The sequence below is a fragment of the Embiotoca jacksoni genome, unplaced genomic scaffold, assembly GCF_022577435.1.
Source record: "Embiotoca jacksoni isolate LCO1_2020_lvr unplaced genomic scaffold, fEmbJac1.0.p SCAF_38, whole genome shotgun sequence".
NCBI lineage: Eukaryota > Metazoa > Chordata > Actinopteri > Embiotocidae > Embiotoca > Embiotoca jacksoni.
In genome coordinates, this window is record NW_027185390.1 from 3,001,093 (window position 1) to 3,269,848 (window position 268,756).

Below are 268,756 nucleotides of genomic sequence, written 5' to 3' on the forward strand. Positions count from 1 at the left end.
TCTCAAAGGCTGTGAACATCATGCAGCACAAAAACGGGAAAACCAAAAGCTGCAGGGTGTGCCTTGCGCGTGTTGTGGTGGTGGTGGTGGCGGGAGGGTGGGGTGGGAGGGGGGGCTCCGCTGTCTTCGCTCGGGGGCCCAAAGGGGAGCGATGGAGCGTGATTACGCATTGTTGCTCTCAGATGTCCACATCTGCCTGCGCGGGACAGGAAATTAAAGGCCAGCCCCATCACTTGCGGAACCGCCGCCGTCCGACCCGTCCGACTGAACATTTTGTCTTTTTTGCTGGTAAAAAAAAAAATTAAAAAAGGCCCGACCTCCGACACGGCAGGAAAATGCGGAAAATGGTTCGTTTCGGTGCGTACGAGAGGAAAAAAAAGGGGCAAAAAATATATATATCCCCGTATTTGGCGCTGGAATTCTCAACTTTTTCCACATTCCTACGTGAACAAACGGGAAGTGACGCGTTTTTCAATGTTCAATGAAGCCGGAGAGGTGAAACGGGGCGTGAAGGGGGAGAGACCGAAGACGCGGCGCGAGGTGAGGAGGGACCGGTGCACGCCGGCGCTCTGGAAAACAAAACAAAACGGCTTCGGTACGCAGAAGCTGCCTGAGAATCAACGTGATTTGAAGTTTCCTGCGGTGTCCAAGTAGTCCGGTGACGGTCGTGTGTACGCTCGGGGTCAGCTGTGACCGCTGCACAAGTATTTTCGGCACACTTTGGCCGATTTACCCAAGTGTGTCCAAAATATTAGATCAAAACACGAGTCAAAGACTTTAAAAAAAAAAAAAAAAAAACCCTGCTTTAAACGTACAGCAGAATGTACGCGAGCGGGAATATGACCGATGGCGGTCCCTGTATCTTATTTTGTAAAGTCCACACCTTTTAAAATATGAACGTGTGTTTGCGTTTGCTGCATTGTCTTTATTACGTCCACCGCGCACATTTCAGCAGGTGGAACTATCCGCAGACGTGCTGCAGTTACATTCTTCTTCTCACATGTTTTGGGGCTGCTCGTTTTTATGTTGTATATATATATATATATATTTTTTTTTTTAAATTTCAAGTCCACGTTCCCGAGCTGTCCGACGGGATTCCGCGCGCTAACCCTGACCCTAACCCGAAGCGACACGTGACGTATAGTCACACTCCTGGACTCCCCGGCCAGCGGCCCGGTTCAGACGGGGTCCCACTTATGCGGAGCGACATCTGCAGCCGCACCTTGGCCAGCGCTCCCCGCTTGATTCAAAGTGGCACTTTGCTGAGCGCATGTGGATGGGGTTATCACGGAGTGGATCTCGTAAGCATTAAATGAACGCTGCTTTTTTTTCTTTTTTTTTTTCTTCGGGAGGGAAACCAGCCAGTCGCCTCGGGCGCTGACCGAAGAAACAAAACAAGACAGGCAGAGACTTGTTACTGCAGAGAATATGTGCGCCGCAATGCACAGTGGAGGACCCTTTCCTACAAAGGTGGTGTTCTCGTTGGAGAAATTTGCATCTTCGCACCCTTTGGGTGTTTACGCGAGCGACGCGGCCCGTCGTAGCTCCGTCCCGGTAATCGGATCAAATATTGTGCAATTTCGAAGCGACCTGGTGAGCCAGAACCCCCAAAAAAACAACAACACAACAACAAAAAAAACAGGCGGTGGGAAAAGAGAAGTATCTGAAACAACCCGACTTCCTGGTAATGAGCTCCGGAGAAGCTTTAAAACCGCCTCGTGTGGAAATTTAATGAGGTGGGAGACGAAGGGGGGGGGGGGGGGGAGGGGGTTAGGAAATCACAGACGAGGAGAACTAAAAGTGAAAAGACAAAAAAAAACACCCAGAGTTGGTGAAACAAACGTCAGGTAGACACGTCTGTGTTTTTAAATCGGTAAAACGCTGCTTTCCGTTTATTCTGCTTTCCTCTAAATAGCCGCCGGCTCACACCTACTTCAAACGCCGCTCCGGCGAGCTTACCGTCTCCTCGACAGTAACCGATATTTCCGCTCTCGGTTGCGTGATTTCAGGTTGAAACATTCAGCGCGGGAGGGCAGAACGGTGTTGATGAAGGTGATGTCGGACAGATGGATCCCGCGGGGGAGATTCGCCGAGTTGAAATGTGCTGACCGGTCCGGTAGCGGTGGCCTCGTTAGAGCGATCAAATCCCATACGGAGACGGACTTGTGCATACTGAGCTGCCAGATCGCTGTCGAAGGGTTCATTTGCCTGCCTTCCTGCCCAAATCGTCTGCACATCCCTCCGTTTATCTACTCGCGTTACGAGCTGAGAGAAAGTCCTCGCGGACACCTCGGGTCGACCTCTTCATATTTCACCCTTCGACGACCTTTTCAACCGTCGCCGGTCGCTCGATTCAAGGGCTCCGCGACACGCGGGGACTCTGGGAAATCTGGAGACGGGTTTCTCTGTTATTGCTGCTGTCAAACAAAAATGCACGGGAGGGCCTGTTCACGGTCACGTTCGCGTCCCTGACACGTTTACTTGTGCTGCGCGCCAACATCGCGGTGCTCATTCGCAGTTCCTCACCAGAGCACGTCACGAGCGTCCCCGGCGCGAAGCACAAATAAATCACCCTCGGAGCCCGAATCTTTGAGTCGGGCGTTTTGGGCCGTCGCCGTCTCTTTCAGGGGCCAGAAACGACCGACGTCGTTTACCGAATTCACTTCGGTAAACGACGTCGTAGTAACTTTGAATCGGGAGTCTATTGGAGACAGACGTTTTTTTTTTGGGTTTTTTTGGCGAGCCGGCCCCCGGTGGCCGTCGGCGGTATTGCGCTTAAAGACACTTTCGCCCCGCCGGCTCCGCTTTAACGGTCGAGTCGGCAGCATCGCATTAAATTCACGCTGGAAAAACACGCGCGTGCCTGGACGAAGGGGGAAGGAGAGATCGCGCGCGGAACGTACGGGAGCTCAAATTAAGACGGAAAGATGAGTCCCGTAATTGATCGGCAGCAAGTCAATTAACTAATTGATCGCTCGATAAATACGGGAAGCCGTTGATCGGGCAAAACGTTTCCTGCGAGCTCGTTCGTGACCTTGTAATAAATCATGTTTGACCTTAATTGGTTGCGTTTACTGTTTAATAGAATTATCCCAGAAGATTGAACATTAGTCCTCATTTCCTGAACTAATAAATAATCCCATATTCCACCTGTAAATCGATGGGGGAAAAAAAAAAAACGGACCGAGTTGCAGTTTCAATGTCACAATCTGAAGATATCCAGCACGTCGGCGGCTCGCTCTTCGCGGTAATTACTCGCCGACTCTCTCTCTCTCTCTCAGGACAGCTTTCCTGACCCGCGCCTCAATTTGGAGCATTTCATCATCCCGCAGGGGCTCGTGTGAAATCCAGCCTCGCGGCGAGGGTCTGATTTTAAAAAAGGACGGCTCGGACCGGCTGCTCTTTTTTGGGCAATCGTAAGGTTAATCATGACCTTTACCGCGATCTATACCCGCCGAGATTCCCGGCCCAAACTACGCTGATCCTCTCCGAAAAGATAAGAGGACCCGAAGCGGTGCGAGGAAACGTGAATGACCCCGGCGGGATAAAACATTATCGGTGCGGTAAATGGGGGTTAAACAGACGGACGCGGGCCTAACGTTGATCTGCCGGCCCCGGGTCCGGCCGCCAATGTTCCACGTCGATAATAAGAGGTGAGCGCCGTCCTCTTTGTCTGCGATGTATTTATAGACGCCTGTGAATTTGAACGCAGCTGTCAACGCTCGAGGGAGCCCGAGGAACCGAAGTGAATTGTCCCGCGGTCGTCGGGCTCGAGGGAGCCAACGTGCCGCCGGCGCTCGGTGAAGAGATGATTCCATTTTCCGAATCGCTCAGAATCTCAGATGGGAACGGCTTCCTCTCCGGCGGCAGGGGCGACGAGCGGTCGCGCCGCGGGCGTCGCGGGTTCAAATCCAGACCTCGCCCGCTTTTTACCTCTGCGAGATTTGGACCCGATAGCGGCGACGGCCTCATCGGACCCCCCGGACATTTTTTTTTACATCTACGTCGCGCAGACTGCTGTTGTCTCTTTCTCGGGAGTTAACGTTTGTCTCGTTGTTAAGGTCGACGACCTCGTCACCGTAGCTGAGCTTCCAATGTCTTTTGGAAAGCTGCCACCACGAGTGTCTTTGATAACCCAGAAGCAGTCACACGACTTTTTTTTTCACCCTCGCTTGGAGCGAGCCAAAACAAACAGAAGAAGGTAATGGAGAGAACGAGCACTTCGCCTGCCAAAAGTAGCGGCGCCGCGCAATGGGAGCCTTGGGCCGGGTTTGATCCTGTAGTGCATGTGTGATCACAGATCTCTTCCCCGGGGGTGGGGCCGTACGCGTCACCCATTAAAAAAAACACAGGCGAGAGGTCGAGTCTCCAGGTGACGCGCCGCAGACGCCGAAGCCGCGGACTTCCTCCCGTGTCCCGGGCCTCGAATCGGGAGGACTCGGTCGGCGCGGCACGTGGCCGGCCTCGACCTCGCCCTGTCAGATGCGCTCATCCTCAAACCGACTCGCCGCGGCGGGCCGGTTATGAGCGAAGGGAGCGTCCCAAAAACCCTCCGGCGGGGGCCGCCTCGCTCGCGCCGGTGCTCGGCTGCGGGAAACGGGAAGACCGCGGAGGGCGGTTTCATTGAGCATTCTGTTCGTCAGGTGATGTCCCCCGTCCTGTGGCCCCGAGCGGTCCCTTTTTGCGTCTTATTGTGCTCGTTTTGCGTCTCTTATCCCCAATTGTTTCTCCACGCAGTCATTTTGCATCTCCCGTTATTGTTTTCGGTCTGTAGTAATTGCGGTTCTCTGCAATAGTCATTGTGCATCTCTTTGTAGCCATTTTGAATATCTTTGTCGTTATTTTGTTCCTCTTTGTAATTGTTTTGCTTCTCTGTTCAGTCGTTTTGCGTCTCTTCGTCGTTGTTTTGCGTCTTTTTGTCGTGGTTTTGCTTTTCTTTCTTGTCATTTTGCTACTCTTTGTCGTCCTTTTTATATCATTTTAAATTGGAGTCCCATCTCTTTGTAGTTATTCTCTGTCTCTCTGTAGTTGTCTCGCCTTTTCTCCAGACCTGCCCAGCCCGTGTCACCCATCCATTGCAGTAATAAGCCGACTATCTACATGTTCAACTGCCTTGTGACTCCGGGGGGGAGGAGGGTTAATCCCAAGCGAGCCACCTGACACGGTCTCTGCTCGTGTTGTTTGTCTTCACATTTCGACTGCAGACTATCGCAATTATCTCGTTTGCACGAAGCAGGAAAGCAGGAAAATATCGACACCGGCGCAAATTAAGATGACGATTATGCCGAGTTATTCTGTCTCGTAATAGACCTTGAGCGTTGTTTATGGGCCGAGAGTCTTATTTCCCAGGTGATCCAGTTGATTCGGTCTGTTCTCCGCACGTACTATTATTTTCTTTTCACTTTATTCCTACTTAGTACTTAAATCTCCATAAGCGATAATTAATCTAAATGTTTTCGGATCCATTTTTAGTGATTAAAATCTGGCGGAAGCATTTTGTCAACCGGCCAATTCAATTAATGCGCCGATCTCCCTCTCGGGGGATCTATTCTCTTCCCGTAATTCTCGTCTTATTGCCGCCGCCGACAACATTTCTGTCTTTCCTACGCCCGCTCCCTGACAGATTTTTATTCAAACGAGTTGATATGTTCTATTTTAGAAGACGCGCAGCGTTCAGTCTTCGTGCACTCGGTAATTCGCTTACGCCGACACGCCTCCTTCCCGTACCGGATCGGCGGAACGACGCACCGGGAACAAATCTTGTAAATAATGCCCTCTGTCTGTCTTGGTCTCTGTCAGAGATGGACTCGGTGCGCATCCTGCTCTACTCGCTCATCTTCCTGGTCAGCGTCTTCGGCAACCTGCTGATCATCGTGGTCCTGACGCTGAACAAGCGCATGCGGACCGTCACCAACTCCTTCCTGCTGTCGCTGGCGGTCAGCGACCTGCTGTTGGCCATCTTCTGCATGCCCTTCACCCTCATCCCCAACATCCTGGAGGACTTCGTCTTCGGAGCCGCCATGTGCAAGATCGTCACCTACTTGATGGGTGAGAGCGCCGAACCGTCGCGCTTCGGCCGCGCCGTCCGAGTTTGCGGCCGCGTTTTGACCGAAGGATCCGCCGGTTGCGGAGCGGCAAGTTCGGGAGGCCGCTCATCTCCCCGGCCGGCTGGCGGAGCGATAATTGAGGGCCTGCCGCTGATCGATAAAAAACACTTGGTATTCGGGGGCAGTAAAAAAAATAAATAAATAAAAAACGTCCTTAATTCACCGTCATTGAGTCACTATGCTTTTAGCGCCGAGAATAAATCATTTCAATTGTTATTATTTTCAAAATCTGCTGCAGTCGTGCTGCGAAAAGCTGACAACTACTAGAATTGTTTTGACATAAGACCCAGCTGGTCATTCAGTGATCACAATAATATGCATTTTCTTCATTTAACGCACAAATCTAGCCTCTTTTTTCTAATTTTTTTTTTTTTTATTTATAGCTGGCAGCTGATCATTCGCAGCTTTAGAAATCCAGCCTGACAAAAAAAATAAATCGCTGGATTTCTAAGGAGGGCTCGGCTCGAGAGCTTTTCTGCGGCCTTCGTTCTGCCTGTCGGAAGGTAACCGTCACGCTGAAAGTGCTGGAACAGTCACACGTCTTCGGGAGTGTGACTTAGCGATGAGCTGGCTCCCGTCGGGACCGGAGTCGAGGTGCCACGTGAGGCCTGAGTCAGACCGGAGCGCGAGAGGCGGCCAAAGGAAAAGAAAACAAACCCGATCCGCTGCTGCTGCGCTTTGTCTCTCTCCGCTTCACTCGGAGCTTTGAACGGCTGAGAAGAGCCATTGAAAACGGCGAGGTTCACGATCCCGTTATTGTGACGCGCCATCTGTGAGAACGGGCTCGCCGAATCTCCTTTTCAATTACTGGACTCTGTGAGCTGCGATAAGGTGGAGGAGGAGGGCAGTGGGGAGGAGGGGGGGGGGGGTGGAGGGCAGTGGGGAGGAGTGGGGGGGGGGGGTGGGGGGGGTGGAGGGCAGCTGCCTCGTACTCGAAATAATCACTTTTTTTTGTTTTATTTGTCTCATTGAGCTCGGGGGCCGCGCGGCAGTTTAATTGACAATGAAGGATTGTGGAGTGACGAATCACTTAACCGCAGGAATACCGGCCTTCAGTCAAGCTGTGAATAACGAGTCGTTCCACTGCAGACGACGACGAGTGCTTCCTCAAAAAATAAAAAACTGCCACGTTTCATTTTGCCTGCACAATACCGGACGGGAGATGATTACAAATGGAACAATAAGGGCGGATCGAAGCACCGTCGGCGCGGTTGGACGTGTCACGATCCCAATAGATTAACTGTCGTGAAGATTAACGGTTTCGTTCGTGTGCTGGCAGCGCGACCTGAATTCACTGGTGGAGCTGTGGGAAAAAACAACAACAACAACAACAACAACAACAACAACAACAACAAAAACGAACCAGCAAAGGAGCTTTATTCATGAACTCCCGGCTAAACCGGTCTCACTAATGGCGCGGCTACGGTCCCGGTTTGTGTCGCTCGTTTGTCACAGCGTGAGCCGGAGTTTCTTTTATTCTGCTCGGACTTTTCCCGAAGGGCTTTCTCGATCCGTCTTCCCTCCGACCACAATAAGGCTCTACCTACCGGCTGCTACGAGAATATCGTCCCGAATTAGGATCGTTAATGAGCAGCGTCAAGTTTGCCCGCGCGCATACGGGAGGATCTAAAAAAAAAAAAAAAAAATAAACAGCGAGGGAACCCGTTTGCTGCTCAACGTGTTTGAGCTCCCGGACCGATTCCTTTTGGAGCTGAACGTCGTCGACGGACGTCCCGCGACTGTCCCCGCCCGTTGATTTTGTGGAAAACCCGCTCGGCGAACAGGCCCGCCCTCCGTAAAGTCATCTGTCAGAGCGCGCCCGCCAGACGTACGATACGCCATCCGTCTCTCTGCCCCCCGCCCGTCTGGCGCGGCTCCATAATGCCGTGAGTTACGGCCCCGTGTCCCGTTCCGGAGGCAGTTACCGGATCGATGTTGTAATATCCCGGGGCGAACGCGTAGGCGCGCGCGCGCGCGGTCTTCCATCACGTTTATGTTTCCGCGTCGGGTCTTACGACGCAATTACCGGCTGATTTACCAGCTCGGCCTGTCGTGCGATAGTATTGCATTCCGGTTTGGGTTTTTAACGAGGCTTCTGGTCAACTTTTTTTTTTTAACGAGAAAAAGTCCACGTTTTTACTTCCCGAGGCCTCCGTCGGGCAGAGTTAGGGGGTGAAGGAGGAACCGGCAGGTGTCGGCCGCCGGATGTAAATCTCCTCTCCCGGGTCGAGGTGCGCCGAGAAATCCACGACTTCACCGCTTCGCTCCAAAGCCAGTTTATCAGGCGGACGACTCGGGCTTAATGAACCAGAAAAAGGATTACGGCGTCTCTTTTTTTTTTTTTGGTTGTTTTTTTTTGGGGAGAGGAAGAGGAGGGGGGGGGGGGGGGGTCGTCGACTGGTAATTTACCGTGGCAGCACTTTGTCCAGAATCGCAGCACAATCTGCCCGTCCTCGACCATTAGCCTCACAATGCCGCCCGTCTCCCCGCTCGACCGGAGTGCATTAACCGAGACTCACGAGGCACGCGCTCTAATGGGAACGTGTCCGCTCGGCTTAATATATACCGCACGTGTGGCGGAAGGGGAAAAAAAAAACAACAAAGAAAATGTGGCAATGTGATGTCGAGGAGGTGCAATTTCAAATGGCACGCGTGAAAGGATAAAAGGAGGTTTACGGGGTTTCGGGAGCCTTGAAGGCTTTTTAGCTGCCGTTAGTTAGAATCTGGAGTCAGAATTCACACGAGGGAGAAAAATGCCACCGCGTCCTCCTCCGTGCACCGGCAGTAGGAAATGAATGACAGAGTGGGATGTATTTACAGTTATTGCTGTACATGTTATTAAAATACATGTGCGCCCAAATGATGAATTTGGGCCCCGGGCAAGAATTTCTCTGGACGCGCGTCGTCAATATAGATCAATGGCGTGTCAGCACTGTAGATCACCTGAACGCGCACTTCCCGTTAGTATGGATCTTCGGGACATCCCAGCTGTCAGTCTTTATCGGTCTTTGAACCCGTGGCTCCGTTTCACTCTCTAATGGGACGGGGTGTAAACGAGTGAGCTGCCGAACATAAAAGGGCCGATTCAACGGGGTTTAAAAAAAAAAGACCCCGGCGGTGCGGCCGGGCGCGAGCGCCTTCGAGCGTCTACAATAGAAACCCCCTCTCCTCCCCCCCCCTCCACATCCCCCCGCGAGCGTGTGATCTGGTCTTTCTCGCCGTGTCTGTGTCTTCGCACTTGAAAGGGACGCGTGGGCGTGAGACAATCGTTGCGCGAGACTCCTGCGTGTGTTGACCGAGCCGCCCGCCTCCTTCTGCCGAGACGGAGCCGGACCGGAGGTGCTTATGCTTGTTGACCAGCAGCGTAGCAGTCGTGGAGCGAGGGCGGACGTCCCGTCGCGCTTTCCACCCCCGAGTCCGCAGCCGGTGAAGGCCAAATTTACTCACAGTGCAAAAGGACGTCGGCTTGTATTTACAGGTTCGGCCACTTCCGCTGCTATTTCTCGTCAGACTTCGAGGTCCTACAATTTGGTAAAAAGGAAATATAATGTTGCTTAGGAATCAGTTTTATGGAGTCGGCAACGACTTAAGCCGTCATTTTATAGCCTGTCTACGTTCCTGGTAATTATGCGCTGTTAAAATGATGCTGAAATGATCCATTAATAGCTCTCCTCTGCCACGTGCCCATCAATTTGTTTGACAACTACCGCTGACTTACTTCCTCATTCCGGGGAAAGATGAAATGATTTTCTTGCAGTGATAAGCCGTCTTGTTTGTCCAAGTTTTCTAAGCCAAATTATGGATGTGGGTTGAGATTTTTGGACCGCTTGGACGGTTTGCCGGTCTGAGACGGCGACATCGGCGCCAGGACGCCGGCGTCAGTCGGAGAGCTGCGTTACGTGGGCGGGAGTGACCGTCGTGACAGACAAATCCGGGACTTCGGTCCTTTTGCCGTACAACAAACTAGCCGTGACCGACACCCGCCCGGTGGTTTATGAACTGCCGTTTTGAAGCCTTCGGTCCGATCGGTCGGCCGTCGTCGCGAAGACCGCCCACAAACAAACGCAGCTCTGTTTCAGGCCTAATCTAATCTAAATCTAATTAATGAGCAGAGGGTCGAAGAGGGACCGACAACCCCCCGGCTCGGTCGCCCGGGGCGAGGGTGTCCGACCGCCCGGTCTTTCGAGGGACCGATCGCAAATTCCAGCAGGTGTCAGGCGAAGTCAACTGCGCAAACTAACGTGTCGTCTTCGTGGCAACACGACCAGCTTCCTTTGAGGCTTTTCGCCGTCGTATCTTTTGCCTTGCGTTTCTCTTCCAAACAACTGTAACAAATACTTCTCAATCTCGGTGCGGCGGTGTCCCGTGGGTGTTAGTTTGATGCAGTATCCTCTCAGACTTCATTTCAGTGCAGCGGCGATAAAAAAACAAAAAACAAAAACTAAATAAATGCTTTTCATAATGCGGATGGGAGTTTCTGCGACTACTCGCGCAGCAGAAAAAGCCTTTTCATGATGCTGATGTTCTCTTTGTACTGGGAAATCTCTACAAGTCAGTTCCATTGTGCTGTTCGTGCAGGAATAAGATGAAGCCGCTCTCCCGTCTCTATCAGACTCCGCATCTAATCCCGCACCAAACATCCGAGCTGTTCTTTCATCTCCGGGTTGCCAGTCTTGCTTTTTTTTTTCTTTTTTGGAAAGTTGTGCCGAAGACAATATATTCTAAATCCTCCATCTTTTAGCTGCTCGTAACAAAGCTTATCGCAATATAGAGAAAGTACTTTTTTTTTTTTTATCTCCGGTCTGCAGGAGAGGCCGGCACCCGGCGCACATCGACTGCACTCGCTCGCTCTCTCTCTCTCCCCCTCCGCGGGTTTTGCATATTTATACGTAACCCCGGGGGGGAAACCCTACGGGGGCCGCCTCCCTGAACAGTAACCGAGGTTCAAGCGCGCAATCGACAGGCGATGGGTTACACGTGTTTCGCAAATGAATCGTTATGTGTTGCTGGTCTTCCTCGGTGCGGCGCTGAGCGTGCGGTTTTAGCATGCGTTTGCCTTTTAACCGGGCGGTTCCCGGGCGTGTTCGTTCATCATCTCTTTTGTAAATAGTCACGGCTGCCGGAACAATTAACCTCCCGACTGCTTTTCTCTTTCGCTCTCCTGCTGTTTCGCTGGTTCGCCGTCGCTGCCCGTACTCTAGTAACCGAAGAAAACGCGTCCGATGATCTGTCGGCTACCCGGTGAGCAAAGTGGAGCGTTCAGCGGCTGCAGAGGCAGAAATGTCTCTCCGGAGGTACTGGCAACCGGAAACGGCTAAAAGGAAAGGAAATATTTGACTTTAATTTTGGGAGGTAGCTAACGTTGCTCCACCCCCGCCGAAGGCGTAAATACGTACAAGTGTTCGCGATGCAAAAATGCCTTACGCTGCAGTACCGCCGAGTGCCGCCAGAGGTCGGCATTTTATTCAATTGCCGAGCTTTTTTTTTTTTTTTGTTAACCTCTATATTTGCCGTTATCCGCTCGGGGCCGAGACTAACGGTAGTGTCGTTCCTTTTCTGTCCCGCAGGGGTCTCCGTCAGCATCTCCACCTTCAGCCTGGTAGCCATCGCCATCGAGCGATACAGCGCCATCTGCAACCCTCTGAAGTCCCGCGCCTGGCAGACCCGATCCCACGCCTACCGCGTCATCGCCGCCATTTGGGCGGCGTCGCTGCTGGTCATGGTGCCCTATCCGGTGTTTAGCATCCTCAAGTCTTTCCCGAAGATCGACGGCACCGTGGGCCACCAGTGTCGCCTGGACTGGCCCGGTCATCGAGCGGAGCAGACCTGGTGAGCGAAGGCCAGACGGCTCGCCGGCGAGGAAACGTGTGAAAAAAAATGTCTAATTGGGCGATTCAATCCGGGGGTTTCCTCCCTTTTCCGGCGGATTGCTCTCGGGGCGCTGCAGCTGATGGCTGACGGTGTGAGCTAGTTCGTCGCAATGCAACTGGAAGGCACGTAATATACCTCCCGTCCACCAGAGGGCGGCGTGTCGGCGTCGCTCGTATGCAACTTCAAAGAAAAGATCGAACCCCCGTCTGACGGCCGGCCCGCTCGCGAGTTTCTTAGCTCGCTTGCTAATTGGAAAATAACTTTACCGTTCGTTCAAAAACACAATTTGTGCGATCGACTCCCGTCCCGTGACCGCTCGCAAGTCATTTCTATCTACGAACAAAGCTCAGGAGCTACGTTTCCGCGCGTTAAAGTTGATGAAACTCGGACAAATTCGCGCCGATATCCTTTGAACCGATCCGTCGCTCGCGTCCAATCCGCTCAAATCAAATGATCTCGATGCAACATTTCGCGGTCGTAATGGCCGGTGTTACCGGAGCTCTGATGTATTTTTCTGCTCTGGTCGGGGAGAAATTCGAGAGGCGTGAAAAGTTAAGGTAATGATGGAGAGAAGGCCCTTAAAAGTCTCGCAATTTCAGATTGAACCCGTGGGCAGGAGCTGTAAAGGCGGTCACGCGGGAGGTGTCTGAAAAAAACGAACGAAATCATTCGGGGAGAGTTTCGCGAGATGAAAAAGGTGAGCAGACGGCTCCTGTTCGAGCTCAATTAGAGACGGTACCAAGTGGATCTGTTTTCCAGCTCAGCGCGGGTCGACAAAGAAAGTCGGGACTTCGTCATTAGACGGAGAGGTCCCGCAGACAATGCCATCATTTTTTAAATTGACGCGTTTGTCTCCCGGCTGTTCGCTGAGAAGGAGGCGAGCTTGTGGAAAAGGTCAGGAGGGAAACTTTCAAAAGGTCGCTCGGCCCGGCAAAAGTTCACAGAGTACGAGTACCTTTCCGGTTTTAATTCGGCGTCGCCCGCCGTGATGCTCTTTCAAAGGGGTTAAAGCGTGGACCGGCGGGAGGTGACGTCGTCTCCGTCCACCGCTCGCTCCCCGAAAAGAGTTACTGAAGCAACTTCGGGCTAAAATTACCGTCTGAAACGACGAGCGAGTCAAATTTAACGATGTTTTTGGTTTTTTTTAAAACGTGTAATTATCCTTACGCGCAACGCCTCGAGACGATATTACACGGACTGGAGTTTCCCATAATGCAAAGCAGCGGAGTTAATCTACCGCGGTAAATAAGTGGATTCGCTGAGGCAAATCGACACGACGTGACCGACACGTAAATCCACGTCGACTGTTGCTTTCTCGCGACTGGAACGTTGGAGGAGGAGGGGGAGGAAGAGGAGGAGGAGGAGGAGGAAGAGGACGAGGAGGAGGAGGAGGAGGAGGAAGAGGAGGAAGAGGAGGAGGAAGAGGACGAGGAGGAGGAGGAGGAGGAAGAGGAGGGGCGCGACAAGATGACGTCGTGAAAGAGCGCCAGTCAAACCGCAAATGGAGGAAAATGACATGGAAATATGATTAATTTTTTTTTTAAAAAGATCACAGTCGGCTTTTAAAAAAACCTGTCCGACTCAGATCAGGTTTAAGATTCTGGACCCGTGAGGACCTCTAGTTTGAAGGAGTTTCATCACTGGAGGTACCACCCAAATACTTAAAACAACAACAACAACAAAATCCAACTGAAAGAAAAGGCCTTTTGTTTTGCGTGAGGAAGACCTTCCTTCTCTTCGGCCCTCCGGCTTTGAGAAGGTGTCAACAGGTGTGGAAAGAAAACACGCCTCTGCTTGTTAGTAATCACTTTATCTTTCAGGTGACGTGTGAGCGTTCAAAAGAGGGAACTATGAATATGAAATGTTCCCTTTCACGCGTCCGTCCTCCTCTGCCTCCCCCCCCACCTCCCCCGTCCCTTTCGGGGCAAAACACGAACAGACGCCCACTACTACGTTTTCAAAATGCCGCTTCCTCGCTCTCACACCTTCGTTTCCTCGCGGCTTTTGTCTCGCAGATTTCCCAACGGCATCAAACAGCCAGCTGATGAGAGGCTTCGACTGAAGCTTTTTTTTTTTTTTTTCTTTCCATTAAATGAGAAGTGAGAGAGCGTTAGAGGTTCAGAGAGTTGCCCGGGAAGACATTAGAATATCAGAGGGTTGAATGAAGCGCCGCCTCTTCCTCTCCGCCGGGTAAAAAGGGAGCTGATTGCGACCGATCAAAAGCGAGATGTGGCTGCAGATGGTAAACATTTAGAGCCGTCGACGTGACGACGGCGCGCTTTCTTTTATCTCGTGCGCGCGTGTCTTTCCAGTTTTTTTTTGTCGTACGTTAATAACACCTGCCCTTCCCTTCCCGGCATCGTTTGATTCGCCGATAGGGAGTCTATAGTTTTGGGATTGATGTCGGAACAAAGCTGCGGCGCTGACGCTGTCGCGCCGAACGGTAGTATCTGCAGCGTGATACGGACCGTGACGGCCTTCGCGCGGGCTTTCTTTTTCTTTTTTGGGATTTCACTCGCGCTTCAGAAATTTGGTTTGGAGGGGAAGGTTCGGTTCAGATCTCGCTTCGGTCTCTGTGATTGTTGTTTTTTTTTTGTTTTTGTTTTTTTTTACGCCTCTCTCTTTCCATTCTGGCTGTTTTTCAGGTATGTGCTGCTGCTGTTAACTCTGTTCTTCGTCCCGGGAGTGGTGATGATTATAGCGTACGGGCTGATCTCCAGGGAGCTCTACCGAGGCATGAGTTTCGAGCTGAGCCAGAACAAAGAGAAGACCGGTGAGAACCGTCGTAGATCCAAACCGCGAAAAGCTTCTCGCGTTGATTTAACGCGCAGTGGAAACAAAGATATCTTTTTCACTTTCTGTAGAGCCGCGTGAAGCTGCAGTAAATCACATTTACAAGGTTTACTAGAAAGCGTGGTAAACCCCCCCCCCCCCAAAAAAAATAAAAATAATAAAACGAACATTGCTGGTGACATAACACCTGCAAATTTCTAAATAAACGCCTGTTTGAGTAATGTTGTTTCAGTATTTTCTAACATTTTCAATCATTCTCGGGCATTACAGGCAAACAAATATCGCAACATAAACGGAGGTTTGTTTGTTTTGCCTCTAGCAGAGAACGACGTATTTTCTTACACTCAAATATATTCCACTTCTCGCTCGTCCTACTCTGCTTATTTTTTTTTTTTTCATTTCTGTGTGGCCTCGCAGCTGAGACTTCTCACAGAAAAGGGAAAAAAATATATCCGGTGCGAACTGAAAGACGGCCACTTCAGGTGAGCCGCCCTCATAACTGTGCATCAGAGGCGGCGGTTTCCATGGCGTCCGGTCTCTGTGTGTGTGTGTGTGTGTGTGTGTGTGTGTGTGTGATTCATCGAGGTCGAGACCGTTTAAAATAGCCTTCGGCAAAGTCGTCCGTCCGTTCTCTCGCCGAACATCACGTTTTACGCCGTCGTGACGCAGAATAATGAAGTTATATTCTGAGCGCCTCCGAGTCTCCCCAGATTCGGATCCTCTCGATTCTTGGCCCTTCGCTCGTTGAAGCTTGTAACAGCTCCCGCTTATTATCAAAACCGACGACGCTATCTTTCCAAACTGAAGATCCGACGTCGGACGGCTCGCGGTTGTCTTGCATTGTACGTGATGAACGTGAACATTTTCGCGTCGACCCTCCGCAGGCCAGAAGAACGGCGCGGGACGGCCGGCGGCCGGCTCCAACGACGATGACGACGGCTGCTACATCCAGGTGTCCAAAAAGCCCGCCTCCGCCGTGGAGCTCCCCACCCTCTCCGCCCCCCAGGCCAAGACCGAGCGCGCCCGCAGCAACACGTCGGAGGCGAAGCTGCAGGCCAAGAGGCGCGTCATCCGCATGCTGATGGTGATCGTGGCCCTCTTCTTCATCTGCTGGATGCCGCTGTACACCGTCAACACCTGGAAGGCCTTCGCCCTGAGGTCCGCCACCAAAGCCCTGTCGGGAGCGCCCATCTCCTTCATCCACCTGCTGTCCTACACCTCCGCCTGCGTCAACCCCGTCATCTACTGCTTCATGAACACGCGCTTCCGCAAGGCGCTGCTGGCCACCTTCGCCTGCTGCTGCCGCGGCCGCCTCTGCCGCCGGTGGTGCCGGAGCCGGGCGGGGGGAGACGACGGCATCGCCGCCGCCTCGATGGCGACCTCCATGTCCAAGTTCAGCTACACCACCGTCAGCACCACCGGCACCTGCTGAGCCGCCCTCCCCCCCCCGCCCCCTACCACCCCTTCGCATCAGTGGCTGTCGGCTAGCGGTTACCGTGGGCACTATCTGTTTTTATTTGAAATTATGCCCCCCCCCCCCTCCCTCCCTCCCAGTCTTGTTTGGCACTCTTCATCTTTATATGCTGAGTCACACGCTGAGTAATGTCCCTGCCCTCGTTTACGAGGCCTTCTTTGAAAGGTCTCTTTCAAATTCTGTGTGCACGGTTGCAGAATGCGAGGCGGAGTTTAAAAAAAACAACAAAAAAAAACAAAAAAACTTTGGCAGCGTTTTGCTTTGTCGCATTCCTGACGAAAAACATCAAGTGCCTGTGCTCTTCGTGTGGCTTTGTTTGTTATTAAAGTTTGCTCACTGGCTGGGGTGGACGTTTTAGTGAAAAACTAGGTTGGGATTATGAATCCCGTGTACGTATAAATAACTGTCCTTTTCTTCTCGGTGTGCCGAAGGTAAATGTTTTGAGAAATACACGGCTTATAAATAAGGGCTCATTGACTGGATGGGTATTACCTCGAGTTTGAGTTGAATTTGGCGCCCCGAACTTTACTGGAGCTGCACTGGACTTAAAAGCCTCACTGGGAAAATGTGAAACCCGGTAATACCAAGCGAGAAAGCTACAAGACAACGGTTTAATGCTAATTGTGTGGTTTGTCCGGGATATGTATTTAAATGGAGAAGGAGGGAGGTGACTCTGAGGATATGAAACACTCGGGAAATGTGTGTACGTGTCAGAATTGCTCTAGACGACTGTTTGTTCAGTGTTGTATTGTACGTGTGCTCGCGCTGTTGTGTCCACAGCTGGAAATTCAATAAAAATTGAATTAAAAAACAAACAAAAAAAACAAAAAAAAAGAAAACAAATGCCCACAACCTCAAGAGTCCGGCATTTTTCTTTCTTACCGTTCGAACCCTTTTTCACTGCTGCAACGAGACTAGAAAAAACGGTGACGTCCGATTAGCGATGTCGCGATTCTAGAAATTTGCCGGTCGGTACGAAAATCAAGGAAATTGCACATTTTGATGACTCCATCGGATCCACGGCGGGTACGTGCCGCGACCGGATTCATTTGGGGGAGGGATGGGGGAGGGGGGGCACCTCTCCCAACTCGGTCCAATCAGGGTATTTCTCTCCGCTCTTGTCTGGATGAAAACAGAAGTAACCTTTAAATAAAACAAACGCTGGTACGTCACGTGACGTCGTGCCACCCTGGGAGCTTTAGCCTCCGATTGGCCGAACGCGACGGCCGCCCGGAGCCGGGTGCCGGACGGCGTCCCCGCGGAGACGATCCTCGAATTCGTCCGTTCGTTCCGTCGATTGCGCCAAAAGAGCGGACACGAGTGTTAAAAGTGGAGAATTCGTCGCCGCGCCGGGATGATGAGTCGTTTCCGAACGGTATCGGTCGGCCTCGACGGCACAGAAAACACTGGATTTGTGTCGAGCGGTGATGTAATACTTTTGTCCTACGTGCGGCGCGCGTTGACAGCTTAGCGCTGTCACATCCTGTCACTTTCAAGTTTGCTCTTTTTCCTCCTCCTCCTCCTCCGTGTCCTCCCATTGCTCAGCACTCCTTGTCCCCTCCACCCAGCTTCTTCTTTTTTTTTTTTTATCCCTCTCGGTGCAGAGGCGTATGAATACATGAATGACAATAGCTCGTGGGCGACAGCTGAGATTTGCATGGGGCGAGCGCTTGTCCATAAGCAGTTTACAGGCGGGTTCGGCTGGCAGACCGACAACTGGCAACCCCCCCCCCCCGACGGGGTGTAGTGGTAAACACTCTGTCTGGCGGGTCTCTCCTCTCTGTGTGCCTTTGTAATTAAGGCAGGAGCCGATGAGTGATTTCCATATCTTTGGTACACTCGAAAAACCTGGCGGATTTACTTCACCGTCTGCACACTCTTTCACCTGCCAGTGAATTTATATTCATCTGGCTGTTTTACGGGGCGACGGTTTGAGCCCGCGGTATAAATCCAAAGAGTGATGTATTTTAAATGGCCGTAGATAATATGGAGAGCGGGGAACAAAAAAAAAAAAGGCCTCTGCATTGAGGCGTGACTTTTTTTTTTGTACTCTACGGCCTTTACTATTTACGACACGGTGAAATGAATCTCAGTCTCTGGTCATCTCAATAATGAACGAACACTGAAAAAGCTCCTGGTTTCCCTTTATCCCTAGACCGTTACGGTAAAAGCCTCCCGGAGGCAGTTTCTCTCACAGGATCGGCTCTTGAAAATGGACCACTTTTTTAAAATAAATTACATTTTTAACAATTTGCTATTTACCGCGGCAGGCCAGCAGGTTTAGACATACAGTCTGGTGGAAAAAAAACAAGCACAAGTCGAACACCAGCGCAAGAAAAAGTTGCTTTTTTTTCTCCGATCGTATATTCAACAAAAATATCGACAGATGCAATATTGGTCTGTGAAAAAAGAAACTACACCGTTGGCCTCAGAAGCTCTCATTGCCAACTGTGTTTCGCCTCACAGTCCGGCAGCCATGTGCATTGGCTTGTCCAAATCTTTAAGCACCCTCCCGTGCAAAATTCCTTCTCTCGCGAGACATTCGAGGGGTTTCTTGCCCGTTCCAGTAATCTAGATAACCCGTCATGACTTAATTCCTAGAATATCCAACCGACCGTTCCTTGAAAGCCTCCGCTCCGCAAGTGTGAATGTCTGGCGACACGTGCAGTGGGACCCCACGACACGGACCCCTTTGGTGAAACAAGGTAAAAAAACGCCCCTGCGGGGGTGAGAAATCCAATTCTGACTTTGTCCCCGGAACGATGCCCGATGCAAATTGAAACCGAAATGAGACCGAGGCGCGGGACGGCGCGGCACGGTCGGTTTCTCTCTCATCCCCACGTCCCTCGGCAAGAATCCCATTAGGTGCTCCGGGATGGAAAGGAACGACAACAACAACAACAACAAAAAAGCAGGAAAAAGCTCATCCGCGTCTTTTAATTCCGCCCGCAACACGCGGAGGATATACTGAAACGGTGTCGGGACACGAAAGGAGCGACGGCGAAAAACGCCGGTGTCATCTTCCGTCGATGTCCCTCGGCCCGGCGGTTTTACAGGAACCTCCTCTCATAATTAGTGACGAATCATTTGTGCTTTCTTTCAAAACAAAACAAAAAACGCAGACGTGTCACTTGTGTCACAAACCATTTAGTACTTTCTAAAAGCACCGCAAACAAATGAAGTCGACCGATAATTAGTTTTTTTTTTAAGCCGCTCTAAATGATTTTGCCTTCGGTTAACTTTGAATTTCAAGTTTAATTTTCCAGTTGTTGTTTTTTTTTTTTTTTTACTGTAAATTGCGGGATTACTTCCTCGGAGGAAACTCGGCACACCTTGACGCTCGCTTCGACGCGCCGCAAAGAGAGCGGAAAGATTACAGGATTCTCAGCCAGCAGCAAACACTGGCAAAGCAGCCTTAAGTCAATTAGAAGAAGTGGTTTCTCAATTATTTATAATGGTTTCCTGGAGTAAAATGTGCCTGTGCCAGATTTTTTTTTTCTTTTTTTTCCTTTTCCAGAATAATTCACAATTCCAAAGACGGATTTGTGCGTTTTTCCGCCTCCGGCAAAGGATGAGATATTTTGTTTTGGCCTACATGTCCTGCAGCCGAGTGTTAATGCGAGTTGTCAAAGAATCTGCTCTCGTCTGTTTCGTTTCACGTTTCGCAATCTGTTTCTGCTCAGCCTCCTACTTTTTATGAGACTGCAGTTCCTTCTCAAAGGCCGAGTTGTTCACTCTTGGCGTGAACGTCCTTCCCCTGGTTTTTTCGGCTCACGAGTGGTCAGCTCCGAGTACAGCTGGACGCACCCGGGACACTTTGAGAGGACACACTGGGATCCAATCTGCTCAGAACACATTCAGGGGTGGTCCCGGACACGTTTGACCCCATTTCATTTTCTTTTTCTTTTTTTTTTTAGCAGCGTGAACCCAAATGCATCCTGGACCACATTTAAGGACTTTCAACCCAACTGAAGTCCTCTGAATAAAAATTACAAATACTAAATGCAACTCTCAGTGCCACGTCACTTTTCAGCAAGTCGGTTCGTTCTGGCTGTTTTCTTTTCCTTAAGATGTCTGCCCGCTCTTCATTTATTTATTTTTGCAACCGCAAAGCATCTCCTGTATGATTCTGCTGTACTGAACAGGAAGCAGGAGAGATTTACCTGCACGCTTCGCGGCTGTTTCGCGATTCTAAAACGAGCTGCTGCGTGACGCTCGTTTCTCCGAAGCCTCCTCCGGGTTTACATTTTTTTTCCTCCCTTTTTTAGTTCATCTCGTCTCGTTTTTGACACGCGTCGGACGCGCCGGCCCCTCGAGCGGGCTCGTCCATGTACCGCGGCGCGGAGCCGGACCCTCTCGAACCCGCTGGAATAACGAAACGATCTGAACCCGAAGACGGGGTCCAGTCCCGAAATTGACGGCGCAGGTTAACAATAACAAACTTTAGAGGCCGGACGTTGAAAAAAACAGTCATAAATATATAATCGACACCGGGGAGCGGGGATGTCACTGCGTTCAATGCCTGTTGCTTCAATCCTGATTTCATTTTAATTGTCCCGTGGTCACTGGAGGCGCATGAAATGCCAGGTGGGAGCCGTCGTACTCGTTAGAGCTGTCCGTTTGTGATCGGCTCCCCCGGGACGAGTCGCGCCGGGTGGGAACGACGAGATGCTTCTTGACACCTTCTTTAGAAATCACTTCTTAAATAAGCTTCAGCGGAAGGTACAAAAAAACAACAACAACCCCGCAAGTAAACAGACAGAAATGGAATAGGACCACGCTCCCGTTTGTGAGATGTGCTTTAACTTTAACTGCTGGTGATCGCCGTGTCTCCAGTATGATTTATTTATAATGCTGCCGTCTTCGTTTTCAAGCCCGATTTTCACAACGTGTGTAAATATGACGGATGATTGGTACGTCTTCCTGGTTTTAAATCCACTCAGTAAATGCTTTCGAATCAGTCACTCCACGCCCAAGTTCGACACACTTTGTCATCTCGGGCACGGGAGAGCCGGGCTGTGAAGAAATATTCAGCGCTCCAAACATGAAAACAAGTACGATCAATGATAAAACGCCAACGAACAGCGGTCCCCCGGCGAACACACTCGGGGATGAGTCAAAGTCTGCAGGGGATGAGAAGCCCTCAGGAAGATCAAACTCGCATTTCACGGAGCGGGATGAAGGAAGAGGCTGAATGCTCTGGAGTCATCGCCGTGGCAACGCGCCCGGCCACTACTTTAATCTGTCGTCGGAGCAGAAAACCGAGAAAAATACACTTTGCTTTTTTCCCCGAGTTATTCTTCAGAGAGGTGGCTCTTGCCCTGCGCAAAAACAGAAACGCATTTGTGTTTTTCTCAGGCAGAGCAGAGGTCCATGTAGGCTTTTTAAATATTTTACACAGTCGGAGCGCGCGGCAAAATATTCACATTTTTCTGAATATTAACGAGAGCCGTGGTGTTGACTAGTGTAATCTGTTAAAGGCTGTAATATGTATGAGGAATTATAAACCTTACAGAGACTATTCATTTGTGTCTTCTTTCCTTCACATGTTAGTTTCTGCTATTTTTAAGAATGTCGTTTTATTAAAGACGGAAATATTCAAACGTGAAACCGGGAGACCTGCGAATATTGCCGAGACGCATTTGCTAAACTATGTCACGCTCAGGTTAAGGTTTTACAAGAAGCGGAATTACTGACCGATTCTGGTGCTCCACGGTGGACCGTAGTGTCTTTCAGCTCGTTGTTTTGGATTTGTGGCCTCAAACTTTACTGGTTCACTCTCGTCACTCTGGTTTTACAAAAGGCCCAGGACCGTTAAGTGTCGTTTTCTGGGAAAATAATGCGAATAAACCAACCGTAATGCACCTGCCCAGCGTCGACCAACCTGAAGAGCGTGTTAGCGGCTAGTCGGTGAACATACTGCCGTATTTAACAGTTAGAGAGGCAGATTTTTACCTCGGGAGTTGGTGGACGCCGTAGACTGCGTAAGAGAATGGATGGAGTCTCCGGGTCTGAAAAGAGAAGCGGATTCAAACGTGATTTAAAGTGCAATCCCACCGAGGGCCACTAGGGGCTGGCTACTAAAAAAAAAATAAAAAAAACACCTGGCTCCAATAGACTTGTTCCCGCAGTCCTCATTCCTTTGTCCCCCTTCAGCAAAGCTACAAGCTAGACGGTTTGGACTCCTCATAGTGACTTTTTTTGTCCGTCTAAAACAGCGTCCTGACTACAAAGTGGGGTTCGCGCCCTTATTGATCGCGGGCCAGCGACGGTGCACGGACGATGCATCCTAATAGGCTTCGTGCTTCCCGGAGTTGCTCGGCCGTGCGACACCTGTCAGGCTGCGCGGCTCCGCGCCGCCGGGAACTCGTCTGTAATTCCGGCCCGGCGACGTGTTGGAGGACCCGCGAGCCGCAGGCGCCCACGCCTTGTTCCATTAGCCAGTCCATTTCACACTATTTGTCATAGCTGTCTTCCGCCACGGGGTTCGGTAATGGAGGTCACCGGCGGAGCGTCGAGCGAACGGACGCGGCTTCTCTTATGCACCCCCCCTCCACCGCCAACCGAGCGAGCAGACGGCTCATTTATCTTGTTTCCACCCCTCTACCAGGTATTCCTAATGACCTATACGCACCTCTGGCGTTTTCTCCATCTCCCATAATCCTCCTCTTCCTTCTTCTTAGCGTGTTGACTCACGACGCGGGCTACGGAAATGACGGCGCGACGGCTTTTGTCATAAAGTCGGCCTGACCGGCAGGTTAAAGCCACGATGTGCCTTTTATCTATCATTCATTCGGCGCCTAAAGGAACTACCGCGTAGCGCTATCGGAGCGGCAGGATCACTGCAAAGCCTGCAGATATATATAAAAAACATTTCCCTATGCATTGTACAATACAACAAGGTGTTGCTATGGGCATTTATTCATTGCTGCCTCAATACAGTCTTGTTCGAGTCCATACAGGTATTCTAAGTCCAACACTTCGCGCTCTTTCGTAACAAAAGCCAGCGTGAGCGATAAAAGCTTTCAAGCTACGACTTATTATTGTTTTTTTCTTTTGTTTCTTTTCAATTCACACATCCTCCGCTGTGGGCAAGGAAGTGCACTCCAAAAGGGCGCCGTACAACTCACCGTGTCACGGGAAGCTAATTTAGAAGTAACGAGAGCCCTTCGGTTCAGCTGCAGAGAAAGAGCCGAAAGGTGTGGAGGCATTGTGAAAGGTCAAATTCAGAGAGGGAACGTGTCGAACCTCCAAACCGAGCTGGTAACTATCTACCGCAAGAACACACCTTTTCCCTTTTTCCGGGCTATTGCGTCATTATCACAGGCCGTATATAAAAGTGTTCGTAGCTTCCGGCTCTGAAAAATGAGGCCGATGCGGAAGCGCCTCAAGCTGCGATGCCACCGAGTGCCGCTAGAGGTCGGATGCAAAAAGCCCCCCCGTAGACTCCCGTTCAACTAACCTCCTGAAATTCTCAGTCGGAAAAAAACATTCTCCGTGTTGTCAGCTAAAGTCGTTAGCGTTCCGGCTGTAAGAGATCTTAAAACTTAGTCCGCGAGGGGAAAGGAAAGACCTCGTCAAACTACTTTCCTTCACTTTGGCTGACTGAAGGAACTTCCCCATAAAGACGGTGGTGAGGCGACACGCGTCCTGATGAACGGATGTTCGAAGATGCCTAAATTAAGTTCCGACGACCCAGCTGTCATTCCCGTCCCGCGACTCGAAGCTCGGGTGGCTTTAATGACCGATCGGCGAGGAAGGACGCGCCGACGGCGCTTACTGGGCCCGTCGTGGGAGGAAAACCTTGAGGTCGCCACTCCCACCCTGACTGCGTGTCGGCCCGACGGAGACAGATTGATCGCGACAATCGCTGTGATGTCCCTCTGTCTTTCGAGATTTTTCTCAGTGCTGAGGGCTCAGGCTTTCTCATTTGGTTGCTAAGTAACCGAAGTGAAAAGAGAACAGTGGCGACGGTAGAAGATCTGACATATTACTTATAAAAACACATGCTGGCTCGGTTTGAGATGTGCGAGGGACGGAGAGGGGGCGGCTGCTTTTCAAGTTTGAAGCGCATGGCTCGGAGCGCACGGGAACGAATGCGACGTTGCATGTCATTTTTTAATACGCATACACACACACACATATATATATATACATATATACGTATATGTATATATATATATATAGCGACGAGCTATTTCATTTCCCATGTCGCCGCTTCAGGACAAGACACAATCTCCAAATACGACAAGCTGTGGGAATCTCCTCGTCCAGATCATTTTCAGTTTGCCGATGGCGTTGGCACGTCGTTGTCAGACGGTGATCGTTTGGCCTGGTTTACGGGAGCCGACGGTGACAGGATTGGACTTCACCGTTTTTCATTCGGCGTTTGTGTTGTGCGTCCAGGCCGTCCCCGAAGCCAGGACCAACAGCTTGCCGCCGCTTGGCAAGTGCTGCGCATTCATTTCCTACACCGGAGGGAAGCGAGAAGAAGTGTCAGTATGACGGGTTTGCGCTCTCGGCGTCGGCGCGGCGCCGCTCGTCTCCTCTCCGTCGGTTCAAGATGTCGCGCGTCAAAGAGTCGATTCGAGCCAACCGCGAAAAGACAGTTCGACCTTCGACTGTTTCTCGGGGAAATCGCCCTCTCCGCCGCGTTCGTCGTTAAGACCGTGGCGAGCAGATGGGGAGTGTCCTCCGGAGAAGATCCAAGCGTTTGTTTTTCCTCGCGTGGATATTTTTGCCGTTTCGTAAAAGAAGGACTCGCATGTGTCGCGTCAGCGGCCTCGAAAAGGACTTTGAAGTTTTCCTCAGAAGGAAAACGGATTCAAGTGCTGCACTGTGGGACAGAAGAAAAGAGCGAGATAAAAAAGAAAATAGTTAACGCGACGAGCTCGTAGGGCGTCTGATGTCCCCCCACTGCCATTAGAAATATCATCACTTTGCTGTCTAATTAAAATTGCACTTTATAACTAAGCTAAGTGTCTCTCGGCTGATTTTTGGCACATTTATAATCTTTATGAGCAATTAAGAAAAAGCATAGCTTGTTATGGTAATCGGGCGACAATGGAGCCAAAGACGAGGCTGTTTGGTTGATTATGAATGCCTCCAAAATGTTCTGATTATGTTAAGCAGCTGTGCGGCATTAAAACGAGGGCACTAGAAAATGAACAGCAAACACGGAGACGAGCGCGGAAACAATCCGAGGTCGGGTCCTGACGGCGTTTGCATTTGTTTGAATGTCAAAATGTGCCAAAGTCCAAGAAAAATTCCTACCGTTTGACCTCGGGGGGGAATCGAAGAAACTATTTGTGCTTCCTGACTTTGCTGCACCTTCTACTTTTATTTAACCCCCATTTGTTGGGAGCGTGAACTGCTTCACGTGGGTTTTTAGATAATATAATAGTAAATGCTCGATTGACAGTTACCGAGGTAGCCGAGACCTTTTTTCACTTTAGTTTTTTAAAGAAAGAAACGAAGCCCACTTGTTAGAATAAAATGACAGGATGTCGTAAACGGTTCAAAGAGGCATTTTAGGCTTAAGCTCGAATTTGTTATTGAATTATTAGAAAAGGACAGCGCAGAGATCCATATATATTTGGGAGGGAAAGAGTGAGAGGAAAGAAGCTCGGTGGGTCACTTGAGGTCCTCCGGCGGCCTCGGCCTACAACGGCGTAACCGCGGGATGGTTCGGAGCCACCGGAGCAGCTCTGACTGTAGGCGTTATGAAAAAGGAACGTTTTGAGTCTAACCTTGCAGCTAGAGAGGGTTTTCTGCTGGTTCCGCGGCAGAGGAGCCCTGATATGAAATCAGAATACACTACAAAGTCATGTGGCGTATCTCAAACCCTGCTGAAACTGGCTGATGAGAAATCTATCTTGGAGCTCAGATCCAATTTATTTTTCATGTGCACCACGCTCACCGGGGACAAAGTAAAGCTCAGGCCGTACAGATGAAGTAACGGTGAGAAACCTCTCGCCGTAAACAAGCCATTAGCAAAAATTCACGAGCGGCAATTAGACGAATCGATGCGTGCGACGGACTGTTGGAAGTATCTAAAAGTAGCACGCGACGCGTTAAGGGATTATTTTCTCCATCGCTGGTAATGAGTGTGATAATCGGGACCTTCGTTAACTTCATCATTACAGCGGCAGTCATTATTGCAGTGACAACAAGGAGCCCGTCAGGGGCCTCGTTTATATCGCAATCTCCTTTTTGATTTGCTCACACGGGTGCACGAGTTTCATGTACGCGGCTCGCGACGTAAAACGTAAGCTTGTCGGCGCCAATCGTGAAATCGGGATTATCCTCCGACGAGGAAAACGCCACTCGATATAACAATTACCGAACAGAGCGAGTTGATTCAATCTTGCCTTATTTTGACGATCGTAAAAGAAGTAAAGTCATTATTTGGTATCGGGGGCGCAGCTGGATTCTTATCTGCATTTGTCTTGATGCAGTTTTAAAGAACTACATTTCGCATTTTTTATACGGCGTGTAAAAATGGACGTAGCTTCTGGGTCTGAAAAGTGAAGCCAACGCAGAGTGCAATACCGCAGAGGGCCACTAGGAGCTGGCTCCAACAAACCTCCGGCTTGAATACGATCCCATTCAAACAGCTTCGACTTCTCTCGTTAGAATACAAAATCATTCTGGTGTCATTAAGATTGTGATGATGTCATTCAAAAAAAAAAAAAAAAAAAATCACTTTTGTAGTGGGCGGTGCTCTCTAAATACATCTGTGATTCAAAAAATATGCGGTCCTTTGTTAAAAAAAAACCAAGTTGAAGGTCCAAGCTTGTGTTCCTACCATTAGGTGCAGTTCCTCTTACTGGTCTTCTAATCCAGAGCAACGACACCCGAGGCTCCTGGGTAACGTAGTATTTGGACGTGCCTAAATGGAAACAAAATTGAAATAAATTTCACGTATAACAGTCCAACTAACTACAACAGATGACTTTTTGCACCTTCGCAAATGATCACAACTACTATCAGTATTCTCACACGCGCCTGCTGCCTCCGCGGAAACCGAACGGCGACTCCCCGGCGCCGCATTCATCAACCTAATTCTGTACGTGCAGCACGCGCCTGTGGCTGAAACCCTACGCGGTGACGTTGAGAGACCTCGAAGTGATGAAGAGCGGGCGGGCGGGCGGGCGCACCGGCGCAAACACTTAAAGCGGCAACGAGTACAGATTTTTACTGGCCCGCAGCACAAATTAAACCGTGGTAGAATTTCAGGATGTTGATCAGCGCCGATGAGTCAGTGGGAATCCAATTATTAAGATGTGAGAAATCAGCAGCTCGGGCGGATCCTGGCAGTAATATCCGGGACCGTGGCACTTCCCGCGTCACCGCCGATGCCTCTATTAAAGGCGCGACCTCGGAGTCCGGGACCGAGGAGGAGAGCGCTGACGTCATCCGTCCTCCTCGTTGGCACCTCGTTTTGAAAGACGGCGATCCGCGAGGCCGCGCCACATGGCCTCGGCGACGTGACACAGCGCGTGTGTGTGTGTGTGTGTGTGTGTGTGTGTGTGTGTGCGCGGTGAATAGCCAAACGTAGGAGAGCGCGGGGAAAAGAAGATCTTACTTTTGTGCTGCAAATCGGGCTGAAATCACATTTATTTTGGCTTCTACCTCGCGGCACAAACACATACACACAGAGGCTGAAAATACCAACTACAGTGTGACTCGCGCTGCGCCCCCCTCTCCCCCCCCCCCCCCCCAAAAAAAAAGATGAACGTGCCCTTCAGTGTGACATCAAAGCAGCAGGATTAGGTGTTGATTAAGCTCGACATGCGCAGAGAAAGAAGCTCGACGCAGCTCAGACTTCAAAGATGAAAACACGGACAACAACGTGTTCATTCATTTTGCACTGCTTGTTATTTTTATTTTTGGGGGGGGGAGGGGGGGGGGTGACGGGTGGGGATCAATAATGTTGAGAAGGGTAGTGAGACCGCGTCTTCGTTTTTTTTTTTTTTTTATCAAAGCAGGCCTACTTTTAAATGAAAAGAAATACACAAAATTAAATCAATACAAAAAAAAAAAAAAAAAAACACTCTTAAATATTAGGGGCAGCTCAAGCAGCATCCAACCATGACATCACTCGTTTGGTTCAGCATCACACCCATCTACTAATGTCTTAAAAGTGAAAGGAGTGAGGATGAAGTCGGAGGACACCTTGAAAACTTCTTCATTGAAATGTTCCAAAACTGCATTTTATTTTGTTTTAATGATAAATGAATTTCAGACGTACGTACGGGCACGTTGCGGCGCGTTTTTCCACAAAGAACTTCCACTCTAGTGACCGTTCCCTTTCGCTGTGTCTGCATGAGGAAAATGAAACCGCATCTTGTTCTGTATTTTTACTCATTGCTCGCTGCTATCAGTAAAATGCACCGTTTCCAACCGAGCAAGTTTGACACTTCTATCGGAGTGGCACATGAAATACGAAACGTAATTCAACTCCTCTGGGAGAAGCGTTATTCCATTATTCGGTGACAGATCCAGCGGAGAGCTTTTGACTTGAGTTGCCAGGCGGTTGGCGGGGGTGGGGGGGGGGGGCTGGGGGGGGTCCTGTCAATCATCTCGACAGTCATGAGCGGGGGGGGGGAGGGGGAGGACTCAACATCTTCTCCTTTAGTCTTTTCGGCCCGCCGGTCTCATCCGGTTTCTCTACCGAGCAGCTGGAAAGCGTCGAACGCCCGACCGGTCACATGCCGGAGCTCCTGTTTCACTGTGCAAATGTTTTTAAGCCGTTTACCTCCGAGGACTCTCACGCCGAAAGGCGAGCCGGGATCGAACAAACATTTGACTTCCGTCACCGCTCAGCGAGCCGCACGCTATCCGTCTTGAGTCAACAGGGCCGGTTTGCTTTGAAGCTTTGCTCTGCACGCCGACGCTCCTGTGCGATCCTTCTTATTGGCTTTGGCGGAACGTACATCGAGTTCCTTCCTCGCGGACGAAAGCACTTTTAGTGATTGTCGGGTGGGGGGGGGCAAAGCGAGACTTTGGAATTGCTTAATTTTCATTCTGTTACCCACTCGGGTCTCGTGCAAACACCGACCTCTCGAACTGCACTTTTTTTCCTCCCCCGCCCGAAGTTGCAGAGTCCAAAACAAGCGCCGAGACCAAAACTCCCGGCGGGGGGCCGCCGCGGCGCGCCTCTCCAGTCGAAACTCGAGAGCGCGAGACGACGTCCCAATTTCGCTTCCCGAAACACGAGTCGTTCCTTTCAAGTTTCAAAGGCGATAATTGCCTGAAATTTCAAAGGGAAGATAATGGTTCCGAATGTTCGCGGAGAAAAAAAAAAAAAAGACATAAACGGGCCGCGCGGGGCTTTTTCGGCGCCTCATCAATGAGCATCCTCAGACGGTCTCGGGATGAGCAGCCTCGGCGTGATTCAAAGCTTTCTGATGCTTTCCGTCTCCATTTGTCTTCCGCCGCTTTATTGTTGGTTCTCCCTCCTTCCCCTCGCGTCTCTGTCGAGCCGAACGGCGTTACGATCGTCAACGAGCTGAACGAAGCGGGAAGTGAGCAGCTTTGATTTCCTGTCGTTTCACGACCGGGCGCGGCTACGCTCCCTGAAAGGAGCCCGCCCTCCGAAGGGAATTCGTTTTGGGTCGAATTTTAAGGCCGTTTCCTGCGATTCTTTTTGTCTCTTTCAGGGGAACAACATCCCGACAGCTCGTAAAAAAAACAACAACAAAAACAACCACAGCTTTTTGAGGCTTCTGTTATGTCACGATGACAACGCCGTCCCCCCCCCCCCCCGCGCGCGCGCCGACGAGTGTCCTGCACGATTACTTGAAGTGACACCGTATCCATGGCAACGTTACACTTCCCGTCTCTCGCAAGGACGGGCTTTTTCGCACGTCTGTTAAAGACTCTATACTTCACACACCTGTTCCCAAAGAGCTGCCAGTTCATGTAACGGCTGTTTTGTGAGGCACCATTTCACCTGATAGTCGTGTTTTTTCCGGGTTTTTTGGCGAGGCGGGACTTTTCGCCGAAGTAATGAGTCGCGCCGATGTTCTCGGCCGTCCCGTGTCTCGCCCGCGCTGCTCTGACCCCGCTGATAGCCCGTTTGTGTTTTCGCGCGTGCCGTCGCAGGCAAGGCATCTTTTGGAAATCGCTGCCGCCGCGACACGCTCCCGACAAAAGTCCCCGAGGCCTCGGGGAAGGAAGTGGCCCTTCAAAAGAGCCGCTCCAACAAGAAAATGAGCTCTTTCCCTCCGTCGCTCCACCCAACCGTGAAATACTGCGGTCGGAGAGCTGAATGAATTATACTCCCGCTCGGAGAAAATACCTTCAACTGAAAGTTTCTTAAGCCTTTGCGACTCTATAAGCTCCGTCTGCCTGTTTAACCGTCCGCCTGCCGGCCTGCGTACGTTCCTGTCGACGGCGGGCGAATAATATTCCATTATTTTCGCGAAACGCGTCCGTTTCGCTGACGCGGGGCGTCGTCCCGTCGTCATCTGGCTCACGCGAGGAGACTAATTACAATTTATTCATCCTGTAAATTGCCTTTCCGCATTCTCGTTAATCTGTTTTTATGGCCTCGTGTCTCACGTGGCTCTCTGTTTACCAGGAAATGAGGGTCCCTTCCCCTCCGAGGGTTGTTTTTTTTTCATTCCGTTATTCACAGACGGCTTCAGAAAAAGAGTCGACTCCCAGATGTGCGACTGTTGACTGATGGTTTAATCTCCTTCCTTTTCGTGTCTTTACCCGCTGACTTATTTATGAGAGCTTCTCCGGAGGGACTTCAGATGACACCAGAGTTTTACTGAGCCCGCAGCACCGCCGATGCACCGCCGATCGCCTCCGACCGACCGCCTCCGACCGATCGCCTCCGACCGACCGCCGCGCGGGCAGCGAAGTCGGTCTGGCGTGCTCGTGAGATACAATTAATCCCGAGGTCAACGAGTGCGGCGGGACGGACGGACGGACGGACGCCACAGAGGCCTTTCGCCCTCAGTCGCATCAAGAGCTTTTGGACCCGAGAGGGCCGGCGGGTTCGTTAAAGAGATGTTTTGAACAACGGGCGCTTGAGCTTTAATTATTCACGGAGGTGATTACCTCGGTTTATCAGGGAGATTAGGAGGGCCGGGAACATCCCGCGCGGTAAAACCACAACCTTTTTTTTTTTTTTTTTTACATTCTTTTTGATATCGATCAAACAGGATCAGTTAATTACGAAGGGCAATTAAAATCAGAAACTCACTCTGCTGGAGTGGGGAAGTCACACAAAACCACGTTCAACTCAGGTGCTGATGTGCGGTTTTTTTGTTGTTGTTGTTGTTTTTGCTCGACCGGTCCGAACACCAAAGTTCAGACTGAACCACTTCAGCTACGACGGTTAAATACTCTTAATGCGCACTCGACAGTATCGCCGTTATCAAAGCCAATATACAAGCCATTTAACAGGGCCACAAAAAAGGGTGCAGCGGTTATTAAGTAGTTTAAATCCAATCTCCTCCGTCTGCCTCGGGGCCGAAAGGGTTCGTGACCGATTCAGATCTGAATCCATTTTCGCCGCGGGAATGAAAGTTCAAATTACTTCACGATTTATTGGTTCTTCGCCACGAGCAGTTATCTGGAGAAGATGTCAGGGTCGCGGAGAGAGAGCGGCTGAAGGATTAAAGTAAATGCGTACGCACACTCTTAGTTAAACTCCCACTACACACTACACACACACACACACACACACACACACACACACACACCGAGGCTGTGATTCACAAGAGCTACTTGACTCACAGATCCGCAGAGATGCTTTGTTTCTACATGCAGTCTGGGGCTTTTGTTCTCGTCTCTCCACAACAAACACTTCCCTCCGCGCTCCGGCGCCTCCCTGATTATAATCAATGTGTGGGCGTCCGTCCGTCCGTCCGTCCCCCGTCCACCACCCCAGGTAATCAAGTAGCTGCCCGGCGCGTCTCGCCGCCCTCGATGCCGTCACGCTCGCCGTGTGGGAGGAACGTATTGATTTTTTTTGGAAAGTGCGTGTTTGCGTTGATGCCGTTCTGTGCCGCAATCACAGAAAAGCCCTCAATCACGTACCGCGAGCAAATTGCGGGAGACAATTAATACACCGCCCTTAAGCTCCCGCTGAGGACCTGCGCGAAGATAATTGATCCCGAATGCGAACACTTCAACCTGAAGCCGTCACCCTCGATTTCCCCGCCCGTCTGAAATCGATGCGGGTCACGGAGGCCGAGGACGTGCGGTTTCGAACCATTTAACGCCGGTCGCCGCGCGCTACGGATCAAAGCAAACGTCATGCTTGTAAGTCTTCACCAGAACAAGTGAAGAGCAGCTTGTCATTTCCGACTCCTCGCCACTGACCTTTGTGACGCTTTCCCTCGCTGAGCGTCTCGATCGCGGTTGTAGCTCCGCGTCTTGAGGCTGCCGTTCGCTTTCCCTGAGCGGGACGGAGACGATGATAACATCTGATTTAATTCAACTAAATGGCGAAGGGCTTCGTTACTCACCCGGGGGACGGCGGTGTTTTTCAGGCGCGCAGATTCAGAGTTTGTGTTTACTACGGCGTGCCAGATTTCATCCTCGGTTGCTTTCGTCTCGTGCAACACACCTGGTTCTGCTTCTCTAACCTCCGGTCCAATTCTAAACAGCCACACCGACAATCAACCCGTTCCCTCTTGGAAATGGTCCAGGCCGACACTTCATTCTTCACCGGAGCATAAATTCACCCGTCCCTTCCAGACAAAAATGACTTCAAGCACGAGCCTGAAACACGACGGGCGATCTGGTTTTCGATCTGAAATCGATCCAGGCCGCAAGACTCAAACCTAAAATGAAGGAAGCCAAAAGGTGCCATATTTAAAAACCCCATAATGTTTTGTTGCATTTAAAAATCTCCTCTTCGATTAGAAATCGATTAGAAATGTACGTCTAACGTGGCTGTTGTTTTTTTTTTTCGACATTCATTTACCCCGTTCAAAATGAACATTTGACCTGCTCCTATACTACGACTACCACTTTTAGCATCTTTCAGCTCGTTGTTTCTGTTTTCTCTTAGTTTGGTGGACGAACTTGACGGGAAACTCGGCTGCTGAAGAGCGAGATATTGTTCTTAGGAAACCTGTTGCGGAACAATTCAAACGTCCGTCTTGTTTGCGTTTCATAATGAACTTCCTCACAAGATTATTTGGCTTTTATTTGCTTCCGTACTGTTTCTCCCTTTCGGATACACGAGCACGTGGTCTCTCCGTACGAGTGGAAAGGAAGAATCGCGTATTTGGATTTACTCGTTGGTGTTTTTGTTTTTGTTTTTGAACCTCATATCCGTGCGAGCGTTCAACTTTAGTGCATCCGGGGAGTCGAGATGACATTTCAAAGTGCGCCAGCTCCAAGTGGTTGTTAATAGAAATTCGAAATTGAAATGTCACTTCAATTGTACAAAAAAAAATAAAAATATTGTTGTAACAACTCTTCTGTCCGCGTACATCACCGCTGAATAATATCCTGTTTTAAAAGCGGCCGAGCTGCTCGGCTGGCCATCAATAATACAGGAAGGAAAGATGAAGACAAAATAAATAAATGCATCGACACAACTTCATCCATCACCTATTTCAAAACGGGGAAAAACACTAAAGGGAACCACGAGCACAGATACTGCTGCTAATACTTCTGTATGATAGAGAGAGAGTCCAGACGACCGTGGTATACAGTATAGCTGCAGTAATTATATGACTTCAGGCTCACAGCCCATTGAATCGCATACAAAAATAAATAAAGAAGAAGTGCACAATCTGGACTTTCCTGGTTTTCTAACAAGACTTCAGAGTTCAAGTCTCTCCTCCTTCTATCACTTCCTGCACAAACGTCTAACAGCAGGGGCAGTAAAAAAAATAAATAAATAAATAAATAAAATAAATAGAAAGGACCCCTGAGAAGGCGAAATGTCAGTTCTGTTGATATGCGGTTCAGAGAGAGAGAGAGAGGAAAGGAAGTGGGAGTTGTTTGAGCTGTGCTGTGGGAGACTGCGTGAAATGGCAAAGGAACAGAGAGGAAAGCTGCCAGAGCCAGACCCTCCAATGATACTAAATTTATCCCATTTACAGTCATTTATTTTGTTTTTAGAGCACATGCACCATGTAAACACCGTCTGTGGGCCTTTCGATGCTTCTAATTTGACAGTCTCACACTCCTCTTTGCAAAATTGAGATACTGCATGAACAGATATATATATATATTTTTAAACCTATTATATATTTTGCGTCAGTAAAGTCGCCAGTAAATTTAAATTCTCCTATCCGGCTTAATTGCCTCCAGAGTGGGCGAAAATCCACGTGGCGGGCGTAGCTGCACGTTGTTGGGCTCCAATCTGGTCCTACTGCGCCCCCTGGTGTCCAAAACGAGACCACGCATGCGTCGTGTAAAGAGCCACAGCAGTTTTCCTTGCAGAACCAAATTGTAGTCGTGCATGAAATGCGCAATAAAAAAAAAACAGACTTTACCTTTTTTCCACCGGTGGCGACGGGAGACGACCGTCTTCATCCTGCCGGTGCCGGTAGCCGCCGTTAGCCATTTTCGACTCTGTTCCGCGCTTGTTTTGTGTGGAAGTCACCTGTGACCTTTGACCTGGCTTGAACTTTTTTTTAATTTTATTATTTTTATTTTTATTTATAGTTGTGGACATGCAGGTCATTTGTCACCCGCCTACTGCCCTTTTACAAGTGGAGATGAAGCGTAACGTGACGCTCACGTGACACGGCGTGCAGCGTGTTTTTCATTGTGGGGGGGTGAGCTCTCACAAATGACGCAATACTGCACCCTGCTGGTCAACACGAGGAACTACACTGGATATTTGCTCGACGAAGCCTCCCGAGTGTTGCGTCTTCATGATCACATGAATTCGTTGTGCACACATAAATGCAAACAAAAAGTTGAAAAAGAATTGAAGAAATTCATGCCAATGGTAATAAATGTTATTTCATCAATGCTAATGACACAATTCATTGTTTCTGTTTCAAAATTGCCCATTAAAGTCAGCTTTGGGATTTCCTTTTGCAATAACCTATAGTAAATGGTTTCATATATAATATAATAATAAGTCATGTTACTTTAAATATTTGTATTACATAATGCCACCTTTTTTTTTGCAACAGCTTTGTTATCACTGCCTCCCCGCCCCCTCATTCATATACACTCCTTGCTGCTTAAACAAACAGACGTGTATTTGAAATTATAAATATTTATACTGCGATAAATATCCAATAAAACTCTGTTATTATTATAAAATTGAACTATTCTTCGTAATAATTTCTGTCACATATATTGGCATTGTGTGACAGCAGTAAATTCATATGATTCCTTATTGATTCGAATATTGAACACTTCGGGGCTTCACAATTCTCAATGTTAAAGACACTGAATAAATCACAAACACCAGTAATGTTTAACATAATTTATATTTATTTTCTTTTGAACAAAATGTTAATAAATGTATTTGTTTTACGTCCAAAAAAGATCATGACTCGTGGGACGTATTTTATAAATAATTTCATCCAAGTCCTTTGTAGAAAAAAAAGAAAGTAAATTAGCAAACTAAAGCATCTCTAGTATGACAATATGACAACTTTATCATAATTTTTTTTCTCTATATTTGAACCCTTTCTTCAATTCAAGCTTCATATTATGGTTGTTTTTTTTGTCGATTTTTCTTAAGACCTCTTTATCTCGTCTTTTTAACATCCAACTTAGTCCTACTCATCAACTCACACCACTGCTTTTAGACAACAGAAAAATGCGGCAAAAATCTCAAAAAACAGACGAAAACCAAGGAGGCGAACAGAAAACACAGTGACATTCCAACAGTGGGGCGGTAAAGGTGGAGGGGGGGCGGGGGTGGTGGTGGTGGTGGTGGTGGTGGTGGTGGTGGGGCGGGGGAGCAGCACTTTTGGGATCCCACATCCTCAGGACATATTTACAACAGAAAGGACAAAAGGGGGCGCACGGGAGGGGGTGTCTGTGTTGATGGGTGGGGTGGGTGGGGTGGGGGTTTGTTTGGGGTTCATCTGCATAGATCCACAGGACTCATATCGCGAAAGAGCTGGAGGGGAGCGCGAGGTTGTGGGCCTGTTACATCCGCTGCTGTCTTCGGGGGAATGTCGTTCTCGTCAACAGTCGAGGAAATAAAGGGGGGGGGGGGGGGGGGGGGGCTAAAGTCTACGCACTGCATCTTGAAAATCCGGAGTCAAATGTGGACCTTTAATGTGACACCCCCACTCATGATGTTGTTGTGTGAGTGATGGTCGTTGCGTGAGGTGAGGAGAGGTAAGGTCAGGCTGTTAACGGGGAAGAAGGGAGGGGGGGAAGAGGTGTGGGGGGGGGGGGGGGGGGGGGGCTGGTACCATGTTTTCACCGCCAAGCCAATTTGGAGGCAAAGTTGAAACTTCAATCCGTCTTTCAGCTGATCGTTAGAGGCGACCGGGACGGGCGGACAAATAAGCTGCTTCGTTAGTGAGATTCATCGTCCTACATTTATTTTTTTATTTTTTTTTGGTATGCTCAAGTTTTGGCTTTGGACAAATCTCTTCTTCTGTCCAACCTCTGGCTAAAAGTTAAGTGAAGTTAAAACTCTCCTTCATCCCTGCGTGACCCGTCCTCGTCGCGTCAATGTGCGCTTCCCCGGGCGGCGCCCGTGCGAAAAGAAACAAAGGGTGAACAAAACTAAACACAGAGCAAAGAACAAAAATCCGATGAGATCAGCCCTTAAAAACTCCTCACACTCCTCGCACGCTGACACCAACACAGCCCTTTGCTAGTCTGCGAAAGATAGCGGTTGATCAGCTCGTCTAAGGGTGATTTAAGAGTCAACGTTTTGATTGATTGATTGATTGATTGATTGATTGGCGACTGAAGATGCCACTTTTGTGTGTGTGTGTGTGTGTGTGTGTGTGTGTGTGCGTCTGCCTCAGCGGGTTTACGCAGCAGAGAGGCACTCAAAGATCCGGGGCCTCATTTATCCAGCGAGAAGGTGCGTTCGAGAACGTCCGCAGGAAGTCGCTGCGCGGCGAGACGGGTCCTCCGAGGTCGTAGCGGTCGGGTGGACGCCTCGGGTCGGTGTCGCCGTCACCCGATCGGCGGCGACCGGTGGAAACCTTTAACGAGGGGCGGGGTTTTCCGGAACGTCACCGCGGCAAAGCCGGGCCGCCGACTCGTGAGGACGCCGCCGATTGGTCGGGTTCGCTCCATTTAATTTTAAAAGCTGCAACTGCAAACGTTTTTGTTTTTTGTTTTTCTCGGCCGACAGTAATCAGGATCGAGCGGTTTAGGAGATCTTACGAGCGGCGGACTCACGATGACGGCTTCAATGTCCTTTTTCTTTTTTCTTTCGCAGACGACATCGAGCAGGAATCTGAGACCGTTGAAGGGTTCGCCGACTCGCGCTTCAATTTTCCTGAATTACGCACAAATTTGAACACGTCGGCATTATTACACTTCGCTCAAATGAAACTGCGCACTCGCAGTAGCCGTGGCGACGCGAGGGAAATGAAGCTCGGCGACCTCCGACAAAATTGCGTCGAGAGGTCGGTTTGAGCCGCGGACGCGCGTTTTACAAGACCGAACGCGGTGAATCCGATTGGGTCTGCGAGAACTCGGCGGATAAACGAGGCCCCTGGTGTTTTGGCTTCACGCGACGGTCCTCTCGTGTCCCTGGGTTGACCCCCGCACTCCCACGTACGAACAAGTCTGAATACTGGCCGCGGCGCTAAGGCGAGCCGCCGAGCTCCGCCGCCGCCGTCGTGAGGTAAACTGAACGCTCCGGAAAACCGGAGAACGCCGCTTCCTGTCCGGGGGTGGGGGGCGAGCCGCGAGCCGAACCGTCACCACCCTTCGCCGCCTCGCGCCCCTCCTTAACTCGCTTTCAATTGGCCTCGACGAGTCGGAAGAGCCAAGCGAGCCGGTCTCAGAGCACTTGAGGTCCTAAAAATGTGTAGGCATGTACCGTCGTTAGGGGGGGGGGGGGGTCGAGAGGGAAAAAAATAAAAAATAAAAAAAAAGGTCCGGTGGGATAAAATTACGAGCTTGAAACATCAGAAGACAGAAGAGTCGCGTACGTTTTTTTGTTTTGCAGAGAAACAAAAGAGCGACGTGAGTGACGGATGAGCCGGTCCTGGCAGGGCCCTCGGGCAACATCTCGGACAAGGGAGGCAGGAGACGAGGCCTCCGAGGTGGCGGAGAGTAGGAAGTGGAACACAGTTGATATGTCAAAAAAAAAACAACAACAAAAACAAAAAAAAAAACGAAAACATTCTGGCACCTGAACAAAAAGTGCAGCAAAAAAAAACAACAACCAAAAAAAACAATCTAAAGGTAATGATGAGCGAGAGCGCACACTTCATCGATGTCCGTTTTTGTTCCTCCGACGTGCCATACACACACACACACACACACACCACACACACTGAGAGGGAAGGAAGGAAGGAAGGAAGGGAAGGAGAGAAGGAGGAGGGACAATATGCTTAGAAAAACATTTGGATGGAATAGAAACAATGAGCAGGTTTCAAGTGGCAAGAGGTCAGTTCATTCCAGGGGAGGCGGTTCGGTCCGATGTCCAATCCCAGCAGCCTCGGCTCCAGTTAACCCCCCCCCCCCCCTTCCTCTCCCCCTCCCCCCCCCTCCCTGTGGTTGACGGTTCATCGGCGGGCGGATTTCGTAGAGGCATTTCCCAGCACGTCTCGCCAGTCGTGTCCCTGGCAGCCATGACACTGTAAAAAGCCGTAACCCCCCCCCCCCCCCCCCCCCCCCCAAATATCCCACCCCACCCCACCCCTCCCATCGCCCCATTGCAGGCTCCAGCCTTGATTCAACCCCCCCCCCCCCCCCCTCCCCGAGGTTCACTCCTCATTCGACGCGCTCTCCTCCGGTGAGAAAATGGCAGCCGCGCCCACCGACGTGGAGTTGTGGGAGGCTGAAATGATGATGACAGTGTGTAGGAGGACGAGGGCCAGCAGGCAGATCTTCAGTCGCCCGCTGCACAGTCTCGGGGGTGGCGGCGGAGGTGACCGAGGCCCCCTCGGGCTGGCACGAAGAAGCCGTCCTTTTTAGCGTGCCGCCCGAAGGGCTGTCCATTTTGGTGTCCCATCGGACGTCGCAGCACACCGCCTCCCCGTCTGACGGATGATCTCCCAGGAGCCCTGCGGAGAGACGCCACACACCGCGTGAGGAAGGCGGACTCCGGCCTGCCCCGATACCCATTCGGCGATTTGGCGTTTCGGACGGCGGACGCTCGTAAAAATGAATTTGCTCCGCGTTTATAATAATTGGGTAATAAATGGCACTCGTATTCTGCAGCTTTCGTTCTCTTCAAATACAGATTCGATTTTACTTTCTGTTGAGCCCAAAAGCCTTTGAGCCAGCAGAATTTCAATCTTTAAGATCTCCAACGACAGGATGAACAGTATATTTATTTTTTGTCACTTTTTGAGAAGTTTTTCCGAATAAAACTAACTCTGACCCACTTTTAACAGGTTCAGGGGTTTTGCCGCTCCAGCCTTTTTTTTTAATCTGACAGCACCAGCGGTTTACGTCACCTAACATCAGCAAACTTTAGCTTACAGTTCGGATACAGTTTGCTCACCTTTGCTTGTGTTACTTTTTACACGTCTTGTTTTTTTGTTTTTTTTTCTCCAAAACATTGTTGAAATTGTTTGTTACAAGTCTTTAGCTGGAAAAAAACGGGGAAAGTCACATTTGATTTTGTCATTCCGTTCAGATGGTGCTAATATCTGATTGGTCCTCAGAAGTACGTGGCATCACCTTTTGTCCAATAAGAAACCAGCAAAATCTCTGGCGTGAAATCACTGAATATTTTCGGTGCATGTGGGACCCTGAGAAAAAAAAAATGTTTTCATTGAAGTACCAAGAAGCAAAACATATTTTTGAGTGGGAAGGAGTTCATAATAAAAGATTAGCTCAACAGATTCTTTTCTAATTTCAGAGAGAGACCTTGGCGTGTTTGGCAAGAAATGTCCTCCAGACGTGTCCTAAATTCTTCTTCGGAATTTACCTGAACAGGACAGCAGTGATTTAAAGCAGCTCGTCTGCGGCGATTGAAAGGAAGCCTCGGTTCAGTTTTAAAAAAAAAAAAAAAAAAACAACAACAAAAAACATCTGTTAATGACAACAACCTCATTTGCGTCGAGGAGTTTTAACTGGAGCGCGGGCGACGGTTATCTCGTTAACACCGGCCCTCCTCTCGGACATCCCCCAGCCCCGTAGCCGGATCGAAACCCACCCCAACCCCGGCGGGCGGGCCCTAATCGCGGCGCGGGGAGGACCGGACGCGGTGACCTCGCAGCTCGCCTCAAATTAAGAGTCCCACAACCACGCGGAGGGTGTGACGCACCGCTGCATCAGTTGATGGCTCGGGGAAGCTCAGGGCTGCCGAGGGAGAAGCTCACTTAGTTCTCGCTGAGCTGAAAGCCGGGTGATGGATGAGGAGGGCGGGGAGCCTTCGTGACGTCGTGTATTTGGTCGCCGTGTTTTTTAGTCTCGCCGTCGCGTGTTGAACTGAACTGCAGCTCCCGCGGTGCTTTGAGAGATGTAAACAGGAAGTCTGCCGCTGCAGTGGATTCAGCTGCTTAGATGCAACCTGAGCCCAGCCTACGTTTGTTTGCATTTTTGGCAATTGGTGCAATCAAAGTGTGGCCGAATTAGCCATTAGATGCACAGGATTGTGGATAATTCTCATTATCATCATAATTATCGTTTCATTCTGGGAAAAAAAAAAACAACAACAACAACAAAAAAAAACAACGTACAAATCCATTTATTTTCAGGCGACTTCTGCTCCGTACTGTTTGCACGTACTTCAGAGATAATGGCATGCTCGGAAAGTGCAAGTCACGGCGAATGTAAAAAAATATGCGTATCGTGTCCGTGCGCTCAGATTTGATTGAGCTGTGACTCAGAGAAGGAGGGCTAATTCTGACGCCCAATGGGGCTTTCAGGCAGTGAGGACTTAAAGTGGCTTAACTGCAGATAGTGCTGCTGCTGCTGCTGGAACTGCTGACCGTGTTCGGGGGGAGTGGGCCAAAAAAAAACAGCAGCCAAACTTTTCCTGTTGATCTGAGAACAGCTGCGTGCACCTGCCCCCCCGCCCCCGCCGCCCCCACATACCCCTCCCCTTCCACCTCACGCCTGCAGCCTGGTCTCACGTCTCCGGTGTCGTCCGTTTCAAACATCATTAACGTCCCCCTTCAACATCAAATTACACTGCGAAAAATACTCCAGTGCAGCCAAATAATCCCGGTTGTTCTAAATTTTAACTGCTTCAGGTGCTATTTTAGGTTTAATCTACGGCCACCGTATGTTTACAGCGTCCCGTGGGGAAACCTGGTGTCACTAAAGTGTCAACGAGCTCAGAAAAAACAATCCCGTGTTCCGCTTTGAGACATCCTAGAGGTTTTTTTGTTTTTGTTTGTTTGTTTGTTTTAAAACGTTGTTTACCGGACGAAGAAGGAGAACTTTCTGAACACGTGATGGGACGTTCAATTCTTCAGTTTATCAGAAGAATTCGAACTTAAAGTCACTGTGTCTGCAAAGTGCAACATTTCCCTCTGAGACGCGGTGAACTCGAAGCGTAAAGTCAAGTCAGATGGACATTTTGGACTCAAGTTAAACGTTCTTAGTTTCGTTCCACCGCCTTGATATATTAGCGGGACGGTTTTCACTTCCGCCGCAAACATTTGGAGAGAAATGTCCAAATGTCCAACATTAAATATTCCAAAAGATACTAAATACGACAATATCCACTTAACCGATCTTTTGCGGCTGTTAAATCCTACTTTTTTTCCTTTATCTTATTATTTATCTTGCAAGGAAGGGCTGACATTTAAATTAGAGGGTGAGTAAAAATCGTCCCAGTATATCAACCTGCGCCGAGGTCACGTCAGCCGCGACAACAAACGGCACAAACGGGTCTTTAGGTCGCTTGCCGTTACGCGTCTCATCCCCCCCCCCCCCCCCCCGGATCACTTGTGCTTTGGCGTCCCGCCAGCGTCTGGTCCTCTGAGGCTGAGTCCTTGGTGATTACCACTGAGTAAACTGCAGTAAATATTGAGAGACAGGCCAAATTCGATTTATCAATGCATTGTTAAAACGTCCTTGTGTGAAGCGCCGCGGCGCCCGCGCCCGCCACTAGATGTCATCAGAAAGCCTTCAGAAAGAAAGCTCTCTTTGTTTTCCTGGAGGGGCAACCATCCAGTCCATACGGAGACGCACGTTCGGGACGAAAAGACGCTATTGGCGAGAATAGACCTGGAGTTGTTGCCCCCCCCCCTCCCCCGCCCTCCGAGGAGCGTGCGAGGCCGCTCGAACGTCCGGGGGAGGGATGCGGGAAGAGTCGGCGAGAAGGTGCTCACCTGTGCAGATGAAGCTGGGGCTGCCGCCGTGGATCAGGTCGTCGTTGTCGGGCAGGATGAACGGGCAGCTCTGCTGGACCTCCAGGCAGTACTGGTGGCACGGGACCTTCTTCTGACAGGACTGCTGGGTGGTGGGGAAATACTGCGCACACAGCCAGGGCTTGTAGGCCGTCTGAGGAGGAAGGAGAAAAGACGACGAAGAGAAAACGACGTTAACTAGATGCGCATTTGTGATCTACTCGAGGACTGGTGGAAGTTATTTGGCTCTGCAATTACCTGGATAGTTAAACCGCTGAGCACCAGATACAGATGTTTTTACGACCAGGGTTCGAGGCATGAATGAAAAGCGAAGCCGCTGGATCAATCTTGATGCAGAGCAGCCAACCAGAAGTAAACTGTTCCAAATGCACTGCACTGATTTGCTTATTTATGGCATATAAATTATGAGGCTGCAGCAGCAGCAGCAGTTAGATCCCCCCCCCCTAAAGAAATCACGTTAAAAGGCACTTTTAACATCACACTAGGGCAGCACCTAATAATTCTTTTTTTAACTATCAATCAATCTGCCAATTATATTCTTGAGTAATCCATTTTTGTCTGTTCTATAAGCTGTCAACAAAATAGCGATAACCGTTTTAAATTGCTTTATTTTGTCCCACCGGCAGCCCGAAGCCAAATATATTTAATTTACCATCATAAAAAACAAAGAAATGCAAATGTGCTTGAAAAACTACTAAACAATTCAGCTCTACTCCACACAGCGAGGGAGTGTTGTGTTGTTGTTGTTGTTGTTGTTGTTGTTGTTGTTTTAATCTGGTGTGGTGTGTTTGGTCGAGTAATAATGCCAACGCAATTGAAAACCAAATGGCACCGAATAAGCTCACCGAATTAAAGCCCGCGTCTTCTTCCAAGTTCGGTTCGCCGCAGTTCGCTGTGAGGCGGCGTGTAATACAAAATGCACAGACTTATGTGTATAAGGAGACAGATGGTGACATGTAATAGCCAAAGCCTGAGGCTTGGAAAGCTTTGCAAAACAAAATGAACCAAGGGCAAACCACAGTCTGGATTCTTTCTCTCTCTCTCTGTCTCTCTTATTTATTAATTTTTTTTCTTTGCTATTTATTCATGCGCTTTTTTTTACTTCGATTAAGACAGGAGGAGATAAATTACAGCAAAGAGCACAGAGCACTGTCACGTAGCGACTGCGACCGGGTTCGGACCGGCCCGAACAAGACAGCGGCGGTTCAGTTGCTGCGTTTTAACAGCCCGAACAACTTTCACGCGCCGCTAAACTACAACGCAGGACAGTTTAGTTCAATGCAGCTACTGTGGCACTGACACGCGTTTTGTTTTCGTCGATATTTCAATATCAGTATTTTAGAGGTAAAGAAACCGAGCGACGTTTCGTTAATTAGCGACAAACCAAAAGTACAATTGAGGTAAAAAAAAAAAAAAAAAAAAAAAAAAAAAAGAAAATATGGATTTCTGGAGCTAGGGAGTACTTTGACTGCCCGACGCGTTCCGGCAACGGCGGTACGACGGCCGTCTCCGCGGCGGGAATCCAAGACAAATGGACAAAAGACAAACGGGGGAGACAAATGTGTGCCGAGTAAAAAAGAGACCGCCTCTGAATCCGCGGCGTCGATTTTTGATCCCCTTTTTCCCATCCGAGAAGACATCTCGTGCTCGTTTCCAGGTTTCCGTTTCTATTTTGACGCTCCACGTGGGATATTGTTGCTCGATTTACAGTTACAAAAAAGGCTCTTATTTATCTAAAACCGGCCACTTGCGCGGCCTCACGCGCGTCCACGCGTTTTTCAGGTCTGAATCTGACGCCAAAGACGCAAGTGGACAAATGTAAACAACCCACCGGCGCCATTAGCGACACGAAAAGGGCTTAGATAAGTATTTCTTTGTGAATGAATTGTAAATCAGTTAAGATTGTGGGAAGAAGAAAAAAAAAAAGAAGTTTATTTGCGCTCAAAACCAAACCGGCAACCTCGGCTAACAAAAATGTCGATTTCGGACACGCGTGACATCACCTGTTTTCAACTGAGCTCCGCCCATTTAAAAAAAAATAAAATAAATAAAAGCAAGAACAACAGCACAAGCGCTGATATCTTGCGAGCGAAGTGTTCAAACGTCGTCTAAAAACGTTGTAATCACGCAGAGCCTCGATGTTAATATTTGAAAGAACATTTAACACAAAAAAAAAAAAAAAAACGACATTTTAGGGCCCTTTAAAAGTGATTATACGAGAATTTATCACGCGAGTGGTTTTTTTTTTTTGGTCTTTGAAAAATATTAGTTGGGATATTTCCCGTTTGCTGCTCGAATACTGCAGAGACGTCGTCGCAAACATAAAACCCAAGGAGAAACGCTGCCGCACGCCGTTAATTATCCCCCGTGTGATTTAACCACAGAGGAGCGCGGGGAGCTCGTAGGTGGGACCGTCGTTGCGGGGTTTTAAGTAGACTCCTCGTGGCTTGGATGTCTGGTTAAATTACACCCAGGTAAATCATCAGCCCTTCCACACACCCCGCCCACGTGGGAGTCTGATTTGTTTCCTGTTTATGCCAACATACTAAGATAACAAACGCTGCACAGGCAATTATAATAATTATAATAATCTGATTATGGTGATGGGAATGATAATGACGAGAACAGTGTGCTTTGCGAAATCGAATATATTCCAGACGCGTACGACTTCATCCTTAATGCATCTGGAATGCGCCGGACCGTCGAGGTTAAAAATCCCCCCCCCCCTCCTCCTCCCGACCACATTTTGCAGGAAACGACGCTCGTCCTTCAAAATAAAAGAGGGAGAGAGAAGAAAAAAAAAAAAAGGTCAACAGTGCAGTTTTAGCACCTTGACGTCAAGATCTGTCTTCACGCAGCGGTGACAAATGCTCTGCTGCGGATGTTCGGCCACGATAAACATGTTCATTCAAACCGAAGCCGCTGCGCCTCTTTGTATGTGCGAGGGTAATTTGGATAGATCACACCGACAGTTTAATTCCCGTGATCCTCTGCTTTTGGCAGCGGCCCTCTCAGCCGTGGAGGGGTTCGACAGCTGAATGCACAGAGGAGAAACGGGCTCGGGGCCAAGATGAAATCACTCAGATCAATGATTGCGTTTGCTTTTTGAGAGTTTGGGGTGTTTTCTTTTTTTTGGTCCGTGACAGAATTTTTTTTTATTGTTTTTTTTGTTTTTGTTTTTTTTGTCTAAGCGCGGCGGCTTCCCGTCTGCGCAAATGGCTGCCGTTTGATTTGCGATGATTTTGCATAAATTCTTGCAGCGGTGAGATAATCTGTCTAGGGATGCCGCGTCTGTCGAGAGAACCAAAACAATGCGATCGCAGCGAGACAGGAAATCTGGGTCCTCCTGAAGAGATGTATGCCGGCAGTTGCCAAGGTAACGGCTTGTTCTGCTTTTCATCAAGAGCTCGACGGGTGCTGCCCCCGCTCTCCGTCGGGTTTCTGTTTCGTGGGCGCATGTTTGAGCGCGCGTCCCGGTCCTCCCGGCGTGAAAAGGGAAGCGTACAAGAGCAAATCGAGTTAGTCGGGAAGCAGGCCCGGGGTCTGATTCGATCAGTCTAATGTGTGATCAGTGTGAATGGGAACCTGGCGCTCCAAAAGCCTCCGTCGCCGCGCGGCTTTAGTCTGCTTCCGACAACGCACCGAAGCCCGGAGACGCGGACGGCGGAAGACGCCGGGCGTCTCGGCGTCTCACCTCCGTGTCGGCCCGCCGCGCGTCAAATCTTCACCTCCGAGACGACATCGAGGAAAACGTCGCCTTCGCCTTTTCGCGCATTTAAAACGTCAACAAAGATGTGAAATGTGCCGGTGAGATGTTTTCTCCCGGTGCTTACAAGCAAATCTTTCTCAAGCCTAAAAATAACATCTCAGAATTAAGATTCAAACGCTGACGCTCTGGCAGATAAGTGTCAGCGGCGCTGGCATTTGAATTTCACCATAGTGATTACGATTATATAAGAAGCAGACTGCAGCAACAAGTCATGCTTCTTATTTTCTCTAGTACATATTCCTCTTCGGGGGGCGAATTGGGACACAGCTTCGGTCTGCTGTCCAGGACTTCGCTAACTACCAGGTAGTCAGCTGCACTACGCGCGTCACAGTCATGAAATTTTGAGTTGATAAACTGTCATAAATATCGTTGCCATCGACGTCGGGGTGACGTTTGGCCACGCCCACTCGCGAAACCACTTCCAAATACGGCACTTTTTTTTTTTAGGCGTTGGCCTGTAAAATACTGTTAAATGTCAAACGAGCTCGTCATTTCAAACCAAAAATGTGCCTTTTGCGTTGCACTCTTCAAGGGGACGCAACAGTGTGCGGGTCTGGATTTGAGTACAGGTTTATGCGCCTGCATAATCATGTATACGAATACATATTTTAGTACGCGATCAATTAGGGGTTAGAAAACCCCAAAAATACATTGAGCGCAGTTCCCAAAATGTCAATCAAATTCAGTCTGAAGACCAAGTGTGCGGATTTTGTGTTTTTTTTTTTTCCCCCCCGAGAGCGTCTGTATTATTAATTTATCGTATCATAAACAGGAGCCATAAAACTGTCATTTGAGCCAATAGGAGTGCATCCCTGAGCTCTACCTCACAAATCAAGCGCCAAGTCAACCGTACTGATGTTGGCTTAAGCTCCCGGGTGTAGAAAAACTTTTAAGTCTGTGAAGCATCAACACTGTTTCTTCCCCGGCAGGACGGTGTTGTCGCGCGCACACGCACACGCACACGCACACACACACACACACACACACACACACAGACACACGCGGCGGCTATAAAGTGGAATGACAGAGACGGCTATAAAAAGCATATGAGTCAGCTGCAGAGTGAGATCCCAGTTAGAAGCTGAATGACACAGATCATTACCACTCACACAAATCACGGCGGCGGCGGAGCAGCTACCTGCGCTATTTCCAGTTTCTTTCGTTTGATGGGAGGCTTTTTTTTTTTTTTTTTTTTTTTTTTTTTTTCCCTGAGTGTGCAAAAAATATCAATCCTGAGACACGAGGAGATGTTTTTGAAGTGGAAATCAAGAGGGGTGGTGGGGGAGAGGGGGGGGGGGGTCACGGGAATTTGTACGAGACTAGGTGGTCCCAAAGAAAGAAAAGCAACTGGAGTAATATTTTCACATCACATCCCACCGCAACATCAAAGACACGCAGTCGATCCGGACAAAATGTTGTTGACGGGACTTTGATGCACTCGCAACTCAAATCTCAGCGGCCGCCTCGGGTCGCTGACGCAACCCTCGGATAATCCGGCAGGACAGGGGGAACGTACGGGTGTCTGTCTCCCCCGCATTGATGTCCGCGCTTATTACGTCCCGCTCCCCGGTGATGTAACGCGTCCGTGTGCGCTCCTGCAAAATGACACGTCGGAGGCAGGGCGTTCTCCTCAAATGAGATGGTTCGCAATTTCGGTGCAACCTTTGTTGCTTATAAAAAAAAATTAAAAAAAAAAAGGTGAGGAGGGGGGGGGCAAAAAAGAAGAGGGTCCACTTTTGAGCTTAAAAACAGAGTATCGGTCATTTAAGCCAAATAGAATAGCAATTAAGTGCGGGGGGGAGGGGAGGGGGAGGAGTGTGGGGTGGGGTGGGGGGGGGGGGTCAAAAGATTAAAACACCCAAAAAAAAGCCCGACACATACAAACCCCATAAAGCCTCAGGATCAATATGCATTTTTACAAACCCGTCAATTAAGCGACACTTTAGTTTATAAACCGCCGGTTTATCTGAACTGCTTTGTTGTACGAAGCGTAAACGCCGATCAAGTGCAAACGAGGTCATTTTCTGAGAAGCAAACAAGTCTGAAAGAGAAGTGTTTCAAAAAAGGTGAAAGCGGTAAACGGAGGCCTTGATTAACGATCCGTCATCGATCGTATTGACGGGTTTCCCAGAAAGCCCGGAGCCCTTTTCGCCGGAAATGCCCCGCGGAGCGCACGGCGTCGTGGGACGTCGGAGCCCTCGGCGTCTGACTGACACGGTCCGGGGACATTTCTCTGATCTGGGCGGGCCGTGTCAGCTCCTGATTGGTGGATCCGCTCCTGTGCGAATGGGTCCGCCAATCGGGACGCGGAGCCAAATGACGGCGCCCGTCCTCCCCCCTCCCCCCCCCGAAGCGTCTTCTGTGGATTAACGACGGGACTATTTTCAGATGGGCCGCCAAGAAAACCAATAAGAAGGAGCGACTTTAGCGAACGACGCCGACACCGACTTCAGAATTTCACGGGACTGGTTGAATGGGAGTCTGCGGAGCCGACCTCTAGTGGCGCTCGGTGGTATTGCACGCTTCAGACCCGGCAAGCTACGTCCGCTTTTAAATGCAGCCGAGCAACACGCTCCCAACAGACTGCTCCACCGGGCCGACGGAGTCAACTTCCATCGCAGGGGAGGGGGGGGGGGGGGGGGACACCCGGTCCTGCCCGACCAATCACAACCCTCGCCTCGAAGTTTGGACTAAAACGCGCGCTCGCTCCGTAGTCCTCCAGTAGCTCGTGCTCGCCACTGAAGCTGCCTGTGTCTGATTAATCGGGCCTCGAAGAACAAAATGGAAGTTAAACAGCCAAGAGGCCTCCAGTCCGCCCACACCGGGATCCCGACACCCCCTCCTCCCGCCGTCTCCGCAGTCAACACCGCGGCCTTGACAACCAAACCGCCGGCGTCGCCGCGCGAGCAAATTCTTCGCTGATATCTCCGGGACGTATTACAACCGTGGCGGGGTGTGAATCTATTAGAAAATGAGACAGAGCCGAGGAGCGAGAGTTCCCCTTCGGCAGCTGTTGTTCCTCGCGAGCCGAGCGCCCGCCCGCAGGAGCCGGGAGAGGCGGCTCTCCGCTCAGGTGGCCACTTGGCAGATCGGACGAGGTGAGGATTTGGAGGGGAGGTCAACGCGGGAACTGTGGGTGTACCGGGTGGCTCCGATAACGGTTCGACATTCTGTCTATTCGGGGCTAAATGGAGCAGCTCTCTTCGACGGATCACAGCGGACCGTAAACCTCCATCAGCAAATATATTGGAACATTTCTCCAAAAAAACAAAAACAAAAATCTGGAACACCTTAAAAAAAAAAAACACACAAAAAACACAGTTTTTACAGCCTTTTGCCAACGTTTTAAATGTTTTAACTTTCATTAATATCAGCGCGTGGCCACTGTGATAAAGTTAGAAGTGGAAAAATGATCAGATATGATTACTGAAAGATAGTAGATCCAATTAATAAAGATGCTTTCATTTATGACTATTTTCCATCCTATTATTGCTTTTTTTTTTTCTCTACAAAAAAAAGACTCAAACTAAACAACAAGTCACATTTAAGAGCTACAAAATATGATGAAAGGTATTAAATTTAAAAAAAAAAATTGTATATTATCTATAATACGAAGCATCTTCCTTCGCAGAAAAAAAAAAAAACACGAGTTTCCCCGTGTTTTCCACATATACGACATACATGTGTTCACACATTACTGCACGGAAATGTTTCGGTTTCGCGTGAGTTTTGGCACATGTGAAATACGTGTGTTAGATACTTCCTCTGACTTACTGTGCAGCAGCGTTCGTGCAAAAAAAAATAAAATAAAATAAAAAAAAAAAGCACCGACAGTGACATTTATTCTGGTTTGAAACGGTTTCTCTACTTCCAGTCTCACATTGAAGCCTCAGTTCCCTTCGAGCAGAAAGAAAGAACAACAAGCGTTACATAACAATGTTATTGACTGACTAGAATGAATCTGATCTCAACATGTTTCTTTGAGATATACTTCGATGCCCTCGTTTTTTGGTTTTTTTTGTTGCTTTTTCTGTTTTCTACGTTCGGCGATGGAAAATGAACTGAAACGCCGTGTCGCTGTCCGATTGGCTGATGAGTTTATTACTGTATTTAATTAAGAAGAAGAAGAAGAAGAAAGACCCCAGTTATTAGTGGGAAAGTCACACGGTTAATTGCTTTAGTGTCAGCCAGGATACACAGCGGGTCAAAGGTCAGCGTACTTCTGAAACACCAACAAGAGGCTTCTGCTTTCATCACTGACGTGGCACCAGCATGTTCTCGAGCTGACGGTCAAAAAAAACTCTTCAAATGAGCCGCACCGTTGCTTTGGCTGACGTGTATTGTAAGATTAGTCGTCAGAGCATCAAAGTACAAAAGGACAACAAACAACCAAGAACTCACGAGTATCACAAACAGTCAAAACTGTGTTTATTTACCTTTTTGCCAGATCGACTCGTTTTTATGAGTTTGCCTTCAGAAACACTTTCTGGACGGTTCGGACCCATTACGGGAAATTGAGGCAGCGTGTCGTTAAACAAGAGAAAAAGAGAAAGACATGGACATGAAAGGAAAAAATACGTCGCGACAGCAGACAGGTAGAGGAGAATATTACTGTACTGTGGTAAAAAAAAAAAAAAAGGTATTTTCAGAGGTAAGTAAGTGCTGGTCGTAATGCCACAATAAAAATAATGATTAATTCCTTTTTTTCTCCACTCAAATGAAAAAGTGCAGCAGCTGAACACGACAACACGACGACGCCGGACGCACGCCGTCGACAAACCGGCCGTTGTCAAGTGTACGGACGGAAGTGCGTCACGCAAGGCCCGTTTCAAATTACAACGTGAATGCCAAAATCAAACGTGTACCGAAAAAAAAAAAACGTGAAACCTGGGTTCAACTGCTTCCTCTCCTCTCCTCTCCTCTCCTCTCCTCTCCTCTCCTCTCCTCTCCTCTCCTCTCCTCTCCTCTCCTCTCCTCGGCCCTGCCTGCTGCCTTGTTTATCAAGCAGAAGACGTTTCAGAGCAGAGAAGGAAGATGATGTAATATCACCTCTGCGGGGGGAAAAAAAAAAAAAAAAAAAAAAAAAAATTGTGAATGAAGCTGCTGCTTTCCTCCATCATGGTCCGTTTAACAATGCGAGTTAATTTGGCTTCACGGCATCCTTCTGGGATGCGTTTTAATGCACTAAAACCATTACACAATCCCATAAATCACAGACGGGGCGGCGCAGCGCACTCTGTCACACTGCAAATCAACTTATTGCATAAGACGGCTGCATACGTCCCGCACAGAGAAATTGAACGGGAGGAACTGGAAGTGTAGAAAAAAACAAACAAACAAAACAAAAAAAAACAAAAAAAAACACGTCCTAAACAAAACTCACGTCAAGTGGCTGACAATTCATTCACGGGGACAAACATCATCCTCAATCACCATCGAGCTTACCACACAATATCAAACGTCACCTTTTACCCAGTCCACCAGTATGAACGCGGCTGGGAGAAGGCTCTTAAGGAGGGCACGCGCGATGAGACGGAGAGGTACCTTGCTGGGGAACGAAAGGAGGGAAGTCAGATAATCCCATTTGTGCCGAGAGGCGGGGAATTTAGATGTGATCGTGCGAAGGCAGAAACCGAGTCGTTTTTTTTTTTTTTTTTCTTCTTTACGTCGGACGCCGCCGGCGACGGAAAACGGTATTTCCTATAAGGTATTTCCTGGCACTATAATGCAACACGGCACAAACCGACCGGGATACGCATTCGGGCTTATATCTGCCTTATACCTCCCCGTCCCTCCACCCACCTGCAAAAAAAAAAAATGAAAATAATCCACTTCAATACCGATGCAGACAACAGGAGCGTTAGACTAATTGATGATGGAGTTATTAGTCTGACCCTTAGGTGTTGCACAGAAAAAGAACATCCTGCTTGAAACATCTTCATTTTCCTCACAATTACGAAGCCCTCAAAACTGATGAATGTTTTTACTATAATTACATCGGTGCCTTCATTTATTGCTTAAACAGGAGAACAGCTTGGCAGCAAAAATGCAATTCATCTCCAGGGAGGGTTGTATAAGGAAGTATCGTGATGACACATCTGTCTGGGTTTTCCTTTGGTACAACATTTGTTGTTTTTTTTAAATCTTGAAACAGGAAAAAGAAGACAACATTGAAATGTCTTGTTATCAAAAATACAGCCATTTAATTTGTCATTTATAGACACGAAAGGAAACTCGGGTCTTTTTTAACCCGGACCTTATTTTTCCATCGTCGAAGTGACTAAAGGGGACAACGATGTTTTAAATTGGTTCGGTATTGAGTGAGGCCTCTTCATGCGGCTCAGGTTCTTAATATATCTGTCTGACAAACGTTATGAAAAAAGATCCCAAACCCGGAAACAGAAGTTTGTCTCTGAAATCTCACGAAAGGAAGACAACGGTGGCGGATGGAAGTGTTCAAGTAAAAAAAAAAAAAAAAGATGCGGCGAAGTGTCAGCTGAAGGAAAAACTAAATAGTTGTTCGAGTTCGTGCAGTTTCGAATTTGCTCGAAGAAAACTTTATTTGACCCTTTACAGACCAGTTCGGCGACACAAACGTTGCGTGCACTGCAGTAGGAATTTAGGGGAACATCTGTGTAATGACAGGTCGAGAAAAAAAAATCCAGACTTTGTATTTAATGAGAGAAGTTGACTTTTTTTGGAATGGGAGTCTTTAGGAGCCGGAGATGTTTTTTTCCCCCCCCGAGTGGCCCTTAGTGGTATTGCACTTTAGGGCACTTCTGCATTGGCTCTAGTTTTCAAACCAAACAACAAGATGTGGGGCAGCCAGCTTTTCTTACTCTAAATTTGAAATTCATTTGGAGAAGTTTCTAAAAATGAAAAGCATGAATTTTACATTTTAAAATGATTTTGGCTTCCAGCACGACATCCGTCACAGAGAAACGGCTTCGGGAGGAAGCACCCAACAAAGGACAGCTGGACTGCAACTGTGCCTGAGATGTATCCCATTCTAATATTTTGTGCGCTTAATGATTAAAAAAAAAACAACCAAAAAAACAAAAAAGATTTTTCCTCCTCGGCTTCCAGCAGAAACAGGTTCAATTTCCCTTTTTTTAAAATGATATTCCCATCCGAACGGTTTGAGAAGTCTTACTGGTTTCTGGAGATATTTTCCAACGACTGTAAGCGTTACGAAATGACATTCTGTTTTTTTTGTTTTTTTTCAAACGTCGGCGGCCAATTGACTCGTACAGAAATCGATAATGACCTCTGTGACCCGCACGCGTGCTAATCGGGGTGCAAACAGGGGCTAAAAACAAACCCTCGCGGCTCCTCGGAGATCTGGTGTTGGAGTGAACTCGGAGCTTCCTAAAGTCAAAGCGATGATTACTATTCGTCTTCGCCTTTGATTGGCATCGTCGCTGTATGTCGGAGAAACGGCTCCTTAATGTCGTCCGTCATTGAAATGCCGCAGAGGTTAGGAGAGGGCCGTTGATTGGGTAACCCGCGGTAACCCGTTTCGCCCGTTACGGTTTCCCTCCCCTCGCCATCTCTCCTGTGATCCGACCGGCTCCCCGGACAATCCTTCACAGTTAAAAAAAACAATATGGAAGCGCTGCCGTGCACTGCAGCAGCTATAACCCCCCTCCCCCGCTCTCTCTCTCTCTCTCCCCCTCTCCTCCTCCCTCATTAGCATTCAGCTCAGGGATCTGCCCATTCATAAAAGGGGGCTGTCGTGGAGTGGGCCAGGCATCTTGAAGGGACAGAAAAAAAAGAAAGGAAAAAAAAAAAAAAAAAAAAAAACCTCTCCAAGGTCAGCGTTCACCACCGCCGCAGGAAGGCACAATGGCGGAAATCACACGTGAGCTCGGGCGGCTCTCGTGCGAACCCGAGACGGGGCGAACAATGCAACGCACTGCAACAGTCCGTCGTTTCATTAAAGAGCAGGAGGCTCCGTGAGACCGGAGCAGACACACACACACACACACACACACACACACACACACAATGTGTCAGCTGATATGAATAATAAATAAAAGGCTAACAAAGGCAGCAATTACAAAACAAAAACAAAACAAAAAAAAAAAATCGAATAAATAAAAGCCCGGGTGATCAGAAGATGCTCATGCAGATGAGATGAAGCACATTAACACCGGAGCAGAAGTGATAGATTGGTACATGAGAGAGTCTGTATCCATGTCTCGTTGTCAAGTAGGAGGCACTGTGGGATGAGCGAATCAAAGCAGCAGCAGCAGCAGCAGCAGCAGCAGAAGCAGCAGCGCCCGCATGTGAGCCACTTCCACTCCGTGAGTCGTCATAATCGCTGCCGGTTTTTGATGTGCGCGCACACAAAGTCACCGCAACGCAAAGAAACACATCTGGAAGAGAAGAGACAAAGTAAAAAAAAAAAAAAAAAAATAACAAATAAATTAAAATTTTTAAAAAACCGCCGCGCCGATACGGGGCCGGGGGACCCGCACGGCTGACGAAAGCATCTGCGGCCCGTTTGATAGACGACTTGTTGTCTCGAGTTCGGCGAGTCCGCACGCTGAACTCATTCATCGTTTCTGACTCGACGATAGCGCAGAAAGGAAAAAGGGGAAAGGGAGCGTCGCAAATATGCCGCAACTGTCATGTGTTTGTTGAGATATGCCGCGTGAAAATAGTTCAAACAATCATCGACGACCGAACGACGCTCCGCCGCTAAAATGTCGCCCGTCCTTTTTGATCCGCTCCCGTTTGCCCTGTTAAAGTTACGACGTTGCCCTCGACACTTCACGTCTCGGTTTCAAATTAAAAGCCCCGTCATGTTTCGGCGGATGGAGACACGTGTCTTCAAGCTTTTATTGTGAAACATTTGCAGGAACGTCTTGCGACTGAAATCAGACGACGCTTACAGATGTCTAATTAGCTCCCTGATTACGACAATCTGGTCTCGAGAGCGACTCTGAAGATTTTCGATGACATTTTGTAGAAATAACCGATTTTTTTTTTTCCTCGATTAACCGATTTTTTTTTGTTGTTGTTTTGCCTCCAAACTCAGACGCTCAAACCTTTCCCCGAACCCAACGAGGTAAAAAACATGACATCTGGGTTTAGATGTCGTTTCAGGACCCCCCGCCTGACAGCTGATATCTTTGTTGTTACGCATCATTTACCGCACGATTGCATCGCTGTCCGTATTGCAGGAAGAGGAATAACAGATGAAACGCTGGTGTCTTTCTAAACTGTACATCCCCTCCTCTAACACACACACACACACACACACACACACACACACACACACACACACACACACTTGCTCCCAGGTCGTACGGCGCGATCAGACAGGCTCAGATAGTGACATGATGTCTTCACCGAGCTCAGCTCTGCCCTATTTCGGTCGGAGGAGCTGCCCACTATCAAATGAAGGACGAGCGAACACGGAGCGCTCAGAGTAAATCAATAGGGATCAACCTCTCGGTATTGCTGCCGCCCGTCTCTCGGGCTCAAAAAAAAGGAGCCGAGATCAATGCAGATGTGTGCGGTTGACAAGGATCTAAAAGAGGGGAGGATGCTGCGGCCGCTGTCCTCCTTTCCACTGGCGCACAACACCGGCTAAGATTAGACTTTCAATTGGACCTGAAGGGGGTGGGGACGGGATTTGTGCAAAGACGGGGATTGTGTTTTGGAAATGATTTCGCATTAAAGTAGCGATGTGGTAAAAGCAGGAGAAGCCGTATCTGCTCCCCCCCCCCCCCAAAAAAAAAAAAAAAAAAGACGGAGCAATAAGAGAAAGTCGGAGCAGATAAGAAGTTCCTCAGACGCGGTGATTACTCGGCCGTTCGCAGGCAGGTGCCATTCAAAACTCACAAATGAGGAAAATTACCGGGGAGGAAAGAAGTGGGCCGACACCTGCGCCGCCGCTTCATTATTCCTGTCGAGCAATTTTCACTTGTGGAAAAGATTGCAGGTATTTTCGGTCTCGTGCTGCGATCACGTTTGGGGAGGAGCTGAGAGAGGTCCAGAACCAAGACGAGGTTTTGGCCGTCTTCCACCGCCGAAATTGGACCAAAAACAAATTCATACTCACGACTGGACCGTCATAATCATTACAAGTACAACATCTACATAAAAAAGAACAACAACACGTGCTGTTGTTTGAACGGCACTTTTGAGTTGCTGCAGTTGATTTACACGAGTTTCTCTGACGGGATTTTCCAGTTTGAGGCGCGACTGTTGTAAATTCTCAGCAGCCGGACAGATTTGCTCCTCGATTGCATTTCCGCATCGAAGACGTCGCGACACGCCGTCGACCGGAAACTAGATATGTCTCGGATTAGTTTGTGGTAAATTAATCAAACTTATTTGGGGATCTGTAACATTTAAGCACCAGAAAAACTGAAAAGCTTTAAAAAAAAAAAAAAAAAAAAAAAACTGCTTTTAGTTGAACAAACAAATTGCGACAAACAATCAGTGGGAGTTACCCACTTTTGAAAAACGAATCCCGTCGCCACCGAAAGGAGTGACACGGCAGCGTTCTCAAACAAATACCAAAACAAAGTTTAACATTTGAGTCATTTTTAAGCAAAGACTCGCTGCTTATGAGAGGCCACTCGAGGCTTCAAAAGTGAGTGAGGAGCCCGACTTCACCGCAGATACAAAGCCGTGCCGATACAGATTCTGTCGGCCCGCCTCTTTGCCCATATTTGGATCAGAGGGCAGCGGGGCGGAGTCCGGCGCTGCCGCCCACACCGAGCTTTAAAACCGCTCCACGGGTGACGCCGCGGAAGCTTCCGTCCATATTTTATTCCCGTCTACGTTCCACGTGAACGGGCCCTAAAAATAGCCCTCGAGCATCGCGGGCAGGAAACGCGTGAAATAACGTGAACAAGCAATCGGTCATCGTGCTGCCAAGTATTCGAGGAGCTTTGTTGTTTCCCTGAGAACATCTGACATTCTGGATATATAAAAAAAAAAATGTTTTTAAATGCTGCCGCTCATTAGTGCGCCGGTCCCCCCCGTTTCAGTGTTTTTCGACCGCGGCCCCGCTGTCAAGATGAATGGTGGGTTCTCACCGCGTCAGATGATGGAGGATCCCATTGTGAGGAACGGGCACGCCCGGCCGTGTCCGCCGTGTGATGTCTCACCTCGGGATCAAAGCACCACCCGCGGACAAGGAGCGCGGCTGACGTCCTCACTCCGAAAATGTCGGAGGTCGTCCCCGTCGGCGAACGCTGGCCGTCCCCGCCTCCGCGGCGCGCCGAGACAAGCGAGGCAGGGGTCTCGTTTATTTGTTTAACGTTGCCACACTTTACCGACCCAGCGTGCGCCGTAATCTCGCCGTATTTACGGAGGGAACGCACACGCACACGCACACGCACACACGCATGCGTCTGAGCCGGCGGCGCAACTCGTGCACCGCTCCGGCTTCTCCGAGGCAGGTAGCCATTAACTCAACGAGGGCTCCGCATTATCGTTTGAGTCACGCTGCTCTTTGAGCTCGAGCAAACCTATAATCAAGAAGGTGACATAGAGGGGTCATTGTTCTCGAAATTAACAGCTTGACTAAATCACTGTTTTCCCCACAAATGCCAAGAGGTGCGCTCGGAGACCGGGACCGAAAACTAGGCGGCGGATAAAAAAAAAAAAAAAGCGGAATCGCGCGCGGGGCTTCGGTTCGGGAAAGGAAAACCAGAGAGGCCGGAGCGTGGCGCAACATCTGGGGCATCTTCAGCTGCCGTCAACGGGACTGCTCCTCAAATGATATTCGCTGGCAAGGTCGGTGGTGCTGGCTTAGCCGTTTCTTTATTTTCCCGTGCAGCTGGACGGCACACTTTTTGTCCCTCACTAACCGCTCGGCCTACAGTACGTCAAGTCCGCTAAACCCGAGGTGGCAGCAAATAATCCAGCGTTTCCTGGCGTTTTTTGGGGGGGGGGATTCAAAAATCGACTGCAACCACGACTTAAAAACAACCGCAGGTCGGTTCAATCGACTCGTCGTTTCAGCTGTATCCGGATCGGACGAATAATTTCACCGCGTCACCTGGCTTTGAACTGCGATAGCACAATTAAGACCCGGACGTGTAAAAACCTCCTTCCGTGTTTGTGCCGAAGATAAATTGAAGTACAGCAGCCTCCAGCTCTTTTGTGTTCTCACCGAATGTGTGTGAATGATGTTGCCTAAAAAGCCGGTGTTGTCTTTATCCCGATTGAGACATTCGACAGGGAATAAGGGTATAAAAGAAAGCTGTCGGATGAATTCACACAAAAAGGCGGTTCAGTTCAGTTTTTTATTTATTTATTTATTTTTATTTTTTTGCTTGTCTAAACAGAAGCTAGTTTTCCAAACTAGGCCCAGCTCCTGTGCGTGTCGGTCTAATCGAAATGTATTGGGTTTGTATAAACAGCGCAGATGGCCTGATTAGATCCGGTTTGGTGTTTTTTTTTTTTTTTTTTTATGCTTATCCTTGTGTCTCTGCTGCTGTTTGGGTGAATGGAAGCCATCTGGGATTGGCCAGGGCTTCTGTGAATGGAGCTGGGGAGCACCATTCAGCGCCGCGGACAGCCCCGCACGGCCGCGGAGTTGTGGAGCTGTCCCTGGTGCTGAAACGCAGCGCGACGGTCCTGTGGAAGCTGGGCTTCTACGGAGCTGTCCGCGGTGCTGAAACCCGTTTGACCCACCGCGCTCGGTTCAGGAGCTGGTGAACAGTCACAGCTCGGGGCCTGTAGCCGAAACGCGGCCTGCGTGCGGGCCTAGTAACGAGCAAACGAAGCGGACAAAGACTTCCGGCACATTAGGCAGGGAAACCACCTCTTGACTTTAATGAAACGCTCTCGATATGGAGTGGGGCGGCCATGATGAACACCTGGCGGACTGCGACAGCGCACACGGCGCGCGCACACACACACACACACACACACACACACACACACACACACACACACACACACACACACTCCAGGAGTTGTTTGCATAAGCCATCAGCCTCCTTCCGGCTCATTAAAATGTGATAAACGCAAAAGGCTATAAAAAAAACTGAAGGCCCCGTCGATGGCGAATTATGGGCTAAAGAAGTGCCGTCAATGTCAAAGAACAGAGACTGGAAGAGGGAGAGAAATGTCTCTGGGTGCTGGAGGGGTGAGGGGTGTGGGGGGGGGGGGGGGGGGGGGGAAGAAACACACACTATAGCAGGGCCTCCATCTGCACATTAGCATGGGGCCTAAACACAATGAGGAGATGAATGAACATGAGGCCCGGAGCCGGGAGTCTCCTTGAATCTGTCATCCGTCTCCATGGTGACAGGAGGAGGAGGAGGAGGAGGACCAAAACTGGCATCTATCCGGGCCCAAATCAACAGATGGCCACCACGTCAACCCCCCCCACCTCCACCCCCTCCCCCCAAAGCCCCCAACACCACCACCACCACCACTCCACCCCCTTTTTTTTTTTTTTTTTTTTTTTTTTTTTTCTTTTCTTCCCTTGCAGCCTACCTTGCACTGCTCCATGCACGTCCTCACTGAATAAGCCCCCGGCTCGTATTTCTGAGTCAGGAGCTCAAAGTCCTCGTATTTCTCCTGGGCGTGCTGGTCGTAGCGCTGGTACGCCTGGACGCACAGGCTGCATCTGGCCGTGTCGCCACCGCCGAGCACGTCGAAGCTGCAGTTCAAATTGTCCGGACTTGTCGAGCCGTAGAACAAATCCAGCAGGGAGTAGGAGTTACAAAAGGAAAGGTACAAATCGCTCATATTTACAGCCCGCGTCCCCTCTCGGTCGGAAAGGCCCTTGCACAAATCGTCGGCATCTGCGAAAGTAAAGCAGTCTTGAGATAAACTATCCTGGTGGCAAGTTTCAAGGCGCCACAAATGTTTGGTAGAGTTTCCTATAAAAATATCATCTGGGTTTCCTCTGAGGCTGCTGTGTGCTGAGTGGGTCTGGGGTGAGAGGAGGTGGGAGGAGGCAACTTTGTCCCAGGTCCGGGGCAGTTTGGCCTCGGCGCAGAACCACAGGTGATCAGAGAGGAGGATGGTTAAGAACAGGAGGGATGCCAAGGACAGTCGCCATCTCTGCGCCCTCTCTGAGTCGGTGAATGGCTTTTGGTTGTCGCGGGGGGGCTCTAGCCAGATTTGGAAGCCGTCGTCATCTTCTTGCTGCCAACACGTCCCAGCACCCCTGGTCATATTTTGGGAACCGGCCGACTCCACCGTGGGGGCTCCTCTGCCGCAACAGTCATTGACGTCGGGTCCGCTTCGCGTTTTCCTCCCCTCAAGTGTCGGGCGGTGGGTTGTCCCGGCTTGCCTTTGCGATCAGCGGTAATTCCCATTAAAATAAGCGTGGGCCGGATGGGAAATCAGACGCTGGCGACCACGGGCCGCATCCTCCATGGCTGAGCGGTGAAGCCGCCGTCCTCCCGTCCGCCCTGAGCTCCGCTCCGCGCCGCGCCGCTCCGCTCCTCTGCGTAGCCTCGACTCCGTTTTTAGAAACACTCACCGACGCGTTTACGTTTTCCCCGGCCTCGGTCGAGCAGGGACAAGGGCGCTATCCTCTTCCAACATGGCGAAGCTGTGTGCCTTTGTGTCGGCGGATGGCCCCGCAGCCCGGAACAGACCTCTTTTTCTTTTTCAAGCCCTCGCCGTCTTCATCTCGCTGCCGTTGTCAAGTTGCCGCCATGTTCGCCAAGAGACGGTGTGTGTTTGCAGGAAGCGGAGTGAAGTCGGCGACGATAGCACGCAGCGTTTCCGGTCATTACTTTCAAAATAAAGGTCTCAAACTGATTGGTGTTGCTTTGTGCAATACCTCAGCGGTTTGCATATATTTAGACCCCGTAAGTAAACCCAGAACTGAACCACTGAGTCCTCATCACAGATTACAAGTAGCTGAACCAAATAAAAAAAAAATGTTTCTCCTGCGGATTGTTTTAAGTTATTTAGAAAGCTTTTAAAAGTAAAAAAAACACAAAAAAAAAAGGTAAACATACTAACATAAACGAGCTAACAACAACAGTCAACATTAGAGAAGAATGGGTTGCAACCGGGGGGGGGGGGAAGAGAAGAGCGGTGCGTAAAAAAATAAACATTTGTTTAAAACATAATTTATCACTCGACTGTCATTTTAAAGTTCCCTTCCTCTCGTAAACATGGTCTTCTTCTTGTACCTGCAGTTGAATGTTTGCGCTTCACTGTGCAGAGAAATGAATGAGCAGAAAACTAGAAGGCTCTGGACTTGTTTTTTTTAGTGGGAAACCATATCGGACAGAAAATTATCATTCAAAGTATTTCACATACATCTTAAAACATATCTGGGGGAGGACTTTTAGCTACTTAGTCAGAAATTACATTTACGGAAGTGCATTGTTGAGCTCAATAAATCAAAGGAAAAATTACGTTTTAGTTTTGAAGCAGAACCAGATCAGATTTCATATTAATCATACACCGTTGGCAGAAGCTAAAACAATGTTCAGTAGTGCATTTTATTTTGAAAGTGATATCGCCCAACATCCGGTGCTGCGCTACTTAATCTCACAAACTTGGTAAAACGTCTCCATCTCTGACGTTGTGCGCGCGCACCGCAGCCGCCGCATCTCTCGGCAACAAGGGCGCATCAAGTCAGAGAGCTCGTGCTGACATCTCACCAGAAATGTTGCAACTTAGACTTCAAAATTAAAGCTTATGATGTCAGGCTTTTCTTTTTTTTTTTTTTTTTTTTAAATAAACATACTTTCTGCTGTCGAGATGCAAAGGACAAGAAACACAGAGACCAAAAAAAAAACAACAAAAAAAAGAAAATCACCTCTTCAGATAAAACCAAGCGGGTGGAGGGATGATACCGAACAGCAAAACGTGCCGACATGCTGATGAGGACTTTACAACACGTGTTTTATTTTGTAATTTCCCACCAGCAGACTCACTACAGCCTCCCTTGTGGTTGACTTGATGCTGGACCAATCAGACAAGTTGTTGCTCACCTGGTTTCAGCTTCTGGCAAGATGCTTTCATCCAGTGTTTTCTCTTTAAAAGGACAACACCAACACTTTTCTCTGTTGAAGCCCATTCAGTGTACTTCACAATAAAGCCACCGGTTTTCAAAATCGCGAGGGTCGTTAAAATGTCTCGTAAATTGGCTTGAATTTGCAGCAGCCCACAATTTATAGCATTTCTTTTTCGTTCAGATTAAAGTATCAGTTACAAAGACGTAATATTTAAAACCAGTGGGCCTAAACATAGGGTTCGGGGCACCCAAAGGGGTCAGGAGATAAATCTGAGGGGAGCGAAAGAGGTCCCTCTGCAGCTGCGTGTTTCTCACCTCCTGTCTGTAACGCTTGAAAGTCTTCCTGTATGCGTGTAAATAAATACATACATACATAAATAAACAAACAATATCAAACTCTGCAGGGGAAAAAAAATAAATAAAACAAATTCCCCCACAAAAAGTTTTGATCGTCTTTAAAATGGGGAAGAAAAAAAAATCAACCCACTTTGTTACTTTACGTATATTCTTATTCCTTCTAGACTTCAAGAGCTTGGCGTCTACCTGCTCTCAGTTAAATGTCATATATTTAAGAGGCCCTGAAAAGAGCTCGACTTGCTGTTGTTTTTCCACTGAATGTCTTCAGCGGAGGCGGGCCCGGGCCTAATTGCTGCAGACAAACGTCCCCCCGCGGGCCCCGAGGCTCGAGTCCTCCCTCCTCCGGAGCCGCTTTATCTCCGCCTAGCGCTCGTAGCCGCTGGTCGTCCGGGGGCCGCCTGCGAAAGCGTTTGTTTTGTCGCTCGGCCGCCGCCGCCGCCGCGCCGGCTCTCCGGTAGCCGCGGCCCAACTAATGAGAGCATTTATCCCGTTAGGGCGTGGTGTTCCCGCGACGCTAGCCGTACGGCGGGCCGCTCGGGCTTTTTTTTTTTATTTTTTTTTGCCAAGACTTCACACTCACAATGCCACGCAGGAATAATCACCGGTTGAGTACCTCTAATTAAAGCCTGTCACTCAGACGCTCACTCTGCATCACCTGGAAATAGTCCGGAGTGGGCGACGGGTTCCAGAGCGCTTACTGAGGCACATCGCTTTTTTTTTTCTTTTTTTTTTTTAAACTATTAAAAGATAAAGATCGTGTTTCTCTCGTGCTTTTGACCAAAGCGGTACAACATTCAAAAAAAATAATTGGGATTCATTTGTTGACGTGAAAACGGCAGAAAAAGTGAAACGCCCCAACCCAAACGGGGAGCTCTACGACGTGTCGACGAGAGGCGCCCTTCGTCACGGATCGTCAGGAACAGGTACCTCATCGCTTTTACTTTGAAAACGTATCCATGCGGCATTTGCACCGAACAATGCCCGGGGACGCCGCGGGCAGCTTACCTGCACCCTGGAGACGACGGCAATGAAGGTTATAACATATCAGCGACTCCCGAGACACACCGCTGACATTTCTGGAGACAGGAAAACACGGCGGCGTCCTCGCTGGAGGGGCCTGGAGCCGAACCGGTTTTAACGTACCCCCGTGGTGTCCCTGGGAACCCTCTCCGTCGGCCGTCGCCTCACACAGATCGCTCTCGTGTCTAAAACCACTGCAAGACATTTATTAGAGTTTCGTTTGTGATGACATAAAAGCACAAAAAAGGATGGACAAATGCTCAAGACACACTTTGTTTGTTTGTTTTCTCACATTAAAGGGCCATGCTGTCGTGTGTTTTTTTTTTATTATATGATGTCATCTGTGTCTGTGGAGGGAAAAAGCGGGTTTTTAGGGAGCAAGGCAGGTCCAATGAAAGGTGGTGTCCCGTTGCATTATGGGAAACGTAGGCCACAGTCTCTGCTGCTTTGATTTTTACCATTATCTTCTAAATCTGATTCTTACAAGTGCCCCAACTTTACTAAAAGTGTACTACTAGATTACTACAGTGCCCCTTTACAATAGACAAGAGTACTATGCTGGAACTTTGCCTGGTTGGTGCCCACTAATGTAGATTATTCACCGAAATATTATTATAAAAAAAGATTGTTCGAATTAAATCATCCAATTATTTCACAAATATTTTAATATCTGCTCAGCTAAAAGTTTAGACGAGGAAAAACAACACCTTTCAATTCAAATTCAAACTTTCAAAGCTAAAAAAAAAACAACAATCATTGCCTTCGTGACTTACACAGCTCATTTAAAACTAATAACAAGAAGCCAAACGATAAAACCCTGAGAAGTAACGTTTCTACTTTAATTTAATCTCCTTTATATTTGATTAAAATGTTAAAATCAGTTTTTTTCCCCCACTTAAATCACCATCAGACTCTTCAAACCGAGTAGTCGGTGTCATTCGTCACATACCCTGCCTCGATTGAATCAGTCACCCACGAGTCTCTTACAATCTTAAACTTCTTCCTGAAGCGGCGCCTCACAGTCCTCAAATCCCGGAGTCTCGTTTCCTCGGCGACGACGACGTGCGAGACTCCTTCCTCCAACTTCTGCGCCACCGTTCCTCCGTGGTAGAGAAACTCCTGCGCCCTGATTTCCAGGCAGGAAGCGGCGGCGGCGCTCTCGGGGTCTCCGACGTCGGCGTCCATGTACGCCGTGAAGGGTCTGAACATGCTGGTGGGGAGGTCGTCCCAGCCGCAGCGCTCCTCCACCTGCCCGGCGTCCACGCCCGAGGCGGCGCCGATCCGGCCGAACACCTCCCGCAGCTGCCGCTCGTCCGTGTCCACGAAGTAGCTGTCGCCGTAGCCGTCGTACTCCTTGGCGAAGTGCTCCCTGGTGGAGGGTGACATGTGGATCATGTGGCGCGGTTGCCAGGGAACCACCTCCTTCAGGTCCAGGCACTCCAGCAGCCAGGCGGCCCGGACCACGTCGTGCTGGTTGGCGGCGATCAGGTTCTTCACGCGCATGTTCTCCACGCCGGCGATCACGCAGTAGGAGTCCTTGCCCGGGTTCTGGACCACGATACCGCCGCACCTAAACGCGGAAATGACATCACTCATTTGTAAACCTTAAAACACATCGACTGTATGAGACTTCACTCAATTCAGCTTTACTTGGTCTGGTATGACCAGTAGATTATCTAATATTATCTAATATTAGCAAAATCTCTGGATAAATTATATTACTGAATCAGAAGTACTGAAGTTCAGTACTCGGCCCTTTAGTTCCTTTAGTCCCTTTAGTTCCTTTAGTCCCTTTAGTTCCTTTAGTTCCTTTAGCTCCTTTAGTCCCTTTAGTCCCTTTAGTTCAACGACAGCTACTGTTGTTTTTGTTTTTTTGTTACCTGGCAACGCCCTTCTCCAGCTCGGACTTGGGATGATCCTCGGTGCCGTTCAGGATGCAGAACTCCACGTCCTCAAACATATCCGTCTCCTTGGTAACCCCGGACAGGTCCTGGGGCTTGAAGTGGTCGACGACGCCGAATGCCTTCTTGTTCTTGGCCGGCAGCTTGCGCTTCTTCTTCTGCGGTTCGTCGGCGTCGATGCAAAGGTGCCGCGACGCGAGCTTCCCGGACGCCTTGCTGCGGAACTGATCCAGCTCCGCCAGGGTCGTGCACTGGTGCCACTCCTTGTCCTCGCGGATCTTCTCGATCCGGGGAAAGCGCAGGGTGCAGTTGGTTTTGTACATGTCGCTACCGACGATCTCGGTCGCCTTCACCTGGAGGATGACGGAGTTGCGCGGCTCGATGTAGACTTCGGGTTTCTCCGTTCCGCACAGGAGGGACGCCGGCGGGTCGTTTTTGCGGTAGACCTTCCAGTGCTCGGCGAGCTTCAAGCCGAGGTCGTACAGCTCTTTCATGGTGTAGCCGGAGCCGATGCGGCAGAAGGTGTGGAAAACCGACGGTTTCTCGCCGGGCTTCGGAGCTTCGGCGACCGCGCACAGGAAGTGCGACATCATCCCGCCTCGCCTCCCTTTGCCCCAGTAGCCGCCGACGATCAGCAGGTCCAGCTCGTCCATCAAGCCGTCCACGTACTCCGGCTTTATCTTCAGCCATCCTTCGCCCCGCTTGTCGGGCTTGTAGACGGACAGAGGATCCTTCACCATGATCCCTTCCTCTCTGCTGTCGATGGCGTCGTTGAGAGCGTCCACCACCTCCCGCACGGTCCTGGCGTCGGTCTTCGGCACCACCTGTATCCTCCCCTTGACCGGGGCGAAAACCGTCTGAAGGGTCTCGTGGCGTTTCCTCAGCGTCTCCTTGCCGAGCTTCCGGTCGTTGACCATCAGCACGTCGAACACGCAGAAGCACGTCTGTAACTCGGAGTCGTCCGTCAGCCTCTTGATGTCGAACTTGCTCCCTTTCTGCATGAAGGTGTCCGCCGTCGGGTTGTACGCCATCATCTCGCCGTCCAGGATGCAGTTCACCACGTGGCTTTTGAAGACGTTGTGGACGTACGGCGTCAGCGATCCCTCCAGCGGCGACCCTCCGAACTGCTGCGTGTAGTCGAAGGCGTTTCGGCTGAAGTACTTGTACACGTCTCCGTCTTTGTGCAGCTGAATGCGCTCCCCGTCCAGCTTGGTCTCGATGAAGAAAGGACTGTTGCCCATCTGCTTCTCCACGTTGCGGATGTTCGCCACGCCGGCCAACATGGGCTTGAAGGCGGAGAACAGCCCGATGGAGACTTCGCTCAGGGACACGGAGGGGTCGTGGAGCTGCTGGCACACCTTGTTCAAGTCCGTGTTGACGTTGTAGAGGTCGGCAGCGTCGGCGTGGAAGACTTGCAGGACGGTTTCCTTGCTGACGCCGAGCTTCATGTCCTTCAGGATCATCCTGATGAGCCACTTCTGCTCGAGCGCCGAGCTCTGGGTGATGAGGTGCAGCAGGCTCTTCTTCACCAGGTCTTTCTTCTTGCTGGCGTTGTTGATGGCCACCGAGTCCAGAAAGTCGTTGACCTCCTTGATGCTGAGGTTTCCTTGGCCGCTGCATCGTTTCTTCAGCACGAAATACGCCATGCCGGCGAAGTCCCCGGCTTCTCCCTGGGACGTGGTCGGCGCGCGGTAGTTCAACAGCTTGTGGGCTTCCGGGCCGTTCTTCGGGAGGCCCAACACGTCGATGTAGAGTTTCGCCAGCATGTTCTCTTTGATGCCATAAGCCATTCGCTCTCGTTCAAAAGACGGCACCGTGAGGCGCATGGCGGGGTAGAAGGAGTCCGTGGTTTTGGGCTCGTCTTTGTGGAGGGCCGAATGGAACTTCCGCCACGACTCGATGAAATCCCCGAGGATCTTCGACTTATCCGGCCGGAGTTTAGACTTCTGGATTTTCTCTAACGTGTTGCACAAGTCAAGGAAAGGAACCTGAGCGGCGACAGACGGCGGCGCTGCAGCGGCGCTCTTGGACTCCATGGTGAAAATCTGCAACACGCGTCAAAGATAAAACATCAGATGAGTCGTTTGTTTTTCTGGCTAAATCATCAACTGGTTCGCCCACCAGAGATGATGAATCGCTGTCAGAAAAACACTCAACTATTCTGATGATAAATCAACCAATAATCCAGGCGGATGAAAGCAAACACTAAAACGGCTACAACAGTCTGGTAAATTCAGAAACCAACGCTGCTTTTGAAACCAGGAAAAGACTCTGAAGAGCTCGTTTAAGGATGACAGTTACTAGTTCTGACAACGTGATGAGTTGAGTCTTATTTTCAAGCAGCAGGTTTATCGGTCCGCGCAGATCAAACACGTCCGGACACGTCTCTGACTCGGCGGGACCAGTTTAATCAAACCAGCCGCTCACAGACTCACACAACCAAACCATCTCAATATCACGACGAATATTTATCCATTGCTTTAAATTCATTTGAGCTACAAACGTGCGTTTCGATATATTTCCCCCCCTAAGCAGCCAACGCCGGTTAATTTTCAAAATAAAAGTATCTGTTGTCAAATGACGTAGGGGGACAACTACAAGTTACAAACATTTACCGAAACGTCGACTATTCAAGAGTCATTTTGAGAGTTTAATGGCACCATGTGACTTTTAAATGCGTTATTGTGTCCCCCCCCCCCTCCCCCTCCCACCACACACACACACACACACGACAAACAGCGCGGATATGAATTAAGCGTGTTTTCCTTCCGTTTAGTCTGAGACAGTAACGGAGCATATTAGTAAAAAAAAATTATATAAAAAATAAAAGCTGTAACGGTTACCGTGTGTGCTGTTTGTGCTCCCCAAAGAAAAGGAAACGAATTCAGACTTCGCTCCCACTCGGCTGCATCTTGACACTTCCTTGAACTTCGTGTAGGGACCTACGAGGTAAACGTCCCCCCCCGGAAACAACAACCGAACCTTAGTTCCCATGCCGTGGTTTTACAAAACCGGCCACCACAAAGACGTAGCACTTTGTACATTTGATCATAATTATGTTATAAGGGTGTAACTTATATCTCATTTAATTCGCTCAGGTAGAGAAGCGCAAGTTGTGATTTTATGTGAGATTAAAACATAATATTAATAATGTAAACTCCATGTCGATATAATGTTGTTATTTGTATATTGACCAGCAGATGGCGGCAGTGAGGCGCTGCAGGCAGTGAGGTTGTTTACCATCCTCGGCCTGGAGCCTGCAGATTCAGTAGTAAGCTGCTGGTGAAAGATAAGAATGCACTGGCCACAAGAAGGCATTTCTCTACACTATAATGATCATGTAAGACATTTGTGGATCAGAGTCTGCCAGTACGACATGACAGCGAAGCCAGGCTCAATTCCTAGAGTTGATCGAGTTTACTCGGTTTTTTTTCCCCCGTCCAACCTGAGAAAGAAAACCATAAATCAGAATCAAAGAGCTCCAGGAGACACTTTCATGACCATGCAATCATTTTAAGTTTACAAAACAAGTACTGTCATTTGTGATCCATTCGCTCATTTAAGGGCTTACAAACTACTTGTTGCCGGCTCCTGTCTTAAACAACAGCTTTACTACGTTTTAACCTTTCACTTTGTTTCCATTACAAACTTGTTTTGTCTCTCGCTCCCTCGCAGCTGGTGCATTTCCAAGCGCACGCTGTTACATGTAAAGCACTGCAGAATAATTGCCAGTCAGATCTTTCTCTCCGATCAAAAGTATCCGAGGCAGCTTGAGCGTCAGTGAAACTCCTCCGAGGCTCACAGGCGATGTTCGGCCAGTGACGGTTACGACCTCTGACCTGTGTGTGTTATTAGTGCAGAGGAGTTATTTCCCCACAGGGATCGACAAAAAAAAAAATCACACTGGAAATTGGTTTAAATCTTAAAATGGACAAAACACACACAAACAATATGAAAAGCAGCACTTTATGTTTGATTTATATGGGCATTGGGCCACATTTACATATTAGTTGTCACATTTTTCACTTTGGAGAACACGTGCCCTAAATAAAACACACAAAAAATATACAAAATTATAAAAATATAACCATAACATCATAGAAAGAAGTTATATAAAGGTGAGAACTAACTTATTTGATGCTGCTGTGTGACAATTAAGAATAATATTGGATGTGAAATTCATTCATACGTTGATAAACACTTTAAAATGTCCTTCACAGCAGTTATAAATCATTATTTTGAACGCTGATAAATGCTAAATATGGAAGGACTGCAGGTGATAAAAAAAAAAACAGTCATAAATAAGTGTCACAGCCAATAATAATAAAGATAAGAAGAGCACTATGTACAGAAATACTTGATACAATCTGTATTGGAAAAACAACAACATACCGGAAGCAGAAGAAGGAAAAAAAAAAAGGAATTATATTTTTTTTTTAAAAGTTACATGAATTGAGCTTTTTTTGCCTACTGCTTTCATCACAAACATAAATTAAGTAAAACAAGTACGTAAATTAAAGTAAGAACAGTCCACCTGTTATGAGCTGACAAACCACAACAGCCCATATTTGGTCTTGTCCGTTGCTTCCTGCTTCCTGAAGGGGGCGCCGTGAGTCTGCGCAGTGGGCGCCGGGCGGCCGTGATCCCTGACTCACACGCCAGCCAGGCTTGTTTACCTCCCCGCTGCTGCTGCTGCTGCCGCCGCCGCTGCAGTGGAGGACCCTGGGATATGTGCGGGGAAGGAGGGAGGTCCGTTTGGTGCTCACTGTGTGCTCCGACAGTGTTGTTGCTTTGTTTTACTCCACGCACACGATGCGGTGCAGCGGAGGGTGAAGCGCTGCGTGTGCCACACACTCTGCGTGCATGCACCTGCGCTTTATGTGTGTGTGTGTGTGTGTGTGTGTGTGTGTGGATGGGGGGGTCTGGGGGGTGATGTCGTGCCGGCTGCAGCACCACCTCACACACGCACGCACTCTGCAGTAAACGGCCTGTCATGCTGTCATGCAGCAAGGCAGGGGAGTTACATAAGCCCTGCTGGATGTGCTGCTGCACTGCAACGAGGCGACCTACAAGACAGTAAACAAGTGACGTCACTGCTTCCGTGGCATGCATCAGCTCGTATTGAATGGGGCTGAAGGGGAGGAGGAGGAGGAGGAGGAGGAGGAGTGCGCCGGTGTAGGACTGAGTGAGATTTTGGCATGGAGGCACGGAGGGACAGCGAGAGAATTGGGCAGAGTAATGGAGCTAAAATCCCCCCCCCCCTCCCCACCCCCCGTCGATAAGGCCGATGATTAAGCAGTGAGTTTAGTCTGCTCGGTCAGAGGCAGAAAAAACAACTTGTTTACACCGACTGTAGGCTCTCTGCATGATGAAGGTGGTGGGAGGGTTTCCAGGTGAAAGGCAATATCGACTCTCCTCACTCACAAGGCAGAACATGGAGATGGCTAGAAATAGAGAGGGGCAGTCAGCGGGGTTCATCCACGAGGAGGATCCGTTCACCGGGCAAGATGGACTGTGATGTTTCCTGTCACTCTGCTGGGAGCCTTTTTTTTTCTTTTTTTTTTTTAAAGTCTGAGGAGATGACAACAATGATGTCATTGGGGTTCTTTCAGATTGGGCTTTAAACTTCAAATTTATATCTATATATATGAAAAAAACAGTTATTGCTGCTCTGCTGTCACCTTTCAGCATCACCAGTGTTTCTGTTTTTCCATCACATAGAGATTTATTATAGATAGAGCTACGAATAGATCCATATGCATTTTTGAACCGTAGAAAACAGTCTGACTGTCAGTGTTGTGGTTGTTTTTTTTTACATGCCGTGATTATTATCTATATTTTTTTTTTCTCGCAATAATGACATTTCTTTGGCATTATGTTTTTTTCATGGTAAGAGATGACGTCAACCGAGTTTCCCTCCCGGCGCTCAAGAAAGACGACTGACTTATTTATTAAGCTGTTTGGTAAACTCACTGCTGTTTCCTGCTCTGTTAAATGAACAGTGTGTTGTTGTTGTTGTTGTTTTTTTGGAGTGACCCAATTATAACCCACAAGCTGCAGCCGGCAGCCCAGAGGCAAACGCTGATATACATCACAGGGCGCATGAGAGTGTGTTTCGGTACAGTATGTACCCACACGTACAGCTCACCGTGCGCGTTCCCAGCAGTTGTTTAGTAAACAGAGTGAGGAGGAGGAAGAGGAGGAAGAGGAGGAGAGGAAGAAGAGGAAGAAGAGGAAGAAGAAAAGAGAAAGAATGCAGACACTTGCCAAAGCCGCTTTTGAAGCGCTGCCGCCTCGAGGCAACGATTGAACTCCTCACCACATAATCTTACACAAATGTCAGGGAAGATGAGGGCAGGGAGGGAGAGACGGTTCACCTCCGCTGCGGAGCACCAAATATTGCGCCGGGCGTTTGATTTTTCAGGGCGAGACACACAGACGAGCGACTTAAGTACTAAAATTAGATCGGCTTCACACAGCCCCCGAGAATCCAGCCATCCTCTTTTTGCTTTCATTACCTGTTCAATATCTGCGTGTCCCCCTCCCGTCTGTCGGTCACAATAAGCATGCTGTGTCATAACAGCCCCCCCACCCCCACCCCCACTCCCCCCCTCCTCCTCTCTGTTGTTATGAAATGACTTTCAGATAAAATCCCTGACTGGACAGCCGGCTGACCTGTGCGGCGGTCCTCGATCGGTTACATCATGTGGCATAATAGCAGAGGAGTCGAGAGAGAGAGAGAGCGAGGGGTCGCCATGGCAGCCCTTTCGATGACCCCCATTCAGGCCTACGTTTTTCTGGGCTTAAAGCATGAGATAACAGCTTCGGTAGAGATAAAGTGGAGCACAAAGGAGCACAAAGGTGACCAGGGCTGAATTATGAAATTTTTTTTTAAAAAAAAGCATTTTTCCTGCTCTTTCTATCTGTTACTGTGCTCCAACGAGGAATAAATACACTTTTGTTTTTTTTAATTATATATTTATAGATTAGTTCCAATCTAGGAAGACCCAGGTGTCGTTTAGACCATTCATAAAAGGCCGTGGGTAAAGCGAGGTGTCAGCTTAATGCCAAACCCTCTGACCCCCGCTGCTTTGGCCGGACACCGAAGCCCATCCGGACGGGCACTCGGCCATCACGTTGCTGCTTTTTGACACCGCCGATCACGGCATCGTAATTCGTTCCTGAAAGCCCCCCGAGCTCGACGCACCAGGATCTGAATCCGACAAAAACGCGCAGTCCTTTACGAACGAGTTTACGATCGCAGGGGAGAAAAAAAAAAACTTGCAGAAGCCGCCTCGAGGCGACGATTGAACTCCTCACCGCATAATCTTACACAAAACGTCAGGAGAGACGAGCACACGGGGATCCAGTTCGAGCCAGCTGCAGAACATCAAATCATGCAGCTGGCAGGGGAAACTATATTTCTTCTCGTGTTGTGAGATGTGGCGTGCCTCAGGGCTCCAATATTTTATTTTCTGATTGACAACCATGGCTTATTTTCTACGTAGATGATACACCGCTTTTTACCGGGGGGTTTTCCCCAGCCTTATTTTGTAAATACATTTATTGTTATTTGACTCGTAAATCATCCAACAGTTTAAATAAACGGTGATTCATTTATGGCATTTTCTTAGTTTGGACAAAGATATTTGAGTTTAGACTGCAAACATGTAATGAGTACTATATTTACTGTTTTCTTACGTTTAAAAAAAACCTTTTAAACATTTAAAAAAATACAATAATTAATCAATTGTAGTCCTAAAAAACACGCCTCTTTGAGAACCAGTTTGCTGGAACACTTATTATTAAAGTTCATGTTCTCACGCCTCTGCTTCAAGTTCCCATTTTGCAATTACGCAGATGTCACTTCAATGACGGACGAATCGTACGAACCGGACGTACCTGGCAGCTAAAACAAACACGGGCGTGCTAAAGTGTACATAGTACGTATTTGTAGTGAGACTGGCTGAACCGGGAAGGATGTAATGGATGATCCTTTTAGACCTCATTCTTTTTTAATGTTTTGTTCTATCTTTGTCTTTCGATTAAACTTTAAAGAGCCCCATTGGAATCAAAGAAGAATGAAATATAATTCAGAAACACTACGTGACGTGAGATATGAGATGTATTACAGCGAAATACCCTTTTTATCCAAAACAACAGACCATAATTAGTGGTTATTGGAATAGTAAATTATATATTTTTTCAGCGTTAATGCATTTCATATCCACATATTTTTGTGATTCGAACCTTATCATTTTCAACTTTAAAGAATCAGGAATCACATGGGGAGCAGGAAGTGACCATATTTGGACGAGCTGGGGGATCTGACTGATCTGATTGGAAAGCCGCCGATAGTACCGTAACCCACCGATAGCCATAACCTGACTGCACCACAGGCCTGTCAATCAAACAGACACGCCCCCCCAAAAAATGTCTTTTTAAACCTTATTTTCTAATCAATGATGGGATTATTTTCAGATGGACTGCTAGAAAACGAACGAGAAGGAGCGACTTTAGCGAACGACACCAACATTTTTATTGACTTTGTATTTCACGAGAAAAGTTGAACGGTAGTCCACGGAGCCGACCTCTAGTGGCACTCGCTGGTATTGCAGTTCCAGGCACTGTCGCATCGGCCTAATTTTTCAGACCGGGAAGCTACGAACACTTTTACATACTTTCTTTACATTATTCAGACCGTAGATGTAATTTTTGAGTCATCCACAAATGACTTTAGTGTTCCTTGAACACAACAACAATGTTGTTGTTGTCCCCCCCCCTCTCCCCGTGTTCTCATATAAAAGGTCCCTGAAACACACACTTGCAGTGTTGGCATTTACATTAGCGGGCTTCTCTCCTCCACCAAGGTCATGTTATTGATCGCATGAGTATTTTCAACATTGGGCTTGCTGTAATGGTGACCCGCTGCAGCCTCATTATCCCCGTGTTTTCTTCCAACCCGGCGACCGACAGAGCTGGTTCCCCGAGCGAGAACTGCTCCCGTCCCGACCTTCGGCCCAAACGCGGTCGCGTCAGAGGCTGATACCGCGAACCGGTATCAGCCCCCGACGGAGAAACACAGCGAGACTATCTGATGCGTCTTATGCAACCTTATGCTATCACCGGGGCCGCTTTAAGATACAGAGCTCTGGACAAAAACAACTCCTTACGTAACGTTAGACTTAACGGCATCACTGTGTTCTGGGAGAGCGGGACATTTAGTTGGAAACAAGGGTCAAACTTTCAAACCAGGAAACGGTGCCAAGACAGTAAATCTGTGAAGATTGATCTTATATCGTTAAAGTGGGCGTGAGCCTAAAACCGGCTTATTAAGTATGCTGCATTACTGCCGGGTTGTTTCCCTTTTAACATCTTTTTATTGTGTTTATTCTCTCACAGCGCGACATATAACCCCGCTGAGGTTTTTATCACCAACGCATCAGTTCAGATCATTTAAAACTCCTGTGAAATGTTGACGGCAGGGCAGGATTGATTTCTTTAACGGAGCGTTTGACGTGCACGCCGGGACCGTCAATAAATTACGCGTACGCTCTTGTTTACTGCCCGGGATGTTTTTGTTTTCTTCAGGCCGGGGACTCTGGCCCTCCTCCCCCGGTGCGCGATGCCAATCCGAGACACTTGGCAGGGGCCGTAATCCAATGAGCAAATGGAGCAACTACAATCTGGCCATTTGTAAACAAACATTTGCTCGCAGGCTGTCCGCGCAGCCCGGAGCAGCGGCCGCGCTGAGCTCGGGGTTTACGCTCGTCTGCTTTTTGAAAGTGCGGGACGGTGCGCGTCCAGGTCTGCGCAGAGCCGGCACCAGCCCATATAATTACAGCTTCATGAAGCGGTTAATAAAAGCCATTCACAAAACTTGATGTTTTTTGTTTTTTTTCTTCCTTCATATTAATAAAGGTTCAGGTGTTCTTGGCGCGGCAGGTCTGCTGACCTTCGTAAGTTACGGTGCAGCAAAAAAAACAACAACTCATCGTTACGTCATTGTCGCATTCATCGTAATCCTTATTTATCTTGTAAGAGTACAAAAATACGTCAGCCAAACATCAAAAGGTCAGCCCGAGAAAACATTTTCAACCGACTCTCTGAGATGCCGCCGGCTTAGTTATCTGTCCTTTCAGTTTCAAGTGATAAGTGAGTAATCAAATTCACCACTGTCATCATTGTAACCTGCATGTGCTACAGCGCAAATAGTGTAGTAGCAATAGTGACTAAAAGGGGGCGGGGTTTAACAAATAGTTAATTGTGGGGCCAATAATGTCATTAAACTACCATATCTGCAGTTGTAAATGTTAGCGAGTCGGTGATAAGATGTTTTTTTGCGAAATCTAAGTCAAAGTCAACTTTACTGTCAATTCAGACAGATATGTACGAGACCGTACAGAGAGATCAAAACCTTATAAGGTCATATACCTTATCCCGCCATGTGCAAAAATAAAAAGCTAACGCAAGAAAAGTATAAATACATATCAATAAAAACAGGTTGTTAAGAAAGCAGTTAGGATCCGAATGATCTTCACCTCGGCAAACGAGGCTCCAATCAGCTGTTTTGATAGCAATCATCTGACTGAAGTCCTCCTCCCACCTCTGACTCTCTCCGCCGGGACAAAAAAACAAGTGTCAAGTCCATGTTTTGTTGAAAACCACTTTGGAAGCCGACTGCAAAAACAACTCCGCTCACAACACCTGTGGGTCTTATTTAGTCGTGTAAGCGTGTGGCGCAAAATCAGAGGTCGGGCTCTATTTACGGCTCACTTTCCATCCGCGCCAAGATAATCTAATAAATGCTTTATTTGGTTTGTTCCACACGCTGTTTGTCTTCCTTTCAACATTTCTGCACCTGCTGTTGATGTCGGATGACTTCGCGCCGGCGTCAGTTTGCTGGATTCGGACGGGAAAAGGTTTTGGGCGCAGCACCTTTGCGTGCCGCCGCCCTCCGTTAAGCCCCTCCGAATGTGTGTCTCCGTCCGACTCGACCCCGTTCTCTAAGCTTTAGCCTTGCGGCTGGCATGTTCGACGGGTGATTTATTTGGCTTCCGTGCATGCAAACATGCCCCCGGTGTGACCTCGGTTCAGCGGGTGCTGTCGTGCCGCTGACTAAGACTACTATCTAACTACTAACCCGTCCCGACTCACGGGATTGCTTCCAATCCCCATGGGACATATGGGAGGCGGAGCCCCGGTTACCAGGAAGTGGGTGACCCCAAGCTTTACTAGATGAACTTACTTCCAGAGAAGAACATAACAGCTTCAGCAGCTCGTATCCGATTTTGCAACGTCTGACGTGACAGCAAAAAAAAAAAAAAAAGAACGTTTCCCACGTCATTATCTAACTCAAATATACCATTATGTAGTGTGCTGTACTGGGCCGTGCACACAAAGCAAAAAAAAAAAAAAAAAAAACGGTTGCGACACGTCTTTTATTGCGTTGACAATGGATCCGGCCACATATTTGTCGCACGTGTACTTCCTGCCGCGCGGACGTCCGGATTTACATTCGGTAAACTGATTATGTGTTCATGCGGGAGCCGAATAAACCGAAGGGACATTGATACCTGACTTTCTGAGGGTGTTTGTAACCCAGTCCCAACAGCAGCACGGGGGGGCGCGCGCACACGCACACACACACACAAACCTTTGGAAAGAAATATTGACCTCGTCCGCACGTCGATAGCACGCCAATATCTAACGGAAACATGTCAGCGGAGCATTTTCGGCAAACATGAGGGGGAAATTTCCATAGAAGGGGCAGACTATAACGGCAACACACTCGGACTGGTTAATAGCACCCGAGGTGTGTGTGTGCGTGTGTGTGTGTGTGTGTGTATTCAGCATGCGTAAGCTGAGTGGGCCTTTATCTTTGTTGTGTGACCGTAAAAGCCGGGTTATTGGTCATGAAAGTGCACGCGTCAGGACACCGGGCTCAGACAGTGTGTAAGACCCTGTGTGTGTGTGTGGACACGAGGCTACGTTTCTTTATTTGATATCATTAAGCTGTTTGTCCGCGCGGCGGTCAGTGTGTGTCACCCCGTGGCCCAGGTAACAGAGGGACATGTACTTTCTGATAGATTAAAGCCTTACATAACGCCACATTCCACTCAGCAGGTAAACAAGCGGCCGGGACTAAGGTCAGGAACAGCGAGGGACCGGCTCGGCTGCCCGAGCCAGACGCCGGAGCCCGAAGCTGATCCCAGCCTCGCTGACCCACATGCTCGCAAACCCAAGCTGTCATTAAAATCTGTATGGCTCAGAAAGCTCAGCAATCAACGTGAACTGGAAGCATCCATTTGCGAAGTCGGTTTAATTGCCACCGTAGTACAGTGGTGAGTCTCCTCTGGAGGTCGAGGAGCGCTGGAAGAATGTTTTGGGAGATGGAAATATGCCGCGGACATGCCAGGAAGCCCGGTGCGGTCTTTTATTTTAGTAGAAATACTTGGATTCGTACAAGAAAATGCTGAGGGGGTGGGGTGTTAAATGTCGGCAATCGATGTCAGACTTTAAGGCACTGGGTTTAGACGCGTTTCGTCTTTTGGCGACAAAGATTTCAGAGCACAGCTTATAAAACTACGGGCTTCAAGAGGAATTTGAACAATGCACGTGAAGCTTGCGTAACATTATTCCCGTCGTCAGCGAGATAAGAACGACTTCCTCGTACCCGGAGGGGGGCGACGATGGCTCAAAATTGGCCTCGACAAGACGCAGGCGGGTTTACGTTACAGGACAGCAAAGTTAATTACATTCATATTAAATATTAAATACACAGTGTTAAGGCTTCAATGCATACTGACACGTTGTGGCGGTTTAACCAAAGAAAAGGCTCAGAGGCACCTGCAGTGTTGGTTTCACACCTTCCTGTACAGATGCATTAAGAGTATCATACACTTCTAATGGGAATAAACCATTTTAAATACATAAATTGTTTGAAAATGGTTTGATTTGGGACGGGAAAATTGATTGATCAAATGGTGTCGGAGCTCTGCAGATCATTATTAAGAATAAATTGAATATTAGCACTAGTTTCACTGAAAGAAATCTTGGTAAAAGTTGTCATCACCAAAAAGAAACTCTTTAAAATGTACAAAATGTACTTACTTGGTACTGTAACTTATCTGTGTCAGGAGTCCAGTTTTTTCCTCCGTTTTTGCCCCCGATCACCTCTCCTCCCGTGTCCCCTGTCTTTGTCTGTGGCCACACCACTCACCTCCCGTGTCTACGCCCCTCACCGGTCCCAGCAGATGCAGCCACTCACCCCTGATCACCACCTGCAGGTGTGCTGCATCTCCCTGATCACCTCCCCGGACTATATGTAACCTGCCCCTGCACAACTCTGGTTGTCGGTGCATTTTTGTTTAGTCACCTGTCCGTCCTCCGTCTGCTCTCCGTCAGTCCTGTTCCTGTTCCTCCGGCCTCTGTGTCTCCTGCGGATATCCCCCGTCAAAATCACCAGTCGGTGGAGTTGCCCTCCCGGCTTTGAACATTGTTGACGCCGTCCCTTCCGCTGGTCTGCCGGCTGCCCTGTTACCCGCGTCCCCCTGGAGCTGTCGGTCGAGTTGCCCTCCCGACTGGACGTAAATGGACACGCTCGGTGCCACCTTTTGGTTTGTAGTTTTTTGTTTGTTTTTTGGACAATAAAGACTGTATTTTTGGAACTTGAAACCTCGAGTCTGTGAGCTTGCATTTGGGTCCTGGAAAAACACCCCACCACATAACAATCTGGTGCTTATATATGTGTGTGAAATATAGTTTACTAAACAGGGATCTGAGAGTCTTGTATAGAGCACGCAACAAGTTGAAATAGCTGCACTGGTAATTATGGTATTATGTTTAGTTATTGTTAGTTAAGTTACTGGTCATCCATATTTCACCATTTGAACTCAAATTGGAAAAAATATAAAAAGAGTTTTCGAATTCACAAAAGCTGCTGTGTCCTGAGGCTGATACACGAAGCTAAAACTAAAACACACTCGTGCACGTGGAATCAAAATTTGATTCTGCAGCGAACAGTCCAGAGGATGCATCAGGTAAACAACGGAGCTGAATGCGTGTTTTGGAGCTTTTAGGTCACCGGCAGTATCATCCCAAATCCGGCGAGTCAGATTGGTGTGCGCCGAGGGGCTGCCCTCAATGTTAAACTGCCATGCTCGGCATTATAGGCTTAAGCTAATGCCTCATTAGCATCAGTGTCTCACTGGCGCCGCTCTGAAACAGCATCCTCCTCCTCCTCTTCCTCCTCCGCCGCTGCCGCCGCCGCCGCCAAACCGCGCAGAGCCGGAGGGGAAACAGAAAGCATGTGACGCGCGACAAAGAAAAGGAAAGCCAGGTGACCCGGTTGTTCACAACAAGAATTTATCTGTTTACCGTGAAGAACTGCACACACTTGTGCGTTAGTCACGTGTGCAATTTTCGAGATCACCGGAGCATCTCAAGAGGGTGTGTTCACGTCAAAAGTTGTTTGATGTGGTTTGCTCTGATTACCCCCCCCCCCCCCCCCTCCATCCCTCCCTCCCCCTCCCCGAGCCGTTCCCTTCAACGCGCCCGAAAAGCAGCAGGCGACGAATTACCGCACACCTGCAGCACCAAACCACCAAAATGCACGCTTTCATGAGCCGGTGTGGTTTTCTTTTTTTGTTGTTGTTGTTTTTTTTGTTTACGAGGCCCTTAAGAGCACGAACTGTCATCTCCCACAGTCAGGAGTCTTCTGTAAAGTATGTGAGAAAACGCTCTTGAAGAAGCTCTTTGCGGCTCCGTGCGTCTTTAATTTTAGTTTGCTCTCAGGCAGGAAAGGGCAGAGACACAGATGGAAAACACGGATAAGCCCTCAGGATTTATCCGCATGATTGTATGCGCGCATCAAAGTCACCATAACTCCTAATCTCGCCTCGCGTGTTGCGTTTTTTTGTTTGTTTTGATTGTGATGGAGAATGCCGTGCTTAAAACTGGGATGTCATGCAGGGCCCCGGGTTTTCCTGACACGTTGGGATTAAATGTCAGAGTGTGTGGCGGATTTTCCGCGTTTTTCACTGTACGCCGTTTGTTTCTGGGAATTTAAAGAGATTTGTGTAATTACAGCGAATGCAGCAACGCTGCTTTTCATGATAAATAACGGATTAAGTGACATAAAACCAACGCTCGGCCCTTTTCAGCCACCCGTGTGATGTGACACTAAAGACGGCAATGTGTCAGTTGGTCTGCAAACTACTCGACAACCGCTCCACGGATTGCCAGGGTGCTTAGCGCTGATATTCGCGAGCCCTTCAATTTTCAGCTGGTTAACAGAGTTTTGACTTTAGTTAAATGTCACAACAAATACTGGATCGTTTGGTGGGAAATTTTGGTGGTCTCGTGGTCTTAACTTCACTATAATGGGGGACTACAGGAACAGGAACAAGAAGACTTTATGGTACTATACGTAGTTCACAAGTGGACAATCTGAATAGATAGATAGATAGATAGATAATAGATAGATAGATTTTTTTTTTTAATGCACTGCAGAAGTATTTATGCACCCTGATTAAAAGAAAAAAGGCCTCAGGGACTCTTTTGAAACGGCCCGACGCTGTAAAGTAAACTGCTCGAACACGTCATCCGCTCAACATTTAAAGGTCGCACAAACTCTACACATGCAAAGCAGCGTAAAGGTGACACTGTTATTGTCAGAGTGCAGATTTGCATATTAGTTATAAGCGAGCATCTCATTGGTGTGTGTGTGTTTGAGGGTGTGTGTGTTTGAGGGTGTGTGTGTGTGTGTGCGCGTGCGACCGGTGCGTGTTCACCTGTTCAGCCCGAGGCCTCGCAGTGACTCATGTCACGCTTCAAGTCAGAGGATCCAAAAACCTTCTCCGGGTTGTTTTGTTCATCTAAAGAACATCTGGAGGAAAAACATGACATGGACCGGAGGTCAGATTTTTTTTTTAAAGTGACACTCATGAGGAATGTTAAACAATCACGAAGTGTAAAAATGTTTACGCAGGTGGGCAAAGTATGCAGACAAACACATCTTGGATTGCCGCTGTGACCCAAGTGCTTTATGTTGGAGTCTATCGGACACATACCGGCCGTCGCCTCCGGGGCCGAGAAGCGGTCGACAGGCGGTTGGTTTCGTCTCGCGGCGCTGCAGCACCGAAGAGTTCAGGAGAACATTAGCTCCTGTAACACCTCAGCAACCTGAGCTGCTGTTTTGTGATGCCTTTGTACCATCTACCGACTGGTTCATCCTTTCTGTCTTTTGCCCCGACTCTTATTGCTACTTTATGGGACAAAACCCCGTTTAAACTCCAGAGTCTGAAAAGACAGGACAGGATTTTGAGGTCTTGGTCAGAGTCATGAATCCATTTTCAGGGTGGACATTTGACTCATTACAACGCCATATCTTTTGTTTATATAAGAATAAAAATCTCAAATCAAGGAAACGACCATTTAACTGAACCCCGCGTGAATAAATTTGGCGGCAAAATAACAGCCAGTGAAGGCTGCATTAGTGATGCTTTTTAGTTTCCTGGACCGAATTTGTCACTTCCTTTGTTGCATAGTTTCCTACCTTTTTGGCTCATCCCTATGAGTGTCAGGAGTTAAGTTTTTTCCTCCGTTTTTGCCCCCGATCACCTCTCCTCCTGTGTCCCCTGTCTTTGTCTGTGGCCACGCCACTCACCTCCCGTGGCCACGCCCCTCACCGGTCCCAGCAGATGCAGCCACTCACCCCTGATCACCACCTGCAGGTGTGCTGCATCTCCCTGATCACCTCCCCAGGCTATATGTAACCTGCCCCTGCACAACTCTGGTTGTCGGTGCATTTTTGTTAGCCACCCGTCCGTCCTCTGCCTGCTCTCCGTCCGTCTTCCGTCTGCTCTCCGTCAGCTCTCCGTCAGTCCTGTTCCTGTTCCCGTTCCCCCGGCCTCTGTGCCTCCTGCGGATATCCCCCGTCAAAATCACCAGTCGGTGGCGCTGCCCTCCCGGCTCGGAAGATTGTTGACGCCGTCCCTTCCGCTGGTCTGCCGGCTGCCCTGTTACCCGCGTCCCCCTGGAGCTGTCGGTCGAGTTGCCCTCCCGACTGGACGTAAGTGGACACGCTCGGTGCCACCTTTTGGTTTGTAGTTTTTTGTTTGTTTTTTGGACAATAAAGACTGTACTTTTGGAACTTGAAACCTCGAGTCTGTGAGCTTGCATTTGGGTCCTGGAAAAACACCCACCACATAACAATGAGTTGTGGGATTAACTCTTCCTCCAGACCTGTGTTGCCTCTGGGGAGGACAAAGTTTCCAGCCCTGGAAGAAGTTTCCACAATGACGTCAGTAGGTACAGGTCATGTAGTTTTGCACATGGGAGAAAAAAAAAACAACCTGCACGCCAAGTAAGGTCGCGCAGACCGTGATCTGTTTTCGCCGAATCCAAACTTAGTCAACAGACACATAATGCTGCCTGTATTGCTTTCTTTCGGCCCACCGGCTATTAGATGAGCTCATCAGAGGCACCCAAATATGAGGCGACTTATCCTCAGCTCTTTTACAACAGTGTTTTCTCGGAGAATTTATTTCCTCTGCAAAACATGTTTACGAGCTGTGAGCGAGTGTCGGTTGATAAGGCGACATGTGGAGTCTTCCACTCCGCTGCCAGCGTGGTAAACAGCAGGAGTGTGTGTGTGTGTGTGTGTGTGTGTGTGTGCGTGGACTCCGCATGCTGTCCGAACACGTGGAGTCTGAATGAACCCAGGAGACGCAGAGACCGCAGCTTTCCATTCTCTCTCGCGCGCACTCTCACGCACGGACTCTTTTCAGCAATTTGACTCCCACAAATCCAAAGACATTATTCGAGTTTTGAGAAATGCAAGTTGAAAAAAAACGAGCCACCGGGGGAAAAAGGGAAAGTTTACGAGCTTCGAGTGGGAAAATACAGTCGAACTGGGAATACAGCCCTCTTGGGAAGTGGGAGGATTTGGAAAGCTGTAGGTTTGCGAGCTGTGTTTAGAGCTTGAAGTGTCTTTGTTTGCGTGACGTGATCGATACATCTCGATCCGTTTTGGATTCGGTGTGGTGTTTCTGAACATCTATGTCAGTGTGTTATGTTTTCATGTGGGCTCAGCACTAATGGTTGTGCGCGTCTGCCGTCTCCTCTGCGAGAGGACCGGGAGCTGGCTACTGGAAGTGGGTCACGGCTCCGCGCTGCTGCTGCCGCCGCCGAGGAGTTCGGCTGAAACCCTCCTTTAGGCTGATTCAGGGAGAAATAATGGGGCCAGCGACTTTTCCAATCCCCCGTCAAGAGCCAGCGAGCAGGCGGGGAGGCCCCGGTGGAGCGCCGGGGGTTGGAGGAGGCTGCCGAAGGAGCGGCTCCAAGAACCGCTCACATGCTCGTAATCCACAGCGCATACCACACATACTGATCTAACTCGCAGGGCAGCGGGTGCATCGAGTCCGTCCTGTACCTGTGAGGAGGGATATCCGTTTCATGTACAAGTTGATCGCGATTATTTCCAGTTCGGGTGCATTCTGCAGACAGGTTGCGGGTTTAATTCCTACATGACCCGTTTGCAAGCAATTCACCGTGAAGGACACGCGTCTAACGTAGCCGTTGTCCAAACACGTCTCCTATAATTCACGCAATGAAAGTCCTCTTCTCTAAAACGGTTCAAATGGCCCGTCGAACAAAATATGCAGGAAAATATCAGCCGTCACATGCGCATGCTTTTTGAGGGGGCGATGCTTTGCAAGAATGTTTGCACGTGTGTAATCAAATTAACAAATCCACTTCCTGCTGCTTTATTTAGTGAACATGTGTGGAGCTGTCTTCACGTGATCTTCGAGGACACCGGATGTCAACATTTCACATCACATGGTGATGACGAAGGGTGAAAAACACAGATTTCACGAGTCCAGTCTCAACAGATAACGATGATTTCTGTCCTGTTTTTTGCGTGTTTGTGCCAGCACGTGAATGTGATTCTAACTTTGGGGAATAAATTGAGGGCATCCGGGAAGAGACGAGATAGACACACAATTACTTCAAAGCAGCATCCTGTGAATTGTATTTTAGGAAGCCGAGCTGTACAGGCCCGAGGATTTCACTTCCCCCGGGACTTTATTTAGCGGTCCTGTTTAGCAGTTTTTGTTTGTTTGTCGAGGAGCGTCCAGCTACAGTAAAACACTTCTGCTTTCGTGTCCTTCTCCTGCGGTTTGCAGTCAAAAGCAGAAATGCATGGGCCCAGAATTTTTTTTATTTTTTTTTCCTTCTTCTTCTTTCTTCCTTCTCTTTGCAGACAGATAGTCGGTCGGTTGCAGAGAGAGAGAGAGAGAGAGCTGGGGAACATTGTGTTCCTGCTGGTGGCTTGGTGGTGGGGTCTTATGTAAGGCTGGTTTCTGCCTGGCAGCAGAGCAGAGCCCTCGATGACAGTGTCATACTGCTAATTAATACACAGCAGCCAGAGGTTTGCCCTCAGTGGCTGCTCGTGTGTGTGTGTGTTCGTTTTGAGTCCATACTGGAGAAACTTGTGATGGCCATAAAGAATATTAAAGCGTCACAAGTGCCTTATTATCACATTTTGAGCGTGGGGTATTTTTCCTCGTCACAGGGTTCAGTGTATTGAGGGCACACGCTGCGTAAAACACAAGGCGCCTAATTAGAATAGATATGTGTGGAGCTGGAGCAGCCTGAGTGCTGCATTAATTATACTACTACATGCATGCAGATGAGAATGATTAGCAGGTATAATGCTGGTAGCAAAGTCTCACAATCTTTAAAAGAAATCCATCATTTTCTGGATACCAAAATTGAAAAAAATGTGTTTGTTTACGACTGACTGACTTCCTGAGGGTCTCAACGCCTTGTTTTAATCAATATGAAGTAAGAAAGGATAAGAAACGTAACCTTGTCAGCGCTGAGGCTGACAAAGAAATGCCCACGAGCGAGTGTGACAGTTGCAGATATCCGCACGTGGGTGCGCGGGAGATGGAGGCAGGTGAAATGGGATGTTTGCTTCAGGATTTGAACCGCCTGACCTCCCAACCTCGACTGCGCAGTCTCTTCTGGAGACGCGTGGCTTGGCAGGAAGTCGTTGGCTCGGTATGAGCTTCCTGCCTGTCTGAAATAAAAAAATAGAAAAACACTTTGCAGGGAGAGAGAGTTTTGGGGCCGCAGAGTTCAGCGCCTCACTCTCCACAGGACGGAGATCGGATATCCTCCCCTCTTGTCGGGAAGCTATTTGACGCTTGCTGTAAGCTATTGATATTACAGCGTGTGAGGGACAAGACGAGGGGAAATACCGGGATTTGGAGTCTCGTGTTTGGAATGACTGGTTTGGCGAGGGGACTCATTTAAAAGTGGTTCGTCGACACTTTTAGTCTAAAGGACATCCCGGTTTAGTCACTAAATTAAAGCGACGCCGTAAAACGTAACAAACAAATTAACACGATACGAATTAAACGTTGAAATCATGAGCGACAAAACAACAACTTGCCCGATTTCGATACGGTCCCGGGTTTTACTTGGTCTGGCATGACTTGATGTTGGATCTTTCTTTATGACAAGCCGGTCAGTCAGTTTATGACTTTATGAAAGAAGCTACGATTACAATTTGACACTTTCCTGCGTCATTTAAAGTGACAGTAAAAGTCAGAGCAAAAATTCTTTATGATTACAAAGAAGCCTTTCCTGAATCTATAAAATACTTGTACTTTATAAAATATGAATCTATATTGTTATCATTCTTGCATGGCTAGAACAAATATGATATCATATTTTTTAGGTTGTGTGAGATGTAATTTGTGGAAATAATAGAAGTTAAGACAAAGTTGTACCTCTTTAAATAAACTCATTTATTTCTGTTCGGTTGCTATCTATAATTAATACAGACAAAAGCAATACTCAACTACCAGAATTTATAAATCATTATAATCATCTCTTGTGAGCATCACAATAAACAGTATATTGAACTATGTACAATGGAAGACGACGACACATTCAAACTTGAATCAATCGAAGATCAATCTGCAAAGAAGAATCCGTCCGTGGACACAGAAACGGGGGGAAAGCGCTTTTTTAGACATGTCAAGAAATGAAAGTTCCCAGCGATGAAAAACAAAAACACTTGGCAGAAAGAGAAATGTACAAGGAGCGAAACAGCTCCTGCTCATCACAAAAAGAAAAAAAATACTAATAAATCAATGCAGTGTTACATTTGGTTCCACAGTTGTAAACTAGATTTTTTTTTTTTCATGTCACTATTGCATATGCCATTAGGTAAAGTGTGTCGACAAGGCAAAGAGATCTCTATAATAAAATAGACAAAGATAATTTTTTTTCCATATAGTCACAGAGGCTGTGAGGGAGAAAAGCTTACAATACACTGTACAACCCCAAAGCAAAATAAAAACATTTAAAAGTCGGTAGCCAAAGTCTTTACACGGGAATATCATTGCAACATAGATCAAATCTAAGTACTCTATGTATATTCAATAGATTGATTTTGTTTTTTTTTAGTTAAACTCTCTCTATGTACACAATATACACATTCAAGACACTGACGATAAATAGATACTCCAATATTACTCAAACTCTTGTCAAAACCATTTGCACATTATTTTCCGCGGTGTTCAGCGATACATTCAAGACTTGGTCAGAAGTGTTACAATCTACCGTACACTAAAGGGGTTGTGAGCCAGCTGGAGTCGGCACAGTGGACGACACGAGGACCGCAGTCAGGACGCGGATTAAAAAAGTGCTTTCCGATAATGTCGAGAAAACAAAATACACCGGCGGCCATTTCCAGAGGCTCTCGGGAGGCGGCAGACGATTTAAAAAAAAAAAAAAAAAAAAGTCTGTTTAGGGTTCGCTCGGACAAATTAAAACAAGACTCTGAAGAAGAAATAAAGTATTCTTTCTGACAAATTTGTCAGAAATATAACACTTTTTTTGTTACCACGTGTGTCTGCTGACTTGATTTCTCTTTCCAGGATCACCCTGTAAGTTAGTCTCGCTTTAACTTGTGACGTTACATAATTCTCTTTTTTTTCATACCGTCTGCCATGTAATGATATTTTCCAGACAGATGATTCTCCAGCGAGCCTCCACGATGGTGCCAGATGTGGCTGTGGGCCTCTCTATTATTTCCTTGACTCCGGCGCTCGCTGGCTGACCACAACCCACCCTCCCCCTACCCGCCCCAACCTCGGCAGTTTCTGTTGCCGCCCCCTACCCCCCGCCCCCCACCCACCCACCCCACTCATCCGTTATCACCTCAACTAGACAATTGTACAGTCAAACGATATCACAGCAGGCTGTAGGTTTGAAGGTAGGAGTGTGTGAGGTTTTCAGGCTCAAGTGACTGAGGAACTGCGGGAGGTACAGTGCATTCAGATGCCCGGCTGTTTGTGGGGGGTCTGAGCCGAGTTATAAAAAGACATGCGTAACTCTTAAAAGACATTTAGAGAAATATATTTCCTTTAAGTCCAGCGCTTTTGATTGGACAAAAAAATAAACTAGGTTAGAATGGATAAGAAATTAGTACTTAAGAAAATACTTTAATATCAATACAATAAAATCCGATCTGGAGCAGCCCCACCGTACTGTACATTTTCTGAAATAATATATTTGAATGGTAAACTAGGCATTTTTACTTTCCACGAGAGAATAACAATATAGAGATGTAGGTCCAAACAAACATACCATAATAGAATATTTATCGCTTATTTCATAGAAAACATAAGGACAGTATAGACATTAAGGCATTGGGTAGGTCTTATCAGACATTCATCATCCAAAAATAAATATAATATCTAATCTACATATAGTTAAATATACTCAGTGTACCTTGGTGTCCTCGGACCCCCGGGCCTTTTTCTATAGCAGGTTTCATTGCTCACTGGCATACCTGTTGGTCGATCTTTGTCTCGGAACACGCAGGCATCCATACAAACTCCCCTCAAGTAAATAAATAGTATCTGGGTGCCATTGCAGCTCTGTTATTGTCTGACTATCTTTGCTTCTGTGCTTGTGCCAAAATGTGGGTCACAGGAGAAATGGCCTCTAAAAGTGCAGGGAAACAACATCCGCCCGCCCGCCCATCCACACACACACACACACACACACACACACACACACACACACCTGTCCCGCCATCGGCAAATTCATAACATGCATAGATGGTGACCTGTTTTGTTTCCTTAGTGTGTGTTTGTGACGCTGCGTGTCCAGACAGTCTCTTAGGGCCTAAAAGCCCAGTGGAAGGGCAGAGTTGTTGTTGTTGTTGTTGTTGTTGTTTCGAGCAGCAGGTCAGTCAAGACGCCAAGTTTCAAGACGACAAATGAATCCTTCAGTCTGGAAGAGATGAAAATATAAGAGAGAAAAAAAAAAGGGAGTTAATGGAAATAGGAAACAATTTAAAAACTCTTTTCAGAAGTTAACTCACGAGATTTCATAACAGGGAACTCGGCCGGGACGCAAACGGTCGCTGTCGGAGGTTCGTTCCTGTTAAAAGGGAGATTTGTTTTTTTTCCCTCCCAGCTGCTCAATAGAGAATTGTTGGGTTCCTCCGTATGATGGTAAAGACTTTACCGTTCAGATCGTACAACGATTCACCAAATCCCGTTCCGTTCAAAACACGTTCCGTTCTCCTTCGCTTAAAAACACGCCCGCATCATTTATTACTCAAACAGAAACGACTAAACCCGGAGTCTGATCACTTTCCCCACAAACAACACTGGCGCCAATTAGGCGGACCTTTGAGACAGCGGACACGGGAGGTTTGAGAGAACAGAGCGTTACGTGTACTGTACAGCGTGAACTCATTCACAGACTCAGATTAGTGTTTTGGTGGCACAATAACAAGCAGACGCTGGGGAAAAACAGCTTAAACAGCGAGAACAGCGAGTGCTGGACACCGCGGCGAGTCAGGAATTCATTATTGTGCCCCCCAAACAAACATTTGTGTCAAAGCATCGTCGCAGTGATATTTCCTCCTCGTTACAATTTAAAATGTGCGTTTGTTTGTTTGTCTGTGGTGGGTCTTCGTCATTTTCTCTGTGTGTGTGTGTGTGTGTGTGTGTGTGTGTGTGTGTGTGGGAGGGGGCTGTTCCACGACGGTCGTAATTACATAATCTGGGTTGTAGAGCGAGCGATGGGGGTTGAGGGGAGGAGGGGGGCGGGGGGGGGGTTTCTCCTGTCGAGCTGCCGTGTTGCTATGGACACACGCCGAGCAACGGAGGAGCGTCTACAGGCAGGATGCGTCTTTGATATTGCGCGCGCGCGCGCACACACACACACACACACACACACACACACACACACCGCGTTGACGTTGCAGCAGATATTGATGGCTACGTCGGGTGTTTCATCGTGAGACGCAGCGGGAAGGATTTACTCGAAGGGACGGAGAGGACGAGCACCCCCCCCCCCCCCTTTTTAGGGGACGATAACTCGTCTTCCCAAAAAAGCCAAAAAGGCGGACGAGCTCGAGTGCGCGCGGCTGTTTTTCTTAGTTGATGAAAAGTTGCCATTTTTGGAGCCGTCGTCCAGCGATCACGTGAAGAAACACGATCTGCGGCCTCTCGGCGGCGTTTCCCTTTATAGACGACCACATTTAGATCCTTCAAAAGATGTATTTGACGCACTAAAACGACGGACAGGACGGAGACCGAATCCAAAGAGAAGTCCTCCAATCTTATAAAATGCACGATCAAAACGTCAACATGGACACGGTTGGATTTGAAAGTGCTCACTTCCAACATTTGGACACCAAACACACGCCCGCACCTTGGCGTTACGTATTCCCCAGCTGCTGTCCGTGGAGTAGCCGCCGGCACTCCATGATCTAACACCCCCCCCCACCCCTCCACCCCTCCACCCCACCTCGGCCCCGTCTAATCTCGCCTGCAGAGGGCTGTAATCTCATCTGGAGCCGTGGCTGGCTAAATGTGGGGAACGCTGGCCACGCAGTTATCTAGCAGCTAGCGCTTCTGTCTGGAACATCCCGGCCTAGTTTAGCCCCCCCCCCCCCCCCCCCCCCCTCCTCCCCTCCTCTTCCTCCCTGAGCCGTGGCACACACACACACACATACACACACACACACACACACACACACATACGCACACGCGCGCGCGCTGCTGCCTGGAAACTCTGACACAGGAGCCCGTGGTGTTACGTGTGCATGTTGGTTTTCTATATATCATGTAACACGGCATTTTCTGGATTTCCTGCCTCGGCTAGTCGCACCGCTTTGTTTTATGTTCTCGGCTTCAATGCAGCTCTGACGTGTGTGTGTGTGTGTGTGTGTGTGTGTGTAAATAAGCGATTTAGCAGCTGGTGTGTGTGCAGGGATGCAGCAGGAACAGATCGGACAATCAGGCTGATGGGTACAAATCAGGTGTCACCTTTTTACGAGTGATTCCACGAAGGCGGCAGAACAAAAAAGGTGCCACGTTAGAAACGTGGCAACGGAGCCACGTGTTGAGTTGCTGCAGCTTCTGCAGAGGAGGACGCGGTTCAATGCGGCCGTCGTGTACACACGAATCACGTACTTACGCGCAACGATTATTAAAATGAAGACGCGTTTGTTTTTGTTTCCCCCCCCCCCCGTCATCTTTCCCATGATGCATCTCATGAACGCCCTTGCGCTCATCTCGTGACCCCCCCACCCCCCCCCCCCCCCACACACACACACACACACACTTTGGCAAACCGCTCCTGCCTCCGCCGGGCTCGTCTGCTGATCGCGCTCAGAGCGAGTTAGGGATGCATGGCTGTGCAACCTGACCTCTTTCGCTCCCTGCCTCCCTCCTCTTCCTCCCCCATCTCCCCCCACACACGTCACCCCTTATGACATCAACATCAGCGGGGATGCGTGCGTGTGTGTGTGTGTGTGTGTGTGTGTGTGAGTAGCACGCATCCACACACGACACGCTCGCGGTGCATTTTTCTACCGATGGCATCACTCGCTGCACAACTTTACTGAATGGCGTCCGGGGAGGAAGCGGGATTTGAGTCGATGGACGCCGCGGATGTCTGTAATCTGGCTGACAAATCACACACACACAGATACACAGACACACACACACACACACACACACACACACACTCTCGCTCGCCGCTGTTGGTCGTGCTCTCTGCAGCCTGTGGGTGCGGCAGATGGCGGGCCGTCATTAGTGAGTGGGGGGGAGGGGGTGGAGGGGCTAAGGGGGGTGGAGGGGTGAGGGGGGGGGGGGTAGGTAGAAAGTGCACTAGGGAGAGACACATAGCAGCATGTATATGTTTACATGCAGATCTTGCGTGCATGAGGAAGAGGAAAATCGGTGTAATGAGAGTGTTTGCATGTGTGTGAGGAATCGGGCAGGGTGGCAGGTGTTTATCACCCCCCCCCCCCCACCACACACACACACACACACACACACACACTCCAACAAAACTCTTGCCCTCCGGAGAGTGGCCATCTGCCACGAGCACTCAGGAGGGACTTGCGTTGTCACAGCGGGGGAGGTGTGGGTGTGGGTGTGGGGGGGGCTCACCCTTTTTTCACCCATTTATCCCCTTTACTCGACTTGATGTTCGGCCCTGCAGTACGAGTGATCTCGAGGCGCGTTGGATTGTCAGGAGCCGGTCGTCGCCGTCAGAAAAAAGGTATTAGTCAAACGAGGGAGGTGGAAACGGAGACGGCTGACTTGGCTAATCTGGGTCTGGTACAGAACATCCACCCGGCTGAGCCGCGGCGAGCCGGTGGCCCGACGAGGAGCCGCAGACTGCCGGCTCAGGTTGTGGGGCGGAGGTAAACCCACCGCCTCCCGACGTGTCACATGGGCCGGCCCCGCTGACGGAAGCAAGAGGTAGACAAAACTCCTGACCGTGCATGCCGGCCATCTGAGATGACTCTAGGTGGAGAGCACGCACAAAAAGAAACTCCTACCCAGCCTTCAGAGGCTTTACAGTACGGCCCCCGGGGGAGGGGGGGGGGTGTTTGTTAACTGGAAGCACGGCAGTCACGTTTCTCACCCAAAAGGGGGGATGTCACATGGGTCAGGGGGCCCAACGCTAAATTCCTCAGGGCGGTCGGGGGGGGGAGGGCCGCCGACTTTGATCCTGACAAACAGAAAGAGCCAAACTCCATCTCTCCGACAAAAGCAGCGGCGGTGTTTGGCTGCAGCGGAGATTTTTTTTTTTTTTTTTTTTTGGGTCCCACTTTGACCTCCTTCACCCCGTGCTTCGCCACACGGCGCTCGGTAAACAAGCGATCGGCTCCTGCTCTCCCAGAATGCACCTTGGTGGAAAAATGGAGGGGGCCCTCGCCAATGAGTTTGTTTGCTGCTTCAAAAAAACAAAAAACAACAACAAAGCCCCTTCCCTACTGAGCATACAAGGCTCCATCTCATCCCCCCCCCCACTTGTCTTACTTGTGCTAAGTGAACAGCCTAATGAGGCACAAGGGCAGCGGAGTGCACGTGCCATCCTGCTCCATTATGCACGCGTTCACTCGCTCAACCCACAAACAGCCAGTCGAGCTTGGAAAACTAAACAGCTCTCTCTCTGCGAGCACACACACACACACACACACACACACACACACATCTCTCCCAAGTGTTCACGGATGCAGGCTACACCGCTGGAAATAAAAAAAATTTAAAAAAATCCCAGAGAGGAAAAACTGCTCTGCGTGAGTACGTGCCGGACTCCACATGTATGTGCGTGACTCCCCCACCCAACCCACTCAGATGAAGACCAACAGGCATGTCGTTAGTAGTGGAGCTCAACAGATTCATACGTGGGCTGATATCGGCCATAAGACATGTATCGGGTACATGTTATGTTATATGTTGTACGTAAAAATAAAAACAAAGTGCAGGATATTTTTTTTTTTTTTTTGTGTGTGATATTTTCTCCACAAATTGAAACTTCCGACAGTTTAAAAGGAAGACCTGCTTGGAAATGACAGCAAACAAACAATCTTAAAGTTTAGTGGAACAATATGAACAAAATCCAGTACCTGTCGGGCTCGAGTTAATCGCCGTTTTAGTTTTGTCAAAATTCCCCAAAAATGTCGCAAACAAGTTCAAAAGAAAGCCTGAAATGAGGCACTTCGAGGAACAAACCGGATTTTCCGTCGTCTGTCGCCACCTTCCTCTTTATTTACCGAAGCATCACCGACTCTACAAACACCAATAACTTCCGTTTTTCTGTCCCGTGTGCTAAAAAAAAAAAATGAAACCCTCTCTCACACACACACACACACACACACACACACACACACACACACACACGGGAGCCTTGTGGTGAAATAAAAGCCGCTTTCTATTCAAATGACCCCTAGAAAGGCCCCCGGGGGACAAAAAAACAGCCCCCCCCCCCAAGCAACTTTTTCAAACCAGCTCAGCCAGGAATGCAGACCGTGACATCCAGTTACCTGATGGCTGCATAGCAACTCGCCTGCTTTGTTGTGCACCCCCCCCCCCCCCCTCACTCCCTCCCCTCCCCTCCATCTCTGCCTGCAAGGACACAATACCCACTTGTGCTGGGCCTCAGGAGCACATGTCCAGTGTCCAAACTTGAAGTTCGGACTTCTCCTCGTATTACACCCGTCCCGTGCTGTCCCCCCTGCGCCACACAGCCTAGTTTTTGGTTTTCGCGTGGGTATTCTGGGATGGCGGGACGGTGGGAATGAGGGGGTCTGTGGAGGTCATATTGATCTGCAACACATCCTAATGCCTACCCAACTGAAAAACAACAGCCCGGAAAGGCCCTCGGGCTCCGAGTGACATTACAACTGACAGGAAGCCCCGGCCATCGCTCCCGTGGCGTCACGAAAAAACAAGGCACAGGGAACCCAATGTTAAACAACTATTTGACCCATTAAAGCCTTCATACTCATAAAAAAATAAATATCTAATCTGTTATTTCCGTTCATTTCTGAAAGACTTTCTTTCATTTACAAGCGTTGGTGGACTTTTTAAGGTATTTTTGGGGCGTCTGCAGCTCTGCAATCCCCATCGGCAGGGAGGCAGCGTCCTGCTCTGTCACGGTGCTTGTTTACTTCGCAGCCCTCAGCCTGGTCACGTTTCATAGCAGCCTCGTGGTGCATTCACGTGTCGCAGGGAAACACCGGGATCGCTCTCTGTTAAGGATCTTGAAGAAATTTTTTTAAAAAAGCACCGAAATTAATTCAATGAATGGCTGTTTTTTGCTCGGACATCCGACGGCGCTCTGATGTTTAACTACAATAGTAAATTGTAGAACAGGCAACACTCGTGAGAAAATCAGACGTAGGAGCTCAGGAGGAGTCCCCGAAGGCAACGCCGGCACCACCTACTCGTGTACTTTGAAATCCACAGAGCCAGTTTGAATTTGAATCTTGAGGAAATGCGAGTTTGCCAAAGCCCTTGTTGTTCTTCCTCTCCTAATTGACTCTATTCATGCTCCCCTCTGTTAAAAAACCAGGACCACCTGCAGGGCTTTAAAATGTTTTAGTTCAATTATTCAGCAGCAACACATCTGACATAAACCTCAACCCACCTTTGGCAGTGGTTGCAGCCTCCTTGAATCCCAAACAGACATATGGCGAGCTGTGTAATCCATTGATACCCCCTTTGCAGCTGCTGGTGGGTTTGAAGCCAACCAGGTCCTCGCATTTCTCCACGTCCCTGTTGTCCAGCAGGTTCAAGGCAATGTAGTTGAGTCCGTTGGGGTAGCCGGCTGAGCTCTGCCGGTTCACGGGGCTGCCGTACTCGTCGTCGGAGCCCTCGCTGCTCCGGGACGAGATGTTCTCCACCGAGCTGTGCCGCTTCACCGCGTCGCCGCGGGCGAAGGAAGGGAAGACCGGGGTCACGGTGGCGGTGGAGGAGAAGGTTTCGGAGCTGTGGCGCCGCCGTCCCTGCGGGTTGGCCCGGATCACCTTGGCAGAGCAGTCCGGGTCCACCGTGGGGGAAGAGGCGGCGCCGAGCAAGAAGACCCCGATGTGTTCTGGGACGCCCTGGTCCTCCAGAGAGAGCGTCCTGTCCCTGCTACTCTGGCTGCTGGAAAACAGGGTTTCAACAATCATTTTTTTAAAATTATTTATAGAGAAATAAGCAAAAAAAACAAAAACAACAATCTAAAACCTTTATTTACTTCATTTTTCCATTCAACTTGTAGTAAACCTTTAAAATCCCTATCTGCTTTTTGTTAATGAAACTCAATCAAGTCTGTTCTTGCTGTAACTCAGTGATAGTTTGTTTCGCTTTGATTGTGCTCCATCATACCCAGGCTGTAGAAATAAACGATACCAAACTGCCAACAGACACGCACATACCTGGCCGTGTTGTGAGGAACGAGCTGCGGGGGCGAGCTCGTCATCGCGAACGTCATCTCCGTGTAGTCGTTTTTCACCTCGTCGCGGAGGCCCCGAGAGCCTTTCTCACCATCCGCGCGGTACACTGCGTCCTCCTCCTCCGAGCAGGGGCACGTGGCCAGCTCCGGGAGCGCGTCCAAGCGCTTGGCGGGAGCGTCGGCCTCTTTGGGTGAGCGCGAGCCCAGCTCGAGGTTTATGTAGTCTGTCAGAGACGACCTTCCGGGGCCCCCGCCGCTGGAGCCCAGCGACGAAGACCGGCTCTCCGTGGACACGGTGGAGGGCAGGGAGAATCTGGCGCTGCTGAATTCGATGTTGATGTACTCCCCGGGGCTCCGGGGCTCTCCGGGGAGAGGGTGCTCATTCATGCTCGGCAGCGTCCTCAGGGTGTCCAGATAGAGCCTGTTGGGCCGTCCCAGCCTCCCCCTGTAGGGCGGGGTCTCTGCTCGGCCGTGTCTGACCGGGGAGGGGACCGACGGGCTCAGCGGGGAGGTTTGAGCTGCGCTGGGCTGCATCACCGAGTAGTAGTCCGACTCCCCGACCCGCTGCCTCAAACTGTGAGGGCTCATCAACACGTACTGGCCGCCGTCCTCGTTCTTGGAGACCTGAAGTTTGGCGGGTAGCGTGTGGGAGCCGGTCTGGTAGGCCGGTCTTACCGACGTGGGTTCACCAGCCAGCGGGCCCGGGTAGTAATCGGGCGGGGTCTGGAGCGGAGGTGGGTTTCCGGGCGACATGTTCATGTACTCGCCGTGTCTGTCCGGGCTCTCGATGGAAGACTTGGAGCCGTACCACATCCTCATGTAGCCGTTGTCCTCCAGAGAGCTGCTGCAGGGGGAGTTGGTCTTGTAGCCCCCGCCGGCAGCCGCCTGCGGATGCACCCGAGGGTTCACGATCTGCTTGGGTGCGGAGACGCACATGGGGCTCATGGGCACGTAGTTGTCGGCCTTGCCAGACTGAGGCGCTACGCCCGGCGTCATTGGCATGTAGCCGTCGTCGCAGAGGTTGCTGCTGGAGCTCCTGGACGAACCGATTTCGATGTCGCCGTAGTCCTCGGGGTAGGACACTTTGGGCGAGGCCGAGTTGGAGTTCTGTCCGTGGGACATCCTCGTGAGCGTGTACTCGTCCAGGGAGGCGGAGGAGAGCGGCGCCGCCGCCCTCTGTTGCCGCGGCGTCGTGAGGGAGTGCGTTCGCTTCCTGTAGTCCTTGTCAAAAGCTAAACCGTCACATCCGCCGGCGGACCTGCAGCCGTTGGCTCCCTCCATGCTCATGTAACCGCAGGGGTCGCTGATGTCGCGGGATGGAGGCGTGCTGGACAGGGAGTCGGGGGTGTCGCTGCGGGTCAGGGAGAGGAACCTGGGTTCGCCCGGGCTGCAGCTGTAATCGTCGCACAGCATGAAGCCGGTGTCGCTGAGGGAGCCGGAGATGGAGGCGCTGCAGCTGAAGGGCCGCCTGGCTTTGTCCGGAGTGGAAACACCAGCCCCCCCTCTGGGAGACATGCTGATGGGGCTGGAGGCGGCGGGAGGGGAGTTGGACATCGGCATCGACCGGCTGTGATGGAGGTTGCAGGAGGACTCCAGCATCCTGCAGGTGCGCCCGCTGCTCAGGGTGTGGGACCTGCAGAGGTGGTTCCCGGAGTTGGGACTGGTGGGGCTCCCGTTCACAGATATGGACGTGGACACGGGCCGGGTCACGCTCCCGTCTCCCTCGCTGGCCGTTCTAATCCGACAGGACGTGAACTTCCTCCCCGGGGACGTGGCCGCCATGCTGTCCGTTCTGGATCTCCTCACCAGGCCGGTCTGACTGGGGGGGAGGTTGTTGAGGTTGCGTCGCGTGGGCACGGAGATGGGGTTGGTACTGGCCGACTGGCTCTTGCTCCTCGGCCTGAACTCGGACAGCTCCTTCATGGCCTTCATGGCCTCCAGGATGGTCTCGTGGATGTTCTGCGCCACCACGGAGTCCTCCGCCTGCATCCAGAACTCCCCCGGTCCCGTGACCGCGGACCGGCCCACCTCTATGAAGAAGAAGCTGTCCGAGTGGCCGCATCTCCGGATGTTCATGAGCTGTAAACTGACAGCAGCTGTTTCAGAGTTCAGTTTGACAAAGCTGATGGTCCGGCTGGACAAACACAGCCGGTACACTCCGGTGAGGTTCTTGATCTGACCCAAGCCTTTGGATTTCAAGTTGACCTGCCATACCTCCTTGTAGGCGGGAGTTGCGGGACTAAGGAGCCCGTAGCTGGACTCTTCAAAGCCCACTAGAGAGGACGTGGAAGCGGGGCTGTCGTACACTTTCCCCTCCGCTATCAAGTCAGTCAAAACCGTGAACCAGCTCTCCTGCTCCTGCTCGTTGTCCGCGGCCACAGCGAAGTACTCGTCCTTGGTGTAGAGGGCGATGAGGTGCTTGTGTTTGGCGTCGGCCCGTTTGTTTACGCACAGACAGGAGTCCAAAGTTATGACCCGTTTGGCGGCGGACTTGTTTCTCCATTTCTTCTCGCTCTCGTAGTACTCCAGGCGCGCAGGGCAGCGCTCGGTGAGCTCGCGGAGCACGAAGAAGCGCCGGTGTCCGTGCTTCTGCTTCCTCAAGTAGCCGCACTTCTTCACCCCGTTCGTAGATAACAGTTGTCCTCCCGTCGCCGGCGGACTGGCCATTTCTCAACCGCTTCTCTTTTCAAGACCAGATCGGCAAAGTCCGTTCTTTAAAAAAAAGAAAAAAAAAAAAAAGATATTTTAACAGCAAAAACTTAAAAAAAAAAAAAAAAGCCGTTTTTTTTAAAAAAAATTCTTTTTTATTTATTTATTCCATAGCAGACGGCGATGAACGCGTCCGCTCTCAGCCACGGTGGAAGCAACAGTGCAGAGGGAGAGGACCAGGCACTGATCTGATCACGGAGAAAAACAACATGTGACGCTGCTGCTCTAAAAACAGAATAAAACGACAGAGTCATAGGGGGGCGGGGCGTCCTGCAGGGGCCGTGCCTGTCCGTCAAGCGACACCGGCGCTTCCTATTGGCTGGATTCGATTCTTCAAGAAACGCAAAACCCCGCCCCCTCGTGCTTTCCAACTGCTCTCCTGTAGAAATAGGAAATATCCCAAGCTCATTGAAGAGCACGAATTCCTGTAAACCCTACTGTAAAGTGAAAGCACAAACAAACTCACCAGGCTTGTTTTGAATATGTATTTTACTGCAGCAAAATTAAACCACAGCAACAAATATATATATTTTTAACATGATTAGTAGCCTAATTAAACCCATTTGGATTAATGAGGATTTGAAATGCTGGATTGTGAGCTCTCATTTCTCAGGCAGCAAAAATGTAAACAACCCTGACGTCCCAGTTGTTATGTAAGGAGTGTTGTGGCCTATTTTTAAACCTGTGGGTATTCCTCTCCAACTGGAACCTTCCTATTTCAGTCTAGTTCACTCACGCTCCCATCTAACTCTCCAGCAGTGTCCACATTTAGTGTTAATTATGCACATTATCTCTCGGAAAAGTGTCTTTCTCTGTGTAAACAAGGGGAAAATAAGGGGTCAACCGAGGAGAAGGTGTAAATGATCACTGTGAATGAAAAACAGAGAAAAGAAGGGGAGGACTGGCTCCTGTAAATGCGTCAGAGACGGCCTCAGTGGCTGCAGAAATGCTGCCATCGCCTGGCTGCTCGGGCTTCACGACCTGCGACACATGATTCAGGCCTTAAAAGAGAAGAAAAACAACCTGTGTTTCCTGCACAGATCACAATCAGACACAAACAGGGGGGGCAGTGAGCGACAGGACGAGGCGGTGATGAGAGGAGGAAGCTAACAGACATCTGTTCATCAGATAATCTTGGTAATTATGTCAGTAATTCTGCCTGTGATCTCCGTCATCATTAGTCCTGTGTGTGTGTGTGTGTGTGTGTGTGTGTGTGTGTGTGTGTGTGTGTGGACCCCCACCCCTAAACACACACTCGGATTGTTTTTCTCACAAACAGATTACTACCTCCGTCTCTGAGGTGTCACCGGGATTGTAGTCCTTCTTAATGAGCATATCTGCCCCCTAAACAAACACATATACTGCAGATTATGGTTAATACCCGCCTCCCTCTAATCACCATTGTTCTCATTATTGTTATTGTTGGTGGCGGGTGGGAACCCCCGATGGGGATCCCCCCCCCCTCCTGACATTTGGCCTTTGCCTATTTTTCTGTTTTTTGCATCAGTGTTCATTTCTAATCTTGATCGTAGCATGTGTTTTCAGCATCAGCCGCCACCTATAATCTGAGATATGAGTAATAAAACAACACATAAACACCTCCGACAGGGTTTAATAACACGTTGGCACTTGACCGCAGATATAAACAGCCGGGGGGGGCAAAAACAAAAGGAACAAAGAGATTATTGTTGACATCTAACTGGCAGAGACTTACAGTAATTTGGCAATAACAGGGGGGGTGGGGGGTATTGCTGAGTAGCTGAAGATTGCTCTGTTTGGTTGGCAGTTCACATGTGGCCTGCAGGAATATTTCAGCACTTAGTGTTTTAGCATGCTCACATTGGCTAATTCAACTCAAAGCGCACCTGAGGCTCATGGGATGGTCATGAGTTGTGCAGCTATTCAGTCGATACGAGCCAAAGTATTGGAGACAAATTTGGGGTAAAGTGGCAGGAGGTTAAAAGCCAAAAGGGACCTCCAGAGTTGTTGAAGTTCATTGATCTTCTGAGCACGAATCTAACGATCCATCCAATAACACTGCATCCAAAGAGCAATGGTTAAAAACTCATTACCTCGACACTGATAAAGGTACATCTTTTTTTTTTCTTATCTCGTCTTATTGCACTACAGCAATAATGTACTCAGAACGATAATCAATTTGCACACTAATCTAAAGGTTTTTATGAATAAATCTTGATAAAATCTTAACCGATACTTTGTGATATCATCATAATAAACCGATTTTGCCCTTTACTGTACCTTGACATGAATTATCATTATTATTATTAAACTACTCGGTTACCAATTTATTCCCTAATCTCTCATCTATCTCCCTTGTACCTTCATATTTCTGCTGATACAGCTTCTATAAGTCTTGTATTTACTCCCTATAAAGGTTCATAAAGGTTTTCCGGGCTTCCAGCTTTCCTTAGGGATCAGTGGCTGGAGTATAAACTTCTCCGGGCTTAGGGCTTCTTGTTTCCAGATCCTCCTCCAACAAAGCTGCTTTTCACTGTGAAAAACACACCGAGGGTCAAGTGCAAAAGCGGGTCAGCTCTGAGCCCCTCCAAAAAAAAAAAGAAAGAAAGAAAAGTTTTCCTGTGTGGACCACCCTGAAGCACAGAAAGGCTTTTTAAAAGCTCAGACCTTTCACACATGCAGCTTTAACTTGTAACACCTCCACGATAGCTGCTCACTTACAACAAGTGTGATCCAGTGTAACCTGCAAGACAGATATGGATGAAAGGTCACACGCTCGCACAAACATGCTTAACACAAGGCGCACGAGGATCAATGACTGGAGGACTGCAGCTTTAGAGTGAATTATGCACAAACTACACTTTAATTAATGTCAGAACAGCAAGCACTAAAATTATTATAATCTTAATTCTTAATCAGATTAATTCAGTCTAGAATGAGTTAAAAATGCCTATCACTATTTTCCAGAGTTCAAAGCCATGTCTTCACGTTGCATTTTTTCATATTAAATTTACAGTAAAATAATATACATCCAGCAGATAATGTTTAATATTGTTACTTAAGTGATTAACTGTAATTAACACGTGCGGTTTCTGCTTTTTAAAATTGTTTTAACAAATATTTTCGTATTACATAGATTACACTGGGCTACATAACCATTAAATTTACACTCATATATCTTAATGCAGTATACTATTTTACCTTTACATGTGTGCTCTCCCAAATATAATGTTAACATAACATAACTGGCAACGGAGGCTGCACAGCAAATTCAAGTCAGTAGCTTGTTGGGCTCTTTTATGTGCAGTGTGTAGTTTGGTTGATTATATTTTATACAACACTGACATCTAGCGGCGGAGGAGAGAAGCTGCAAGCCAAATAGAAACGCAATGGGCTGACGTGTTTTGGTAGATGGGATAAAAAAGGAAAAGCTGTGGCATGGTAACAAATTATAATAATGTTGACTTACTGTTTTATATTTATTATTTAAATTGGTAAATCCCGACTCAAAATTTGAGTTACTGTTATCCGTGTTTTAAAAAAAATCAGTTAAAATGTCTACGAACTTCGAGAATATTTCCATTCTTTTAAAATAATCATATATTTTAATATAGTTTGTCAATGAATGGTTTAAATGTACAGTAGAGAAGCAGGCTACTTCAAAATTAAAATAAATTATAAATTAATAATTATAAATTATTTTCTATTTTACCTTCCTTGTGTGACGTACCTGGGGAACCATGTGACCCAGGCACGTCACGCAGGAGAGGCAGGAAACCGTCAGTCGGCTATCTGTTGTGAGCGAACTCTGGTTAGCCGTCCGGTCACACAGAAGAAAACATGACGTCCGCTGCGGTGCTTTTTCTTTGCACGCTGGGCTGTTTGTGTGGACCCGCTGCTGCAGAAAGACAGTTGGAATATGCGACTGTGGTGAGTAACGTGAAAACCTGCCGCCGGAGCGGTAGTTTGCAGCGCTCCTCTTTGGGACGGACGGACGGACGGACGGGCGGGTGCGGAATTCCACTCAAACTTTAGGAGGTTTTGCGTTTTCTCTGCTCGCCTGTAAACATGCGTGTTTTTCTGGACACGAGTTAAGTCTGGCAGAAGTCTTTGGGGTCTTTTAGTAAATTCGGCACGCTGGGAATCAAATTTGGATGAGTAGATTATTATTTTTTTTAAAGAAGTATATTTTTGTGTGTTGGTTCACACCGCCAGCTAATAATGCAGTGCGCTGGAAAACGGCACACTTTAAGGACACAGGACTAGAATTTAACTTTAAAATAACGTCTTTGAATTGGAAGTGTTAAAAATGTAAGGCGTGTATTACACATTCAAGACAATTCATCCGAACCAAAACAAGGAACCGTGTTGACAAGGGCCCTGCCGACACTTATAAAACCAGCCTTTCCTGTATGGGCTGAATTCTTTACTCATCCTGGTAAATGATCATGTGAACTGCGGCAGCAATTCAAACACGCATGGGGTAAATGCTGCTCATCTCTGGGAAGGGGGGGGGGGGGGGGGGGAGCAATATCTCCTCTCTGTGGCAGTGCAGGTCAAACTGATAATGATTTGGGTCATGCAGAAGCACCCTGGATGAAGTATCTGCAGGGCTCACCAGGAACACCAGGGTAGTCAGGGATAAGGAAGTTATTGCTTTGATGGCACTGTTTGTACCTGCTTATTTCCTACTAATACACATATAGGATTTCAACTGTTCTACAGGAGCTTTATAGATGATTTCAAGGCTGCCAGTTCCTCCCAGGGTCCTCTCCTGGTCAAGCCTCAGGCCCCCCCCCTTCTGGTATATTAGTCTGACATGTGAGCTACTGTGTTGTAAGTGAAGATCAGTGAATTTGATGTGCTCAATTGCTTTCTATGTAAAGTTGAGCTGCAATGATCAGTCTGATGATGAATTCAAGCTGAAATGAATTGATTAGTTGACGGGGAGCTTGTATGTTTATGTCAATATAATCAGCTGCGGATTGAGGATCGTTCGTTGTCTTTCCTAAACCGATCATTGCCACTCTCTCTTAGAAACTGTCACCCGATTGCCTCCTGGAAAAATCCATGAATGGATCACGGAGCAGATAAGATTAGGAGTCCCAAAGGGATAATCCTCTCTTCAAATAAGAGTTTGCACACTTTTTCTTTGCGGCTGTTTTGGTCATGCATGCGAGATCTTATTCCATAACAGTGAATCAGAAAGCCACACTTCTCTTTAGCGGCTTGTAAAGCGAAACTGCTGTTGCTGTGCGGCCCTAATAACAACACGTGATAGACTGAAAGCTTCTATTGCTGCCAACCCACTTCCTATTATCAGTTTCTATGAGGTGCGCTAGTTCATGAAGTTCCTGTAAAGTCCCTCCAGGAAATTAAGGTGGTTCACAATATTATTCACGGCTTTGTTTTGATGTTGGGTCCCCCCCCCACCCCCCCCCAGCTGTTTCGTCATGGTGACAGATCCCCGGTCAGATCCTACCCTACCAACCCCCACCGAGAGAGCGACTGGCCGCAAGGCTTCGGACAGCTGTCACAGGTATAACGGATATTCTCTATCGATATGAAAAAAACGTGTTGTCCTTTTGCAGAAGACCTTCTGAATAGTTGAGAAAAATTGTCACGATGTCAATGGAAGGTATTAAAAATGACAGGGAGGAAAGTCATTGGATGCAGAAACAAGCATTTTCCCAGAAGGCCTTCTTCCTCGGTAACATTCAAGAATAAAGCAACCAACAGGTTTAAGTGATGAAATAATAGCCTATTTATTTTTAACAAAACATGCAGCTGTGGATCATTTTTAGTAAAGACAAATAAACTCAAAACTACGTCTCTATTTTATGACATTTTAACCTGCTAGGTGGGAATCTTTGTCCCACTTCAGACCACGTTCAGCGACGTCACCGTGAGTTGAACGTTTGTGTTTTTTAGGAAGGGATGAAGCAGCACTACGACCTCGGCAGGTTTCTGAGGAGTCGGTACGGAGCGCTCCTCAACGAATCCTACGACCGGCACCAGGTGAGACGCGCAGCCTCCTGCTCACTTTCAGATCACATGACCACCTCGGCGTCTCACGCAGGATTCCCACTGGTGCTGGAGTTCCTGGAACATGACGGGAACCGGAGCGGTGTTTTCTGGGAGGAAGTTTCCTCAGTCGCAGCGTGAAGCTTCATGAACAGCTCTTCTCGTTGGCGTGTGTTTGGACTAAACATGTTTAATAATTCTACTCCTTCAGATCTCCGTCCGCAGCACAGACTACGACCGCACGCTGATGAGCGCCGAGGCCAACCTCGCAGGTCTGAACCTCCTCCTCCTCCTCCCTGTAGTCCTTCTGTTCCTCCTCTTCCTCCTCTTCCTCGCCCCTGACAGCCTGTGTTGCGTCTCTTCTTCGCCGTCACCCAGGTCTCTACCCGCCCCGCGGTCGGCAGGTGTTCAAAGACAACCTGATTTGGCAGCCGATCCCCGTCCACACCGTGCCGCAGAGCGAAGAGAGGGTTTGTGTTTAACGTCGACGCTTTCATCAGATGTTTCCCGCCGAAAAGGAATTCGTCTCAACTCTCCGTCTCCCTTCTTTTTTTCTTTTTTGCAGCTTCTCTCGTTTCCTTTGCCCGACTGTCCTCGCTTCAAACAGCTGATCAATGAAACCGAGCAATCGGAGGAATATATTAATATCACCAAGACGTACCAGGTGCAGTTACAGCGAACTGAAGGAGCTTACAGGGCGCCAAAAGGAGAATAGATTCTTGACTTTTTTTTTTTAATTTACTTTCAACATGACTGAGTATAAATGTTGGGAAACGTGACAGAATTACTTTCCCTGCCACGAACAAAAAGTTAAATGAATAAAATAATAAACGGCGATAAACAAAATGAGCAAATTACAATCTCAATAAAAAAATGAAATACGACGACATCGTTGGGGACGTTGCTACAGATTCTTCTTCTTCTCTTCAGGGCACCATCGATCTGGTGAGGAATAAAACGGGACTGAATCGGACCAATGTGGAATCAGTCTGGAGCGTGTATGACACACTCTTCTGCGAGGTGAGAACACACACACACACACACACACGCACGCACACACACACACACACACACACACACCTACCAGTAAAAACAGGAAGTAAAGACCAAGTTTTGTGTCCGTGTGAGTATTGGCACCCAACCGTTAGATTTCTTGGACTCTGTTGAACGCAAAAATTAAAAAATATTTTCAGGTACAAGGCGCCAGAAAAAAAGTTTCCTTCATTTCAAAATAAGAGCATCTAGCTATTCAAGACAAAATTTACACACCGTTTTATGTATTCATATCCAGATTAGTTGCACCGTAGCTGACCACACCTCGTGACCCAGCAGGCCTCGTCAGCTCTGAGAAACACTCGGACATTTTAGCCAACAAACTGTTTGAGGAACAACCAGCAGTTTCACTTCCGCTGTGTTTGCGTCAGTCTGTATTTCAGCAATACTTTTTTTTTTTTTTTTTTTGGGGGGGGGGCCAGCTTGGTCACTTACGCTGATTTGAATTCAGATTTTACCCCCAGTATTATAAGTTGTACACACACACACACACACACACACACCACGTGGTTAGGCCACATGAGCGCAGCCACCGAATAATTCAGCGACAGTGTGTGAGATTGTTGAAGAGGTGAAGGAGGCGCCGACCAGCAGACAGAACAAATACGCAAAGAAAAAAAGTCACGCAAGCTCGACCTTTCAGCCCTTCTATAGTAAATCTTCGTTTTCTCCGCGTGTTCAGTCAAAACACAACTTCTCGGCTCCCGACTGGCTGACGCCTGCCGTCATGGGCAACCTCCGAGTGCTCAAAGACTTTGCATTTAAGGTAAAAAAAAAAAAAAAAAAATTTAAAAAATCTGCAGCATTATTTACTATTGTTGATTCAGCAGTGGTCCAAATAGTGTTGAAAGGCAGTGACAATGTTTGACGTCTAATGTCGGCAGATGATGTTCGGGATCCACAACCAGCGGGAGAAGAGCCGGCTGCAGGGAGGTATGTATGTGTGTGTGTGTGTGTGTTTGACATGGCATGCATGTCAGCATGGCAGGAGAATTTCTTTATTAAACGGAACAAAATACTTCTGAATATGCGCGAGAACCACCTGCTTTGTTCCATTCACCTGCTCGTATTTTATCACAGACTTTATATTAAAGTGGCCGTAGCGTCCCGGTCGGAAAAACGAGGCCGATGCAGAAGTGGTTTAAGCTGCGATACCACCGAGGGCCACTAGAGGTTCAAAAAGCCTCCACAGACTCCCGTTCAACTCTCACCACACGGCTTTGTGTTTTTTTTTTTTCCTCTTCCTCCTCACTTCATGTCTTTGCGCAGCAATTATTCTGCGACTCGCCACTTAGTTCAAACAGGTCGTTTTCTGTTTGCCTCACTGGTCTTAAAGCTGATATTATTTCTAGAATGTGTGTCACTGTGTTTTAAGGTCACCGCTTGCGTGCTGCTGGGATACACAGGCAATGAGACGAAAGGGTTTGGGCCTCCTGTCATCTCGGAGGAGAAACATACACATTTGAACACTAAAGTGTGTGCGGCGTGTCTTTCAGGCCTCCTGCTGGGTGAAATAGTGAAGAATCTGTCCATGAGAGCCGTCCCAGACCCCAACCTGACACTCAAACTGATGATGCTTTCAGCGGTGAGCTTGTTAATAATACAAACTATTTTATGCGCACTAAGACTACAAAAAGCACAACTGGATTAAAAGAGGACAAAATGGTCAGAATGTAAGAACAGTGCTATATTCACGTATTTTCAGTCTTTTTTTTTTTTTTTTTTTTTTCTGTTCCTGACAAGATTTAAGTGTTTAAATAAACTACTTGGGAAGTAGGTTTTGATGTGTCAAACTCTTAAATGTTGTGTGTGTTTGTTCCACAGCATGACACCACTGTCGCCGCTCTCCAGGCCAGCTTGGACACGTTCAACGGGATCCAGCCGCCGTACGCCTCCTGTCACATGATCGAGCTGTACAGGGAAGACGACGGGTAAAAACACACACACACACACACACACACACACACACACACACACACACACACACACACACACAGAGCATACTGTGTTTTAGTAACACACTCTCCAAATGTGTTCGGGTTTATAAATGCAAGAGACCTTTTAAAAGAGACATTTTACAATTATGGATGGTTAAGTTTAAAACTGTTGTGTGTGTGTGTGTGTGTGTGTGTGTGTGTGTGTGTGTGTGTGTGTGTGTGTGTGTCTCCATCCAGCTCTGCTACGGTGTCGATGTTTTACCGGAACGACAGCAAGGTGGCGCCGTACCCTCTCCACTTACCAGGTTGCGTCCTCAACTGCTCCCTGGACGAGTTTGTGAGACTTACGAAGCCCTGGATCGCCGACGACAGGGAGAAAGAGTGTCAGCTGTCTACACAAGGAACAAATAAAGGTGAGCTTGCAACACACACACACACACACACACACACACACACACACACACACACACACACACACACACACAAAGCTCATGATTGTAAACAAGCGTTTGTGCCTTCTTATGTTCCCTCCCCGCTCTCAGAGGTCATCGTCGGTCTGTCCGTGTCCGGCGGCCTGCTGATCGTCCTCATCGTCCTCCTCCTCGGCTTCATCTGCTGGCAGAAGGAGCCGATGAGCACCCGGGGTTACCACCACGTGATCAGCCAGCAGGTGGGCGAGGAATCCTGACAGAAGCACAAGCTCCTCCCCCGGAGATGCACGAGGCTCAACTCTTGGGACAGCAGCGACGACGATGAACTTTGAGCTCCGGCCCGCTGATGCAAAGTGAAACAGAAAAAAATGCGACGACGTATTGATGTTTTTAAAAAATTTTTAGATCGGCCAACAAAAGGTTAAGAAACAACACGGTGATCGAAAAAAATCTGAATTCTAATTTGTAGCCGTTTGTAGTAGAGACTTTTACCTGGTTAGAAAAAGATCCAACATGTTGATTTAATTCAAATTTAATTAACTGAAGAGGTTTTAGCCCGGAATCGGAGTGCAGAATGTTTTCCACACCGGCTGTCGACCTGGGGTCAGATCATCATTTTACATTAGTTTGTATGATTATTAATCGCGTGTGTTTGCACGTGTTTATTTATGTGTGCACAGATGCACTTGTGTGTGTGTGTGAGTGTGTGTGTGCGTGTGTGCGCGCGCACGCGTGTATGTGTGTGTGTGTGTGTGTGTGTGTGTGTGTGTATGTGTGTGTGTGTGTGTGTGTGACGGAGGCCTAACAACCAAGATGCCTTAAATATTTGTAGCAATGGGGGGTTCCTCTCGTTTGGCTGTAACATGTTTGCTTTTCTATTGTGTACAGTGTCCAGCTTTTATTTTGAAATCCTTCTGGTGCATTTGATTTATCAAACAGGCAGCAGGATGTTTTTTTTTTTTTTTTTTTTTTTTTTTTTTTTTACTAAGAAATTGTGGCGATTCAAACTTCTTCAGAAAGACACCAGCTCGGCAGATGTTTAGCTACGCCTGACCTTTGACCTTTGGGCACGCTGGAAATAAGCTTTTTGAGTGTCTTTTCAGTTATAGGATTAAATTAATTAAACATAGTGTTTTGGTTTGTTTTTCTTAAGAATTTGTAAATATTTGGGAACTTTGGGAATACTGGACCTTTAATATTTGTGTGTTTTTAGAGCTCCTTTTTTGTGTCTTTGGAACTATTTGTTATTTTAACGCAGAACACAACATGCTTTTCTTTGTGATGGATTCGTGGTTTCACACAAACATCGCACATATCAGTTTATGTACACGTTAGCTAAACAATTCATAACACTGACATTTAGTACAATTATTATTATTTGTCAGTATTGTGTTTTCAGCCACTTTTCTTTCATGTACAAAACGATTGATCAGACTCAGAATGTCGCTTGTAGATACTTCTGTTTTTCAAAATAAAAGATCAATAATCGTCAAGTGTCATTTGTAGGTAGATGTGATGAGACGGGCCTGATTTTTTGAATGGATGTGGATCGCTACTCTAAATGAGGTGTTATCTGGTATGTTGGCAGAAGGCTATGAGCTCCCACTCAGGAATGCACCAATCAAATCAGTCTTAACGATCTTAAACAATTATCTGCTTTTTGCCGATTTTCCCTCACATGTACACAGAGGATGTTTTAGCCTGCCGTTTCTGCTTGGAGGCCTAATTTTATGCCATTTGTACGTGAACAAATCCTTTTAATACGCCATTAACTGGGAAAAAAAAAATAAAAGTGATTTCCCTCCTTTCAAAATAAAATTAGTGTTTTCAAACTTGTATTCTCCCGTGGCTCCTAAATACTGATATGTCGGTGCGTCTCGGAGAAGAGCAACAAACCGTGCCAGCTGCTCGTCTTCTCTCCAATTGGGGATGATCCTCATAACCTTGTTAACGGGTAAATTCAGCCTCATAACCAGGCGGTGGGAAACATCGGAACCAGCCAGCACGCACAATAACAACATTGTGCGTTTGGTCCCCCCCGTGCTGCACATCAGTCTGGTTCGCAGTAGGAAGTCTTTTTCCATGAATAGTTTATGAATATTTTGCTTCGCTTGTGTCTTAAAAACAGTGCAGTAGGCCTTTATTTCAACATGGTAGTGCTTTTTTTTTTTTTTCTTTTTTCTTTTTTTTGCATACATCATTAGTGATCTGTTGCACAATAGGTTACATTCAGTATGGCCACAGATAAAACAAATCCAGAACATAAAAACAGTCCATGAAAACAATTACCAACGGCCTTCTGGGAGCAGATAGAGCCAATAACTTTTGTACACAAGTAATAGCGGCCCTGTAAAGGAAATATGACACCGAGTTCTTGTATTGTGATGCAGGAACATGCATTCTGCACTGCAGATGGAGAGCTGGACCCGACAGTGAGAGCTTCACTTCTTTATTTGTGTTTCTAAGTGTCCCGGAAAAACTACAAGTGATGGGAATCTTAAAGCACGAGCGGCGGTTGAAATGGTTTTTGTTTTTTTTACCGGTATTTAGTTCCAAGAAACAGAACAAGGCTTTTCAGACCTGTCTGCAAATGGTGCTTTTTTTTTTACATGGTCATTTACAGGTTGAGTTTAATGTCAGATGAAAGTCTGTCTTCCTTTTTAGCGCAGATGCACTCATTTTGGTCCGAGAACTGGGTCTCAACAAACAAACAAACAAACAAAAACGTCCCGTCGAAGTGAAGTATTGCCTACAGGCTGCAGTTTGTCATGAGATTATGAAAAAACAACAGGACAGAAGGAACGTAGAAAAAAAACAAAACAGAAAATGCAGAATCTGTAAAACAGTAAAAATCATCGTAAAACAAAAACTAATGTATACAAGTTTACTGGACTTTGAAAATCTAAGATCTCACACACACACGCACGGACTCAAAATGTCACACGACACACACACGGATTAGAAATTGATTAGCTCGTCGACACAAAACAATTAAAAACATACATCATTTCTTGTGCAAAAATATTCTTCGTAAGGAATGAAACTAGTACATATATGACAAAAATGTGATGGCACATAGATATTTCCTTTCTCAAAGGATAAGGGTTAAGAGACGACAAAACCTACATTCAGGCCCCACAAAAAGCCTTTTTTCTTTTACCTTCTCCGAAGGTGAACTTCTTCCACGTGCAAATTCTTGCCTCACAGCTCACAAAAGGATCAGATATATATGAGGAGTTAGTTTTTTTGTTTTTTTTTTGGTCACAAATATGAAAAAACCCTTTCACCCTGTTACAAGTGCTCAATTTTTTTTTTACTGATGTTGAATGTTGGCGCAATCCGGCGTCACGATAAAGCGTGCAATACCCCCGCGAGTCCGCTAGAGGGCGCCGTGTTCGTGTCGCGTTTTGTTTGTCGACGCCATTTCTTTTTTAGGAAGTCAACAAGTGCTCGAGTCCTCGTGGGCGGGGAGGTCCGAGTTTGCGAGAAAGTGTCGCGGATTTCCAAAAAGAAATCGTTCCTTAACCCTAATTGCGTGGTTTCGGTTCTTAACTTTTTGCACGCCTAATCGAGGCGCGGCGTGAACACGGACACGGCAAGCTGGAGCTCGCCACCTGGTTGCGTTACGTGATGGCAGGTTTGCTTCATGTAATCTATTACAATGTGGTGATGATACAGCTAAAGCTAAGATATGTTGAACCCCCCCCCCTCCCCCCCAACATCCAACAGCTTGACAGTGTATGTAGTTGAATTGAGTTTTTAAACGTAGTTTTCGTCGTAGCTACGGACTCGACTGCCGTTTAATATTTCCATTCAGCAGCGGCGGCGGCGGCGTGTTAGTCAGTCCTTCAAGTCACCTGCTCGTCGACCCCGGCTTCTGCTGTTGCGATGGACACCGACGCCCCACACGGCAGCTACATATAAATTTCACGCGCGTTTCTGGGCCGTAAGCGTTCCACGCGGACGATATAACAAGTTAAATAAACATACCGCTATTCTGATTACAGTCAGTTGTGAGATATTTTGAGCTTATTTGACACGCCAAACTATACAAGCAGCCAGACGAGTGGAGTCGGATCGAGTCGGATCGAGTCGGCTCGGCCTTCAAAGTTCGTACGACTTACCGTTCGTGCGGCACCAAAAATCACAGTTGGAAACGACACAAGTTTTCGACGGATTTAAGTTGCGTTCGCTTTGTGCGTTCTTCTTGGTCAAACAGGTTTACCCGTGTGCACTTGCTGCCTCACTATTCAATGGAAAATCAGCAACAGCTAATCCCTGTCACGTGTAGCCAGACCTAAGAGTGAGAAACACCGTGAAACGCCCAATCGTTGAAGCACGTCATTTAGTTTAGAGATTGATCCCAGCACTCCTCCAGCCTAAATTCCCCTTTTAAATGCAAAAATAAAAACGATTGTTTTACCCACGTTCCCCCTTCAAAACACACAAGTGCTGAGTGAATATATTGTCTCAACGCCCTGGCAGGAAGTCGGAGCTTCAGGATTAGCCGCGTCAGCTCGATAAGACGGCTACGCAGCTCCTCTAATGTGCAGAACGATGATTTCCAGTCGGATCGCGAACGGAGCGATTTTTACGAGGAGAACGATGATTATCTGGTCACTGGTGGTTGATTCCAGTCTCAGACATGACGATGCGGCCGGAGCACGTGTCGGAAAAAAGCTTCTCAGCTTTCAGGCCGTAAAGTGACGAAAGTCCGGTCCGCGTTTGGTCTTCCAATACGCCGCCACTCAAAAGACGCCGACGTCCTCGAAAAGCCAAATTTCTCTTGAATCATTTGGCGAACACGATGCACAACTTGGTCAAAAGTATTCCCTTAAAAGTACCTGCTTTTGATGTAGTTGGTTAAGTAAAACGTTGACAATAAACACAGAATTAGTACTCGAGTCTTTTTTTTCTCGGTCTTTTTAAACGAAGCTCAATTCTGCGGCGTGCAGAAATACGTCTGCGACCCGCCGCCGTAATAGTTCTGCGGCGTGGAGTAGTAGTTACTGTGGTGGTGGTGGTGGTGGTTGTTCTGCGGGGTGGAGTACAGATGGTGGTGATGGTGACTCTGGACGTTCCCGTAGGCGAAGAGGAGGGGGGCCGTGGAGGAGGGCGGGGGCAGCGGGGCGGACGCCAACCCCGCCGCCAGCGTGCCGTTACGTTGCATGGAGCCGTACCAACTGGACGTACCCGGCTGGGGCGTGGTGGAGAGGAGGCTGACAGAAGAAGAACAGTCATTTCATCATAAACGACAGCTCAGAATTGAACTTAAAGCTGCTGTTAGTGCACTTTAGTTCCAGAAGAGCGCGTTTGCCCACCTGGCCCGATCCGCCCTGCTGTTGATGCTTCTCGGCAGGTCGTCGTCGCTGTCGTACCGTCGCGGGTTGTCGAAGAAGTAAGCCCTGGAGCTGAAGCTGTGGCTGTTGATCATGCCTCCCGGAGCCTGAGAGAGACGCGCAGAGATTCAAGCTTCGTCAAGTCACACAGATAGGTTTTTTTTTTTTTTTTTTTTTTTTTTTTGCAGAAACGTCACACGGCAGAGTTGCACTCGTTGAGTTTTACCAGGTTTTGGTTGGGTTTCTGGACTCTGAAGAAAACCACCACCAAGCTGGTCGGCAGCAGCTCCCAGAAGAAGAGAATGATGCCGAACACGATGTAGGCCTCGCCGTCGACCTCCTGTACGTCGGCCTTCAACACCAAAAAAACAAAACAACTCCGTCAGACGGCGTAAACGTGTCGACACTAAACAACTGAACAAACTAAAAAAAAAACTAAAACATTGTTTGGCTTCATTGCATGACTGTGACAACAATAGTGGAACAAAATATTAAAATGACAAGGTGTGAATGCACTACAGCTCATATTTTACCATGAAACCTCAACTCTTAATGTTTTTAAAACACATTAAATGGCTAAAAAGGTACTTAAAGTCTTATTTAAAGTTTTTTTTGCACGTCAATAATTTGCATTTTTGTGTTTTTTTTTTTCCACAAACTATAAACATGTCATATTTCAGACACCTCTCTTTGTGCGTTAAGCGTATTTCTTCCCACAGGCACACATGAAGGGACATTAATACTGGACTGGCAGCTGCTCTACAGACAGATTAAAAGGAATATTGTATAATATCAGATTATGCCTATTTCACTTGTCCATTGGTGTTTATTATGTACAACACACATACACACACACAATGGAACCGTTTAAAAGGGGATGTCCGTCTCAAGGCCTGAGCCCTAATGTAGGTCAGGACAGACACACACACACACACACACACACACACACACACACACACACACACACACACACACACACACACGGTTATTTATAGCCAAACAAAACCCTCTACCCCACTAAGCAATGCTTTCCCAAATCTCCTAAGATGTATTGTCCACACAGACGGTGCTGGATCTCTGGCGAAATAAAAAGCTTATCCCCCCCCCCCACACACACACACACATTTATGAGTGAATCCGTTTGGATCCGGTACCTGATCGGAGATGCTGTACCAGCCGTAATTGAAGGGACTCGGTCTGTCCTGCGGCGACAGGGCCACCACCACCAGGTTGTAACAGGCTCTGGACATGTAGAGGAGAATCACCATGGCTCCGACGGCTGTCGCTTGGCACACGGATGTACCCTGACAGAAGAGTTTAATGTGCTTATTACAAAGCTCATGCATCAGCTGGGTCCTGCCTTGTAATTTAATGTCGGATATGGGTCACAGATGTGACCCACCGGCATGACCCAGGGGGGGCAGATTATAGGCCAGAAATTCACTCCGGAGACACATAAATTCAAGCACCTCTGCTTTTGTTTACACCATAGAAAGAATCACTGATTACATATTTTAAAATAAACGACAATGAGTTTTATCTTTGACATTTTTTTCTTTTTCTTTTGTGGTACTGCAAGTAAAGCGCCCACCTCTTTAAAATACTGAAAAAGTCCATATAAAGGGATGTAACATGGATTTGTATCCCTGTTGAGTTTACAACACCTGATGCTGCCTTCAAATGGATCGTGTTTATAAGAAAAGTCCATATGAACCAACCCCCCCTCTTTATTTATATATATATATATATATATATATCTCTATTTTAATATATTGTAAATTAATAATACATCTGATTATGCCCTCCCATGACGTAGCCGTGAGGTCCAACTGAAGGCAGCATTAGTTTCGGGAACAATACTGAAATAATAATTAATTTGATACCTTACTTTGTGGAATATTAACAGGTTTTTCGACAAGAAAAATAACATCAGTGTCTCAAGAAAAAAAAAGCAGCTGTGGAGGATCTGTATGAATAAGACATGGCCTAAAATTAGGAAGGCGTGCTTCTGTTTCTACCTTGGACTCAAGGTAAACATTGGCAGATGACATCTTGGCAATCTTGAAGATGCACACGGCCAGAGATATCGCACACAGGACAAACAGGCTGTCGTTGATCAGGACCCGGGCCAAGACGGCATGTCTGATACCCCCGTCACTGCAGGCGGAAACAATATGGACGACTTATAAGACAAGTCAAATATACAGATGTGTAAACTTGTATTCTGTGAGGGCTAAACATAATATTATTAAGTCAGGAGGAAATATTCTATTGTTATATTTGTGCTTACTTCGGTGATTCGGAGCGCTCCAGAGCTCCTTGCACTAACAATGCGCAAGTTAAATTCACCACCAGGAAAAATATACTGAGACACAGGAAGAACAAACGCAGAGGAACCCTGGAGAGAGAACGAGAGAGATGGGGAGAAAAAAAAAAAAAGATGACTTTTTTCATAAACAACAACTAATTAAAATTCATGGTGTTGAGAAGCTGCAAAAAAAATTTGTGTTTGATGGATGATGATTACTTATTAAAATCTAACCGCCATATTCTGAATTTCCGTCTTAAACAATCAGGGACCAAAAGATATTAAAGATGCAAGTTACATTAAAAACAACTGCTGTTTCCCTAAAAAAAACAAAAACAAGAAGGATTAGAAGAGGAGACTTACTTGTATTTGGTAAGCTCTGGTGAATACTTGGCTTTAGCCTTGAACATCACCTACAGAAAAAACAAGCACAAAAATATTTTATATGTTAATATGATTTTTTTTGACGAGGCAGAGAAAGACAATAAGGGCCGGTGGGTTTCTTTTAGGAGCAGAGTGTGAACTTGACAGAGGTGAGGGAGATTCCTGAGAGTCACTGAAGTAAACACACTGATTTATGTATTCAAATAGTACCAGGAAAATAGGACAGAAGAAAGAAACCACAATACTGAAGTTGAAATGCTGATTGGCTTGATTTTAAATGACTGTGTACTGGCTGAGTTATTGGTGCAATAGGAGTGAATGGAGGCTTAAAACACTTTAATGCGTTAACAGTATTAACTGACACACTGTACGTGTCAGCTGGTTCACGTCATACTAAGACCCAAAAGAAGAATAAATAACACAAAGGATAACATCCACAAGAAGATGGAGCTCGACCGATACCGATTTTAGGGCGTTACTATTAAGATAATGTATACTGTATATTTCCAATTTGGGCCAAAATGTCTTCATACGCTTGTATCAAGTCAAAGCCCAGCAGCTCGGTGGACGTCCAGGAGCCTCGCTGTGTGTTAGATTCACTTCTATCAGGATGGGAAAAGCTCTTTTTATTCCATACACTATTGATTCCTAAAATACACAAGTCATTTGACAGGAGACGCCTTTTGTACTTTTCCTGTATATACTGTTGGTTTTTGTGTTTTGTAACTCTCTGACTCCTGTCTGTGAGCCAAAGTGCCCCTCAGGGACAATAAAACGGTACTCTGACACAACCAGAGCCTTTAAAGAGACAGTTACATCGACCAGGTAACAAATCTATCTCGTATAATGGAGTATATTTTCATATTGGCCCATTTAAATTGCAGATAAAGAAGAGATAGTTGATAGAAGTCAACAGTTACAGGTACTGCTTTATGTAAATAGAATACTTGTAAATGTTTGGCTGCACAGACATACTTTATTTTTCTCTGTATAAAAATGTGACATTTACATTTTTCTAACTTCACTGAGATGAGCTGCAGATAGAAAAACACTGAAAGAAAGCCTGTTATTATTTCCCGGGGCAAAGTGGCATTTTCAAATTGCTCTACAAAAAAAAAAGAAAAATGTCCCATAATGCATAATGTGGCATTAAAATGATCTAATAACCATTTAAGAACAGCTAAACAACAACAACTATAAATCAACTACCAGCTGCCTCTTTACCAACACTTTATGAGTAAAACATCACACTGTACACAGATTCGCTTTAAAACCCGGGACGCTGACCTCCGTTCGAGTTCACCCACTTCCTGGAATGACTCGCTTTTGAAATATGTTTACCGAAATGAAGCTGACTCAGCTATTACAAAGCACAAACAGACGAGGCAGGTAGACGGACGTTGACTACTTTTGTCTTATTCGTCAGATACTTGAAATTCTATTATAGAGTAGATGCAACATTCAGTTTAACCAAACACACACCGCAACTGAGTCGTGTGTGTGTGTGTGTGTGTGTGTGTGAATGTAGGCCAGACGGAGGGAATTTGTAACCTAGAAATGACGCAACTGCTGGACTATATAGCGTGACGTACTGTGTGTTTGCATGTGTGTGTGTGTGTGTGTGTGTGCCTCGCAACATACAGTGTTCGCTTCCAGAAGATAGTCCCACTTTTCTGTTTTATGCCGCTGGTCGAATGTGAATGATCATCGTTATCACGTCGTGCAGTGAGCGCTGGATGGACTGTGATAAGGGGAAGTAAATCACAGGTCAGGACAGGCGCCTGACTCATCAGAAAACCGCTGTTTCCACACATGCATGTGTCACAGGCAGCGGCGGTGTGTGACACTCAGCAGCTCTCAGCTCACATGATTTAACACTTTCAGTAAATTCAATGTCCGGGAAAATATGTTTGTTAAATCATATTTGAAATTCCTCTGGGCAGGCAGTCCGGTCATGGAAATAATAGCAAAAGCTGCTGTTTTATTTGGACCCAAGAGTTAATGTGTAACAATTGCGAAAAGTGATGAAGCATTTTGGTTATGACATAACCTGCTTTAAGCAGGGAGAAAAAAAAAAGAAAGCTGAAGGCCCGAAAACCAAAACAAGGAGCTGAAAGACGCTGAGAAGAACTGCAACATTGGGGGCTGATTCTCCGTGGGTTCATCACGTTGAGCAACCCCGTTTAAATACAGGCTGCCAGTTTAGCCATTGTTGATATAACAAAAAATTAATTATAGCAGCTTCAATGCTCATATTTAAATACAATAAGTGGACTTTTCCGGTATCACCGAGGCTGTTAGAGCAGTTTGTCCCGCTGCCACTCGACACTGGGAGAGAGCTTTCAGTCCGAGCTGCTCATACCATGAAAATAATTATGAATCTGATCTATTACTCAGATCTGAACTGGCCAAACATGAAACCACAAGCTGGAAAAGTCTGGTCACGTGGTCTTCCCAACACAGATGGAAACACATATTTTTAAACCTATAATGGCAGCTTCAGCAGATATGGAATAAGCACGTGATGGAACAAAGTGCATTTTATATGTTATATCTATCTAAAGAGGCCGTAGTTGGTGTCTATTAAGTGGTCACAGATCAGCTGATGGACTAACAATGTCTAGTCAGCGGTCATGTGACACCGCTGGCTTCATTACCAAATCTCCACTCGGCCATTCGGACGAGCTTCCTGTCCACTTCCCCCAACATGTAAATAAGACACATATTATACTGTGGTTTTACTTGCTTGTAGGCGCCTCTGGCAGAGAAACAAACAGGCCTTTGACACTCGGAGTGGGCAAGTGTGAAACAACTGCCGCTGACCAACTGCGTCTTTCTCTTTCACACAGTTTGTGACCACATGCTGCAGTCATGGAGGTCTGCTGGAGTCCAGTCCACCAAGAGGAAACATCAATGCAGGCTGAATGCAACGCCCCATCTCTCATCTCTCGAGTTGATTTGAAAAACAAAAAAGCAACTTAAATAGCAGCCGACTGTGAAACAGATCATGGAGGTAAACGGTGACCAGATTTCCTCCCTTTTGATTGGCTGCAGATTAGATAAGACGTACGTGCAAAAACGTGAATATCATACTCACGCAATATTACGTTTTGAGTGGCTTAAAGGACCAACTTTGACATTTTGGGAAACGCACTTATATCTATCCACTAAAGGATCCGTGTGGGCCATTTTTGGGGGACACATTAAATTCTTCTGAGGGTATAATCACCTACATAAGGAGCCCGCCGTGTTGCGTCATTATGTTTCTACACTGGCCACCGTAGATTCTCTTCGGGTCGGATCAGAGCGAAGGTTCGTGTGATGAAATCAACTCAATGAACCGTGGAACATCTCCGCAGCAGCGCTCCTGTTTTAACTGCAGACTTTTCAGGCTTTTTTTTTTCCAAGCCTGGATTTGATTTGTCGCGTCTTAAAACATGAATGAGGATAGTGATAGTTTCATGCACTTTTAGTCGTGATGCCACCCATGTATGCTGAGACAGAATACCAAGGGAGCTTATGCAAATCCGTGCCGTGAACCTGAGACTGGAGACCCCCCGCCCCTGCTTTTGGCAGTTCGTCCCGTCCTTTAAAGGAGTTGGTGTCTCCTCTAATAAGCAGAAAAAAACACTAACTACTGTGCCGTATCTTTTAAAACTGCAGACTTGCAACTTGATAAGCTGATACTATCAGCTGACCTAAGTCGAACTGAGACGAGCCAGGTCACTGATGCAACTTTTGTGAAAACAGTGTTGTCTCAGTCTTTAGTCTGAACTGGGATTTGAATGTTTTAGGTGCTCGATGCCACTAAAGCCTACAAACTGCTGCTTTAAAATATGAAGTCAGCAGCTCGCCTGGCTTTGTCCAACGAGAACAAAATCCACCAATCAGCACCTCTCATTTATTATTAGCAAGCAGAACAACAACTTTGTGCAAAAACTGAAATGTAAAAATGAGAAGTAGTACTTTTATGGTGGTGTATGTGGGTGCAGTCTTACAACACTGTAATATCACTTTAAGCGTTGTTTCCAGATAAACACAGTTGCCTCGCCCCGTTCTAAATCCATACACACCCGTATCAAAATCTGTATTTTTGCATTTAATGTAAAGCATAAACTTCCAATCATTTTCTTAGTGAATTCATTTGCAGCTGGAATATGCTCCCAGTTAACCATTTATGTGTTCTGTCCATAAAATGTACACAAATAGTGAAAAGGTGACGTCTTTCAAATAAAATCTGAGGCCACAGAAGGACTGTCAAAGCCTCATGGGAGCTGTAGTTTTGATAAATGACATGTTTAGTGCACATTCAGGGATAATTGTGGCTAAAATTGCTGTCATGGTACAGATCCTTGGGGAGATTTTTTTTTCTCCCCCCCCCCCCACCACCACAGTGCATTGGGTGACGTTGCTAATATGCATTTGGATTAACAGGAATTATATAAAGGAGTCACCAGAATACAAACAGAGTAGAATAACAGTGGCTGTGAAACCAAATGTACACAATGAGTGCAAAAACTGCAGAGTCAGCTGTTTTTTTTGTTTTTTTTTTTATATGAAATCAGGTCTCACACACACACACACACACACACACACACACACACACACACACAGAAACACATGCACGCCGGAGAGCCTTTTTTTTTTTTTTTTTTTTTTTTTTTTACCTGTGTGAAGTAGAGGTTGAGCAGGCAGAGGGTGAAGAACTGCAGGCAGACGGGGCAGCAGTAGAGCAGCCAGTAGGCCAGAGGCTGCAGCTGGTTGGCCTGCACCACATTTTTAAAGTAGAAAGAGAAGAGGGTCGTCCGCAGCGCAGCCCACAGCAAGCACAGGAACAGAAACACGCTCTGGAAGCTGAAGCGCTTGTGTCCGTAGTGCAAAATGAGCCAGAGCTGCAGGTAGACGAAAACAAACAGGAAAGAGTAGAGGACGGTGTAGACGGCGGTGAGACTGAGCTCCAGCGTTGGGGAGATCGCAGCTCCGGAGGACTCCTTCAGCGAGGTAAACAAACGGGAATTGACCTCCTCTCCTGCCGAAAACATCTCCACTGGCGGCTCTCGCAGCTTAACGCATGGGATGCTGTGACGGCAAAAAACAAAAAAAAACGCTAAAACTGGGTCAGACCCGGGCTAAATTCACCGCGGGTGACAAAAAGGCAATGGTATACGAGGGAAAAATTGCGATAAAAGCAGTTTATTCTGAAAAGAAGTGGCATCGTGAAAACTGCGCCCTGGGTTTCAATTCGATATCTGGCTGAACAGAAAAATAGGATCTAGGTTTTTTTTTTTGTAAAAGCGCAAGGTTAAAAATAACAAGAAGGAGAGAAAGAAAACAAGAGAGAGGTCGCCCTGTGATTCTCTGCAAAGCTGCTCTCTGCAAAAAAACAACTTGAGGGGGGAAAAAAAACCTCCAGATCAGCTGTGATGCAGTTTTAGACCCGCCCCCTTGTTCTCAATTAAAACGGAAGCTGTCGACTCACAGTCCGCCATCTTGGCTCTGCACTGGCATTACTTGCGTGGGAAACAGCTGACTCCTTTGAGCCACATATTCCAGTCGGTTTCCCAGCGAAATCTCCCAAGTGAACAAAAAACAACTCACGCCCACTTCTTCAGGTCACGGTTTCGTTGGGTAATCCCGCCGCCCGGCCTCCACGAACTCTCTCACGCCATTGGCTTACGATGATGTCAGCTGCGGACGTATCCGCCCCCCCAGCCTTCTCGTCATTGGACGTTTGTTCAAGTTGAAACCGTTCCCCTCATCTGATTGGCTCGAAGAAGCATGTGGTCGCGACTCGCGGTATCACAACAATTTGCCGAAAAAGCGGTGTCAAGTTAGGGAGACCGGAACTCGTTGAAGTGTCTTCGCTTTCAAAATAAAAGCACAAACCACTGGACTAATGGTGAGAAAAACAACGCGTTTGCAAATATTGCGCTTTTATTAGCAGTAGAGTGTAATAGAATAGTTATTACGTTTATCGTACGAGGCAGTTTGGTTTAATAACAACTGCAGTTTTTTTTTTTCAATTCCGCTCTTACCGCGAAAGATAGCAGGAAGTGCTGCGCTAACTCTGCTAGCGTTGCTAACGGAGCGTCATTGTTTTTGACATATTTTCGAGCTAGCATCACTCAAGGTGACGTGTTTGGACTCTTTTTTTTTTTTTTAATTTTAATTTAATTTAATTTTTTTTTAAACTCTGCCCTTCACGATGTGGATGTGCGTTGCTGTTTTCCTGCTGTGGCTGCGGTCGGGCGGATGCACGGACAAAGCCAACACGTCCGACCTCATCCAGTACACCGCTGCAGACTTCAGGGAGAAACTGAACTCTGGGAAGATGATGTTTATCTACTTTGAACATCAAGGTGAGCTGATCACTCCCAAGAAACGCCTCAGTCTTTTCTGTATTTCTATTTAGGACATATAGGACCTCGGTGGTATTGCAGTACTTTTGCCAAGACGTCTTCTTATCAGATGGTACAACGTGTTTTTTTTTTTTTTTTTTAGATGAGTTTAACAGTAAATATGTTTCCTGCATTTTTGGGAAAAGTCATGGAAGGATATCCAAACTTTCAAAATATCAGCATTTGTGGACGACAGCTACAAGAGGAGCTTTTAGTCAATCAGGAATCACAGCTTTTCTCTCCTTCCAGTGTCTCCGACCATCTCTCTGTTCCTGGTGGAGTTGGAGAAGTCAGCAGAAGCTCTGCAGGATTACGGAGTCCTGGTCGGCAAGGTCCTTGAAGTGGCCAATAACGCTCTTCAAATTCAAGCTTTTATTCACAGATAACCAGCGAGTTGCTGTTTGGCAGGTGAAATCCTTCTTTTTTTTTTTTTTTTTGTCCTCACTGTTTTAGGTCAACTGTAACAAAGAGCTGGTTCACGCCTACTGCACAGAGGAAAGGCTACTGCACACTGCTTTTTTATTCAGGTCGGTCTCACCCGGCTGCTTGGTGGGTTTGGTGAATTGTGCCGCCGTTGTTTTTTAAATTTCGTTTTAACTGCGCTCGCGTCTTTGTGTCGTCAGAGGCGGGAAGGAGTTCCTGAGCTTCGATTTGGACACCGTGTTCGACGTCAACTCCATCGTCTCTGAAGTCCTGTTGTGAGTAATCCTTTTGTTGACAGTTGGAAACGCATCGATGAAAACCAGTCTAATTGTTTGCATGACATTTAGTTGAAACCTTTTTCTTTCTCTCTCTCTCTCTCTCTCTCTATTGTTCTTCCAGTGCCATCCTGCGTGATGAGGTGAAGTACGTCCACACGGACGCTGACCTCCTGGCCATGGAGAAGGCCGCCAGAGGGAAGAAGGACATCGTGCTGGCTTACGTCAGCAGTCTGGGGACACAAGGTGCAAAGACGAGGGAGGCAAAAAAAAAAAAACACTGAGAGAAGGGAGAGGAGAAGGAGGCAAAGTGCCAGCGATGCACCTCACTGACTTACTCCATTGTTTGCTCATACTTTGGAAGATTGACTCATGCCACGAATTGTATTGTTTCTGCTGGTTGTTTTATTAAGAGCACAGATCGACGATGGAGACGGCGTATGTTTATGGATCCAAATATCAGTTCATCCTCATAACAGGAGGCCCAGTGCTGAAGCATTTAGGGTAAGAGCTTTTTTTTTTTTTCCTTCCTCTCCTCCACCCTCCCCTTTTTCTGCAGACACACACCAGATCAAACACTGTAGACGCCTTAGACATAATATCAAACTTCTATTTCTTTACATTGAGCGGATAATTTAGTAATTTTTAAAAATGTTTTAAACACATTCATCCACTTCGGACTGTTAAAACTTCGACAAATACCCCTCTCTGAAAAAGTCGAGGCCATTAAACAATTTCAATTCCTTGAAGCAGCCTCTCTGTGTATCTAAATAAAAACGTGGTCACATTACTGGAACAGAAGTGGGGATGCAGATGTTCAGACTGTCTGAGGAGAGGAATGAACGACTGAATCAGTGCGGGAAAAAAAAGATGAATTTAAACTCTATAAATAAACACACAAGTCTGAAGTCAGTGAAATGATTCACGTGTTAAAAGTTAAATTCACGTTTGTTTTTTTTTCTCTCTCTGCGTCTTCTTTCAGCGTGAACGAGTCGTCTCCCTCGTCTCGAGTGTGGTTCCTCCACTGTCGAGTTCCCGGCGGCCCCGCAACCCCGATGACCTCCGAGCGCTGCCCTCTGACCTGCATGAGGAAGGCCCTGTCCACCCTGAGCCTGCACGCCTTCCTGCAGCTCATGGAGGCTCCACTCGTGGTAAACAAACAGAGCCACTGTAGATGTTTGCATCTGAAGTTCTGATCAAAGGTGAAATGAAAAGCCATTTAGTGGAGCAAGAGAAAAACAATCAGAAAATAATCAATCTATCTTTGCAGAAAAACTAGTATGTCAGACCTGCAGCGTGTGCTTCATTTATCTGCCCTTTATTTATTGGATTCATGGATTAATTCATTTGGGTTATATTATGTCATCAAAGTGCTTGTGTTATGTGACCGACGGTCCAAAACAACCAAAGATATTCAGGGTCAGATTTTACACACTAAACATCAGCAGAAGGATGTGGAGAGAAAAAAAAGCCTCCTAAACAGGTCAGTAACACAGAAAGAGGTTTAAGGTTCCTACTGTTGTGTCTCTATAAACTGGCCTGCATTGATCTCGCAGTTGATGGTCAAATGTAACTGTAATGAGCACAAATCACAGCCCTCTGTTTCCTGTTTACTTTAAGAGGATCCTTTTACTTTTTAAGAAGTTTCTTAAAAGCGTCTCGCCCCTCTCACAGTCTGAAGTGCACGACGACCCCTCGGCGGTCCCGCCCCCCCAGTTCCCCTACCAGCAGACCCCGCAGGTCTTCCTCTTCTCCCGGCCCGCCACCGAGCACCTGGACCTGGACACGGCCACCACTCTGGCCTGGAGGCTGCGGGGCCTCGCGCTGCTGCTGCTGGTGCACAGGTGGGTGAGAGCTGCAGGTTCACGAGTCTTTATCATATTAATACACACTTCAGTCTGAAACCTTTTGTGTGTGTGTGTGTGTGTGTGTGTGTGTGTGTGTGTGTGTGTGTGTGTGTGTGTGTGTGTGTTACCAGGCAGAGTGCTGCAGTGAAAACCCCTGATGAATATAATGCTGCTTACAGGCTGCCTGAGAAGGTATGACGGTCTCATATATATAAACACACAATATAAGATTACTACTTGTTCTTACCTGTGTGTGTGTGTGTGTGTGTGTGTGTGTGTGTGTGTGTGTTTGTTTGTTTGTTTGTTTGTTTGTTTGTTTGTGTGCGCACTCCCAGAGCTCCGAGGTGAAATATTTGACCCTACACAGCCTCGATGAGGTGTTGGAGCTCTTCACCAATTTAGAGAAAGAGGTGGAGGAGGAAGAAGAAGAGCAAGGAGAAGAAGAAGACGAGGGAGAGGAGGAGGATTCTCATTTTGGTGAGCAAGAACAACAAACAGGCTGAAAAGAGAAGAATCACACATTAACCAAAGAGGAGGGAGGAAGGATAAAAGTGAACCTGTGTGTATTTATGTTTGTGTATCCGTCTCTAGGCAACCTGGACGATGAAATTGCAGCATCGGTGTTTGAAAACCGAGGCAACCTGCCGGACACGGACTCAATTACCCAGCTAACCTCGGACAACTTCCACGCCGCACTGGCACAAAGCAGCCTGACAGTGGCGCTCTTCTACCTCAAATGTAAGACGCAGATTCGCCACTGGGTGGCGTCAGTGTTTCGGTCTGTAGTGGAAATGTGCTGTTTGTCATGATTTTTCATTTTATTAATTTTCCTGTTGAAGAGGTGGAATTAACTGCAGTTTCTTCTTTTCACCACCAGGGGATGCTGTTTCAATGGCTTTTCTCAGCTCCTTCATTGAAGTTGCAGAGAGACTTGCAGGTAAACAACAACACTGGCCAAATATGCATATATATATATATATATATATATATATATATATATATATATATATATATATATATATATATATATATATATAATGAGAGGGTGACTGTTCCACGGGGAAGATACAGTGTTGAACATGACAACACAAAATATTCATGTTAATGGATTTAGTTGCTCTTATTAGAAATCTGTTTCACTTCAATTTAGAGAATTAAAAATAATAATACCTTTTATTTGTGTAGCGCCTATCATACAGGAAATGCAGGTCAAAGTGCTTTACCGCAAGAAAATTATTTGGAAAACGAAAGCAGTAGTGTTGCCATGGCAAACTGGCCCCATTAAACATATGACGAGTGGAAATTGTAGAAACCAACCTTTCAATTATTCTAATTTGTAGGAGGGATATTCACATAAGACTCAAACCTTGTCACACAGGAGAGAAAAATTGCAAAAAAAAATATATGTAAATAATGATGTGAATCTGGGACTGTGTGACATATGGAGGGACTGTACCTTTTATTCAGACCCACATTCTCATAACATGTCATCTCAAGCCCAAGACTTTACAGTACTGTAGAGCAAGAATATTGTTTATGGGGATTTTGTATTTGCTCATTTGTGTGACATTTTGAAACATCATTGCTGCATGTGTTATTTTTTTTTATTTTTTTTATTTTTTTTATTTAAACATAGAGTAAATTGACTGATGAGTAAATCTCCTCAGACTTCGAGCTTGCCGACGTCCAGATGAGCGGGGTCGACTGCGGAGAGTGGACCGACCTCTGTGCCGCTCGGCCCGGCAGAGCCGTCCCGTTCCAGCCAATCACGGCCTTCCCCAGTGTCCTGCTGCTCCGCCCCCAAGAGCCGGCCCAGCACTACGGAGGGATGCTGGCCAGTGAGGCGCTCCACCGCTTCATCGTGATGTGAGACGAAAATATCTTTGAAACATTATAGTTTAGAAACGAGGCGGAGTTGAGTTCATCATGAGGACAATGACTCGGCCTATGGAAACAGTGTCATGTATTCTGAGGTACTCTTGAGGGAGATGTCCTCTTGAGGGAGATGTCGTAACTCTGATGACATCATAGCGATGTCATCAAGGTCACATCTGCCCGACTCTGGAATCTCCAAAGTAAAAGTTCCAAGAGTCACAAACGAAGGCGTTTCTCAGACAAGCAGGGTGTAACGATTGACGGTCAAGTTGCATCATGGGAAGTGTAGGATCCAGTGTTTTTCCTACTACGGTTGGAGAAAAGTGTTTTAAATAACCTACTTGAGTATCATTTTAATTACACACAGTAGAGTGTTTCAGTTCTTTCAGTCAATGACAAAGAGTGCATCCTTAGAAGGAACAAACCATTTGATCGTCATCAACACAGAAGCAAACTACAACCAAAGTCAGAGTTCAAAAATGTATTACTAAAATCAACAAAAGAAAGTCAAGGAAAGACAAATAGACTCCTGCAGGATGTTTGTGTTGGACGTCTCTACTGCTGCAGAAGGGACATAAAACTCTTCCTGATAAACAACAAGCTGCTGCAGTGTTTTATACTACAGATCCAACAAAGTGAAAACAAAACAAGACTTTATCAGCATGATGGCAATAAAATAATAGAAAACACTTGGGATGAATCAGATGTTGGTGTCCATCACCCGTATCCTTAAACAAGCTGCTACAAATAATCTCAAATAGGAAAATAACTCATGTGAGAGCGTGGCAGCAAGTAAAACGCGCATAACAACATGAATATTTGGAGGGGAATGCTGCTGCTGCTCCAACAGATGTCATGTTCCTCTGAAAAACCGCAGGACTTTTAAAAAAAAAAAAATGTGTTGATAGATACGGTCTGTCTGGTGTCCATCTGCTAAAATGTGGGGTTTTTATTTTGTGCATTTTGTTCTTTAACCAGGAGCCGCTCAGCTTCTCCCGTGCTCCTGTCCACCCAAGAGGAAGTGACGTCGTTCCTTGAAGACGTGCCTCACCCCGAGCTGGCGGGCTACGAGCCGGACAGAGTCGTGGGACTGTTTCAGACGCGCACGCACACAGGTAGGAGGCTCGGTGTGATGTCACGACAGCTGAAATCAAAACAAGGACTTTATTTACTTTTATGTGTGTCCGGTGTTCAAGCGGATTTTTGTGATTGTCATACATATTAAATTCGACAGACCAAAATGAAGCACTGTGGCACAGAGGGATAAGATCAGAATATATTAAAGAGTATAAAGTCAATATATTGACAGTGTCATCCTTGGAAGTTTGAAAATGTGAAGAAAAGTCTGAACATTTTTCAAGATGTCGTAGATGTGTCCCTTCACGTCCTTTCATGACCTACTTTCCCTACAAATCCCCGCTGCCCACTGTCATTAACATCAGATTATGATGTCATGGCGACGTCCCCCTGTCTTGCCAGGTTTCCTGGTGTTTACTGAAGCAGCAAAGTCCCTGAGAGGAGCGGTGCTGACTGGACTGCTGACAGACGGGCTGGCAGAGAAATGGTACCAGCGCTCCATTCTTTACCGTTTCAAGGTCGTTCCTGAAAATCCCCTTCGACTGCGTCACTTCAGCTCCTCTATCAGAGTTTAACACGCTTGAATTCTTCCAGTGCTTTTGTGTGTGTTTTACGTGCACGTTTGCCGCGCAGGGCTGCCGACCACTCTGTGGACCTTCCCGCCGCGCTGGTGTTTCCGTCTTGGGGGACACGCACTCGTCCCGCCGCGCTGCCCGTGTCCTCGTCCGCCGAAGAGCTGCTCGCGCACGTTAACGCTGCCCTGCTCCACCCGATGGTAAATAAAACTGTGTTTTCCGCAGGCGTCTTTTCTTCATCCTAAAGTCGGATGATGATGATGATGAAACTTTTTGTTTGCAGTCGTGTGATTAAGAGTCCAAACTGAAGCCCGCGTTGTCGTATCTTCATTTAAATGTCACGAAGTGAAACGGCCGTGAATGATTGGCGGAACTCTTCTCGGCGGCCGAGACGAAACCGCTCACCGTACGTCACGTATAACAAGCTCCACGTGTTTCTCTCGATACATTGGCGGTCCGGAGTGATGAGGCACGTCTCAGGACACTTTCGCTCGAGTAAACAACGCGAGGAATGGAAACTATAGTCCTTAATACAGATGGCGCTCAAGGCCAGCCCTCCCACTGAGGCTTTATGACGCTGGTGTGCACAGATGAAGATGGGTGCAGACTCTTTCCTGGCACTGTGAATGTAAATAGTTGGAGTGCAACAGCCTGGTTTAGGAACCTGATTTCAAGTCACTGTATCATAATGGATCAATCAGGGACCAATTCTCCCTTCTGGTAGTGCTGTTGTCCTCAATTTTCTAATTCATCCTAGTAAATCAAGGCCCAATAAAACCAGTTGGAAGGAGACATTAACCCCGTCTCCTTTATTCCTGCGGTGCAATCAGTCGAATAAAGTTGAAGTCTTTCCTACTTAAAAAAGAAGTGAAACAAAAGGTTCAGTCTCTTCAAGGATTTTTCATTCTTAACACTGCACATTATTTTGCCTCCTTCAGTTCATGAATTGCTGTGTTTGACACGTTTTATGCTGACACAGCTCGACGTAGCAGCTGCAGTATTGCAGCACTGGTGTGGAAATCCCAGATAATTTGAGCTTTGTGCTGATTTAGTAAAACTCCTCTGAGTCTGTTTGTATTTCATCACTATTTAAATCTCCGTTGTTTTAGCCGCCTTTGATTCTCCATAAATGTGATTTGATATATTTGGATGAGTTTTCTTTCGTTTTCACCTGCAGCCCGAGCTGACGGTGGACAGCCTGCCGTCCTTCCTCTCGCTGGGCAGAGCCCTCCTCCTCCTCTTCGTCGGAGAGGAGGAGGACGAGATCGGGCGGCGGCAGAACCGGGCGCTGGTGGGGGAGATGAGGGGAGTGGTGGAGCTGGGCGGGGGGAGGATGGAGCGATACCTGGCCTGCTGGATCCACCTGTACGTCCGTCAATCAATATCATCTACCCTCCTTCTGTCCTCGGTTTTGTTGTTGATTTATTGCTTAAAAAAAAAAAAAAAAAAAAAAAAAAATCCACTCTCCACTCTCTCTTTTTATGCATTAATTGATGAATCAGTAGATTTATTTTGCTGGTTTGTGTTTCAGCGGCCGCACTCCAGCTGGGATGTCCGTGCTGGGCTCGTACCTGGGCTCCATGCCCCCTCTTCCTGCACTGGTGCTCACTCATTTACCCTCTGGGGATGAGATCTTTCAGTACCCACCCAACACCCCCATCGTGGCCCCGTCTGTCCTGCGGTGGCTGCAGAGGGTCGAGGAGGGGGCGGAGTCTCCAGCAGGTAAGGAGAAGGAAGCAAATCTAATTGGACTAAATCAGTGGAGGATTTTGAAGTGTCTAAGCATATATTTAGACATAGAAATGTTCCTACAGGTTATATTGTACACTTTACAATACAGATGATATGTGTGAGAGATTATGTAGTTATAGAGTTATTTTGTGATGAGACAGTGGGGAAAAAAAACATTTGATGTTTTAGTGGACAGAAAGGCTAAATGCTGTAATAAAGATCTCTGTGTGGGCGTGTCCGTGTAGGGATGCTGGGTGAGGACAACTGGCCTCCCGCCGTCGACTTCTACGACTTCCTGAAAATCATGGACACGCAGGAACCCGACTCCAGCCAGCAGCAAACTCCTCACGGGGAAGAAGTGGATGAGGAAGAGGTCAACGTGGAAGAACATGTGGTGGCGGGACAGACGACGGATGACAAGAATCCTTACAGCCACTCTGAACTGTGACAGAACGAGATGGGACGGAAACGACGCGGCTGATTAAACTGTTAATATATTATTACTGTACAGTTTTATTATAGTTATTGAATATGTAAGTGGACCAGCATTTTATTGTAAAGATTTAGCAAGACACATTATATTGAATGACAAGAGGAACTGTGATTTTTAAAGCCATATTTATACTGATTATATTTTGTGTCTTCTGATTTATTGTTTATAGTCACACTAAGTTTAATTTCCTGGTTTCTTACTGCTATGTTTTCCTTGGGATTTGTTTTGTGTGGTCAATTTTCAGGGAACTCTGTGGTTTCATATACTGAACTGACATTTCTATTCTATTTTTCATTTTTCATTTGTAAAGCAACTTGAAAACGTGTTGCCGCATCTGCCCAGCAGCTGAGGAAATCACACCAAGCGTGGAAATTGCAGCGATGTTTGATGAAGTGCTTTGGAAATTTTTGTTATATTTCGTATCACTCCATCTCCTGGCCCGTAACGTCATGGAACGGCGGGGTTATTTTTCCTGGCAAGTGAATTGCAGAACAAAGGAGGTGGGGTGGGTTCTTCGGAATCTGGTGTTTAATTAGTGCTGTGGTTTTATCTGTAATTTTTTTACATTAATCTTTATGATCAAACTTTGTCTCATTACTGGCTTTGACCTTGTTCTTACTGGGATTTAATCCAAATTTAAAAAGACATTGCGATTAACCTCCTGGAGCATAATGCAGAGGATGTTTGATTATATAAAATATATGACGGAATAATACAACAAATTTTTGAAATTATATATCGGGCTATTAAAGCATAATCCCATTTTTGAGGTAAATAAAAGTGTAAGGCAAAGGCAAAGCTGCAAGGTGTCCCTCAACTGTCTAAAATAGATATTGCTTTCATTTAATTCAATCATTACTTTTTGTCTTGAGATGCATTTATTTATTTTTTTTTACCCTGGCCATAACTATTACCCATTTGTTTTTTTTTGGGCAAAATGTATGAAACAGCGCCCCTCTTGGTTGCAACGGCAGCCGATGTTATTGAGCGTGTGTGGCCAAAGGCGGTACTGCAGTCTTACAGTAAGGCCCCAGGTGCACTAATTAACAGTTGAAGACTGTAAAAAAAAAAAAAAAAAAAAAGGACGGAAATGGACATTTTAAGGACCTAAAATTTCGACGTGAAAGTTCTCCGTTGCCGTTTGGACGTAAAAAAAAAAAGTTGGTATGAATTGGAAAAAGGTAGGTAAAGTTTTTGTGTGTGTGTGTGTGTTGGTAGTTTTAGGTGGCTTTACCCCGTTATATTTCTTTTAAAAGGCTAAACCCGGCGCTAACAGTCACGGAGAGGAAACGAGGACAACCTGCAACAAAGAGACTGTCGACTTCTCCTAAAAGAAAGACAAAAAGAGTTGACCTGGACTTCAAACATCGTGAGTAAAACAGTCTTGTCTGTCTTTGCTTGCTAATAGTTGGGTAATCCCACTCAGGAGGTCGTCCCCCCCCCCGGAGAGGATTTATTATTTTGTTTAGCTTCTTGCTGAATTAATATTGATATGAAGAAGACTTTACTGTACTTTACTTTTTTTTTTATTTTTTTTTTTAAATTTGTATTATTTTGCCCACATAGACTCTTGGCTTTGAATAATGTTGAATGCTTTCCCAGTTTTATTTTCTTTGGTCTCAGTGGGTTTATTGGGACAACTCACTCACGCACGTTTTGTTTGTTGAGTAACTGACGTAAACAACCGACAAAAACGTTGTTGGCCTTTCCTGTGTGGGAAGCAGGTAAGTCACGTGTGTTTGGTACGTGCCTCGATATTTCTTGACAAACTTTGAGACCTTTTATTAGTCGGTACTAATGTGAATTATACATTTCGTGATACTGTCTATGCTCTTCACACTAATACAATACGTAAGCGACATCTGCGAGCCTTATGACTGATATGAGCATTATTTCATTTTGATTCAAACTAAAATCTTTCTAGAAGTTGGCCATTTAAATTATGTGATTGTTGTGTTACACCACAAGTTAGTTCCTTAGTTAATTTAATTGTCTCCAGTCTGTCCCATGTGGTTTGCTTTGATATGGTAAAGATAACAAATTATAAATATGCGTAGTATTCCTTTAACAGTGAAAACTTTGTACAATAAAAGACCGTCTTATTTTATGGGCGGTTTTACTGGTAGACAAGTATTCCTCTTATGGGAACTTATTCCAGTCTTCGAGTGGATTTCTCCTTTTATGAATTCAGCGATGAGTTTCAAGTCTGTCAAAGTCGTAGTGAGCAGAGTAAAAACACACCAAAAAAAAAAACATTAAAAATCCCCGGCTCAGCAAATCATTGTGTGTTTAGAAACCGTCTGCAGATGGATTTCATGTATCTGTTTGGGTTTTTCCATCGGGGCCGGTGATTACAACAGGATTAAATTCGGAGGTGCTGCGTCAGTACTCCTGCCTGACAAAGTCTTATTTGATTTAAAGTTGTTGTTTTTTTCTTCCCAGAGTTATGATCTCAAAGGATTATATGATTTCATGTCAGCAATATGACGTATGACGGTGCCAGCGCTGGCTTTAAAAAGTAAAATGACTACCGTTGCTGCTTTTTAACGGTTTGCTAAACTGACTCCTGCCAGAGGAGCAAAGAAAGAGAATCGGACACGTGGGATGATGTTTGGATGTGATCATGGAGATATTTTAAGACGGCGAGCCAAATGAGTTGGAGGGGGGAAAAAAAAAAGCATCTGTGTATCTGCGTACAGTTTGAATAATGATGACAAATTACACCTGTATAAAAAGTCTTTTTCACTGCAGACATTTTTGACTTGTCATTGCAGCAGAAAGCACAGGCCTTACTCACAACGCAGAATTAATTCATCTCGGCTGCGACGTTGTTTTTTTAAGATGATTTTTTTTTTTTATTTTGGGGTGCCTTTATTCAGATAGTGACGTGCAGACAGGCAGAGGAATGTTAGCAGAGAGCGCAGAGGGCTGACGCGCAGTAACGTCCGGGAATTGATCCGGGAACTCGCCGCTGACGGCTTTAGGGCTCATCTGGTATATTCACCCGAACCACGGAGCTGCCGGGTCAGCCAGGGCCTCTTGATAACTTCGGACTCTGCGCAGCACTGCCAGCTCTGCTGGGTCTTACTTTTGTTCTTTTTGTTTTGTTACTTGTTCGGCTTGCTGCTGACCGGTCAGGTTAGAACTGTCAATCTGTTGAGGAGAAAGCAGGAGAGTGTAAGCAGGGACACAAAACACGTGGGTAGATGTTGCCACGCAGAGCAGGGTAGCCAGACGAGAAGAAGAAGAAGTTTCTGAGCAACTCCATTTCCAAGGTGCCGAGCGATCGTCAGTCAAAGCTATAAAAACGTCTGCGGAGATGGCCGGGTCACGGTTGTGCTGAATGGTTTTGGAAGATGTCGAAATTGAAGCCCAAAAGTTGCATAACGTGTGTCAAAAGCAAAAAAAAAAACATGACTCGTCCCACGCGCGGGTCACTGATGGGGTTCAGTTTTCTTCGTAGGATTTAAATCTGTCCGGTAAATTGGACCCGCGTCCGATCGCGGCTGCAGTTTTCCACCCTTTCATTGTTTAATCCGCCGTACATTCTGACCATCTGCTTACTTTCCGATTAATCATACTTATCTGGATCACGCCGATATCGGAACAAGGCACTGAGGAAAGTGGAGACTATTAGTTCAACTTGATACAGCTTGGAAAAACAGGAGTCAGCGGGGAGACGATTGTACGCAGATAAAGTATGTAACTGACCTCTTGCAGGCAGTTTCATGTCAATGCAAAACAATACGTTTCGTTTTCCGTTCTCGTTACCGCACATTATACTGAGTCGAAGCAGACTACGGTTGATTAGCGACAGGCCAATCGCAATGCATGCGCGTTCCCTCGAAATCGCTCGAGCAGTTGCGCAACGCGGACCACAGCCATTTTTTTTTTTTTTTTATTTTTTTTATTTCGACGATCCGCACGGCTTCTACACCGAATCAAAACACGACACAGAAACATTAGAAAGAGGAATCTGGCTTCAAAACAAGGACAACGTACGCAATCACAGAGGCTTGCTGGAATAATAGCACACAGATGCTGGTGTGCAAGAATGCAAAGATCTCATGATGGGGAGGCAGAAACACAGCGCAGGCACGGAGGTCTCATTTGTCAGGAACTATTGTATTATCATCTTGATTTAGTAATATCAGGTCTTACTCGTGGTTGCACACGTAACCCAGTCAGTGTTATTAATCAGTCATCGTCGCCATCGAGGGTTACAGAGACATCCAATCGTGTAGGGAATACTTTACGAACATCGCCGTGTGTGTACTGTGTGTGTGTGTGCGTGTAGTTTGTGACCATCAAATTCTCAACCCTAATTGCTGTGAAACACGCGGACACATTTAGGACCTCGCTGCCGACGCCACGGGCCATTTCTACGCGATGACGCGAAACGGAATACATCCATCTCCACTTCCACGGGGGGGGGGGCGGCTGAGGACGAGCACCGAAGTATAACGTCAACTCTGTGGAGTTGAGTATTTTCATAATTACACGGGTCAGAGTGGATCATTCTACTTATACCGTGGCTTTTATAGTTAAGTCTACACTCCTCACTGCAAGACATTTTGAAGTGTTACTTTTTTTGGTCCGTTTCCATACGCGACTACGAGGATTCACTTGAAAATTTGAAGTTAATGCTGGCGGTTATGAGCAGATAATTTGAGCCATCATTAGTTCATCTTGCGTAGTGCTTTTACCTCCGAGCACTTCACACTGTTTCCCATTCACACGCCCGGAGACGCCGCGTGAGGCGCTCGCTTCAGGATTGAACCTCCAGCCTTTTGATGAGTGGGCAACCTGCTCTAGCCACTTTGTGGGTCATAGATTAGAGTTAGGCTTGAATACTTTATTCCATTTCTGATGATAGATGACCCTGAATCCTACAATCTGAAGTAAAAAGTTGAACGCAGGACTTTTGTGTTGTTTTTGCAGTAATTTGCACACATCATCAATTGCTCAGTCCTCCTCTGATTGGTCTGAAACTGTAAATTTCTGAACAGCGACTGTTTCCGATTTAATTTGAGTGCGCCCACAACAATCTGAACCCTTGCTCGTACCGTTTCATGAACTTGGTGCGTGTGGGCTGCATACAGTGACGTACCGGTGCCAGCGACATCAAGTCCGAGCTATGCAGCTGAAACACTGTGAGTTTCTCTGCCTGTTTTGTGATCGATGTCTTGACAGATTGCTCGTGTCTGTGCCCTTAACTCATAAAAGGCCTGTTGCACTGGCTTTTATATGGCATTGTCAGCACAGACTAGTAACTGCACTTTTAAACATTGCCTCTAAGAGCAGCGTGTGTGTGTGTGTGTGTGTGTTTGTACCGCATGGCACTGCAATGTCCGTCAGACTTTGACTGGAACATAAACGAATCTTATGGGTACCTTTCCGAGAAACGCTACGCACGTCTGAAAAAGAATCCGAACAAGCGATTACTTCCTGTGCTGCGAACGAAGCGGTGTACTCGCACGTCATGCGGGAAAGCTAAACGTTTTTAGTAATCCCGTCAAAGTAAACGGTTTTTAGTAGCCTAGACATGTTAAACTATGATATTCCACCAGTGGAAAACAAATATTACACAAACTAAGACTCTAAATTTGTGTGGCAGGAGTGTGTTTTTCTTTTTGTGACCTCTCGCGTTCACCTCTTGACCCCTTTGAGGAGTTTTAACCCCCAATGCTCGTGTCTTACAATCTAACGGTCTGTTTAGCTGCTCTCTATGTAACACAATAATGATTCTCCTTTCATCCAGTCGCTTTGAGATTTTCTATTTTTCAGGACAGGACCTTTCTCCTCCTCTCCTCTGATCCGTGTTGGATTTGTTTGCAATAAACATAAAAACCTCTGCTAGATTTGGCACCCTCGGGGGGCCTCGGAGCATGCCAGGATGTATTTGTGTATCACAGCTGTTCGGATGGGTTGAACTCTGGTGCCCAATTTGTCCAGAGATTCCTTGGAACAATATGATTCAGGGTGTGGCAATTAAACGGTTTCTGCATTGTAGTTTTGAAATCTGTTGCAATGCTGACTTCCTTACGAGCCTGCAACAAAGAAGAGTGCTGAGCTAACAGTCTTTATTGGTCTTTCTCCTTTTTATCTTTTAGTTCTGTCGTACATTTTCTAATGAACTGGCGCACAGCAAGATAGAAATAGGAATGCAGTCTATAAGAATAATAAGCAGGAAGTGTCTTCAGTGGAAAAACGAGCTCATTAATTTCATTTTAAAATGACTTTGAGTTGATGTGTTTGACATTACTTTTCCATTTTATTTTCTCTCTTGAGGAAAAAAAAACAGCGTCATCTCTGAGGTCATCGGCGGGGTTTCCTCTGAGGTCATTACTCAGGAAGTCCGTGTCCGGTCATGACAAATGTATGAGTGTGAACGTGAGGGCTACATCTATATCGATATGTTTTATTAATCAGCTCCGGATGTCACTGCTGAGAATTGTCCAGCTACCTTTGGTAACACACTGCGTCGCCATGGGAACGGCCGGGTCCCGCTTCCTGTCTCTGTGCCATCGGGGAAAAGGAGAGTGAGCCGTAAATGGCACCCTGATGAGTCTTTACAGTCTTGATTAATTTTGAATGTCATGTCTCTGGGAAATGAAGTCACTTATTACCCTGAAAACTGGTCATGACTGCTGAGGACTGTGATGTCACAGACTCATGCTGTACAACACCTGGCTGCATCTGCACCGCACAGTTTGACAACGGACTGTCTCGTTAGACCTCTGCTCTTGATTCAAATCCCCGTCAGCTCTCTGTAGATTTGACCAGACCTGTTAAAGTGGTGTAATTTACATCTTCATACGGGCCTGCTGCCCACTGCAGACATTTCCCCTTCTCATAAAGCACAGGTGTTAAAACAACATTAAAGTGTCCCAGTGAGCCGACATGAGCAACACCGGGCCTCTGAAACTGAGGCAGGTTAACGGATTCATTTTGCCCTCATTTATTTTGGTAATTTACTTTATTACCGCCCATTTTTATACGTGCATTAAAAGTCTGGCGAGTCCAGCCTAACAGCGTATCAGACACCTTTTATTGGTTTTTATTTAAATGTTTAAAAAGTGCTCCAACTTAAATTATTGATCAGAGTTAGAAGCGGGTGATGTGTTATACGTTTAAACAGTAAACAGGGGGAACCAACAATATTATTAGGGACAATATACAGGTGTGATTTATCCCCAAAAAAACTGATTTCTAATTTGTTGTTTGTCTCCGACGGCCGCGTAAAAGTAATTCTTCTCCGTCTGTCTGTCTTTGGTGCCAAAGTAAAGTATAGAAGTAGCCCCAGAAGACTCGTACCCAAACTCATAAATGCACTCAGAAAGGCAGGCGATTATACACAGAGTGCAACAGTGATTGAGTAAAGCATATACACACACACACACTAATGGATGTTTTACCGCTGAGGCTATATCGTCAAGATCAAGTGGACAAACGTTCAGACAGCGATTTACTGGTTCAAGACTTGAGTGTACATGAAAGACAAGAGTGTGTACATCTTCATAGCTAGTGTATGTTGTGGTTTTCGCGGCTTGTTTTCACTGTGGCAGATATACCGTCTGTGTGTGTGTGAGACGGAGACATCTAGCAGAGAGCCATCTAAAGAGGCTTTTATTGGGTTTTTCGTTACACAATTCTGGGAAGAGAATTACACTAGGCGGCCGTAGAGAAGAGGATGTCAGGAAATTTGGTGTTTTTCTGTGGGTGTGTGGTGAGAAGGAGAGAATACTTTTGAAAAGTAAGTCTCTTTTTTTTTCTTTTTTTTTTACAGGATTTGATGCGTATTTCTTCTCTAGAACCAGAACACGCCAGATCACGCTTGTTCATTAGTTTAACCCTCGGATAGTTTTGTGTGGTGCTGGCAGAGCAGCGAACGCTTCATAACTTTCAGTGTCTTACTGCCAAACAAATATCCCCACTTTCCTCTACGGAATTTAGTAGCAGAAAAATGTCTCCTGCCCCTGGTTTTTCATAAGAAATCACATTTGATTTCAAAGGGCTGACAAAACAAAATGTTAATACAGATCTCCCTAAGCGTTGGACTGATTTTAAATGTATGGTAAAGGTAGACGTACTAACACGTTTACACAATTACTATTGTAATAATATCAAGTTATTTCAGTGTAAATGTGTTACAATTATGATTGTTGTTGGACTTTTTTTAGTTTGTTTGTGTTTTCAGCGATATTTGGTGACTTGGGTAGATCCAGAGTGATACTGCTAAGAGGAAATGACTTGTGCAGGAGTAAGCTTTGAGCTTTGTGTACCTTCTTCCTGTGTAGTTTTAGTTTGAGACAGATGGATGTCATCAGTGTTTCTTGTTGTCGACCACGATATAAAGAAAATGTTCTCCCACCTCCATCATCTTTTAGCACCTATTGGAACGGCAAACAAAAGCTCCAGTGCGTGTGTGTGTGTGTGTGTGTGTGTGTGTGTGTGTGTGTGTGTGTGTGTGTGTGTGAGAAAACCAGGCAGACAGCCACTCTGTTAATTCACCCGCAGTCAAATGCAGGTTTTAGTTTTTCTTCTCTCGGATCCGGGTGCCGTGTTTTCTTTGGTTTGTCATCAGCCCTGTCAGTGCAATCATGCCTGGAATTTAATAATTTAGTCCCAAGTCCAACTTCAGGGGAATGTGGGAGCTGCTGTTTATGATCAGGAGATCAAACGGATGAAAATCTTGAGTCGATTAAGTGTAGTTACGTGTAGGCTGGAAAAATTCATGTCCCTGTCAAAGTTAATATTTGTTATATGTTGTAAGCTAAAAACTAAAATATCTGGCTGAAAAATTCTATATTTGCATTAAACTCAATATGTATCTCAGAACTGACTGATAATCGATCATGTTTGCATTAATTGAATCGTGTTGCACTTCCCATCCCTCACTGTTGATGTGTCATATTACGATATAAAATAGTTTTGGTCAGTATGAGTCTTTTCATTTTTCTCACTGAGAACATTTCCCACAGTGATTCACTTATTGGCTGCTAATGCGCAATCCTTTTAAACCCAAATGGACCGGCTAACAAAGGCCGTATGAGTGTGTGTTTGTGTGTGTGTGTGTGTGTGTGAGTGTGAGTGTGTGCATTTTACATTTCACCTGGGACAGTCTGTCTCTGGCTATTTTGGGGGATTTTGTGTAACTTTCCAGGATTAAAAACCACAGGGCGACAGGAAGTTGTCATCCGGTTGCTATGACGACGCACTGAAGGAAGAGCTCACCATGAGCACAAGCACGTTCTGCGGGGCTGCAGACGAACCTCGTTGCGCTTGGTGCACCTACAGCCACTGTTTGATTTTAGGTGCACGAGAACGTTGGTCATTTCTGGAATCGGTTGCGGCTCATTCGTGTCAGTACTGCAGCAACTTCTTTCCAATGAACGCAGCACCATGGAGACCTATGTGTGGTTGGGTTGAGGCTGAGATAGTGGTCTTACTGCGATGTTAATAATGTAAACACGTATTGTCTTTTATATTTATTCACTCGTCTCCTTTTACCATTTTACCAACATATTTGTTTACCACTCCTCCCCTCTGCCAAATACATCATTGCCGGTATTTCCTTTTGCAAATTATATAATGTGTTATGTAAGCAGATTTTCTAGAAAACAGGGTTTGACTTAGCTCACATCCTCTTTCCTTTAAATAGAGTATGAGAAACTCGGTTTGAAACCTTGTATAACGCGGGACAGGCTTTTATTGGAGGTCCTTTCGGTTCCTCCTTTCATCTCACATCTCCTCCATTGTTCTTTCTTAAAAACGACCACTTCATTAAAAGGTCTGGTTTGTTTGAAACCGAAGCGGCCCCGGTGATGAAAGCCTGAACATCACGTTTTGAAGAAGTGGGGAAGGAAAGCTGACTTCAGCTTCTGTAAATGTCAGCGCCGAAGTTTCAAAAGTGGAGAAGTAAACCTCTTAAATTGTCCAAACGCGGACATATTTCCCCCGCTCGGCCTCAGAGATGTTCAACAGACTCTGCGGAGCTGTCCATGCTGCTCCAGACTCCTGCGGGACGTTTGCAACCTGCAGCGTCCGTCCCGTAGGAGTCTAAAAGTCCATCCTGTTGCTCCTTCTCCTCTGGGATTCCCGTAAAGCGAACGATGAGACAGAAATAGACTTGGAAACCAACACAGCATCCCAAACAGCGATGGGATCTTATCGTTTTGGAGTTTTTGTTCGCCCTGTGTTTTTCTAGTTTTTTTAGGACTGATGTCACTCCCTCGGCTGCAATCACAGAGCACGACAGATTGAGATCTCTCTTTTCTAAATTTGGCAAGGATTAAAAAGCACATGTTTTTATTGGAAACTAATTGGAAAGAAGGGAGGAAGAGGAGGAGGAGGAAACCCAGAATGAAGAAAAGCAGAGGTCGGCATTTTTGCCAGTCCTCAGAGAGTAGAAACAGGGTGTCCTGTTCAAAACAAGAAGCAGCGAGCTCTGCCAGAGGTCAGCTGACTGCTCCCAAACTCCCAGGCTGCTCTGTTTTAACATGAACGCGAGGCTTATAACATTTCCAAACAAGTTAGCGAGATCCTTTCTGCTTGACAAGAAACACTGGAGTCAATAGATCGTACAGTTAACGGAGTTAAAAAGCAGGTTTTGAAGTTTTAGTTTTGAGGTAGAAATAAAAATCGGCCACTTTTCTCTGGCAGTGGTCGCCATGGCACCGGTCGCTCCATCCTCCGACAGCTGATTATGTGCTGCCGTCACTACAGACCAGAATATGCTGATATGACGAGGTAGACGTGGAAGAATGAGTCTTAACCAAGGATATTTTGCTCATTAGCTAAACAATGTAGACAAACAGTGTCGACTGATTTCAAATCTAAAGGCACATTTCAACCTAATTTAAATCCTTTTTTATTTCTCATCAACCTCGTGAAACCCAAAATTATGAATCATCTCTCTGACATTTATTTATGTCGGTTAAAGATGTCTGCACCTGTGTTAGTTTACAAAAATGTCTGCTGCTGTAAGTAGCCCGAGCTGTGTTTATTAGCCAGGTATGGAGAACTTCGTAACGCGTACACAGCTGTCTAAATCTGGCAAAAAAAATAGATAGACAGAACTTTGAATTTACGCAGAGATTCATGCATCTGGCTCCGACGGTCCGGTAACTGTGGTGCTCAAGAACCTGAACCTTATCAGTCTCTGATCTGGCCTTCATCAAAATCTCTGATCCTCATCCAAAGTAACTTTTAGTAGAGACAAAAAGAAACAAAAACAAAATGTTGTGTGCAATAAAAAAAAAATAAAAATAAACGTCAGGATAAAAAGGTTTCATCAAATTCAGTTTGAGCGTCGGTGAGTGGACGTCGTCGACTTCATCCCCCGTCAAAGGGACATTTGTTGCTTCAGAGATTTCAGACACCCGAGACGGAAACATGAAACCCAGCAGGGGAAGTATCTGAGTGGTTGTCTGTGACTCATTAATGATTGTTGTTTCTAAATATCATCGTCTAGGATTGCAGTCCCCCATTACAGTAACAGACACACACACACACACACACACACTAACACACTTCTGTAGGCAGCAGTTAATGACATCTGCTGCCATTAAAAGCTCTTTGCTGGATCAATAAGGAGGCAATGCAAAAACTGCCTTTTTTTTTTTTTTTTTTAATATTGTTGGAGGACTGTTGGGGAGAAAATGGGGGCCATTGCTGGGTGTGTTCGGGTGTGTTTAGGTTCAAACTCGGCTTTAATTGGAGAGTTTCCCGACTGCATATGAAGCTACTGCAGATAAAACATCCTCCTCTCCGTGTGCTCCTCTCGGTCTCCGCGTGTACGACCCGGTAAACATCCTCCTCCGTCTCTGCTCCTCAGGAATGTCCTGCAGCGCTTATGTTCTCGATTAGAGAGAGAGAGTGTGTGTGTGTGTGTGTGTGTGTGTGTGTGTGTGTGCGTGTGCGTGTCACCCTCGATGAGCCCTGACAGCTCTCTTGTCAAAACGGGGCGTATGTGGTAACCGGTGTGGTTAATGACAAAAATCTCTCTTTTGTTTTTTACATTCCTGCTTGAGCTCTCACACACACACACACACACACACACACACACACACACACACACACACACACACACACACACACACACACACACACACACACACACAGAGAGACTCAGGGTCAATTAATAGTGTTGTGTTTCAGCATGTACTGGTGTGGGCAGCGATGTACCAACAGTAGTGTGTGGCAGAATCCTTTATTGCTTCTATAAACGATAGCATAGTGAAGATTTTTTATTTGTCATCCATCAGTGTATTAGTAAAAAAAAAAAAAAAAAAAATCTCAAATTAATGCAGTATACAATCTAATAGAATTAATTTGTCTGAGCAACTCTGAGGGCTTCTGAAAAATCTTTATACAAATATAATTTATTTCCTCTTCTCTTGACTGACTTGTAATCAAAACAATAAGAGCCTGCAGGGCATTGGCTGGACACCACTTGTAAAGAAACGCACGTGTGGGCCAGCAAAACTGAACTATAATTCATTTAAGTTAGTTATTAAATCAGTAGCATTAATGTCTGGGTCTGGATCCGTTCCATAGAGAATCCACAAACACAGATGAGGCCACCGCGTAGATGTTGAATGTGTGTGTGTGTGTGTGTGTGTGTGTGTGTGTTTTTGATCGAGGAGGTGCGAGTAGATGTGCTGTCGCATTTTGTGTCGCTGTGTCCTTCAGAAAGGCTGCAACCAACACACACACACACACACACACACACACACACACACACACACACACACACACACACATGATGGGGTGGAGTGGTCAGTGTAAACAGGTGCAGATAAATCACTTGAGTGTGCTGCTGCATGCTGATCTCCAAACACACACTGATGTACTTGTATGAATAATGGGATTTTCTCTTTTTATTTGGTGTGATGAATAGCTGCTTTTTTAGGTGTGTACAACCTCTGTAGCACACACACACACACACACACACACACGCACACGCATATTGTGATAAGTGAGAAAACCATACACGACATCGTTGGAGTAACAGCGTCGTTTGTATCGGGCTCAGCGGAGTGTTTCTCTGCTGATGTTTTGTTTACTGCTGTTCAGACTCTGAAAATTAGTCTTTCATCTTGGAGAAAGGAAGAAGAGAGATTTTCCTCATCATATAGAGTAATTTAAAAAAAAAAAAAAGCCCATTTATCTGCCCCGCAAGTTCATTGTTGTCTAAACTTTCTGATTCACTGAAGTCAGTTTGAAAAGACTTTTTAGCACGGAAAGCCAAAAATAGCACAGAAATGCATTGTATCAATGGTAGGAGTGATTTGACCCACAGCTAGCAAATTATGCTTTCACATGCCAAAAAGAAATGAATAAAGGGTTGAAATGATAATGAACAGATGGTTTGAGAGCTTCTGCTCCTCCACCCGAGCGAGGATCAATGCTCTGCAGGGCTGAAGGCTCCGAATACTTCTGTTCACTTCTGTTTATTAAAGAAATCATAAGTTGTCGTGGCAGTATTTGAAGCCCAACACGGTTACTGAACTGGCCTCTGTTATCCATCATCGCTCCGAGTAAACACATCGCTGGAGCAGCGTCGGGCTGCCTGCATGTAAAACCAGTGTCACAAACAAAGGAATTCCTGCAATACTTTTGTCTTTTTCTACAACTTTCTATCGGCCATACAGGAAAGGGGATTTTGAGGAATTTCTTTCTGTGACATACTAGACTTCACCGGATAGCTGAGGAATGAATTAGTCTGTTTTAACACGGAAAATATCCACATTTTTCAAACGTACCAAGACTTGGATCAGTTACAAATTGTTTGGAGCTAACCCTAACCTTAACCCCAGCTGTGAGCTGTTTGCAGAAGCTCTGATATTCTGTTGTCGGCCAATAGGGAGCAGAGAGGTTAACGAGGGTGTGTAGACACGGCAAAAAAAAATTAAAATAGAAAAGGGTGAGATAAGGAGAGATCTATCAATATTTATGGGTGAAAGCGAGAGGAAGTTTGACGTGGAAAGATATCAGAGGAAAAGCAGAGGAGAAAGGGAGATGGAGGAAGCAGGGAGGGAGTGGACAAACAGTGATAAATAGCACCATGTTAATATCTATGATTAGTTTGGAGTGGGGTATAAATAATATTTTCATTAACTTCAGTTTCACCTCCTCCAGGTTTGATCTTTTATTTGTAGCAGCGTTTTTTTTTTTTTTTTTTTTTTTTTTATCTTGCTGTCAATGCAGGACCACCTACTGTAGTTATTTAAACAGTCCACCGCACACACACAAAGAAGCAGCTTTTCTTTTGCTCAAAGCCAACTGAAACAGACTTATTTATTAGCACAGGCTGACCTGTTGTAACTATCTAACCAGATGTAACTATGATATTTCTGCACTGTAATGTTCATTTCAACAGCTCAGGGATCTTTTTAAAAAAAAAAATTATTATTATTATTATTATTATTGTTATTTATGGTCAGACATCCAAACTTTTTGAGCCAGATTTTCACGGATTAGTTTCTCTCATTTCCTGTAAGCTTCATTTGATTTTACTGATATTTTCGAAGCCAACACAGAAGTTCAGCACGTCATCATACAATTCAGAGACCTGCAGGCATTAGAAGACAAAGAAATGACACTGTCGGAAAGATTGGACAAAACAAACAAATAAACCCCACGTCCTTACATTGATCACGTCGCCCTGAATGCCAGTTCGCAATTTGAGCTACTGACCTGTGATGTTTTGATTGGTACTTTATTGCCCGTTTGAGTGAGATCATCTCCACGTTATTCATGCGCCTAAAACCTGAACGGTTTGACCGAATCTGAAATTATGTGGCGCTGTTTTGTGTTTGTTTTTTTGTGCTTCAAGGGTGAAATTTAATGAAGCTGGCAAATTCTAATCGAAGTGGCATTACGTTGGAAATTCCCCTCAGACCGGACCCTCGCAGGGCCCATCGATCTTTACATTATTGATCCGCAGGAAGCCACCGCCGGCGTGCTTTCTGTTCTATAGCAGCGTCCCATGACGGCAATATGACAAAGTGCACTTCAGTATATGAACGACGACGAGATCGACTGCAGAATCGAGGAAAAGGTTTCTTCCTGAAATTAGGTTTCCAAAGATTTCTGCGTTGAATCGAGTAAAAACAACAATTCAGTGGAGGATATAGGATTTAAAGCATCTTATAATTGATGGGTACAACAACAAAGAGACAAAACAAGAAGAAAAACTTTATGGAAGCATTTCTCTGGCACAGAATTAATAGCTTAAAGTTATGTATAGTAGAAATACAACTCTGATGGCGGGTGACTATTTTTGTATTTAGTCATAATAGGACGTGATGAAAAAATTGTCAAGACTTGGAATTATTTAATAATTTTGCCCCTTCTTTGCTATCAGTGATGGTGTTTTGCCTGCCGGGATGAGCGGAGCGTGGGAATACCGAGCCGGCCTGCACTCTGCCGTAAGGAAGCTCATCTGCGATAAGAAATATTCCCAGTGGCTCTTTATCAAATCAGTCAGGCATTTACGACATGCATGAGATCTTAAAAACATCACTCCGGTCTGTTACGGCGAGTATTACGTGGAAATGGTCACAGAGTCAGAACCATTTTTTTTCATCCTCTGAAGTCCCCTCCAAGGCAAGATCATTTTTGTCAACACGGGAATAAGGGGAAGACTGGCACTTATTTTGTTCCCATTACTGACCCCAAGGAGACCACTGCCTCTTTTGCACGTATGCAGATCTTAATGCATTCCCTGTATATTACCTGTCAGTTCTAACAAAAAAAAAACACCAGTAGTGTGACTGTCTCTGAATCTGCACTGATGTTCATATAAAACATCCCTAAAGATGCTTAAATATTCTATAATACACGAGCCTTTAAAGTACCTGAAAACCTGGACGGACAGAATTTAAAACTGCATTACAGATAACTTGTAAGATCCTGAAAGTGCGACCTAAAATAATCAGTAGGTCTGACAGCTTGTTGAAGCCCATGTGGCTTCACTCAGCTTTCATTATTCGGTGGTTTGGTTTGGAAAGAAGAATCGATATCATCCACTGAGCCATCAGCGAGAGCCACAAAAACATCAGCGGGGGGGGAAGAAGAAAAAAAAAAGCCACTCGGGACGACAAACACATGGAATCTGCAGACTGTAGAAGCTGATAAGAAGATTTGACTCTCAGGATTAAATGAACTGATTTAGTTTGGTGCCGCTGAAGGGGAAAAAAAACAACTATTTTTCAAACTAGTATTTTGACACTTCCTGATTGGGTTGATTTTTTTTTTTTCTTTTCGGTTTGTTCCCTCTGTGTGTGTGTGTGTGTGTGTGTGTGTGTGTGTGTGTGTGTGTGTGTGTGTGTGTGTGTGTGTGTGTGTGTGTGTGTGTGTGTGTGTGTGTGTGGGCACGTGCTCCTGGTTCTGCCTGCTCACCAGCATTATTCAAACATCACTATCTTATAACAGGCCCTGACAGGGCACACAGTTGGCTCGCGTACAGTATCAACACACTTCCATGCACAAGATTCGTCTCATGACCGCAGCACTGTGCACAGACTGACTGGGAACATTTATTATGGAGCTGCAGGGAATCTCTCTGAGACTGTTGGTATTTATAAGAAACAGAAAGGCTGACAATGGTCTAATTTCCTTCTTTTTCTTCTTCTTCTTCTTCTTCATAGAAAGAACCTGGCATACACAGACTCACACAGACAGGTACAGAGACACTCACCTGAGAGACAGAGAGAGAGTGTCCATTTTGCAACAAAGCGATGACTCAGGATCACTTAACAGGAGACACGTCGAGGGTGTGACGCTTCATGACATCAGGAAATGTCCCGCAATCGTTGTCTTAAGTTGTGTCTTGTGAATCGTAAGAATATTTGTGGGAAATGAGAAATTTCCAAATTAGTGGAGTCGTCCAATCTCAACGTCCAAGTAGGTCGAACAAAAAAAGTGATGTAATGTTTAAAAGGGGATTTAGAAAACAAATGTATTGTGGCAGGAAACCGAACTGTGGAGTAACAGAGCAAAGTATCTGAAAACATCAGGAGATCATGTTTATTATATCATTTAAAATGGGCCATAAAAAGAAGAACAGGTCCTTCCTCTAGTTTGTCAACAATTGATAAAATTAGAAAACCTAATACGTTTAAAAATGTCATATTTTCTTCATCTTTCTTGAGCTTATTTAAAATTTTTTCTACCAGAAACACGCCTCTTACAACAGTAAAGAATCGAAACTAAAACCTTCTATGTCACGTTGGCTGCTAACTTCAACCACCGACTGGTTTATACAGCGACGCTACAGAACTGTGCAGTATATTAAATAGATAATAAACATGATCTGCTTCGTCTGCTGTAGTTTTATGATTTCACTTTTGTAGCTGGCCTCAACAGACTGTAAATGCGGTCACGAAAATGGGAAAACTATATGTAATGATTAAATATAAAAAGCTTTATTGCTTTTTGAACTTACTGATAAGAAGCTAATAAAGCATCTGAATTTACAATGTTATTTATTGATGCATGAATTATATATTTGACTTGTCTGATGAGCGTTGACTACATTTTGTTTGTGTGGGTGCTTCATACAATTAACGAGATCTGAACATTGTCGCCGTGGCGATGTGAATGAGTGCAGCTCGGAAAGAAAGACCGAGGAGGAGTGTTGCAACAACTTCAGAGTGAAACTGAACGAGCTCAGACCTGCAGAGATAAATGTTTTTTTTGTTGTTGTTTTTTTGGAGGGGAATTCAGACACAACAATGACCGTGAAACTCATTTGTGTCTCCATAAATACGACTGTCAGGTCGGTATTTATTTCCACATTTACAGGCTCGTCGCCGCGGCGTTTCTCACAAGACGCCTGTCAGTCAGAAAACATCCGTTTTTGCGATTATTTCTGGTAGTTTCAGGTCTTTTGTACGGTGGAGGAAATTTCCCTTCGCCCCAAAAATATTGTAAAAAAAAAGTTAAAAAGAAATGGGTTGATATTTTGTCGAGAAATATTTTTACAAGTCGCTGTTTTAACTCCTGTCTTTTCTAAACACTCCTCACTTTTTCTTTGTCTTCATTGTTTTCTGTTTGCAGTGAGGTTTCTTACGACTTTTCCCCCCGCGTGGTCATCGCTACGTGGGATATGGACATTTCCAACAGCACCAAATGAAAGTTTTTCATGTTTTTTCTAAATTCTCCTCTTTCACCTGGTAAAACAGTTTTTTTTTTTAATTTATTTTTTTTATAAATGACTGTTTAGTTGAGAAGATGCTCCTCGGCTCGTGATCTGCACACACACATGCTCCTCAGTGCCATCTATGAAGTAACGATGAAAGCTGACGTTATTTATTTTCTTTAGCTGCAGAGAGGACATTCCTCGTCCAGACTATTGACTTCTCCCCCTGTCAACTTTCAAAAAAAACACACACACACACACACACACACACACACACACACACCTTTCACCGCGTCAACTTTAGACACTTGTTGTTGCCTCGGCCGGCGTCCCAGACTCATACATACATGCGTGTATTATAAAGTTCAGTAGTCCTGCGTTTCTATTTTTCCTCCCTGAACAGATGCATCCTGGGTATCTGTGTATCCTGTGGGGTAGTGGGGGGAGGAGGGAGGGTGTGTGTGTGTGTGTGTGTGTGTGTGTGTGTACAGCTCCATCTCTGCAAACACACTTCTGTCACTTCAGCTCTTTTTATCTGCCGTTAGAGTGCACGAAGTTATTCTTCCAACATTTCACATCGACGGCTTCTTCTTCTTATCGGTATCCATAAGTATAAATACCTGCCAGGAACATGTCAAACTGTCGTCTGTTATTGTAAATGGAGATAACTGTCTTCTGTCTTTGACAGTAATGATATCAGTTCTGTTTTGTCCCGCTGTGCACACGTTTTCATAATTTAAATGCGGGTTGTGGGATTTTTATGTTCCGGGCCGAATGTCTCGGCAACAATAATTCCAGTACCGTAGATAACAACAAACATAAAACGGGTCACAATTACAATGCAGAAATAAAGTGCACGACGGATAACAAAAAAAACTGTTTTGTTTTCAGGAATAAAGAGAAAACTTCGTCGTGACCTCTCAACCAAGAATAATCGTGCACTCTCTCCCAGTTAAAGATTGTTTTGCTCAGTGCCACTCCTCCTCCGGGGAACTGGAGCTCCCATAATCTCACTGCTTCATATCTCTGCCCTACAAGATGTAACCCCCCCCCCTTCCGTCCCCCAGTCCCGTTTCCATATCGCTAACAGACTTCTGCTGTTGTTTTTACACCCCAAGAACACACCTCTGGCTAGTATTAATGCTCAAATCCTCCTACTGCATCGAAATAGAGTCTAAAATTGACTCGTATTCATAGTCGTAACACTCAAATCAAGCTCGTGTCAAAGCACGACACTTTTCTATTATCCTGTATTTATTTTTATTTTTTTACACGCGCGTGTGCAGCGTTTGTGTATTGGGCTCCGAGGGTTGATTGAGGAAGAGCATTTTTAGTCTGGATTTCCTTTTCACCTTTATCTCTGGAAGCCTGTTGAAATATTCCTGCTGCTGCTGTGTTTTTTTTTTGTGTTTTTTTTTTTTTGTTCAGTCGGACTGGCTGAGAAGCCGGCTGGACTGCAGCCTCGTTTCCAACAAGTGACACCAGGCGTCGTTACCTCACGTGTGCCCACGCAGCTTCAGCTGTGAACGTTTTGACCACGGAGCCCTCCGATTTCATATTTCTCCGACCCAAACGTTCACATGCGTGACTGTAGCGGGGGAGGAAATGCCCGCGTGTTGGAGAGACTGTTTGTCATCTCTTATGTGCATAACGGTGGACATTTACGAGTTGGGCAATCCTCCCCTCTGGTTTTTGTTCTCTGTAGTCCGGCCACAGGGGGAAATCCCTCTGCGGCCGCCGCGTGCTCCCTCGCTGCCTCATCGCGCCCCCGCTCGCTTCGACTTTCTCTCTCTCTCTCTCTCTCTCTCTCTCTCTGCCTCTCGTTTTGTTATCTGCGAGATCTGGGGCGAGATCTGGGTCGAGATCTGGGTCGAGATCTGGGGCGAGATCTGGGTCGAGATCTGGGGCGAGATCTGGGTCGAGATCTGGGGCGAGATCTGGGGCGAGATCTGGGTCGAGATCTGGGGCGAGATCTGGGGCGAGATCTGGGGCGAGATCTGGGGCGAGCACGGAGGAGAGTTGTGGTTTGCGCAGGAAGCGGTTTCACGATAGAAGTCAATTGTTCACATCCTTTCATTTTTTTTTTACGTGAGAAATGTAAATCTGTGACGGGCAAATGTGAGAAGGAGCAGCGAACAGAGCGGAGTCAGAGGCTGCCGGGCGGCGTCCTTCGGAGCGACGCTTTCAACTCTGAGGCGCGTGAAGGCACAGTTTGCAGCGAGGCGTCAGTCGCGTCTCGTACGTCACCTCGCTGCAGACGCTGATAATTCCTTACAGAAAGCTTCCCTCCCGGTCTGCGCGCTCCGTTGCAGCAGCTTTAACACGACCACCTCTGATGTCTGAAGCTGAAATTCCATATCAGACAAAAGAGTCATTTTTGTTTTCATCACGTCTTAACTCCTCAGCCAATCAGAAGCTCAGACGGGGAGACGCGAAACAGATGTTGAACCACCAGGCATGACACGGGGGATTTTTACCCTCGAGTACGTGAAGCCGCGCTGTTGGTGTTTTTCATGGACGGCTGCTGTACCGGGAAGTAGAGAAGAAGAACAGGGATTCACAGTTTAAATCTCATGTCAAAATGGTTCTTTTCCTTCTTGGTATCTCAACAAATTCGATTTTACGAAGCCGCTTAAGCTTCCCGTGCGGTTCAGGTTGTAGAGCAGTTTGCGCACCGATCGTAAGGTCGGTGGTTCGATCCCTGAAGTGTCCTCGGGCAAGACACCGAACCCTAATTTGCTCCTGATGCACCTTGCAGAGCTGCTGCGTCGTTGTGAGCGTGAACTGTAAAACTCTTTGAGAGCATGTTTAAAGCTTTTGTTGATGGAGGACAAATAGACGGTCTTCTTTATTATTTCATGTCTTTTGCCCAAATAAGTCATTTATGGGGTTTTTTCTCCTGGAAGAAATGATGTCATGTTGTAGTCATGTGCCAACGTTTGTGTCATTCCCTGAATGTTCTTCCTGAAGGTAGAATTACGTTCTCTAAAAACACTGAAGATATTCATAAAATGTCAACACGAGGTATTTATATTGGCATTTTTTTTATTAGAGTACGTTCATTTTAATAACATTGTTCATACTGAAAACATGACTAAGACCATTGCATAATATTATCAACACTTTTTTTTTTTTTGCATTAAAAACTTCCAGCTGGGAAGGAGGTTTGAAAATCTCCTCACAGTGTGGCAGGATGTGATTTCCGTGAGAAGAGTCTCGCAGACAAATGAAGTTGTTTTAAAAGCAGAAAAATGTCCACCTCGTTCCAGCCAACACTCCCAGAAGGAGAGGAGCGCTAATTATTAAATGGAAATCTAAAGTGGGACACCACAGCAACTAAACAGTTTGAAGATTTCCTGTTTTCCTCTGTGTTTTTAGGAGATTGAAATGCGCCATTTTCCTCTCGACAGGAGCTCTAATCGTGTTCCCAAACATTCACGTTAATAAAACACATTAGGGGACCAAATGATAGTAGTTCTGTTACACCAAAACAGAGGTCTTAGCTTCTCAATCGCAGTGACGGTTTATCTGCAACCTTGTTAGTTCAACAGGTTTTTGTTTTTTTTTATCTCCTGCAAGAGCTGAAAAGCTTAAAATGTGGGCGTCTCTTCCCAGTGAAATCAGTCACAGTGCTGATCTGCATCTTGTTCTAGCTTGTTCACTCCCCCCCCTTAACCCCCATACAGTTAGCAGCTCGTACAGGAAACTGTGGTGAAACGTTTTCATTTACCTCACCGTGTTTTTTTCCTCAGAAGCCAAGATGATTCGAATGTGTTTCTGAAAGTATTATCATTTATCAACGGCTCGAGTGTGTAAGGTGTCACATTCACGAGTGGCATACCAAAAGTCTGACTGAAACTTGTTTACCTGGAAATCAGTTTGACTTTCAGAAACTTCAAAAAGAAAACAAGTCACAGCCACAGGGCTTCCTGTTAAACCTTTCAATAATTCTTCGAGCTGAATGACTTTTCACTTGATTTTTCAATAAAACGTGTTTTTTTTTTTTTCAGCGCTCACACTGAAACATCTTCGTGTCGCTAAAACCACTTCAGCCGCCTCAGCTCTCAAGTTTTTCCCGTAATCGCGTTTGAATCATTAAATAATACTGATTCTTCCTCATTAAATGGATGGAAATTGGCCATGTCTGCAGCCTGTTGTGACTGCTAAAAAGCCGGCTGGCAGAAATGAGATGGAAAGAAAGGATGAAGTAACTTGGCTTGAAGTGAAAAACAAAACGTTGGCTGCAAAGCCACAAGACCGTTGTGATTCGCGTCGGGTTTCCTCAATCTCAGATGTGGAAAAAAAGTTGCATGTCAGATCTCATCTGAGTCGTCGTCATTTCCTGCTCATTTGTGAAACAAAAATTAAAAAAAATGATGCCTCTTCAGCCGCCCCAATTTTTTTTTTTATTTTTAAAGATCATTTTTTTGGGCCTTTTATTAGAAACAGACAGGAAACGTTTTGAAAAAGAGCAGAGGAGTGACGTGCTGCAAGAGGCCCGGCCGGAAACCGGACCAAAGTCTCGGCTGAGGGCGTTTGCAGCCGTGCAGAACACGCCGTGGATCTGACTCCACGTGATTGGAAACCCGACGACACTAAGCCCCGCCCACCGAACGCTGCAACACCTGACTGCAATCACCAGCATCATGCTGCCACTATCTGGAATGACGCGCTCAACACACACTTCCTTCCTTCCTCTGACCTCATCACAACTCAAGAGATCATCCAATTAACCAGACAGCATTAATTAATCAACTAATCAATTGCGTGGAGTAAACTTCATTAAGGTTAATGTGTTCCTGATGTCTGCTCTGTCGCTTGGACGTTAATTATTTATTGGCGGGACGTTAATTGACAGAAAGCGAGCATCATAAGCGAGAATCACGGGTAATTGTCGAGGGAAATGGCATCAAATGATGCCGTAGATGGAGGATATCGTTGTCGCTGGCGTTCGGTGTCTCACGTCTTACTTCTGACCTGGTTACTACGACAACTGTGCTCCCAAACGCTTGTTCATTTGATAATTAACATACAACTGGGCGGGGCTTAGTATCGACGGGTTTCCAATCGGATCGGGTCAGATCCACCGCTGGCTCCTCCCCCAGCTCGCCCAAATATGGTCGCTTTCTGACTCTTTTCTTTTCACCTCCATTTGAGACATGCAGTGAAATGCAACTGCGGCAAAAACACTCTATATCCATGCAAGAAACACAATTCTTACGAAGCCGTTGGAGAGGTGTCAGAATTTGCCTTTTGTTTATATAACTGTTTATATATATGACTCACATAAAAAGCATGCAGGGACACAGGAAGTCTCTATTGCATGAGCTCAAACTGGAAGACAGATGCCGGTCAGGAGCTTCAGCGTCATCACGTCCACACTTATCTGTTAGGCGAAGTCAATCGGGAGCATCTCGGCTGTTGCCGTGAGACCGGACTCGTTGTCGTTGCGCCACACGCAGCAGATTGCACTTCAGCACACACATCGGCCGGGTCCCCAGCAGGTCCCGATGCCAAAGAGGCCTCTCGGCTTGCTGTTGCAGGAGAGGAAGACGAGAGGAGTCATTTGCAGGATGGCGAGAGAGCGGGAGGAGGAGGAGGAGGAGAGATGGGTGGTGGCGTTGGATCATAACTCCCGATGAATTGAATTATATCACGTTCGGTGACTTGACGGTGAGAGGAGAGAAAAAAACAACAACTCTGACATCTGCTAGACAACACCTAGAGTGTTTGTTTTCCTTCTCCTCACATTTTCTTTTCTTGGTTTTGGTGAATATGGTGGTTTTATTTTTTAAAACACATTTATGTATTTGATCCGCCGTAGAGAGGAAGCTCCGCTGACTGCAGCAGTGTGTACAACGTCCGTGTGTTTCCGTTCGGGTCATTCAGTTGCGATGTGTATCTGCAGTTTACTACATTCGTAAGTGTGCTGCTGTCTCAACTAATAGCAATATTAGCAAGACAGTGGACTACTGGTTACTTTTTGCTGCTAAGTGCACATTTAAAATCCCCTTTTAGCCTGTCTGGCCCCGAAGAAAAACACCTAAACAAAATGTTTTTTGTCTCAATGGTGCGGCTCACATTTAGGATCATAAAACTGTTGCCTCGAACGAAACAAATAAGAACTCAAAAGTCAAGACTTCCTGTTTGCATTCATAGACTGATGTGGTGGTATTATACAGAGAGGGAACATTATTCAAGCTGTGTGTGTGTGTGGGGAAGGGGGCTACAAAGCAGATTCGACAGAATATTTGGCGAATGAGATGTTTATTTACACAAGCCATAAAACACACACGCGCACGCACACGCCTGTGTGCTCAGTGCATTCAGTTTTCATGTAAAGTACGTAATTACAGAGTACAGGTAACATCCAGGTAGGTAGCATTCAGGTTTGACATCATTACATTTACATTACATCTGCTGTCTGTTGCGCACATGCACACATACGTGCACGCTTCTCAAAAACACAACAGGAAAAAGCCCGCAGCGCGCACACACACACACACACACACACACACACAGAAGCTGAACTCGCACTCGACAGGAAGCAGCAAGTCGCTGTCGCGAACCCCTAATTTTTAGATGCTGGTTCATGAGAACCAACAATAGAGCAGCAGAGGTAATAAACCGCTCTTCTCTCACCGCACCATAAATAATACCGTTGATGCATTTCCCTTTCTCAGGCTTTGAAGTCACGTGGTGCTCACGCACCCGTGAGAACAGTTTTTGTTTCTCCCTCTGCACACCAAACCGGGGTCACGCCGTCGCCCCAGTTCGAGTGGTTTTCTTCATAGTCGCGCAGAACACTCGTAGTAGCTTATTTTTCTTGGGCCTGCTTCATTTTAAATGAAGAGACGCTGTCACGGTAACCGTTGTTGCGTAATTGACAAAACATAGTGGAGAAAAAGCGACCTGCTTTTTTTTTTTTCTCCAGGTCACTAAGTAGTCCTTTAACTTCGGCGATTTCGTTGGAGGTGACTCCACGGTTATGTTATGACGTGTTGGGTCGGTGAGCGGCTGATCATCACCACCTGAAAGCGTGCCTGCGTTTCCACGATAACCCAACTGGAAACATTTCACCATCAGTTTAAAAAAAAACAAAAAAAAAACATCTTTTGCCCCTAAATATATTTAATAAAAGTAACATTTCAAGTCGCTTGTAAAACTAGTGCAGTTGAAATGGCGCTTTACTCTCTAAAGTCAGTCATATTATAGCTTTTTTCCGAATAACTTTGAGGCCGTGTGGAAGGACAAGATATCTGCCAAGTGTCATAAAATAACGATACTCGGGGGAAACGTGTGGCAAGAGTTCGGTCTTACAAAGAAAACTGATTTCTAAAACAAGCTACGATACTTTTTTTTCCCATTTATATCGACAACATATATGCCATCAAATCATTTAAAATGTATTTCTAAACAGTTCACAACTCCTTCGTAGAGAGTTAAAGGTAGGCTGTGGTGTTCTTAGCCGCAAGTAGCATTACTTCCCCCATGTGACACAATTACTGTAACACTCAATGAAATAAGCTGCATTAATTCGATCCGCAGTGTACTGTATATTCATTTCAAAAGTAACACCGTGCTTTTGTTTTCATAATTAACACACGGATGACGCAATCTCAACGTTATTTTGTCGTTAGGGGAGGTACTCTTTTAAAAAGTTCCTCAAATCATTTCATATCAATGCAGCACATCACAAGCATTACAATGATAACCTGAAATCTGACAACACTGATCCGCTGTTACTTAATATTAAGAAGCAGTAGTGTAACATGCACATCCACATGAAATCATGCCCGTCAGTAAAACCTTTTTTTCTTTTTTTTTTTTTAGTGTGTATTATCTCCCATCAACTCCCTGAGTGAAATCTGGACATCTTCTGTAAACCAATCCACCACACCCCCCAACCAGGCTTCTTGACCTTTGACCTCTCTGGCAGCAATGTGGTAGGACGGCAGGATTAGAGGTTACCAAAGCAAACCCAAGAGGTTAAAGTCTGGGGTCGATGACAAGAAGGGCTCCAAATGAGTAATTAACACATGTAGAAACGCGTGTTTCTAAATGACTAAATGATCTCCATCCTCCATTCCTCTTTTTAGAGTCATCGGTGACGTGAATTTCCAACCAAAACAACTTTCTACGCGAGCATCGTGAGCCCAGGTGATCTGTTGTTGTTGTTGTTGTTTGTCTTGAATTTGGCAGGTCAGCCCCGGTTCCTTTACTCGCCGACAAACGAACGTCTTCGGCGTGTCGCGTCGCGCTTCACATCCGAGCAAACATTCGCAGTTTGTCTTCCACTTCATCGCCACGGTTCCCATCAGCAGCCTTTTTTTTCACCCGGGCCGCAGGCGTGAAATACAAAAGCGTGCGAAGGGGGCGACACGTCGGTGTGCATTCAACATGCGCACACTCAGCTGAAACGCCGCACGGTGGACAAGAAGCGGCCGGATGTTGGGAATCAGTTCGATGGCGGGGGGGGGGGCCACGTTGGAGAGACGCCGCGGACCCACACCGAACCTCCGCCGCCTGACGCGGGAGAACAACGCGTTCCAATCCCGCGTCCGATTAATATACATCATGAAATGCGGTCACGCGTTTTCCGCCACGTGACAATGCTCGGTGTACGGCGCCGCGCGCGACAGTTCCAGGTGAACGTTGTCCTTCGCCAGCGACGACTTGCACACGGAGCCCCGCGACATCCCCAGGGGGGCCCGGGCCACGGAGGCCCAGCAGAAGTGCAGCACGCTGGGGGAGAGGAGGATGAAGACCCACGGGTCGAGGATGGAGTTGACGGAGATGAAGCGCAGGGCGATCAGGTCCGTGCCGTGGGACTCGCCGCGGCTCGCGATGGAGTTGATGTACACCCGAATCTGAGAGAAGAGAGAGAGAGGACACGGTCAGACACTCGGCCACATCCGAGCCAACAGCCCGGCCATACGTCCATAAGATGGAGAAAGCCATCTGCTTATGGGAGGTCGGACTCATCACGCATGCTTCGATTGTTAAAGTTAAATGTCACTATCCTGAGGAAGCCGATGTTTTTTCACATCCTGCCGGCTCAGCAGAACAGTAATGCAGCCCGTACATGAAGGCAGTCAGCTGACGGATGGTGTGAAAGATGCATGTGACAAATGGAGAATCGCTCCCCACTTGTAACGGAGGATAACTGGCTTCATATTCCTGTTCAACATCATGTACGTTTGGATTCAGCCACAGTTTCCCTCTGCTTGTCCTCCAAACATACTAAAAGTATTAAAGAGAGTAAACAGGAGGAGGAGGCTTTCTGTTGTTTACAGCCTGGTGACATATGGTCAGTTCTAATTGGTTAAAGGCTGTTCCAATAGTTTCCAAGCTACCCTGAGGTCTACAGCTGCTGGAAACAACCTTAAATGCAGCGTGCACACATATTTATACACTGATTATGAAACGATGAAACTCGGTCACGCTCAAAGTAATTAAATAGCTGATAGCAATCAAATAGTTATTTCCTCATTATTCAGCTTTATTTCACAGTGTGACCTCGCAGATTATAATCAACGTGCTGAAAGAAAAAAAAATCAAATAAAATGGCCGCAGCTGTCTACAGTCGTCACTCAATCCCGTTCTGACAGCCAGAAGAGTGTTTACTTCGTGTATTAATGGAAGTCTTTTCTCAACGCAGCGTCATAATTAATGTCGTAAAAAGTCAGAAAAGAGAAGCTCCCTCCCTGATTTGATCCTCTCCGAGGCAGATAGCAGCACCCCTCACACACACAGGATGTTTACAGAGCACACAGTAATCTCCTCAATCACAAATGAGATCTGAATTAGTCTCGGCATCGCTCTGTTTGCCTTTCAGACGGACGACAGAGGCAAACCCATCGCCGAAGATGCGGACGTGTGCGTGCGTGTGTGTGCGTGTATTCTGTGGGTTTTTTTTTTTAGGGGAAGCTGAGAGGCAGATGTTGAATGCTGAGGTTAGAGCCAGATAGAAGTTCCCATGCTGATATCCAGCTGAGAGACTTTACACACAAAGACGCGCATTTAATGAAGGAATCCGTCTCGTAAAACAAGCGCTGCGGTCCAGTATCCAATACGAACACGCTACGTAATAGGCCAGAACATTTTTTTTTTTTTTTTTACTTTTAGTCCGTACTGCAGCTACCCTGAAATTTTTTATGTGTTCAATTGAGCTTCCTTTTAATGTAGTATGACCAAGGGGGTCAAAGTTCAAAGCGCAGTATGCCCCGATTGTACACGTACTACACGCAACAGTACGTGCTTTTTACAGGTAGCTGCGGTACGTACTGACGGTAAAAAGAAATGCTACTCGATTCAGAGCGCAGGGAAGGATTGTTTTCGGTATTAATGCCATTTATTTCTGTCCGCTTCGAGCCTGGCCTCCAAATACACTAGCACTGGTTGGTGTGAAATGCATTGTGGGAGTGCGAGTCCACAGGTGGAGCGAAGCAGATGGAGAAATGCTGGTTGTAAATGGCTTCGGCTGCCCTTTCCTTCAACTTTTAGCCTTCATCCAAAAAAATGCAAGAGCGGGAAGGGGAGAACTTTCCACCTCATTAACCAACACACACACACACACACACACACACACACACACACACACACACACACACACACACACGGTAGTGACGTGTGTTCTTGCTAATCCTGATCTGATCAATAACTGCTCCATTACAAAGTCTTTGACCTTTTGGTTGCAGCTCTTTTTTCGTTTCTTTTTTTTAGTAGCGCCCCTCAGGTCAAGAATGAGCCGCAGATTTCTCCGATTAGTTCCTCCTCCGAGACTCAAACACCGGCTGCGACAAGAAAGCAGCGAGTTCCCCTTCAGCCGACGGTCCCAAGGTTGGGAACCAGCGTGAGTACAATCCATGGAAGCCGTGACTAGTTCGCAGGTTTAGAAATGTCTGCTGCCGTTCTCTCTGGGGGTCACAGAGGAACAATATATACTTTTAAAGAGTGAAATGTGAAGGAGAAGTGACCTCAACAGATGGCAGAATATCTCTTAATCACTTCCTGCCTGCCAAACACCCTCTTTTTTTTTCACTTTTTCTTAGAATTTCTCACAAACAGAACTTTCTCTTCCACTTCTACACTTTTCTTCCGAACTGATTACAAGCAGCTAATTTGCTGAGACGGCAACGGTTGCTGCAACAATTAGCGCGTCATTTCCTGTTGCGCAGTAGTACAGCTGCAGGGCCGTTGCCATGAGGCGGCAAAAGGCAGTAGAAGCGTCTTTGCTGAAGTAGCTGTGAGGCGTAAAAACACTGTTGACTTTTCCAGATTTTTCCAAACGCTAAAGGAATTCTGCAACACAGAATAGAGTAATCCCGATATCCTCTTGTACAGAAGAACACAGGGTCATCACTGTGATTCAGTCCTGATGCTGTGTGCGCGGAGGCAGACTGAGCCGTAAAATCCGACTCTCCTCTCCGCACACCGACAGGAAGTGTAATAAAAGTGTTAATGCGAAAAGTCTGTGAGGCCTCGAACACCATCGTCTGTTTCACTTTCATTTTCTGGCACAGAGTTTGTTCGATTACGTAAACTGTGTGCCGATCAAATACCGGAGTCAGAGGCGATGATATTTTCACCTCCAGGTTCACATCCAGAGACCTTTTATTCACACGCAGGAAGACTGACCCTGAAACTGCATTGTAAATTCCATCACGGCACTTTTTCACTGCTTCCTTAAATGTCAGTGTTTCTCTGAGATAACCGGAGGCACATCACACTGAAAGCACATCATCTGTTTCATATCGGACGAGAAATGTAACACAATCCCATCCTGTGTGTGTGTGTGTGTGTTTGCGTCTTGTGTGTGATGCCCTGACCTCAAACTGTGGTATCACATTGCTAGCTTGTGTTTATATAAAGCTCTTAATAAATAATGCACAAGTAGTTGAATGTTTGAACGTGTCGACTCGGGGAAAGCTCGCAAGCCTCAAAGCAAATATCGAAACACCTTTTTAAAAGCCTTAATCAAGCCCCGCCCTCTTTGGCTGATGTTGCGTGTCACGCTAACCCCTCGGGCCCTTTTCGTACCGTATGCAGCTTTATTAAGTTATCTTTCATGAGAAGCAGATTTCTGTCGATTCTGCTGGCTGAGAGTTGGATAATTAAACTCCAAAACATATCAGCTGATCCTTGAAGACAGAAATAGAGAAGCACAGAACATCAGCTGAACTCTGGACTGATGCAGAACAAGCTGCCATCAGTCCAGACGACATTGGCCAGCTCAATGTGATTTACTTAAAAAATAAAAACAAATAAAAATGTACAATACATTTAAAAAAAAAACAAAAATAATATATACAAAGTGTGATGTCATGTGTGTGGAGTTAATGCAGAAATCAGCTGTGATTGAAAACTTTTGTCGAACGGAGGAACAAGTAAAATCTGGATTTTTTTTTTTTTTTTTTTTTAATAGATGGAGATCCTTAAAAAAGGAACGGGAAAGCAAATTGGATTTAAATCTGGATGTAGCCTGATAATAAGAGACCTGATCCCTCTCAGCAGATTCATTTAGTGTGTGTGTTTGCAGTGAAATACGGTAAACGGTTTTCTCCATCTTCCTGCAGGCCAACGAAATGGAAACGAGGTTACCGCGGCCGCTCGGTGGAAACACGAGGGCAGGAGCGGGGCGGTGACTCTTGACAGCCGCAAGCAAGTAAGCGATCTCCAAAGTACATATGACAAATGACTCGCATTATACAAGGGATTTATGACGTATGGATGAAAGTAATGTCGACGAGGCAAAAGGTCTGGACATGTGATTGGAGGAGGATAAGACGGAATAACAGCCAGAAGATGCAATTAGACAGCCGAGTGAATAAAACTACCTACGTACGATGACTTGTAACGACCAGTGGGTAGAAAAGTTGTTGAGACCTTTTCAGTGCTTCCAAACGGCGAAATCAAAACATCTTCAGGCCTTCAGTTTGACCTCACAGTGATGCAGATGACTTCCCTCTCTCCGTCTGTCCTCGTCTGACCTCACTGTACCGAGTCATCCGTTTTATTCAGCCTCCTAATGAGGCCGCGGAGAAAGCTGATCCCAGCTTCCTTCACCTGCTACACAGCGAACAGCGCAGTTACACGACCCATCAGACTAACTCACTCCTGGCAGTGGTCTGTGAACACCTGTGGATTTGATAATAAGAATAAGAGCAAGTGGCAGTTCAAAGTTTTTTGTCTTGTGGTGATTCAAGTTTTTTTTGTTTTTTTTTACAATCATGGTAAGATTTAGCTGCAGCCACAGACTGCATATAAAAGTGGACGCAGGCTGAAAGATGATGCCGATGTAGAAGTGCCTTAAGCTGCAATGCCACTGAGGGCCACTAGAGGTCGGCTTCAAAAAGCCTCCGTAGACTCCCATTCAACTCGTCTCATGAAATACAAAGTCAATAGATTTTATCCACCAGTTATCTCGGTGTCGTTCCTTCTTAATCCCGTCATTAATTTAAAAAAAATAAGCTTCATAAAGCCGTGTTTTGGGGGGGCGTGTCTGTTTGATTGACAGGCCTGCGGTGCAGTCAGGTTACGGCTATCGGCGGACGCGGACGTAGTATCGGCGGGTTTCCGATCAGATGGAGTCAGATCCCCATCTCGTCCAAATAGGGTCACTTCCGGCACTTCCTGATCATCTGCTATGGCTTTTCCACATTTTTGCAAAGTTTTACACAGATATGACAGTAATAATTTGCATATTTTTAATTAAAAGAATCCTTAAATTTCCTTGGGGCCTGAGCCACAAACTCTACCGACGACGTACACTGGGGCAAACACTGGAAACGAGTCGCTACACATTTGAAGTCCACACAACCCGTATCAGATGGAGGAATCTGTGATAAGAACCAGCTGCAGTCCAGTAAATATAAAACTTCCACTTTTACTGCTTTAGCGCTACATTCATCAGCATTAAAGCAATAAAACAAGCTCCTCTACAAATGTTTAATGTGTCCAAAAAAATACCCTCATGTGAAGTGACTAAATTTTAAAGGAGTCCGTTTCTGTGTTCGTGTGGTCTGTTTGTTGACGCTCCTAGAATTAGTCAGCATATTCTGAGCCGCTCAGATGCAGGGTATGGCGGTCACCGCACCGACGAAGACCTTGACTCCTCATTACTAAGACGGAACTGCTGCCGTCTGCTGTAAAGTGCACAACAACATTTAACTGCTGGGAAACGTATCGATTTCCCGTCCCGAAGCCCAAAGTGAAATTTTCAGGAGCGATGTGGTTACAGAGAGTCGGGCTGAGGCGGCGTAAATGGCCATGAGTCACACGTGGGTGAACCTATACCTTCTCCCTCAAATCAACTTTCTTTTCCAAACAGGTTTTCAGCGCCAGACAACTTAGAAATATGTCAGAGTTTACTTCGTGCCCGTCGTGCAGTTGATATTTATCATATTTATGTCTCATCTAACTCTCTTCAGCGTCTCCTCCGATGCGACGGGGCCAGTGTTGTGTTAAATGTCGCCGCAGTTTATCATTTGTGGGTCTTAACAGCTGGTGGTAAGTGATCATTGAGTCCTTCCTCCAAAGTATTCATCGGTCACAAGATGTTTCATTTATGCCGTCGCCACACGTGAAATTCAATAATTACAGTTTTCGGAGCCAGACGGCCCCCATCTTCTCATTACAGACTCGACCATAATCGCTTCCTGATGACATTACTGACCAAATCCTGGATTCTCCAACGGTCACTGGTAGTTAGACGGTGTAGTGTGTGTGTGTGTGTGTAACCTGCCGTTCGTAAAATAGTGTCTCTGTTTGATGGTATCGTCGCACCTTTTATTTTTTAATTTGCTCCTCAATCTTAAACCAGACATGTTGAAATGTGGAAAATTGAAAAGGAAAATAGTGTTTGAATCTTCATTTCTTATTTAACACCTTTCCTCTCTTTCCTGAGCTTACACAGCCAACACACTGCAGCCCCTCTCACTTAAATGATGACTGCGGTGATCAGACTGTCAGTCAGAATGAGAACAGTATGGGATGTACTTATGAAAGACATTACAGCCCACTTTGGGGGAAATTATTATTTTCCAATAATTGCAGTGGGCTGGAAAAACTCATCTGAAACAAGCTTTTATTACTCATAATAATCTGTATATCTGCATTTGGAAATAATTTAGTGTTTAAAAAGTCAAGAGCTTTGAAGGGCTCTTGTACACCTTCTACCACGTCATTAAATCTATATTTAAACATTAAGTCCTCATACTTGTGGCTGCAACATAAGCATAGAGACGTAGCGGCCCTGATGCACTGTTTCCTGTCTGCGACCTGACATCACTGGTCTATTGTAGGATTTATGAATCGCTACCTCTCCACAAAATATCACCGATATGATACGCGTCACATTTCAGACAATAAACTGCATCTGAGAGACAATCTGACACGCTTCTAACAAGAGTGAGTCGGCTCGAAGCGGCACAGCAGTTTTATCTTTCAGTCCTCGACTTACAGCGGAGACTCCAAATCAGATAAACCGAAAGTGATTTGTATGACTTATCAAGTGTTTACTTTTTGCAAATACTTTTTGACATACAAAGGCCCTTAACTATTAGGTTTTGTGAAGATGTTTCCGAACACCAGGCACAAACTATCTGCTGTGCACGAGGTTCTAGATCCAAGCCGATTCGAAGGCCGATATTGGAGATCGTTGTAAATTGATTTTTTTTTTTTTGATTAGTCAGCCGAAAATGAACCAGCAACTAGTTTGAGCTACTTTGTTGCGATAAAAAGTGCTCGACTTTGCAGCAGCGTCTTCTCAAAAATGTCGATTTAGTTTTTGTTTTTTTTAAGCTACAACTAAAATAAAGTGTCACGCATATCTGGATTAATTTTCCTGATCTCAGCTGAAATGCAAATTTTGCACTGAACCAAAGGAAGAACTTGAACTCTGCGCCTCTAACTCGTCCATGATTTACTTCTGACAACCAAGTTTGCGCATGCATGTCCTCATGGAGTCGCGTCGACTGCAGAACGAGGCTAAAACGCCGAACGTGCGTTAGTTCGCGTCGTCTTACCACGAGCGGCAGCGTGCAGATGATGAAGATGATGGTCATGAAGACCAGCAGGATCAGGTGCTCCACCTCCTCGGCCATCGACATGGCCCTGCGGTCGCTTTTGGACCTCGCGCCCGCCATCACCGAGCCGTTCCTCTTCCGCCGCTGGTACATCCGGAACAGCTGGTACACCACGAAACCGTTGCACGCCACGATGGCGAGCACCAGCACCAGCATCACCGTGGCGTACAGGTTGGCGTAGGCCCGGTCCTCCGGCTGCTTCGGGTTCATGTCGATGAAGCACCACGTGCCGGGGCAGTACTGCACGTATTTACCGAAGCCGGCGAACGGGAGCAGGCAGAACAACGTGCACAGCAGGAACACCAGCGGGATGGTGACGTAGGCGCACTTCCTGGTGACGTGCCGGCTGTACAGGTACGGGTACCCGATGGCGAAGCACCGCTCCAGCGCCGTGGTGAAGAGCAGCGACATGGTGGCCAGGCTGAAGAAGGTCATGCTGACTCCGAAGTACGAGCACACGCTGTGGGATCTGGGCGCCATGCCGACCATCGTCATGTTGAGGGCGTACGACAGCTGCACCAGCGGGCTGACCAGGCAGGTGCCGGCCAGGTCCGTGACCACCAGCGACGTGATGAGCACGTGGAACAGCGCCCGCTGCCACGCGCCGCCCGCCCTGGCGTTCCGGCGCCGCCGGATCTCCAGGATCAGCAGGGCGGCGACGTTGCCGAAGATGCCCGCGGCGAACATGATGGCGCTGATCAGCGGGCTCTCTTTGGGGTCGATGTGGTGCTTGACGTGGCACGTGTCATTGTCCTGGTCCGCCGCGGAGAAGTTGCTCGAATTCATCGGAAAACGTCTCCGCTGCTTTACCAAAAGAAAAAGTGTCAGAAATGTGTCCTTAAGTTGTTGTCCGCAGCCATCCTGGTAAACCCAGAGGAGGAAAAGACACGGGAGGGTTAGTCGGTTCAACAGTCGATCCGTTAACAGAAAGTGCATCATGTTGCCGCGTCGTCGGTCATTTATTTAGCACATTTTATGTGACGGCAACGGACTCCACGTGCTTCAAGATAGAAAACAAAATGTCCACAGGCAAAGATCAAACATGCAAAAACATGAAGATATGATATTATTACAGCCATAAAACAGGTCAGATAACAATAGCAGTGATTCTAAAATAAACAAATACTTTACACCTCACAAAAAAAATTGCAAAACAAGATGTTTTTCAAAATAACATAAGAAGTTGAAGTAATCCTTCTTTCAGCTGCTTTGTTGACTCTAATGTCCATTTTGACATCAGGGATCCTCTACAGACACAAGGAGTTTCACTGCTGAGCTTACTCTTTGCTAAACTTTACAGAATGATGCATTCAAGCGCAACACTTCAACATTTCCGAAACTGCTTTTTATTTGTTTAGCTTCCACTCGTCGGCTCCGGGAGACGCAGTGGCAACGGACTCTCTGACTTTCAGACTGTTTTGACTCGACGTCAACACTACTGAGGAGACACACCGCTGACCTCTTACTCACTGCACCCACATAGAGGAGAGGGAACCAAACAAAAGGGAACATTCAGCATATTCTTAAAAAAAAAAACAAAAAAAAACAATGCTGCAGCGCCTGCTCTGTTGCAAGTGTTGGATTTGTGAAATCCCAAACGTTGTTCCTCTTCACAGATATCAGCTGACCGGCCGCAGGTTTTACAAAACAGCTGCCCAAGTTCTCACACACATCACAAGCAAACACACACACTTTTTTTTTGTTGTTGCTGTTTGACAAGTTCCTCTCGTTTCACACCATTCATCTGCCCGTCTGAGCAGATGTTGGATTACACAGAGGAAATATTTTTCCGAATAAAGCCAGGCGTGCGTATTATTACACATCTGTTCCGCTTGCATGACTCGTGCCTCCACTTTCACTAGAAGTTCACCGTGACTGATTCACTTGTTTGCTCTGTCCACTCCGGCGATGCCCGCTGCAGTAGAGGTCTTCAGACGGAATACGTTAGTTTTCTGGTCCAAAACGCGGTTTACATGCCGTGACAGATGTGTCCAGGTGTTGTGGCCGTCAGGGAAGTTTTTGGAAATCTATCTGCCACTTTGAAATGTTGGATAAATCTGTAAAACTTTACAGACATGTAAATTTGATTTATTAACACGTTTTATTTATAGCTTTTCGTAAAATTAGGGCAAATTACTTTTTCGTATTGACAAATCTCGGTTGTCTTGAATTGTATAAGGCATATGCAAAATAACTTCAAATACATTTGCGTTCGTTTGTTTACATAATGTGCGCTGTTGGGAGCGCAACAGCACCAGGTTGCCGACACGCAATCTGCAGAGTAAAGTTTCTGAGTTTGAAATTGATTGGGAAAATGAATGCATACAATGTGCGCCGAATGAAACTTACAAAATTGCTCCAGTCCAGCTCTGACAGTTTTTTTTTTACTGTTTTGTGTTGTTTTTTTTTGTTTTTTTCAAGTACGCAAGGAAATCCAACACCGGCGTATTTTCTAAATCGAGTTTTGCATTGAGAACGGAGTCACACATCCGTCTGCATCTCACAGCGCTGAAACGCAAACACATGATAAAGTTCTCACCTCCTCGTGTGTTACGCTCCCCGCAGTGTGGACGTTTGTTTCCGCCTTTCAGAGTCCAGGTCGAGTCCCACCAGTTTAGAAATATCTCCCGGGTTTTTAATTTTTTTTTTAATTTAATTTAATTTTTTTTTTAATAGTTTGAGCCACTCGTGGAGCCGCTCCGGTTTAAGGCTGAAGGTGCTGTGAGCGAGCCGCGCGCCACTCTGATGAGGAGGCATGAATGGGCCCCGGGTACAGGGAACGATGCGGTGACGTCACACGTCACGGGTACACCCACCGCATTTGTCTACAAGCTGGAGCGAGTCAGCTGCAAGCCTCGCCTTGCAATAATAGAAAATACCTCCCCGCTGAAAACAGCTTCCTGGTGTTTGCCGTCAACCTGCAGTCAAATATAGCGAATGATATATTCATAATTTATACCTTTTAATTATTCCAATTAATTATTTTTTTTTTAAAATAAGTCCTTTTATTTTGGAGGAGCAAAATCTTTCTGCACTTCAAAATATGTTTTTAAATAATGAAATGTTATGCAGTTAAAGTCTAAAGAAAAATTCTGCCGTCATTGCATAATGTCTTTTGTGTGACGTTCTCACACACAACAGACATGAATATCTGACCTGTTACTTTCAATGTGTGTGTCTTGGATAGTAAAATGCTTTTAAAGTCCCTGAAGGAATATTTCTCGAATAACAAGTGAGATAAATGCACATTGACACCGAGACACCGAGTCTTCAAAAATAAAAACGGGTTGAAAGAAAAGACATAATATCACATAATATTTTGGGAACATTACGCAGCCCTCTGTGTCTGTGGGTGTCCGTGTGCCCTGCTTTCATCTGCCACGTACGTGACACCAAAACATCCAAAGCATGTGTTTTTGACCGCAGCATGAAAGATGTGTGTTTGGCCGGCTTCACGTGTCTTACATGTGGAGATTACATGTTGTTGTTGGGTTTCTGGCCACAAGCTCATGAAGGTTGAGGCTGTGATTTCCCATCAGGGTGAATCAGTGGCGCCACTATGGCCACGAATAAGTGATTCAAAAATTAGTTTGATTAGTTTGGTTTTTACTTCTTTCTTCATCTGAGATGAAGTCATCAGTCTATATTTAGCTAAATTGATTTAAAAGCTCCATAATGCATTCAAATGTTATTCCAATGACGCCTTTTCACCCTTTTTAAGACTAGAATACCAATAATGATCCTAAAATAGGCCCGTGATGTGTGCTGAAAGCCTTGAAATGACGAGAGCACTTTGGTGCTTTTATTCAGGCCTATTAAGGACTTCTTAATCGTGACATATTGCCATTATGGTATCGTTTCATCCGCCCTCTCCTTTAGAGCCTCTTCACTTCTGTTTAAGACACTTTAATGTTGCATAAATATCTCCAGCTCAATCAAGTATACGGCATCAGTTTCCATTCTCTGACCTCTGAGCGTTATTTATTGTGTCGACAGCACTCGCAGGAATCACGCCTTCATGCCTCTACCTGTTTCTAACTTTGTATTTCCTCCTCTCTCTCTCCGTCTGTTCTTTTGGGAGGTCGGTCTCTCGAGTTTCACTTTTATCAAACACAAAAGCCTGAGAGCCCGGTATCGATTTTGAGATTACTGATCCCCTCTGGAGCTGATAGCGAGCCAGGTGATGGACAGAGCGGGGAGATCCTCACCGTCCGTCTGTGCCCTTTATTCAGAAGCAGTTTTATTGATCGATTGCCTCGATGGTCTTAATTCTGTTTGACTTTTATCAGACTGTCGAATGGACGGTTATCGTAATAAACGCAGATAGTTTAAGGAGGTTTTTTATCAACGACATTGTGGGACAGTACCAGCTGTAGTTACCCTTCGTTGTCATGGTAACAATAATGAACTAATGTTGGGACCGTAGACCGTATATGAAAGTGGTCGTAGAAAATGAGGCCGACGGGGAAGTGCCTTAAGCTGCAATACCACCGAGGGCCACTAGAGGTTCAAAAAGCCTCCATAGACTCCCACTCAACTGGTCTCAGGAAATTCCAGGCCAATACATTTTTTCCACCAGTTATTTCTGTGTCGTTTGCTAAAGTCGTTCCTTCTTGTTAGTTTTCTGGCGTTCCATCTGAAAATAATCCGTCATTAATTAGAAAATACGATTTTAAAAGCTGCAATTTGGGTGTGTGGGGGGCGGGGGCGGGTCTGTTTGATTGACAGGCCTGTGGTGCAGTCAGGTTTTGCCACTCCTTAGACTCTGGTGACCTGACTTCCTCCTTTGCTCCTGTCATAATTACTGCGGCCACTAGAGGTCGCTAACGACCGCAACCTTCTGGCCTTCTTGTAGGTGCAGTTTGCCCAGCAGGTTTATTAAAAGCCTCCTGGTCCATACCTCAGTTCGGTGGTTCTGCTGTGCTGGTAAACTGCCTTTGTTCAGGGTTGTTTGGAATGAGTTGAACTGCTAACGTGTGCTGTATGTATTGTTAGTCTCTCTCCCTTTCACACACACACACACACACACACACACACACACACAGTGTTCTGTTGACAGTTGTGGGACTGGATGTGTGTGTGCGTGAGATGCAGCCTCCTAATGGTCCCCGTCTGAATTATTGATGACTTCATTGATTATGGTGGGTATGGGATGTCACAGCTGAAGCCCTGTCAGCAGATTAGATGGAGGTGACAACAAAAGTTTGTTGTGTATTTACATCGAGATCGTATTTCTGTTGTATATGAGGTTGTTCTCCAGGACGTGTGTTTTTTTTTCTCAATTTCTGTCGGGAGCCGTTAGAAGCCATGAAAAATTCCTACTGTGCCAACACACACGTCCAACTGTGATCATGTGATCAGGTGTTTTCATGTTTCATGAGACAGCAGGTTTGCAAATATCTTTTCACACATGCAAAGCAAAATGTAAATGACTGTTTTCAGGCATCAAATAGAAGAAAATCTCCATTATTGTTCTGCTCTGTGTGGTCCATAATCTCAGCCTGGCCTTTGCCTCCACCTGTAGGTTCCTCTATGCAAGTACAAGCATCAACTCTGGTGCTATTTCGGGCTACACTTTCTATTTTACAGCCGCTGACACTGTCTGTGGTAAATAATAATGAACCTATATAGACTTTTATGCTCTTTGCACAATCTTTACTTTGTTCAATTTAATTTAAAATGACTTGCATTGGCTGTTAATTCTGCACATAGTAACCTAGAATAGCAATTAAGTGAAAACATTTTGCGTTGCTGTGACAAAAGTCGAGCTCAGCTGCATCCGGGTTGATTTAATTATTCTTTAACGCTGTCTACAACTCGATTAAAACCATCTGTAGAGAGACCAGAAGATGGCGGTGTCATCCAAGAGATGAGAGATCGTTCATATGTTCGCAGGTTGTATTGTTTTTTTGCACATTGTCTTCACCCCATTGTCGGATTTCAAGGTGATTTGATTTACAGCTCTGCCAAACCTGCACTGAGGCCACGTGGGCTTTTTGCCCTCAGTCTGGTCTTCAGCAGATGAAACACCTGCTCAGCTGGACTGAGGTCATGAACGGACCGCTGAGTGAGTTCAGGATCAGAGTCTTTCTCCGCTTTGCTGTAATCGTCTGATAAGTTGTAATTCTAATTATTTTCTCATCATCTGATTTAATAACCTCCGTGTTTTCTCCGTGCTGGGATCTCCCTCTCTGTTGCTCTCACTGCCTCACTCCAGATGTCTTGCATCTGGATCTTCATCCTCACCTCTCTCATCCCCCTCCCCTCCGTGTGAATAATGTCGTGCCTCTTGTGTTGACAGTTTGAGTGGTTTGTCTTCTTTCCAGGTCTTCAGGAGGTCGCGTTGCTCAAGTACTTCCTCCTTCCTGTTCCTGGCACCGGCTCCACACACTCTTAAGATCTTAATGATTAGCTCTTATGGTCCATATAAATAAAACAACTTTACTTTGGTGTATAAAACGTACGATTTTGTCTGACTTAACATCCAAACACAGAAAGATATTCAATGCATAATGGTAAAAAAAAAAAAAAAAATGGAGAAAAGGAGCAAATGATGACATCAGAGGATTTTTTTTTTAAAATGACAACAGATTAAAAGAAAAAAAAAAAGATCTAAATTGACTTTTTAAATCTTTTAATTCCTAAAACATACTTTTATTGGATCACCTTCCCCGATGTATTTCCTGAATTATCTTTTAAAATCTAATTAAATTCGATTTTTCTGTTTTAAATTTGCTGTGCTGTATGAGGCACTTTAGATCTTGAAATGTACTCTGAATAAAAATTCTCTCACCGTTTTTCCTAAGGAATCAATTGATTGACTAATCATTTACAGCTGGAGAAATCTCCGCTGCACATGCTTGCAGTATGCTGTTACGGCCACCAGGCGGCGCCCGAGGGTAAGTGTGTTCAGGCTTCATTCATAGTTTTCAATGAGTGGATGAATTACTTCAAACAACAATAAAAGAAAATAAAAAAAATTGTATAAGTAGTGATTGATGACGTGTTTTCTAAATAAAAGATGGTTAAAAAAAAATAGTAGTATTAATTACAAAGAAAACGTGTTTAGTTTTGAGTTCAGACAGTTTACTGCAGATGTCAATTTAAATCTGGACCCCATGGAAATTATTATAATATAGTGTGTAAAACAGTCCACTTTTTTCTATCTTTATAAATATTTTTTATTCAAACAGTGTCTGGATTTAAAGCGTTTTTGCGTGTGTGTGTGTGTGTGTGTGTGTGCGTGCGTGCGTGTGTGTGTGTAAAAAAAAATGGCTTTTTCCGCGTTGTGAAACAGATACAGTTACATCCGGATTAAAAATGCCCTATTTGTCTTTTCTCTTAATACGAGCCAGATGTGTACCTCGAGCACCGGGCCGGCCGTCAGTCACAGCGCCGCCGGCCAATCAGAGCGAGCCTGGGCTCCTCCTTCCCTTCCCTTCCCACCCCTCCCCTCCGCTCCCGGGGCTCCGCGGAGAGGAGGAGTGAGCTCTCCTTCTTTCTGCTCCCGTCTCCGGGTCCAGCTCTACCTCTCCGCTTCCTCAGCTCCGCTCTCGTAGCGCAGATCGGCGCCCGGCTCTGTACCATGGAGAGAGGGGCGATGCTGGCGGCGTGTCTGCTGTGCTGGAGCTGCTGCAGCGTGTCCGTGGTGACCGCCGTCCAGAGGAATGCAATGTTTCCTTATGGCACTCTAAGTGGAGATTTAATTTTGGCAGAGGGCGACGATGAAACGTCCAGAGTGCTGTCCCTGCCCAGACCCCTCTACTTCTACGACTCTCTCTTCTCCCAGCTATATGTGAGTACATCACTCTTCTTCTGCATGCTCATAATTACCAATCGCTGCTCTATTTTATTTAAGACTTCTCCACAGTTTATATTCCACAGGTGAGAGCTGCAGCTGGGGGTTTGAATGGGGTCGGGGGGGATCAGGGCTCTGACAAGAGAGGGCAGCCGGTTCATTATCATCTGTTTTCTTTTGCTCAGTTCAGTGAAGGGACCACAAATTATTCCCGTTATGTTTGCACAAGATTTCAACAGACTGCTGCTCCACCTACTCTAATCTAAATATCTCCTGTATGCGTGAATATAAACAGTTACAGACAGATTCGTTTTTCAGGCACAGCAGATGTCAAAAGGAACATTTTTGTTGAGGTTTTTCAGATTATTTACAAAATAAAATAACTAGCACTCTCCAATATATTCCATGATAAGTAAAAGTCCTTTATTTAATATCTACTGAAGTAAAAGAGTAAAAATGTCGCTGGTAAAATACATCCATATTTATAATCTAATAATATATACAAGTCTCCAACAGGCCGTTCTGCGTGATGATTACTTTTATTTTCTGAATGCATCATGTTTACTTGTGGCAGTAATACTTTCCACACTGTGGTAAACAACCCCACAACTGTGACTTGATCATCATTAATAAAACTTTAGCGTGTAAACCCGATTTAACTGTCAGGGTCAAAGGTGAAAGAAGTAAAAGTAGTAACACAACAATGTAAACACACCTTAAACAAACCTTAATTAAGGAAACGTAGCATCAGAAAAGTGTAGTTGAAGTATCAGTCAGTGTCGTATTATACTATGTGACATCATTATTATTATTATTACTAATGCATCAGCTGGAGCTACCTTGAAGTAACACAAATATTAATATTCAATTAAGTGGATGGGTTACTTGAGTAAATGTGCTTAGTCACCTTCCTCCGCTGATTACATCTTTTTAAAATGCAGATAAAAGCTGCTACGTGTGGTTTGAATGTTCCTGAAGCTCCATCAGGGATCCGGCTGAGGAGGGTCCCTGTGGTTTAGGAGGGTTCATTACGCGGTTCCAGTGGTTCATTAGGAGGTTCCTGACGGAGCTCCAGGTATTCACCCCAAAGCCCCCTCCCGTCCCTCACCCCACCCCTCCCCCCTCTCCCCACTCTGCCTCCCGCTCCAGGTGGCCACCAACGGGATCGTATCGGCCCAGGACCTGCCGATGGAGAAGCAGTACGTGGACGACGGCTTCCCGACGGACTTCCCCGCGGTGGCCCCGTTCCTGGCCGACATCGACACCAGCGGAGGGCGAGGACAGATTTATTACCGGGTGACCGACACGCCCGGCGTGCTCAACAGAGTGGGCCAGGTGTGTAACGGGTCCCCTGCTGTGATTACAGACTCATACGCACTTTGATTTTATGAGGGAACACCTCATGAACTGTTTGGGTTCTCCCCCTTTTTTCAGGCCTTCATCCTTTAGTTCAGTCCATTGCCTCCCTTCCCTTTGTTTGTTTCTCCTTCTTCCCCTCCCTCATTCGTTCACTCATCTGCTCATCCAGGAAGTTCGTCGGGGGTTCCCGGATTCAGACTTCACACCCACGCACGCTGTCGTGGCAACGTGGGAGAACGTCGCGGCGTACGAGGAACAAAGTCGAACCGGGCCGTCCAACAAGGTGAGTCGTCGTTTCGGGCCCACATCTCCCTCGCTGGTGTGCGTTTCGGTCCTCGTGAAGACACGCAATCCCCCAAAAAAAAAAATTCCTGGAGGCTGCGGCATCGCTTGTAATCCCCCTTCCCCTCCTAATCTGCCTCTTAACCTTTTGAAAGGGTCAGAGGTCATCTTTAAGGGTCATCAAAGTGGCCCCCACGCCCTGCTGTGCTCGTTATCCCCTCCTCCAGTTCTCACACACACACACACACACACACACACACACACACACAGGTAGACACAAACATGTCCTGACCGCTACTCCCCTTCATGTCCATGTGGTCATTCTCCCGGTGTTGCTCTTTGCCTTCGTGCTATATGACTTTTAGTGGACGTAAACAGGAAGTACAACGCTGTCATGAGTCTGTTAGTTAGTTAGCTCTGGGCTACAATCTAAAGCCCGGGCTCTCTCAGTTTGTGTACCGCTAAAAGAATTAGCATTTCCTGTCTGCACGAATGTACAGACAACAATAATCACCGGATTACTTTGATACCAAAAACACGAGAGTTCTCAGTCGAGCTCTGGACATGTTTTTTTTTTTTTTTTCCTACGATTTCCGAGTGGTTTTAAAGTTGCAGAGCTGCTTCAATGAGGTGTTTGTCCGACACGGCTACAGCTCCAACTGTTCCTCTGTCGATAAACGGTGCTAACAGCAGGACAAACTAACTTCCTGTTGGTTTTTTTGTGCACCTGTCTTTTTCCTGTCACAGAGGAAAAAAAATCAACCCAATCTCCTTTCCCTCATTTCCCATGAATTAAAGTGTGTTAATTTAGCTGTAATTATAGGGGAAAGAAGTTTTTTTTTTATTTTTTTAAAGTTAAGCTCTATTTTAATGCAAGTAAATATGCCCAAAAAACTTTGGTTAGGTAATTAAAGGGTCACTCCACCAATTTATTGTGGAGTAACCAGCGTGGGACTCACGAGAGACAGATTTCAAACAGAATTGCAGATATCAAAGCTTCAAATTTCCCACAATGCAACTCAACAGTGTCTCGCATTAGACGCTTTCCTGCCTTTTTAAATGTCTTCCAAAGTGGACATTTTCATAGGGTTTCGCTTAAAATTTGAAGTGTGAAGCCGGGTAGGCAAAAGTGACATATCCCCGATGACATCACAGGGTTATGTTTTTTTTAACTTTAAAAAGGCCCTCAGGAAAACCGGAAAAAAAAATACAGCCGTTTTATCAGGTTTAGCAGTACGCCTCATGTCAAAACAGTGGAACTAAAATTGGTGGAATGCCCCTTTAAATGGTGTTCTTTATAGTTATTATCATCATTAATACTTTCCCAGGAGCTAATTCATAAATTACAGACCTGTGGAAGAGACTTGTCTCTTTCTGGGAGGAGGAGGATTTGTTTAAGTCCGACTTTGGGAGAGACTCCAAGGTAAACCTGAACTTATCGATCAAACAAACAGGGCTTTGTTGTTCCTGGTTCGCAGCATGTGGGTTGGATGATGGAGGGATAAAGGGAGTGGTAGATTGGAGAAAAGAAAATCCCCAGGGGATCTTTCTCTCTGTGTGTGTGTGTGTGTGTGTGTGTGTGTGTGTGTGTGTGTGTGTGTGTGTGTGTGTGTCCCTCCCTCTCATCTGTGTTTGTCTTTACTCTCTCAGTCTGGTTTCTTTTAATTTCTTTCTTCCTGATTGATCAAAAGCTCAACGTGAAAACAGGCTCTGCAGCATTAAGCCTTCTGCCACAACGTCTGAATACCTAAATGCGTCTTCTCTGAGCTTCAGAGCCGGATCTCGTCGGTGTCCACCTCTTAACTTAACGCTCAAAATGGGTCTCATTGTGTGAAGAGGTGACTTGCGTTGTTGTGTAAACCGCTCTGGGGTCCCGGCTGGGATTTTGCCTCGGTTGGGTCTGATAGCATCTTCCTTTGAAGTGATTAGCCAGAGGTGCTGGGTGGGGTGCTGTGGGGAGGAAAGGGTGGGGGGTAGAGCGGTATGTGTGTGTGTGTGTGTGTGTGTGTGTGTGTGTGTGTGTGTGTGTGTGATCCGATTAACCTGAGGTGTGTATGTTTGTCGGGATGTGTATTAGGATGGCGTTCGGGGGATGTGGAGACGAGAAAAAAAAAAAAGGGGAAGAAATAACAGGAAAACAGGAGCGGAGGTTCACATTCCGGACAAGCGGAGTTTATTTTCTATGAAATTAGTCTGAAAGATGCTATTAACGTAATTGGAAAGCAATTACCTCGCTTGAAACACACACGCGCTGTTGTCGCTCAGTTCGTTAATGACCACAGTCCTTTTCGAGGCTTTACTGCTTCACATGAGGACACCTGTTGGTGGATGCTGTTTATCTGCCATTTCTAGAAGTGCCCTTAACACTAAAACTTCATTCATCCGTCCGGTACATTTGCCCGACTCGCAGTGAAAAATGATCTTTATTTATCTCATACGGACCCTTTATGCAGCCCCCCGCCCCCAGTTCATCCTCTGTCTGAAACAAGCCTGTCTCTTTAAGCCCCACCTCCTTAAAAGCCCACTCTCTTCTGATTGGCCAATTTCCAAGAACCCCGCCCGACGAAAAATATAGGAAAGCGTGATAGAAGAAAACTGTAGAGACTGTAGGTTTTGCTATGACTAACTTTATGGCTCCAATTCAAGACTGAATTCTCCTCATAGAGAGTTGGATTAGTGCCAACATGGGGGCTCTAAATAGGCGACATTTGGAAGTAATTGGTAGAAAATGACAACGTAAATATTCCTTGTCGTTCCTCCTGAGAGAGTTACTGTTTCAGGGGATATCTGAGGTGGATCTGGCCTCCGAATGTGGACATAGTCAACCTTTTGTAGTATTCTCCCCTCACACTCCCTTCAAAGAAAAAAAAAGGAAAGTGTTGTCCATCTTTCTTCTTTCTGTAGCACAATAGGAAATGTTGTTACCATTCATGTTATTTGTTGTTTCTGGGGCCCCCTCGCTGTGAAATATGTCCATCCCAGTTCAAAGCCGACTGACTGAACTTCAGCTTTCATAACATGTTATTCTGTCCACATGCCACGGGACAGATTCTGTTTATTAGTGGACAAAAAAAAAAAAGAAAAAAGGAAACAAACGGGCTTCTTCTGGCTCTGTGATTTCCAATAAAAATGACTCCAAAAAAAAAGGGGGTCTCGGAGGGATCCGGACGGCTTTACTAATTACAAGTACAGTCACGAGCCTTCTGGTTTGCAGTTGTGGGAAAGATGCTCATGTTCGCAAACCTTTTCCGGATCTACGGTTTTACCCACCGTGTGCTCTGGACTCGATCAAAAAGCTTTCACAAGCTCTGAAGTTGTACAATTTCCTCCCGCTTTCGAAGAGCAAGAGATCCTTCGGAGTCCGGCTGGAGTTAAAAAAAAAAAAAAGTAAGGAGTAAGGGTTTTCATATGACAGTGTAATTCTGACTGAGTGCTGCTGGCCACAACCCTGGGCTGCAGTGCGTGTGCATGCGTGCGTGTGCGTGTGCATGCGTGCGTGTGCCAGTTCCCACGCTGCAGGCAGTTCCGTTCGTAGCGCTCTGGTGAGGCTGGCAACTGGACTGCAGCTGCCGTCTGTCTCGCTCTGCCTCGTTTGCAGCTGCTGAAAAGCGACCGAGCGGAGTACAATATTCATCCCCGCCTCGTTTTTCGCGGGATGTTCCAGAGCAGAAGGGGGGAGGGGGGGGGGCGAGGGGGTGTTCAAGCTCTGGATGGCTGAAAACATGACTCAGAAGATCGGTGACAGCGTGTTGAGTCACGGAAGGTCGACTAAACTCTCTTCTGCTTAGATTATGTGAAGCGAAGTAGACTAAACTACAGCGAGAGAGTAAACAAGGCTATTAATACATAAGTACATAAATACTACGTGCGTATCTGCTGTATTAGTGAGAGTTACATGAGCGGATCAGTGCCGCTTTAATCTGTGTTTGCCCAAAAGAAAGCGGAAAAAAAAACCAGGAGATGTTGGCTTCGTTGGTTTACGCGTCACGTCCACTCTGCCGTTTTCAACCCTTTAAAACCCGAGACTTTTGAAAAGAAAGCAAAACAACAACGTGTGCAACCAATGGTAAGTTATGGTAAATTACAAATGGGCCCCCAAAAAAATGCAACAACAAATCTGTTTTATTTATCTGACGTATCCAATCCAACAAATCCCCACACGAGCAGGCGTTTTATCTAAACGAACCTCCAAGTACTTTGCTTTGAGCTGCTTGGTATTTCCAGACCCTGGAACCCCCTCGCTGGGCAGCAGACGCCCGACGTTCCCCCCAGAAACCTTAAAACCACCACTATGAGCCTGAGAACAAACATTTGTCGGTCCCAGAGACAATTAACGTCTGCGGCTGTGTGTCTGGTCAGCGTGAGGAGGACAAAAAAAAAAAAAAAAAAAGGTGTGAGAGAATGCCTGTTGGGAGGCTGAGTGGCGTGTGTGTGTGAGGGACACACACACACACACACACATCCATACTGAGCTACACTGTCTGAAAGTCTTTGATGTGTGTCGGCTGCAATTTGTTGTCTTCCAGCTGTGAGTCTGAAGAACACCAGGACTACTTTACACACACAAATGACCACACAGATGGAGGAGGGAGGAAGAGGAGGAGGAGGAGGAGGAGGAGGAGGGAGCACAGGAGGGCTTTTAATGAAGTACGCTTCATTTGTTGAAAAGTGGAGAGTTAGCCGAGAGGATCGATACCGCACTCTGCTGACCGTGTGATAAATAGAAAGCTCGAACCAGGAGGGAGCGTTATTAAAATCTGCCGACTCAGCGCACTAATTAACACATTATAGTGTGTTTTTTTTAAAAGTCAAGTATTCCACCAACCACATTTCTATGAGCATCTATTCACATAAACACCATGGACTTTAGTACCGAAGCGAAACATTACAGCCAGTAAACGGCTCTTCTGCTTCGTGATGTGTATCATTACATTGCGACTAGGCTTATAATAGTGGCATAAACTGAACAGATAGACACAATTAAGTCACAATATTTGTATGACATTAATGGCCAACTGAAATTTCATGATCGCACTCGGTGGAGCTGGACTCTGCCGTGTCTAAATCTCACCAAGTATATTCTTTTAACAATCGGCGCACTGTTGAGTTCTGCAGGTATTCGGTCACAAATCATGAAACGTGCGCTCCAAACTTCATGGCGATCCATCCCAGCATCCCAGGAAGCTCACGATGGTGAATGAGGCACGCCGAGTCAGCAGCGTTAAACCTTCAACGTCTGTATTCAACTTCGTGCCGATCAATGCAAAGACACTTCAGTGGGAGACAGAAAATTAAAGACTTTAATGGAAGCTTTGGACACAATCTTGTCTTCTCCTGTCTCACCGTAGTTCTGCAGTTCTAAACCAGACCGATGACCTCTCTCTCTCTCTCCCGGCTCTGACAACCCCCCCACCCACCCACACACACACACACACACACACACCCACACACACACACACACACATCCTTTCATCTCCCTATCTCTCCTCCTCCTCCTCCTCCTCCTCCCAGGAAGAAGGAGAGAAAAGTACAGATATTTAGCAGGGGGTGTTAGGACAAAGAAAAAAAAGGCACATGTCTTCTCGCAGCTTCCCTGAAGACGGGAAAGAAAAAGGAGGGGGAAAAAAAAAAAAAAAAAACTCCACACAAGTCCCCCTCCTCACTAATTACAACGAGCCTGGAGGCGACCGAGTCCTCCCCGCCCACAAACAACAAAGATAGCTTAAAGATGTTGATGTAAACAATTAGGGAACACACACATACAGACATACACACATACATTCACGCGAGATGAATATCGGTGGAGGGACATCTGTGTGTGTGTGTGTGTGTGTGTGTGTGCGTGCGTGCACCCCGTGGCTCGCCTTGTAACCACGTCTGGTTTTGCATGCTGTAACATCATTGTGAAAAGATGGTGAGACACACAGGAAGACAGCTGTGGAGATCAACATCTGGGCCGGGGGTTTGAGAGAGAGAGTGAGAGAGTGTGTGTGTGTGTGTGTGTGTGTGTGTGCGTGCAGATTATCAGATTGTGTCCCACAGGAAAACAACACGGGATCACTCATAGCCGTCCCCTTCATTCACTAAATCTGTGTTGTTGTTTTTTTAAACTGCGGTTTGGTGAGGCAGATCCACGTAGGAGATTCAAGCTCTGGCAGAAAACAGTTCCCCCTCCTTCGTCGCTCCATACGGATTCAATTCACGTAATTTTAGCCTAATTTGTTTTATATAGCTGTTTGTGAAAACAAAATCAAGAAATGGTCGTGAAGAGGAAGAGGAGGGGATGGAGGAGGAGGGGGGAGGAGGGGGTGCGAAGTCTAAACATGAAACCCAAAGCGGAGCGAGAGACCAGAGAGGAAGAGGAGGAGACACAGAAGGGGGGAGGAGGTGTGAGGAGAGGTGTGAAGTTTAAACATGGGGAGTGAGTGCTGGAATAATTTGAGGGCGGCCGAGCCGAGGGGACTTTTGGCGATGACCTCACTCCTCCTGACGCCGGCAGTCGTGAGAAAAATTAGCGTCAGACGCTGATTTTTGATACCAAGAAGATGCCCTTGTTTCGTTTTGGGTTTTTTTTTACGTCAGGAGGCGAAAGAGCGACAGAGAAATGTCTCTGGTGTGAATTGGACTTCAGAAAAGTCACAGAAAAAAAGTGCACGTTCTTTGTAATTTTACGTTATTTGTCACTTATTTTTTTAAGCTCTATTTTTTAACGGGGGTGTCCATCAGTGGAGGGGTCGGGGTTCAAAGCTCCAACACTGAGCCCCGTATTCTTCCCAATAACAAGGCCAGACATTTTTGTCTCCTACTACTATTACTAGATTTTGCGCCCATGTTCAAGCTGCGTCCGTCTTCCGTCTCTGCAGGTGAACACGTTCCAGGCTGTGATTGGCTACGATGAGACGGACTCCTACGCCATCTTCCTCTACCCTGAACGTGGCCTCAACTTCTTCGGGACGCGGCCGAAGGTAAACGTGTGTTTTTATTTGGTTTTTTTTTTTAATTTTTATACCGCAGCAGTCGTAGACACTCGTAATTGGTTTTAAGACAGCGGCTTCATCTTCGTGTCCTTTTTTGTCCTCCTAGGAGTCGTACAACGTTGAGATAGAGCTTCCCGCCAGAGTTGGCTTCAGCAGAGGAGAAATCACGTATTTGATCTTCTCCCGGACGGACGGACCTTTCTACAGCGTCACCGGCGACGAACAGAGCGTTAAAAACCTCTACCAGTAAGGACAAAAACTCAAACGCTGAGTCACGAGCCGTCTCGCAACCAACGCGGGTGGACGGCGGTGAAATTAACCTCAGTTACCTTTGTGTAGTTAGCGGCCAGCAACACATATATGGAGAGGGGGGGCAAAAAAAAAAAACTGTGGTTGTGTAAGTCAAAAGTTTTTGAAAGTTAAATTTAACTCTAAACAATTATGAAAAACAATTTAAATTCAGCCGTAGGAGGGAGCTGGTGTTACAAAGCCACAGGTGTCAGCTAACGAGTTGGATGATAGTAGGGCCTTTTTTCTTTTTTTTTTTTTAAATTGATAGATATTGACTATATATTGTTCTAAATAAAATTTCAAAAAAATTACACTCTGCTAACACAGGGTCACAGCTGTCTTCAAGCCAATTGCCGCCAATATTTCTTCCTGAGGGCGCTTTGCGTATCCAATTTTGGCCACATGGCAGCATAGAGCGCAATTAATACCTCGCACGTGAAGCTGTGGGTTTTGGAGGTTTCACGCCCGGTGCGCGCACGTGTTGCGTACTTCTAAGTCCGTCGGACTGGTTTCTTCCTCTCCAGGGTCGGTAACACCGGAATTCCCGGCGTTTGGCTTTTCCACACCGGGAACCGTTATTCTTTCGACAACATCGTTCCCGCATCGGTCGGCGGCGTCCTCGCCACTCCGCCGTCTGCGCCACGTGGCCTCTCCCGGGTAAATCTGTTGCATCGTATAATTTAACTCGCACTTATAGAAGAATGTTTTTAGTCAAATAGAAAACAAATCTAATTCTGAACTCTTCCCTGTGTTTTTTTTTTTTTTTTTTTTTGGGGTGGGGGCTCCCAGGACACCTCCACCCCTGATTACCACCAGTTTGAATACGGAGACAATACCTTTGACCCCGAGACCCGGGATGAAGAGGATGATTACCCTCTGACAGGAAGGGACCCTGAATTCCAGCCGGCCCCCGCTGCTGGAGGAAGTCCCGACCCTCCTCCTCCTCATCCAGAGGACTCCGGTCGTGTGCCGCTGACCTCCGAACCTCGGTACAGTTCAGAGGTGGCACAGAGGCGGTACGCTCCGCCTCATCCTCCGCAGACGATGCAGGAAGGAGGCGCCCAGCAGCCCCGGGAACAACAACCACAGGTAGCAGCCGTAATGTATCGCGATGCATTATTATTGCATTATTGTGTACAGCTACATATTTAGAGAATTACGCTTTTACTGGAATGAGCGATATGACGCGATATGCTCAAATTCTCAGAAAACACCACTTCTTTCAGTGGATATGAAAAAAAGAGGAATTTAAACTGGCAGTGCTCTCGATCCTCTGAGTTTTGTCGGAATGACTTGAAATCGTAGCTGCTTTTACTAAATTTTGCGGTTTTACTGGAACGCCGTTATGGCGTCAGCGTAGTGCTGCCAAAGCTACGATCATGATACCATAGATGCCGCATATAACATGTAATGTATGCACAGATAATAGCTTGCCGGTTTACAGCATCTGGGGAGAGTTAAAAAGCCTCGACGACTGTGGTAAAAAAACAAAACATATTTGATGTTGCATATTTCCCCTGTGTGTCCCCCTGCAGCTTCCCCTGGAGGTGGTGGACGTGTACCCGCCTCATAAAAGCAAACCGCCTCTTTCCCCGGGAGCTTACGTGGTCAGTGTGGATGAAGACGATGTTGATTTTGACACAGGAGGTAAATATATGTGTTTTTATGTTTTCTGGATAACTTCACGCAAAGAGAAGTTCGACCCCTTAATTCTCCACGGTACACTTCAGCGAGGTTGGTCCAGGCCTCTTTGAGATCTCGCTGCAGTCCCTCCGTGTATTTCGGCCGTGTTGGCGTGCTCCGTGTCTTCATTTAATCCCAGACTGACTCCACGATGCTGAGCTCAGGGCTGTGGGGGTCAGACCATCTGTTGCAGGACTCCCTGTTCTGTATGACTCTGTTTGGACTCATTGTCCGGCCGCAGAATGAATCTTGGAGCACCACGACATCTCCCTGATGGTATAATGTTTTGGACAAGAAACTAAAGTCCCTAAAACGTTCACACAATGCACATGCATATATATATATATATATATATATATAAGCTAATGGCACGATGAAAGGAGGCTGTCTGAATATAAGATGGTAACACTACCTGGCCCTCTGCAGCCGCGCGGCTCAGCAGCTGGCAGCACAATACTGCCGTTGTGCCGGGCAGCTCCCAGGTGTGTGCGTGTTCAGCACTCCCTCCCCTGCAACTTACTCCCACTGGATTTTGCCGTAAATAAGAATGTGTTCTCAGTCAACTTTCCTGGTTACATAAGGATCAGAAAGTGTGTGTGTGTGTATGTGTGAAAAAAAAAAAATTCATCTTAAAAAGTCACTTAGCTCGGTTTGGAGAATGACATTTTTCTTCGAAGGCGCAGAGTCGTGTCAACAGGTTGTTTTGTGGTCCATCAATCAAATTTCCTTCGGTGGCTTTAGGAAAACAAGAGTCTTTAAACTTACTAGCTTTTGAGGTTTTGCCTGCATTGAATAGAGGAAAAGAGCAACTGTGGGGAAAGCTTCATTTTTCATCACATGTACGTGGAGTGATTCGTCTCCTGAGATTTTTCTAATGTATCATTTTCTTTTGGTAAAACTCAAAAAGAGTTGGAGCTCTATTTAACTTTGCGATTTCAGGGGTCTGAGAAAATGTGAGAGGAAATGTTAGTGTACTTTTAAAATGTGATCCGGTAAGCAGTTTTCATGAGGTCTACCCAGTTCTCCTTTTTGTTTATTCCAAATAAATTAGGAACAGAGCGCATCACTTCCTGTGTGTCAGAGGATTTGATCCCTCGGTGTTTACGGTCCGTGAGGACATTTTTGCAAGTCGTCCTAACCTCGTGGGAATGTTTGAGTTACATTTTAAAAGTTACGGCTAGAATTTGGTTCCTTTTAGACGTTTAGTTGCGACGGTTGAAGTTAAGGGACCAGAGAATGTTCAATGTCAACGAGTGTCCTCACAAAGATGGAAATATGCGCGTGTGTGTGGGCGTGGGAGGCAGGACTGCAGGAGCTGGTTTCCTTCCAACTAGTGCTTTGACGTGTGTGTGTGTGTGTGTGTGTGTGTGTGTGTGTGTGTGTGTGTGTGTGTGTGTGTGTTTCTGCAGCTCTCCCTGTATCTTGTCCATCTTGACTCGTACAAAAACAAACCTTTAATTTTCTGTTTTCATTTCATCCCGAGTGTTTGTGTGATGTAAATACTAAAAACTGAAGAAAACATGTCTTCTGACTGTTTATTTGAGGAACTTAAAGTCATAAAAATATTATACAGTAGAGATGGATGGTGAAACCTTTGACATGAACATTGCAGAATCTGGATTTACATCTTCCTCTGTTTTATCCTGTTGTCTTGCAGTGGAAACATTATGATATTTATTTTATATTTATTGAATTGAACAGACAGTTAAATGTGCTCTTTTTTTTTCTCTCTCAGTGATTCAGTACACGACAGAGAACAAGGAAACATGTGCCAGGTGAGTGAACGCGTCATGCCGATGCTGCGAATACCCGAAATGTATATTGAGTCTAGCAGCTACTTCGGTCACGATTTGTATAAACCATTAAAATCTCTGCCTAAACAGTCACCAGTTGAGTTGCATTGTGGGTAATGGGGTTGCTAGATTGATGCACGGGCTATAAAAGACCGTATCTCTGGTTCTGCTGCATCGATTCAGATCTTTTTTTGTACATTTACATCCGCGTGTATTTTCTTCTTCTCCTCTCGTAGATTCCAGCACCAGTGCTCCCAGAATGCATTTTGCTCCGACTACGCCACGGGCTACTGCTGCCACTGCCGGCCCGGTTTCTACGGAAACGGACTCCACTGCCTACCTGAGGGTCAGAGCTCAACCGTTACCTGACAAGACATCGACATTACATCGGCGCTTTTAAGTTCAGTTAACATGAGAGTCATTCGTTGTTTAAATATTGAAGTTGTTTGGTGGTGTTATCGCTGTGCCCCTCATCCAGGAGCTCCCCAGCGCGTCAGCGGGAAGGTGAGCGGCACCGTGACGGTGGGATCGACTGCGGTGCAGCTGAACAACATTGATCTTCACGCCTACATCGTGGTGGGAGATGGGAGAGCGTACACCGCCATCAGCGAGGTAGAAGACTGAAAACACGTTCGTCGTATCCGTATCATTTATCTGAGCTGAGATTACATCATTCATCTGACCTCTTGTAACCTCTGCGTTCATTGGTCAGGTACCTGAACCGGTGGGCTGGGCTCTGATGCCGGTCGCACCAATAGGAGAGCTCTTCGGGTGGCTGTTTGCTCTGGAGCTGCCCAACAGCCAGGCAGGATTCAAAATCACAGGTATGTTTTCATCTGTGTTGTTCAGCACGCGGCCTCGAACATCTCCACTCTGGAGCACATCTGGAGAGAGATGAGGGAACTCCTCTACGCCGAGGACATTCTGTGTCCCTGTTTGTGTGTGTGTGTGTGTGTGTGTGTGTGTGTGTGTGTTTTCAGTCTCGCAGCCAGCTGTATTGTCTCCAGGGATGTGATGTGATATCAGGCTCCCACCTCCCCTCTCTAATAGCAAACAGCTGTGTGTGTGTGTGTGTGTGTGTGTGTGTGTGTGAGACCATTGCAGGCATTCCACTTCTTCCTCCGTGTAACTGCTGCACCATTGTGTAATATATTTAAACGGAGATCCAAAGATTTATTTGTTAACTTGCGTTCCCAGGTGCCGAGTTCACTCGTCACGCAGAAGTGCTCTTTTACCCGGGCAACCAGCGCCTGTCAATCACACAGACGGGCCGCGGCCTTGACGACCACAACCACCTCACCGTGGACACCGTAGTTAACGGCTACGTGCCCTTCCTACCACCGGGAGCTGAAGTGACCATGGATCCCTTCAAGGAGACTTACCAGTACTACCACTCTGGTAACCATAACAAGCACACAAGACAAACAGTGTGTGACCTCTTTTGGCCCCTTTTGTCTTAAAATGTCCCCCTCCATCTCTCTGCAGTCGCCACCGCCACCTCCGTGAGGGAGTTTACGGTCATTTCAGCCGATCGAGGCTCAGAGTCCTTCTCCTTCCAGCTGAAGCAGAACATCACCTACCGCGACTGTCGGCACGACAACCGCGCCGCCGCCGCCCCGGAGACGCTGCAGATCACCATGGAGAGGGTGTTCGTGATGTACGTCAAGGAGGAGCGCATCCTCCGATACGCCATCACCAACAAGATCAGCCCAGTCGGAGGTGAGTCGGACACACCGCCTGCAGATATCAGACGGAAGTCAGATGTGGGACACTCAGTGGAAATTACCTTTACTGTGGAAGTGATCAGGGCTGTGATCTCAATGCAACTTCACTTAAAAGAACATGCTTATTATCAGCCAATCTCCTCTTTCTCTTCCTCTAAATTTTAAGGACATCACACTAATAACATGAGTAATAGTACTACTAGTAGTATATAAGTAGTATCTATGGTTTTGCTTGTGAAGTTCAGTCTTATTTAATGATCTAAATGTTGTTTCGGAGGCTGCGCCCATTGGAGTATAAAAATTGCCCTTAAATGGTCATTTGTTTTTCAGCCGCAGGTCATTAAAAACATACACGAGATGGGACCAGCTGTAATACATGACAACCTAAAAACAGCAACGTAGAGTAAAACAGACACCGTAAGAACACAAAGGCTTCAAAGGGTTGCAGCTCAAATGCTGAAAAACTGTTTGTCAGCATTAAAAAAAACTGCTCTCAGATCTGAAATGTTGGACAATATTCACGCTTAAAAAGATACTTTTATTCTCGACTGCCTGGGAGCAACAACATGAGGTTCAGACAGCGCTGGCCCATTATACCGAGAGCTGCTTCAGGCCGACTGCTTAAATCCGTTCCAGACCGTCCCTGTCAGTCTGCAAGTGGGCGATCACACTGGAGGCGTCGAAAACGTGAGGTTTTTCTCCTCCGGAGCCGCAGCTAACGACCAGACCACCTAGTAATTGTTGCAAGGGCCGCCGCAGAAACCGGAGCCTAACCACGGCGCGGAGTCGGACGGGGCTCCGGTTTCGGCGCACAGCTGACGATTATACGCCGAAGCCATGGAGAACAATGTCAAAATGTCTGCAATCACCACAGCTGTTTGTGGGCTCATTGTGTGCATGAGCGCTGCAGACACACTGCGCCGGTGTCGGGGTCGCCCCGGCGACCGCAGTTTGCGCCACGGGCCGGTTTGCACGTTTGACCGCTTTTTCCTTTCGGTCGTGCAGATGATTTGCCGTTTGCGACTCGAGTACGGACGAGTGTAAACACCGTTGTGTTAAAGTGAACTCAGCAATATTTAATGAGATTTTGAGCTCCAAGAAAAACAAATAAATCTCGCCATGTGTGGAGAAAAATGTCCAATTCACTTGATGGGTTTGGTTTTTCACAGGATTTTGTTTTTTTTTTCCCAGAACACGAAACCGAAACCACAAAACTTTGTATTTTGACCAGATCGGTTTGTTTCTGTGGCGATAGACTGTGACAGTCTGTTTAAGAAGTCCCCAAAGAGTGTAATCCGTTGAATCCAGCTGATCTTCCATGACAGATTTCAAAATATGTCAACATCAGTGTTTATTCACTTTTTTTTTTTTTTTTTTTTTTTAACATCTGTTTCTGTTTTGTTTGTGGAACAAGCAGTAAATTAAATTAAATTAAAAAAGCAGCGTATTAAATTCAGCTGGGAGAGAATTTACATATTTGAACCCCTCGTGACCAGTGATTCCCCGCGACACACCGCTTTTTACAAACACGATGATATTCAGCTTTGTTTTTCAGCAAGTTTGAGGACATTTATAGCTTCATTTTAGGCTGGTGGGTCCTAATCAATAGCTGGTTGAGCCACATAGATTTCTAATTAATTCTGTTTCATTAGATGGAAAGATATTTCTCACTTTTGTGCCCTTTATACTTTATTGTTTATTAGTCATTTTGGACAGACAGGAAATATGTGGAAGAGGAGCAGGAATCGAACTGCTGATGGCCAAATTTTATGGGAAATGTGCAGCGAGAGAGAGAAAGCGTCGCACGCGTCGCGCTCTTCTTCTATCAACACGCGGCGGTCACGCTTTCCTCAACCCGCTCCGTCTGATGAAAACCAGACAGGGACAGAGGTAGACGAGAGACCTCGAAAGATGAAGAGAACGAGAACGAGTTTGAGACAGAAAGCCGCTCGTTTTTTGGACCCAGACCAAGTTTCTGTCATTTACAACGTCAACACTGTGATTAAAAAGGTTCTGATGACATATCTCACACATGCACATGCTCGCACACTACGATTCACCCAGGAGAGCAGCTGGAAGAGCTTTCAGGGATCAGAGGTTTTATAAACACAGGTTAAGTGCTGTGTGTGTGTGTGTGTGTGTGTGTGTATGTGTGTGTGTGTATTCAAGGGTCTTACACTTTCTGGGAAATAATATCCCAGCCAATGACAGATTTTGTAGCGGGGGGGGGGGGTTGCTGGGTAGAGTAGCTGCCCGGTGATGTCATGAGAATCAGAGAAGGACTTAAGACATTGACCTGAACTGACACGTTAGCAAGGAGGGAGACGAATGTCCTCGACTCTGGTGCGTGTACCTCACCTCGCCTTATTGTTCGGTGTCGTGCATCGAATCTCGCTTCCCCAAAACATAAGATTGTACAATTACTACAGTTCCCATAATGCAGCAGCTGCAGCATCTCGTACACAGACTGTATATGAACAGTGTTCGCAGCGTCCGGGTTTGAAAGATGAGGCCGATGCGGAAGCGCCTTAGGCTGCAATACCACCGAGCGCCACTAGAGGTCGGTTACAAAAAGCCTCCATAGACCCCCGTTCAACTAGTCTCATAAAATTCTCAGTCAATAGATTTTTTTTTTTCCTTCGAGTTATTTCGGTGTTGTTCGCCCTCATCATTTAAACCCTCAGTTCATAGCACTTTTATTAATTTTTTGCCTCACTCGTGATGACATCGCTACGACTTTTTACGAAGGTCCCTCCGCAGAGAGGACAGACGACTTTGCAAAGTAACTTGTGTGAAATCGGTGGCCCTTTAAACTCACGGCTCTTATTACTCAGGCCGGACAAAACAAAGTGCCGTTTTCAGCCTGATCGCCCACTTTAAGTGCTGCTTTCATTGCTTCAAACGCCAACACGGCGAGTAAAAGTCAGTGATGACAGAAAAATGTGATGTCACTCGAGGGTGGATCATTGGACTTTAAAAGTAGACGGCGTAAAGCCAATTTTTACGTGTGTGGAGGAGTTTAGTAAAAAGCAACAGGTGGGAAACTGCAGTAATCACTTTGATGGTGTATATCGTGTGTGTGTGTGTGTGTGTGTGTGTGTGTGTGTGTGTGTGTGTGTGTTCCTCGCCCTCTCTCTCTCTCTCTCTCTAATTATCCCTCAGTCTTTTCTCCAGTCCGTTTGTATCTCACCCTCTCATCTCCACTTCTTCCCGGCCACATTCAGACTTTGAAGAGTCTCCCTCTCCCTCTCCGATAACGAGCCAAAATTGCTCTCTGGCCTCAGGAGACGAGCTGCATCTGCACGTTTCATTTTGTTCGTGCGTCAAGCGTGTTGTTGTTTACGGTAAAGGTAAAGACAAAAGTCCAACCTGAAACACTTAAAGGTCCCATATTTTACACTTTTTACAATATTTTATTGACAGTCTTGAAATCTAGAAGAAAACATTTTTGTGATTCTTACCGACCAAAAAACATCTTGATACAGTTTTTACATCTCCCGTCTGAAGCTTCTCCAAAGAAAACACGGTTTTGTGTCTTTAAGGCACATCGAGCTCAACGACGCTCTCTTCTGATTGGCCGACACACCGCAGGTTTTCTTCAGTCTCGCTAGCTCGACAACCGAATGACCACTAGTTGTTTTTCTTCGACTCAAAAAGTTGCGCAGTGGGCCGTGCTGACATCAGTGTGAGTTTGTGACATCACAAACCTGAGGAAGTCCAGACTGCCCAGTTGTTCTGTTTAGACACTTTTATAGTATTATTTTAGTAGTATTTTTATAGAACTTGCTTTATAATCAAAAAAGAAATGTGAATTCAAACAATTTAGGACCTTTAAACACCTTAAAAAAAACCATATTGTCATTATTTTGTCGTTGGTTTGCTTTTCTTGTTCTTGTGAAACAATGCAGACGCTGGAACTGTGTTTAAACGTCACACAAATGCCGACGAGGATTTCTACCCAAAGCCGCACTGATTCAAGGTATTTTGTAGAGATATTTAGACGACGTAACAACGAAGGTTTCCGTCAAAAGCGCCGGGTCTCTTCAATGTAACAACAAACGCGACGCCACAATATATCTCAACGTTTTAAGTTGAATGAGACGCTTAATTAGCGGCGGTTCAGTGGTCGAGCCGTCCTGCGCATCATTTAATTCTCAGCATATTTAGATGTATTTCACATTCCTCGCTAGCGATTTCCCATCGTCCCCTTTCCTCCTCCTCTGCTGCTTTTTTTTTTTTTTTTTTTTTCAGATTTTTCACAGTCTGAGGTTTGTTTTGTGAAATTGTCTGATCCATGTGGTGGTTTGGAGGAAAAACCCCGAACTCACATCCGCTCGCTCATCCCTCTGTCTGTCTGTCTCTCTCTCTCTCTCTCTCGTACATGTGTGTCTAACCCCGTCCATATGTCGAATATTGAGAACATGAAGGGAGTCTCGCTGCCTCGGAGGAAACCGTCCTGTGGGAATTTGTCTGGAGTGATTTTGACATGTGCTGCTGGTTAAGCTGTCGCGTAATCACGGCTCTAATCATCGGACTTTTACTGCTGAATAATCCCGATCTCGATGCGTCTCAATTGGGGACACGTGGGGTGTTGCGGTGTGTGAGCAGCGGCGTGGTTCAGTTCTCTTGGTTGCACACACACCTGTAGTCTTGCTCTTTGAGGCTTATTTTCCCCATGAAATCTATTCATATTTGTAGTAATATTTTATAGGAAGTGACTCTTTTATAGAACTGCAGTTTGTCTCCCCGACTTGCAGTTTTTGCCAATTCCTGCTATTTTACAACAAAAATAAAACGCGTCAAAGCTTCCTTGAATGTGAATCACCGTTGTGCCTGCGTCCTTCAGTCATCAACCTCCGTTGTCTTTCATCCCTCGTGTGGTTTTGTAGTCGAGCCTTCAGGCCCGGAGCTGGTCAACCCCTGCTACGCTGGCAACCACGACTGCGACACCACGGCCCAGTGCCTCCCGCTGGACGGACAGGCCTTCCAGTGCCAGTGTGCCACCGGCTACCGAGGAGACGGACGCAACTGTTACGGTATCTGTCTGTCTGTTAATCATCGCAGGCTGTGGCTCTTTATACGGACATGCACATATGCACATGTTGTGATAGTATTCTCTCTGGATGTACCGAGCAGCGTCCTGACAGATTATGTATGATGCAGAGTGCTTTATGGTTCCTCTCCATCTGTCCTCGGTCTAATGGGGCCTCCGTCTCACACTAACACACACACACACACACACACACACACCGACACACACTCTGTGTGAGTTACAGACAGTTCAGGGCAGCGTGTCTGTGTCTCATCAACATCTGTCCATCCAGTGTAGAGAGGTCAAGAAAAGGCTGGATGGAGGGAAGCATCTGTACCGTCTTCTCTTGCCTTCTCCTCTCTTTTGTCTTTTTTTCTCGTCTCGTCTTCTCTTCTTTTGTCTCGTCTTCTCTTCTTTTGTCTCCTCTCCTCTCCTCTCCTCTTTTCTTGTCTTCTCCTCTCCTCTCCTCTCCTCTTCTCTCCATCCTGTCTGTCCCTTCTCGTCTTCGAGGATAATCCTCTCGTTAAAAGAGACTTCCAGGACTTTGAGCTGCTGCGTGGCCTATCATTAGCCCAGCAGCAGGTCTGTCTCTCCTGCTGGCAGCACTAGGAAAGCCCCAGGCTCAGCATCGGTTCCCATGGCCTCGGCCTCGGCCTCTGCGTCTCTCTGCTCAAATAATCTGGTTTTTTTTTTTGCACAATGCATTTAAGAAACACAGCCTCGAACCCAGGTGTGAGGGAGACGTGTTACAGTAACACAAACAAACATGCACACAATGTAGAAGCACCAGTAATGAGCCTTAATTACAGCTTTCATCCTCACATACCCACATGCTACGTGTTGAGAGATTCCTGCTTTGCAGACTTCGGAGCTTTTATAGAAAACCTGTCTCACTTTCTGTCAACGTCTCTCACTGCAGACATAGACGAGTGTGCCGAGGGCACGAGTACATGTGGTGCTCACGCTCAGTGCGCCAACCTGCCCGGGAGCCACCGCTGCCAGTGCCAGAGCGGCTACGAGTTCGGCTACGACGGACGTACCTGCATTGGTGAGTTTTACTCATTTTGGAAACAAACATCAGTACAGATGTTGTGTACAAATACATCCAGTAGTTGTTTGAGATACTGTTTTACTTGCCGTGGCTTCAACTGAAAAGTCAGACTTCATCCAAAGTTCATCCTGAGGGGAACAATGAACGTCCAGACCAAATGTCATCCTCATCCATCCGAATAATTGTTGACGCATTTCACCCAAAAAAAAACAAACAATGTCAGCCTCAGAGTGGTGCCAGAGGAAAACTGAAAAATCAGCAGAATTCGTGCTCTGGAGTCTCGAAAACATTTCATGGCAATCCTTCCACTCGTTATTGAGAAATTCTTGCCTGGAACAAAGTGTTACAGCATTTGCATCCCTGGAGCCCTGCAAGCTTGTGTGCAAAAAAACAATTCAACAACACTGGCCTGATGTAGTTCCCGCTAAGACAAATTCCCCTGAGCTGTGTCACCTGACCTCCGTTTGTGTGTATTAGTCTGCGGACATGGTTCCTTGAAAATGAATAGTAAATGGTTTGCACTTGTGTCGAGCTTTATGACCGGAGCGGTCTCAAAACGCTTCACACTGTTTCCCATTCACACACTTACGGAGCTGCCATGCAAGGTGCTCGCCTTGAGGAGCCAAAATCAGACGAATATTTGGAAGAGACGCCGAGCGTGTTTCTTCCGGGCGCGGCCCGAACATTTCTTCCACAGCGGTAACGCACAGCTGCAAAAAAGCTGGAAAACAACACGGGGGAGAGGGGAGGATGGATGACAAATGTGAGAAGGAGAGGGTGAGATCAGACGGGACGGGGGGTCGAGTGAAAGACTAATGGAGCGATGGCACAATGTGTTTGGTGCACTGGAATGTGTGGAGGAGAGAGGTCCTGCTGGTGTGTGTGTGTGTGAGTGAGTGAGTGAGTGTGTGTGTGTGTGTGTGTGTGTGTGTGTGTGTGTGTGTGTGTGTGTGTGTGTGTCCTCCTTTCACCAGTCAGTGAACTTTTGATGAACTTCCTTTCCACCCTCCCTGCCTCCCTCCTTGACAAATAATGCTTTAATGTAATACTTTACATGAGATAAAACACCTTTAAACTCAATTCTATCCAGCCAGGTGTCATTTTGAAGGTCAGGTAGTACAAATTCCAGTTTTAGTATTTGTGGTTGTTGATTTATTTCTCTCCCCCCCCCGCCCCCCCGGCCTGTTTCCTTAGACATAGACGAGTGCAGCTCCTCTCTGTGTCACATTAACGCCAGATGTCTCAATGAACTGGGATCCTTCCATTGTCAGTGCCAGCCCGGCTTTCACGGAGATGGTTTCTACTGCTCGCAGCACGACGGTCAGTCAGAACGCCTCCACGGTGGTTGCCATGGTGACAAAAGTTGCAGTGTGACTTTTGAGAGTTTTTTTTATTGTGATTGTTGTATTTTTTGCGTTGTTTTAAGAGTTTCTTTGCGTGAAATTGCGGAAATTAGAAAACATTTCAAATTGAAACTTTTTTATTTTTTTTAAGCACTACCTGATAAAGGAATAGATATGTGTATATGTATATTTTGTGAAACCCCTATTTTGTTACAGGACACACAGTGCGTCCAAAGAGCCAGTGTGAGCAGCACAGAGACAGCCTGCAGAGCGGAGTGGACCACGGAGGACGTCCGAGTCTCGGAGCCTTCGTCCCTCAGTGCGACTCTGACGGACGCTACCGACCGCTGCAGGTGAGCACCGACTCGCGGTGAAACGACCGATCACCCGAGGGATGTCCTGATTGTGAAAATGTCTTTTGTAGTGCCACGGCTCCACCGGACACTGTTGGTGTGTGGACAGGAGTGGACAGGAGAGAGCAGGAACCAGGACTCCGCCTGGTACCGCACCCAGAGACTGTGACAGACCAGGTAGGAGCTGTTGTCCCCAAAGTCTTCACGAGAGGATCCGATTAGTGGATAGCGTTTTCATATTTTGTTTATCTTGATCTCCTCAGATGTATTTAAGCTTGTGTTACTAATATAACTTTTATATATTTATTATTATTTCGCTGTAGATGAACCAGAGCGTCCTAAAAGTCAGTGCGAGCAGCACAGAGACGGCGTCCAGACCACCAGTCCAGAGGGATATCCTCTGTTTGGAGCCTTTGTGCCTGAGTGTGATGAAAGCGGACAGTACACACCTTTACAGGTCGGCGGCTGAGTCTTTGAAAGCACCTTTTATACCCTGTAACTTGAAGACAATAACACGTGTTTTATAATTATAAAATCTATTGTGGTCATGAACTGCAGTGCCACAGCTCCACCGGACATTGTTGGTGCGTGGACGGTCGTGGAGAGGAGAGACGGGGGACGAGGACACTGGCTGGTACGACAGCGACCGACTGCAGCAGACCAGGTGAGGTGGAAAATTTTTTTTTTTTGCCCTGCACAATCTATAATCCTGGCATACTGAGGTTTCAGGCAAAAGACGCTGACATTAAAGGGCACGTCGGTCTTTTCGGGCTCCGTCTTCGACCCGGCACAAAGCGTTACCGACACAGTTGTCGTGTTTTGGTCCATCGACCGCCATCTGAGCACCCATTGGTCTTAAAATGAGGTGTGGTCAGGCACATTGCTGTCCAGATGTTCGACTGACCAACAGAAACCTGCCCTCAAGTCAGCAGTGGAGTATTTCACTGGTACTTTAAGAGGGCGTATTATTCAGACAGTAACATGCACCTACGTAGGCGGGCGCACGACGCGTGTTCACTCTGCTCGTCACACACACACACACACACACACACACGCGCGCGCAGGGACACGCAGCAGATTTCAAATCAGTCTGTTCAATCTGAGCACGAGCAGATCTGCTTCGTCTGCAGAGAGAGTTCGGCAAATTACTTGTTATAATAGCAATCAACCAAAGTGAAAACACACCTGGTTTTCAAAGGGAGCGGGGGATTGACACTCTGGCTAATTTCATGTTACACCCACAACACACCTGTCGTTAATTACGGCACTGAGTACCCCCGCTTTGAACCATTGCACTCAGATTACCTGGTGTTAAACCAGCAAAAGTGGATGTGGACGTGCAATAAATGTATATTTAAGCTTGTGTTACTAATATAACTTTTATACATTTATTATTGTTTCTCTGTAGATGAACCAGAGCGTCCTAAAAGTCAGTGCGAGCAGCACAGAGACGGCGTCCAGACCACCAGTCCAGAGGGATATCCTCTGTTTGGAGCCTTTGTGCCTGAGTGTGATGAAAGCGGACAGTACACACCTTTACAGGTCGGCGGCTGAGTCTTTGAAAGCACCTTTTATACCCTGTAACTTGAAGACAATAACACGTGTTTTATAATTATAAAATCTATTGTGGTCATGAACTGCAGTGCCACAGCTCCACCGGACATTGTTGGTGCGTGGACGGTCGTGGAGAGGAGAGACGGGGGACGAGGACACCGGCTGGTACGACACCGACCGACTGCAGCAGACCAGGTGAGGTGGAAAAGTCTTCTCGCTAAATGCAAAGAAAGAAAGAAATCACGCATCGTTCCACCGATAACTTTATTATTGTTGCTCTGCAGATGAACCGCAGCGTCCGAAGACTCACTGTGAGCACCACAGAGACGGCGTCCTGACCTCCAGTCCAGAGGGACTTCCTGTAGTCGGAGCCTACGTCCCTCAGTGCGACGCAGAAGGACAGTACACACCGCTGCAGGTCAGCATCCGATGAGCGAACAGCTCCTTCAGACATCTCATATTGTGTTTGAATTTCATATTAACGTTTTCATGTTTTCAGTGTCACGGCTCCTCTGGACACTGTTGGTGCGTGGACAGTCGGGGACAGGAGAGAGCAGGGACCAGGACATCGCCCGGCGCGCCGCCCAAAGACTGTGACAAACCAGGTGAGGAGGAAAAATATACATATGTAGACAGACTTTTTCCTCCTTTCAGCTTCCCATGAGTGACTTTAAAGTGTTTTGTCATGTGCAGCATGAGCAGGTTTATTATGTCACGACTCTCCAAGGCTGTCTCGTCAAACATACATTGACCTGTGAACCCCCCTAATTCCTCAACCGAACGACACGTCAAACAGCCGGCACGTTTACGCGCACATGTGTGTGTGTGTCTAACCTTGTGAGTGGCGCACTAGTGAGGTCATGGGGTCGCGGCCTTGGAGTGTCTACAAAAAGAGGAGATATCACTGTGAGATGTCAGGGTGGGAGAGCGGAGTGAGTTCAGCTGAAACAATACGAGGAAAAAGAAAGCAAACTTTTTTGTGTCTATATTACAGAATGTTACACATGTAACAGTTTAATCGTCCTAAAAAAAACACTTCCTGAACCTCAGTTTGTGTTGCTGGGCAATATCCATCTTAAACAGGAAGTGAACTGGAAAAACTGTCCAGCAGAGATAAGGTGACAATGATGTTTTTCTTTCTTAAAGTCTGGCCGTGTAAACCACAATCTAAACCTGAAGGCTTAATCAGCAAAGCTATGTATGACCAATTTATCGTATATTTTATATCAAGCCATTCCTGTAGTTACAAACTTGATATGTTTAAAATAACTTTATACACTGAGAAAACATACTGTATTGATTTTTGATGAAGCCCGGTCAATGCAGGATCTTTGGGGCACATATGATTTAAAAATGTTTTGCATTAATATATTGGCTGATATTGTGGAGATATATACAATATATATAACTGCACATATTTTGCAACGATCCCTTCAGTGTGGTTATCAAACATTTTTAACACTTGTGATGGAGGCAGGATATTTTTCAGTTTAATGTCCACGCTGATGTGAACTTTACTTGGAATTTAATAATTAGCAATATATATAGGTTGATAATATCAGATTGGCTCTAATATTTAGTCCATTTTTTTTTTTTAACAAAAGGAGTGTTTAAATCCTATTTGTTATTATACATATAGGTGCTAAAATAATGTGTTATGAATGCCGTCAATCTTTCTCCACCAGAAGAACCAGAGCGTCCGAAGACTCACTGTGAGCACCACAGAGACGGCGTCCAGACCTCCAGTCCAGAGGGACATCCTCTAGTCGGAGCCTTCGTGCCTCAGTGTGACGCTGACGGACAGTACCTACCTCGACAGGTGAAACTCACAAAGTGGCTTCTTGGTTTTTGTCCACTTCCTGTTTTGGTTCTTTGTTCTTCTTCTGAACAGTATTGTCCTCGTGTTCATGTATTCCAGTGCCACGGCTCCACCGGTCACTGTTGGTGTGTGGACAGGAGGAGAGGACAGGAGAGACCAGGAACCAGGACTCCTCCCGGTACACCGTCGGTAGACTGCGACAGACCGGGTGAGACTGCTCTCGTGTGTTTACTCGACCCACAAACCGCCGGGGCTGCGTTTTCTATAAATCCAACTGCTGCAGTGGATATAACGAAGAGGTTTAACACCGCAAGAAGCAGGAGAATGTGAATCATACAATCCGGCTTTCAAACTATTGTTTCCTAAAAAAAAAACAACGTTTCTCCACATGAACCAGAGCGTCCGAAGACTCACTGTGAGCACCACAGAGACGCCGTCCAGACCTCCAGTCCAGAGGGACATCCTCTAGTCGGAGCCTTCGTGCCTCAGTGTGACGCCAACGGACAGTACACATCGCTGCAGGTCAGTACTCGCGAGCAGTGTTGATACGCAGATATTATATGTTGGAAAGTACCTTTAAATAACAACGAATTTTGACGTCATGTATTTTTGCTCCAGTGCCACGGCTCCACCGGACACTGTTGGTGTGTGGACGGGAGTGGACAGGAGAGACCAGGAACCAGGACTCCTCCCGGTACACCGTCGGTAGACTGCGACAGATCTGGTGAGACTTCAAACTGACAAAGAGGAGGAGGAGACGAGACGGGTTGAAATGCCAACGGAGAGTTTTATTTAAAATGAACAAAAGTTAAACTATAGAAGATACACGAGGTGTGAAGATGAGCTGCATCGGTGCACAGTTGCTTCCAGGGCTGCTGTGCTTAACATCACATCAGTGATGGTGGCAGGAAGGGTCGGCCCGATTCTCTCCCTGATAGTAAGAATTTTATTAGTAAAGAAGTTAATGCATTACTGCTGAGAGCTGAAGGAATAGAGGACTCAACAGAACTGGGACTCTTTGTCAGCCTGCTACAGTGATGAAAAGAAACCTGGGGTTGTTCTTGTTGTCCTCTATTAATGATGAATAATATAAAGTTCTTGCCTTATGAAGAGCTTTCTTATATGATATTAGACTCTCCTTCCAGACAGGTGAAATTCTCCTAAATTAGTGGAACTCCATTTCCTTTCCATCTTTCTAGTCGCTGCCTAGCAGAGCGTAGTTCTGAGTTGTACCACAGAGACAACTTCCTCTGGTTCATGACTCTCTTCTTCAGAGGGGCGACATCATCTAGAGTTGTAGCAGAGATGCTGCAGTGTTTTCTACCAGATGATCCACTTGTGTGGGACTAAGATCAACGTAGATGTCTTCCACTGCTTTAACACACGCCATCGAAGAGGATAAACATGTAACTGCTTCCTTAAACTTGGCCACGACATCATCTGACAGACATCTACTGCAGTGGGATTTATTCCCACATGCTGTGTAGTCCATTATTGTAACTTCAGATGTTAATAAGAAGTGGTCCGACAAAACAGGGTTTTGAGGAAATACTATTAAATGTTCAGTTTCCATCCCGTATGACAGAACCAGATGGAGGGTGTGGTTACCATGGTGACAGGGTTTATGTACATTCGGAGAAAAGCCTGTAGAATCTAATAATGAGCTGAAAGTAGAACTGAGGCTGTCGTTGTCCAAGTCAACATGAATGTTAAAGTCTCCCACTATCATCACTTTATCTGAACTCAGCACTAAATCTGATAAAAAGTCAGAGTTCAGTTAGAAACTCTGAATAAGGACCAGGTGGGAGATAAACAACAACAAATAGAATCGGTTTCTGTGCTTTCCAGTTTGGGTGTGAGAGACTAAGAGTCAGACTCTCAAATGAATTATAACTAAGTTTAGGCCTTGGATTAATTGATAAACTTGAGTGGAAGATTGCTGCCACTCCTCCTCCTCGGCCTGAATCTCTAGGAATATAAAAGAAGGAGAGAATATTCCAGCACTATGAAGCCCGTCAACACAAAGCGATGTCTCCCGACCTGACGTCATGACTCGCCTCTGTTTTGCTCGTAACGCCCAAAGTTTCCCCTACCCTAATAAATCGAGTAAATGCGTTTTCCATTCGCACCCAGGCGAACCGCAGCGTCCGAGGACTCCCTGTGAGCACCACCGAGACAGCGTGCAGAGCGCCGGTCCGGAGGGACGTCCTGCAGCCGGAGCCTACGTCCCACAGTGTGATGACGGCGGACAGTACGTCCCGCTGCAGGTCGGCATCACTTCGACACGCTAGTTTGAGTGCGTTTGCAGTCGTAACACCTGCGTGAAACCTTGACTACCGTGTTACCCTTTCAGTGCCACGGCTCCACCGGACACTGTTGGTGTGTGGACGGGAGCGGTCAGGAGAGAGCAGGAACCAGGACTCCTCCCGGTACGACACCCAGGGACTGTGACAGACCAGGTGAGGCTGCTGATCCATCATTTTATGAACACGACATGTCGATCATAGCTGCTGCTTTTGTGGAGGAGTTGTCGTGGGCTGACGGAGGGGGTCGGTGATGGAGCCCAGCCGGGAGGATTCATGGCAGTTTGTATACAGTGTACAGAAAGACTCGTCAATATTTTTCAGATGAACCAGAACGTCCGAAAACTCACTGCGAGCACCACAGAGACGGAGCGCAGGCCCCCGGGTCGCTTGGAGCTTACGTGCCCCAGTGTGACGCCGCTGGACAGTACATATCGCTGCAGGTTGGTCTTTGCCTTCGCTTCACGTTGTGTAACTGGAACAGAAATATAGATATACATGTACTATCTAAAATATCTGTCGTTGCGGTCTCAGTGCCACGGCTCGTCTGGACACTGTTGGTGCGTGGACAGGAGTGGACAGGAGAGACCAGGAACCAGGACTCCTCCCGGTACACCGTCGGTAGACTGCGACAGACCGGGTGAGACTTCTCTCGTGTGTTTACTCTACCCACAAACCGCCAGGGCTGCTGCAGTGGATATAACGAAGAGGTTTAACACCGCAAGAAGCAGCAGGAGAATGTGAATCATACAATCCGGCTTTCAAACTATTGTTTCCTAAAAAAAAAAAAAAAAAAACGTTTCTCCACATGAACCAGAGCGTCCGAAGACTCACTGTGAGCACCACAGAGACGCCGTCCAGACCTCCAGTCCAGACGGACTTCCTCCAGTCGGAGCCTTCGTGCCTCAGTGTGACGCTAACGGACAGTACACATCGCTGCAGGTCAGTACTCGCGAGCAGTGTTGATACGCAGATATTATATGTTGGAAAGTACCTTTAAATAACAACGAATTTTGACGTCATGTATTTTTGCTCCAGTGCCACGGCTCCACCGGACACTGTTGGTGTGTGGACGGGAGTGGACAGGAGAGACCAGGAACCAGGACTCCTCCCGGTACACCGTCGGTAGACTGCGACAGATCTGGTGAGACTGCTATAATTGTAAACAATTATACACGTAAAGAAATAGTTTGACACTTTTGGAGACGTCTGTCCGCTGAATGTAGCGACACAGACAGCAGCCAATGAGATTAACATGAATCTCATCTAACTCGCAGCAAGAAAGTAAATAAGCATATTCCCCCAAAACTTTGAACTATCCCTTTAAGACAGTTAAAAAATACCATAATTACAGTTTGGACAAGTGCTTTAGAACGAGTTAATGAAAATAACAAACGTGAAATTTAACAAATAATATCTGCGTCGACACTGTGAACACACACACACACACACACACACACACACACACACACACACACACACACACACACACACACACACTCCCACTTGAACACACGTCGTTCTATAAATTCAGTGCTTGCTATGAATTCCATTTATGACCAATCCGAACGTCTGAAGCGGTCACTTCGCGGTAAGATGAGCTGCCAGCTGTTGCCAGGCAACCGAACCAAAACAAGGCGGAATTGACAGCACGGTGTTACACCCACCGCACAGACAAACACACACACACACACACACACACACACACACACACACACGTGCGCACGCTGCGTTGCGGACGTGTTTGTAGACGTGTACGTTTGAGGCCATAACCTAATTTCGTCTTTTTGTTTTTATTGGCGACTAACGGTTGATTCGGTTGCTCTGTAACGTTGAATGTTATTTGAGTGGATGTAACCTTATAATTTCCCAGATTACATTTTTTTCACCAAATTTAGAAGTTAATGTGATGCAATCGTCGAACAACCACATGAAACTCTCGCGTATTAGTGAGCCGGTCGAAGTCGCGTCTATATTTATGCGCAGCCCCATAATTAATGCAACTCACTGCCGGCTCAGTAAGACGGTCTGAGGATTGAAATCTCATCAATCTGCTGCTGTTCTCTCAAACCACTCATTTCAGTCGGTCAGTGGTTGAACAGTAAATAGCAGTCAAACCATCATAAGACTGAAGAGCAGCATTTTAATTCTACAGTAAACAATCCAGGATAAACTGGATCAGTTGAGCTTGTTTCTGTTTAACTCCGGGACGGGATCCTCATCTCCGGCTCAGTTTAGAAACTCCGGAGCCTCACATGAGGATTTACACAGAGAGCAGAGCCAGCATAAACATCGGTCGCAGCCTAAAGTGCTTCTGGGTTGAGCTTTACGGCTCTCCTATAAAGTGTTTTTAAAAGGGTTTTAACATAGTAAACATTGTACAGCGAGTGTGTGCAGCTCCATTCATCAAGCGCTCCTCGTCTCACCTTCGCATAAACACCGAAAACATATCTAGTCTAATTGAATAAATACATGCAGCAGAAGAGGAGATTACACGTGCACGTTATATTTAGCCGTAATAACAGCGATGGGTCGGTTCTGCCGTGTCCCCGTTAGTCCCCGTGGAGCCGACCCAGGAGCCGGAGAGCGTGTGCAAGCGGTGGGGGGCCAGTTTGATCAAGCACTACGGTGGCAAACCGGACCCGCAGCAATACGTGCCTCAGTGTGATCGCCACGGACAGTTCAGGTACACACACACACACACACACACACACACACACACACGCACAGGAAAAGCACAATGGGTTTTTAATGACAAGTTTCTTAAATGAGTGAAATGAATTGTGCGCTCTCAGTCCGGTCCAGTGTTACGGGGAGACCACTTACTGCTGGTGTGTGGACCAGGACGGGCGGGAGGTTCCCGGTACCCGATCACATGACGTCGTCAAGCCTGCGTGTAAGAGTCTCTCCACCTGTGATCAACATCTTTAGTCTGTTCGTGTGATGGAAATGATGTGTGAAACTATTTTTTTTTTTTTTTTTTAATCCATCCAATCCCTCCCCAGGCATCTCCACAGTGACTCCGCCCACCGTGGGTCCATTGCCCCGCCCAGTTGTGACCCCTCCTCCCAACGTCGAGGTCGCGCTGCTGTACGCTCAGGGACAGAAAATAGGAGCGCTGCCGCTCAACGGGACCCGACTGGACGCGAGCCGGTCCAAAACACTGCTGACGCTACATGTAGATGACGCACGCTCACCTCTTCTGCTTTTATGGTTCATTCTGGTAACACATCTCATTGTGTGTATATATACGTGTGTGTGTGTGTGTGTGTGTGTGTGTGTGTGTGTGTGTGTGTGGTGTGTGTCCAGGGCTCTATCGTTGTCGGTATCGCCCACGACTGCAAAGAGAACCAAGTCTATTGGACGGACTTGTCTGCGAGAACAATCAACAGAGCTTCAATGGTGTCTGGAGCCGAGCCCGAGATCCTCATCAACACAAGTGAGATCACACACGCACACACACACACACACACACACACACACACACACACACACACACACACACACACACACACACACACACACACTTCCGAGTAGAGCTGGTTTGTCGCCACTGATTTCATCTCCGCTCGATACAGACTCTGATTGGGTGTTGTGGGCTGAGGGCAGGTTATGGAAGCTCCTATTGGCTCAGAGAGATGTCAATCAAACCGGCAGCATCACGCTATCTGACTCCAGTAAATTAAGAACGCAGATTTTTCTGCGATGGATGTCGTCTCGATGTCTAAATGACCGTTCTCCTCCGCGGTTGTAGATCTCGTCAGTCCCGAGGGTTTGGCCGTGGACGTCAAACGCAGGCTGATGTTCTGGGTGGACTCCACCCCCGACGTCATCGAGAGCGCCAACCTGGACGGCAGTGGGAGGCGGACGCTGTTCGACTCGGACCTGGTCAACCCCCGCGCCATCATCGTGGTTTCTTCCACCGGGTAAACTCTTCTGTTTTGCCTTATTTAAAGGTTGAAGTGGTAAAAAAAAAAGTCTGCATCTACAAACATGTGCAAATCTCCTCCCTGAGCAAGAAAGACACACACACACACACACACACACACACACACACACACACACACACACACACACACACACACACACACACACACACACACACACACACACACACACACACACTGCACTGTCACACAACCAGCCCTCTCTGTATCCAGAGGGATTTTACTTTGGAAAAGGGGCACAGATGGTTTACAGTCTTCAACCGCAACCATGAAACTACAACAGCCATGAGTCAACAAGGCCTGGTCCTGATTCATTAGCACGATGCAAATGATGCTCTTAAAGCTCGTTCGGGGCACGCAGACCTGTCGAGTGTGGTCTCTCGTCTGGAGGCCCGCGACCTCAACGTGACCTCATCACTGTGAGACGAGCGGTGCGAGGACGATGGATCGGGTTTGGTTTGTTTTAGGGGTGGAGTTTTAGTGCTGCTGGAGCAAACCGGGCCAAGACAACTGCACAAATTTACTGATGCGATGAATGCTGGACACACACACACACACACACACACACACACAACACAAGGTCTCCATTGGTCCGCTCCCAAGGAATAACATCTGTTTTTTATCATTGGAGCTAATCACATAATCAAGTTATATTGTTTGTGTGTGTGTGTGTGTGTTAATGTGGTTGATATAAACGTTTAAACATAGCAGCTATAACCTGAATCATAAAGCTTCACGTTTGTTTCACATTATTGCTTAGACAGTTTTACGTTTATTTTCTGAGTCTTAGCCAAATATATACATATATATAAAATGTTTTTTTTATATTTATTTGTGTGTGTGTGTGTGTGTCCTGGCAAAAAGCCAAGTCTTAGAGGTAATTACTGCTTCACAGGGGTACACTTATGATTAAACATGTGCTCTGTGATTTCTGAGCCGACACATGTTCCTCTCACAGACACACACATCGTACGCACACGTTATAAAAGCACACACACACACACACGCGCGCGCATACGAACGTCTCAAAACATCTGCCGCCCCCGTACCTCGATCAGATTCATAAGCACATGCTTTGTGTGTGTGTGTGTGTGTGTGTGTGTGTGTGTGTGTGTGTGTGTGTGTGTGTGTGTGTGTGTGTGTGTGTGTGTGTGTGTGTGTGTGTGAGAGCTGATTGCTCATGTGGTGTGTATTACCTGTCGTTCCCGGCGGACTGCCCACATGTACACCATCATCTACAGATGAAAGGGAGCGTGGCGCACGCACACACACACACACACACACACACACACACACACACACACGATGTCCGTGGTATCGTGATGCAAAGTTGTGGCTTTCAAAATGTCTGAAACAATAAAATATGAAGTGTTTGTGTGAGTTGGTGTGGTCCACATTGTCCGACGTAAACAGATGGAACATGACTAAAAGATGAGGTCAAAGGTCGCGTGTTGCTCAGAGTAACCTGACCATGACCTCATCAGCATGAGACAGCTGGTCCCCTGAGCCCTGTGCTCTTATACCCTCGTCTACTGGTGTGTGTGTGTGTGGGGGGCGGGGGAGGGGGGGTGTCCCTCTTGTCTCATTTTACCTGCCAAAACAAGTTGACTTCTATTTGAGATGAAGGTAAATAATCCACCGAGTTAATCTGAGTGTGTGAAGTGGTGTGATTCGTCCGTCCCACGTGTCCCCCGCAGGTCTCTGTACTGGACCGACTGGAACCGAGAGGCTCCGAAGATCGAGTGCTCGTCGGTGGACGGTCGGAACCGCAAGGTGGTGGTGTCGGACGGGGTCGGGCTGCCGAACGCCCTGACGTACGACGCCTCTTCTGGACAGGTCTGCTGGGCCGACGCAGGTAAACGCAAACGAACTACACACAAGGCGACGCCTCATCAGCTGATCCCCCGTTTGATTCTGCAGCCAAATTCTGGGCTGTAATCGGATTTAGAGTCAGCCTGTTGCTCTTTTTGCCCCGGGTTTCGCTTCTCAGGCTACACGCAGGCTGTCATATTTAACTGATGACTATCGGATGATGTTCAGTTAAAATTGATGCTGATGGATCTCCTCCTCCTCCTCCTCCTCCTCTCAGGTACGAAGCGGTTAGAGTGTATATCTCCGGACGGTTCGGGTCGCCGAGTGGTCCACCCGAGCCTCAACTACCCGTTCAGCATGATCTACTACAGGAACCACTTCTTCTACACCGACTGGAGGAGGTCAGCCGTCTGTCAATCATCCTCCTCCTGTTTGTCTTCACCGATCGCTCGTCAATCAGCTGATCAACACGTCCCCTCTTTCACAGGGACGGCGTGATCGCGGTGAGCAAAGACAGCAGTCAGTTCACGGACGAATACCTGCCCGACCAGCGCTCTCACCTGTACGGCATCGCCATAGCAACCACCCAGTGTTAACCAGGTGAGACGTGCGTCTCACGCACACACACACACACAGTCTGACTTCAAGGCGTCACAGACAGTGAGCTCATTGGTTCGTCTGCAGTGATGTCATCGCATCACTCGGCTCCCTCCAGATGTCATCTTAACCCCCTGAAGGCTGCGTCAACCCTCCAACTTTTCCTCTGCAGGTTTGCAGCCCCGACGCCGCCTTCAGGTACAGCTCTCAGTGTAGGTCAGACGGGGCCTGCCCCACCCGCAGCAGGGTCAGCCAATCGGAAGAGAGCGGCACTGATATTAATGCACCTTAAAGACACAAATGATGGTCGAGCTCAAGAGGGGGAGATCGATGTGTGGATCTCAAAACCGCAAAAATATTTTCTCATGAAATCAAATCTGCAAATAAAACGTTCGAAAAGTTTGGATTTTGAAAAACGGGACCCTTTTAATAACACAGATTATAAAATGGCGGCGTTTGTCACCTGCAGCAACCAAAGCTCGTGTTTCATCGCCCTGCAGCCTTAAAGCCGTCCTCACGCACCGCTCCACAGCTTTGCGTGTGCACGCTGACCTCACATACGGACCCGAACAATGATTACACAGCTGTGTGCGACCCTCTTACCTGTGTTTTGCGCGCGTCGTGTTTGATGTGTTGATGTCTGCAGATGGCTTTAAACACCTTCAAAGTGCAAAGCAGCCCCTCTTAAATACAGGATCATCCCCAAAGTAGCACCTTGGCAGATGTCACCGTCGGAGCTGCGCACATCTGCAGAGCGTAACGTCGAGTGTGTGCGCGTGTGTGTGTGTGTGTTCTGTCATTACGCCGCCGCAGCTCCCGGACGCTTTCATCCCGCCGCATTTCGTCGACTCTCACAGGAAAGGAAAACCCCCGAAGCCTTTTAACTTCCAGCCGGATCTTTTTTCTTTTTTTTTTCTTTCTTAAAAGGAAGCGGTTCCGACGGCAAAATGTGGAAAGTGATAAAGGAAGTGTTGTGTTGTGTCGCAGGGAGCCACTAACGGCGCCCGCCGGGGTCCTTTTGGTGCTAAAGTTGCGAGGCGACTCGTGGACGACCTTCTCCCAAAGCGTTCGGGGACGACTTCCTGCGGGCCACATCAAGCAAATCTACATCCCCTCCACCCCCCCCCCTCCCCCTCTCCCTCCACCCCTTATCTCACCTTAAAGATATAACCCAAAGTAAATGTTTTGTACATTTGTTTTATACCTCATTTTTTTTTTTTTTTTACTGTATTTTTTTAAAGTGGTTTTTCTATCGATTAAAGCTCCAGATGGATGTGAGTTAAGGGTTGTTTTTTTTCCTCATGAAACTTTCTCATAAAGAGTTTGATGAGACGATTGACGCCTTTTTATATCCGTGATGCTAAATATGAAGAGAGCAGAGCAGCGGTTCCTTTTTATCGGAGGAATATTTTGTCGTTTTTTTTTTTAAGAGGACTTGCGTGTTGTTTGTCGGCGGGTTACTGGCTCGCCGCTTCCTCCCGCCTCCAGTCAAGATGAGCCGTAAGCGCTCGTCAGCTTCTTTAGCATGCAAGAGGTCTCCGTCTTCCCGTCAGCTCTCGTTAAGAATCGGCTCTTTTCCCGAAAAGTCAAACGAAACCGAAGAGAAACTGCACGACACGACTAGCAAAGGAGTGAATGTAAATTTGCTGGATTACCATCATTGTTTTTGTTGCAACCCGAAACCGTGTTTGTAATCGGATTACTGTAATCGGACTACGTAGTTTCAGAGTCTCAGATCCCCGCCGCTGCAGTCCGGCCACACTCCTGCCTTCACCTGGACGACACGCCGTTACAACCTTCTTTTTTATATATTTTTTTTTTAACCGCTTCTACTTCTCAAATCTTTTCTCTTTTTATAAGATGTGATATTTATAACAATAAAATGTGATTTGGTACTTGACGGGCGTCTCGGAGCTTCTTGTGTTTTTTTTTTTCCCCCCCCAAACATCAACCACACGAGGAGCCGAAGTGTTCAGCTGGATTTTATATATTTTCCTCCACACAAGCGTCCATGTAAACAGATTCATAATAACCGTTTCTTTCTCTGGAAACAACAGAAACTAATCAAAACCTTCTGTTTGATGACGGCAGACAATTAATTAATTCATCATATCAGCAGATGCGAATCTTTTGCTCACATTTGCTCTTGATTTCCCGGATCAAACCGCCCGATCTCATGCAACGATGGGAAAAAAAACTAAACACAAACTCATTCACGTCCTTCAAACGACACCGAAAAAACAAATTTAAATTAAAAACTCCCGCCGTTCAGTCCCGTCTGTTCCTCCTCGCTCTCATCTGCCCACCTTGCCCAGCCTGTGGTCCGTCTTGGGGTCGGCGATGATGGCCTGAACGGCCACGATGGCCTCGTTGATCTTTGTCTGCAGCTCCCGCAGCTCCTCGATGTGCAGCAGGCGGAGGATCTGCGCCGCTTCGTTCAGAGTCGCGTCTGCAGAGAGACGGCGACTTTTGTTTTAAATTGGACTTTCCTGCGGTTGTGTTTTCGGACACGCCTGCGACCCGCTGCTTCTTTTCTGTTTTACATCGTGATGTCTGAAAAAAAAAAGAAAGCTGCACTCACCTCCGGTGTCGAAGCCCAAGATGTGCTTGTCTAAAGTGACTGGGATTCCCTGCAGAGGAAAAGAAAACAAACAAGAGTGAGACTTCATCCAACTTCTTAATTCAACAACATGCACCGTAGAAATAAAAGTCGTTCCTGCCGCTCGTCACGAGCGCCTGCGTCCTCGGCTCACCTCTCTGTTCTGGCTGGCTTTAGCGATGGCTTCTGGAGAAAGTCTCTCCTGGATCAGGATCCGGATGGCCTGGCAGGTCCACATGAACACAGGCACACTCATTAACACCTCACGTGTCTTCTTAATAACTGGAGTTCTGTAAGTAGGACGTTTTCTACTGCCGTTACTTCACATTAAAAGTCTTTTAAGTTGGAAAAACATTGGTGGCTTTTATTGTGAAGCAAACAGGAAACTTGAATAAACCATGCCGAGCGGTAGTGACACTGCGACGTTGTTTGTATATATCAGTATATCGGACTGTTGTATTCCCAGTAAAGTTCACAGTTGCACAAGTTAAAGAGTCGAAGAGGAAACGCGTGACCCCGTCTGACCTTGAGCATGACCAGGTAGTCGTCGTGCCGCTGGATCTTCAGGATGTTGGCCAGAGCCGTAACTCCGGCTTTGAACTCTGGAGAATCACCTGCAAAACACAAGACGCGCGTCCACGTCATTATTCACCCGGAGCAAAGCGATGCATGCTGGGAAGTGACGTTCAAGGACACCGGCGGCGCTCCTACTTACTGTCGAGGTTGACGAGAGGGTCGATGGCTTTATCGCTGTTACTGGAGGCGGCCAGCGGCTGACAGTTCTTATACTTGTCCACTGAGGAGACACAAAACCCAGAAAGTGATTGGCCCGGTTGACACGGTAACCAGGGAATTATGAGCAGAGACTGGAAAACGAACAGCACTTGATGAGCTGCCGTCGTCGCGAAACACTGTTCCTTTTATAATGTCGCCATCTACTGGTCACCGTCAGTATTTCAACTACGTGACACCACCTGGAGAGCTGCGGTACCCAAGAGTCTCACCGTGAGGCCTGACAGCCGTATTGACGCTGACCCAAGTTGCAAAAAAATGTTATTTAATTTCATTGAATTAATATCAATAACTTCTGTCTGTAATAAATGTAGTTTGATTTCATTTTTATTAGAGACAGAAGTTATTACAGCGAGAGGGAGCTGCTCATGGCGCCTCTTTTTCCTACTAGTAATTTGTTTGCACTGATTAATACACGTATTGTTTGATTTCTAACCGTGTTGTTGTTCCTATGTCGTCATTTGTAACATGTTGTCTGCATAATTTAGTCGGTGAATTTTAGTTTACGATTTAAAAAAAAACAAAAACTGTTGGTATCTGCAGCGACGCGGCCCAACTTGACTCGACTCTTTTGCTCCCCACTTCAGATGGAACCATCTCATCTGTAGCTGGTTGTCATAGCGACGGTGACGTCATCTTCAACGTCTAAACCAATCAGTGGTCTGCAGGGTTTACACCAAGGATGAAAGGGGTGAAAGGGGTGAAAGTGATACCCCCCCCCCCCAAACAAAGCACCAGGTAAACATCAACAACTTGTGATGGACAGAAAAAACATAAAAGTTGAGTAGTTGTTGTTGTTTTTTTGTCACAATAATGTGCGTCGTAGTCACAGTTATCCTTTCAAACTTCACATCTTCTTACCGTTGTCTCCGTATTCATAACGCACAGCCAGGCCCAGTAACCAGTCCACGGCCTCCGGCCTCTCCTGGTCCGCGAACGGACAGTTCACATCCTGCAGGTACTGCACACAGAGAGCAGACGTGAACACAACCACACTAACCTGACCTAACCAGGACACCGAGGTGTCCCTGGTCGACCGCTCACCTGCTGGTAGGCTTTGGGCCAGTCGGAGCTGGGGATGTTCCTCAGGTTGCCTCGGTCCTCGATCTTGTAGTGTCGGATCTTCTGGTCCTCCAGCCACACAATGCAGTTCCTGAACTGGGTCTCATCTGAGCAGCGGGGAGAGGGGAGAGGGAGGGACAGATGTGAACATTAAAAAAAAAAAAAAAGAGAAATAAACCTCAGCCTTCTTTGTGGCAGCGGGATTTAATTTACCGTTAAAATTACATTTCAAGCCCTGCAGTTATGTCCTGCTAAACTGCACATTTTCGAGCAACAAAGTTAGATTGCGTGCAAAATTAAAATGCACTTTAACTTGAAAATCAACACCTAGATGTAAATGCAATTTAAATCCGGCTTCGCCGAATAAAAGAGTGGCATATTAAAAGGTCGTAAAAGATGCCATCTGATGTTTTAACCCACAAACGCGTTTCTCAACGACAACAAATCACTCAACGAGTGTTTTATGAACAGGAGTCTGGCTGCTCGTCGTCCCCGTACATTACCAGGGCTACATTAGCTGGCTCCACGTTTACCTGAACCGGTTAAAACAGCTCTTAGCCGAGTTTTTTTTTCTCACCTGTGCAATCAAAATCGTTCGGGTTGTGATAATCCAGAGCAGTCAGTTTCCTCCGAAACATTTCAGCGTGTGTTTAATGTGAAAACCTCTTCCTTTTTTTTTTTTGGTATCTTCAGCGAACAGTCGGCTAACTCGCCTCTCTTCTCGGCTAGGCTGTCCGTGTTTGGCACGGCGCATGCGCAACGTGGCACCCTAAAACTTCCGCTTGGGACTCTCAAAATAAAATACTTCTTACTGACCACTACACGGAGAGCAAATACATCACTGACGTCTTAATACTGGTCCTGCACCACCTCCGTTTCTTGACTTTAATTACACCTTATATTTGTACAAAATTCAGCGTTTAAAATCAATTGTAATTGAATGATATACTATACTATAGTCACAATTTACTGCACAAGTGTTGTTTCCACAAACTTTTAATCTGAAACGCGGCCGAGGCGCCTCCAAGAATTTGGGGCTCTTGATATTTCGGTGGGATTCGGACCAATTTAAACGTCAGCTTAAGCAAAGAAAACGAACGTTCGCAAACTCTGCGTGACACAGGAAGAGGCCGAGACTTTTGTGAAGAAAAAAAGGGCAACTTTATTACACGTCACATTTTATAAAATGGAGCAAAACCATCAAAGATGATGTCGGAGAAAACACAAGAAGAGATTCGTAACTGCGGGTTCGTGTGGGCACGTTGCTGCTGCTGCTGCTGCGTGTGTGTGTGTGTATTTTCAAAACGGCCTCATGCGCGGGTTAAGCGGCGGGGCTCTGTTGGGCGGCGTGATGGCGATGTCCAGATAGTCTCCGATCTGGAAGCGCTGAGACTGCAACGTCATGGAGTCATCTGCGCCCTTCCTGCCGGACACGGTGCTGCCGATGTCTTTCAACCTGCAAGCGGGAGGAAGGTCGGTTGTTATACGTTTCTACGTATGCGTGTGAATTCGGCGGACCGTTTAAGCTGGATGAATTTAACCGGCGCCGTTTGTAGTGCGACACCGACCTGTACATCTTTCCTCTGGGATCGGGGTAGACGATAGCAAAGCTGAAGTGGGTCCCCTTTTTTCTGGCCTCCGGATACACTTCCTTCACCAGGCTGGTGAGTTCCTTCAGAGTCGCATCCATCCTGAAACACGGAAGGAGAAGAGCTTCGGTGTCCGGGTCTACATCCGTGAGCTGTCTTTTCGACACCGATGGGAGCTGGACGGACACACGCCGTCCCGGCAAAGACATAGTGACATGCTTGTAAATCTTACCACGTGTATATTTGCAGTTCGCTGGAGGGAACGTTGCCCCGAGCAAATTCATCTACTCTGTGGTGTCGGCCGTTGTTGGTGGTGAATACTCGCAGCAGGAGAGGGCAGGTCTGCAGTAAAAAAAAACAACAAATAAAAATAACATGCAAGTACATTTAGAGCACATTAAATCTCTGAGGAAACATATCTGATTACGTCGTGCAGGTTACTCGTTTTATTTTGAAGGTTTTCCCGCCGGAATCCACTGTCCGAGTTAACCACTACGTCACACTGCCATCTCGTGGCCACTTCGAAGAACAACTACAACATGTCTGTCGCCGCTATGCAGGTACAATAGACGTTAACACTTGTTTCATGACAGGTACTCTGTGATGACGCTGATTAATAGTAATACTAGCAGTATACTACGTTATAGTTACAAACGTAATAACCTTTTGTTTTCTTGCTGTTTTTTTTTGTTTGTTTTGCACCCCCAAAACAACGGAGGCGGTGGTTACATCACAAACAATTAGTCTAATTATTACAATTAGTAATTATTACGAAGTCACGAGTTACGTGACACCGGAAAGCAAAACAATTTCCCGCTGAAATGACACAAAAAAAAAAAAAAAAAAAAAAGCTTCGTCGACACATCTTGAGGTGAGATAAAAAATATATATTTTATTTTTGTTGTTGTTGTGGCTCGGAATCGTTTTGCGTTGCCGAATTGAGCCGAACTAGTCCGGGTTTCCACGGAGACCATTTGCAACAATAACTATTAAAAAAAAAACCAAAAAACAACATTAATAATAATATTAATAAACTTTATTTGTACAGCACCTTTCACACGGGAACTGCAACTCAAGGTGCTTTACGGCAAGATAATTACATGCAGTATTTGACATAAAAACAGATATAAAGGAACATTTAAAAATATAATAAATAAATAAAAGTATAATAGGACGCAGTGTAAACAACACTATGGCTATTAAACTACTATGGGTTGATTAGCACGAGCACGCTGCTATTTACGTCACTACTTTTTTTTTTTTTTTTTTTTTTTTTATCTGCTAATTATTCGAGAAGTCAACAAAGAGGAATTTTTAAATTAAAAAAAAGCTGCGTTAGGTGTGTTTTAAGTTGTTTTTTTAAGACTTTTTTTTTAAAGACTTTGACAGGCTCGTTCAAACTGCTCGCGAGCAGGTTAGCTCGGCGCTCGCGAGCAGGTAAACAAGCTGGCCAGAAAATCCCGCCGCTTTTCTTTTTCCCTTCACCTTTTCTCGGTCGATGGGCTTCTCCGGCTCCTTCTTTATTTCCTCCTGTGTGATCCGCGACTCGAGAGCCATTTCTTATTTCTCACCGAGGTACTCGTTGCAAGTCGGGTTAGCGGCTTTCTGCCTCCTCGCTCGGGTACTTTAGCTGCAGCGACGGAAAAGCGGGACGGTTTCCGCTTCCGGGGTCGTGAGAGGCGCTTTCGTCGAAAGGTGCGCTACCGCCACCTACTGTTTAGGAGTGGGGGCCGGTAACGCCACCTATCCTCTTAGAAAAGAACAAAAACTATACAAATAAATGCAACCTTTTTATGGTTCATTTTGAATTTAATCGTCACGTGACTCGTGTATTTTAGTGAGTGGCTCATCTGAGTGGTTACTGTGTGTAAAAAAAGGATTCATCCCATTGAAATCAGTGTTATTAGTAAAGGCAAAATGGATTTTATAGGTCGATTAATTTCAGATCTGTTAAGAGTGCTGTTTGTGTAAATCCAATAAAGCTGCAGCGAATGATGATTTTCATGACCTCTGCACACAGACATGAGGCGGCAGGATGAACAGCAGAAAGTCCTGAGACAGAGAGGGAGTCGTCAGAGGAAATAGCGACACTTATTCCCGATGCATATCGGTGAATGGATATCAGTGTCAGGGCCGGACTCAAAGAGCCTCTGTTTGATCTTCGAGGGGAAACGGAGGCGGCAGGGTTGTTGCAAGCATCTGCAGAAGGTTGAAATAACTTGCTTTCTTTCGTTGCATTTAGCACGCATTCATTTTTAAAGCATAATTTGAGCTTTGATCAGGATGTGAGCGGAGCAACAGATGATGTCCGACGTGCACATCCCCGGCAACGAGAAACCTGATCCGGGACCGGTCGGCCAAGTCCACCTCCGCAACTCAGTCACATGCTGCTTTCTCCCCCTCACTCATCACACTTGGCTACGGGTGAGTGAGTGTGTGTGTGTGTGTGTGTGTGTGTGTGTGTGTGTGTGTGTGTGTGTGTAGTTTCCCGGGCAACATACAGTACACGTGAGCGTCGTACGGTGTGTGTCAGTACAGTATGTGTGTGTACAGTGTGCGGTTGTTTGTGTGTGTCCTTCACAGTGCCCCCCTCTGTTCTCCTGCTGGCTGATCGGGGACCAGGAGCTACTCTAACAATCACCTCTCTCTCTCTCTCTTTCTCCCCACTCATTCACTTTGTGTGACCCCCCCCCCCCCTCCCACCCCCACCCCTCTCCCCTCATCACCACAGGATGGATGCACAATCCTGCAGCCTCTGTTTGCCCTCCGTCGCGGCCCAAAGATCAAACAGAGGCTCTTTGAGTCCGGCCCTGACACTGATATCCATTCACCGATATGCATCGGGAATAAGTGTCGCTGTTATTTCCCCTAATGACTCCATTACAATCACTGACGCCCCCCCCCCCCCCCCCCCCCCGCCCCCGCCCTCCCCGCCTCTCCGTCTCAGCACTTTCTGCTCTCTGAGATCACTGCCGCTCATTCTGCAGCCTCATGTTCATGTGCAGAGGAGAAAGTAAACACGGTGCGTGCGATGCAGCATGGAAACTAATAGAAAGATGTAATCAAATGACATAATCAAGATTCTTATTACCGTTCACGGGACACCTGAAACGTTTACATCCTTCGTTTACATCAGAACACGCAGATTGTGTTCGAGCCGCCTTACAAGGAAGTTGTTGTTGTGTTTTTTTTTTTTTTTTTTTTTTTTTACTCCCACACTTGAACAAACTGTGGGAAAAGCTCACGAGTCGCCGCCATTGGCGACACAGAGCTGTTCTGTCCTGCAAGGCCGGCTGCTGCCAAGTGAAGACTCACAGTGATCCTCCACCTGTGTCCTGTTACAGTCACGGAGACATCACACACACACACACACACACACACACACACACACACACATTCAATTCTGCTGTTGTGTAACGTCTTGTTTGATTCCGAAGGGAGATTTCAAGAGGAAGAAAAAACCAACTTTACTCATATCCATCCTGTAAACTCATATCTAATTGCAAATAGACAACAACAACAACAACAAAAAAAAATCAAACGTTGAAACAGAAATGTTATTATTTTATGAAAAATATAGGCCCCTTTTTTAATTTGATGCCAGCAACATCTCTCAAAAAAGGTAAAACTTTTGAGTCCCAAACTTTACCTCCCTGCAGTAACACTTTAATACATCTGTAGATATAATTTCCTGCGTACTTGAGCTGCTTTCATCATTTAAAGAAGTGTTTTGTCCGTGACCGTACGCTTGAATTGTGCTTTATTACTGCTGTCTGTGAGTAGAAATCAAATGTACTTTTTCCACGTTTGCGTTGCTTCTTCCTCCAAAACGTCACGACAGCTTTGCCACTTTTGCGGCTTTATTTTGAAACTCCTCACAGGAAGTCGTCGTGTTTTGACTCCCGGCTGGCTTCACACTCGGAGACGCATCTTTGATTTCATGCAGAAGAAGCTGCAGGTTTGTGTTTAGTTCAGTTTCTCCCAACTCGTGTGACTTTGAATCCGACACTGCTGATGTAACAACAAGCTGTTTGTTTGTTTGTTTGTTTGTTTTTCATGGCGGGAAGGACCATGTGGAGTATTTTCTGGCAAACTACCTGACACCCAGACACAAGGTAAGAAAACCACTTTATGTTTTTAATAATAGGAACAAATATTTAAAGCCTAAATCAGTCATCGTTCAAATACATTTCTGAAAATATAAAATGTTTCATTTTATTTTTAACTTTTTTTAACGCAGCTTTTTTTTTTTTTCTTTTTTTCTCACTTGTAAACAAGTGTATTTATGTTTTTAGCATTCACATCTGAGACGTCCTGTCAGTGCAGTCGTTTATAAATCAGCGCGGATCACGTCGATAACCAGTGAATGAATAAAATCAATCGGAGTGTGAATGAGAGTCAGAGTGGCTCTGGACAACGCGTCCAGTGTGTGCGTGTTCGGAGTGGGCTCGGCTCAGGACGGTCCACAGTGGGCGGGGAGCTTCATCGGTTTACATGAATGCTGGCGCTGGGCCGCTGCTCCTCCTCCTCCTCTTCCTCCTCACCGTCATTCCTTTTCATCCGCGGTCAAACTTCCCCTTTGTTTCGCCGCTTTCATCTTCCGCCGCTGACTTCTTCCGAAATGTCCGACGTCTGTGTACAATAGGGGGGAAAAAAAAGAAAAGAAATACACTTATACATTTATTTCTCAGACTTTCTCACGTTAAAAAGATTTGAATTAGAAAAATTTTCAAGTTGGAAAAAAAACAAGTGTGTCTTCACGTCCCCCTGGTCTCCGTCTGTCCCCCAGGATGTCGTGGCCCGCTCTGTACGCCCAGCTGGTCGCGGCCAACCGCCACTCCACCAGCCTGGGTAAGATCTGGCTCTCCGTGCTCTTCATCTTCCGGGTCATGGTGCTGGTCGTCGCCGCGGAGAGCGTCTGGGGCGACGAGCAGTCCGACTTCACCTGCAACACTCTGCAGGTAGGGAGCCGGGTCTCTGGCGTCACACGTCGCCCGGGCAACGTAACGGGATGTCACAGCGCATTGACAGATTAGTCGTCGACAGGATTGAATGAGAGAAAAGCTCAAAGTAAATGACTTGTTCGTTAACGGTCGCAGTATATTAGCCTGTTATTAGAGGGAGGCCGAGGTGACCTTTGACCTCCTCCTGACCCCGCAGTTCAACTTTGACATTATCGTCGTCGTGACGACCCGGGTGTTTGTTTGTTTGTTTGTAGCCCGGCTGTGAGAACGTCTGCTACGACCAGTTCTTCCCCGTGTCCCACATCCGTCTCTGGTGTCTCCAGCTGGTCTTCGTCTCCACGCCGACGCTGCTGGTCGCCATGCACGTGGCCTATCGAAACCACAGGGAGAAGAAGAGGCTCCTGCAGGTGTGTGTGTGTGTGTGTGTGTGTGTGTGTGTGTGTGTGTGTGTGTGTGTGTGCGCCGTTTAATTTGTATTAATGTAAAGTCATCGTGATGAGATGACAAACTGCTGTATCACGTTATGTGAAATGATGTCATCGATGGCATCCCGTGTGTCATACGTCATACGTCGTGTGTCACGTCCCTCGTCGCGTCTTGTCATGTTATATTGACATTATGTCATATTCATATTATGTCATGTGTCGTGTCAGTTGTTTTTTTTTTACCTTGTTTTGTTTTGTTTGTGTCTCTCACGGTTTGTGCCTTTGACTTGCTTTGTATTTTTTCCTGTCACGTCTCGGGTGCGGGACAGAGTTCGGGCAGAGCCGGTTTCCTCGGCAACAAGGGCCAGGAGGAGGAGCTAGAGACTCTCAAGAAGCGGAGACTCCCGATAGCCGGCGCCCTCTGGTGGACGTACACCTGCAGCCTGGTGTTCAGGCTGCTGTTTGAAGGAGGATTCTTGTAAGATTTTCTTTCAGTCTGTTACACAGGTTCAATAGAAGAACCCAGTACACAGTGTGTGTGTGTGTGTGTGTGTGTGTGTGTGTGTGTGTGTGTGTGTGTGTGTGTGTGCGTGTGTGTCTCTGCAGGTACGCCCTGTACGTGGTGTACGACGGTTTCGAGATGCCGCGGCTGGTGCAGTGCGACCAGTGGCCGTGTCCCAACCTGGTGGACTGCTTCATCTCCCGCCCCACGGAGAAAACCATCTTCACCGTCTTCATGGCCACCGCCTCCTCCATCTGCATGGTCCTCAACATGGCCGAGCTGGCCTATCTTGTAGCCAAGGCCGTCACTAGGTAGAGGTTATTAATCAGTCAGAGAGTCAGGTGATTAACCAACCGATTCATTTATGAATTATTTGTCCGTTTTCGTCAGAGTCGTGTACGTCCTCGAGTCTCCGAGCGGCTCACGCGAACGTAAATGTGTTAAAACCTCTTAAAATCCATAAATCAAACTACACAAACCTTCTTTTTTTTTTCTTTCTTTCTTTCCCAGGAGTCTCTGTGGTCAGAAGACGAGGAAACAATGCAGGAGAACGCGAAATAAGACGAACCAGACGACACTCGTCTCGACTTGAGAGGAAACGGCAACGGGACGGTTGAAGCAGAGGAAAGTCATTTTACAGACATTAAAGCACATTAAAGCTGCGTAATTACATGTGAAGGACCCAGAAGTGTAAATACAAACATCTTTCATGAAACCCTGGTAGTTGTAATGTAACATTTTGAGGGGTGGAGAGGATGTAAACAACTTTAAAACTGTATTTTTACATTGTACTGTTTGAGAATTGTCAATAATTTGTTAAAAAAAAACACAACAACAACAAATGTAACTTTTGTCGATAGTACAGTTGTTTACTGAGATAAGACAACATTTCATGTAAAAACAGATAGTTCGGACAGTAAACACATACACAGAGGGGGATTCATTGAATAACGATTCACTGAATATAAATGCACTCACAGTTTCTCACTTTACTTTCACAAATAAAATTTCATCTTGTCTTAATTTTGATTCGTCTGGTTGTTTTGTTTAATATTAATATGAACAGATGCACCATTTAAGTCAATATTTACTTGAATATATCATCTTTGGGTTAATTTTGATTGCGCAACATACAAAATTACAAGAGAGGATGTATATTCTGTTCGCGATGTCTTCAACTACAATGCTCTTTACGAAGATATGCCCTCAAGTATGTATAGTTATGATGTGTATGTCTTTTATATATGTGAAACTAAAAGCAGGAAGTTGAAGGATTAATCACTGAATTCAATGAAGAGGTTATGTGTTCATTCCCTTCACACTATTGTGTCTTTTCTCTTTTTATATGAAGGATTTATGAAGCACTCTTTATATATGTATATAAATACTGTATATATATATTTAGATACAGACTGCTGTTATAGAGACACAAGGTGCTTTTGACATAAGTGATGAGAGGAACAAATATATTTTCATTTACTACAGATACACGGAGCGATGGACCGGTTGCGTGTACTCTGTCGCCCTCTACTGGTGAGCAGCGGTACCGCAGCAGATGTGGGCGCGCTTCCTCCTCAGTCAGAGGGACTCAACGAGGTAAAGCCATCCCATAACAAGTAACCATGGTGAAATAACTTGTAATGAGAAATCTTTATTTGGAGCAACGAGTCAACGAGATTCTTAGAAAGTAGGGTGCAATTAATTAGTTTGTTTCTTTTCTTTTTTCTTTTCTTTTCTATTTAAAGAAAAAAACTACGATTTATTTAGGAATAAATTGTAAAAGACGTGTTCATTTTTATGCAACACGATATATTTTTTTCCACATTTGTATTTCACTATATGCCATGTTTTTTTTGTTTGTTGTTGACACATGTTTCATAATTTCCAGTAAGACTTTACAACAAACGGCTGTTATAAGGCTACCGAAATATATAGGCTAGGTTGTCAGTAGCTGCCGCTTCCACCGCACAGAAAGACAGGAAACACAGTTATTTCTATTCGTAGCAGCTACACAATCATTTTAATGGTTAAAAAAAACAAGACATTTTATCTTTCTTTTTTTTTTTTCTAAACGGGTTTAAAGTGTTTTACGGCTGGTTTGCCAGGAATGTGACGGTTGAGTCTCCACACATACTCCTCCCTACCACCGTCCCCCTCGTGCGTCCCATGCACAGGGGGGGGGGGGGGGGGGACCACTGTGTGACAGTGGCGGATGGCCTTGGCCACGCGGGACGCAGCCACTGCGCTTCGCGGGACAGGTTCCACACGCGCCCCCCCTTTTTTTTTTTTTTTTTAGACTAGACATAGCCACGCGTCTTTTTTTTTTTTTTTTTTTTTTTTTTTTAACTCTCTCCCTCTCTCTCTCTCTCTGTAACCCTGTAATTCTCTCTCTGTGTCTCTCTCCCTCGCCCCCCCGACCCCCACATCCCCCCCCCCCCCCCATTTCCTCTCCCAACGACCTCACCTACTCCTCTCCTGGTTGCCTCGAGCCCACCCGTGGGACTAAAAAGAAAGAAGAAGAAGAGGAAGAAGTGGGAGAAGAAGCGCACCGCCGCGAGGGAGACGTGTTTCCAAAGGGGAGAGGTAAGCAGGTGGATGCTGGAGGGATGCTGTTGGCTGAAGTGGGAGGGAAGAGGAGGGATTATCATCCTTCCACCTGCTGGATTATCGGCACCTCTCGTGCTGCGTTCACTTCCCTGTGGGAAAGACGGGCAGACAGGAGGCCACGAATACTCACTAAGAAAGCACGGAGTTGGAGAACTTTTGAAATGAATGCGGTTTAGTGATTTTTTATTTTAATCACTGCTAACGGACAAAGAAATATAATGCTCGTCCCCGCTATTGTCAAGATATTGTCTTAAAGAGGCGGCTCGTGAAGGTGTAGAGCAATTTTGTATTTCATCCAGACGAGTTGTTATCTCACAGTTTGCAATTTGGAGCATTTCTTTTTAACTGAAAACATTCGTGTTAATTCAGGGGAAGATTTGTGCTTTATTGTTGATGTAGTTGTTTAATATGTTTAATATTAACAGAATATTTCTATAATAGTTTTTTTTCTTCTGCTTCTTGAAATTCTAATGTTTCTCATGTTGTTGATAATGGAAGTGAAATTAATGAAAAATATTTTGCATATTCCTTATTTCATGCCGTTACATTTAATGCATCGTGTTTCCTCCTTGTTAACGCAGCTGACATTTCCTTCTTTTACACTGCTGTACCTCTGCGCGCATGTATGAATCTTTATTTACATGTATGCTGCTGGACACCGTTATTTACTTGTTAATATTTGCTCATTTCCAGCACTTGAATGCACCTTTCTGTACTTATTTATTCACTTTTACATTCATTTTTCAAACCTGAGCTCTCCATGTAAATTCGTGCATCAATTTTATACATCACCTTCACAGACTTTATGCACTTTTCCACTCTTTTTTTTTTTTTTTCCCCAAGTCTTTGTGTATTATTCCTTCGTGTTTACACACGTGGAGTATTGTAACTATCTCCTAGCGTGTGTGGCAGCACGTAACCACGAGAGCCGCCTTTCATTGTGGCCGCCCGCATATCTTTAAAAAGGCTTCTGGGTGCACACGGCGGGCCAGGAGTTAACCGTTTGCGCCGCTCCGGCACAAAGGCCTCTGATCCATCGAAAAGCACACAGCGGCCGGGACAATGTCCATCTGGCAGCTTCTCCATTGTCTGCGCTGACAGTTGGTATTTCATCACGTCAACACATCACGTACATGTACACACGCCGCCGGTGGACCGGCGGACACGCAGACGGTTAATTTGGCCTCGTTTTGTTTTGTTTTGTTTGCTGCGATTCAGATGGAGGATTTCAGACAAGTTAAAAACATGTGGAGTTGGATTTTCTTTTTAAACTTTTATTGTTTTGCGGAGCCGTGTTTAATGACGCAGTTTAATTACGAGTAATATTTCCTTTCAGTCGGCTGAGTTCCTTCTAATATTTAGAAAGAAGTGTTGGCTTACGTTTAAGATTAAAAGTGAATCACTGTGTCCCGAGGTGGCTTCACTCAGGAGTTATGAACACTACTGTAACTCTGTGTTTGTGTGTGTGTGTGTGCGTGCGTGTGCGTGCGTGCGTGTGTTCATATCAGTGAAATCGCAGGCAAACATTTGCCCGCCTCAGCATTCCTGGGATGTGATGAGTCCAGCATTCGACCTGTTATCCACTCATTCACTTCCCACAGATGGCCAACCATTGTCCACGGGTCGGCCATGGACACACACACGCACACACACACACACACACACGCGCGCACACACACACACACACGCTGATGCCCACAAGTACATGCACCTCTGCAGGGGACGTGGCAATAAATGTGCAAAAACAGGCATGTATGTGCAGATTTACCTCCGCATGCATACAGATGTAAGTGAAAGGATGCAGTTTTACTCATTATTGATCACGGATTAATTATCCGTCACGCAGTGCCGTCAGGGGGCTCTCTGATTGGTCCCAAACACAAACAGACTCGTACAAATGGTCATCGGGAGTTCAAAACAAGTCCTTGAACACACCGCGTGGCCCCTGCAGAGTCCCGATCTCGTCCCCATCGTGGTAATCAGTGAGACAGCCTGAGTTCCGCATCGCTTCCACTGTAAAAATGTCGTGCTTTGGTGGTTTAAACGTACTAAAAGTCAACATATCGAAAATGAGAAACGTCAATATTAGTATTGCCTTTAAAAATCCAGCTTTTCATTTTGTGTTATTTGTGTTTGAAAGTCATCTTTAAATGTGATAAGAGTCTTCTGTGTCTCCCTTCCAGGTAGAGTTTTTCTTCTGATCTCTGGTCGATGGATTTATCACCGACAACACAACAATATCTTAGTAAGTTCGGCTTTCCTTCTTTTTATTACGACACAATCTAAACTCGATCTCGTACTTGATGTGCTCTTCTTCTTTCTCTGGTGTGATTATTATGCCCGTTGTGCTCAGATTGGGAGGAACGCTCCTCCCTCTAACGGTTCAGGCAGCTGCCTTGTTTGATTGAATTCATACAGATACAATACAACACAGGTTTCTGTTTATAATTTATTATTGCCGGATGACGATTAAAGCTCCAAAGAGTCCAACAATTTTACTCCCAAACTGGAGCTATATTTACATCCATAACTTTAGTAAGCTTTTATATAATAGATAACGTGATTTTGAGAGCTGGTATTGATATTTTATCGTGATATCGTGATGTGGTGGAACTGTTGACTTTTCCTGGTTTTAAAGGCTCCGTTAAAGTTAAAAAAGACATAGAAAACCTGCATTTTTTTTTTCCCGGCTCAGAAATAGTCCAAACATACGTGTCTTTTCTGTCCTTGAAAATCTGTTCGGCAGCTTTTTCTGCTTGTCCTCAGTCAAACAGTTCTTCTGCGGCTCCCCTCCTGCACCTCCTGAGTTGTTCACTGCCGTCTCTCTCGCTCTCTCCAGGCTAGAAAACCGAGTGAAGCATGGGTGACTGGAGCTTTCTAGGGCGGCTGCTGGAGAATGCTCAAGAACACTCCACTGTGATTGGAAAGGTGACTGACCAGTGATATCACGTGTTTATTTCCTTCCTGGCGCTCAGGTGATGTTCACGTTTGCCTCAATTTCTACTTCCGTGGTATTTTTGATAGATGAAGATTGGCTTTAGAAAGTGCCTTAAAGTGCAATACCGCCGAGGGCCACGAGGGGACCGGCAAAAATTAAAAAAAAAAATAAAAAAAAAATGCTTTGGCATCAATAGACTCCCATTCAACTTCTCTCGTGAAAAGAGTCAATACATTTTTTTGCACAAGTCGTTATGATGTCGTCGGGTAAATTGGGGGAGGTGCCTGGTTTGACTGACATGCCTGGGGTGCAGCCAGGTTTCCCGTATAGCTTCTTTAGTTAAACCCGCCCCCTAGCTCCTCCCCAGCCCGTCCTAATACGGTCATTTCTCGCTCCGAAAACCCAAAACAGCTGAAACACCGAACTCCAGGCTTCGAAACGGAAGCTGCGTACCAACGGGTGACGTTATGGTTGGTTACCAGCTCGGACGCTTTAATTTGACTAAAAGGGAGACCGATGACTCTGTTCGAGAAACGTCATAAAATCCGGCTCCCTACGTAGATTAGTTTCCAGCGCCTCCGACGTGACCCGGCTCGTCAGACGTTCGACCGTCTCCTTCTCCGCTAACTCTGCCCTGTCCCTCCGTCCTCCCTCCGCCAGGTTTGGCTGACCGTCCTCTTCATCTTCCGCATCCTGGTGCTGGGCGCGGCGGCCGAAGAGGTCTGGGGCGACGAGCAGTCCGACTTCACCTGCAACACGCAGCAGCCCGGTTGCGAGAACGTCTGCTACGACGAGGCCTTCCCCATCTCCCACATCCGCTTCTGGGTGCTGCAGATCATCTTCGTCTCCACGCCGACCCTCATCTACCTGGGCCACGTGCTCCACATCGTCCGCATGGAGGAGAAGAGGAGGGAGCGGGAGGAGGATCTCCGGAAGGCGGCGCGGCACCAGGAGGACCACGACCCCATCTATCACAACGGCGTCGGCGACGGAGGAGGAGGAGGCGGGAAAAAGGTGAAACCGCCGATCCGCGACGAGCACGGGAAGATCCGGATCCGCGGGGCGCTGCTGAGGACCTACATCTTCAACATCATCTTCAAGACTCTGTTTGAGGTGGGCTTCATCCTGGGACAGTACTTCCTGTATGGCTTCCACCTGAGGCCGCTCTATAAATGTGGCCGCTGGCCCTGTCCCAATACTGTGGACTGCTTCATCTCCAGGTTAGAGAGCTCAACTTTATTCCTCCGCATCATCAATAATCAATTGTCTGTTTTTTCTGGTTTCTTTTTTTGTTGTTGTTCCAATTACTCTCTTTAAGATGGGTGGTCTGACTCGATCTGATCGGTTACCGGACGGTACCCGCGTCCCGCCCACCGATAGCTGTAACCTGACCGCACCACAGGCCTGTCAATCAAACAGACACGCCCCCAAAAACACAAGTTTATTTTCTGATTAACGACGGGATTATTTTCAGACGGACCGCCAGAAAACGAACAAGGAGGAGCGACTTTAGCGAACGACACCGAGATAACTGGTGGAAAAAAATGTATTGACTGAGAATTTCACGAGAGAAGTTGAATGGGAGTCTACGGAGACTCCACCGTAGACTCCACCGGAGACTCCACCGTAGACTCCACCATAGACTCAACCGTAGACTCCACCGGAGACTCCACCGTAGACTCCACCGTAGACTCCGTAGACTCAACCGTAGACTCCGTAGACTCAACCGTAGACTCAACTGTAGACTCCACCGTAGACTCAACCGTAGACTCAACCGTAGACTCCGTAGACTCAACTGTAGACTCCACCGTAGACTCAACCGTAGACTCCGGAGACTCCACCGTAGACTCAACCGTAGACTCCGGAGACTCCACCGTAGACTCCACCGTAGACTCCGTAGACTCAACCGTAGACTCCGTAGACTCCACCGGAGACTCCACCGTAGACTCGGTGGTATCGCAGTTTAAGGCACTTCCGAGTCGGCCACATTTTTCAGACCGGGAAGCTACGTCCACTTTTACACACAGTCTGTGGTGTCGGCGAGATTAATCAATTTAATCTTAATGAATTCGCGTCTTGTTCGATTTTCTATTCTACATTTGTCTCCACGTGAAAATATAAACGTGCTTGTTTTTCTCAGGCCCACGGAGAAGACCATCTTCATCATCTTCATGCTGGTGGTCGCCTGCGTCTCCTTGTTGCTCAACCTGCTGGAGATCTACCACCTGGGCTGGAAGAAGGTGAAGCAGGGCGTCACCAACGAGTTCATGCCCGACAACGAGTCTCTGCAGCTGGGCGGAGACGAGCCCGGCGACGCGGAGACCATCCCCGAGCAGACCGCGTCGTCCTTGCTCGACTGTTTGCCGCCGTACGCCAGCGTGAGGGTGGTGGGCCGGGCGGCGGAGGGAGGAGCCTATGGTCCAGCGCAGCCCTCCCCGACGGTGATCTCCTTGAACCCCAACACGGGGCCTTTGCCCGACGGATTTAAGCCCACTTCTTTCTACAGCAACGGCGAGAAAGCCGGAGGCCGCGGACAGCTGGCGGCGATGGAGCAGAACTGGAGCAACGCGGCGCTGGAGCTCCTGAACGGAAATAAGTCCCCCTCCCCTTCTCCTCCTCGTCTTCCCTCCCCTCCCACCTCCGCCTCCTCCTCCTCTCACGACGAGACGCCGGAGCAGCTCTCCATGTTCCCCACGCTCCCCCGCAACACCCCTCTCTCCCCCCTGGCGCCGGAGGAGCCGGCGGCGGACGAGGAAGACCCTCGCTCGGTCCCGCACGACGACTTCACCGTGGTAACCAGGGCGGAGATGCATCAGCCTCCCGCTGCCAGGGCGACGGACATCCGGAAGCCGAGCAGGGCCAGCAAGAGCGGCGGCGCCCGAGCTCGCCACGATGACCTGGCAGTGTAGCTAAAACACACACACACACACACACACACACACACACACACACACACACACACACACCCGCGACAAGCACACGACGAGAGCCTACGCACACAACTTTTTACCACGTATATTCACCCCGCAACAGATTCATCTTAGTTTGATCTCAGAACTCGGAAACAGAAAGTGTTTGGTTGCAAAGACGGCTCCGTGCTGACGCCCCGCAAAAACACGAGTAAGATCGGAACCAGTTCGAAGAGTCACGTTCAAAGAGGACGTTAGAGAAAACGTAAAAACGTTATGTCGGCAATCCAGAAAAGAAAGAAATCTGACACGTAGGAAACTCTACAGGTTATAATTAAAATTCTTTGAAGGCTCAGTAGAATATGAAGCTCTGAGGACAGATAATGCAAATTGGCATTAATTCAAAATGTAACCTATTTTTTTTTAAAGCACAGAAATATAGGCTCACAAATACACACACTTACACACACACACACACCTCCAGTTTACAGTTAGCCAGCACAGACACAAGTAAGGAAGGCTTATAGTGATGATGATGATGATGATGATGATTGGACTTACTAATAAGTTTTGGAGCGTAGAGGCAGCAATACTATATTCTTTTATTTTCATCTTCTTTTTTTTTCTTTAATTTCTTCGTCGGGGAGACTTTTTTTTTCTTCTTCTTCTTCTTCCTCCTCTCGTGACGCGTGACGACGGAGCTGAGCCGTGTTTGCGGGTCTGTCGAACGTGTCCGTCGTTTCGTGTTGAGCGTTTCTCACCCCCCCCCCCCCAACCCCCTACCCCTTCAAACCCCAACACACACACACACACACACACACACACACAACCCCCCACCCCTCCACCCACCACCGGGCCTGTACTTTCAATGAAGAGAGGGATGCTCCGGCGTTTCGGACAGAGCAGGTGACCGGAGGATAAAGCAGTCCCACCCTGAGACGTAGTCCGTAGGCTTCACAGGCTCTCTGTGTGTGTGTGTGTGTGTGTGTGTGTGTGTGTGTGTGTGTGTGTGTCTTGTTTCCCGTGTTTACAAAATGACATCTCTGCAGTTACTTCAGGGTAAACTATATACAATATATAAATATGTAAATACATCATGATTACTAGTATTGATATGCACCACAGGATGTTATACAGAACTACCTGCATTTTAAAAGAGTTTGTGTCGGATCGAGCTGCAATTCAAAGTGACTTTAGAGAGGGTTTCTTTTCTTTTTTTTTCCTAACTTTTGGCACAAACAGTCACTTCACCCCCCCCCCCCCAAAAAAAAAAACAAACCTAAATGATAAACAACAAACAATATCGAGGGCTAAAAACAATATTTTAGTGAGTTTTTTTTTTTTTACTGGACAGTTTGAAGCTTTGCAGCTTGAACGGAGCATAAAGATCCTCTGATGATTGTGTTTGCGGTGCGTTACAGGACTGTCGAGTTCCTCCTAGCCGTTCTGTATAGGAGGACTCTAAGTTATTTTTTTCTAGATGAGCTGTAGGCTATAATGTAGCTTTTTAGATCTTTTTTTTTAAATTATTTTTTGAAAGCAATACCATCTAAAACGTGTTCACTTTTATTTCTCCGTTAGTTTTTAACAAACATCCCACATTCATTCTTTCTGTTTTATCTTATTAATTCCTGCCCCCCCCCCCCCCCAAAAAAAAACAACAACAACAATATAGTTCAGTTAGACTTTTTCTCAATTTACACCCAATTTAATCCATCAGGAATAAAAATGTACCCTCGCACCATGGCGACAGGGAGTTGCCGGGGAGTTTTTCTCGCGTGTTTGGTTTTTAAACCGGGTCTCGTTTTATCAGATAAAACGCGTCGCCTCGTCCTGAATGAACGTGGTGCTGCGGAGACGACGCGGTGCGTTTGCTGTCTTTTTCGTCTTAAATGCTTTTCGAAGCGAACTCTCGCGCGGGTTTATTCACTCTGAAAAGTGCGCCGTATCCTTTAAACCGTCTGTTCCCGGTTAGCGACACAAAAAGTGAAGTCTTTTGAAGGTCTTATTTCACATTCGTACCTGCGCATACTTTCCCCCAAAGTGCCCGCCGCGACCGAGGTCTGCGACCTTTGACCTCCCCGTGGTCTTCCTGCGGACGACGCTACGCTAAAATTAACACTTTGTTTACATTTTAAAAAAGTAAGTTTTTAGCTGAGAGGGGGGGGGGGGGGGGGGGGGCTCTCAATGGGTTGCCATGACGAAGGGCCTCCGATAAACCCCTCAGGTCAAAGTCGGGAGATCGGCGGCCTCTAGAGGTGCATTTTTATCACTGGGAGTTTTAAAGTTTTTAAAGTTCGTCGCGATCGCGCAAAACGAGAAGCAAGACGCGGTGAACTATTCTTTTGAAAAGAAGTTTGTCAGCTGTGATTTAACCAAAATGATATTCACCAAAACCAAAAGATCAACCACGGCTCCGACCAACGAAGTCGGTTTCACAACTGCTGAATCTGGAAAAAGGAGAATTCCACGAAAGACATTATGTTGAACTTCGTCTCTAAAAGATTGTCGAAACAGGGTTTATTTGACTTATTTCTTTTTTTTTGCTGAAACGTTTTTTTTTCTTTTCTTCATAACCTTGTTGTTCCGAGCTGTTCTTAGTACCTTTGACATGTAGATAAAGATTTGCACAGATAGATAGTTATGAGGACATGAAGATATAACTAGAGAAGAAGAAATAACAGAGGGTGTCCTATGAGGAGGGATATTAACATACTTTTGTTTATTTATGGGAAAACGATACCAACAAATTCAGACCTGGAAGCGGACGAGACACGAACCCAAAGCGATCGTAACCTTTTTTTTTGTTTTTCTGTCCTGAACACGGACCGGAGAAAAACGACGAAGAGTTTGTGACACGCACGCTCCGACTTTTTCAATAATAAAAAAAAAAGAAAAACCAAAGAAACGGAAGAACCACCCCTGCTGCGACTCCCGCTGTCACACGACCGTCTTCGAAGAGAAGTGCCTTGCGTCTCAAACCTTTTGTTTAAAAGAACATGTTGATGTAAATGTTCATTTACCTCAGATGTTTACAGAACTGTTACTGAATAAATTTTTTGTACCATACCTGTTTTTGTTTTTGTTTTTTTGGTTTTTTTTTTCTCGGATCACTGAGGGTCCGCCAACCGAAACCGTTCGACCCGTCGTCGGAAACGCTTCGTCGGCATTTTTTTTTTTTTTTTTTTTTTTTATCGCATCCTTGCGATTGAATTAATCCCACAAATTAAGCCGAGACTCTTGCCGGTCGGATTAAACGTCGGTAGCCAATCGCAGCCGTGCATGACTTGAAAGTACGCAACTCTCAATGCAATTTCATTTGCGAAAACGCCAACATAAGTGACGTTTCGTGCGTGTTGCTCTTCATCGGTGTTAATAAATAAATTGCATCGGGAGTTTTGGGCGCTAATCGTACTCAAAGCTATGTTTTATTTCTTCAAGGAAATTCAACGAAATGAATAAGTACGTGTACAAGTCCAGTTATTAATATGTCCTGATTGACGATACCTCTGTGTGTGATTGAAAATAGTCCGTACCGTCTGACCCGTGTGTGCGTGTCCTCGTGGCCTCGCCCGCTAAGCCATGCTGAGGCCAGCACTTCCTTTATGCTTGCTGAAAGTCCCGGGGATTTTGGCCGAACAAAAAAACCCCTCCGGGGAGTGAAAGGGCCGTGAATGGCTGCTAATGCCGTCCCGGCCTGCGGACTGCTGCGGGCTGCTGCGTACGTGTGGACAGCCCGTTAAAAGACTTTATTGTAACAACGAGAGAGAGAACAAGCGCTAAAATAAACAGCCTGCAGACATTCGATTTTTGACTGTTGGAGGGATTGAAAGCGAATACGAGAATGATGCAAGAATAGATTCGATTTTTAACTAATTATTTTAGAGAGAACAGAGACGCCGCACACTTTAAAGAAACTGAAATAAATTGGCAACGGTTCCATTTACAATTTGAGAACGTGGAGGTGTTTGACTTGTTATTGTTGTGCACACCGCATGCTTGCGTCTTATATTTTGATTTATTTTAAATGGCTCAAACCTTAAGACCGCACGTGACGGTAAGTTGACCTGATTTGACCTCTTCCTTTGCAGAAAATGAAGCTCTGGCCACCGGTAACTTCTCTAAACTGGCTTCACACACGCCGGGAACTCTCGCAACTGTCACTTGTAAATTGAAATCATTGACAACTTTTTCCAAGAGGAGGGACAGCAGCTCCCAGTTGTTCTCAGCTAAACGTATAATCCAACATCTGCTTCTTTCTTTGCTGCACGTGGCCTCCGAAACGATTTATGATTTTACACCTGTGAGCTCATTAGAGTAAAACTTCAGTCGCGGCAAATTAAAAGGCGCAAAACGTTCCACGAAATGCACACGATGAGTGTTTCTTTTTTTCAGGGATATCTGTTGAAATGAAATCTCATGTGGCTGAAAGATAATCCCTGCATTTTTTTGTTGTTGTTGTTGTTGTTGTTGTCTCGCCTTAAAACTATCTAATGGACCGAAGGCGCAGCGCTGACAGCGTTCTGCGACTCGGGTTACACCACGCTGAACGCGGCCGGTCCTCCGGTATCGTTCTGATTCGCTAATACGGCGAAAAAAATTCTCCACTTTGACCGCTCAGAGGTTGAGGTGAGAAACAAACCCTTTAATGAAATGATTCCGTTTCTTATACAGACATCCGTGTGCGGACCTTCGGACTCACTAAGTAGCGGCGCTTGGACTGAGCGTCTGTGTATTTTTTTAATTTTTTTTTTGTAACCCCCTAAGTTCACACCGGAGCAGCACTTAAGCGACACAGAGCGGTATTCAGGCTGACCACAGAGGCTCTTGGAGGGCACTCGCAATTTACAAACGAGGCATTTAGACCACTCAAGTGCCCCTTCGGTGTGACATCATGGGAGGCGTCCCATTATGGTGGAAAACAGGCACTTTGTCCGCGCGATCTGACTGACTCGGATGTCTTTTAGTCAAATCATATCGGATACCCGAACAGTAGGGGTCGTGTGGAAGACGATGTGAACAGGACTTTATAGCTGTTGTTTTGATTGTTGATGGAGAATTGACAGAAATTGCCAATTAACTCCCAAGAAAAAAATTTGTTTGGGGGGTTAGGGAGGGTTTATACGACTGCAGTTTTCACGCACGTTAAAGGAGAGCACCAGTTATTTGAGTTTTAGTTTGACAGTGACTCTCTTGTTCTCCCTGGTGTCACACGTTCTCTTGTGCAGCAGGTCCTCTAGTGGCCGAACGCCGACATTACTTCAAAATCATAATTGGTTTTCGGGGACTCTCGGTTTTTAGGCCTGCAGACTTAAACTACAGGAAGAGCGCTTTATTCTTTTAATAATGAAAGTTTCCTCATAATAATCACTGCAAGAGACAAAAAAATAACTTTTCTTTTGCACTTTTTAATTCACCAAACTAAAGTCAAACTTTCCAAATCGTACATATTGGAATATAAAATTAATGTAAGTCACTTTTTTTCCCCATGTAAAATGCGGACTGCTTTTCCCACACTTGTTGGTGTATTCAGAGAACGAGGGTTCATTCCCTAATTCTCACACCCCATCATTGCGGAGGTGATGTTCAGGGCCTGTGGGACGATCCGGCTAGCAGCCAGCAGCATGGGGCTTTCATACCGGTAATACTGCGACCCCTTGAACACGTCGACCCCCTCGGGGCCGCAGCGGCCCGCGTCGATGCCGGACACGGGTATAGCCACGTCCCGGGTGACGACCCTGGGCGTGGCGCTCAGGTCGACGTCGCGCATCCTGTCTCCTGTTGGGACAAATGCGATGTCTGTTTAGATGTTTTCGTGTCTTAAAAGCTTTTGATCGCGTTCAAATCAAGCGGGGGGAAAAAAAAAAAGGACCTTGGATGATGTGAACCGTGTGTTCGTTGGGACAGAGGAAAGCAGCGGCCACGACTCCTTCGACACCCAGCTCCTCCTTCAGGTTTTTAGGGTACCCTTCGATCAGGGTGTAGTGGACGTCTCCTTTATAGATGTAAACCTTGTCGCCCTGCGAGTGCGTTTCAACGGGAGGGGTTTTACTTTTTACCCTCAGAGAAATCCAGACGATTTTGTCTTTTGTAACATTAAGGTACCTTAATAAAATAGGTTTTGTCGGTGTAGGAGAAACCGGCGTCCACCCCGTCGGTCAGTTCCTTCCAAGACCTGGTGATGGGAAAGGGGTGCAGGCCGTCACGATGGGTGTCCAGACGCATGTAGATAGGACCTGAACAGATTCGTACTCAAAGTTACAATCTGGAAGACCCGCGTCTCGTTCTCCGTGGAGCTTACGGCGATAAACGGTCATTTAAAGCTGTGGTTTTTTTTTGGGACTCCCGGAGATCCAGACGGCGCGCGGCTGTGATGGAAAAGACACGACCGAACCGAACAAAGGGGATCTCCCCCAAAAACTGTTGAACTGTTCCTTTATAGGCTACTGCGTTTGTGCGTCTGACTTTACCTGCAAAGGAGTAAGTTTTGCCTGTATCGTCTGTCGTAATGGCATCGAGTTTGACCTCGCTGCATTTACGGGGTCTACGATTCCCTCCGTGACCTGCAGAGAGAAGACGGACGAAGATGGCAAAATAAACTCGGCGAATCAAAGTGTTTCCTGGACAAAAATGACCGTAATTGTCAGATTTATTTCACCGAACGGACTCACCAAAGTTGGCGCACTTCATGAAGTAACTGCGGGCGTCCTTCGGGTAAGCGCCGGTCACCTCTCCCGAGACCGGGTTGAACCTGGTGAAGTTGTTTCCGTGGAAACAGTAGTAGTGCTCCAGCCAGCGGAGAGCAGAGGTGCAGACGGGCAGGTGGGGCCACGTCTTGGTCTTCACCGTCTTGGTGGTGATGTCATAAACATGCACAGTTTGTCCTGTGAGGAGGTGGGGGGGGGGGGGGGTTGGGGGGACAATTTTCTTATCTATTTAGTTGTCATGGTAACAAAAGAAACCGAAATGAACTATTATTTTACAGGTTTTCTCCATTAAGAATACAGTAGATTACTTTTACCATAAATTATAAACCATAAAATAAAAGTTCGAATCTGTAATTGCAGATGAGTAATTATAGTTTTTAAAGAGGATTATTATTACTACTTAAAAGCTGCTGTAAAACGTCATGACTACGTGCTGCAGCTAGTTTCCTCCACTAGGGGGCATCATTATCCTTATTATAAGGTGAGATGAATATTAGAGCAGTGAACGCCAACTATACCTTTGAAGAACAGAACCGAGTCCATCATGCACTCTCCTTTGGGACACTCCACGGCAGCATCCAGGTGGGTGGGCACTCCTGGAAAATCCTCCTGGATCTCCTTCGGGTACCCGTCCTGCAGAGCCTGGTTGAAGTACCTGAACACTTTGCCGTCCTGGAGGTTTTAAAATCAGAACAACACGCAGAATAACCGAGATTAAAGATGATATATGTTACGTCTCCCAATCCTTGGCTGAAAGTGTCCGTGGATCCCACCAGGAAGAAGTAGATATGATCGTGGTCGTGCGGGTTCTCCGTGCTGTGCATGCGGAAAGCAGCGTCGACGTGGCCGATGTCGTGGAGGTCATCCAGCTCCCTGAAGGACTCGTTGGAGAGCTGAGCGGTACCGTTGAAACCCTTCCACAGGTGACCACCTAAAGAAACACCACAGTTAAAACTACACCGCAGAAACATGAAACTTACGCCCAAGTAGAATGTAACAACAAATGCTTTTTTTTTATTATTAAAAATGAAAAGGTCCACACCTTTGAAGAATAAAGTCTTTCCTTTCTCATCGGGAGTGATGGCATCAAACTCTAGACCGGCACAACGGTCCGGCCCATCCGCCTCACCTTTATTCCCAGGGGAAAGAAAATAACAAACTTAATCATTTATATTGTAATTGTCAGTTATTTTGGTCATATTTTCGCCATGTTAAATGTGTTAAATTCTTGCCATATCCACGTATATTACTTATTTGTGTATATATACACGTGATTGCTGCACGCGCAGATCTCGTCTGACGTTACAGCGAGCGTATTGCGTCACTTCCTGTCTACAAACATTGCGACTGGTGTTACTTCTCTGCTATTTCAGTTTCTTTTCCTGAATTATACATATCTTAACTCTCTCTACACTTCTTGTCCCAAGCAGAAGCCCACGGTTCACCACCGACCCCTTCACGTCTCCAACCGGAGTCCTCGGACGCTGCGGTTCGCCTGGGTGCGAATGGAAAACGCATTTACTCGATTTATTAGGGGAGGGGAAACTTTGGGCGTTACGAGCAAAACAGAGGCGAGTCATGACGTCAGGTCGGGAGACATCGCTTTGTGTTGACGGGCTTCATAGTGCTGGAATATTCTCTCCTTCTTTTATATTCCTAGAGATTCAGGCCGAGGAGGAGGAGTGGCAGCAATCTTCCACTCAAGTTTATCAATTAATCCAAAGCCTAAACTTAGTTATAATTCATTTGAGAGTCTGACTCTTAGTCTCTCACACCCAAACTGGAAAGCACAGAAACCGATTCTATTTGTTGTTGTTTATCTCCCACCTGGTCCTTATTCAGAGTTTCTAACTGAATTCTCTGACTTTTGATCAGATTTAGTGCCGAGTTCAGATAAAGTGATGATAGTGGGAGACTTTAACATTCATGTTGACGTGGCCAACGACAGCCTCAGTTCTACTTCCAGCTCATTATTATATTCTATTGTCTTTTCTCAGAATGTAAATAAACCCCGTCACCGTGGTAACCACACCCTCCATCTGGTTCTGTCATACGGGATGGAAACTGAACATTTAATAGTATTTCCTCAAAACCCTGTTTTGTCGGACCACTTCTTATTAACATTTGAAGTTACAATAATGGACTACACAGCATGTGGAATAAATCCCACTGCAGTAGATGTCTGTCAGATGATGCCGTGGCCAAGTTTAAGGAAGCAGTTATATGCTTATCCTCTTCGATGCCGTGTGTTAAAGCAGTGGAAGACATCTACGTTGATCTTAGTCCCACACAAGTGGATCATGTGGTAGAAAACACTGCAGTATCTCTGCTACAACTCTAGATGATGTCGCCCCTCTGAAGAAGAGAGTAATGAACCAGAGGAAGTTGTCTCCGTGGTACAACTCAGAACTACGCTCTGCTAGGCAGCGACTAGAAAGATGGAAAGGAAATGGAGTTCCACTAATTTAGAAGAATTTCACCTGTCTGGAAGGATAGTCTAATATTATGTAAGAAAGCTCTTCATAAGGCAAGAACTTTATATAATATTGTAAAGTCTTGCTGTAAGGATTTTAATGTGTTAAGTGCCATGAAATAACCTGCGTTGTGACTTGGCGATATATAAATAAAGTTGAATTGAATTGAATTGAATATAATGAGGTTTGGCATTTCAATTATGACATGTGATTTAATATTTTAAATTTACATCGTTCAAGAGCTTGTAAGGCTTGTTCAACCAGAAAATAGCATAATAATAATAATAATAATAAAAATTCGTATTTACAGTAGAGAAGTAATGTAAAAGCGTTTCCGGTGTACTTCTATGTAATCTCGCGGGAAGAGCGACGAGAGACATCGCGAGGACATACAAAGGTGAAGCACAGGTAATATGAGCAGTTAGAAGTTGCGGTTAATACGGTGTTACACTTTTATATATATATATATATATTAAAAAAATATATATAGTGTGAGTTTTACTAATTTTTTATCCGTTCGGGTGCGGGGGGAGAGGTATGGAGGAGACCCGGTGTCGTTGGACGTGTTGCCCGGCGCTGAAAACGGACTGCGGAGCTGCTGCTGCCGGCGAGGACAGGAGTGGCGGTAGGGACGTTAGCACGGAGAGACTTTCTCCACACAACTTAATAAACACTAAACGATAAGACACAATAACACCGCCAGAGTTCGCCTCCCAAAAAAAGCCTCCGCGGACTCCCGGTCGACTCGTCTCGTAAAAGCTCGCCCAAATATGGTCACGTCCAAATATGGTCACTGCCTGCTTCAAACCTGCTCCGGACTAGCAAAATGGCGCCGGGCAAAAATCCCAACTCCAAATTTCATATAACGGCCGTTCATGATAACCAACGGGTGACGTCACTGCTGGTCGCCGCTCGCATCGGGGGACGCACAAAAACATTGCTCCGTCGAGATTACAGCTGCGATTGATGCTCAGCCAGTATGTAAAACAACAGTTATGAACATGTGTTTATTACAAAATAAAAAAAAAAAACTTAAAAACAAAACTTACTGTGCCCTGCTTTGTCTTGTGGCAACCTGTGGATAGTTAAAATAAAAGTTTTTTTTTTTTCTGCAGAGCAGCACATTACGTTTCATTTCCAAACAATGAGTCAGTCAAGCAGTGACACAGCACTGAGGTGATGGGATGACTCAAGACTCTTGGGTTTGTTCAATTGATCCAACAGGGTGAACTTTGAACCGGCAAATAGAGTTATGACATGAATTGAGGGCGACTTGTCCATTTTCCACCGGACGAAATAATGTGAAATGTTTTGTCTATACGATTTAAAAATTTCTTTTTTGTAATGTTTGTATGTTTGGTATTGCTTAGCAAGTGATTACAGCAATTATTTGATCGTCCATATAGTTGCAAATTGATTTTATTTTGCCAAACAAAATTACAGCTCAAACATATATTGTCATATTACAGAGTTGGACAATTTGCCCGAAACCCGATAATACATTTCAAATGTAATCATACAACATGATGAATTATTTGCCTTCAAAACAATCAGCTTTTTACTTTTCAAGAGCTGGAAATACTCTTAAAAAATATTACACATGCCCCCCCCCATTTAAGGCCTTTGGGACCTGAATAGTAGGACCTAATCTCCTGACATGACGTGACATGAATTTTGAATGAAAGTTAGTACGTATAAGTGGAGTTCATTAATACTCACGCGGGTGCTGCATCGCTGAGGGCAAGCGCCAAGCACAGAAACAGAGTTTTGGTGAGCAGCCCCATGTTTGTCCTGGTGGAGCAGAGCCGTGAAGTGTAGCTGCACGGGGGCTGAAGCTGCACTTTTATTCTGTAACAAGTGTGTGTAGGGGGTGTGGGGGTGTGTGTGTGTGTGGGTGGGCGGGCGGACAGGTTAGGAGACTGCGTTCGTTTGCATAGAGACCTGGAAGTTTTACTGAGGCAAAAGCTAACAGACCTTTGAGTTGTGATTAAAATAACAAACAAACAAAAAAAAAAAAGTGCAAAATTAGTTTCCAATCAAAGTTTAATGCTTTTTATTCTGAGATACTTGACAGTACAAAAGTCACGAGACTCCTCCGAAACTTCAAGCAGCTGATCTACAAATTGATCTCCTGATTTCACAGAAAGGTTACACCAAGATATGCGCTTGATTATCAATAGTTGAAATGTTTTGCCATATGGGCACGATTCACCAAAAAAAAAAAATCAAAATATCAGACACGACAGCGTTATGGATCGAGAGAAACACTCGAGGTTGATTTGAAAACATGCCTTAATTACTACTTGTATCTTTTAATCAGAATTGAGTTAATGAAAAAAGTATTACGCTACTGATTATGACTAAATCATAAAGGTTATTTTGAAATGTCGTCAAACTTCTGATATTATCACGGCAACTAGTCTTAACTCCACCTGTATTAGTTAATATCTCTCGTCATGATTTTCTCTAGTTTATTTGTACTGGTAGATCTTGACGCAGTGATTCATGCTGTCTGAAACCACCACGTGGCCATCAGGCAGAAGCGCCACGCCCCTCGGGCTACTCAGGCCGTCGACCACCAGAGGCCAGCCGACGCTTTTGGACGGGTAGATAAGGACCCGGTGGTGCCGCTTGCCCCAATCTGCCACCAAGACGTCCCCGTCGCCGTCGATGCCGAGGCCCCACGGGCAGGTCAGAACGGGCCCCAGTCCCGAGCACACTCCCAGGATTCGGATGGTGTTCCAGCCCGGCTCCAGGACCCGGATGCACGGGACGCGCCCAGTTTCGTTGCCTCGCTCCGATACCGCCACGAGCCCGGTGGTGAGACAGGCCGCCACCAAGTAGGGTCTGTGGTACCCGGTCACCACCGTGCGCTCCAACCTCGCCCCGGTCTTGGGGTCCAGCTTTAGCGCAGTTAAGGTGCCGCGCTTGATGTCGGCGACCAAGAAGTCATCTCGGCGGTTGACGGTAACCCCTCTGGGCGCGTCCAGCTCCTCGTCGGCGGAACCGACCATCGTGCCTCCAAATGTCCTGAGGAGGCGTCCGTGACGGCTGAACACCAACACGGCTCGCTCGGCGGCGCAGGTCAGGGCGACGAGGCCCTTCGAGTTCACCGCCACGTCGAAGTAGTTGCAGATGCGGGACAATCTGTCGGATCCCGACGGAGACACCTGCTGCACGACGTTCTTCTGGAGGTCGGTCACTTGAATTCGGGCGTTTCCGCAATCCACCACAAACAGCTGCCCTCTGGCGGTTGCGTGGACGCCGCTCGGCAGGTTAAAGTCGGCGCGGCCGGATCCTTGTTTTCCAAACCGTTTGACCAGACGAGCTGCTTCAAACGCTGTCGAGCCGCCTTCCTCGTCCACTTCCCTCAACGCCGGCGCAGCTCTCTCTCTCTCGTCCCCGTCGTGTTCGCGATCTAATTTGTCGCCTACGATGGCCGACGCGGACGGAGATCCGGTCGCGCGGTTCAGACTCGAACCCTGCGCGACGCGAGTCCGGGATCTCGACAGCCGCTCGTCAGCGCTTACGGTGTTCCTGTCAGACTCGGCGCCGCTTCCTCGGCCTCGTTCGAGAGTCGGCGGTTCGGAGGCGAGTCTCATTCGGTTGACCCTTCTGACCCCCCCGCGCTCGCCCTTGTCACCGTCGGTTAAAGGGCGGAGCTTACCGGAGAGGTCGGCGGTGGACACCGAGCGGGACCTGTTCGCGGTGCAGGTGTAGCCGGATTCCTCGCTGTCCACGGGGGACGGAGGGCTCCCGCTGTCCATCGACGATTCATTGGAGGTCTTCTTCCCGGAAAGGCCTTGATGAGAAAGCGTAAGATGTCCAGAGGACAGATCCACGAGACCGCACCCGGAGAGCGAACCTTTGCGTCTCGTCTTCAGAGGTGTCGTCGCGTCGCTGCTTTTTTCATCAGTTTCCTCAGGAGGGCGGGACGGCTCCTCGCACGAGACTGAGACCAGCGCTTTTTGCTTTCTTCTACCTTTTACTGCGCCGCACTTCTTTGTTCCACGTCGCGTGCCGTCGGATTCGTCACCTTCGGATTCTCCCTGACTGGAGACGGGCGGGACGGCGAGGAAAAGGTCTCGGCCCCGAGCGTCCGAACACACGGACTCGGTCTCCTCGTCTTGGGAGGACTCGGACCCGCCGCGTCGTCTCGGTACGGGAGACTCGGGCGATTTCAGTTCTTCCTCGTTCTCTGTAGAGCTCGACAGACGTAGCTTCCGGACAACGCGAGCGTTCCCGCCGTTTCCCTTGTCGCCCTCCTCCGGACTGCTCCTCGGCCCGCCTCGGTTCGGTTGCGGCTCCTTTCGAATTTCAAGAGGAGTAACGTTTGAAAACGCCGCGTCTCCGGAGTGTAGAGCACACTTCTGTCCTTCGACGCCGCAGACTCCGACGGGGTAGGTCACGCCTCGCTCGCGAACATCGACTTCCCCGAAGCTTAAGGTCTTGGACTCCGGGCTCGGTAAGAAACGGACCCGTTTCAGCGTCAGAGAGATTTCCCACGGTTGAGTGACCTCTGCCAGCCCTCTCTGGAGTTGATTTTTGTTGGCTCCGCCGGCGGTACTTCCACATCTCTGTATCTGCTCCTTCAGTTGTCCGATTTTTCTCAGTTGCTGATCAACAATGGACTGCACGACTCTCACCGCGGCAGCGTTCTCCCTCTTCACTTGACTGAGGCGCCGCTGGGCTTCCCCGTGGTCCCGCTCCACCTTCTCCAGAAGGCGGCGCTCCTCCCGGCGAGCTCCGACCGCGGCGCCGTCCAGCTCGCGGTTCACCTCCTCCACTTCGGCCCGCTGTCGCTCCCTGAGGCTGCGCAGCTCCCGTTCACCTCGCTCCAGGTTGGAAAGCGCCTGGGTCACCCACGGAGGCGGCGGGGCGAAGGAGAAGGGAGGAGGAGGAGGCGACGGCGAGGTCACGTCTCCCTGTTTGGGAGTGCCGTGTGTCAGCAGGGCGGAGAACCCGAGCAGGGCTCTTCTTTCCGAGTGAGACCTCGCCAACATTGCGGATTTTAGATTTCGAACAGTACTCTCGTCAAGTGGGGTTTCACTTTAGTCTCCCGTCACGCATCTGAAAAGACAAAGCCACATGCAAAACAAAAATGTGATATAATTAAAACTATTAAAAAAAAAAAAAACGCATCAAAAGGTGTAACAGTTCACATGGAAAATGTATTGGCTTCGCAAAAAGTGGCTTCAATATTGTTACGTGCCTCCATTTGAGAGCCAGTTGTCAGAGAAGGAAGTCATGTGACGGGAAAAAAAAAAAAAAAGAAGATTGATCAAGTCCACGTGGGGACGTAAACACTCACCGGTACAAAAAGCGTAGGTCCAGAAAAATGGTGGAATTTCACGATTTGCGATCCATTGTTGTGAAACAAAACACATTATGACTCTTATAGCCTTTAGAGACATTACAAACTGTATAAAGTGCTCTTTTAAAAAAAAAAAAAAAAAAAACGCTTCGACAGCAGACGAAGACTTTTACTTCAACAGAAAATGTCCAGTTTGAGAAACAAAGTTGAAAAACCGGGGTTGAGCTCATTCGAATAGGATTGTGAGCGACGAGGATGTCGCGGGTCAGAACATCGGTCACCCTCCGTCCTCCAGGAAAACCACCCGACCCACCCGGTGACTGAGTGTGTGTCTCGTTGTGTGTACATCTGTGTCGCCGCTTTAAAACCGGGCCACCGCTGCCGCTTCCCTTTCGTTTGCAACTTTATCCCTCCGGCACAATATTCGGTTTCTCACCAGACTCTCGGGGGGGAGAGGGGAGGGGGGGGGGGGCTCTCGGGTGACGACTGTCCCGTTTCCCCGAGGTCGGCGTTGTGTTCGGGACTTACGACGACGAATGTCCTAAATTAGTTGCCAATCAGCGCCGTATCTAATGTGCGTGTTTCAAAATTAGTCTTGATTACCAGAGTCGTTGTCTGCGCGCTTTTTCCTCAAATGGGTCCTATTCTGACTCGCGGATTGTGGGTCGGCACCGTGTGTGTGTGTGTGTGTGTGTTAACAGTGTAGACCTAGTCTGACAGGCTTTTACCCCCCCACCCCCCACCCCGGAGCAAAACAACGAGGCTTTAGCGAGCATGAAAAGGGTAGAGGTGTCGGTTTACCTCCGCATGCTTCACAATAAAGTCCCCGTGGGAAACAACGTGATCGGGGGAAAGCGTCAAAGGATAAAATCTGCTTCCCGTGTTAAAAAAAAAAACCCACGGTGTTCGAGATGTTATCGGCGAGTGACGCTTTTATTTTTTTTTTTGCAGCGCACCGTTCGGGACGGTTCACTTGGAAAAAGACTTCAGGAAAAATCGTTCGACACAAGTCGGGATCTCTTGAAGACGAGTTAACGGGCGGAGGGCGTCAATGAGAAAGGAGGGGTAAAGTGTGGGTTACGTGTCACGAGCAAAATCCCCGTCACTCTCCCGGAGCGCGGCCGCCGGGTCCTCTCGGGTTACCCCCCCCCCACACACACACACACACACTTTTAATGTTGAATGAGAGGCACCGGTTGCTAAGTTACCGGGCGGCCTTCGCCGAGGTGCCGAGGCTATAGAATAAATGATACCATTCATAATTGAGAAGATTACGCGGGATGTTCGGAGGCATTCCGGCGTATCGAGAGCAAACAATGGAGCCATTCAGCGCCAGTTAGAGAGTTAGAGCCAGTTAAAAGCTCGGCGCAGGTAAAGAATCGCTCACCTCTATTTCAGTCCGTTGAAAATGAATCCGTCCGCAGCGAATTGCCCCCCGAGGGGACTTTATTTTGCAGCTTTGCTCCTTATTTAGGCACGCAGTCGCGTTTTTCAATTCAGGTTTGAAGACGCAGCATTTAGAAAGTGACATCGTCGAGGTGAAAATGCAAAACGATACACCGCTTTTAAGAAATAGGAGCAAACTTAAAAAGGGTTTCCTACCTGAGTCCGAGGTGTGTGTGCTTGCCTCCCGCGCTGCTCTCTCTGCACTGTCCTGCAGCCTCCAGGTCTTCCTCCCTCCCTCCTCCTCCACCTCCTCCTCCTCCTCCTCCTCCTCTACCTGTCACTCCCCCGTCTCTCCCCTCCCTCTCTCCTTTATTGCATTCTTCGCCGCTTGCACTGTCGTCGATTTGCAAAAATCCTGAAAACTTTGCAGCGTGTAGATTTAGTAGACGTAGGTATGAAAGAGGAGGAGGAGTCTTGTTTTCTTTGCAAAAAGAACTTTCCATCCAAAAATAAGAACCAAGATATGACCTGATCAAAACAATGACACGTTTACAGACTTTATCCTTCAAATAATGGATGAATATTACCCTTAAAGAATTAAAATCAGCCTTTTATTATGAGTTTCTAATTGCTTCATGCCACACATAAGCTGTGTCTCTGCGTTGTGGGTCTTCATACGGCTCAATTTCCAAATAAAAAAGGAAAAAAGTAGCAATAACTATTGCCTATAACTTACCTTTAACCTTTCAAATTAAAATGCTCGTTGTTCTATGCTGTATTTTAACTGTCCCTGAGACACGAAAGCAACGATTACGCCCCATCAAATGCCCAACGTGATGAATAAATGGTCATTTCCGCATCCGTTTGAACTAATTGGAATTGACTTTTCACAACTCAACCACTAGATGTCAGCAAATACAAGGCATCGGCAGCAGGACATCCTGTACGTTTAATTCCCTTCAAATTAAATGTGTTAAATAACATTACGCACCATCATCCTGTATTGTTAGACGCATCCAAAAATGCAGCATAGTGTGGCCTACATAGACAATCTTTATAAAAGCTCCTCATCCTTTTGCCGGAGTTTACCCGCGAGATGTATTAATATGGGGACAAAGAGCACATCATATTGTTTCATTGGAAATTCATGGTGGAATTTACCTTTATATATCACGTTATATAAATGTACCAGAGCTTGTTGCGTAACGTTTTGCAGATGGTGGTGTTGTCTTCGCTGTAGTTTTAGGAAAGGGTCCGCTGCAGGACGCCCGCGACAGATTTTTTTTTTTTTAACAGGTTTTGCTGCCAATTAAAGAATCACACATATTAACCTTCTCGTGCTCCGGTTCCAACCGCACAGGTTTTATAATCCGTGCCGGGCAGCGGGTCGGTAAAAGAGGAACATTTTTTTTTTTCCCCAAAAAAAATGAGGCGCGTGCTCAACGTCGGCCCTTCGATGTTCAAATCTAAGATTAGATATCTCGGAGGTAACACTTGGATAAATAAGTACAGAGGAAAGAAGGTCAAGAGATGCATGTTGGAAATGATTAACAATCTGCTACCTGGATACCAAGGTAGATTTTGTTGTTTGGGTCTTTTCAAAGTACAATTTAGTCCGATTTTGAATCGTTTATCTCCAGATATTTGAAGTCTTTTTAACGTCGAAACAGTTCGGCGAAAACGCGAACGTACTTTTCGGATGGCATGAATGCAAATAAAATAAAGGCTTTTGATATCCTCTGATCGAGACATTTTGGGGAATCTACTGAATAAAAAGCCTTTGAGCAGTGTAACAGATTCCCTCTTCTTATAGGATCCAGTACCTTCTCACCAATTATCCACACACACACACACACACACACACACACACACACACACACACACAGCGTTGCCCCCTGGACACAGATGGGTCCTGAGCCATCAGTGTTGCTGCACGTCACTCGGGGTCCTACAGGCGGCCCGGCTGGTGTTGTGACTGATTATTTCTATCTTCCGCTCTGTCAGGAGAGATGGAAAATTATATCGGCCTAAGGTGGCGCTCCGTTATTGATATCACTGTTAAAACTCTCCAATCCAGCTGCTCGCCTCGCCTGCGACATGACTGCAATTAAATCTACACGCCGTGTGCGTGTGTGTGTGTGTGTGTGTGTGTGTGTGTGTGTGTCAGAGAGTAATGGGCCCAATAGTTACTGTAACAAAACAATAATGTGATTCAGCATGGCAGCGTAACAACCACATATATGTATTTATCACACGACAGAGAAGTTAATGGGTTATTATTACCACTCCCGAACCAAACGGCGGCATCGCAGCTAGAGCGGGCGCACCGTGGACTTGTTGCAAGCGGACAATTATTAACAACAACAACAACAAAAAGAAGTATTCAAGCAAATGGAATTAGAAAGGCGGTCAAGAAAGTCATATTGCGCTCTTCTCTTCCACTTTGCATACAGCAGGCGATATTAGGTGATGAATATGGTAATGGTCCTCATTCTGGTGGGACTATCTCCTTTCAGAGGGTTCGGCTGTTGGATTCGATTAATTCCTCCTCATGCCACTCCTCATTTTTGTCCCCCCCCGCCCCCTCCCCTCCTCGCCACTCTTACCCTACCCCCCCGCCCCCCTCTCCCCTCCGTCCTCTCTAACACTTTCAGGCCTATGATATTAGACGAACAATCGCAGAAACAAAACGAGCTGGAACAACCAAGATGGGAACAGATGGCACGTAATTGCCTGGTGGAGGAAGCCAGGGAGTCAATTTTTACCCGTCCTGGGGGAGTTGCAGTTGCAAGGAGGAGAGGGGGAAAAAAAAAAAAAGTGCAGGTGCATTTGTTTTGATCAGCTATGGCCCGGAGGAAGCATCTGAAAAATATTCATCACACGCACATTAGGGAGAGGACTTTGACGAAAGCGTCGCGGGTGAGACCCGGGATGCGACGGCGAGCTTTCGCCGGGGCAGAGAGGGAGATGTGAGGCTCAGGCAGCAGCAGATGCATCGCAAATTAATATCTCACGGAAGTGTTGCAAAAACTGTCAACATTTCAGACGGCGGTCCAAAAACGCGCCGGACCGAATTGTGGCGTTTCGGTGATGAAGTGGCGCTGTAAATAATGCGAGAACACCTCGACACGACTGGCCGGTCAGGACATTTTCAAAAGTGCTGCGAAATTTTCTTTTCAACTTTTATACCGCGTAGCGACGCAAACGAGCCGCGGGCACGGCAGCTTCAGTCTGACGCAAATGACAGGAGATCCGTTTTTAAAAAGAAGCCGTCAACTGGAAAAAAAAGTTTTAAATTACACGGTGTAGAAGAACAGTGTGCTGCCGTTCCTACGGCAACGCAGCTCTCCGTATCACCTGCCGCTGCACGCCGGCGTCATTCGCCTACCGTATTAAAGGAAGCGTTAATTATCATCAGCTATGTACCTAAACTTTTCTTTGAACATTTTTGTAATTCTTTGTCCTGGTGCAATGACAAAAAAAAAAAAATTGTGAAGTGAATTTATTTTTAAGTGAATTTTGAGAACTATCTGCCGGTATTTTATTTTGAAAAGTGTACCGTTCTTTTATTTTGGTCGCGCCGTTCTTGTGGTGTATTCCTGTTTCGTATTTGTGTGTATTTAGAAGGAAGCCACTGCTGTTGTTTCTTTTAGAGTATTATTTCTTTCCAGTTTCCTTTCCAGCTTCGGGTGAGCTGTTTGACACGGGATATGCGGTATCTGCTTTTGTGTGACCTTCCGCTGCGATTGTGTACGAGTTGGAAGAAATAGTTTGATTTCGCTCTCACTGACATTGTTATAAAATTTGAAATAAGTCTGAAATTAATGCGGGAGTGCGGACCCGCAAAAAACAAAACACAAATGCATTTCTGTGCCGTAGCTTCCGGGTCTGAAAAATGAGGCCGATGCAGAAGCTCTGCAGTACCGCCGAGTGCCGCTAGAGGTCGTCTTCAAAAAGCCTCCGTAGACTCCCATTCAAATACTCTCATAGAATTCTCAGTCAATAAAACATATCCTTCTTCTTAGTTTTCCGGCCGTCCATCTGAAAATAATGCCGTCTTTAATTGGAAAAAAATAAGCTTCGAAAAGATGTGTCTTTAGGGGGGGGGGAGGCTTCATATTCACCTGACGGATACGAGAGCAGGGTATCAACTTTCTAATCTCGCTCTCGGCAAGAAAACACTCTTATTTCCCAAAATGTCAGAAACCAAAATCCATTAAGGGCCGATAAAGTGCGAACTCCAGCCGACGACGAGGCCGCACATATTTTGCTGCTAATTTAGCTATTATAGCCGCGAGGACCCTTTTCTTTGAGGGCACGTGTTAATCAGTCTGATGGAAGTTTCGCATAAATTTATCCCGGGGAGGTTCGCTCTGTCATGACTACAAAGCCGGATAACACTATTTGTCTGCACCCACTTCATCCTTGGACATGAATCAGTCACATACTGTACTGAGATGAATTCCTCTTTCCTCTGTCCTCTGAGCTCTGACCACATCTGTTCAATTACCAGCATGGAAAGTGCATTACCATTGGCTTTGTTGTTGAAGATGCTTGATTTTCTTAGTAAAAAGCGGATGAATTTATAATGTTGCGATCCCCTCTGTTGTGAATCTCTTCAGCGGGCCGAGGCCCGGGATCAGAATAAGCATTTTGATGAGCTATAGGCCGTCTCTTCTTTTTACAATCCCAAACTTGCGCTGCCTGCCCAATATCAAACTAATAAATTACAGCCCCCGTCTCCCACATAACTCGCTGATAAATAAAAAAAAGGAAAAAAAAAGAAAAAAAAAAGGGTCTGCCATAGTGTGCAGCTGTGACCCAGGGTTACCTAGCAACAGGTCATGCCCAGACGTGATGCACAAGGTAGAGATACACCTCTAAGGAGCGGGAGAGGAGGGAGGGACGGAGGTGGGGGGTAGATTGAGGAGGGGAGGGGATGGGTCTCATCCTCACTCTCTATGACCCTTGACAGATAGAAAACGCACTCAGAGGAAACGGCGTTTGATTGACAGGGATATTTGAGGAACCCGAGACTCCTTGGTTTCTCCATTACCGTTTCCAGGCCGGACTCCGAGCCGTCTGCGAGAAGTACGCCGACAACAAGATTTTTCCGCAGCTTTATGAAGCCATTGACTCACAAATCTGATCGTAATTGACATTTTCATTCAGTTAAGGCACACGGAAAGAGTTTAAATTAATTTACACGCACACGCACACACATCTACAACTTGCAGCATAAAGAAAACAATAAGATTGTGTTGGTCTTAATCCCCCCCCCCCCCCCCCCCCCCTTGTCTCCTCCTTCATCTCCTGCATACATGCATTAACGCACACGGGGAACACGTTCGCCACACAGAAAGTACACAATCAAAGCTTTGCAGCCTCGGCGCCGGGAGAATTGTCTGACGGAAACCCTAACTGACAGGCCTAAAAAGATTGAGCAATAGCACCAGAGACGCACAACCACAGCGGTGTACAATGTCTTTGCCAGAACGGTGCGGCATGGAAATGAGTGTTCGGTCCACCACCACCCCCACCCTCCCCACACACACACACACACACACACACACACACACACACTCTCCCCCTCCCCTCCCCTCCCCTCCTCCGCCCTTCCTCTGTTGCCCGTGCGACAAACCCTCAAGGGGACTCTGCAGCTGTGTGGGGTTAGCACATGGTCGAGTTAGGGGCCACACACACAAACACACAAACACACACTGACAGATACAGCCTTTGGTCTTTGTAAATATGGAATATTTACGCTGTTTAAACTGTAATAAGTTGACTTTTAATGAGAAAAATTTTACCGGGATGATTTTCCAAAGGCTCGATGTTGTTGACAGACAACACAGCTGCCGCAGCGATTCCCTTCAAAGTCGCCCTCGTCTGTATTTTTGCATTCGCTCCTCGTGACACCCACGAAGAAGTATCACACGCCTTCTGAAGCTCCCTTCAGCTTCTCGCACTTTTTTTTATTTTTTTTAAAGAGACTTTCAGCTCATTGTTTTGGTTTTTACGTCCTGCAACTTTAATGTTTTTGTTTTACTCCGACCGTTCTCGTTAGCGTCGTTTTGGTTGAAACGCACCATCTCGCTATTTCGAAGCCAGAAGTGACCATATTTGGACGAGCCGGGAAAACGGCGAGCGGTGGATCCGACCGGAGGACACTCAGGCCGCCCGCCGCTATCGGAAACCTGGACCGCACCACGGGCCAAAAACACACCTTTTTGAGGCCTATTTTTTTGATTGACAGGTTGAATGGGAGTCTACGGAGCCCGAACCCTTTTTTTTGGCGCCCCCAACCTCCGGCAGACCCGTGCGGTACCGCAACTCACGGCACTTCCCAATCGGCCTCACTCGTAAGAGCCGGGAGCTACGTCCACTTTTATATGCAGTTCTCGGTCAGCTCCGTCCAAATACGGTCACATCTGGCTCCAAAAAAACAAAACAAAAAAAAAAACCCACCAAAGGGCGACGTTGTGGAGGATTGCCGCTTAAGAGCCGCAATATGTCAGTACCGAGTTTGCGACTTGTATCTGTTGTCCTGAAGTGGGCACATTTCTAGTTTGGACTTTACTTTTTCGATAGGAGCGACGCTCCTTTCCTTTCTTTCCTTTTCTTTCTTTTCTCCGCCGGTTGTGTACGTATGGCTCGGTCACACGGCGGGGAGCGGGCGCCAATTCACAGCTAGCAAACCGTCAGATGCCTGGTGCGAGTCAAAAAAAAAAAAAAAAAAAAAAAAATACGGGCATCCATCACAGATGCTAACAACTCTGATTAAAAATACATAATCTGCAAACGGCCCCCTGATACCGCCGTCAAGCCATTTTGGGTCTAATTGCAATTGGTCTCCGTTATGATCAAAGGCAAGTCACACCTGCTCGCCTTTAGCTTTCGTTTCGCTGATTGCACTTTCAAATTTCATCAACGTCAAGTGGGGGGGCGGGGGGGGGGGGAGGAGAGATATGAAATTGTGGGATAAACCTGTTTACTCGCGGTCAACACCGTCACGGACCCGTCTTTTACCTGGACTTTTCGATCACATCCCTTCCCGCCACCTTGTTTTTTGTTGTTGTTGTTGTTGTTGTTGTTTTTATTTCTTCCCGCTCTCGCGTTCGAAATCCAATCGAGTGCTTCGTAGCGCGTCGGACTACGGAGCGAGTCGGCGAGGAGGTTAAAGTAAGAGCAGCCGCGAAAGACACGGTCCGGATACGAACACGATACGGAGCAGACAGCTTAGCCAAACAAACCCCTCCCTCCCCCTTCGCCCTCCTCTTCCTCCTCACCTTCCCCACCACCTGTATCTCTTGGGGTGTGTGTGTGTGTGTGTGTGTGTGTGTGTGTGTGTGAGTGAGTGACAAAGCATCAAGAGGAAGAGCACCAAGCCTTCACTCGTAAGGCTTTGCACCCAGCGCTCACCCAATTTACACCTCTCCCTTTCCTGCAAACCCCACCCAGGATCCCCTGGTGACAGCACCATGCTAACCATCACCTCCCTGCTGGCATGACCGTGTGTGTGTGTGTGTGTGTGTGTGTGTGTGTGTGTGTGTGTGTGTGTGTGTGTGTGTGTGTTAAATGTGTTTGCGTGTGCGTGCTGGAGAGAGTGAAAGAAAGCAGAAGAGCATGTTTGGCATCCTTGAAGGAGGCAGTTTCAGACCTTGGTACATGATTGCAAGATTCTTTTCATGTCCTTTTCTTTGGAAAAAGATCTTGACTTTAACACGACATTTATCAATAGGTCCAAGTTAACATTTGAACGGCTACCACGCGCTCTTATAGCATCTCCTTAATTGTCTCGTTTGCTGTTTTGCCGGCCAAATAACCAGTACCGTCGGTCCCTTCGCGCTGTACTTTGTATAAATGTATTTCTTTTTAATATCCAAATCCGGTCCTTCCCCATCTCTTGCCTCTGGCTGTGCCGTCGTGCTCCTTTTGGGGGGATTTTTAACCTCTCAAATGAAAGGGAGATCTCTTTGTGTTGTGTCTTTACCTTTAAAAAAAAAACTGTAGAAGTCGGGTTGTGGATGGCAGTTGTGTGATTTGTGTCCTTTTGAGACTTTCATGATCAACATTTGAGAATGATCTTTTCCCAAATCCTAGCTCCTAAACAAATACGACTTGATCACACGTTTGCCCGAATCAGAAACTTCCCCTAACCGGAACCATTTTTTAATTAGCATGCACGCATATTGCTCAAAGTGAGAATTTAAAAACAGGCTTCGGACATTAAAAAAAAAAAAAAAAAAAGTGTTTGAAGAGCATTTCAGGTTTTTCCCAATCGTCCACTTTTCAGTGAATTCCCACGTTTACACTTGAATTCCTCAATCACAAACATGCTGCCAGTCCAGAGAAAGTTTTTGTATAATTTAAAGTTCCCCTCCGGTTCAGAAATGTCCTTCTCACGTTTCAATTTTTGAGCTTCCCCGCGCGGAAACATTAACGTGCAGCGTTTCAAACTCGACTGCTGTTTTCACCATCGTCTGCTGAAGAAGAGGGAAAGTTTGAACTCTTTCAAAAAAAAAAAAAAAAAAAATCGATTGTAACTTTAAGGGGGCGGGCCTACGAGCACGATTTGTGACATCACAAATAGCAAGGAAACCCAAACGCTGGTCTCGTTCAACCAACGCAAGTGTGATGTGGAAACTCGGAAGTCTCCAGTGCACACAGTGGACTTTGTAGTGAAGTATTGGACATCTTGTGTCCGGCAGTTAACCTCAGGAAATGAAATATATTTGCATATTTATAGACTCCGGAGTTCTTTATGAGTGAGGAAGAGTAGATGTCACTCAGAGGATTTTTTTGTTTTGTTTTACAAGATAATTGCATTTTTTTTTTTTGGTGGAACTATTATTCGAGGTGGAATATTTGATATGGATCTTAAAACATGTCTGGAGGGGACCTTTAATATTTTCTGCAGCTCTTTCAAAGTAAAAGCCTCGAACTGCCGCTGAGGGGAAAAAAATAACTCGGAAGGACTCGCTTCATCTGAGGAGGATGTTTGTGGATGCTAACGGATACTGAACGCTATCGGAAAAGTGTCCTTCTTTTTATGCTTTGAACAGCTCCGGCAGTTCCTTCCCTCCTGCTCGATTCCCGTTATTATATATATATATATATTTTTTTTTTTTTTTTATCCTTCCCTAAAATAAAATACGTCGGTCACGACTGCGCCTTCTGTCAGTCGTAACCCAGTTAAGCGAAGAGACAACCCATAAAGGGACACAGCTGCTCGCCACCGCGCGGAAATTAAAGCTTGATTTTACAGTTACAGGCTTAAATTTAGTGTTTACTCGCAGAAAGGAAAAAAAAAAAAAAAAAAAACGGTTAAGATCTGGCACGGATGTAGGGAGCGTTTCGACGGCGGCGGGAAAAAAGGAAAGCGTTTGTTCGACGCCGGCGCGACGTTGTCGTCACGCGGAGACTCTCGACCGCGTCACAAAACTTGAGCGCGATGGGTATCGGAGGCTGGCAGATAAAAAAAAAAAACAAAAAAAAATACGCTCCCCGGCAGGTTTAGAAACGATGTACCTACTGTACGTACGGCCCGTTTAAACATCTTGACGGGATTAGAGTGGAGTTAAACTGCTTTGCGGGCACAGTTAATTGAAGCGGATGAGGTTTTTAATAAAGCGTGCAGTGTTAGCAGCTGACAAATGGCTCGGCTGACACACGGGGGAAATTGCATTTAATGGCATCAGGTATGTGCTTTGCTGGAGCTTATCACATTACACTGGTGGGTGCACACACACACACACACTTGTGTTCGCGCATACACGTGCACACCCCTGCTTTCATCTTCATTTGTAGTGTGTGTGTGTGTGTGTGTGTTGTTTCGGCCCACGTAAACACACACACACACACACAGGAGCGCTTTAATTTCTGCTTACCTGAGCCAGTCAAGGGGTCGTCCCCGGAGGATTCAGATTCCGGTTCACGAGACGGGAGGCCTCGTGTGGAGCGCACGGGAGACCGTGGGTCGGTCAGTCGGTCGACGGACGGACGGACGGACGGACTCACCCCGAACTAATTACCGCAGGAGGACCTTTCTGCAGCCTCCCGCTCCGACGTAGTCGACGCGCGTCGACTCGATTCAAGCGATAAAGTCCCGCCGAGATCACGGACCGATGCAAAATGAGAGCGCGCTGGGAAACTGTCCACGGGGAAGAAAGAGACGATCCCGAAGAAGTTTCACGTTCCCTATCGTTACCTGAAAGAAAAACGCAGAAATGATTGTCGTACTGAATACGCTGAAGGACATTAGTTTACCGGTGATTTGGGGGGTTGTTGAGTGCAAAAATGCCCAAATAAGGACCTCTAATCTCCAGAGGCGGAGACAAAATCTGCTAAATATTATTTTAAAGATTTACAAGATAAGACTTGTAATACTTTAAGTAAAACAAAACAAAAAAGTCCAAAGTTGTTTCGTCTCACTTTTTTCAGACTGTCAAAGACTGTTAGGCAGTCAGCCGGCAGAGGGAAGGTTGTAAGGTTGTTTTCTTTTTAGTTTTGTTGTTGTTGTTGTTGTTTGGGCCAGACCGCAGCATGGAGTCCAGCTCTATAAATGCAAATTCATGTCACTGAGTGAGTGACTGAGTGGTCAAATTTATTTAAAAAAAATTCCCCAAATGCTGCATTTTCCTATATCTGTTTCATATTAAAAGCACTCGAGCATTTCAGACACGATCCAGCTTGGGTTTGATCTAGTTTTTTTCTTTTCTTTCTTCTTCTCAAGGCTTAGATATTTCCCAGCATCCTAAAGCATTGCAGGAGATGGCACGTTTTTTTTTTTTTTTTTTTTTTTAATTTTTTTTTTTTATTGAGCGCTACTTTCTGAGGCGGATTAATCCCATTTCTTGCGCTCGAAGGACGCCGTGACCGAGCGACTGCCTGGCCGATGAAGTCGCGCCATTGGTTGTCTTGACACACGCTGCGACTTCCTGTATCAGCTGCCTGTTAAAAAGCCCCGCGGCCCAGCTACGGTTCGATCCGGTCCCGTCGACGACGACGCCAAAAAAAAAAAAAAAAAACACAAAAAAAAACCGCCACGTCGCGTCCGCTGAACGTACACGCACGCGGGCCTCGAGAAAAAGCGACGCGTCGCTTGCCATTTCTTTTCGAGAGCCGGCGTATCCGTGTCTTCCTGGTGTTGTCGTCTCTGGATCCAACCGGATGCCACAAAGGCAAGAAACTGTCAGAAAGGACAACGAGCCAACGTGAATTATTTCAAGTGATATGTCGGGAGACCGCTGCGTAGATGCCCTTTAGGAGTTGTCAGTTTGATATCTCACCCGTTCGCACACACGCACACACACACACACGCACACACGCACACACACACACACGCACACGCACACACACGGTGTCCTGAGCGTGGGGCCTGTAAGAAATTCCTCATATAAGAGGACAATTAGAGTGTCTCATTTTCCACTAATATCAATCACACAGCTCATGAATAAAGACAATTAGGTCCTCACGATGCCGTACAATTGCATCTGGCCTTTGAGCCCCCCCCCCCCCACCTCCCTCTCCGATTTGGGAGCGGTGCCTCTCGGGTATGCGGCGCTCTCCCTCGTCACCGCGGCTCAGTGTGAGCCACCGCAGTCAATAATAGGAGACAAAACAGAGGAGGCAAGGGGCCCGGGTTTCAGACTAGATCAGATCCTCCGGACGCGTGTCACTCTTCATTAGGGAGGCGGGGGTAGCAGGGGGACGCCCTTAAGGTGAGGACGGCCACTGAGTAAAGGGGGTGGGTTGGAGGGGTGGGGGGGGGTGGGGGGGGAGTGGCAGCTGTGGAACAATGACAGAATCTGTGTCCAAGGGGCCCTCAGGCCAAACACCAGCTCTCCTCCACCCTGAACTGATCTCTCGCCTCTAGACCCAGCGATGGAGGGAGGGGGGGAGGGAGGGAGGGTTGGGAGGGAGGGAAAGGAGACAGAAATAGACCAGTCACACTCAGTGGACTTTCTACCCAGACTTGCTGTACTGAAGACCGGCTGACATTGATGTAACACATCGCATCACCGTGTCCTAATGTCATATTCATAGAAGTGTGATTGGTTTACCTCGGGCATCGGTGGTTCCCCTTACAGCGCAGCAGCTTGGATAATGTCAGGTATTAATCTTTCATGACCGCCATTAAATTAAGCACTTTGATTCACTTATTATTAATTTATAGTGATTGCTGCTATGTTGGCGTACACGCAGGCGAAGGCGGTTACTAAAGGATACCCCTCCCTGGGATTGCCATTTAGGAAGACAGTGATCTTTACACGAGTCGGAATAAATACCTCCTCGTGTCGTCTTTTTCTTTGTTTTACACCGCGGCGAGGCTTTTTCGCTGACTTTTTTTTTTTAACGTTTTTGACGACACGATAGCAGATCGTTCTCAAGAATGCACTCTGGTTAACAGATTCTTCGGTTTGATGACTTATTTCCTATTTTCTCTTTTTGTAAAAGCAATACGATTCTCACGTTGGAGGGGCTAAAACCCCCCGAAAAAGCATTTAATTGACACAGAAAATGATCATTTTCTGATCCAACTAGGCTCTTTTGTAGTTCCCGAGAAGCAGCTGGGGCCGAGTTCGGACCACGGCCACCGCAGAGTGGTTGCACATGGTGCTGTTGGACATTCAGCTGCGGTTGGACTCCGATCGTTCTGTATTTTAGACTCCCCGCGGTGCCGGGGGTTTCTTTTTTTTTTCAGTTTTTTTCCACCCGTAGACAATGTTGTCCTCGTGTTGTTTTGCTAAATAGTATAGATGTGACACCTATACTTTATGGTGGTGGTGGGGAGGGGGAGGAGGGGTCGTGCACCTTGGGGGACCGACGTGGATGCAATGGGGCGGGAAGGCAGGCAGGCAGGCAGGCAGGCAACACTGTGCATTAATAAGAGACTCGAAGCCAACCTTTATAAATATAAAAGTTACCGATAAAGTTTGTCTTTTTGCTGATTCGGCTGCATTTGAAAGAAGTACGTCACCAGCAACGGGAACTCGTATTTGACTCGGCCGTGGCTGCAAAAAGTCGTCAAAAAGTTGAGTATTTCCGCCGTGTTACCGTACATCCCGTCGACCGCTGCAGCTGATACTTGAGCAACACGCCCGTTTTTTTTTTGTGTTTTTTTTGGGGGTGGGGGGGAGAGTTTCCTCTTTCTTTTTGTCATCAGCAATGCATCAAACTAATAACCTCATCTAAGGGAGCACAATGGAGCGCCGTGACGCCGGCCCGCGCCGCTCTCCTGCCACACGTAGGTGGCACACGCTCGCCTTATTAGCCAGGTCAAACACAATCAGTGATAGACACGGCAGGGCTGCTTAATTATGGCTGGCAGCTGGCAGCGGGGGCCTTCCTTTAGGGGCCGGGTTATGCCCATGCATGAACCCCCCACGCCCCACCTTCCTCCCCCCTCCTCCTCCTCCTCCTCCTCCTCCTCATCCTCCTCTACCGCCGCCGCCGCCGCCACCCACACTGCCCCAAATGAAGAATAAATCTAACCTCCCCTTTTGTTCGGAGTGAAGCATGTGGCAGCCCCCTTCATTTAAAGCAAGAATAAAAATGTGGACAGAATTGGGGATTAATAGAGGGGAACGGGGCATTAAATTAGTGTAATTGTGAGCTAACAGCACTGCGTACGTAAAAGTAAAAAAAAGAAAAGAAAATCCTTCCAACGAGAACAAATCCTATTTTTTTTTCTTCTTTTATTTATTTTTTTTTTTTTATTATTTTGTATTTGTTTTTTATAGAGCAAGCCAACAAAGCGCCCGAGCTATTACGGGGCTCCGATTTTTCAATTTGAAAACAGCGACTGTCTGACAGCTTGTTTGCTGCACTTCGGATGACACAACAGATGTATTCACGTGGCGGCTTCCTCCCCAACTAGGCAGAACGCAATCCCCGAGAAAGAAAAAAAAAAATAAAAAAAAAAGGCACCTAAGCTCCTGTCGCAAGCAGCTTGTAAATCTGCACTTAAAATGAGAGCAACCCCTGCCCGCCCGGCCGCCCGCCCGCCCGCCCGCCTTCCCCGCCTGCGCCACCGAAGAGATATAGCCTCGTGAAGTTTGGAACAAAGCGGTCTGAGGAGGCTGATATACTGTCGCCACCGCCGGAAAACGTTGCTGCCGTCGAAAACGGTAACGCGCGCGCGTCTCAGGAAAAACAAGCTGCGCGCTGGAGAGGCTCTGTTTGAGGCCGCGAGCAGTTGTGCACTCTGTTCTCCCAAGGCTGTCTGTCTGCACACAAACGCACACACACACACACCCACCAACCAAACCGCACACTATCCTTCGTACATGCAGAGCCCCCCCCCGATTCAGCGCCCTCTGGTATATTGATCCACTTCATTCTGCCTCAATGAGATGCAGACAGCATCCCAGCGCCCAGACCGCTCATAATCATGATATAACACCCGGCTGTATTGAAACCTGCCATAGGAAGGCATAAATCGGATAATGCTACAGCGGGGATAATGAACAATATCAGATGACATATCGACGTTGTCACGCACGGCCTGTAATGAAACACAAATGTGTGCGTCGCGTGTGCGGCGTTAGATTTGAATCGGCGTGCGAGGAGCAGCACAGCTGCGCACACACACACACACACACACACACACACAGACGTCCTTAACGGTGCTCCATACAGGGCGCAGAGGGAAGTTATGAAAGCAAGAGGAGCTGTGCACTTTTATGCAGGACCTTGGACATTTCTCCATTCAGATTCAAGGGCCACTCTCTGCTGTGTTAATGTATGGCTCTGTGTGTGTGTGTGTGTGTGTGTGTGTGTGTGTGTGTGTGTGTGTGTGTGTGTGTGTGTGTGTGTGTGTGTGTGTGTGCGCGTGTCGTGGACGCGAACTCCAGTCCACTTTCCTCTCCTCCCTCTGCTCCCTTTTTCCCTCTCCAGCCGCTCCCCATCACATCACACCGTCGCCATGGCAACTATTCCGATCGATCCAGTGCCATCTAATTCCAAATGTTTCTCCGAACCAAAAACTTAGAAACAGTCGCGGCGGTCGCGACGCCTCCAGCAGAGGAGGGCCCGCCGGTCCGTCAGGTTTTATTGTTAAGCAGCGGCCGGGGTGGTGAATTCGGTTCAGTAAAATCCATATTACTACTATTATTATCATCACCTTCCCAGATATGCGCTCCGACACGATACGACTGTTGATCTCAAATCAGACGTGTCCACGGAGCCACGGGCTGAAACATGAAAACACAAACGTGACACAAATAAGACGATTAAAAACCCTCTGTCGGGCCGCGTACAAAATGGAGGACGTTTGTTCATTTGAAACGGATTCAGGAAATTGCTGCATTTGGACGGGAAAGTGTACAATTTTGGTCCCTCGGTGTGTCGCGCAGTCGTGTTTACCGGGCTGCGGTCCGGCCCGGTAAACACGACCAATTACAGACAAACGCAAAAACAACAACAACAACAACAACGAAAAAGCAACGCAACAGGAAGTCACGGCAGCACGCAACGAATGTGTTACAGAGCAGCAGTTTAGTCTCAGCTGTGTCTCGGTTTCTCGTATTTGTTTTTTTTTTGGTGGGGGGGGGGGATATTGCACAGGTGTGTCGTATATATATATATATATATATATATATATATATATATATATATGTGTGTTCGCGCATCCTCAGGTTCTCCGAGCCGTCAGGGACGAAACCCGGCGCAACAAAGAAAATACAAACGTACCGCAGACTTTAGGGTCTGCCCAGCAGCTGGAGAGGGAGGGAGGAGGGGAAGGAGGGAGACGGAGGTGTGTGGGGGGGGGGGGGCAGCATGGGTTTATGTGAGGAGGGATGTGTCACGTTTACTTTATGTCAACGGCCGTGGATAGCCGGTCGGGGTTCAGGGTTCACGCTGTGATATTTCACCACGTCTCCGTTTCTCTCCTGAAAACGCCGAAGCTCGGCGTTCGTGTCCAGGAGCGGCCGTGTCCCTCTCGTCCCCCGCGTCCCTCTCGTCCCCGCGTCCCTCTCGTCTCGTCTTCTCGCGCTTCCAAACCCCCCCCCCCCCCCCTCCCACCTCTCCCCCTTTCTCTCCAAAAAAAACAAAACAAAAGTGGAATCAAACAAACGCGGAGAGGAAAGAGGGGAGAACGAGGAGAAAAAGCTTATTACCAGAAAACAGATGGCCCCCCAATTCATAGCGGCCCCACGGGGCCCCGGAGGGACGACTCTTTGCACCTCCGGGTTACCGGCGCCGCGGAGAGGGGCGGGGCTCTTAAACACGGCTCCGCGTGTGTGCACTTTTGTGTGTTAACTTGTAAACAAAAAGCAAATTTGTGACATCTCTGGCAAGGTGCCACTCTCGGGGCCGGATTTCCCAAGAGCTGGCGTTTAAAGACTATTTCATTTGGAGGTGGGGTTTTTTTTTTTTGGAGGGGGGGGGGGGGGGGGGTTTGTCGCATCCGAAAGCCGATCACAAAGGAGCTCGGTGACGCCGCCCGGGAGGAAGAGTTGTTGTGAAATTTACCCGACGTGCGTATTCAAAACGGCGGAATAATCCTTTTTGTTTTTTCTTTTTATTCTTTATTTAAAGGGGAAAAAAAACAAGCACATTTGGCGTCACCTTTTTTATTCCATCAAACCCGTCACTCAACATCATCACCGGACGAGCTGATGTCACAACATCCGTAAAATGAGATCTCACACGCGCCCAAACATTCACACCCTTTCAGCGGACGTGTGCGACTGTACGAGTGGACACACACACGCACACACACACACACACACACACACAGATGACAAGCAGTGAGTGGAAATGAAGGATTTGGAGTTCCATCCCGTTACATTATGCAGCAGATGGCGTTCAGGCCAAGCCCGGCCAGGCCTCTCCCAGGAGAGAAGGAGTGAGAGAGGAAGAGGGGAAGAGAGAAGATGGGGGAGGTGTAGAAAAGAGGGGTGAGGGACAAAGCTGTTGTGTTGTTGTTGGTTTTTTTTGTTCCTTTCTTTTTAACTTGCGTGAACGCTCGTGTTTGTTTCCCTTTTTTTTTTTTTTTTTTGTCTCTCGGTTCGCCCGTGGGACAGAATCCTTGTCGTCTCCTCTTCCTCTCGTCTGCTCCTCTCTCCTCTCCTTTCCCCTTCATCCTCTCCCTCCCTCCCTCCCTCTCCCCCCTCCCTCCCCCATCCTGCCCCAGCTGAGGCTACACCTGAGCCCAGCCACGGAGGCCCCGACCCCAGCTGACCCGCTGGAGAAGAGGAGGCAGAAGACGGAGGAGGGAAAAGGTGAGAGCGGAGGGAGCGAGGAATTGTGGGAGGAGCTGCAGGTGGAGCACCGCAGGAGGTGAACGCCAGGGAGAGAGAGAGAGAGAGAGAGAGAGGGAGAGAGAGAGAGATGGCGTCGGGGGGGGGGGGGGGGAGAGAGTTCCCGTTTTCAAGTTTGTTTGACGAGAACGACAACTGCCGCGCGCCGTATACCTCCGCTAATTTGAAAATAATTCACACACCGCAGTCGACTTGATCAAATACCACAATCAATACGCGCACACACACACACACACACACACACACACACACACACACACACACACACACACACACACAAAGTGTTCTGTTAAGTCCCCCAGATCTTTGCCCCCGGCGCTTTTTGTTTTGTGTTTTCCGAATTAATTGAGCCGACGCTCAAGTGCGGGGCCAGATGTCACTGCGACCTGTGGGGATTATTAGAAATCTGTTTCCCTCATTGTTTATGTGGACCCCTTCAGACCACAAACGCCTCGCGCTCCTCCCGCTGAAGTTCCAACGAGGAAACGAGCCCCCGAACCAGATTGCTAATGTACGAAATAACAGTCTCCAGGTTCCAAGTATGGACGGAGCCCGCATATTGACATGTGGGACATTCTGGGACTTTTCCTGTCCCGACTCCAATGACCACGGCCTGTGCCCAATGGCCACCAGGGGCCCCCTGATGCCCTCCCGCTTTGGCCCGAAAACCGCCACGCTCCTTGGCAGTGCTCTGGGCCTAATGAACTCATCAGCCAGCTGGAGGCCCTCGATGGAGGGACAGGGGCTGCTTGGGGAGGGTAGGTGGAGGAGGGTAGGTGTGGAGGGGGGGGGGGTTGGAGCGGAGAGAGAGAAGAAAAAGCGAGGGGGTCAGCGGGCCAGGGGGCGCTAGGTATGAGGAAGACGGAGGTGCGGGGTGGCTCACCAACACCGCAAATGAGGCAGGTGCAGCTTCGGAGGGGGACGAGGGGCCAAGACGGGAGGGTCAGCGAGCAGGAGGAAGAGGTACGAGAAAGGAAAATGTAGGTCTGTGCTGAACGGGGTGGGATGGAGACGGAGAGACGAGGAGGTGGAGGAGGAGGAGGAGGAGGAGGAGGAGGACGACGACGCGAGGGCTGGATTGATGAGCGCAGCCTGGAGTTCAGATGGTGACGGAAGGATTTCAGAAAAGTTAGGAAATATTCCAGCAGGACAAAAAAAGGAGGACTAAAGTTTGGTTGCCGGCTCTTTTGTTATCCACAGCACTTTACCTGCTCGGTAGAAGACTGAGGAAACCCCGGTAACGGGTCGCTCGGCTCGTTCTGGCCTAGTTTGGAAGCGGAGCGAACGAGCAAGTTTGTTTGTGAACGGCCGTCGTTACGAAGTTGGGAAATTTGGCCGAAGTGACCATATTTGGACGATCTGGGGGGGGGGGGGGGGGGGGGGGGGGTGACTCGATCCGATCGGAAAACCCGGCGACACTACGTTCCGCCCACCGAGAGCCGTAAACCTGACTGCCCCAGTCAATCTAAAAACTTTAAAGTCGACCGAATTGACAAAATTCATCGGAGACAACGACTGCTGGGGAACTCGTCGCTGTCCGTTCAGACAGAATAGACGTCAATCGTAGGACTGAATTCGTGGGATTCTACGAAGACTTTGAACTGAGCGAATTAACAATTCGTATGGGGGTTTTTTTTTTTGATCGAAGAGCAAAAATCGACAGATGGAAAATCTCGATCTCTTTGTGGAGAGCTGACCCAGCCGGATGTCGACTGCGGCGTCATATTTCCCGCCCAGATATGAAAGCGGCATCAAGCCCCGTCGTCGTGACTCTCCCCGGAAATGGAGCCGGCGACTGAAGAGTCACAGCGCGTCGAGGTTTTGGGGCCCGAGGATCTAAATCGGTGTCCTCGCGGTGAAAATCAATGATGTGATTTCAGAGCACAGCTGGGTTGTTTGCTGACTAATAAAAGCCTCTCGAGGTCATCGCACTTTACATCGGCGTCATCGCCGCGATGCGCCGTCGACATCCCCCTCCCACCCCCACACCCCACCCCCTCACCCCCGCTCAGTCCCAGGTGTGGTTTCTCCCCGCTCCCGGCCGAGCGTGCGTGTCCACGAGAAAAAGTGAGCACCTTTTGTGTGCCCATATGTGTCTGGGTGGCGGGGAGCTGCGCTGGGCGTCCTGCTGGGAGCACAGATGGTGCCGAGGCCTGCCACGGCAACGCCGACGATGGCCACATTCTCACATGGGACCCCCGGCTTTCTGGATCCCACACCTCCTGTTCAGGCCTGAGCTGACAACCCCTCCCCATCCACACACACACACACACACACACACACACACACACACACACACACACACACACACACGAGGCCAGGGTCCAGGCCACTGCCTATTTCCCTACCCTGGAAGAAAAGACAGAACACAACACATGGACAAGTTGGCGGTCACACGCCGCCCAGAGTGTTTCCCCCGTGCGTGAGATCGTGTCCAAGTGATGTAAGTCATGCAAATGGAGTCAGAGCGCCGTCGAATGTGGAGTTTCTGGGGCTAAGTGATCAGTCGCCGCAACTTCCTGCGCCTCCTTTTTCCTCCCTCTTCGTCTTCATTTTAGCACACTTTCATTTGTCTCCTCTCTTCCTGGCCTCTGATTTTCCTCTCCCCCCCCCCCCTCCCCTCCCCTCCCACGCCCCCCCCCAACCTTACCCCCCGTGGCTCGCCGTCCACCTGAGAGAAGCCTCATACATCTCCTGACAAAGTGACTAATCCTTCCCATTTCACAGCTCCATCCCACTGCTCCCTGGGAATGTTCGAAACTGTGTGTGTGTGTGTGTGTGTGTGTGTGTGTGTGTGTGTGTGTGTGAGGGGCGTCTGATGGGTGACAGGTGGGAGCGTGTCACACGAGTTCAAGGTGTTTTTTTTTTGTTTTTTTTTTTCTGTCGTCGTAACGAGCGTCTCGGACAGCTGAGCTCTGACTGATTACAGAAAAAAAACCTCCATTACCGACGTCTCAGCAGAGTGACATCACTTCCTGACTCGTCGGCGACAGCTCGGTTTCGAAAACTCGAGGAAAAAAAAAGGGCCTTTTTTTTTTGAAGTCTCGATCATTTTGTGCCGCAGCCTGGAAAACAATTTGATTCTTTACAAAGAAATCAGGTTTCAAATTTGCATGTTATTTCCTGAGAAAGTCTTGCGCAGTATTAGGGCCTCAGCTGGTGTTATAAACCCTGCGAAGAATAATCAGAACCATAAATCACTGAACTGCTTCCTTCCTGTGTGTCTGCCAGGTCTGAATGATTATGGAAACCACAGCGAGAGGGCATCTCAGCCCACACTCAACCTGCGTTCAGAGGGTGGTCTTTTTTTTTTTCCGAGGACTATTTCACCCTGAAACGAACTCAAACGAAACACAAAAAAAACTAAAAAAAAAAAAAAAGTACGTGCGTTCGGACTGTACGTGAAAGTGGACGCGAGCTTCCGGGTCTGAAGCGCCTTAAGCTGCGACGCCACCGAGCGCCACCGGAGGTCCGGCTCCGAAAAGCCTCCGGAGACTCCCGTTCGACCGTCTGTTTGATTGACAGGCCGGCGGTGCAGCGAGGTTTCCGTCATCGGTAGGCGGGACGTAGCATCGTCGGCTTTCCGATCGGATCGAGTCAGATCCGCCGCTTCCTCCTTTTACTGTATTTCTTTTCAAGGTTTCAAGAACTACAGCAATTAGTTGTTGTTGTTGTTGTTTTTTACTGTTTTGCAACCAAAACTACAAAATTCACAGATTGATATCGAGTCCCAACAAAGCTTCGTTATCTTAAACGGTGCGCTCGAATCGGCTCAGACGACAAGCGAACCCTTTCTCTTTTTTTTTTTTTTTTTTTTTACCAGCACCGTGGCGACTAAAACCGAACAGCGTCGGTTAAGTGTTCTCTGGCGACTCCCACCACCCTGCAGTTTGCCCGCCTGTCTCCAGAGCCGCTACATCAGCTGTGGGATGTAATTGCAGCAGGCACCAACAAAACAGCCTTGGAGGGGTCCTTCATGTCTTTGGCCAAAGGCCTTATGGACTTGAAGGAGGGGTCCGGGGCGGTGCAGACCACCGAGCGTATAGACTGTATCTCCACATCTCCGTCTGTGGAGCAATTAGGGTGGTGTGTGTGTGTGTGTGTGTGTGTGTGTGTGTGTGTGTGTGTGTGTGTGTGTGTGTGTGTGTGTGTGTGTGTGTGTCCGTGTCCGTGGGCTCCAGCTGTCAGGAGGCCTCTGTCTCCTGGTCCTGACATGTCTCCGATACACCCCGCTGTGAGTCTCTCTGTGTCACACACACTCGACGGACCCGGCCGGAGCCCAAGGCGAGCTGTCCGTCATCTCACACACACACACACACACACACACACACACACACACATGTACCCACCCTGCACATTCCCTCTCTCTCTCTCTCTCTCTCTCTCTCTCATACACACACACACACACATGCTGAGTTTTCACTTATATGGACCTTCTGGCACTGCGATAGTACTTCTCTCATTCCCTGTGTGTGTGTGTGTGTGTGTGTGTGTGTGTGTGTGTGTATATACGGTGGCAATAAGCACGGCGGTGGCTGCGGGCCACGGCAAGTCATCCATGCCTCCCCTTATCGTTTTAATCACCTCGTTAGGCGCAGCTAGTCCCCACACTTACTGGCCACTGCTCCTCCTCTGGAACCATGCCCTCCTGACCCGACACTGGTGCCGCCACCGGGCACAGAGATGCATGATGGGAGGGAGGGAGAGGAGAAGAAGAAACAAAAAAAAACAGAAAAGGGAGTCCCAAATATTTGTAAATAAACCGGCCGCGAGTCTTGATTGTCCCCACTCGAAATGTTCTAAATTTGAAGCCGGTGTTTGCCGCTCGTAGCCCAGACCTCCCGCCTCCCGTTTTGATTACGTAACGGGTGCGACATGACATCAAAACTTCACACGAACGAGCGCCAGGTGTATGCCGCAGTCACCCGGACGTCGTTTCGCCTGTATTTCTTCCATCCGCGGCCGTTGAAACGTGTCCGGTCTCCGGGTGTCGCCTGACCCGACGTCCCTCCACGACGCGCGTTCGTGCGTTTCCCGTTTGCTTTGTCCGACAGCCCCGAAGCTACGTTTCACTCACGTCCACGCGGAGCCGGAGTGGACGCGAACGACCGTGCGAGTTACCCTGATGGACCACCGCGTGAAATTCTTATTTGTTTTTATTTAAAGCGCTTACCGCCTGAATCTTATTACAAGCCTTCAAAACGACGGGGAACTTTCATTTTATGCGTTGAACAGTGCAGGAAGAGACGAGAAAAATGGGGTTTAAACTGTGAAGAGTTTGATAACTTTGATTGCTTTTCCTCACCGACGTGCACTTAAGCGGAGAGAGAAAAAAAATCTAAGAAAAAAATCAATCATTTGCCAAACCGGTCCGTTTCAGAGGAATCAAACGAGACTCAGGTGTGATCCGACAGTTCCACCCGTATGGTGCGCAGCCAATCAGATGTGCACGAATCATTAAACATGAACAGCGTTAAATACACATCGAGGAATAATATTTTACGACACAAGATCACTTCCAGAACAAGGATTTAAATGTGAAAAAAGTTCAATTCAAATTTATTTATTTTTTTAGCCACTTTCAGCCACAAATTTGTTATACTTTTCCAAATATTCTAAGTCAAATAAAGAATTGGGCTTTTGTACATTTCCCATCCCGTTGAACTGTTTGAACTGTTGTTGAATTACCCCCCCCCCCCCCCATGACAGCAACGATCTCTTATGTTAAAGAAGACGAGAACAAAGTCAAATTGGCACATTTTCGAATGGACTTCTGCAATTTATCCGATTTAAGTTGAAAATCACTTCCTGTTTCACCTCCCCCCCCCCCCTTCCTCCCCACCTGTACCCCTCCTTCTTCTCTTTCTGTGTACACTTAAATTGAGACTGTTATTTTTTAATCATGACGATTCACCAAAAAAAAAAAAAAAAAAAGCGCGCACGTGCACGAACTCACAACATGGACATTTATTTATTTATTTACTTATTTATTTATTTATTTATTTTTTTCCCTCCCCTCTCTCTCCATCCTTTATCATGCACACATCTCTGCCTTTGCCTTTGCCCACTCAACTCCCGCGGGAGGGAGAGCGCTTGAGGGCTGGAGGAGAAGGGAGGAGGTGTGTGTGTGTGTGTGTGTGTGTGTGTGTGTGTGAGGAAGAGAGAGAGAGAGAGAGAGAGGGGTGAGTGAGTGAGGGAGGGCGGAGGGGGCGGCGTTAGACAATACCATTCCTCAAATATATTCCGTCCCCTCCGTCCATGAAGTGAGCCTTTATTAGTCGGGATCGTTTGGATCTTATCTCGCATATGACACTCGGTGGAAGACGGGAAACCAGAGAGAGAGGGAGAGAGCGAGCGAGAGAGGGAGAGAGAGAGAGAGAGAGAGAGAGAGAGGGGGGATTATCCGCGAACTGCCTACCGATCCGCTGATTCCTGACACGGGGAGAGCCGCGCTTATCTCGCCCCCTTTATCTCCCATCTTCCACGGGCGGATGGACGAGTAGCCCCGGCTGCACTTTCACCACATATCTCCTCCATTGTCTCTCCATCGCCGGGATCACACGGGGGGGGGGGTGCTCACTGATCCCCGATTATCACCACCATCATCATCATTATTATTATTATTTTTATTTTTATTTTTTTAAACCCACAACCACCTTGAATCATCTCCAGACTCCGGGCTGCTGACTTCTTCATCTTCTTCTTCTTTTATTTATTTGTTTTTTTTTAAATCTGCAGGGACATTTCCATGACCCCCGCGTGGCTCCCCCCAATGTTGCAAGTTCGCAGCTGAAGAAAAGTACAAAAAAAACTACTTTATTTTGAAAATTTTCTCGTTTCCGTCCACCTCCTTTGACGTCTGATGGTTGTTCGGCCGGTGGAATATGAGTTAATTTGGAGTTGAGGCTCCGCTCAAGAGCGTTTTTAACTTCGGTACGAGAAAACATTTGCCTCCCAACTCTTTGTCAAAGGTGAGTCTGAAATGTGACGGGGGAAAAATCTACACTTGGAAAAAAAAAAAAAAAAAAAATGAGTCGCACTTACTTTGCTTTGTTTTGTTTTTTTTGCCACTATAATTTATATTTATGTGGTAGATAGAAATATTTGTGGGACTGTCTGTGTTTTATAAAAACACAACAGCTCCAATGATTCCATGTTCAGCAGATGTCAACATTATTTTTTTGCCGTCTTCTGCCTCCATGCTGTCAAGTCACTCTGGCCTCAGCCAAGCAGATGTGTTCATCACACTGTGACAGATGGCCAATTCTGATTATGTTAATTCATTTTAAAAAAAAAAAAAGGGAGTTTCTTCTATAAAAGTGATCACAAATTCAATTCAGGTTTTTTTTAGTTTTTTTTTTTTTTAGAAGTAGACTTTCAAATTAAAAGACGCGTAATTTGAACCAAAACTCGAATATGACACTTTCAATCGTGTTTTGGTTTTCCTTCTTCTCCTTTTAAGGCCTAAGGCTTTTAATACATTAAACATAGCGAGAATTTGGATGCATTCATTATTTATGGAGTTTAATGTTATTATGCAATGAACGTAGACTGCGTTTGGATTTATGCCCCCCCCCCCTAAAACTGGCTCCCAAAACAAGCACCCGCTGTGGGATTGCTCAGGATGGCAGAAATATATAAAAGAAAAAGAATTATATTTAACTGACAATTCTTGTGTAGTTTTCTGTGTTGAGCTTGGAGCAGCAACAGACTGATTTTAGGTCGATGAGGACTTTTTTTTTTTTTTTAAATGTAGAAATCGTTATCAAAACAAAACAAAACAAACAAGTTAATGTGTGGTGTCACTGATATTTAATAGAATAAAATAAATCAATGCACGACTTTGCTCCAAACTGCAGGTTTCTAAGGAGGAGTGACTGCCAACACAAGAGAATATCAAAATGATGCTGAGCCCGGACCAGGCTGAGTCGGACCTCTCCTGGACTCAGTCCGACCCGGAGTCGATGCTCAACGGCCTCAGGTCGGCCGGCTGCGCCTCGGACGAGCCGACGGAGGGCGAGGACAGGCCCAAATGCAAAGCCGACCAGCCCCTGAGCAGGGAGGAGAAGAGGAGGCGGCGGCGGGCCACGGCCAAGTACCGCTCGGCCCACGCCACCAGGGAGCGGATCCGGGTGGAGGCGTTCAACGTGGCCTTCGCGGAGCTGAGGAAATTACTCCCCACCTTGCCCCCGGACAAGAAACTCTCCAAGATCGAGATCCTCAGACTGGCTATATGCTACATATCCTATCTCAATCACGTGTTGGATGTTTAAAAGTGACACCCTCCCCTACCCCCCCTTCCCCCCCCCCCCCCTACAACCCCAAATATACACGCATAGGCTAAAAGAGAGAAACTGTTTGGTTGGGAGACTGGACTCTAGCGCGTGCTGGGCGTCAGTTGGGTATGGCAAGGTGGGCAGTTTG

General features: G+C 46.9%; 16 protein-coding genes and 1 long non-coding RNA gene across 29 annotated transcripts in view; 7 read left to right on the forward strand and 10 right to left on the reverse strand.

Moving 5' to 3' along the window:
• Window positions 1-17,097, forward strand: part of cckbra (cholecystokinin B receptor a) — an 18,269-nt gene extending 1,172 nt beyond the window's left edge. Inside the window, exons 2-6 of one of the 3 annotated variants that reach the window (XM_069166307.1) lie at window positions 5,029-5,164; window positions 5,800-6,048; window positions 11,675-11,936; window positions 14,624-14,751; window positions 15,656-17,097. In XM_069166307.1, the coding sequence (XP_069022408.1) occupies window positions 5,802-6,048; window positions 11,675-11,936; window positions 14,624-14,751; window positions 15,656-16,203 (1,185 nt within the window). In that variant the 5' untranslated portion in view covers window positions 5,029-5,164; window positions 5,800-5,801 and the 3' untranslated portion in view covers window positions 16,204-17,097. The remainder of the gene's footprint in view (window positions 1-5,028; window positions 5,165-5,799; window positions 6,049-11,674; window positions 11,937-14,623; window positions 14,752-15,655) is intronic. The other 2 variants (XM_069166306.1, XM_069166308.1) reach the window with 2 other exon arrangements.
• A 22,005-nt stretch (window positions 17,098-39,102) lies between these two features.
• Window positions 39,103-63,903, reverse strand: LOC138208434 (NALCN channel auxiliary factor 1-like). Its single transcript, XM_069166281.1, is given in 4 exon segments — window positions 39,103-39,257; window positions 39,259-39,410; window positions 42,639-42,810; window positions 59,920-63,903. Coding segments are annotated over 4 exon segments (1,158 nt in total). The 5' UTR covers window positions 60,607-63,903; the 3' UTR covers window positions 39,103-39,110.
• Window positions 63,904-63,990: 87 nt separating this feature from the next.
• Window positions 63,991-68,611, reverse strand: lig4 (ligase IV, DNA, ATP-dependent). Its single transcript, XM_069166280.1, has 3 exons — window positions 68,535-68,611; window positions 65,671-67,736; window positions 63,991-65,360 (listed from the first exon to the last, which is right to left on the reverse strand). Exons 2-3 carry the CDS (start codon window positions 67,725-67,727, stop codon window positions 64,706-64,708), a joined length of 2,712 nt encoding a protein of 903 aa, XP_069022381.1. The 5' UTR covers window positions 67,728-67,736; window positions 68,535-68,611; the 3' UTR covers window positions 63,991-64,705.
• Window positions 68,612-69,643: 1,032 nt separating this feature from the next.
• Window positions 69,644-70,129, reverse strand: LOC138208493 (uncharacterized). The gene is made up of 2 exons (XR_011179095.1): window positions 70,084-70,129; window positions 69,644-69,734 (listed from the first exon to the last, which is right to left on the reverse strand). It is a non-coding gene; the product is annotated as an uncharacterized lncRNA (long non-coding RNA).
• Window positions 70,130-87,920: 17,791 nt separating this feature from the next.
• On the reverse strand, window positions 87,921-98,886 carry LOC138208460 (insulin receptor substrate 2-like). Of its 2 annotated transcripts, none has more exons than XM_069166335.1 (3): window positions 95,963-98,886; window positions 95,188-95,684; window positions 87,921-89,013 (listed from the first exon to the last, which is right to left on the reverse strand). In XM_069166335.1, the coding sequence occupies exons 1-3, from the start codon at window positions 98,644-98,646 to the stop codon at window positions 89,009-89,011; spliced, it is 3,186 nt and encodes a 1,061-aa protein (XP_069022436.1). In that variant the 5' UTR covers window positions 98,647-98,886; the 3' UTR covers window positions 87,921-89,008. The 2 variants fall into 2 exon arrangements, with proteins under 2 accessions (XP_069022436.1, XP_069022434.1); XM_069166333.1 differs by having other exon boundaries at window positions 95,188-95,687.
• Window positions 98,887-102,458: 3,572 nt separating this feature from the next.
• On the forward strand, window positions 102,459-109,600 carry acp2 (acid phosphatase 2, lysosomal). Its single transcript, XM_069166451.1, has 13 exons — window positions 102,459-102,597; window positions 104,111-104,206; window positions 104,599-104,685; window positions 104,903-104,963; window positions 105,070-105,161; window positions 105,257-105,355; window positions 105,622-105,711; window positions 106,427-106,510; window positions 106,629-106,677; window positions 107,241-107,329; window positions 107,569-107,675; window positions 107,919-108,094; window positions 108,224-109,600. Exons 1-13 carry the CDS (start codon window positions 102,508-102,510, stop codon window positions 108,367-108,369), a joined length of 1,266 nt encoding a protein of 421 aa, XP_069022552.1. The 5' UTR covers window positions 102,459-102,507; the 3' UTR covers window positions 108,370-109,600.
• A 2,226-nt stretch (window positions 109,601-111,826) lies between these two features.
• On the reverse strand, window positions 111,827-121,509 carry gpr137c (G protein-coupled receptor 137c). Its single transcript, XM_069166450.1, has 8 exons — window positions 120,811-121,509; window positions 116,123-116,172; window positions 115,742-115,849; window positions 115,470-115,608; window positions 114,606-114,755; window positions 113,678-113,803; window positions 113,434-113,558; window positions 111,827-113,331 (listed from the first exon to the last, which is right to left on the reverse strand). Exons 1-8 carry the CDS (start codon window positions 121,183-121,185, stop codon window positions 113,049-113,051), a joined length of 1,356 nt encoding a protein of 451 aa, XP_069022551.1. The 5' UTR covers window positions 121,186-121,509; the 3' UTR covers window positions 111,827-113,048.
• A 141-nt stretch (window positions 121,510-121,650) lies between these two features.
• txndc16 (thioredoxin domain containing 16) lies at window positions 121,651-130,975 on the forward strand. 3 transcript variants are annotated; one of them, XM_069166447.1, is made up of 19 exons: window positions 121,651-122,502; window positions 122,791-122,873; window positions 122,995-123,068; window positions 123,165-123,239; window positions 123,364-123,485; window positions 123,653-123,743; window positions 124,222-124,390; window positions 124,914-125,083; window positions 125,218-125,278; window positions 125,422-125,563; window positions 125,678-125,824; window positions 125,964-126,023; window positions 126,754-126,952; window positions 127,940-128,076; window positions 128,441-128,525; window positions 128,672-128,813; window positions 129,791-129,978; window positions 130,145-130,335; window positions 130,590-130,975. In XM_069166447.1, exons 1-19 carry the CDS (start codon window positions 122,349-122,351, stop codon window positions 130,790-130,792), a joined length of 2,493 nt encoding a protein of 830 aa, XP_069022548.1. In that variant the 5' UTR covers window positions 121,651-122,348; the 3' UTR covers window positions 130,793-130,975. The 3 variants fall into 3 exon arrangements, with proteins under 3 accessions (XP_069022548.1, XP_069022550.1, XP_069022549.1); XM_069166448.1 differs by lacking the exons at window positions 121,651-122,502; window positions 122,995-123,068 and adding an exon at window positions 122,534-122,614 and having other exon boundaries at window positions 122,791-122,949; XM_069166449.1 differs by lacking the exons at window positions 122,791-122,873; window positions 122,995-123,068 and having other exon boundaries at window positions 122,434-122,502.
• Window positions 130,976-155,238: 24,263 nt separating this feature from the next.
• Window positions 155,239-167,818, reverse strand: ptger2a (prostaglandin E receptor 2a (subtype EP2)). 3 transcript variants are annotated; one of them, XM_069166442.1, is made up of 3 exons: window positions 167,616-167,818; window positions 165,017-165,877; window positions 155,239-157,858 (listed from the first exon to the last, which is right to left on the reverse strand). In XM_069166442.1, exons 2-3 carry the CDS (start codon window positions 165,860-165,862, stop codon window positions 157,577-157,579), a joined length of 1,128 nt encoding a protein of 375 aa, XP_069022543.1. In that variant the 5' UTR covers window positions 165,863-165,877; window positions 167,616-167,818; the 3' UTR covers window positions 155,239-157,576. The 3 variants fall into 3 exon arrangements, with proteins under 3 accessions (XP_069022543.1, XP_069022544.1, XP_069022542.1); XM_069166443.1 differs by having other exon boundaries at window positions 165,017-165,880; XM_069166441.1 differs by having other exon boundaries at window positions 165,017-165,937.
• A 4,786-nt stretch (window positions 167,819-172,604) lies between these two features.
• Window positions 172,605-210,918, forward strand: nid2a (nidogen 2a (osteonidogen)). 4 transcript variants are annotated; one of them, XM_069166340.1, is made up of 44 exons: window positions 172,605-172,871; window positions 174,024-174,209; window positions 174,403-174,516; window positions 181,379-181,480; window positions 181,599-181,738; window positions 182,308-182,440; window positions 182,573-182,872; window positions 183,319-183,430; window positions 185,202-185,241; window positions 185,496-185,605; window positions 185,738-185,871; window positions 185,972-186,083; window positions 186,457-186,657; window positions 186,745-186,978; window positions 191,873-192,019; window positions 192,935-193,063; window positions 194,261-194,386; window positions 194,626-194,762; window positions 194,834-194,939; window positions 195,086-195,219; window positions 195,321-195,426; window positions 196,171-196,304; window positions 196,406-196,511; window positions 196,601-196,734; window positions 196,816-196,921; window positions 198,002-198,135; window positions 198,235-198,343; window positions 198,533-198,657; window positions 198,754-198,859; window positions 200,269-200,402; window positions 200,489-200,594; window positions 200,763-200,881; window positions 200,973-201,078; window positions 201,256-201,380; window positions 201,477-201,582; window positions 202,995-203,124; window positions 203,234-203,334; window positions 203,444-203,616; window positions 203,748-203,877; window positions 204,193-204,364; window positions 206,083-206,240; window positions 206,475-206,598; window positions 206,685-206,797; window positions 210,773-210,918. In XM_069166340.1, exons 1-43 carry the CDS (start codon window positions 172,662-172,664, stop codon window positions 206,791-206,793), a joined length of 5,760 nt encoding a protein of 1,919 aa, XP_069022441.1. In that variant the 5' UTR covers window positions 172,605-172,661; the 3' UTR covers window positions 206,794-206,797; window positions 210,773-210,918. The 4 variants fall into 4 exon arrangements, with proteins under 4 accessions (XP_069022441.1, XP_069022440.1, XP_069022439.1 ...); XM_069166339.1 differs by lacking the exon at window positions 210,773-210,918 and adding an exon at window positions 207,722-209,052; XM_069166338.1 differs by lacking the exon at window positions 210,773-210,918 and adding an exon at window positions 207,782-209,052.
• On the reverse strand, window positions 208,764-211,995 carry rtraf (RNA transcription, translation and transport factor). The gene is made up of 8 exons (XM_069166342.1): window positions 211,825-211,995; window positions 211,230-211,354; window positions 211,047-211,146; window positions 210,109-210,189; window positions 209,919-210,007; window positions 209,548-209,616; window positions 209,376-209,424; window positions 208,764-209,243 (listed from the first exon to the last, which is right to left on the reverse strand). Exons 1-8 carry the CDS (start codon window positions 211,883-211,885, stop codon window positions 209,089-209,091), a joined length of 729 nt encoding a protein of 242 aa, XP_069022443.1. The 5' UTR covers window positions 211,886-211,995; the 3' UTR covers window positions 208,764-209,088.
• A 389-nt stretch (window positions 211,996-212,384) lies between these two features.
• sap18 (Sin3A-associated protein) lies at window positions 212,385-214,490 on the reverse strand. The gene is made up of 4 exons (XM_069166402.1): window positions 214,322-214,490; window positions 213,069-213,178; window positions 212,816-212,938; window positions 212,385-212,703 (listed from the first exon to the last, which is right to left on the reverse strand). The coding sequence occupies exons 1-4, from the start codon at window positions 214,391-214,393 to the stop codon at window positions 212,547-212,549; spliced, it is 462 nt and encodes a 153-aa protein (XP_069022503.1). The 5' UTR covers window positions 214,394-214,490; the 3' UTR covers window positions 212,385-212,546.
• LOC138208491 (gap junction beta-6 protein-like) lies at window positions 213,174-219,740 on the forward strand. 2 transcript variants are annotated; one of them, XM_069166401.1, is made up of 8 exons: window positions 213,174-213,396; window positions 216,718-216,794; window positions 216,904-216,951; window positions 217,626-217,797; window positions 218,055-218,207; window positions 218,555-218,703; window positions 218,832-219,068; window positions 219,238-219,323. In XM_069166401.1, exons 4-7 carry the CDS (start codon window positions 217,627-217,629, stop codon window positions 219,040-219,042), a joined length of 684 nt encoding a protein of 227 aa, XP_069022502.1. In that variant the 5' UTR covers window positions 213,174-213,396; window positions 216,718-216,794; window positions 216,904-216,951; window position 217,626; the 3' UTR covers window positions 219,043-219,068; window positions 219,238-219,323. The 2 variants fall into 2 exon arrangements, with proteins under 2 accessions (XP_069022502.1, XP_069022501.1); XM_069166400.1 differs by lacking the exon at window positions 213,174-213,396 and adding an exon at window positions 214,990-215,260 and having other exon boundaries at window positions 218,832-219,038; window positions 219,238-219,740.
• Window positions 219,741-221,179: 1,439 nt separating this feature from the next.
• Window positions 221,180-228,440, forward strand: LOC138208461 (gap junction alpha-3 protein-like). Its single transcript, XM_069166336.1, has 5 exons — window positions 221,180-221,310; window positions 223,518-223,579; window positions 224,174-224,262; window positions 224,933-225,492; window positions 226,413-228,440. The coding sequence occupies exons 3-5, from the start codon at window positions 224,194-224,196 to the stop codon at window positions 227,179-227,181; spliced, it is 1,398 nt and encodes a 465-aa protein (XP_069022437.1). The 5' UTR covers window positions 221,180-221,310; window positions 223,518-223,579; window positions 224,174-224,193; the 3' UTR covers window positions 227,182-228,440.
• A 4,129-nt stretch (window positions 228,441-232,569) lies between these two features.
• On the reverse strand, window positions 232,570-238,177 carry hpxb (hemopexin b). The gene is made up of 10 exons (XM_069166337.1): window positions 238,082-238,177; window positions 237,412-237,437; window positions 234,931-235,017; window positions 234,662-234,819; window positions 234,407-234,560; window positions 233,853-234,065; window positions 233,652-233,744; window positions 233,287-233,417; window positions 233,054-233,201; window positions 232,570-232,959 (listed from the first exon to the last, which is right to left on the reverse strand). The coding sequence occupies exons 1-10, from the start codon at window positions 238,144-238,146 to the stop codon at window positions 232,733-232,735; spliced, it is 1,302 nt and encodes a 433-aa protein (XP_069022438.1). The 5' UTR covers window positions 238,147-238,177; the 3' UTR covers window positions 232,570-232,732.
• Window positions 238,178-238,400: 223 nt separating this feature from the next.
• LOC138208466 (uncharacterized) lies at window positions 238,401-243,337 on the reverse strand. Of its 2 annotated transcripts, none has more exons than XM_069166344.1 (2): window positions 243,279-243,337; window positions 238,401-241,432 (listed from the first exon to the last, which is right to left on the reverse strand). In XM_069166344.1, exon 2 carries the CDS (start codon window positions 241,363-241,365, stop codon window positions 238,834-238,836), a length of 2,532 nt encoding a protein of 843 aa, XP_069022445.1. In that variant the 5' UTR covers window positions 241,366-241,432; window positions 243,279-243,337; the 3' UTR covers window positions 238,401-238,833. The 2 variants fall into 2 exon arrangements, with proteins under 2 accessions (XP_069022445.1, XP_069022444.1); XM_069166343.1 differs by lacking the exon at window positions 243,279-243,337 and adding an exon at window positions 241,674-241,814.
• A 23,205-nt stretch (window positions 243,338-266,542) lies between these two features.
• LOC138208516 (helix-loop-helix protein 2-like) overlaps window positions 266,543-268,756 on the forward strand; it is a 2,462-nt gene continuing 248 nt past the window's right edge. Inside the window, exons 1-2 of the mRNA XM_069166445.1 lie at window positions 266,543-267,303; window positions 268,192-268,756. The exon at window positions 268,192-268,756 is cut by the window's right edge and continues 248 nt beyond it. Coding sequence (XP_069022546.1) covers window positions 268,234-268,605 — 372 coding nt within the window. The 5' untranslated portion in view covers window positions 266,543-267,303; window positions 268,192-268,233 and the 3' untranslated portion in view covers window positions 268,606-268,756. The remainder of the gene's footprint in view (window positions 267,304-268,191) is intronic.

Coding starts and splice junctions, on each gene's coding strand:
- lig4 (XM_069166280.1), bottom strand. CDS start 67,727: ATGGAGTCCAAGAGCGCCGCTGCAGCGCCGCCGTCTGTCGCCGCTCAG. Junction 65,361..65,670: donor CTGGAGAAGGGCGTTGCCAG/GTAACAAAAAAA, acceptor TTCCGCGTTTAG/GTGCGGCGGTATCGTGGTCC.
- LOC138208460 (XM_069166333.1), bottom strand. CDS start 98,646: ATGGCCAGTCCGCCGGCGACGGGAGGACAACTGTTATCTACGAACGGG. Junction 95,688..95,962: donor GTTCCTCACAACACGGCCAG/GTATGTGCGTGT, acceptor CCTGTTTTCCAG/CAGCCAGAGTAGCAGGGACA.
- acp2 (XM_069166451.1), top strand. CDS start 102,508: ATGACGTCCGCTGCGGTGCTTTTTCTTTGCACGCTGGGCTGTTTGTGT. Junction 104,686..104,902: donor AATCCTACGACCGGCACCAG/GTGAGACGCGCA, acceptor CTACTCCTTCAG/ATCTCCGTCCGCAGCACAGA. Junction 106,678..107,240: donor GAAGAGCCGGCTGCAGGGAG/GTATGTATGTGT, acceptor CGTGTCTTTCAG/GCCTCCTGCTGGGTGAAATA.
- gpr137c (XM_069166450.1), bottom strand. CDS start 121,185: ATGTTTTCGGCAGGAGAGGAGGTCAATTCCCGTTTGTTTACCTCGCTG. Junction 116,173..120,810: donor TCAACCTCTACTTCACACAG/GTAAAAAAAAAA, acceptor TTTTTTCTGTAG/GTGATGTTCAAGGCTAAAGC. Junction 113,804..114,605: donor GGTACAGCATCTCCGATCAG/GTACCGGATCCA, acceptor TTGGTGTTGAAG/GCCGACGTACAGGAGGTCGA.
- txndc16 (XM_069166447.1), top strand. CDS start 122,349: ATGTGGATGTGCGTTGCTGTTTTCCTGCTGTGGCTGCGGTCGGGCGGA. Junction 125,084..125,217: donor CTGCTGCTGCTGGTGCACAG/GTGGGTGAGAGC, acceptor GTGTGTTACCAG/GCAGAGTGCTGCAGTGAAAA. Junction 128,077..128,440: donor TCAGACGCGCACGCACACAG/GTAGGAGGCTCG, acceptor CTGTCTTGCCAG/GTTTCCTGGTGTTTACTGAA.
- ptger2a (XM_069166442.1), bottom strand. CDS start 165,862: ATGAATTCGAGCAACTTCTCCGCGGCGGACCAGGACAATGACACGTGC. Junction 157,859..165,016: donor TCTGCACGCTGCCGCTCGTG/GTAAGACGACGC, acceptor CTCTTCTCTCAG/ATTCGGGTGTACATCAACTC.
- nid2a (XM_069166340.1), top strand. CDS start 172,662: ATGGAGAGAGGGGCGATGCTGGCGGCGTGTCTGCTGTGCTGGAGCTGC. Junction 203,335..203,443: donor TGACGTCGTCAAGCCTGCGT/GTAAGAGTCTCT, acceptor ATCCCTCCCCAG/GCATCTCCACAGTGACTCCG. Junction 204,365..206,082: donor ATCGTGGTTTCTTCCACCGG/GTAAACTCTTCT, acceptor TGTCCCCCGCAG/GTCTCTGTACTGGACCGACT.
- rtraf (XM_069166342.1), bottom strand. CDS start 211,885: ATGTTTCGGAGGAAACTGACTGCTCTGGATTATCACAACCCGAACGAT. Junction 211,147..211,229: donor GGCCCAAAGCCTACCAGCAG/GTGAGCGGTCGA, acceptor CTCTGTGTGCAG/TACCTGCAGGATGTGAACTG. Junction 209,617..209,918: donor ACTACCTGGTCATGCTCAAG/GTCAGACGGGGT, acceptor TGGACCTGCCAG/GCCATCCGGATCCTGATCCA.
- sap18 (XM_069166402.1), bottom strand. CDS start 214,393: ATGGCTCTCGAGTCGCGGATCACACAGGAGGAAATAAAGAAGGAGCCG. Junction 212,939..213,068: donor GAACTGCAAATATACACGTG/GTAAGATTTACA, acceptor TCCGTGTTTCAG/GATGGATGCGACTCTGAAGG. Junction 212,704..212,815: donor CCCAGAGGAAAGATGTACAG/GTCGGTGTCGCA, acceptor TCCCGCTTGCAG/GTTGAAAGACATCGGCAGCA.
- LOC138208491 (XM_069166400.1), top strand. CDS start 217,627: ATGTCGTGGCCCGCTCTGTACGCCCAGCTGGTCGCGGCCAACCGCCAC. Junction 218,208..218,554: donor AGAAGAAGAGGCTCCTGCAG/GTGTGTGTGTGT, acceptor GGTGCGGGACAG/AGTTCGGGCAGAGCCGGTTT. Junction 219,039..219,237: donor GTAGCCAAGGCCGTCACTAG/GTAGAGGTTATT, acceptor TTTCTTTCCCAG/GAGTCTCTGTGGTCAGAAGA.
- LOC138208461 (XM_069166336.1), top strand. CDS start 224,194: ATGGGTGACTGGAGCTTTCTAGGGCGGCTGCTGGAGAATGCTCAAGAA. Junction 224,263..224,932: donor ACTCCACTGTGATTGGAAAG/GTGACTGACCAG, acceptor TCCCTCCGCCAG/GTTTGGCTGACCGTCCTCTT. Junction 225,493..226,412: donor GTGGACTGCTTCATCTCCAG/GTTAGAGAGCTC, acceptor TGTTTTTCTCAG/GCCCACGGAGAAGACCATCT.
- hpxb (XM_069166337.1), bottom strand. CDS start 238,146: ATGGGGCTGCTCACCAAAACTCTGTTTCTGTGCTTGGCGCTTGCCCTC. Junction 234,561..234,661: donor ATCATATCTACTTCTTCCTG/GTGGGATCCACG, acceptor TAAAACCTCCAG/GACGGCAAAGTGTTCAGGTA. Junction 233,418..233,651: donor CAAAACTTACTCCTTTGCAG/GTAAAGTCAGAC, acceptor GAATCTGTTCAG/GTCCTATCTACATGCGTCTG.
- LOC138208466 (XM_069166344.1), bottom strand. CDS start 241,365: ATGTTGGCGAGGTCTCACTCGGAAAGAAGAGCCCTGCTCGGGTTCTCC.